Source organism: Anguilla rostrata, chromosome 7, assembly GCF_018555375.3.
Source record: "Anguilla rostrata isolate EN2019 chromosome 7, ASM1855537v3, whole genome shotgun sequence".
Taxonomy (NCBI): domain Eukaryota; kingdom Metazoa; phylum Chordata; class Actinopteri; order Anguilliformes; family Anguillidae; genus Anguilla; species Anguilla rostrata.
This window is the reverse complement of record NC_057939.1, coordinates 10929681-11212276: the sequence shown is the minus strand read 5'-3', so window position 1 is coordinate 11212276 and position 282596 is coordinate 10929681. Positions and strand designations below refer to the sequence as shown.

At 44.0% G+C, this 282596-nt stretch overlaps 12 protein-coding genes and 1 long non-coding RNA gene across 41 annotated transcripts; 6 read left to right on the top strand and 7 right to left on the bottom strand.

The window, feature by feature from the left end:
* Window positions 1-12537: 12537 nt before the first annotated feature.
* tmem229a (transmembrane protein 229A) lies at window positions 12538-16232 on the top strand. The gene has a single exon (XM_064342789.1). It carries the CDS (start codon window positions 12696-12698, stop codon window positions 13749-13751), a length of 1056 nt encoding a protein of 351 aa, XP_064198859.1. The 5' UTR covers window positions 12538-12695; the 3' UTR covers window positions 13752-16232.
* A 1958-nt stretch (window positions 16233-18190) lies between these two features.
* Window positions 18191-20428, bottom strand: LOC135258995 (hyaluronidase-5-like). Its single transcript, XM_064342788.1, has 3 exons — window positions 19499-20428; window positions 18800-18889; window positions 18191-18532 (listed from the first exon to the last, which is right to left on the bottom strand). Exons 1-3 carry the CDS (start codon window positions 20426-20428, stop codon window positions 18206-18208), a joined length of 1347 nt encoding a protein of 448 aa, XP_064198858.1. The 3' UTR covers window positions 18191-18205.
* LOC135258997 (uncharacterized) lies at window positions 18365-20852 on the top strand. 2 transcript variants are annotated; one of them, XR_010331167.1, is made up of 3 exons: window positions 18365-18481; window positions 18831-18991; window positions 20286-20852. It is a non-coding gene; the product is annotated as an uncharacterized LOC135258997 (long non-coding RNA). The 2 variants fall into 2 exon arrangements; XR_010331168.1 differs by having other exon boundaries at window positions 18450-18559.
* A 1217-nt stretch (window positions 20853-22069) lies between these two features.
* Window positions 22070-27477, bottom strand: LOC135258994 (hyaluronidase-5-like). 2 transcript variants are annotated; one of them, XM_064342787.1, is made up of 4 exons: window positions 27170-27477; window positions 24874-25860; window positions 24134-24223; window positions 22070-23835 (listed from the first exon to the last, which is right to left on the bottom strand). In XM_064342787.1, the coding sequence occupies exons 2-4, from the start codon at window positions 25801-25803 to the stop codon at window positions 23425-23427; spliced, it is 1431 nt and encodes a 476-aa protein (XP_064198857.1). In that variant the 5' UTR covers window positions 25804-25860; window positions 27170-27477; the 3' UTR covers window positions 22070-23424. The 2 variants fall into 2 exon arrangements, with proteins under 2 accessions (XP_064198857.1, XP_064198856.1); XM_064342786.1 differs by having other exon boundaries at window positions 24874-25856; window positions 27170-27474.
* Window positions 27478-27892: 415 nt separating this feature from the next.
* spam1 (sperm adhesion molecule 1) lies at window positions 27893-31079 on the bottom strand. Its single transcript, XM_064342783.1, has 3 exons — window positions 29935-31079; window positions 29137-29226; window positions 27893-28539 (listed from the first exon to the last, which is right to left on the bottom strand). The coding sequence occupies exons 1-3, from the start codon at window positions 30874-30876 to the stop codon at window positions 28204-28206; spliced, it is 1368 nt and encodes a 455-aa protein (XP_064198853.1). The 5' UTR covers window positions 30877-31079; the 3' UTR covers window positions 27893-28203.
* A 3204-nt stretch (window positions 31080-34283) lies between these two features.
* hyal4 (hyaluronidase 4) lies at window positions 34284-43009 on the bottom strand. The gene is given in 6 exon segments (XM_064342785.1): window positions 34284-36234; window positions 36464-36589; window positions 37993-38044; window positions 38046-38101; window positions 38103-38941; window positions 42660-43009. Coding segments are annotated over 5 exon segments (1431 nt in total). The 5' UTR covers window positions 38904-38941; window positions 42660-43009; the 3' UTR covers window positions 34284-35838.
* Window positions 43010-52911: 9902 nt separating this feature from the next.
* hyal6 (hyaluronoglucosaminidase 6) lies at window positions 52912-61981 on the bottom strand. 3 transcript variants are annotated; one of them, XM_064342780.1, is made up of 5 exons: window positions 61830-61981; window positions 59591-60732; window positions 56542-57510; window positions 55548-55637; window positions 52912-54296 (listed from the first exon to the last, which is right to left on the bottom strand). In XM_064342780.1, the coding sequence occupies exons 3-5, from the start codon at window positions 57475-57477 to the stop codon at window positions 53847-53849; spliced, it is 1476 nt and encodes a 491-aa protein (XP_064198850.1). In that variant the 5' UTR covers window positions 57478-57510; window positions 59591-60732; window positions 61830-61981; the 3' UTR covers window positions 52912-53846. The 3 variants fall into 3 exon arrangements, with proteins under 3 accessions (XP_064198850.1, XP_064198852.1, XP_064198851.1); XM_064342782.1 differs by having other exon boundaries at window positions 59595-60732; XM_064342781.1 differs by lacking the exon at window positions 61830-61981 and having other exon boundaries at window positions 59591-60766.
* A 5876-nt stretch (window positions 61982-67857) lies between these two features.
* wasla (WASP like actin nucleation promoting factor a) lies at window positions 67858-91284 on the top strand. 2 transcript variants are annotated; one of them, XM_064342778.1, is made up of 11 exons: window positions 67859-68516; window positions 74043-74177; window positions 76278-76364; window positions 77044-77140; window positions 78274-78297; window positions 81841-82018; window positions 84002-84044; window positions 85908-86061; window positions 87626-88161; window positions 88503-88614; window positions 90083-91284. In XM_064342778.1, exons 1-11 carry the CDS (start codon window positions 68409-68411, stop codon window positions 90142-90144), a joined length of 1536 nt encoding a protein of 511 aa, XP_064198848.1. In that variant the 5' UTR covers window positions 67859-68408; the 3' UTR covers window positions 90145-91284. The 2 variants fall into 2 exon arrangements, with proteins under 2 accessions (XP_064198849.1, XP_064198848.1); XM_064342779.1 differs by lacking the exon at window positions 78274-78297 and having other exon boundaries at window positions 67858-68516.
* A 2642-nt stretch (window positions 91285-93926) lies between these two features.
* On the bottom strand, window positions 93927-99956 carry LOC135258988 (leiomodin-2-like). Its single transcript, XM_064342774.1, has 3 exons — window positions 99111-99956; window positions 97236-98615; window positions 93927-94339 (listed from the first exon to the last, which is right to left on the bottom strand). Exons 1-3 carry the CDS (start codon window positions 99642-99644, stop codon window positions 94313-94315), a joined length of 1941 nt encoding a protein of 646 aa, XP_064198844.1. The 5' UTR covers window positions 99645-99956; the 3' UTR covers window positions 93927-94312.
* Window positions 99957-100048: 92 nt separating this feature from the next.
* LOC135258989 (ankyrin repeat and SOCS box protein 15-like) lies at window positions 100049-107089 on the bottom strand. Of its 2 annotated transcripts, none has more exons than XM_064342776.1 (10): window positions 106517-107089; window positions 106156-106261; window positions 105907-105959; window positions 105505-105636; window positions 105139-105297; window positions 104592-104837; window positions 104040-104211; window positions 102769-103327; window positions 101092-101245; window positions 100049-100996 (listed from the first exon to the last, which is right to left on the bottom strand). In XM_064342776.1, exons 2-10 carry the CDS (start codon window positions 106257-106259, stop codon window positions 100821-100823), a joined length of 1755 nt encoding a protein of 584 aa, XP_064198846.1. In that variant the 5' UTR covers window positions 106260-106261; window positions 106517-107089; the 3' UTR covers window positions 100049-100820. The 2 variants fall into 2 exon arrangements, with proteins under 2 accessions (XP_064198846.1, XP_064198847.1); XM_064342777.1 differs by having other exon boundaries at window positions 106716-107089.
* Window positions 100882-125485, top strand: iqub (IQ motif and ubiquitin domain containing). 17 transcript variants are annotated; one of them, XM_064342764.1, is made up of 18 exons: window positions 105247-105281; window positions 105524-105623; window positions 107097-107158; window positions 107653-107901; window positions 108594-108777; window positions 109263-109493; window positions 118171-118326; window positions 118647-118778; window positions 119305-119472; window positions 120074-120249; window positions 121431-121586; window positions 122113-122323; window positions 122414-122589; window positions 122775-122945; window positions 123041-123217; window positions 123633-123881; window positions 124323-124508; window positions 125127-125485. In XM_064342764.1, the coding sequence occupies exons 6-18, from the start codon at window positions 109463-109465 to the stop codon at window positions 125292-125294; spliced, it is 2157 nt and encodes a 718-aa protein (XP_064198834.1). In that variant the 5' UTR covers window positions 105247-105281; window positions 105524-105623; window positions 107097-107158; window positions 107653-107901; window positions 108594-108777; window positions 109263-109462; the 3' UTR covers window positions 125295-125485. The 17 variants fall into 17 exon arrangements, with proteins under 17 accessions (XP_064198840.1, XP_064198837.1, XP_064198833.1 ...); XM_064342760.1 differs by lacking the exon at window positions 108594-108777 and having other exon boundaries at window positions 107683-107802; XM_064342757.1 differs by lacking the exon at window positions 108594-108777 and having other exon boundaries at window positions 107653-107802.
* Window positions 125486-133006: 7521 nt separating this feature from the next.
* On the top strand, window positions 133007-145848 carry slc13a1 (solute carrier family 13 member 1). The gene is made up of 15 exons (XM_064342756.1): window positions 133007-133162; window positions 134673-134801; window positions 135276-135412; window positions 136126-136313; window positions 136570-136615; window positions 136709-136859; window positions 138592-138749; window positions 139107-139223; window positions 139586-139684; window positions 140264-140365; window positions 141844-141938; window positions 142541-142635; window positions 143532-143693; window positions 144893-145030; window positions 145200-145848. Exons 1-15 carry the CDS (start codon window positions 133064-133066, stop codon window positions 145341-145343), a joined length of 1860 nt encoding a protein of 619 aa, XP_064198826.1. The 5' UTR covers window positions 133007-133063; the 3' UTR covers window positions 145344-145848.
* Window positions 145849-151294: 5446 nt separating this feature from the next.
* On the top strand, window positions 151295-280926 carry cadps2 (Ca++-dependent secretion activator 2). Of its 7 annotated transcripts, none has more exons than XM_064342749.1 (30): window positions 151296-151910; window positions 176264-176377; window positions 198374-198706; window positions 211527-211607; window positions 211899-212135; window positions 212702-212823; window positions 217768-217879; window positions 218867-219006; window positions 223994-224060; window positions 224988-225096; window positions 225480-225689; window positions 230325-230461; window positions 234700-234887; window positions 238701-238802; window positions 240834-240897; window positions 242589-242712; window positions 244295-244395; window positions 250988-251144; window positions 254101-254242; window positions 254570-254689; window positions 256728-256757; window positions 259041-259196; window positions 259711-259858; window positions 262057-262071; window positions 263950-264024; window positions 264365-264448; window positions 264563-264595; window positions 269903-270007; window positions 279006-279110; window positions 279956-280926. In XM_064342749.1, the coding sequence occupies exons 1-30, from the start codon at window positions 151590-151592 to the stop codon at window positions 280124-280126; spliced, it is 3903 nt and encodes a 1300-aa protein (XP_064198819.1). In that variant the 5' UTR covers window positions 151296-151589; the 3' UTR covers window positions 280127-280926. The 7 variants fall into 7 exon arrangements, with proteins under 7 accessions (XP_064198820.1, XP_064198823.1, XP_064198819.1 ...); XM_064342748.1 differs by having other exon boundaries at window positions 269900-270007; XM_064342750.1 differs by lacking the exon at window positions 262057-262071 and having other exon boundaries at window positions 151295-151910; window positions 269900-270007.
* The last annotated feature ends 1670 nt before the right edge of the window (window positions 280927-282596 follow it).

Below are 282596 nucleotides of genomic sequence, written 5' to 3'. Positions count from 1 at the left end.
TTGGCTTGTTTATACAGTATGATCCCTTCTCTATTTGTTGCCCTCTCTGTTTACCCCCTGTCTGAATAAAAAAAAAAAAGAAAGCCACGGGACCTTCGGAAAATGAGATTACGCATTTCTGTGCGATGCAGTGATTCATATGAAATTACCTCAGCAGGCAGCATATGGTCTGGTTACAGCAGCTAAATACATTCACGTGTTTCATTATTCGATTAGTCTTGTTTCGGCACAGTCTCTGGGTGGGAGGAGGGGGTGGGGGTAGAGTGCAGAAGGGGGCGATGGATTAGCATTGGGAGGGAGGGTGTAGTATTGCCACTGGACTGAGGACTGCTAGCTCGCAAACTCTTCTCTCCTCAGTCACTTTAAAGTCAAATGACATCATTTTAGCTGACTTGTTCATGCTAATGGGAATCTGTGTGTTCCATTCCACTTCAGGGTTAAATAAATGCTTCATGAATCGTAAATTTAAACACATTTGAAGCCACTGACCTTACAGAGTGGCGGGGATAACCCAAAGGCTTCTCTATCATTTCCTGTTTGGAAACAAATTCTCTTAAAGCGATTTCAGTGGCAAGCTTTGGGACCTTGCAAAGTCCTTTTAGCAGTTTCCTCCGACTCTAAATCATGGCTCTATCTGCGCAGACAGCACAGTGGCATATTTACAAGCGCCCATCAATTATTTAGACTAAGTGCTCGTGTTGTGGTGCTCCTCGCGCTGTTGTGAAAGGGTTATTCCAGCCAGCCAGGCATCCGCTGCGTTCGGAGCTCAGTTAAATTACATGGCTCACGCCGGGTCTAAAGACAGGGGCACACAACTTCCCAGAAGTCTCTTTGGCAATTTGACACATGACAGAGGAGCTAGAGGAGAGCAAACAGAAATGTGAAAAATGATGTCATTATCATAAGAAAAATGGGAAGTGTAGAAGTGGGTCAGTGGCTAATTAGGCCACGCCATTCGACTCTGTTCAGCTCACGTACCGCCAACAGAAGCAAGATTTCGCGTGTGGCAGAGCAAAACGCCGGAGCCATTGATGTAAGCACACCAGACTAGCATAGACTAATTCATTATCAGTAATTAATGAGCATTAAACAAGCATATCCCTGGGGTTCGCAAATGCTAGAGATTGTCTTGGGCATGTAATTGAATGGATTATAAAAGGGGGAGTAAATGTAGATTTGAGGAGGAGATTTGGCAGAATTTTTGCTGAGCATTGGACAGGACCAGCACAATGGGATAGGACTCAGTGGAGTACAAATGTTGTCTGTTAGGGGTGTTCATCATTTACCATTTAACCATAATCACTTAATATTTAATCAGCAAGGATTTTAAATATTTAGTATAATTTGATTGTATTGTCAGTGAAGGGGTAAATGTACATTTGGAACACACTTTTTTAAAATTACAAATGATTTTAAACATAGATACAATGACAGGCCATTTTCAAAGTGTCGCTCACTCTATAACAGGCTGCTCCACTCCTTTGTGTATGTCCCCTGGACTCCATCTCCCATGAGTCCCTGTACCTTCTATGTGTTCTAGGTGCTCTGTGTTTCAGATACAGTAAGGCAGTATGGCGAACAGCATGTATCAGTTATTTCTGCACTGAATCACCATGATGCCTTTTAGTTTAAGGGCACTCTTCTTTTATTGCATCGTTCATGGAGTGAAGCAGGGACCTTCTTGTCATGCTTATTTTAAATAGCGGTTGTTACAGGAACTGACTCGATGGTTGCAAAAAAAGGCAATTACTTCTGCGTGCATGCCCAGCGGAGTGTTACAGCTAAGATCCCGGAGCTGGCCGTCTCACAGCCAGAAATGGAAAAGTGATACTTTCTTAAAGCAGGAATATATGAGATTTGCCAGTGACATCATGTAAACAGAGTTAGGAGCTCTCAACAGGCAATGAGTAATAAAAGGAGAGAATGTTCAGATATCTGGGGGAAATGATTTGCTTTATTTGCACAAGTCCTGAGTGATCTTGAAAAGCCATAAAATGGCTGGAAATGTGCTAAATACACAGAGGTAGCAAAGACATAAAAATGATGGCAGTACTCTTGCTACCTGTTGGTTTTTAAACCACTGCGTCGGTGCTAATGGACCCAGTAATGCAGGAACCTCAGGACCATATATTACACACAGTAAATATTCTACACTAATACACATGCTCTCCACTACTCCCAGTTGAAACGCTTCTACGATGCATCTGAAGTGTTCCGTAAAATCAATAGTTCTGTTATAGTGGCACTTTTTTGCATGCGTAAGTAGATTGAGGAGGAGAGGAGAGTAAATCAGATGGGGGAATATCTTATTTTTCTATTGGCTGCTCTTGGCTAGTGTGAAGTAGCAACTGAGACTGTGCTATCTGCCTGTCGATGGAAGGTATTCAGGGGTGTTCAAGTTTGTGAGCCTCTGAATCCGTGATCTTCATTTCTGGTCCTGGAGAGCCGCAGGGTCTTCTGCTGGTTGTTGTCGTTACTCAGCACTTAATTGATCGAATAAAGCAGTCGACTACACGGTCAACCCACCTCGCCAGGTTTCTTGGGTCCGAATCGGTTGCCGATATTAAGGCGGAAACAAAAACCAGCAGACCCTGCGGCTCTCCAGGACCAGGATGAAGATCACTGCTCTAAATGGCACAGAGGCGAACTGCAATGAAAGAGCAGACAATCGATTCAGTCCTGAGTTTACTTACGCTCTCACACATGCACACGTGCCTCATAACACACCGCTCTGCCCTCGTTCTAACGGTTTGCACACCCCTAATCCACATCTCCCACTCCGAGTCTCTGACAGATGGAGAGGGAAAGAGGTGGGGGGTAGAAGTGTGTCACTGGGTCACTTCTTCCCTGCCTGCTTCAGGGGAGATAGTGGACACTGATCCCGGATCAGTAAGGAGATGTGTTTACTGTACGGGCCCCCTTTTTCCGAAACGCCGCCACGCCCGGGCCCGATTTCGGCTGCGCTCAGCTGCAGTGCCGGGAGGTGTTGAGAGGAACCGCAAGCTGGAATTCCGCAGTAAAACCTCACAGCTGTGCCTCACACGGGACCAGACTGCTGTTAATTCCACTTCACAAGGTACAGGCCACACACATACATGCGTTTTCTGCACGCGTTGCGCAATATCTTGTGCGACTTTTTGCACAGGAAGAAGATCGCCATCGACTGCGCAGAGCAGAAGAACGTCAAGAATTTTCACAGAATGGTTCATTCTTCATCGTTATGTGCCGGGGGCGGTTCCAAAGGCATCAGTAGGTGATGGAAGACTCCGGAACACTTGGCACCGGGCCTTGGGTATACGCTCTGCAGGTGCTGGTTTCCCCCTTTCTGAAAGAGCCAGAAGATTTATGAAAGCAAGAGATGGGGTCACTGGCCTGGAACAGTGCAGAGAGACAGAAACACAGAATTTATGATTTATGCCAGCATTGACAGGAAGGGAGGAATGGTAGAGGTCCTTGCTCCTGGATTTTAGCTCTTAATCTCTATTAAATGAACAGGAAAATGCTAAGTACTTCTACAAGGGCCTTTTCAAACCACACGCGTTCAACAAGGAAATATCCAACAGTAGTGAGAAGAAATTAAGACGAAGGCTATACAACAAGAAAAAATGAAGAGAGGGGAATTTTATCTTATCTACTGTATGTGAACATTTATTGCTGCTTTATGTTCTTTAATCATGGGGTCAGTATGTGCAGGTGACATCATTTCTCTGCTTTCAGTGTTTTTTTTTTCACAGAAAAAGAAATGGGCTGAAAAATGGAGCATTTAACTTTTTTACATTGGTATGAGTTTTATTTAACCTGACTGTTATTATATGTTCCCCATTTCCTTGTAGGGAAAGTCCTGTTTAATTTCCGTCTAAAGGACTGACCCATCACCTTGCTGGGTTGCCTGAGCATGTGGCCGTTAAGTCTGGATTATGCAAATCCAATGAGGTTTGTCCATCAGTCCCCTTGCCTGGTGACCTGCATCACAGAAGTAAACACACATTACCCATCACCCCCCTCTCCTCGTAGCAACTAACACTCTTTTTACATTGGCTATGCGTGAGCTGCATAGCAATATTGTCATTAATACCAGGATGCTCTAGGTGTTAGTAGGCATAAGATTGTTTAACTTCTAGCTCTGTCAGAGTTATGTAGATGCATTGTTTGCACATACATTTGTGAATATCAGATAATGTAGAAATATTTTAGACAAATGTTTAGTGGAGAGGCAGTGAGCATCATCTGTAGTATTAAAAAAATGCAAAGAACTAATTTCCCTAGCACTTATATAACATCCCAGCTTTTGCAGCCTTCTAATATTTACAGCTATCTCCACTGCTGATCACCGAAACTTCTCACTTTATTGAAATGCTATTCTCACTTTTAACATGTTATTTGCACAGGGGTTTTTAGTTAATTGCTCTAGTGAAATTTATTAAATATTGCAATACCATTATATACCTCAGAGGTATGTTTTTATTGTTTTTTTGTTCGTTGTTATTGTAATTATAATCTATGCTTTATCACTTTTCATCTCTCTCTCTCTCTCTCACACTCACACACACACTCATGCACACACACACACACACACACACACGCGCACAGTGCTTCATGACAGCAGACTCCCTCAAGCCAAAAAGAATGATTTCTTCTCATTAGAGCTGTCCTCCTGGGCAGAGGAACTCACACAGTGATCTCTCTAATGAGGGATTTCTTCAAGGTTTTTACTCCAAAAAAAGATTTAATTTATACAACTATAATATGAAGAGTGGAATCAAGTGCCACTTTGAACACTGGGAGACCTGACTGAATTCTACTGAATGTGCCCTCACAAGTACAAAAATGATCAATTGATTAATCATTGGAATTATTTAGCTTTTAATACTTAATGACACATTTTGTTATTCAAAAAGTGTGCTTTGTAACAATGCCTTTATTCATATCTTGCTCTGCATAGTGGCAAAAGTCATGACTCATGTATTGACATTTTTATATTCTGCTCATTGCCCTCATCTAAATTAGTTTTATTGCTTTTATTAGGCATATGGCACTTGAATGCTTTGATGCACTTGTGCTGTACTGTGTGTCTATTCTAATCCCTGACATTCCACTGACATTTAACAAGAGGCCTCAGCAATAGATTTTTTTAAAATATGCAAGTTATAACAAATGCTGTTGCATTCATTTTGAAGAAAGAAAACAAATAGACATAAGTGAAGGTTATTTAAAAAAAAGTTCCACAGAATGTTATGACTGCAGGTTGTTATGTTTAACAAACATAAAGGTTCCTTCAGCCAATGGTTGTCTGCTTCCACCGGGTCTAAAGTACCGAAGATTAGTAAATTAGCCCACTGACGTTGTCGTCGGTCCATCTGTCATATGATTTCTTCTGTATCCCCATACTACACCGAAGTAGCCTACATTATTTTCTAATAACCGGGACAGCCCGGAGGGTTTATTCCACTTATATACAACGGGTTATCAACAATGACTATATATGGTTACTTTTGTGTTTATTGATTTTCATATATCCTCTCAAAACATTCATTAACAGCAGAAAACATGCACACGTTGTAAACAATTTGCTGTTTTATTACTTTCTCGTCGTCAATTCCATATAGGCTAATCGCAAATGACAAGAATAGAACGAAACTCGGACTTGCGTGAAATGTAAATTAGTAGTGGTACAGCCACCGTTTGCTTTCCTTCGAAGTTACTGCTAGCCGAGCAGCGAGTGTGCCCTCCAGATGCGAACCATGCACCATAAATGAGTCCATAGTCTTCCTGGTCTTTTCGTGGAATTGAAAATGGCAGTAAAATTACGCAGTCTGAAAAAGCTAAAGCGAAGATTACTAGAATTAACCTGTTATTTTACCCGGATAAAAAGTGCGGAAGGTGATTTCCAGTTTGCGTGTACTGTATCACCAATGTTAATTATGCAGAACTACCGCATACCTCACATAACTGTATCAAACGTTTTGAGTCAATTACAACGGGCTAACAAAGAAAATCCGAAGAAAATATTCAGCAACCGAATTAATCCGTTTGAATGTTTTGGTAGTCTACGTAATATGCTGTCCCAGCCAATGCTTAGCATTTTATAAAACGAATACTAAAGCAAGAAAAGAACAGAAGAACACACGTTATAATTCCAAGACGTTGACAGGTTATAACCAAAAGTAGGCTACTGCGCCGCATAACATACAAGTTTGATTTGAAGTTATTATGAAAATAAATTGGTTTGCCGCTGCATATTTTCAAACATGGCGGGTAATGGCGGAAAATAAATACAACACAAATGCTACGAGTACTCGACCAATCAGAAATGTTCAGCGCTGCAAGCTCCACCCAAAGGTTCCTGTACTTTCGGAAAGTACTACCCCTCGAGCAGGAACGTTTTGGGGGGTAAAACAAAGCCCCCAGAACTAAATTTAGACCCTAGTTCCTGCGGTGGAAACGCACTGAGTTCCTCAAAAGGTTCCTAGTTCCGGGGTATAGTTCCTGCGGTGGAAACGCGGCTATAGATGAAGGTTATTTTTGAAGAAAATAAAAGTTCCGATCAGAATGTTATGAATAGCAGGTTTGGTTGAGTGTTTAACAAATCATGACCTCTCAATGTCATGTACAACTTATATTTATCTTCTTTGCTGATTTTGATATCCCAGCCCCCAACCCCACTCCATTCTACCCAACACACATACAGTAAACGCACACACACACACACACACACACTTGCACTCCATAGGCTGAACAGCTGACGAAACACCTTGCTCATTACTCGCACTTCTCCCCATTTCTATCTCTCTCTCACTCTCTCTCTCGCCCCTTGAATACTGAACTGTCTGTGCATAGTTCTGCTGCTGGTTTCTTTACACTTGGCTGAAAATGTCAGAATATTGATGTTTCGTGTGCTGTTGTGCTGTTCAGCTTTAAAAACCAGGTCACACATGTCATGCCTTTCTGGAATCCCACCAATGCATTAATTCAAATAGTCAGCAGAAGCAAGTCTATCAGACCAAAGAATTGATTAACATTTTATTTTTTCTGTGGCTGTGCCGCATCACAAAATATGTTCTTGCATATTTCTGGCTCATTACTGCATTGCACTGTAGCCATGCAAACCAAAAGGTCTTTTTAGAATTCTTTTTAGTGGAGAATTTCACCCATATTTATTTTTATATATTGTACTACATCATTATTGAAATAAGAAAGCAATGGTGTATAAAATGTTTTTTATCAACATGCTTTTTTCCAAATATATAGTGGGTTTATGAAAAATATAAATATTGTGTAACCCCACTGCTGCTGAGATGTGTGTGTGCTGGCCTGCGTCTGTGTGTGAGCACATGTGCACATGTATCTGTGTGTGTGTTCATGACATGAGTGTGCGTACCTGTTCATGTGCGTGGGTGTGTACATGCGTATTTGTGCGCATCTGCATGCACAAGAGTGTATGTGTGTAATCCTAGGCTAAGGTTTATGCCAATTTCGTACTAGATAAACATTGATTGAGTCTCCTGCTGGATATAAACAGAGTAGACAGAGTGCAAACTCTGCTGCACTTTCAAAATCTCAAACTAACAGACCAGTGTTTTTAATCAGCCTTTCATAAAGAGGACCCAGGTTATAAACCCTTGTTTTGAGGGGTGACCATCAAGGTAAAATGAAGCACACTCCAATTTTGTGCATGGAGCATGGATGTTGACCTTCAAAGCTGGTCTTGGAATAATCCTCTAACTACACAAGATTTCAACCTGTTTGGTTTAGCATTACCATAAAGTTGTCCTGGGAGCTCATTAAAAAACAATTATTTTTAAAATCCGTATCAAGAAATAAGTATCCCAAATATATCACTTTTTAAATATTCATGCACAAATTATGATTTTTCTGATGGTTTGTAAAAGGGCAGCAGTTAATGTTTGAGGTTTGAGGAAGTACTAAGGTCAGTGTTGTCTCTCTGAAAAAGAGGGTATAAGATAAGACTGCTTTCTGTTCCTCCTCCAAAAATAATTTCAACATTTCATTATAATGTTATCCCCAAAGTGTATTTCCTCATGCAAAACAGAATGTCTAATATATTGGTCAGCTTTGCAGCAAGCTACAGTATGAAAATCTATGTCGAAGGTATCAAGCTAGCCATAATATTTCTCCTTGAAATTACATGTCCCAATTTATATTTGATGTGCTATGGTTTTATATCTATACGACTGGATATGGACATGTCTGCTTGCCTTTGCCAAGAGCTCATTTATTCACTGCTCATATTTAATAGCACAAGGGCATTAAATATGCCATTGTGCTAATAAAAGGATGGTCTGGTGTCCTGTCAAATTTCTACAACACTAGCTGTCCATTTCTGGCCACTTATATCACCTCCTGCATCTAATTAGCAAAATCCATCCCTTACATTCTCTATCCTGTGCTTCCCAGATTGTCACAGAATCAAGTTCTCAGGTGAACTACCTGATATAAAATGAGAGATGTGGGCCCTATCTGCCAAACCTGTTTTTATTTATTTATTTATTTTTGTTAGCTATCAGCCCATGAGATTGTTGAAGAAGAAAAACAAGACGAACAGGCTACAAGAGCAAACAAATGAGCGCCTAACATCAGTGATTACCCCCATAACAATGCTAATAGTAGTAATAAAACACTAGAACAGAACTCAAATGGCAACACTGCCTTAGAACATCATTGAGATGAATGTGTGGAGAGGGAGGCGGGCAAGGCCTGGCTGTAAGCTTTTGCTAAAGGGTCATTTCTACACTGATTACCTATGCAGGGAAACAGAGGGTGAGGAGAATTCAATGAATGTTCCCGTGCCTGGCCTCGAAGCTGAATGGAATTCTTAATGAGAACACAACTGTAAACAACACCTGAATCCCCACACGGGAATCCTAGCCTCCTCACCAAGGACTGAACCCCACCCTAATCAGCACAGCAAAATGGAGGACAAAAGGTCTGGGGCTGTATTTGAAAGCATCGGTTGTAATACACATGGCTGCTAGGGGTAATTCAAACGCATTTATTTTTTTATTTACTTATTGGCTGGTTTCAATATGAAGCATGACATCATAAATAAAACTTAAGCATGTCCCATACATCCCGAGGCTGATCAGTTTATTACATTACCTGGAAAGAGTGGCCAGGGAAATGTTTCAGTTGCACAATGATAAATTAAATTGCCTTAAAGATATACTGTATGTAGCCTAAAACACATGAACTCTCCCAGCCACTGAACAATACCTTTGGTTCAATTTGAAAAACTGTTATGCATTCTTAAAAAGCCATGTAACAAGATGAGACATGGGTCAGAATGGTGGTAATAATAAATATATGGGTGATTTGTTTCATTGGGAAACTTAAAATTGGAGTCAATATGAGGAAAGAAATGAACATTGAAAAAATTAAACACATGGAGCTGCAATGCCCCCTACTGTTTAAACTGAGCACACACACACACACGCTTGCACACATACACACACGCATGCACTCACACACACACATGCACACACACACAAACACATGTGCACAAACACACACACACACACACATACGTGTGCGCACACATGCGCGCACGCATTCATGCATGCATGCACACAGACATCTAAATCACAACACACACATTTTATGTAGGGCATAATAATCTATCAATCTGTATCCAATGACATCAACAACAAAAAAAGCAAACAAAATGCATAAGTATTATAACCGTAGCCTATGAACAACTGAATTAATTATCTCAAACTACTTATTGAAATGAATCATAAATGTCTAAAATATGTCTCAAAGTAAGTAAGTAAAGTAAGTACTTCTTTTTAAAGAACACCCTGAGAGTTTCACAGAATGCCATTATTATATATGTATATATGGCCACTTGTCCTGAAGTAATTTTTGTAACAAAACTAAAGAGCATGTTACATTTGGATTAATTTTGGTACAAACTGAAATGCTCAGGTAATTTAATAAAATGCATATACTGGCAAATGTATATACTCTTCAACGTAAGAATAATATGCTGAAGTCATCATATTTTGGTGGATTATAAAAGCCTTTGAAACAATCATCACCATTTGAGCCCACACACTTGCAGGGTGTTCATTCAAGATAGACATTTTACTGCATGGATGAAATTAAAGAAGGATAATTGTGCAAAAAACAGTAGGGGGCAGCAAAGCTGTTTTTCACGAGCGATACCGATCTAAAAACCTATTCTACTGCTGAATACTGAGAAGGACATTCCCATATACAGATTCAACAATCATGTCTTATATACACTATATGCCTAAAATCGTCACATTTATATACTTAATGTAGTTTAGTGCTTTCTTTGCAGGCATCTCTTTCATTCTCTGCAGATCCAGATAATGTATAAGCCTAAAACCTGCCAAATTAAAAACTGAAAAATTACAGACCATTTTCCCAATAATTTAAATTGAATTAAGCAGAGGCCAAGACAGTATCATCACTATCACTTTATCATTACCATTAATCAGACTATTTTGTTTTTGAGTACTGTACATCAAAGTACCATAAGGCTTCCATTATCACAATCTTCTTTGAAGAGATAGGGTTACCAGTGACTTTTGTGCTTTGCTAACTAAACCTGTTCTGTTCCTCTCACAAAGCAGCCAACCTCAAATATATAGGTAGATCGTGAGGCATGGTTAGCAGTGGACCAGCGATATATCGTTAACGATTTTTCCCCCAGCATACATCTTAGCGGCAATGAATTTGACTTCATTGACAAAGACCGCATAATTTACAGAATGACCGCATAATGCTCTTTTACTGTTAGAGAGGCTCGCAATATTATTCTTTCAGACAAAGCAGAACTGAGTCAACAGCACAACCCAGTGGTGAACAAAGCACACTCCTCATTAAAAAATAAATAAATAAAATAAAACTGTACCGCTTTATCTACTTTTAAAAAAATATTTGTTAAAAGCTGGTGACTTTCGCAGAACGCGCAAGAGGATGTCTCAAAATAACATTTTAAAGGAATTTAAAACCACCTACACATAGTATTATTCTTTTCTGAGCTGTAGGCAACCATTATCAAACTCTTCGCAGATTTGAAAAGGCTTGACATGTGAGTTTTACAGTGAAATGGGTCTATATGTTGATGCATTTTGTTCTGATTGGAAAGTGTGCATTTATCATTGTACTGTAGCATTAAACCATGAAATCTATCAAAATCATCAGAAAGGTTGAAAAGTACATGCTCAAAATAATTATCAACCAATTTGGTTTTTTTAAATAAATATTTTACATTTTGTACACTGTGCAACCATGCTTCATAACAAGCATTTTCATTCTTATTCTTGCAGCTGCCAGCTTCTATTTCACTGAAGCCAAGCTCACCCATTGTCTCATTTCAACAATGTCAAAAACAATGTGTATGCATACACACACGTGCACACACACACCATCAAAGGTCCCAGCTATTTTCTGAGCTTCAATCAGACATTAACTTAAATTATGCTTAAGTCATGTTCTTTTCTTTATATTTTTCATTTACTTGTGTGAAAGGGAAAGAATGCAATCAATATAACAAAAGTAGGCAAGTGATGGTAATTAAGACGCTAGTCAATAAACAAATACAAATAAAAAAACAAACACCAATTTCCCACAGAAATTAAAAATGGGAAATTAAGTAGCACTATTAGTGTAAGAGGACTGTATTCATCCGCGTTCAATTAGCGTTGTGGGAACGCTATAGACGGTTGCCTCGGTAACAGCGCAGACTAGTCGTGTTCACTTAAGATCTGTTTCACAGTGCTTAGTGTTTTAATGTCACTGACTGGCACACAATACACTGTGTGGTCATTACACGTCGTAAATATTGGCACTGTAAATCGTTGTTCGACTTTCACTTTTGGTTCAAATGAAAGCATAACGTTGGTTTGTTTGACTAGGGTTGAAGCAATTTGCCTGGTTACTGTGGTGAGGTTTGGCGTTCAGTGAGCGGTGTGGAAACGCTACAGGGTTACCTCGGTAACTGTAGCTACATACTAACTGTACACACTTAAGATCTGCTTCACAGGTAAAGTGCTTAGTGTTTGAAGTCCAATGTCCGGCACATAAGACTTAAAATAAAAATTATTGAATTTATATATATATATAAAATTCAATGACCACGTAAAAGCCATTGAAACTCAAACCCAAAGTCCCTTTTTTTGCTAAAAAACAAAAAACAAAAAAATAATTGTAATAATTATTGTCGTTGCCTTCAAGTATCATTGTTTTTTTTTAGATATGGGATTCCCGTTGTGAATGATCATGTAACCTATAGGCCTACATTTTATTTCTTCATATAATTCACCATCACTTAGAATGAGATGCTGATATGACACTTGTGCGTTGGAAGTGCTACAGATAGGCTAATGTAAGACGTAAAATGTAAGCAATATAGCAAACTTAAATTGCAGTTGCAAGCCAATATCGACTTTAGAGTTAAAGAACGCCAGTGTGGAGGACTTCCTTTTAACCACACGTCCCCCCAACCCCCCCCCCCCCCCCCCCCCCCCCAAAAAAAAAAAAAAAACATCACAACCACCACCAACTTCAATTCGGCGGTCACGGAACAGGCGCGATATCAAGTAGGCTACCTGGGTGTAAACATTCGAACCTGATAATCGGCGCGGTCATTATTTCGTAGCAAATTGCAACATGCAGCAGAATTAACCTGATTCTGGATCAATTTGACCATGTCATGTAGGCGGAAAGACACCGAGTCTATGCGCTCAATAGACGACGCAAGTCCGACATCGCCGAAGAAGCGTCGGCAACGGGATCTGTCCAGCAGCACAGGAAACGCGAGCGAATCAATGCCTAGCCTGCCACCATGGATGCGCCTCTATTTCTACGGGATGCACGGAGTCACGTTGGATATCATTCTGTCATCGGCGCACACTTTCCTGCAAAGCAATGATCTGAAATTGCTGGGGTTCTCCTCCCCCTATAGCTGCATCCTCCATTCGATGACTCATTTCGCGCTGGAGAAAATATATTCACAAAAAACTATCTTCCAAGGACGCCCTGTCCTTTTCCATTGCATAATCTACCCTTCTGTGTACATCGGTCTGCAGATATTGATCGGGAATACAGTTGCCTTATCCAGCCACATCAAAAGCGCGTTAGTAGCGCAGATTGCTATTCACTACATCATATCCCTCTACTATTCGCAAGTGTTTCTCAAGAGATTTTTGCACCTTCAGTACCACTGTCCAGGGCAACGTACCCTGGCGGAACTGATTCAAGAGCTGAGGTCTGCGCACGGACTGCCTGGCTTGGTGCGTTTCGTCTTCTTTGGAATGCATGGCCTTTTGGATGAGGTCGTATTCACCTCGATATTCAATCTGATTGAAAAATCTGACAGAACACTGAGCGGTCATACGTCTCTCTGGTCCTTCCTTATGTACGGAAGCTGCAGCTTTGTGGTGGAAAAGCTGTACGTGCATTTGCATTTCAAGCGAGGATGGAGTACCTGGAAAAGGCTGCCGATCTACGTCTGTTTCATCTATACCTGGGAGTTCTTGTGGGGGCTGGCGCTGCGGCACTACGGCGCCTGTTCGTGGGACTACTCCCACTATCCTTTGAATTTCATGGGTCTCATCACCCTTCTCTATCTACCTGGTTGGGTCTGTCTCAGTTTGTATCAAGATATATTGTCCAATGTCTTGCTACGTGTCGTGTGTGCACAAGACAGTAAGTCGCAAGGATGCGGAATCGATGGGCGCATCAAAGAGAAACGTATACCCTAATTTTGGCACGCTGTTAGAGTAGCCTTATGATATGCCAGTGCATCAGAGATTACAACGGTTTACTTAAAATCCAACCATCATCGCTGCACACGAGCTTTACAACTAGTATTTCTTAAGAGAAATTTTAGTAGCTGTTAAAACAGCTTTACTGTGACGACAGGGCCAATCCCTTTCAAGCGTGACAGAACCAATTATGTTCAAACATTTTATGGTTCTCAGGGCGCGAAGACAACTGCCGTTTTTAAATACAATAGGCCTAGTGTAAATATAACTATATTGTTACTATCTAGACTTTTGGAATTTAGATATAAAAGACTAAGTAAATGCTAATACAATTCAATTTGTGTAGCATTAGGCGGTCAATGAAGGCATGGTGGCATTTGACGGGAAATTGAATCCCGTGATTCCCCCTGCTTTAGGGAGCCTGTTTTAAGATGTTGTATCTTGCATGTCTGTGTATATTTTAGTCACTGTTATGAGTTCGCAAAACTAAGTCAAATCAGTCCATGTGTAGGAAGATGAACACAATAGCATAAATATGATGGGACATCAACCGGTGAAGGAAAATGTGATCTCTAATGACGATGCACAGTGATGTCTGTACGGACTTAATACACTGAACTGTGGGTTTGTAAAAAAAAAAAAAAAAGAGTATCCATTTTGTTACAATGTTCATTTTATGGAGTGCCTTCGACAACTACCTGACTGTGAAATAAAGAGACACAGTGGCATGCCAAATCCTAGCTTTGTAGAGGATGGCATGTTTGGTAAGTAGAGATCTGAAAATTAACTTCATTAGTAGCTGTGAAAAGCCTGGGTGGATTTGGCTGTCATATCAATGTCACAGATTACACGCTAGCTAAACATTAGCTGCCAGGGTGTGCTCTCTGGTAAATCTCGGTTACCAGGTGAATAAGTATCTACATATGCAACCCCCCATGAAGTGCAGTGTATGAGGAAGTTTCAGAAGATTTGACCATGTTGAGGCATATCAGCTTAATGATGAAGGCCGGATTTAGAAAGGGTTGTTTTGTGACACATTTAGTGTATAAAATAACATATCATGGGAAAACGTTCAGTAATTACTGCCCGAGAAATTTAATCGGCTGTTGCATTGAATAGATACACGTTTTGCAGTTGTGATACAGGACCAAAAGAGAAATGGTTTCAAATAAACCTTGCACTGTGACTTGAGTAGCGGTTTGAGACTGGTGGCTGTACTCACCAAGAGTTAAGAGTAGCAGAAGAACAAGCGTTTTTAACATTTCTACTATTTTCTCTTTTGTTGCAGATATTTCTCACTGTGTTTATAACTGTTGGGCATGTTTTACATTTTTCTATTGCCTATACTGGTAGCTGTGTGTCTCCATAACAGCAAAATAGACTTGGAGGCGCAATAATGTTTTCTGATTGCATCTATGCTTTCCATTGTATTTCATATTTTGTACTAATTTGTGTGAAGAAAGCATGACAGATGCAGTGAATTGTATAAATAATTGCACTTAAAAGCCTCAATCTCCACCGAAAGAACCTATGCTTAGATTTGTAAGTTTAAAAAAAAGCAGACTTTTTTGTACCTTTAGATGGAACGGAATGGATGATCTAATTGCAGCTGCATGTACAAATTGCATATGCTGTTGAGCGTGAATTTCCAGTTTCCAATCTTGAGAGAGAGAGAGAGAGAGAGAGAGAGATGGGGAGATGTACGAGTAATGTGCATGGTGTTTTGTCGGCTTTTTAGCCCAAGGTGTGTAATTCCTGAGCATGTGTGAGCAAGGATGTACAGCTGTGTTCCCTGGGACGGGGTGTCTGGGAAGAAGATGAAGGACACAGGGCCAAGTGAGCAAGGGACATTTCATCAAGATAAATTCAGGACATTGTCTACAGGTCTTGAAAAGCATGCGATGGAGTATGTCTATATCTAATGTACTTTGAGATTTTTCAGGCGAGGCAGCTAAGGATACAATTCCTGGTCATTTTTAACATCAGTGGTGGAGCACACAACTTTAAAGTGGATTTTCTCAGAACACTAAAACTAATGTTCATAAAAAATTTTTGCCGCTTATTTAAGTTTATTATTAGTTTGCACATTGGGTACTTTGTGATTAGTTTGATTGTGTGTATGTGTGTGTGTGTGTGTGTGTGTGTGCATGCGTGTGTATTATATGCATTTGTAGGCATACCAAAGCAAGAAAAAATCTGTTTAAAATCTGAAACTGAATACCTTAAATTGGTTTTTGTAATTTTCCTACCAAAGCCACTCTAATATTTGTTCTGTTTTCAGAGCATTGTCTCAAAACCAATGAAGCACTTTGCTTTTTTGCACTTATTTTTTCTTGTCTGCAATTATTGCAATGTCAGTCTAGTTATATTTCTTAATAAAATCCATCATTTTACAAAAAGCGATTTGGAAAAAGGTTTGCAAAGAAGTTCCCCTTCAAAGTCTGTATTGCTATGGGTGAATAAACTCTAAAGACGGTATATCTAATAGATGTGTGAGTTCTCTGTTCTAAGGCTTTCACTAACAGTATGAAACAGGGTATGTCGTTATCTCTCGTAACCTCTTAACTGCTTCCTGTACAATATGTACTGATAGAATGTTGCCATGGAGACCGTGCAATGTGATGATCCTGAGCAGAGACAGACTCCACTCCAATTGCATAAGTTGTCCTGTGTCCTTATCAGTTGTAAATATATTACCAGTCATTAAGTCTAGCTCTTCCTGAGTCATTCAGATATTACATATAAAATCTTGACTATAATATCTTGACTTTGATGGGTGTGTCCCTAAAAGGCAAATAAAACAAGAACTTTAACCTTGCTATCACGCACTACAAACACACGCCTGGCTAAGAGCACTTTATGTCTGGCACAAACTGAGTTGGTGTCGCCACCAGTTAAGGCAACTTTGGAGTATGTTGCCAGCTAGTGGTCAGAGTGGCTGCCCAGAAATTTGCATTATTTACACTTGGATACTCCTGGATTTAGGTCTTCGGTGTCCAACAGGCTTGTGTGCTTTCTCTAAGCAAGATTTAGCTATTCTCAGAGGATGCAGTGGGTTATCATGGGTGACAACTTTGTTCAATGAATGTTCGCTTTTAAATTAAATATAAAGATAGCAGCACACACCCCGTCTTAGTAATAGATGATGCATCAAAAATTATCGGACCTGCATTTTGTTAGTTGTTCCAATGATCTTCGGTACGCAGTTATTGTACGTCACTTTGGATAAAAGTGTCTGCCTGATAAATGTAATGTAATGTTGTTGGACAAAATCTTGCCTCCGTGTTCAGATTGTTATCACAAACACCACACTGGTGACCCCGATGAGGATTCCAGAGCTTTTTCCCCAACATATGGACAAATGGCGTCTCTTTGAAGTTGCCGGAGCTTTGGGAACAGCAAGCGGCTGCATGATTTGCACAGGCCGAAGCCCCAATTCGCCCTCGGGGGACATCGACGCTGTCGAAACCAAATACTAGCATGTCATCGCTTCACTCAGCAGCTCCACCGCAGCCCGAGCACTGAGTGTATTGGAAGACCCCCCCTGAAGCAGGACAAACACACCACTCCGAATACTTACCTTTCAGAGACTGTTGGTCTGACAGAGTCTGAATGCGCCTGCCCGTTGCTTTCCTTTCCCTGCCTCGGTGTTGCAAAACCATCTGAGCTGCTGGACCTCATGCTAGCACTTTTGGGCTACCATAAGGCCTTGCTTCATTTTTAAAGAACTATTTTTTTAACAACAATTACCAGAGCATGTTTGTGCAGTGCTAGCCAACACGCTCATCAAAGATTTCAGAGTGTTAGCTAAAAATGATGGACTCGCTTCTCCCGTTCAACAGTGGCAGGATCTTTTACCGTCTTTATTAGCCCAGTCAACAAAAAGCCACTATTCAAACCCACACATTGCAGCAACAAACACCTCTGCCCGTCCTGGGCTGCCTGCACCTCATTAACACCTTGTCTTCACGACGTAATACAGGCACCCAGGTACTGCCCCCATGGACATGCAAGAAGGGTTGCAGTGGCCCTTCACCTGAAGCCACCAATGGGAGTAGAGTACAGACAGTCGGTAAGTGATGATTGACACTGCACTCTATGACCAAAAGTATGTGGACACCCTTTAGCCTGAGGCTGCTTTTCATGGTTTGGGCTAGGCCCTTAGTTCCAGCAAAGGCAAGTCTTCTAGATGATTCTGTGCTTCTAACTTTGTGGCAACGGTCTAGGGAAAATCCCCCCTCTGTCATTCCATTTTATATTTACAAAAAATTCTTGTTAGTTTGACTTTCAAAGTGTTTAATCTTATGCACCTATCAGTGAATTCAAATGTATTAGATCCCTGTTCATTTACTGTGTTACCAGTAAAATTAGAGAAAATTAGAGAGACATTGTGGTCTATGCTTGCTGACAGGAAAAAGAGACACGCTAAGGTCAGGTAGAGGTGAACAGATTTATCTAAAGTTGGACTCTTTGTTCAAATTTGTAGGTGAGTAACAAGGATCATCAGTGTAGCACAGGCAGTCGAACCGCTTATCAAACCAGTCAACGTCTTCCTGAGACAGACGTCCCTTCACTGACAGTTCACCGGTTATTGACCACTTGATCCGGTACCTGGACGGGTCCAGGTGCAGGTAATCACTCTGGTCCCATTTCTTCCTTACACATCGCCCGTTGTTATTACACAGGGCGGTACTACACAGCTTTGCCGCCGTAGTGACGTTCAAGAGGTAAGGGTTCAGCGTTTTCTCCAAATAGCGTTGAGCAGCGGAGCAGGTGGCCTTCAAAGTGAAGTAAATATAAGAGCGGTAATTCAAGGATATGCAAAGCCCAAATAACAATTATTATTATTATTATTATTATTATTTTTATCAAAACAAAAGCCTACTTGAAAAAGATGTAATAGGGTTGTGCTTGTGCCGAGCTAGCTAATGTTACGTAACTTTAGCAAATTTAGATAAGCTCGCTAGCTTTGAGAAACACATCGCATTTTGTCGAAACAAATTGGAACACTGGAGTAAATGCAATAGCAAACAGTTTTAACATACCTTGGTCTCCGTGACCTTCATATCTCCCCAGCACACAACGCCAGCGGCTCCTAAAGCAGCAGCCTCCCCGATAGTACGCACCAGGTCCGGCTGGAACATCAGCGAACATGCACAGTGAGGGACAGCAGGGAGGAAGCAAGTAATACCGCCAGCCAAATGTTTTTGTCCGTTGCCCCAGCTGGTTTTGGAAAGGTATGTGTTGGCCAACACTTGATTGGTGTATTCTATCGTTGTTTTTATATTGTTTCATGATAACAGTTACTTTAAAAAAGACACAACACTGTAAATAAAATGTAATGCCAGATATAACGTAAAATGACAGACTGAGCAGCAAACGTCGTTTTTCACGTCGTTTGCGGTAAAGCCCTTGTGCAAGACTATCTGAAAGGGAAGCACAAGTGATGCGTGTCCCCTACTGGAGGGAAGAGATGCACATTAGACTAGAACTAATGAAGGTGATCACATGAATGGAGTGCTTTATCACTCTAAAATGTAGCTTTATTGTTAAATGTCGTATTGATTAACTTGGCTGTGTCACCACTCAACTAATTTCAATGGCTCCAAAATAACCATGTACAGTGTTAATTCACCCCGCCCCCCAGCTGAAGACTCAGGGAATATGTTTTCAATATATGATATTAAATGTTTTTTTTTAATGTAAACCAATTTTCACAAACAATAATGTAGATATCCACTCACCTTAGACAAGTAGTCTTCATCACCGTCTTTGTACACAATACGAATGTAGGCATAGATGGGTATTGCGTAGTCCTTATTTGGCAGCATGGAGACTCTCATTGACTCCTGCATACGATGACGAACAAAGAGAGCTGCCTGATTGGTGTCTTTCAGCGCAAGCTCCAGGTATATGGAGGGGTACAAAGCTGTGGACTCCTTCCAAAGCCAGAGCAACTCATCATTTCTCTTCTTCTCAATCGCAGGGCACTGACCAGTATAGCCATTCATGTCCTTATTGTAATCATAGTTATAGCAGTCTGGGTATAGGTAGTAACCCCACAAACGCTTTGGACGAAGTGTTTTTCCCAGATTCAAGGATTTCAAAAAATACTTTTTGGCCGCCGCTTCGAACACTCTTTTGGCAATATCTTCTGCTTCGTTGTGAGAGAGAAAGAGATGCCTCTGTGTAATCATTTCGATTGACGTCTGCCTGTAGATGTCCTTGGTGCCCCAGTTTCGTACCCACTGTGGTCTCCACTCTTCAAAATCCAGGACAGCAAGGCCAGGTTGGTCAGAAGGGATATAGAAGGTTATGTCATCTTCAGCTAGTTCACCATGTTCTTTGAAATTTATGAGCTGAGGGAGTCCCTCGCTGTGTGCCTCTCCGGTGTCTTCATCTATGTAGGGGAATATGCCAAATCTATCTGTGTAGAAAATGGTGATGCTTTGGTTGGTTGCTGTCTTCAAGGTGCTGCTCACAAGCTGAATGTATGTCAGGTCCAGGCTGATCCCAAATTTTCTCTCACAGAGCTCAGTTGGAACATTCCACATGAAAGCAAAAGGAAAATCTGGCTTCAGAGGTGGAGCAGTCTTCGGCAGTGATCCACAAAGGTTGATCAGAACCAGGAAAACGAGGCATTGCCTTAAATTTAGCCCATTAATACACAACATTCTCACATGTAGTTTGTAGTAGCCCTTCCCCTTGAGCAGAGTAAAATGAAGAACTGTCATAAAATGAAACAGAATTGAATAAATAATTATGATATCATGCAGAAAAAAGCCTGACAATCTGCTGTATAGTTATTGTTGATCATAAAGTCAGTCAGAACTATCCAATTAAATTATCAGAAATTGATTAAACTTCTTCATTCAGCTAAATATGAGCAATGATACCTCTTTGTAAGGTTAAATTGAATTACAGTTACAATTGCTGCAGTCTGTTTTTGTTTGTCTTAGAGGTGTTTTTATACAAATGTGCATAGATCTTTTCAAAAATACGCTGTGACATCATATTCTTGAACAGCTCTGTTATATTGTTCTATATGTCTGTGAAATTCCAACAAATACAAATCTTAAACTAAAATCTTAAAATCAATCAATACGTTGAATTTTTGATTTTCTACAATAGAAACTCTTACTTTTTTTTTTTTTGCATTTCTCTTAGAGTGCCATTTCTCCAACAGTGCGTACAATTATATGTGGTTTGCTATGCATAATGCGATCAGTTTGTATATACATACTGCCAAAGCCAGTACTTCCATTTCGTTGGTAGACACCTGTCATTGACATCTACAATTTAGTTGATTTTCTTTTAATTAATATGATTCAGTCCACTTAAGTGTTAGAATAAATAGATTTTCAAAAATACAGCCAGCACCTTAGAGCTGGTTATATTTACCTTATCTGCTTGATGGTCGAGGTGTGTGGTTGTGAAGGAGGGACACCTCTAAAATAGCACCTCAAACTGGGATCTCTGTTCATGTTTGATTGTACATTTACATCATTGCAAATATTTCAGGCTTACGGCAATTTTATTAAGAACTGGTTATTCAAAACAGTCATGATTCTCTGTGAAACAGAACAGCATTGACTCTGCAAAGCCCCAGAAGCAAAAACAGTGATAACTTTATGAAGGTGTAACATGGGCGCCCACAAGCACGTTGTCTCCTTTAATTCTTTAAGTTATCTTCAAAGAAAATATTTTTTCAACATAATTGTTATATTATACGCCATGTATAGTGTACAACATTATAGAATCATGTTACCTACAGCTCCCACACCTGCTCCTTGTAGACCAGGGTCCAGTGTGGGTGCAGGTTTTTGTTTTAGCCCAGTACCTGATTCTGCTTATCTACGTCTTGACTGAACACCGTGATTAGTTAATTAGTTGAATCGGGTGTCATAGTGCTGGGCACCCACATCAGCCCTTTTTGGATGAGATTGTACACCCCTGGATTAGGCCCAGCTCCCTTTTTCCATATTCACAGTTTTTACCTGAAGCTCAAAAGTTTTGTGTAGTTACAATAAATGGATTTAATTGCAGGTTGGTCTAAGGACATATTTAAGAACTCACTAATGCTGCTTGCTGGAGGTAATCTTCTGTAATACTTTAAAAGGCTTTAAGTCTACAAAACACATTCCTGCATCCACAACCACGCCTCCCTCCTCACCCCATGCCCGCCCATCTCCCATTCAGGTATTGGAACTTGGAACCACTAAGTTAAAAAAAATTGCTCTCATCCCCCCTCTGTAAACTGTACTTTCTCAACGTCATGAAAAATATAAAAATAATAAATGAAAATATACACTGGATCAAATTTCAAAAGTATTTTTTTATTAAATGAGAACATAGCAAATATTTACAGACACGGTGATAGCAGCACAGACAGGCATCGACTGCATGTTCAAGGTTTTAGCAGCTGCTTACATGGCTCTCGTTCTTGCATCTAATGTCTCATAGACAGGGTTCAAAGCCAGATGTTATTATTTGCTAACCAGATGGTCCACTTCATGTTCTTAGCATTTAAATCGTTGTCTCTTTTCTACGGACATTAAAACATTCCAATTCGATGCACCGGCTGAAAAATTCATTGAAAGGCTTGACCCAATACAATGCAGCCTTTTATATTTTTCAATGGATGTTTGGAAGTACCAAAACTGTTACTTTTTTAAGACCTCCTGAGTATATTAAAAAAAATATATATAAAAAACTATAATTTAATGAACAGCTTTGAAATTGTACATTTTACGATATAAATATATAGTAAGATATGAAATGTATGATATGAGACAGAACATTGACATAAACAACCTATAGGAACAAATATAAGCAAAAGCTCTGCGCATGGACAATAGGTTAAAAACCTTACTTCAACCAGAAACAGAATAGCATCAGAATCTCCACCACTAATTACTTGTTATTATTGTTAATGCTGATTACCAATTACCACATATATGAGGACTCATTACTCCATGGCTGCATCCTCCTCTTTGTCATTAAGACTGATAAATTAGTATTACGCTGTCATTTTGTCTTTTCATGGTGCACTTAGTGCATGATAGTGAAAGCAGCAGTTTATTTAAAATGAAAGGTAAGAACATGGCGTGCAAGTGTTTGCATTATGCATTTTGCAAATAAAGGGAATCTAGATAGTTCCCTTTTCCATATAAATGACATTCATATCTAGTTTCTTCTCTTTTTTCATGTATTGTGACTGTGGCTCGAAACAGATTTCATGTTACATTGCAAGGTCAGGTAAGGTAACTGATGTACTGATCCTCAGTGACTTTTCACTGGAAAGGTCTAAGAGTTGTGGTGCATATCAGCAGGAGAATAGTTTCTCTCGTATGTTTCTAATATGTTTACATATTTCAATGTATTGAAACAGGAACACACGCAAAACAATATCATTATATTCAAATCAGAACATGCACAGAATGGTTGCACGAAATAGACTGTTCTCTCTCTCTCTCTCGCTTATTGTTTTTAGAAAGAATACTTGTTAGTTTGACTTAAAATATGTGTAATCACAAACCTCTGACAGGGAAAAAAATTATATGGCATCACTTTTGTATTGGGGAAATCTTCAGTAATAACCGAGTTCATGTGGTTCCAATGGGGTTCAAATGCTCATTTACTGTATTGCCTTTTAAAGAGACATTGTGATCTACACTTGCCATGATAAGACAAACAGACATGCTAAGGTCAACAGAAAGGGCAGTGTCTCCTGGTAGAGGGGAACACCTCTACCATTGATATTGTTTGACACTTCGTTCAAAGTGACAGGTGAGTAACAAGGATCACCGGTGTAGCACAGGCAGTTGAACCTCTCCTCAAACCAGTCAATGTCTTCCTGAGACAGATGTCCCTTCACCGAGAGTTCACCGGTTATTGACCACTTGATCCGGTACCTGGATGGGTCCAGGTGCAGGTAATCTCTGCGGCCCCATTTCTTCCTTACACATCGCCCGTTGTTATTACACAGGGCGGTACTACACAGCCTCGCCGCCGTAGTGACGTTCAAGATGTAAGGGTTCAGCGTTTTCTCCAAATACCGTTGAACAGCGGAGCAGGAGTCCTTTAAAGTGGAGAAAGTGGAGAAAGAAAACACAAAATGTGGTGTTTTCTATTTTTATTATTTGTATTATTTATTTATTTATTATTTATTATTATTATTGCCAATAATAACAACAATAATAATAGTAATGATAATAATGAAACTATACACAATAGGCTACTTCAAATAGGCCTATTTGAATCAAAAAGCCTGTGTTGAGTAACTTAGTTTATGGGGCAAGCTAGCTAGCTTAGATGAAGTTGTCAAAACAAATTGGAACACTAGACTAAATGGAGTAGCATGTATCATTTTAAAATACCTCAGTCTCCGTGACATTCATGTCTCCCCAGCACACGACGCCAGCAGCTCCTAAAGCAGCAGCCTCCCCGATAGTACTGACCAGGTCCGCCTAGAACATCAGCGAACATGCACAGTGAGGGAGAGCAAGGAGGAAGCAAGTAATACCGCAGGCCAAATGTTTTTGTCTGTTTCCACGAAAACATCTGGTTTCTGAAAGGTATGTGCCGATCAAGCCGCAAGCACTCTTTTGCGTGGTGTTTGTGCAAAACCCCTTCACAAGACCATCTGAAAGGAAAGCGCACGTGACGTGTTTTCCTTAACAGAGGGGAGAGACACACATATTATATACAGTAGTAAATACCTGAAATAATATATATAGATGATGGCATCAATGGAGATCTTCATCATTCCTTGTAAAATGTAGCTTTATTGCTAAATGTCCTATCGTAAAAGTACAGACTGGTAGACAGCATATAGTAAGTTATGTTGAAGAAAATTTCTGCTACTTAACCAACTTCTCAAATAATTTAGGATACAAAACACCCCCATGCATGCAGCATGGGTGGTTGTGCATAATTATCTCAACCCCCTACAGTGTTCAGTCAGAAAGGTCCAATATGGCCAACAACTACCCCCAAATCCTCCCCCATCTGAAGACCCAGGGGCATATCTGTCCGCCTACCTCTTTGGATGAGTAACATTCAGTTTTTTCCCCATGTAAATCAATTCATTCAAACAATAATGTAGATGTCCACTCACCTTAGACAAGTAGTCTTCATCACTGTCTTTGTACACAATACGAATGTAGGCATAGATGGGTATAGAGTAGTTCTTATTTGGCAGCATAGAGACTCTCATTGACTCCTGCATACGATGACGGACGTACTGAGCTGCCTGACGGGTGTCTTTCAGTATAAGCTCCAGATATATGGAGGGGTACAGAGCTGTGGACTCCTTCCAAAGCCAGAGCAACTCATCATTTCTCTCCTGTTCAATCTCAGGGCACTGACCAGTATAGCCATTCATGTCCTGGTTGTAATCATAGTTATAGCAGTCTGGATATAGGTAGTAACCCCACAACCGCTTTGGACGAAGTGTTTTTCCCAGATTCACGGATTTCAAAAAATACTTTTTGGCCGCCGCTTCGAACACTCTTTTGGCAATATCTTCTGCCTCATCGTAAGAGAGGAAGAGATACTTCTGCATGACAGTTTCAACTGATATCTCCCGGTAGATGTCCTTGGTGCCCCAGTTTCGTGCCCACTGTGGTCTCCACTCCTCAAAATCCAGGATAGCAAGACCAGGTTGGTCAGGAGGGATATAAAAGGTTATGTTATCTTCAGCTATTTCACGATGCTCTTTGAAATTTATGAGCTGAGGGAGTCCCTCGCTGTATGCCTCTCCGGTGTCTTCATCCACGTAGGGGAATATGCCAAATCTATCTGTGTAGAAAATGGTGATGCTTTGGTTGGTTGCTGTCTTCAAGGTGCTGCTCACAAGCTGAATGTATGTCAGGTCCAGACTGATCCCAAATCTGCTCTCACAGAGCTCAGTTGGAGCATTCCACATGAAAGCAAAAGGAAAATTGGGCTTCAGAGGTGGAGCAGTCTTCGGCAGCGATCCACAGAGGTTGATCAGAACCAGGAAAACAAGGCATTCCCTTAAACTCAGTCCATTAATGCATAACATTTTCACATGCAGTTTTTAGTAAACCTTGACCTTGAAGATAGCCAAATAAAAACCTGTCTTTGAATGAAACAAAATGAAAGTACATCATTGAATACACTGTCAAACGAAAGCTAAACATAAAACTTGTTGTATAGTTGTGGTTAATTGTAAATATTCAGTCAGAACTCCCCTTATAAATTTGAAAAATGCACACGAGTAAATGATGAAACTGATGAAAATCCTTCACTCAGCTTAAGAGGGACAACAATACCTCTTTGTAAGATGAAATTGGAATACATTTTCAACTAATGCATTCTGTCTGTTTATCTTCCTTGTAAGTATTTGCATACGAATGTGCAGGGACCATTTAAAAAATGCACTGTGACACCATTTCTTGATCAGTTCTTCCATGACACTGTAAAATTCCACCAAAATACAAGTCTTAAAACTCAAAACTCATAACTTTATAAATAAATATTAAAAGCTGTAACAAAATGAAAGCTCCAATGTTCAGCATTTCTACTGAAGGGTTTCTTTTTTTCCCAAACATGGCACACACAAATAAGTGGTCTTCTATGCTTTATGTGAAAGGTTTACGTCAAAGCCAGTATTTTCATTTCTTTGATAGAAATCTGTCAGTGGAATTCACACAATTGACTTAAAGTCCAATCTAGTGAAAATAAATTGCTTTTTAATATTTTAATATTAAAATACATACAGCCAACACATTGGAGCTGGCTATATTTATACTGCCAAACCCCCTACAGTTACCCCCTTTGTCACACCATTTCATAGTTTCTTTGCAATCCTGATGGTAGGTGCGAAGTTATTAGTATATAGGTCAGAGTGGTGCTGTCTGTGAGAATCCAACCACAGTATTTTGTTCAGACAAAATCCAGCTCAACCTGTGATGTCTGCTCTTGCTTCACTATACTGCGCATTTGCCCAATGGCAAATCTTCAGCCAAACTGTAGTTTGGTTAAGAGCTGGTTATTCAATAGCGCTGTGTTTCTGCATAGAATGAAAGAGCACTGACTTTGCAAAACTTCTCAAAAGCAAAAACAGTGATAACTTAGTCAAGAGCCATGACAGAAAGGTGCTAAAAACAAACATATAATGATAGTTTATTTCCTTTTGAATGTGTTCCATTAAAGCTGGTAGGTCAACTATTTTACTGGTTTCCTACCTGATTAAATCAAATTTTTAGCAATTTTTCCTAATTTTTCAGACTTAGTCAAATTCATAGGGTGGGTAAAGAAACAGAAAGAAAGTAAAAGATAAAATTCAGGAAAAGGAACACTAAACAGGAAAGTCTGAAGATAGAATCAACCAAAACAAAGCTGTTGAAAAAAGAACAGCGCTTGCTGTGGGTTTGAGAGAAACTGACCTGATCTGGAAAATCTCTCTGCAAGAAAATCTTTTTTTTCTCTGACGGTTTGATTGAACTTTCTGTGTGCGATTGTCAGGATGCCTGAGCAGACCTCATCTCTGATAACCTGCAAGCGTTTAAATAACTGGTCCCGAAATAACTTTTCGTGTGCATGTAGTTTAGGTTTCAACATCAGCACGTGTGGAAACTTGTCGGGGTTCAGAGTTTTAGGAGCAGAGTGAACCTGATGAATCCTGCCGGCTACGTTGGCCTCAGGCTATGCCTGTTGCTGAAACACACGCTGATGTACCGAAATGTAAAGTGCAAAGTTTTCCACTGCCAAATATATATGTCAGCGGTATAACTGTCGGAGCATGATCTGGAGGTGTAGTATTCCTCAGCAATTACTCTGACAGAAGGCGAGGAAATATTGCCTTTGTGGTTCTCATTTGCTCATCCGTTCATGTGATTTACACCAAAGTGGAAATTTACAAGACAAGTGGGAATTTGTGTTTGTCTGCGTGCAGTCTTGAGGCCCTATGTGCCTATTGCAGTTACTCTGTTTTGTAATTCCATATCCTACCATGTCCTACATTGCTAACGTCCGCTAGATATAAGAGTGCTGTAATACCCTGGCCGTGGGCGTACACTGACTATAGGGCAAACTCCAGGCCCCACAGGTCTTTTACGGTCTTTAGAAAATGACGAGGATGTTGAATCACTGTACACAGTTACCCACAATCATATTTTATTATTTTATTAATTCATTCACATTTGATTTATGAGGCTTTCCACGACTACATTCATAGCTCCGAACTACATTTTTTATTTACATTTATCCAGACACAGAATATGCACATGGATGAAGAAATGGTTATACAAAGCAAATATATTAAAAGCTTACAACACAAAAGCGTTGACTGATTTGCAGTTCGGTGAAATGAAACAACCAGTCCTGTGCTGATTTTTAACATTTGACAACTTGCCTGAGATTTGAGTGTGCCCACTCATAAATTAAATAGATTTTGTCATGTATTAAAAGCTATGCCATGCTACAAGTGAATGACTAGCGGGGTCCTGGAAAGCAGGGTGGATAGTTTGGGGGAGCAGTCCCGACCAGCGTAGCACTGACAGGTGAACTTTTTGCCGAAGACGCTCAGGTCAGAGACGGTGAGCCTGCCGATGGCCACATAACTCATCTTGTACCTGATGATGGTGAAGGTTCGAGGGTTCAGGTGCAGGTAGTCACTGGAGTCGTAGTTCTTCCGCACGCATCGGCCGTTGCCCTGGCAGAGCGAGCGACTGCACAGCTTGGCCGCCGCCGTCACGTTGGCAATGTATGGGTTGAGGGTGGATGTTAGGTAATTGGACAGGGCTTCACATGAAGTCTAGAGAAAGAGATAGAGAGAGAGAGAGCTCACCATGATATCACAACGAAGGTAGGAACCCAAGACCATGATACAGACATGCCTATATACCTACTTGGTGTTGTTCCTTAAAATGAAATAGGTATGCAGACATATCTGTATTACAGTGTCTGTGTTTCTTGCAATCAACATGTCAACATACCCTGTCCACATCTCAATACTGATGGGTCCCATAGGCCTACTTTCTTTAAAGAATAGCAGCATGTGATTTTTCTTGCTTGGAAGATTTTATTTTCAATAAACGTATCTAAATTCTGCAACATCTCTTTGTATCAGTCGATTGTCTAAACCAGAAGTTGCGCCACTTTGCCAATTTTCTGTAATTTCCTGTTACATTGCATTCAGTAACATGATGTACCATCAGGTTGACACAATGGTGCAGAAGTACTTTGGCTAACCCGAAGGGCGTTGTACCCTTTTGGGAGATTTTATGGAGTAGGAATTTGTTGGTAAGGTAGCAGACGCTGGCAGAGGACAGGAGGGTGTGCGCCACGAGGGCAGAGGGGCGTGCACCGTGTTATTGAGTTTCAGCTCACGTTGCGTGTGAGCCTTCTTTACCTTGTCGTTGTAGTCTGCGCTGGCCCCCCACAGCACTGAGCCGGAGGCCCCCACTGCCGCCGACTCCCCGACGGTGCTGACCAGGTCCCCCTGGAAACAGCGGAGCGAATGTAAGGAAAAACTACAGTGCAGCTTTGCGTACAGAAACCGGACACCATCCGCAGTGGCTTACTCCTCCCACACAATGGCACTGTAATTTCAGATCTCGAAAGATACCACCTAGTCGCCCTTCTGGCCAAGCATTCAAATGCTCCATTGCCCATTGTCCTTTCGTTTGAACAAAGTCTTTTGTTAAAAAAAAGAAAAAAACCTTTATTCTCCGGCTCGGCATAGAGCCTGTTGCTAAACCTGTCAGACAAAATGATTGAATACCATCTGTTAAGTACGAACATTACTATTCTGATTTATTGTATTTTTCTACCACTTATGAAAAACATTGTGAAAGATACAACCGACATTCAGTTCACTTTAAACCACTATGCATATTTGACCTGAGTTTCCCAACAGGACGTGTCAGTCTGGAGACCCCTGATTACACCACATTTGAATTTTATGGCACTAGACATGTTCATACAGAACTTATAGATGTGAGAATGCATGCCAATGCTCGTCTATGGTCCCATGTAATATTTTAGTTTTTTCCAGAATTTCAAAAGCTTGTAAAATGAAGTTAACCCGCTTGCCACATATGTTTTACTCACAATTTATTCACATTACAAGTTTGTGACTGTACTCAGCTTCTGGTCATTAGTGCTTCCATTTATAGTGATTTTAAGGAGGTGAGGATCCTGCACTCACCGTGCTGAGGAAGCTCTTGTTCTGGTCAGGGAAGACCGGACGGGTGTAGACGTAGACAGGGGCGGTGAAGGGCCTCTTGGGTAACAGGGCCACTCTCATGGCCTCCTGGACGCGGTTACGGACGTACAGGGCAGCGCTGCCGCTCCCTCCCAGGGAGGACAGCAGGTAGACGGACGGGTAGAGGGCGGTGCTCGACTCCCACAGCCACAGCAGCTCGTCGTTTTGGCTCTGCGCCTCCGCAGGGCACCTCCCTGTGTAGCCGGGCTCCGCCCACCCGTAGTTGTAGCAGTTGGGGAACAGGTAGAAGCCCCACAGGTACCGGGGCCTCTGCCTCACCCCCAGCCCCAGGGTCGCCGCCATGTAGTTCCGAGCGGCGTCCTGGAACTGCCTCTTCGCCGCGGCGACGGTCTGACTCGAGGACATGAAGGGGTGTTTCTGACGGGCGTGGATGATGGACAGGATGCGGTAGATCCTCTTGGAGCCCCAGTTCCTCTCCCACAGGGGGCGCCAGTCCTCCCAGTCGATGACGGCCATCCCGGGGTCGGACTCGGAGGTGATGTAATGGGCGATGTCGGTCTGGGCCTTGGCCAGGCTGGCCGTCAGGTTGCCTCTCTGCGGGATGCCCCCGTAGAGCTTCTGCTTGGTGGCCGCGTTCACGTGCGGGTACAGCCCCAGCCGGTTCGAGTAGAACAGCATGAGGGGCTGCCCGGGCACCTTGGCGGGCGTGGTCACCGCCCGGAACGGGGAGGTGTCCAGGGGAATGGCGTGCTTTCGGCAAGCGATTGTGGGTATGTTCCACACCACGATGAAGGGCAGGCCTTCGTAAAGAGGGGGAGCGGTCGGAGGGTGGGGCAGGGCGTGGCTTAGGGCCCCCAGCAGGTAGAAGGTGAGGGCGGGCGACAGCAGAGCACTGCCTCTCCTCGTCTGGATGACCTGGTCCATCGTTATGCCTGTGAGTGAGAATTATCAGTTTCACACACTTGCGTATACGTACTCACACGACACGTCACACACACAACGCTGTGTCACACACACGTTACTTAAGCATGTGCGCTCACATCACTTACCATTTACATGTCACACACCTCACTGTACACACACACACGTAATGTTAAGGTCCACTGGACAAGCAAGAAGATTAAGGTGTAACATTAATGAAATTGGACTAAGACATTGGCCCACTGCAGAGCAGTGGGTGAGGCGCCATGATTTTAAACCTGTGGCAGACTTACCCTTGTTATAGCAGCCCCCAATTTGGGGCTAATATGAACGATGCCTACCAGCTGGCTGTGATTACTGTGAGAGTTCAGAGGGGGGAGAATGCAGCAGCAGTGACATTAGTTGGCAGGTGAAAACCCACCACAGAATGTGAAGGCACCCCTAAAGAAACAATACTAGTGTGATTAGTTCCCCAGTACCATGCATTGTTGTCTTCAGCTCGGTGGGCTGATTGTACCTCTTGTTGTGTGAAGTAGCTGGCGAGGTCTGTGGATTGAAACCCACTGCAGACCTACACAGCACAATGTCACGTGTGGCCACGCACACACCTGTCCAGGTGAAAAAGACATTCATTCATCATTTATTAAACGCAGTCAAGGAACCAGACTTTGAAAGGTGAGAAGTTAAGTGAAAGTCAGTGCTTGAACTAAAATGATTTTAGCAGCACTAAAAATATTGGTTGATAGCCTTTCTACTGTAAATTAATACACAATGACTAACCTTAAATGGAAGAATTTCTAATCACTTTTTTCCAGCGTTCTTTTATACAAAAGCCATGTCTCTAAAGCAGTATTAGAATGTTAGAATATTACTCATGCTGTCTGCTGTTGTACAATTAGTGATGAATTACTGTATCGTTCATCTATACGGGGTGCAATAATTCTAGAATAAATCTCCATTAAGCTGGCATTATGAGCACAATTGAGTCTCAGTCCTCTCCAAGCACCAGCACAAGCCTCAGCTGATGCCCCCTTGTCATAGTTCAGGGGGTCAGTTTGGGAAGTGTCACCACGGAGGTGCCCCTTAGCCTCCCCTCTCCTTCAGCCGGGCTGCCGAAGCTGATCTGAAGCTGAAGCTCACGCTGAAGCTCACATTCGCAATGAAAAAAGAAAAAAACGGGTACCGTACCTGAGCATCCCTTCGCGTCGGCAGCGTGAGGTCAGTGCCCGGCGGGAGTTGCGCTGAGGTGAAGGTCTCTCTGGATGCGAGTGGAGTGCGGTCTGAGGGAAGCTCTCAGCTCTGGCAGCAGAGGAGGAATCCCGCGAAAACAAGCCTGCGTTTCCCTCCCACGGCAGGGCACTGGAAAGGCTTGTGCACAAGACTCTCACCCCCCGGAGGTGCACTGTATTCGTCTCTCTGTCTTTTTATAAGCGAGACGGGCCAAGTTTGTCTTGGACGAGGGCAGGAGTGCACACCTTGGTGCTATGTGGTGGAGCATGTGTACTGGATTAACCTCAGCAAATGGGGCGATCCTTAGGGCAGCTTTAGGGCAGGCCATTGGAGGGGCATTAGTTGTGGGCACGCAGTGGGATGTCATCCACAATTGTTATAAGTGTGCCATACATCACACTACCCCAAAAAAAGTAACAAAAAATAAAATCTGAAATAAATATATATTTCAGCGAGCTGGAGAAAAGTCCTTGTTTTGACTCTTTTTCGCGAACAGATAGTTCACAAATATTTACAACTTATTACTATTATTCCTTTTAGCGAGCTGACGCCCTGACCCAGACTGACTCACAGTTTGCACAAAAGTGCAACAAGCTCTTGTTGTGTAGTAAGAACAGCGTTTGGGAAAATCCAGTGTGAGAGAGCCAGATGTGTGCTTTTAAAGGTTTGACCTACTGAAAACAGGGCAACTGTGCCTCAGCACAAAATATTGGGGAAGATATAGACCCAAAAAGATGTAAAGCGCTTACAGTATATTCAGGAGATTTTTAAAAAATTTCAGTTTGGATTAAAATTCCGGTTAAGCTCTTAAAAATGTTGTATGGCAATAAGATGATAGATTTCATATCAGATCTTACCAGTAAGACCACTGTTAGACAGGAAAGCAAACATAAGCATAAAACCCCAATATAAATGCAGTGGCAAGAGTACCTTCATCCATTTGTTACAACAAATCTTTAAAGGTTCACGAGTGTGAACATCACCCATAATATTTAGAGCCATACGTTTTTGAACATCCATGAGTGTCACTGTGGTACTACTCTGCTGTCTGTTCTCCTGTGCTCTGCTCTGCTGGGTTAGATGCGGAGTTGTGCTACTCTCAGAACCAGGGGTAGAGTCCGACACCATTTTGCTATACATTTTGTCAGTTGTTTTCTTTGTATAGACTACTGGATTTGTATGCATTTAAATAAATAATCTGTCCGTCATATGTATCCATGTCCTTTGTTCTATCTTGTGTTCTATGTCTATTGTGTACAATTCTGTCAAGTTGGTAAATGGGTCTTTTTAAAAAAAAATCTACTTGAAAAACTCTTGATCTTATCTGTATGGAATATCATCAATATCCACATCAAGTTTTATTGAATTTGCACCAACATTGCAAAATACCATGGATAGGAAACATGGATAGGAAACAAGGCATGTGATTAGGTTTGTATTTCAGTGGAGTATCATAGCAGAATGGTTTCTACACATACCCATGTACAAAAATGAGTGATTTTCAAGGTGTCCTGGATAAGGATTTTTGCTGAACAAGTGATTTGTAAACAGATTCATTGACATTTGCCTTTGGGCTTTCTAAGGTAAACTTTCTGAAGACTAGGATTTCTTGGCTGAGTCGACCACGCGGGCATAATCGCTTACCGCTGTGGCAGAGCAACACCTGAGCTTCAACTGCAGCTGCCTTTTAAAGTTTTTCAGTCCAGTTTTAATAACAGCAACAATTTGCTACCTAAATGCAGGTGTTGCCAGGAGCCATACACAGACGCCATTGTTTTCAGAACACGTTCAGAAGGTGAATGGAGCGTTCATTTAAATTTCGCCCGGCGCCTTTCAAAGGGATAACCGCGGTCATTTGCATGAGCGGAATGCCTCTGCAGTTCAACCAAATCTACCGGGGGTCAAACAAAGTAGGAACAAAGGTTAGAGAAACCGGTGAAAGGCATGGAGACAGGTGAGACAAAAGGAGAGCTGCAGGTGTTACGTGTTCTATAAATAAAATACTGAATAATTATTTTCATATGAGGCCAAGAACAGAGTACAAAGAAGGATGGCCAGATGGTTGTAAAACGATAATGTTGCAAAAGTAAGAGGGAAGTGAAGCCTGTGCGCATCAAGTGCAGGTAGAACCACAGAATTGATTCCAAACTGGGAGAAACAAAGGCCAAAGAGACAATACACACAATTTATATGGTTTAATAATTTGTAGCCATGCTTGCTATAAGCAGTTCAAAGGATTTGGTTTAGATCCCTTTAAGTGCACTTTTATTTTCCAAAAGTTAGGTTTGGTCACACTTGTACTGTATTATCTTGTTTAAACATATGTCAGGATTGAACAGCCCTTCATAATGTTGACTTTTCTAAGGGGTGGATGATGTCAGATCTGGATAATTTCATAAGTGTGTGTGTGTGTGTGTGTGTGTGTGTGTGAGTGTATGTGTGCATACATATGTGTGTGTGTGTGAGTGTGAGTGACAGAGAGAGAGTGTGGAACAAAAGCAGGGATGGTTCTCACAGCTGTGCCTTGTATTCAAAACTCTTTTCTAAGAATTTAAGCTTTGCAAAGCATAGACGGGCATCTCATAGACACAATTTGCCTGATTTTTTTCAATGGTAGTTCCTTATTCCAGTTTTGGTTCCAGCAAGGTTACGTAATACAAAAAGAGGAGAAAAATTCTGGCACATTTAATTCTGTAATGTGGATTTTGATAAACATATTCTCTCTTTTTGTGAATTACCCCTTTCTCATTACTGTTATTTGGTTAGTCTTTCAAACAATTACTGCATGTCTGTGTTTTGTGTACTGACATTGAAAATATATTATCAGTGAATAACATGGATAGTACCTATATAGAAAGCATATACTTGCTCTGATCTCTAAATCTCCCATGATTCTATGTGCAATGGTTGGGTGAAGCTGCATACACCTCTATCTGAACCATCAGTCAACAAATTCACAGCATATTCAAGAATATCAGAAGAATAACCCTGCAGATTATGCTTGTGTGCTTATAATCCAATAATAATGTGATTAATAGAATGATTACTGATGCTTTATCTAGTGGTATTACATTCAAGCAATACAGTGTCATCATACAGTATGCAGATTACATTCCTGTTCAAGAGAACAAGGTCTGTCAAATAAAATCTCCAAACCCTACCCTCACACAGCGCTTAGTCACACAGATACTACATCTGAAAGGTGGTTAAAAGACTGGTTAAAAGGCGGTCACAGCTCTGCACTTTTCAGTGCACTAGACCCCTCTGTAAACTTTCACTGTTAATTAACCGCCCTGCTTACATTTTCTTCAGATAATCTTCAGATTTTAGTTTTCATTGATTTCACCTTATCATACCCCAAATGCACCTGCTCAAGCTTACTCTATTTCTCTCTTTGAAATGCATCTATTATTTGGAAGGGAAATGATATGCTATGTCTACACACTCCCAGAAGCATTTCTGTTCACGTACCCTAATATTTCATGTGTCTTTCACACAAAACGTTTACATGTATTGTAACCTGTAATAAAACCATACATATGCAGCATTATTCCATAACGGCTGGCTCATAATGTAGGCTACTATACAAAAATAAACTCTTTGCAATACAAAAACCAAAGAACCTGTTCAATGTTCAAAAGCTTATTGCTACATCAAGCTTATTGCGAGGAGCAGCTGGAACCGTTCTTTAGCAATACGACGGAACATAATGTGCCTTCAGAGTCAGATAGTTCGTCATATTATGAAGTTCAAGATTAGGAGCATAACAACAAACGCCGCAGAGTTTGCAGTCCTGAGGGCGGCGTTCTCTGTCTCCTCCGGGGGCTCGAGGCTGTCGCAGCGCTCGCCGCCGTAGCCTTGGTAACAGTGGCAGCGGAATCTGTTGGCCAGCAGCTGCAGCTCGCGCTGCGAGTGCCAGCCGGTGACGGCGAACTCGCCGTCTCCCGAGGGCTCGATGTGGTAGCTGTTGGCGCTGAGGTGCAGGTAGTGTGGTGCGCGCGGATCCCGGCGCACGCACCTTCCGTTGCTCTGGCACAGGAAGTCGCTGCACACCTCGGCGGCGCGCGTCACGTTGGTGATGTACTGACCCAGTCGGCTCGCCAGAAACAGCTTCACCCTGGAGCAGTTGTGCTGTGAAAGAGGGTTGTACAAAAAGCGAATGGCTTATTTATGGTTATGAAAATATATGGCAGAAAATATATGGGAGTAAGCAAAAAAAAATAATGTAATAATTTTATTAAACGTTTTTATATCATTTGTGTGTGTGCGTGAGCGTGTGTTTCTGTGTATGCTTGTATGTATGCAAGTGTGTGACTGTGAGTGTGCAGGTCATGTTGAAGGTGTGGACTCATGGACTCACTCTGGAGGATGTGAGGTTGAGGTCCCCCCATATCACAAAGCCAGCAGCACCCAAAGCAGCGCTCTCCCCAATAGTGTGGATCAGATCCTTCTGCAAAATAATGTTACAACAATGTTTTCCACAGAGCTTGTACCTATCCACATCAGCAAGAGCTCCATTAACTACCACCACAGCTATTTATTCATTTAAAAATCTGGGCTATTATCTCAGCCCATTAAGAATAATACATCTGTGCTGTTGGCAGCACAGTTTGATAAATAATGTTATAAATTGTGTAATATTATCCTTTAATATCAGTCCTTGCAACTGGAGGAAATACATTTGGCTGTGTAATATGGCATTACTGTATTTTACCAATAGATGGCGCTCTTAAGGTTCAGTTTTACACTGTATGGTCCGGAATTTTTAAATTGAAAAAATTTAAGGGTTGAAAATTAGCATTTCACAGTAATGTCAAACTGCATATTTTTCCCATGACCTTATTGTAGAGGAAAATAAGCTTATTTGAAATTCTTTGTAGTTTTAGAATTTGCTTCTGGGTATGCACATCTCATGCAAAACCCAGAATACCCTCCTGAAATCCAGCGGAGAAACAGTTTAAGTATTTCTTCATTTTTGACATAGTAAATGTCCTTCTGGGACAGGGTGGGGTTGAGTTTACATATCTTTCTTATGTAAATGCTACTGTGGCGTGTTTTTAGCTACATGTCAGACACCTACACATTGTCTGCTGTCTTCAGTGACAGATTTATTTCCCCATTGAATGGTGATTTATGAATGTACAGAATGACGTGGGGCTCTCAGCAAAAATAAATCACATGTAGTGGTAAAAAAGGGGGCTCGAAACAGCAAGAAAAACTCAAGAAAGGAAAAGAGAGCCAACCGTATGTTTTCAAAACAGAGTATGCAAACTGTTATAGAGCACGGGGGTGTTACAAATACCTTCTCAGCCGTACAATGTCTACAGATTAAACACATCGCTGTTAGCACCACTTTTCTTTTCTTTATATTTGTGTTTTCTATTTCACACCCCAGCACTTTATAAGAGTTTGTGTCCTTACTCTATTTTTTTTTAAACAGTCATCAAAGTTATGACTGTTTTACGACAACCTCTTCTTAAAGGACCAGAAGGGCTCTTTCTTTTAGAGTTATCACACATCAAAATGCTAATTCAACGACTGAATTGACACTGGACATTTTACTGTGCAGGTTTCCTCACAGTGTCTGCAGGTATGTATGGTTCCTTTCCGTCAATAGCCAATCATAGCCTTGAGAACAAGGTGTGCGGACTCTTTAGCCAATAGATGACTTAAATTGGTCACTAGTGCTGAACACAAAACACGCGCGGCTCCAGATTGGAGTTTGAACGCCGATTGACATGATGAATGATCACGCCAGACTGGGGACAACGCTTGAAGAATGTTCCTGAACTGGCACTGCTTCAGTAGACACTAGACTAACACTTGAAAAACCTGCGTTTGATGAGGTCAGACGAAGAAAGGACGTGCATGACGTGTGACGAGCTGTACGGGAGGCTGGCTGTCGTAGCCCAGGCGCGTGTAGACGAAGGTGGGCAGGTCGGGTCAGGGTGAGCGAGGATCTCAGACTCAGCACCCGGGAGAAGTGGGTGTGGCTGTGCGGACTTCCTGATGGCGACGGAGGGGAAGAGCGCCGTGCTGCTGTTCCACAGCCAGAGCAGCTCGTCGTTGCGCAGGCTCTCTAGCAGGGGGCAGGAGCCCGTGTAGTTGCGCTGGTGCAGGTTGTAGTTGTGGCAGTCGGGGTAGAGGTAGAAGCCCCAGAGGCCGTGGGGCCGGGTGCTGGTGCACAGCTGCAGCGTGCTCTGCATGAAGGCCATGGCGCTCCTCTCGAACCCGCGCCGGGCCAGCTCCTCCAGCTGCTCGTCCGTGATGTTGACGTAGGCCCGCGAGACGAGCTCGCGCGACTTCTGCCGGTAGATGTCCTTCTTGTGCCAGTTGCGGCCCCACTGCGGCCGCCAGTACTCCCAGTCGATGACGGCCAGGCCGCGGAAGTCCTCGGCGGGGATGTAGTGGCAGATGTCCTGGCGGGCCTTGCGCAGGTGGGCGGTCAGGCTGCAGTTCTGCGGGAGGCCCCCGTTGACGGCCTTGCCCTGGTCGGTGTAGTGCGGGTAGTGGCCCAGCCGGTTTGCGTAGAAGATGGTGACGTTCTGGCCCGTCCTCATGGCGCGCGGGCTGCCGTTGATGTGGAAGAGGTTGAGGTTGGCGCTGATGTTGTACTTGCTGGCGCACATGTCCAGCGGCGCGTTCCAGGCGGCAATGAAGGGCTTTCGGCCAATCAGGGGCAGCTTGGCGGGCTTCTGGGTCAGCACGGCATGGACGAGGAGGAGAAGCCAGGAGCAGGTCAGAGCGCAGCCGACGGGTGTGGCGTGGTGGAGTCGGGCACCCACTGCCGCCCTGGGCATCCTGCTGCTTGTCTCACTGGAGGCCGCTGTCACTCACCCTGTGGGGGGAGGGGCCAGGGCAGGGAACAACAGAGGTCAGTGGAGGATGAATGTCCATTTATTGTTGTTTTTAGTATTGTTACTGATTGTCTTAATGCTTGAGATGGGGGGGTTGGGGTTGGGGGGTTAAGGGGGAGGGGGGTCGGGATTTGGGGAGGGGGGAGAATTTCACCAAGCCTGGCATGAGAAACACCATAACTCATTATTTTGGATCATACATAATATGTGTATTATTTTAGAGGGCACACAATGAACCAAGATGGGCAGAGTAGTCTGTTATGTCCTTTGGCTTTATTTGTGCCAATGAGGATAGAACACAACCACAGAAAATCACCACAGGAATTCACAGGGTAAATAAATGGCCTGCTCTTAGCTTATCAAGGGCTGGGAATAATGATTCGTCTGCACCGCAGAATAAATTTAGGGATTATAGCGTGTAGTGTAAGAATTTCATTGCTTTCCCGCCATGTACTTAAGCTGCATAAGAATATCCTGTGAAGTCTTCCACGCCGAAGTCTATAAATATGCTGCCAGACTGTTTCGGGAGAAGCAGAGGTAAGAGGGCAGAATGTGGAGCTTCGTTCACACCCAGACACCGGACTGAAGCTTGGGCCAGTCTTACAAACTGCATCCTGTCCACATCACAGTAAACACAGACCAGCGCCCTGCCCACACAGCCCTAATGATAGCCGCGGTAGCCAAGGGAACAAAACGGCCTTTTTGCCAAAGCAGGAGAATTGGAAGAGACATTTGCTCAGCATGCACGCGGCGATATCTCAAACCTTGGCCGAAAAAGCTGAGTTCTCACCTTCAGGTTAAAGTAACGTTTTGCTCCCATGAAACCGGCGCCTCTATTAAAAGAATATTAATAAAGCGAGGTGGAGCATTAAGTCTAGGTCCTGTGGCAGACACGGAGTGAAGCAACTTACCAGAGTAAATTTGGAAACTTCAGGGGGATCAGTCCCCGTTTTCCCAAGGGGATCAAGTTACAGTGTTTCTTTGGATGTTTTTTTTTTTTTTTTTGGGGGGGGGGGGTGGTGTGAGTGAAATGATTTCCAGACACATGGGCTTAATGTACATGGAACTGTGCCTTCAGTAATGGAACTAATCAATTGTAACTATGGTGACGATAATAACAATTTATGGAGAAATCATTAATGCCAGCCATCCACAAATTAAGGAAGCAATTGCATGGAGCTCATATTATTTACTGGAAAAAAAATGTGTTTTCAGAAGTCTGGGGTTTAATGTGTGGGCAGGAAGAGCAGAAATAAGCCTCTTCCTGTGCAATTAGCCTCTAGTTCACCTACGGTGCTCACAAACAGCACTGACTGCAAATCAATCTCTCAAGGCCCAGAGTTGGGCAACTACTTGTGTAACTGACGCACTACTGTTGCATACTGTGTCATGTCATGAAACCTTGAGGGTGGGCTGGGGGGGTGGATGCCCCCTCCCCCCTCAGATCTCATATGACCATAATTCCCCACACAAAGCTGTGTGTTTCTACACAAGGGGCAACAGAAAGGGGTGGCGTGAACCGTCCTGTTGCCCCTGTCTATTTTCACACTGTCAAGCACAGTCAACAGGTCCTGTCTGATAACTGCAATCTAGTCAGGGTTAGGAAATAAATAGTTGAAATTTTTATGTGAATGGGAGCAGATGGCATATTGTTTATGTAATTCAATGTGTTTATTATAAAGGTCTTAAATGCTGGGGAAGCCTATATAAATTGAAGGCAAATTACATTAATTTGCTGTAATTTCCCTTTTCATTTTGGCTAATAAAATTGTGATACTTGACTAAAGGGGCAAAACAAACAAATAAACAAGAACAAATAGAAAATATAACAAAAATATGAATTTTTTTGTTTTTATTATATTTCAGCTAGAAGTTAAAAATCCTAAGCAAGCAAAGTTGTTATGAAATATAATGTAGTATAAAGTTTTACACCAATTTGATTGAATGTTTCTTTTGCTCTAAGGATTCAAGACAGTGGGAAAAGCTCAGACTTTCAGTTTGCATGCTTATCTCATGAAGCCACAAGATGTCGCTGTTTCAAACCCTTGAGAGATCGCAACTTTCTTTGTATCATGTGCTCCACTGTGAATGTATGTAAAGCTTGGAACTATCAATGACTGATTTTCAGTGTTCATCTGGTTTCCCTAACCCACAATTCCCCACAGAGGCAATTATGAGAGGAGCCATGGTTTTTGTGCATGAGAAACTGTGACCAGCACCAGCAACCCCCCCTCCCCACATCCCTCCCCCACTCCCAGGACAACACAAAACTGTGATTTCTGTCTAGTGGGCAGAAATTTTGTTTTTATCTCCCACATAATTCATATCCAACTTCTTTATAATTCAGCAATTTATGCCAAATCAGTGTACTACTCCTAGACTATTTGAGTATTCTACAGCCCTTTGTAGGAGTATTGCCCCTACCCCCTCATTTTAACAATTAAAATCACTCTCTAGCCCCAAGATGATGCCAAGACTGTAAGTGGAGGCATTCAGTCTGTAAACTTTGGTGCTTTGAATTTGGCTTCGAATTCTAACTTTTGAGATTTCTCCTTCTTACCCTTGCACATCATCACAAAGTCTACAGACTCTGAAATAAATGTGTGAGAAAATAAGAAGAATGAAAAATGAAGACGTTTTTTCAGATGGTTAGATTGAAAGCATTTGGACCTCACTTCTGACTAAAGAAAGCTCTGTATTTTTGGAGTGATTTGGATGTTATTTTGAAGCATGTTATTTTGGAGCAAGCACAAGCTTAAAGTAGAGAAATATATGTTTTGAATGGATATTATTATTATTATTATTATTATTATTATTATTATTATTATTATTATTATTATCATCATCATCATCATCTGCATGTCACTTACGATGATGATGCTCAATCTAGATCACCCCCCTCCCCCCAACACATACACACAACGTAGTAACAACCCCTGACTTTCCCTGAGATGAACTTCAGCCATCTGGCAGAAGCCTACTGTCTGTCAACAGCACAGTATGTGTGTGTTTGTGTGTGTCTGTGTGTGTGGGCGGGGCTACCTCCAGCCAAACCTTTATTACCCTTGGGTATGGAATCTGACTCTGTCTGCCTGTCTGTAGTCTCCATCCGAGGTTAGCACTAAAGGGTTTGAGTGTCTGCAAGCTCTGTGCTTTTTTCATCAGCTCTTTAATGTATTTTCTTTAAAGTGTTTTTGAAACAAAAGGGAGACTTTATTGGAAGTTTCCATTGAATTTGGATTTAATTGGATAAGTCTATTACACGCCACAAGCCCAGATGTCAACTTCACCCCCTCTTGACCCGTTGGTTTGGTGGTTCCAAGAACCGACTGCGATAATAACTGTTTGCAAGGACAATAACGGTTTTTGTTTTTGTAATAGTTAGGAGAAGAAGCAGCTTGTGAGTAACCCAGCCCAGTAACCCTGTACAGGACACACCCCTTTCCAGTACAGGACTGCAAAACTTTCACATAGCCACAGTGTCTGATTACTCCCAGCAAAGCAGTGTTTTAAAAATACCTACATTATATACCCATCTGCCTGACACACAGCCATCTAATACTTTATAGCATGTTTTCAATGTTTCAGTAATTTCTTTATAATGACTTATTTACAGTCAGATTTTTTGGAAGATCCTGCTGCTGATGCTTCGGTGCCCTGTCCTGCGGGTGCATCCGACCAGGGGTACGGAGGACTCACCCATGGGTCCCACGGTGCCTGGCCAATCCTCGTGACAAATTCCTGAGGACGGAGGGAGTTCAGTCAGCTCCCCAGCATGTTTGGTCCCGGCGGTGTCTCGTATGCACAACTCAAACCACCCCAAACGCTTTTATACTGGAGGGAGGGAGAGAGAGAGAGAGAAGATGGAGAGAGAGAGAGAGAGAGAGAGAGAGAGAGTGAGTGAAGGAACGTTTCCTGAGGGGGAGGAGAAGCCACCACGAGGACTTCCACCACAACACAACGATTAAAGTGGGGAGGAGGGAGATCCCGGGCCAAATCCCACCGACTGCACGTCACTGCTTCATCCTCAGATTCCTTCCAAGAGTCACGGCGCAGCGAAAAGCCGTAGGCCCCACCCGCATCGATCAGCGTTAGCGAGATGGGGCGGGGGGGGGGGGGACCCGGGCGGGCCCCCGTCTGTTCTGTTCCCATGCATGTGAGGGCTGGGGTGAGGGTGCCGCAGGGCTCAGAGCCACAGATTGTTGTGTGTGTGGTGCTGCTGTTGCATGGGCGGGGACGCTGTTCCTTCTGATGGGGAAAGCAAAGAATGCAAGCATCCTTCAGAGGCCATTTTCACTTCCCCTTCTCCCGGCTGACTCCGGGCTCCTCTGCATTCCTCTGCGGTCTTGTCTCTTGCAGTCCTCAGGTTGGTTAGGTTTCTATCTGTTATTTGTAGATCGAGCTGGTATCTCACACCATCTGGGTTTACTCCTATAGACATTCTCATGGTGAGCCACATCCCTTTCCTGCAACAGATCCGCTGTCCAAAATGTTCAGGATGCTACATGTGAAGCCGCTTCCGATGGGAGGTGCAAAATTAGTGTTTGATTTACTTTCTGAAATTCTTCAGTAAATTGTTCAGACAGTCAGTACATTTTGTAACGGTTGTTTTGAATATTTCTGCGAAGATGCAGACTTTATTTATTCTGTGAAGAGCCGCAGTGTAGCTCTAAAGAGCTTCAGATTATACGTGCTTGTGAATTACGACTTAAGCAGGCAAGCAGCTTACGTTATTAAAAAAAGAAAAGTCAGGCGTTTTTTCTGTAGAGAGATGAACTCTAATCCCTTCACTAACAATGATCCATGGGTGTAGATACCTATCGGTCTTGTTAATATCCTTTTGTGTTTCCAATTGAGATGCTTTAATGCATGACTATTAACAAAACATTGATATACTGTATAACTGCAAGGGTCAGGAGGGACAGGTAGCCATGTTGGGAGAAAACATGATCCAGCGTGTGCACAGACGGACAGAACTCGTCAGAAAGCTTGTGCTTTTTCATGTAAACTGAAACTCTGAATGATCACAATGATTAAGACTCTTCCTATAGAGATCCATCAGATCTCTCTCCCCTCATCCTGTCCCACCCCTGAAACCACTGCAGCCCTGCAAAGTCTGGAGTGATCAGATTTAGACGTGTGTCTGTGTCAGTGGCGGTCACGGTCTCGCTCACATTTCTGCAGGGAATGTTTAATATTCTAAACTTTCCGGCTGTTTTCTCGGAGGGTGTGGTGTTCACGCACTTTGATTTCACTGCTCTTGGCCTGCAGGACTGCTTTGCACGCCACTCTCTTACCTCACGCTACCCCACGACTCTTTGTTCTCTCCTAGCCTGCAGTATTGCTCCTTGTATACACCACTGTTTTTGACTTATACCACTATTCCTCAGTGGCATGACTCCTGCTTACCCAAACCACTAACCCTAAACTAGGACATTGGTCTTCACCTGTACCATTGTTTGTGTCTGCGCCAACTCTCCTGGCCTTCAGCACTGTTTCTCATGTATTCCTATTCTCTGCCCCTTGCCCTAAACAAGTAGCCCAGGTCCACTGTTTCTCCAGTCTTCCATCACTCAGCTCAACGTGCTTCACAGAAACTCACTGCTGTTGCTCCAAAAGAGCAATGCTCCACCTCTGGCTTCACCGCTACTGAATTGCACTGCAGCTCCTAATGCTGTGCTCCTCCTCGCTAACCCTTCTGCCCAGAGTAACCCTCTATTCTTCTACTATAACCCGGCTGTTCACATTCACTGAACTGCTCCTCCGTTGTGACCTTGCTGTTCAGTCTAAAGCGTCGGGCCTCCACTCAGAAGCCCCGTGCTGCATGTCCTCTGTCGTGGAGACGCTCGGGAATGCACAGCAGATGTTGCAGCAGTCGTGTTAACTGACTGGCAAAACAGTCTGGGAGCTGGAAGAGTGTCAGGCGCTGGCAAGCAACGGTGAATCTGAGTGAAAGGGGGAGAGGGGGAAAGAGAAGGAAAAACCACTCACACAACTAAAGCTGGCCAGCTCTCACTATAAACAGACTGTGCTAACGGTTACGGTAACAGGGTATAATGTTTATACTTGTCAGCACTAATTATTTAACTCATTGGTGGAGAAAAAAATCACAGAAACAAGAGGTGATGCACGCAATGAGAGGGAGCGGTGATTCCATCTATCCTTTGTCCTTCGCTCGTTTTCCCCTTCCTCTCCTCTGAGTCTCGGAAACATCTGGAAGGCTGGGGCGCCCCTCAAGAAAAGTCGAAATGGGGATTGCGTTACAGCAGGGTTAGGCCGTCTATACCGCCCAGAGACCTACCCCAACGACAGCCCAAACCTGAAACAGAGAAGCAGCGTGCTGGAGAAAAGGTCCTGTTAGGCTGGGCCTGGTGCCATTTCCCCCTTTACCACAAAACCCCTCATTTAGTCAGGAATGTGCTGACCAGGAGTCTCCTTGGTCTGTGCTCTGACACAAGAGACTGTGAAAGCCATGCTATGCTGTGCTACGCTACGCTACGCTACGCCATGCCGTGAATATTATATCAGACCTGTGGGTTCAGGGGAGCCTCGAGAGCACCAAACCCCTCGTGTCCTATTGGACACAGATGTTCAGACGCCATGGAGTTGGCGCCCTGTTTGACAGACAGCCCACTCCCCAGTGGGACCGAGCCACGTGCAGTCATTGCGGGAGACAGGCTTCCCCCCCGACGGTAAACGGAGGGGGCTCAAACGGGCGTTTTTGGGAAACCACACTCCCAGAGCCGGAGTGCATGGCTAGTCCCTCCACAAAGATGAAACCCTCCACTGATTATGCCGACCCCTGTGGTTCTGGAAGAATTCTTGCTTCCTGGTTGAGGAACACTCCCATCACTCTGCATAAGGAGGAACTGTTCTCTGAGTGGTTTGAACCCTCACGACCCAGGCAGTGTAGGTGGTAGGTCTTTCCACCCCCCCCCCCACCCCACCCCCAAAAAAGAAAAAAGACACCGTCCCCTCTGCTTTGTCTGGCCCGCTGTGGGACATTACATCATTGTTGTCCTTCAGACAGAGGCTCATCAGAACGTTTTTGTGCACAATGCATCCTGTAATTATTCCACAGACACAGGAAGTATGGGCGTTGGGTGCCGAGGGACATCGTGTCACTGCTTCTCTGAGGATACATGAAAGATTCCAGAGTGTAATGAGGTGACACTGCATGACATTATTTATTATGTTTAGCACATGACCTAAATAAATTTCAATCAACCTGCAACACTGTTATGTGGCTGGATATTTACTGATGCAATTCAGACTCTGTACCACACATACTGTACAAGTATAGCTGCCGTGCCTCGCAGTGAGTTTAACCTGCAACTCTCTGGTAGCTGGTTACAGCCAAAAAATACTCTCTCAAGGTATTTGCGACCTGTGTAAGTGTCATTCTGTCACCCAGCTGAGTGGAGTACAGCACCCAGAGTCAGATTGAATTTAAGGTGAGAGCTCAGACTGAGCCTAGCAGGTTCTCAGTTCCAAGAACAAGAGCACCCCTGCATCTTGTTCCAAGAGAGTGGGGTACCTGGAGTTGGTTATTGTGATAAAATCACTTAATTTAATAAGGTCCCAAATTCTGTTGTCATGTTTGCCTCAGTTGTTATGCAACTGCATGAATGAAATTGGCATAAACACATTGTAATTTATGCCTAACTGCCAGTCACAGTGGTCAGGCTGTAATGATACTTCTGCTTCAGAATCATGAGCGACTCACCTATGATAACTGTAAGACTCTCATGGTTTTAACCAATGACTGCACTGCAAACATGCATTGTTGTTATTGACAGGATCTACTCCTCACTTTGTCCAGAGTCAAAAGAGACACAAAATTCACCATAAAACCAGTGGGCTCAATTGCCTCAATACTGTCCAAACGTGCATGCTGATCCCATCGCACGCAACATTTGGGGGCATGCTGGAGTCAGCTAGAGGAAAATATCTCTCATCTTCAGCAAATCCAGGGCTGGGAAAAGGGGCTATTAGTGGGGGCAGAGGCAACACTGTTCCAGCAAGATCGCTGCATTTGTTTAACTTCGGCAGTAGAGCACCCCAGGGACCTCTGGTCGAGTCAACCACCATCCTAACCTCATGGTGGAGAGCACATCCAAGTTTGGTTTCAATGTGGCATGCTTAGTCATTTAGCAAGACTTTCTCTTTCTGTCTCTCCCTCTCTCTCCCACTCACTCTCTCTTTCATTCTCCTTCCCCTCTGTGCCAAGACCCTACGCAATTCTACCCAGATCCTCTGAAATGCATGTTTTATATTTTTCATAATCAGACTGTTTACACTGCAGACTGGAGAGCGGCAGTAAACCCAATCCTCTAAAATGGATTGCAGATGAACAGTGTAAGACAGGATCCATGCGTTTTCTCCTTCCATTAGTCATCCCTGTGTTAGTGCAAAGAGATAGAGGACCAAAACCTTGTTATATCTCTAATGTGGAGGGGGTGAGACAGAACGGCACCAGGACATCACTGTGTTATTGGGCCCTCTTCTCAGAGGGGAGTAATGCTAGCTGGCTCCATGGGCCTGTTTGCTGTTGTTTATGGTCTGTGATGCGGCGTGGGTTTCCCCACAGAGACAGCGGTAGCCACAGTGGAAGACGGCCAGAACTTATTCAGCCACCTCATATCCCCCTTCCTGCATGAGACACAGATCCAGGGGAGAGGGAGAGGGACGAAGAGGAACATAGGGGAGAGGGGGAGTCGCTGAAAATATCCGCCAAAAATGTCTTTAAAACAACCGCATCAATACTATCAGCTTTGGAAATTCAAGTGTTTTATATTAATCAGCTATGACGAGCTTGTTTTGAGATTGTGTTACAGCAGTTACAACTACGTATGAAAATTGGAAAACAAAAACATGCAGAACAGTTGTTATGCACTTGAGCCCAGTTAAGATGATTAATCCATTTTTGTTTATAATAATTTAATGTTACCGCATATTCACATAGAATACAATACTAAATAAAACGGTTGTATTTTCACGGTTCCCTCTCTGCATTTTAGCCAGCCATGCAATTCTGTTGCTAATTTTCCCGCATATCAAACGACCCATGTAATGGTAGCGATGAAGATGACGATGTGTTAAGTGTTCATCACTAAATGCTTTTTGCTGAAGCAGAAAGCAAATTACAGAGCTTCAGCCTGCTGAACTCAACTATAGACTGAGAAGGTGACAATTAGCACGGGGAGTGTGTGACGTGCTCCTAGAAGTTTTCTGCAAGTGAGTGTGTGTGTGTGTGTGTGTGTGTTTTCAGTTGCATACAATGAACCATGTAATTGGCCTACAGCTGTCGCTGAATTCAAACTAGCTGTTTTCGTCTTCAGAATAACAGTAATTTTGTCTTTCCCCATACCTCTGTAATGTTATTTAATAGGGAAAAGTCCATATGCTGGGGCCCAAATATTTTTACTAAAGCAGAAGAAAAGAGCTCTACTTACAGGGATCACTATAACAATGTTTCTGTAATACTTTAACATCCTCATAACGCTGTTGCAACATTATATGAACATTGTGAGAAGGCTAGAGGTCACCTGGAAGAATACATGTTTTTAAAACTTGCTTTAAATCTGAATGAGAGAATTGTTTCTCTATCAAATTATTTCAGGCCTTTGTAAAAAATCTTGGGAATAGTCTTGAGTCTTGTTTTATTCAATTAAAGCAATTTATTTTCCATACTGACATTAACTAAATTGGGTTTAATTAGTACTGTCGCTCCTTTTCTTGGCACTCAGTCTGTAAAAAATGTAGGTAATCAAAGGTAATGAAATATGCAGCAGCCTTCCGAATCACAAATACTCCAAAGATCAGCCTCATAGACCTTGACAATTGACTGTCTTGGTTAGAATTGAATAGCACAATAGTAATGTACTTTTATAGTATATGTCAGTGTTTCTTTTGCCACCTTAGTGAACATAAGAAATTATCCAGAGCTGAAAGTTGCTGTACAACAGGGTACGTCCACTGACCTGTACACTATGTGGGTCAACTGATATAATGACATTACATGTGGATAGGTTACGCCATCCAGGTGACTAAAAAACACCGCTGGACTAGGATATCCTTAAAAAAAAGCAAAATGTGTGTGTGTGTGTGTGTGTGTGTGTGGGGAGAGGGCCCACCTTTGGGGTATATGTCTATGTGCTCTCTGACTTGTGGTAACTATCCTATGGTATTTTGTAGCCTGAAATGTGTAAAATAGCATTGACAAAAGTAAGGTTCTGCACATTGCTAGGTGTTTATGGGCTCAAAATAATGTGTATATAAGTAGCTGGGAATGTTTACCCAAACACCCCCCCCCCCTCCCTCTTCCAGCCCCCCAGTTCAAATGAAGGCGCCACAGGATAATATTGTGCTCCAGAGAGAAACCACAGAAATGCAGGAAAAACAGCTCTAGTTCAAATAGAATGTATAAAAAACCAGCGTGACCCACAGCAGGAAAGCCTGCATAGAAACAAAGAAAGACAATTGGACTAGCTGTCCCTAAATCCCATTTGCCCCGTCGTTGCCCCTTTCAGAACTCTCATCACTTCAAACACATATCTACTGTACCCTGAAGTAAAAAAAATTAAAATAGAAAATGTCCATGGAATATCTATTTTTCAGATAAATGTCTTCTTAGGAAGTATATAATATAGAGAGGAGTGTGATTAACTGACTCCACAGTTATCTCTTTGGACTCACATTCATCTGGACTGTTTTCTCGGTTGTAACAGCACCCTGCTGTTAAAATCTGCACTTTGTGTCTGTAGGCAAACTTATCATTGCCCCTAATGAGTCTGCTACCACCGTGGTGTCATCTGTGAATTTTATGGTGCAGCTGATGCCATGTTTAGCAGCACAGTGATGTGCCATAAGTCATGGTCCTAAGTAAATAAAGAATAGACCAGAGAACTTAAAACATAGCCTTGTGGTGAGAGACGAGAGCACGGTTTCCCGTTTGCACCACCTGTATCCCCTTAAACAGATCATCCAAAATCCATTTACAGATGGGATGAGTCAGAACAATCTGTAAATGGATTTTTCTGGAACTAGAGCCTGAATTCAGTCAACCTTCACCATCAAGTCTGACTGTATGTGTTAATTTTGATTGTTTCCAGGCCTACATCTGAACCAACAAATGTGTCTGAATTAAAGTAGTTCTGCAAAGAAGAGTGGGCTAAAATTCTTCCACATTGATGTGAAAGACTGATATGAAATTGTAGGAAGCATTCGGTTGCATTTTTTGCTGCTATAGGTGCTGCAACCAGTTATAGGTGATGCAAGGGGGCAATTGCTTTTTCAAGGTTGATACAGGTGTTTGATAACTTTTTTCATTAAATAAATTATATAATACTCTGATTATTATTTAATTTATTTAAACACAAAGAATAATAATGTTTTGTGTTTACTTTTCCTTTGTTTATTATTACATTTTGTCTAAAGATCTGAAACCATTCAGGGGGAAAATATGCAATGATAGATGAAATCGGGAAATATTTTTTCACAGCACTGTAGGGCCACAGTGTTCTGTTGGTCATTTGATACCATGAGGATAGCCAGAAAAAAAACAGTAGTGAAAACTGAAAACTCCCCATGCCTCTGTCTGACACAACACGACCCTGCATCTCTTTTCAATGCAAACAAGCAATTAAGCTGCTTTCAACAATGGACTCTCTGTTGAGGTCTGTCCTCTTGTTCCGTGTTCAGTTAAAGGTTTAGATGATTTTTTCTTTTCTTGTTATTTAATAAAAGTTCCAAAGAAACTATGGTTGAGGTCAGGGAGGTGAAATTATATTCGACTACATGAGCTGTCAATTCTGCACAACATCAACATATGACTACGTTCCCACAATTTTCTCCATTAAAAATGAGTAGACATGGAAAACTCATACAACCTCACTCTAATGAAGAGCACACAAGGACAATCATGTGATATTTTTAACCATGGCCAATAACCAATGAAACTTTTGAAATTTTTTTTTGAAAAAGGCCCTTTTTCAGGAGTTGTCTTTGATGTAAAACAACATCCCCTGCTCTTTGAGAGAGCTAATGATGGAAGTCAAGTTTTCTGGACAGAGACCAGAATGTTCTCTCAATGCTTTGGAGCCCCCACAGTGCAGTACCTGTGAAGTAGTGGATGGAGAGAATTCCATTGCTGTCCCCAAACCTACCATTATGTGGCGACTATGTGAAGGAACCCAAATTTACAGCTTGCCGAAAGACACCTTTTTTTAGGGGGTTGGGGGGGGGCAGGGGTCGTTTAGGTGGGGGGCGCATTATGGTTGAGATTCTATTACATCAGTCTTGAGCAGAAGTAACCTGGTCCGTCCTCTTTTGGCTTCCCCCCAGCAAATGTGTGTTTGGAAAGTCAAGTCTGTTTATGCTCTAAGGCACTTAAAAATTATCCTACACTTTGGAATATTTTGGAGGCTTTTATGCTCGTAAACAGTTTTCTTTGTAAGCTTCTGGTTGCCTTCAATTAACCTATTTCAAGAGTCAACAGGCCTGATGATCAGAGTTAGTTTAGATTCATTTACATTCAGATCTTTTTAAAATGCTTGCGTCAAACTCTTAATTACCAGTTATTCTCTGGCAGAATGGTTTTTTATTCCGGCGATAATGACCATATTTGATCATTGTAAATATTTATTCATCAGAAAAAACTCAAATATACATAAATGTACACATACTCATGCACACATTTGCATACACAAGGAGACACACTACACTCAGTCAAACACACACATACACACACGCACACACACACGTACACACATACATAGACAGAACGAACGAGTCTTTAACTAAGCTTTCCGCAGTAATTGACCATTTCGTGTTTTGATGCGTCCCATATGGAGCGGGAATAGCGTGCCGGGCTCAAATGTTTTTTCACGCACAAGTCCGTGCGCGTGTCTGTTCCGTGTCCTTCCAGCAGGACTATCTGTGCTTGTGTTGGACGTGGCTCTTTCTCAACCCGCCAAACCTCAGACCCCCTTTAATATGTGTGTATACTGTACCAAGGGCTGATACAAGATCTGCCGACCCTGCAGGAACGCTCGGCTGGCTGTGAAGGGTGCATCCGGTGGCCCCCCGAATGTTCTCAGACGCAAACTCCCGGTTCTGCTTTCCCACTCACATTTTAATCGGAGTTCAGCATCAATAAATGCAACCAGGCTACGCAAATGCTTTAATCTTTAAATGCCGCGACTGGTCAGCTTACAAATGCTTATACGACATGAAATACCTTCATGGGGTTGTGTAGGTCTGATTTTTTTTGCTTCATGCTGGAAACTGCATATGTGAAACCAACGGCTGCAATTTATTTCCAAGTCCTTGGAGATTAAAAAAAAAAAAAACACACAAACTAAACTAAGCAGAGGTGTGTCAAACAAATCAAATAAACTTTACAGTCAGCTTTCTTTCAATAAAAAAAATTAAAATTAAAATGACAAATGTGCTGACTGTGAATGAAAAGCTGTTCTTAACCCTTAATGTTATTATTTTTTAATTATTTTTTAAATAATCCGTTGCAGTTAATTAACATGTTGCATCATGAGACTCATGTAAAGACGTAATAGCAGCACAGTAGGTGCGAGCGTATTACATTCGCTGAGCACTTAAGTAGTACGCTAGCCTACTTTTGCTGTGCTGGAACTGAGACTCCCTTCAAAATGGTCGACACCATAATTTGTCCTCAATTTAGGGGATGAGGAACAATTTGGGAGCCGAGAAGTGTCGGTGTGCCCAGCCCACTCATTACGTGTTCGCAGACCACAGCCCACCTCCCCCCACCTCTCTCATCCATTACTCTTCCACTCCTTCATTACAACTGTAAAAACACCCCCCCCACCCCACTCTTCTCTGGTAATTACCATTGAGCTGTTGCACACACTCTCATTACCGTGGCCTTAATATATATAGCTTCTCCCCAGATGGAGTCGCTCCGTACGTCAGATTCTGTTTTCTCCTTCGACGGGCACACAGTCCGCGCACGGTGTCATAACAGTCCCCCAACAAATCACATTGAGTAATTATTGTAATTAAATTGTGTGTGTGTGTGTGTGTGTGTGTGTGTGTGTGGCGACTGATGAGAAACAAAGAGCTTGTTAGGATCCGCGATGACAAAGCTAGTCAACACGACGTTCCACTCTTCTTTATACATATACAATTACATTTATTATTATTACTGGTGTAGGTCCTGTTGTAATATTTGCTTGACCTGCTCAACTTTATGACTCAAATCTGAGGGCACACAACTTGGAATATTATTTGGAAGAATGTGTTCACGCCAGCCCTGCTAACTGCACATGTGGCTTTCTCATTTGTTGACATACCCATTCTTAAGGGCGGTCAGTCAGAGTATGCAACTATTTTATATGATTTATACTGTATGTTAGGTCCAAGAAAACAGACAAAAAATTTAATAAAACTTAAACCATTAAGGCTGGTACCTAGTTGACTCACATGCTTAAATGTTGCACCATCAAAATGTGGTACTGTAACCATATGTACTTACCATGTACTGCAGTAGGTGGCAGTAGTTAAAAACGGCCATGCTTAGTCATGAAATATATTCTTGAAAGAAACAACACCAAAATTATATTGTTTTTTGCTATTTATTTCCGGCCATGGCTAGCTAGAAGGGAGGGAAAATTTGGATAATTTATATTAAAGTTATTACCAAACGTGTCTACAGTGTTTTCCAGGTGGATAAAGTGCTTTATAACTTCAAAAAGTTTAAGGACGTTATGAAAACTTGCTACTCCAATAGTAACTCTATAGTCAAAAAGAGCCCTTTAGCTGAGTGATGTTGGTGGCTATGACAATAATAATGCCTTATTGGATTCTACACTATAATGCAAGATGTTTACTCAAGCCATGTACCCTCCCCTACAGAATCAAGCATTTGATGATGAGGCAGAGGCCAAGGAAGGTGATGACGGACAGGCAGGAGAAGTGAATGGACAGGATGACCAGGATGTCAGTCAGGAGGCTGTCCTGGGGCCGCGGGGGCAAGGGCGGGGCCTCGGGCATCTCGCAGAAGATGCCCGTCCAGCCCTGGTAGCACTGGCAGGTGAACTTGTGCTTCATGTCCAGGATGTCGTCGTTGTTGAGGTGCCCGCTGACGTGGAAGCGGGGCCCCTGGGGGCCCAGGTTGCTGCGGATGCGGAAGAAGCGGGGGTTGAGGTGCAGGTAGGCCCCGGACTCCAGGCTCTTCCGCACGCACTTCCCGTTCTTCTTGCACAGCGCCTTGCTGCACAGCTTGGCCGCTGATGTCACGTTGATGACGTAATGGCCCAGGGGTCCATCGATGTACTTCTTCACTGCCAGACAGTTCCTCTGGAATTAGAGCGCAGAGACGGACGGAATCACACTCGCCAAATCACTCTCCAGCCACATGCAGAGGTACTCATGAAGATGACCTGATTCACATTGCTCTTACCTCTCCTCTTACATACTTATTTCAACAGACAATCCTATTTCACAGAGTGAAACGGTGCTTTCTCTATTCAGATCATACACGTAGCAAAACACAGATTATTGATTATTATTTGGTTCCAAATATCCTCCCACCTCTTGATCTCTGCCACAAACTTGTCAGTCATTTCAAAATGTGCCACTTCCGTTACATCGGTAGTGACCCTACCACCAGTGGCAGATTGTGAAAATATGTGTATTTTTTATCCTGACGGCAAGTTCGCCCTGCCGTCGATGGTTTTGCATCTACTGTTCTCTTGCTGGCATTGTCTCATTTCCTCAGTTTTATTGTGTTGTCTAACATTCATTCTGTGAACGGCCCATTAGGCCTTCAAGACAAGGTGTGGACTCTTTAGCCTATTAAGTATGGAAATTATTCATTTGTGCTGAAACACACCGAAACTCAGCAGACAATGCGGTGTGTTTGTGTGTCAAACTCCAGGACTGGAGTTTGACACACCTTGTATAGCACATTTGATGACTCCAATTACCTTACAGAGTGCTGTCTGTAACAGTTGTGTAATATGTTGTGATCTTTGCTCATCCTGGCTTTATTCAACAATATTAATATCAATTACAATTTTTATTACTATGTGAAGCAAAAGTACTGTTCGTCGATGCACTGAGATTTTGTCATCCTGTTATCCCATAGTTCATATGAGACTTTCAGTGACAACAAACTGCTCTTTAACATACATCAAGCTAATTACAACTCTGGAGAATTGAGTCTTCTGGGACCTCTAACCACTGCCATTCATCTGACACATCAATCACCAAGTTTGCTGTCACGCTAAATATATAACTGTTGTGTTTCTTGTAAACAGGAAATGAATGGACTGAGAAAATTAACTGTGTTGCTTTGAGTGGGGTACGGGGCTGTAGCCATAAAAAAATAGTTGAATTTCCCTGTTCAGCAAATAGCCAATCACAGTGATGGTATGGAAAATCTGACTGGTTTGAGGAGAAACAGCAGTGAGAACATTTTTAAGAATTCACAGGTTTGGTGCAGGACCAAGGTTTTATGATTAACAGCATTGAGAATGCCTCAGTATCAGTTTTATCTCTCAGTCGGTGCTCTCTGAAGTGTCACATGTGCAGCAGCGACGTCTCTACCTGAGAGCGGGCGTATTCCGAAGACCCCCACAGCACTACCCCCGCTGCCCCCAGGGCGGCGCTCTCACCAATGGTGTGAACTAGGTCCCTCTGAAAGGAGGAGGAGGAGAAATCGAATCATGAATGGACTGCATGAATTAATGAATGAAGGAAGGAAGGAAGGAACCAGATGAATTACTTTCATTTATGTGTTATCGAGCTGCACATCTATCTCTTCCAAGAAGCGCACAATGTTATAAAGTAAGCAGCGCTGACTTGTCTCGAAGACCACCGATGCGTATCTCCCGCCAATGATGTCATGGCGCCTTTTTGCTCCAGAATATTCGCAACACATCCATTTATGTGGAGACACAAGGTTTTTGAGCCCATTAAGCTAGTAAATCACTATGACCTAAAGTACAGGGGTATACAGTAGAGGGAAGCAATTCCGTTCTTAATAGTAGTGCTTGAAAGAAAGGTATTCCGAAAGCAAGGAAAGTTTCAACAGTTGCCGTGGCAGTAGTGGCAGTAATAAAAACAAAGAGATAATTAAGATATGCTGGTTTGCTAACAGAGATGTCCTGGGGCAACAAGTATATACCTCTGAGCATAAATTAGCCAAATGACAATATTTCCCCTTGAGAATAAGGAAACTAAGAAGCAGAATTGCACTGTATAATTACTATCTGCGGACAGAAAACTGTGAGAATTGAATCTCTAAACCCAGAGGCTGACAGGAAAAGTGGGACTGGTTCTATCTACTTGTCATTGTAGTCATATGGCAACTAAAATAGTCATGCTCTGTGAGAAACCTCATAATCACTGGTACAATTAAGGTTTGCAGCCCTATTGGCTCCCTAGCTTACTGTCTTAGTATCTAATTGCCTTACTGCCTTGCTGTTTCAATGTCTTATTGCCTTTTTGCTTTACTGCATTTCTGCCTTCTACTATTTATTTTTTTTTTTTAAATCTTCCTACCATCCTGTCATTGTACCTTACTGAATTTCTACCTCACCTCTGAGAGGACGTGGAAGGTATAGGCATAGAAAGGCCTGGAGTAGACAAAAACGGGCAGCGCGAAGTCACTGCGGGCGATGGACGCGATCCTCATGGCCTCCTTCACGCGGTAGTGGACGAACTTGACGGTGTTGGGCGTCGACTTCAGTTCGTAGTCCAGGTAGATGGAGGGGTAGAGAGCCGTGCTCTCCTTCCACAGCCACATCAGGTGGTCGTTGCGCACGTGCTCCACGTTGGGGCACTCGCCCGTGTACTTGTGCGGGTGCTGCTTGTAGCCGTAGTTGTAGCAGTCGGGGAACAGGTAGAAGCCCCAGAGGCCGTGGGGCCTCCGGCTCTCCGCCAGCAGCAGGGTGGAGTTCATGAAGGCCTGGCCCGCCCTCTCAAACAGCTCCTTGGCCTCCTTCTCCACCTTGCTGTCGGGCCAGGTGGGGTGGACCTTCCTCATCAGCTCTTTGGACTTGTTCCGATAGATGTCCTTGGGGCCCCAGTTGCGTACCCACTGCGGCCGCCAGTTCTCCCAGTCGATCACTCCCAGGCCCTTGAAGTCCTTAAAGGGGATGAGTTTGTCGAGGTCCGATCGGGCCTTGTTGAGGTGCTTGGTGAGGCTCTGGTTCTGCGGCAGGCCTCCATTAATGGGCGTCAGGGCTTGGGTGTAGTAGGGGTAGTAGCCCAGGTGGGAGTGGTAAAAGATGGTGACGTTGGGCCCGCTCAGTGTCTCGTTGAAGTTGGCCACAATGTCAAAGACGCTGAGGTCCAGGTCCACCTTGAAACGCAGACGGCAGGACTCGGTGGGGGCATTCCACACCACGATGAAGGGCTTGTGTGGCAGCAGGGGTGCCTGGGCCTGCTTCAGCTGCTGACATCGTACCTGCCCAACCCCCAACCACACAGCCACAGCCAGCCAGCCAATCAGCACGGGGCAAACGGCATTCATCGCCCCAAAGTCCACATGGGTCAATTAATCCTCCTTACAAAGCAAGACAAAAAACAACAACAACAACAGCAGAAATAGCATATTCATTGAAAAATAAACACATCATCAGGTCCAGTTGGCTAGGACAATCAAAAGAACACAAGAATGAACAGAAGAACAGAGTTCACTGAGTTCTATGGTTCTACATTCCACTGTACACTGCCACTCTATTCCCAAAGATGCATGCCATTTGACTAGCTCTTTCTGATCTATCAGAATTGTTGTTTGGATTGTGAGCTTTTAAGCTCGGGCATAGATTTCTGAACAGAGGACGTTCCCGTAATTATTCAAATTTTACAGTTTCAGTTTTGCAAGACATGCTCAGGGCTTCAATTTCAAACATGCCCGCTGGAGCCGCAAGATCATTTTTCCTGATTTTGGAACAAAATTCTTGAAGACCATATCACAGGAACCTCAGACTTGCAAGGAGCATTATGAACAACAGCCAGTGGAAATAGTGCGAGGAGTATAAACTACAATACAAAACTTTTTTGGCTTTCATTAATTAATAGCAGAGGGTAATATGATGACTGTGAGGAATTTATTTAATTAAATTTTTTAATCACAGGGACTTGGTTTTTCTGTGAAGGGATGGCAGGGAGACACTAAACCAAGCCCAACAGAAACAGTGCCTGAGCCGTGGTGGGGGCAGCCACACTGGGATCTGTGCCACCCAAAACCATAAGCATCTTTATGGCCTGTGAGTATGCTCGCTCGCCCCCACCACTAAAAAGACCCCCCAAGAACAATGGCGCGGTCCAAACCCTCTCTGTTTGATGCTGCCACCCCAGAAACAGACACAATTCAGGAGTCACATAGGAGCCAGCGTCTCGGTCCTGATTGAACACAGGCGGTGACGCTGTAAATGTATTATAATCCATTCGGCACTTCAACAAAAAACCAACCGTTTGATCCTGTTCCAGACATATCAAAGATTAAGAAAAATAAACTACAAGAACCTAGAAAAGTGCGGCTGACCTTCACTTATATTTTAGTTTTGCATTGCAATTAAATCTTACGTTTATCCAGCCTTAGAGATTTTTAGGCTTGGAGACACAAGAGACACTCAAATTGCAATATATGGAACATAATTATGCAAATTAGTTGACTTAAAACATTAATTTCTTCCCTTATAGAGATTTATAAAGGCTAAAATAAAAGGTTTTATTGATGCACTGGCTTGTGGAAATATGTTTGGCAAGTCTTAGACATGTACGTGCAATTAAAATTAATATTTTGGTCAGGGCATATTATACCATTTCTCTGTTTAAATTCTTGCAGAGCCTGAGCTCATATGTATTCAATTCATACTGCTTTCGGTTTCGGAAAAACTGAGGCAAAACATACAGAGGGAAATAGCAGAGCAAATAGACATAACAATATAGGCCTGCCAAATTAAGACCAACAATAATAATCATGTCTTCATACCCATACAAAAATGACATTTTATCATTAAAAGCACTGAGGACAATGTCTAAGGCTTTTGCTATAGGCACATTTACTATACTGTATGTTGTCGTTTGCATGTTCATGAAGGTATTTTTGAGTGTAAATGAGTTTGAGTGTATGTATGTATGTATTTGTATAGTTCTATCTTGGTGTGTGTGTGTGTGCGTGTATGTGTGTGCGTGTGCTTTTGTGCAGGCATGTGTGTGTGCGTGTAATGAGCTGTCAAACAGGTCATTATTTGATGGGAGAGAAGCCTCTGGAAGTACAGCATAGCATGCTGGGAGTTCCTGATGCAATGGTTGACTTGTCTCTGGTCCAGATCTAATTAACCATGGGACTCGCTGTGCTCCAGTAACTCTCCCCACCCATCCTGTGCGGTGGCCTTCTCTGGCGCCTTGATCATTTTCACATTTCTAGCCAGGGTCCTGCTTCTGGCCTCTGCTGTCTCTCTCATCCCCAGGTCCAGCGAACACCATTGCCATACAGAGAGGAAGATTCATTAACATCTACCGATCACCTGTTTACTTTACTACAACCGGTACCGTCTCTACAGCATGTCACCCCCATGTCACCCCCATGTCCCGCTGAAAAGGAATAAATTAAACATGTTGATATTAATACACACCTACCACTCTCTCCTGACAGCTTTGGGTGCAGGTCTTCTCGAAACCCCAAGGGGGAAATGAATGTCCTTCTCTGGGTCCCTTCAGTCCAGCCAGAGTGAGTCTGGAGTTCTCCGCTTGGTGGATCAGAACAAGATCAGTGTTCCTTTGTCTGTCGTTTTGTAAGCCTCTATTATCCCCCCCTTTTTTGATTACAGTCAGTCTCTTATTCCCCTGGTGACTGGTGCAAGTTTGAAGTTTGATACGTTCCTCTCTTTAGATGTTAGACTGAGGTCTAACAGCGACCTTTTCCATGGGTCCCCGTGGGAGTTCTGTTGGTCCGTTGGGGATCGGTGATGCCCCGCTACGTGGGTCTTCATTGGGGCAACAATGCCCTGCTCTGTTAGTCCACGTAGGAGCAGCAATGTCCTGCTATGTGGGCTATGCTGGGACAGCGATGTCCCCCTCTTTGTAGATTTGGCTCCTCCTCACTGACCTGGCTACTGCCAACAATGCTGATTGCATAAAGAGTGCCCATTAGGAATGGCCTAGGCAGTTTAACAGAAGGCTCACAAAGAGGACTTCTCATTATTATATGCAATTTTGTATTTCATAGTTATTAGCTCTAGTAAGAAATAGTTAGGTAATCATTTCACATTAGTTAAATTAATCAGTAGATCAATCAAAAACCTTGAATCCCCTTAATTAATTATCAATATTAATACTCCTAGAAATCCAGGAATCCAATCCAATGCTAGCAGTAGGTCTGCTTATAAACCCTTATCCTTGACCATGTTAATTGATTGGCCATCCAATTGAGTTTGTTAGCGCTCTTCTTCTTGACGTAAAGGGTTAAATGGTTGTAAATGGTTAGCATGGATAACACTTGCCTTTCTGAGTGCAAAATGACCATTTGTATTAGCACTGCAGCGGTGGGTACAATGGGGTGTGGAGGCATGTCTTCATCAGCAGAAACACAAAAACGAAATGTTCCCGCGGTTACGCAAAACCAACACCTCTCGCTTTGCATCAGGCGTATGGGCGTGTGTGAACATCAGAGAACACGTTCCGCGGCTCAGTATTTCCTTTCAGGGCAGGAGCTGTGGGTGTCGGGGCACTGGGTGTAATGCAGGGGTTCCTGACTCATATTTGATTGTGTTCCGATCTGCCGGACGATAGACAGAGAGAGGCAGTTCCTCTCGCTCAGCTGTGTAAATACAGTCGGACTGCCTACCTCAGCTTCGGTGCTTCCTTGCTGGTCGAGTGCAAAAGCAACACGGTGAAACGGAATGATGCTGAATCTGGTGTTTAACATATTTTCCTGGCTTATCTGCTTCACAGGAACCAGATGGCAGTTTTATACCACCTCCTCCTGCTTGATGATTGAAGCTAACTGGGGCTGTTACTTCGAAAACCAGGTTTTGATTAAAATGGAGTTACTGAGACAGCAGGGGGGCAGTTTACTGATAACAATAATATTACTACTACTATTACTACTACTATTACTATTACTAATAATAATAATAATAATCATAATAATATCAGTGCCCTCCAAAGTATGGTAACAGTAGAGTTAAATTTGTTATTTTTGCTAAATACTAATTTGGTCTTTCTGCGAGGCAACAGTGCTACCCACTTCACCACCATGCTGCCCTGGATTTGACAATCAGCCGATGATACAAACAGACAATCAGCATTTATTTCATGGTATTTACATGCATATATGTTTTCCATTTTACAGAAGCAGCTGCTTTGTGTTAAGTTCACCTATTTCAGCTGTGCAAAATTAAGTTAATGGAAGAATAGTAGTACAGAATAGATGTAGTAGTTATACAGTTGTATATCTGCTATATCTACTCTGAAAAGAAGGGAAAACCTCCCCAACTACCATAAACATGCAACCATGAAGCCCAACCTGATTCAAAATCCCCCTTAGTGCAAAAGCAATGCCAATTTTTATAGTGGCTTTTTGAATCTGTCAGTCTAATCATCCTCCAGTTTAATTGGTTATATAAATTGTCTCTGTCTACACCTCAGCTGATGGGTGTTAAACCATCTTCTCCAGTAGGAGAGAGAGAGAGGTACATTTATCACAGGACTGTTTACAAATCAACTGGACGGTCATGTCGGCCTTGAGTGAGCTGAATTTGGTAACGGAGTAGAGTTGCCTCACCTCTTACAGTTACATCACCTGACCAGCTCTACAGTAGAGTGCTCAGGCCTGTTTCTCCACTCTATCTCTTCCCGTAAATGGAAACTTACCTGTAGGGGCTGCATTAGTGTGTACACAGGTAGGCAACCCCAGGAGGCGTTTCCCAGAAGGAGCTGCACTCATAGTATTCTTCTTCTTCTTCTTACTTGTCATTATGAGTGATATTTTGAATGAATACACGGTATAAACTGCCACCTTGTGGAGCGCATTGAAAAATGGGAGGTTCTGATGATTGGTTCACTGCCAGGTTCACAAGGCACAATTTGAGCCTGCACCTTATCCTACACTGCCCCCTTTTGCTGTGGTAAGATTAGGGAATTGCTTCACTCTGTCCTGTCCTCTGAGATGTCAGGAGAAATCAGTTTTCTGTGAATTTATATATAAGGCCAGAAAATACTGAATAGGACATGTGTTGACTGGGCCCAGGCCCATAACTGTACTGCTAGAAAACTTGGAAGGACTTGTTGCTGTCTACTGAAGAAGTAGGCTAATGTACAATAACAACATCTTGGATTTTTATTTTTTATTTTTACATTTTAGGCACACAGCAACTTTCACAGTTGTTTTTGATTTGATGATTTACTTCTAAAGTTTGCCAAAAATGTTAATTTTTTATCCAAAATGTTGTTATTGTACAGTACATTAGCCTACTAAAGCAATTCTGAATGATTTTTTAATCACGCATCAGCATTGATTAAAAAAAATTCCTTTCAATGTGCAGAACAAAAGTTTTTTAAAAAACTGTTAAAATACTGGCATTGCTAATCTATCAAAAAATAGAGTCTTTTCAAAATATAATTGTAGAGAATGATAGAAAAGGGTTAATCTTTATTCTTTTTCCTCAAAATTAGTCACATTTAGGCTAGCAACTGCAGGGTGCGTGGTGGAACACCGATGGTGCCACCCAACACTGTTATAGTGCCCTTGAGCACGGCACTGAACCCAAAAACTGTTCTGAGGGGAGGTACACTGAGGCTGACCTTGTGCCTGACCACTCTGGCAACGTCACGCATTCACTGTATGCAGGCAGACTGGAACTGTATGGGGGACCATGTACATGCATGTATTTGGGAGGCAGAAAAATTCATTCCAGTTACTCTGTATTACTTGGCAAATAAAGTGAATCTTTATACAAAATGATTTCTCCAAACAAGCAACTGTTTAATTACTTTACAAAGCTGAATAATAATTAATGTTTCTTTCCCCTTTCACTGTTACATTTAAATCCATGAGAAAATGACACGTTTGACCATGCCAGGTCTTTTAGATTAAGACAGGGATCTCTATCACTCTATCAACATGCTGACATGATTTTCTGTAATTAATTCACACATTTTGCCCTGCAGCAGATGGCATCAACTTGGATGAGTCTTGGATTTAATTTAGTAATACACTGAAGTGACATTCATATTGAGACTGAAGGGATAAACACCACCTGTTCAAATGCCTGGTGCCAGTTTTCTTGATTTGGACCGATGCACCTTTTGGCCTCATATACTATCTTTTTCTGTTTGACCCAAGAAACAAGCACTCATTCCGTTGGTAATGTGATGCATTACAAAATACAAAATACGCTTCAGGTCGAAAGAGCTCTCTATCAGGAACTAACTGAAATGCAAAAACTGCCGATAAGGGGCAACAAGAAAAAAATGATTTTTCTTCATTTGGCAAAATCGGTGAAAAGCTCACCACAAAATCAGATTAAACCCTACCTACAAGGAATCACTTTGAAGTTTGAATCTTGGTTGCTATTAACTGGCTGTGCACACAGCTGTATACATTATGAGCCAGCAACGATTTTACCCTATTTGTTTAAACTCTCCATTGAGTGTGATTTCAGCAGGTTAGCAAGGTCCCCCCAGGTTATTACTGCATTAATTTATCTGTACAGTAAACCTGGCACCAGGGGTGTTCCACAAATGTCTGGGCCCTGTGCAAATGCAGGCTCTGTGGGCACTCTTTCCACCGCAGACTTTTTATTCCAGGCCCTTTTACTGGCCCCTTGCACTTAGGTGACCTGGGTAGTCAGTTCCACTATTCCCTCCACAATGACACCTCTGCCTTGGACCAACGAGCCAATGCTTTTTTCTCAGAGCTGTGCCACTCCTCCGAGAGGTGCTAGCTCTCCTGTAGTATTGTGTGGCCTGTGGTTTGGAAAATATTACGAGTAATGCCAGGGGGCATTGAAGTAGTACATGCAGTTTAGGTACAGTACAGCTTGTATGGGGCGTGGGTGACACAGCAGGAACTCCAGAGGCACAGCTCCGAATTACAGACTGGGGGAGGGGGGGTGGGTTGCATTACCCCAAGAGCCCAAATAATCATATAGGGATTTTCAAATCTCGTGCACCCCTATTTCATGGACGTCAGCTCTGCATTTCATGGGTATCGGCTCTGGTTGTGGAATGTAAAGAACATCGCTCACCCGCTTACTCTGCCCTAAATCAGATAAATCATATCAATGTACACTATGATGCAACACCACGGCATAGCTGCTACTATCTGAAATTTTCAGACGTCGATGTATGCGACGATTGCCTTGGAGGTGGCCCTCGTGTGCGTGACTCCCCCAAGGCCCTCATTGTTACCCCTCCCCTTTGAGAAACCCTGAAGGCTGTTTTTTTTTTCTCCCTGTGAGCTGTTGGGATACTGTGCCTGACTAATGCCTAAGGGACAGGGCTTATAGGAAGGCAACAGGTGCCTGCCAGCAGGGCTCTTTCCTCACACAGTGCATCCATCTGTCCACTCTTCCATCGCCTTTCCATTTATCAACCACAGGGAGGACGCATTGAGAGTTTAATTACTGGACGGCACATTAACAGCGCTCCGTAATGGACTGGGCGTTGGGCTCTAAACACGAGGACCGTAAGCCCAAAAGTCATATGGGACCCAGAAATATATTTAAGATAGCAGCCTTTCAAGTTAGTTAGTGTGTACAGAATACTCTGCACAATAAGAAAATATATCAGAAATATATAACGCATTATTTTGATCTGTCCTTCTGCTAAAACTACATTTCTTCAGTTAGATTATTTTTATTTCACTTTTTAATGACATAAAACATTCGTAGCAACCTGGAAGTTAGTTGTTAATCCAGTGGAACACAACTCTGCAGGTCGTGGCCTCACTCACAAATAATCCTTCCAATCCATGCATTTTCTAAACCACTTACTCCTGCTCAGGGTCACAGGGGTGCTGGAGCCTATCCCAGCAGACATTGGGTGAGAGGCAGGAACACACCCTGGACAGGTCACCAATCCATCGCAGGGCCCACACACCGTTCACTGGGAGCAAACCAGAGTACCCAGAAGAAACCCATGAGGACCCAGGGAGAACATGCAAACTTCATAGAAAGCCCTCGGCCGTCATTCAAACACGGTATCTTCATGCCATGAGGCTACCCCGCTACTCACTGAGCCACCGTGCCTCCCCTCACTCGAAAATTCACAAGGACATATCACATCACCGTGAGACATAAGCACCTTTTTTAAGTATTGTGAAAATCTATTTTGTGTGGATATACAATACTGAAATGTCAGCTATCTGCAAGTGAGCATTGGCATGTATAAGCATGCAGCTGCTAACCACAAACTGGTTGTGTACTTCCTTACCTCGACGCTGCTTTCTGGGTCACTGGATTTCTACATATGTGGCTTTCCCTCAGGAGTGAAAAAGAGTCCTGTCAGGTTCTTGTGTTTATGAGCTCTGCGTACGCAAGATTGCTCTGGGCCTGTAGGTAGATTAAAGCATGCTATTTGGAGCTGTCGCAGAATTAACTGTTTAAAATCATCTTGGGTAAGGGCTACTGTTGTACACTGTTGTGCAAATACTTCTAGCACAAATATTTGCCCAGTGTGAGCAACTAATGTTTTGTTTGCTTTTTGATTGCCTACAGTTTACATTCTTTGTGACAGAACTGCAGACTATATTTCATTTTAAGGTATTGAATTCAAAATCTTACCCTTGCTCCTCTCAGCCATATACTTTCTGTTTGTCATTTTAACCACTGTACCACAATAGTTTTTCCATCATGTACCCCCTGTTATAAAAAATGAGTAACAATTTGTATTGAAAAACACATGCTGAATGAATGACGTGCAATTGTTTCCCTTATGAATCTGAAGAAATTGGTTTGTCAGAGAATCTTTCATAATGACATGAATCATGCCAAAATTATGTATTGCTTGTGCTTTCTGATCGAAACTATGTGAAGGCATAAAACGTTTAAGAATATAAGACACAACTGTGTGTGTGTGTGTGTGTGTGTGTGTGTGTGTGTGCGTGTATGTGTTTGTGTAAATGAAGATGTTTAAATACACAACCCCAATATCTACATTTGTAAATAAATTTGTATATTTGTACTGAATCAGCTAGCTTACAACAGCAGTGCCTCGCTGGGGAAACCTGTAGCCTTCTACAACACAGTGTTCCCTTTCAGTACATTATTGAACGTTAGCCGAAGCAATCGGGTTGGCTCATATTAATTATATTCAGAGATTGTGAATAATCAAAGATTATTTAATCACACTTAAACCGTGGTCAAGCGACACAAGCATGGTCAAACCCTTAAGATCATGTGGTCACAGTAGCAGTTCTTTTTGCCCATACATTACAACCGTTCCAGGAAGGAACACGTCTGCCATGCTGAGAGCACCCCCATAAAAATCCTTTGATCTCTCCGTCTCTCTCTCTTTCATTTCCCAATGTGAAGCTGAATCAGCATTAACTAATGAAGTCTGTTCGCCTGTTACAGCCACAAACCCAGCTGGACAGTCTAGACAAGGCATATGTATACCACAATTTCAAGTGTGAATATGTGAAACACCGTCTTCCCCTTCTAGCTGTTTCGTTCAGAAGCACTGGAATATTATTTTTCTCACTCTTGTGTTACCCATATGGTTCTCAAAAGCTAAGTTTAGAGAAGATTTCTTAACGGGAATCCTGATTGTCACAATCTGCATCAGCATCAGAATTCTGGAGTAAAAGAAACTTTGGGTGGGGTCTGTGGACTGATCCATCAGCATTGAATGAATCCATTAACCCAAACAGTAAAAAGCATTGAGCTGTTCATCAAAAGAAAGAATAGAATGTATTCATAACTGACCAGGTTGTGTACCATTGACTAGATCGTTTATTTATATATATATTTATTTATTTATTTATTTATTATCTTTTAACCTGAGGAAATCAGCTCTTAGTGTGGGAGACATGTCGCTCTGTTCCTCCCCTGGCTGGCCCAGATTCAGTTTCATTCCTGTTTCTGGGACGCCCCACCAGGCCGGTTCGGCAGGTTTTTGAACTCTGGTTCCTTCACCACAGAGTCATGCTGAGGGAGTGGTCACCAGACAGGTGTGGGGTGCAGCAGGATATACTAATGGAGAAATAAGTTTCTCAAAAGGTTTCTGTGACACGTCTTTCAAAAGCCACAAAGCATTGCAGTAAAAAGCTTCAGTGACCTACATGCTTCTTTCCAGTTGTGAGCTTCAGTAATACTGTGTGTGTGTGTGTGTGAGTGGGTGTGTGTGTGTGTGAATACATTACTTAGTCCTGCAAGCTACTTAATAAAATAAGCATGTATAGGAGAGTGTGCACCTCATGTAACCATCGCTGGCTTTTTTGTCATACTGTATTGCACAACCTACCAAAGCCCTTGATTTTGATGTTTTTATGACATGTGCTTTATGTGTCCTGTCATTATGACCTTGCAATCTGTTGTGGATAAGAGCATCTTCTTACAGCCTATATTATTATTATTATTATTATTATTATTATTAATATTATTATTAATGTTGTTGTTCTGTGGTACTGATTCTTTATGTTTGATATCTGGGCTAAAGCATTTTTTTAATTGAGAAAAAAAACCTTTCAGCGTCACCAAACCTCAATAATACCCAGTCTAATAGTTTGAAATTGCACTGTCATGTACAAACAATATGCACTTTTTGTATCACTTTCAGCTTTTAACTATGCAGTCATAGACTAACTGCATGTCCTCCTCCATGATTTGCATTGCATGAACTTGGCAACGCGCTTTCTTGTTTTCCCCGCCCTGCTTCGTGCGCACCCCTCCGCATACTGCATTCCTGTTACAAAATACACGGGCAAACAGGACCAGACCATCTGCAGAATTGAGGAAGTATTTCCGGAGGCGCCCTCAAATCTTATATCCGCAATTCTTTGCTTGGATTTTGGGACAATCGCGCGTTCATTGTTTTACCGTTTATTTTTCAAAGGAGAAGACTGCACAAATATAGGAACATTTTTATACTAAGGCTATTTATTGTCGCAGTCGTCCCCTCAATCCCAGTGGTAGTTTGTTCCCGCTGCCATGTTGTATGGATCTGCCGACGTTTGTACTGGAGTTCCGTTGAAAGTTTAGATTTTAGAGACTCGGGAAGATCCGAGTTCTCCAAATACCTTCAAAGCCCGAGGGACAATTTACGTTACAGTTCCAAACAACAGAAATATAAAAATACTGAACCTTCAACAGCCTTAGTCAAAAACAACCTGCACCCTTGAGAGGGGCCGGCTGCAGGCCACGGTGATCAATGACTGCATCAGCTTTATTCAAAATACCTTAGCGAGACAGCTGTATCTTTTTTATTTTTGTTTGTTTGATTTAAAAAACGATGAGTAGTCACCCGTCGTTGCGGCCACGGGTCGGAAATGTCGGCTCTACTCTTCTCAGCTCGCAAGAGAACGAATGCCTCTACAATTACCTGGGAAGGAAATGCATCGTAAGTTCACCATTTACTTTCTTGATCACTAATAGCCTACACGTTCTCACTTTCTGAAGTTTCGGTAGCAAGATAGTGCCATCAAGTTACAGGGTAGACTATAGTGTTTATTTATTTTTCTTTTGGTAATTTGAAAGGTCTTTGGCGACTTGCAATTACAACGGATGAGTAACAGCACGCACCGTATCTTTCTAATCGAATATCTTGATTCTTGATTTCGAAGAGAGTGGACTGCCGGGAGTGCATTTGCCCCAGCCTAGGACATTCCGTCAAGTCGAGAGAAAGATGCATCGGAACCCGAGGCCTTGCTTAATTCTGACAGTCTCACTGGAAAAGGCAGATCAGACTGCTCCAGTTTGCACGGGCAGTAGGCTAGGCTATGCCTATGGTTTGTCCAAGATAAAAATTTTGTTCTGCCAGTTTTTGGGTTAACGTTGCACTTTGTTTTCTCTGAGCTGGCTGTTTGACGTTAATTGAGTGGTCATAGTTGTAGCTTTTTGCTAATCGGCCGGTTTTCAGAAGTGTAACTTGGATGACTACCATTCTGTGAAACGTTGTATATTTTCACATGGTTATTAGGATGACCGGTGGTTGTAGCCTACTACAACCATACATATTAGCTAAATTCAATTTGTGTCCTCGCTTGACTTGTAAAATATTGAAGGAATGTGTATTTTGTATTAGAACGGCAACAATGTTGCTAGATGTGCAAACTAAATGGAAAATTCGCCTACATAACAGAAGGGTTGACCTAACGTCAGTAGAAATAGGCTGGTAGCCTACGTGTATCGTGGCAGTGTGCGATAAGCATGTTTCCTTATTGGCCGTTGCTTTCCCGAAAGGTGTGGCAAAAGAAAGTAGCTTATTAATGTACTTTTTTGTTCACAGTTATTATTATGGGAAGAACATAGTCCTTAAAAGTCACCTGTGTGGGCTCTTGATCGCTCTGCTTGTGATTGCTGTAGAATCTTCTAAAGGTTGAAGCTAATAGGCCCGTCTATAATGGTGCCGGCCATTTATCCACAACTTACAAGCACCAAACTCATGTTCACCTAATGCGTGAAGGGGCTTCACGGATCACTTCGTTGTTTTATTTTTGGTAATGCATTAGCTTGGCAGGCCTGTCGAGTTTTAATCAACAGGAAGCGGCGGTAGATCGCAGATGTTTTTTTTTTTAAGCTGTTCTGATGGTGTCACCTGGCAAACGTCACCAGGAGTATGCCTCTATGAACATACTTCAGACTATAACGATAATTTTTAAAAGAGAGGAACAAACAAGATATTAGTATGACTTAGCTTATGTCCTTTTTTAGTGACATTTCCAGTTTTATTCACTCGTGGAACTGTCCCTAAAATATCCATGCATGTCCAGTATGGAGAAATGACCATAACCACAAGATGTGAGAGGTACAGAAAAGCACTCGGTTGGCATGGACCTGTCTATTCTGTAATTCATTTACATGTATTATGTTTCTACCCATTTGGTGCTTTTTTTGCAGAGTCACCCCCAGTTTATTACATTTTCCATTGGAAGATTGCCAGCTAACAAGTCATTCAGGAGATGGACATAGGATACTGATATAAAAATATGACTATTCTTACACTGCAAAATTTGAATACAATTTATATCTTTGCAAACTAGCATTATAAAGAACCTTCATGAAATTACATTTAAAAATACATTTTAAAAACATTATTAGCCTGTTTAATGTGATTGACAGTCAGTTGTGCAGGCTGATTTGTGTATTTATCAAGATTGTAATCAGGTTTGATAATAAAGATGGAGGCTGGTTTTGTGATGTGCGGGAGCTCACATAAGTAGAGCTGTAAATCCCTATGATGGTGTTATGGTTTCCAGTGTGGTCAAAAACAGGTATTTCAGTGTGGGTATGAGGGAAATGGCTTTGCACTGTGACCGTGAAGTAGACGTTTCTCCTTTAGCTCTCCTGACTTTACCTTCGCCATACAAAAACACAGGTAGAGCTGGCATCCTCTTACGTGAGCTTCCATCGACGCGCAAAGTCCGCGGAAGCGTTTCCGCGAACTCCGGGTCGCAGACCGGCGTCTTCCGCATCGCGCGAGGCCCCATCGGGGGCGTTTCACCGGGACAGATTCCACACGCGCCACGCCCTCACCTGCACACGAACGCTGGGGAGTTTCAGTCAGGCTTTGCTGTAGCTTACCCCGCGTGACACAGACTGCTGGAATGAGAGACACTTCCCATTTCCTCTGAACGAGTGGGCTCATCATATGTCTGCCTGATTGTTTGCACATTTCACAATGCCTGTATTATGGAGAATGATAAAGGATCATCAATCTAATTTTAAAAAAAGCCCCAAAAAATGGCTTTGTTCCACGAACGTCAGCCCGAATGACTCGTCTTTTTGCATTCGGTCTATTTCGGAACGGCACAAAGGCATCGGTGTGCTCCAGCGGCGGTGCCCGCGTCGCCCGTCCGCACATGACGGTTGACGCATCAGGCGGATTTGTTAAAGCGCTGGTGGCGCTGGTGGCGGTGTCGCAGCGGGGTTTTTTGCCAAGGTTCGTCAAAATGAAATGTGGGGTTTTTTTTTTATTTCTTTCTGCCTTTCAGGCAGTGATGGATTCCTCTCGTCGTCGGGCCTGGCAGGCTCCAGACGTAGCTGCCTGCGCTCATTCAGTTTTCCGCAGTGCTCAGAACCGTGGGCCCAACGTGGAGGGCGTCCAATTCGCACACTAGGAGGGGTGGGGGGGGGGGTGCAGTGCACAATCAGCAGTCCTCTCCTACAGGAAACGCTGTGGCCAGTCTCTCCAGGAGATTTCTGCTGGGACAGTGAAACGTGCTTTCCTCTCCCCCCCGGCAGTGTGAATGTGGAGGGCTGTCTGCTCTTTCAAGGCCAAACAGGACTGCAGGTCTTTTTTTAAAACTCATGCAGGCTGGCTTCTGTGGGCGTTGACTGATTGACTTGTGGCAAGGATTAGAACAAAGAGATATCTCTTTAATCTTTTCTCTCCCCTTTGTTTGAATATGCAAATGTCACAGGAAGCTAATCTGACGCCACTTGAATTTAACGCGCAGTTTTGTTCTGCCAGTTTCATTGTTACGCACGCTTTTCTGGGTCAGCGAGCAAGTGGTCAGAAACCGGTACAGTCCCTACCACCTCAGTCTCCTTGTGAATGAGCAGCAGCTCCCTGTGGGTCCTGAATCAGGAAACTGTGTTTGATTTGCCCTCAACGGCGGTTTCTTGTCATGACCTCCGATTTGCAGGTTACACGCCCATCGCCCGCTGAAATTTGTTTGCCGTCGCGGATGAGCTGCGTAAGTGAAAGGGATAAAATGTAGGCCTCATCACCTCTACAGTAGAGTACAGGCCTTAAGACGCACCAAAAAAGTACTTTGTACTTTGGGTGTGAATAATGGGTCATGGCAGTGAATATTCCTGGGAGCAGTTTCACCCAGTGGCTGGCTGCCATCTGACATCACCTGATGAACAAACACGAGCGATTCAGGTTCAGTCTAGTTTGTCTTCCATTAAGCAAAGGCGTACAGTATGATAAAGCTGTAGTTGGTCTGCAGTGATGGATTTAGCTTGTGTTCCATACAGCTTTTCTCACTTTTTTTTGTCTGTAAAGTTGTGGGTGATTAATCTCTTCTCTGAAGCTCCAGACGGTGCCAGTCAGCCCATTATAGACGGTTTTTTAAGAGCCGATTTTTGAAAACATCCTGATTGCAGCTCAAAGAGCACTCCACAGGTTGTCTGGTAAAGGATGCATTTTAAATTCCTCAAAGCTCCGCGAACATAATCTGTCCTGCTCGCGGTGCAAAGCGTGCTCCGAGGCAGGACTGCAGCACATGTCCTTGCCCACAGTGAAGTCGTCAGAGTCACGCTAGCCTCACCAGGCGATGGTCTCCCCCCCCGTGCGTTCTTTCTCTCTTTACAGCCTGCGAGAATCTGCGATCAGTGGCGTCAGAGGGAAGGGAGACGGAGGGTTTCGCACAGCACCTCGGTTTCCTTTAAGACCGTTTCCTTTTTAAGTGGAGACCGTGTGGTTAATGAATACCACACGCTCAAATTGAGTGGTTTGGATTTTTTTTTTTCTCTCTTCCTGAACTGTCTGGGGTTGATGGTTCCTGTTAGCAGGCATGTCTACTGCAATAAGAGATGATGGACGAGTGAATAACTGAACGCAGACGCACCTGTGGGGACGGCAGTGTGTAATTTCACGGTGATCTATGCTGAGGGAGGTTGCTGGTTCAGGTCCTGAATGTGGCATAGTGGTTTGTACAATTCCCGGGTTTGCTACAGGGAAGACTATAGGAAATCGAACCCACTTGTTAGCGTCTTCAACTCAATGCACCCTCCGGCCTCTAGTAAGCCCTGGAATAGCTTAAACCCTGGTTCTCAAAGGTTTCTCTCGCTCCTTGTGTGCCCCAGTGTTCAAACGAGGCTATTCCAGCTCAGCTGTCATTTCACAGGGTTTGATTAAGTTTCTAATTGACAGTCTAGTTTGTATCTGAGAGAGTCGTATCTCATCAATCTGCTCAGATTCTTTCAAAATGATAAGTCAGAATGATCTCAGTAGTGTGTGCACGCATGTGGGGTGCTTTTACATCCTTTTACATTGTTTATTTGTTTCTCACCATTATTATTTAGTTTCGCTATATTTCATGCAGCTACGGAAAATGTGCTATCTTGACAGGCATCTGTGAGGAGATTGCCCTGGCACCAGTGTTTCCTGGCAGGCCTGTTTCTCGGCTGTGTCACAGGAGGGGAATTCACGGCAGGCTTTTCGCTCGTGTTTATCTGAAGAGCGCGAGTGGTCAGTCCGCGCGTCTGACAATGTGACGTCGGTTCTGTGGTGGACTCAGACGGCTCTGTTGCCACCGCGTCCACCACAGATTAGGTTTTATTACCGAAAGAATTTCTGACGGGTACAATTAGCCATACAGCAGGACTGGCATTTATGATCCCGCGTATTGCTTAAGATGTAGCCGGGAACGCATGCAGACACTCATTGAGGAAGTAAAGCCTTTAAATAGGTAGGCTTACAATCTGAAAGTGTCAAGAATAAACAGGTGGAAGCTGCATAATGCCCACTTAATAAATATTTGTATGTTTGTGTGTGTGTTTGTGTACTCAAGTGCCTTGGCTGAAAGCACCAAAGGACTGCCTTATCTGTCTATAGTTAATCCTGTCTGTGCAATTACACACAAAATAAATGAATGTGCCTTCTGTACACATATGGACGTGATACCATTACTCTACTGTGCCTGATTGTATGTTTGGCACACCTTCTCTGTGCGATGATTGTGTTCATAGGTTTAACACACTTTCTCTGCACATGATTGTGTTTATGAGTTTAACACACTTTCTGTGTGCATGATTGTGCTTATTGATTGCTTATTGATAACACACTTTTTCTGCGTGTGATTGTGCTAATAGGTTTAACACTTTCTGTTCTGTGTGTGTGATGATGGGTGATGATGCAAATTTTTTGTGTGTAATGGAGTCCGTGGATAACCGGCGTTCCCCCCCCCCCCGGCAGGCGCTGTGTTCCGCCGTGGTCCAGGTGTTCACGGCCGACAGGAACTCCTCGTGGGTGAAGAGGTGCTGCGGAGTGGCCTGCCTGGTCAAGGATAATCCCCAGAGGTCCTACTTCATCCGCGTCTTCGACGTCAAGGTGAGCCGCGCGCCAACACCGGCTGGGCCGCCCCAGGAGAGACGCCAGTCACGTCCTGAGTGGGCGTGGCCTGTCGGCATGGGTAACCTGAGAAGGGGCGGGGACAGCTGTTTTCCATAGGCGATGGAGGAACTAACAGGATGCAGATGTGTCATGGAATCCAAGTCAGGCGCTATGTCCACAAGTTGTACTCTTACTGGACATGCACTGAGCTTGAGTAGTCTTAGTGTATGAATATTTGCAGGAAGGTTCAATCAGCACAAGGGAGGGTGAGCTTGCCCTTCGATATGTCTGTTGTGTTTAAAAAAATAAAATAAAATAAATGAGGCCATGAACAAACCCATCAAACTATTCTGTCTGGCAAGCTGAATTCTTGAACAAATATCAGACTTATTTCATAAATATGCTTAAGGATAAAGCAGGGGTAGTGTTGTTTATTGTACTTATTACTGCATTTGCATTTTCATCAGGATATTTATTTGATAGCCTGAGCATTACTAATAATGAATTTTCATTTAAATAGCTTGTTTTGCTGGTGAGAAAAATTGCTCACTAGTGACAAGGTTGTAAACCCCTTTGGTTCCTGTTCAGACCAGAATAACTCTTGCATAGTGTTGCAGTTTCTGCAGACAGAAGATCCAGGAAGTTGCACTTCTCATCCCCATCCGTTCCACTTTGTTTTGACTCGGGAATTCTACTCTAGTAGCATTAACTGGCCACATGATGGCGCTGCTGGGTTCCCTCATCCCGCTGCAGTTTAATGACGGGCCCCACGCTGTGTATTCAGATCCTGAGCACACCGGCGCTGATTGCTAGCGCTAGCCTTTTAGCGGGCCGTGGGATTAGCCGTGGCGTCGCCCAGAAGAGGGGCTTCGGTCCCCTGGATTATGGGTTCCTCGCCGTGCCGCAGCGACTCCTGTTCGTCAGAGAGTTCGCGGCCCGCCCGCGGCGTTTGCGTTTGAGGCGTGCCGCGATGCCGCGAGTGGGCCACCGAGCCACCGTGGGCACGCTGTGCCACAGAGGGGAGGGCATGCAGCTCTGCCACTGCGGGCACGCTGTGCCACAGAGGGGAGGGGCATGCAGCTCTGCCACCGCGGGCACGCTGTGCCACAGAGGGGAGGGGCATGCAGCCCTGCCAGCGCGGGCACACTGTTCCACAGAGGGGAGGGCATGCAGCTCTGCCACCGCGGGCACGCTGTGCCACAGAGGGGAGGGCATACAGCTCTGCCAGCGTGGGCATGCTGTACCACAGAGGGGAGGGCATGCAGCTCTGCCAGCGCGGGCATGCTGTGCCACAGAGGGGAGGGCACGCAGCTCTACCTGCGCAGGCACGCTGTGCCACAGAGGGGAGGGCATGCAGCTCTGCCAGCGCGGGCATGCTGTGCCACAGAGGGGAGGGCATGCAGCTCTGCCACCGCGGGCACGCTGTGCCACAGAGGGGAGGGCATGCAGCTCTGCCAGCGCAGGCATGCTGTGCCACAGAGGGGAGGGCATGCAGCTCTGCCACCGCGGGCACGCTGTGCCACAGAGGGGAGGGCATGCAGCTCTGCCAGCGCAGGCATGCTGTGCCACAGAGGGGAGGGCATGCAGCTCTACCACCACGGGCACGCTGTGCCACAGAGGGGAGGGCATGCAGCTCTGCCAGCGCGGGCACGCTGTGCCACAGAGGGGAGGGCATGCAGCTCTGCCATCTCCCAGACTGACGGGGGAGGTTGTAGCCATGAGATTGCCTGCGAATAATATTGGGTGTTCTAAACTGTGAGAAACGGTAATAATTGGGAATAGAGATTGATTAGTTCCAAGGGTTAAAGTAAGTTCTGGCTAATACTGTTGATATGAGGTAGGGGATTGCTGGTGGTCTTTGCTCATCTGTTCATATTGAACCCGAGCTGTCCAGAGACCCTGGAGGAGGAGGAGGTAGAGAACAGGAGTCATGGATTAGGTGAAAGCAGAGAGAAGGTTCTGATGAAGGCCTGTGTCTGTGTAGCAGAACGATGGAAAGGTAGAAGATCTCAGAGACCTGTTGAGTGTGGCTGTCCATGAGCGTAACAGACCACTTTATCATTTTTGAAGTTTGTTTCTGTCTCTTTGTCTTTGCAGGAGGGGAAGACCTTGTTCGAACAGGAGCTCTACAACAACTTTGCATTGAATTCCTCGAAACCGTACTTCATTTCGTTTGTAGGAGACGTAAGTTCTTTTCTGTTTGGTGATTGACATTTCTGAGCACAATGCATTGTGGGACCAAGCACTGACTCCCCTACCACAGTTAAAAAAAATAAAATAAAATAATAATAATAATAATAAATAAATACCATGTTTATGTATTTCCTACTAGTTTGGTTGGTTCATGTCAGTTATAAAGTCTAGTAATGCCTGTGCACCGTGTCTATTCCTGTTTGATGACTACCAGAATTCATTAGAATTGCACTGCTAAGAGCACCTGCAAGTGTCCACAAAATGTTGCATTTCCCCCTAGTGTTCATCTATGAAGTGGCTCTAACAGCAATAAATACTCCTTACTGCCCCCATGAGAAACCCTTTGTATAATTTGATTGGGAAACACACGCACAGCACTGTGGCCTCCAGTTGTGTTATGGTTTTATAGGTTTTTTAGTTGTAATGTAATGTAATTTTTCCATTACATAGACTGGAATCTGACACCAACTCCACAAAATATTGGTCACAGGAAGGATTGGCATGGCATGTATTTGTTTTGAATGTGAGCTCAGACCCTGAGTGGAGCAGTGCATGATTGAGTGATGCAAACTCAGTCTGAAATGTGCATCGCTCTCGCTCTGAACTGAAATGATCCAGCACTGCATGACTCCGCCCCCACGCCTCTCCTCTCCTCTCTCTTTCCCTCCAGACCTGTCAGGTGGGCCTCAACTTTGCCAGCGAGGAAGAGGCCCACCAGTTATGGTTGACGACCAAGGACCTGATGGGCCGAAGGCAGAGGAAAACAGGTGACTGACGCCGCTCCTGTGACCGTGCCAACCTGGCTCCTCCCGCTCTCTAAAACAACTTCCTCTGAGCTTCTGACTCGCCACAGCTTCTTTACTACTGAAGCCATCGGGACAAATAAGTGTGATGGTCCACGGGGCAGTCGGAAGACTGCAGCCCACTGAATAATGCTGTTACGCTGAATTGGGTACTGGATTCTGGAGGCACCCCGGCAGTACTGCTTTCGCCAGCGGTCGTAGCTGCTTAACAGTGCTGTACTATTTGTACGCAGGCAAAAAGTAAATAAAACTACTGCGCCAACCTTTGGCAAATGCAGAGCTATTTGCCACACTTATTTGATGTGATGTGGAGACCATTCCAGAATCTGTGTCAAAAGCTTTCCTTCCTATGGATGAGACACACTTTTGAGAGCACTTTTTAAATCCTTACAGCAAGTATGTCTCATAGCAGCTGTCATAATTTCAGAGTCACAATTCACTTAATTACGAGCTTGTTGTTTGTTTAATTAGGTATTGGTACCTCCAGGTGTAGATAGAGCTGGGTTCAGGTGTGGAGATTTAGGTTGAAATTGGGTTTGAGGTTAGGTTTTGGGGTCGTGTTCAACGTTAGGGATGTCGCATCCATGGATGAGGTCGCTTCAGGCAAGCCTTACTCTGCTTGGTTTCCAGCCCGTGTCTTCCGTTCCACTTCTGTCCCCTGACTTTTCTCTGCCCCGTGTGCCAGTCTGTGGAGATGTGTGGGGGGGGGGGGGCTACAGGGAGACAGGAACGGCCAAAGCCACCGGACTCGAACATGACTCACAGTCTCACAACCTCGCTTCGCTCAAGTGGCTTGGCGTAAAAGCAGGAGAGGATGAAAAATGCTCTCTGTCTCCTGACTGCTGTCTGGAATGGAGTAAATTGCCAGGAACGTGAATGATTCTTCTCGGTCTCTTCTGCCCTGACTTCTGCCCTTCTCTCTGCTTGCCTGTCCGCTGCCTGTGAAGTAGCTGAAAATACTGCCCATCTAATCACTGCCTTTCCGTTCTGGAAACCTCTCAATACGGGGCTATTCTTTCTCCTTCACTAACACGCAACTTTTTTTTTTTTCCTCTCAAAATTTTTACATTTTAATTATTTACATTTTTGTTTTGCAGAGAAAAGACGAGACCCTCCAAATGGTATGTCATGCATTAAAAGCTCCCTCTACAAATTACCTTCTTGTGCCATTTGTGTATTTCCATGGTTGAAAAACTTGTTAACCGAAGTGGTCATACCAATTAAAATTATGAAAATCAAGGAGCGCCCTCTCCCAGAATTTCGGTAACTGCAATAGTAACTGGTGTATTTTCCTCAGCAGAGAAATCCACAAAGTCTCTTGTCACTTTAAAAAATATTTCATCAATCCTCAGTCCTCAATTTTGTCTCAGACTAAGTCAGGATTATTTTCATCTCGAAATATGCAAGCATAAATCACACACACACACACACACACACTCCCCCCAGATCAACAGCATGCAGTTTTAACCCCTTGCACTGATGTCCGGTGGTAATCTTCTCAACGTGAGGCTGAACCCCCCCACCCCTGCCCAGCCATATGTGAAGCATGTGGATCTCTTTAATGTGCTGTAATCGATGGCTCTCAGCCCTGCACCAGCCATGCAGGCATAGCACCCAACAGCAGGTGCTCTAATGCAGGGTGGCTGACTTCTGCCCCCTCCTCACCGCTGCGGAACGCCCGATTCCTGAGGTCCAGGCTGGTGGGAGAGACTCGTGGTCCTAGCACGAGTGTCTGAAATGCCTAGCCCATGAGCCAGGCCAGGACGGGGTGTGATGGGGTATACCGACCAGGCAGGGGCGTGGCGGGCCACTGAAAGTGGCCCGCATCGAGTGCTGCCTCTGCTACCCCTGCACACCGTGCGCGGGGCTGCCCAAAAAATGTGCCCTTTTCCCTAAACTCCACACAGCCAGATGGCTGGAGTTCTGGAGTTTTGCTTTAAGGTGCAGTTCAGTGACTGCCAGGTTGTGATGTTTTAATTGGGTCTTCTGCATTTAGGAAGTGTGGTAGACCTGACCTTTAACCACAAAGACATCTACCCGGATTCTGTCCTGACAGTTTGCGTTGTGAACTACAGGGCTGACGTCGGCAGTCTCTCACTTCCTGAAGTGTGATGACAAGCTGCTGAAAGCACTGAATGGCACGGAGAGTTCTTTCCACTCACTGGCTAACTAGCTAGCTCACTCTCATTCATTCAGTCACTCTCTCCACCCATCCATGCTTCTGTCCATCCTCCCATCCTCAAGGGAAATGGACAGGGATGTTTTTTTTTTCGACTCAGATGAGTCTTGGCCGTCTTGGCTCTCATTGGACAGCGGACTGGCCCCTCTTTGAGGTTATCTGAGTTCTGTCGGTCTGTCTGAGGGCTTCCAGCTTTCAGATTTTCTGCAGAGAGTAGGTGATCAGCCCAGCGCTATACATATTAGACCCGAGGTTAATCGGTTTATAGGGGCTATGGGGGCTGTAAGCTTTTAATGTGGCGATGTGACACACCCATCTACGCTCCTGTGCGTGGAATGGTTGGCAGGGGCGGGTCTGTTCTGCGTCAGCGACATCAGCGAAATGAATGTGAAACTCGAGGAACCGCCGCAGGAATGTGGCTTCCGGCCTGCAGAACCTGCCGCTGGCTCCCGGGGCCTCGGGCCCTTAGTCTTGGCTGTTAGCTCGCGCCACTTTGACCTTTGACTGGGGAAAGGCTGAATGAGCTGGGATCGAGACTGATGTGGAGATTACAGCGGGGTGGGGGTGGGGGGAGGTGGTTGGGGGGGAAGCGGTTGGACGGGGGCGTAAAGGGAATCCCTGCGTCGTGGGGGGACACGACGCGCGCCGTGTTATCCTCCTGCGCTCACGGCGAGCTCTGGCCCGGGCTGGCGGAGATTTGTGGTGTTTAAAGGGAAGTTTAAGGATTTGCCCGGGATTACCGCCGGCTTTAGCGGTTACGTAAGGCCGGGCGGCGCTTGTAGTTTGTCTGGATTAGAGGCGCATTTTTACGATGGGCGGGACTGGCAGAGAGGAGGCGCCAGCTCGCCGTCTTAAAACCGCCCTTCCCGGGCGTAGCGGGAACGATTCGCCAGGAAGGATCGCGAGGTTCACGAGCAGGGCGAGTTTCCTAAAGTTGGACTGCTCCTCTGGGATGCGAGCCCATGCCCACCCGGAGAGAGGATGTTCTGCACCACCTTCCTCGCGGCTCCCTCTGAGGAGCTGTCGGACCGCGGGTCGAATCCCAGCGGCTGTCTGGCGCCGCTGTTCTGCCTGGTACTGCCCCAGGAAGAGCTCTACATGCCGCTGGCCGTCCCCACGGCGACGCTCTCCATTGGCGATGGGGACTGTACCCACATCACCGTGAGGAAGCTCCTGTTAGATGTCAACCTGGTGTCCACTCAGGTGGAGGATGATGACATCAATTTAAGTGATCCTTCAGATGTGTGTGAGACTGGTACAAGCCCACAAAGGAGTTGGGCGGAGTCCAAAGGTGGGTGTGGCATTAGCTTGGGCACTGTGAATTTTGCTGCTAACAGATAGGCGTCTGGAGACAGGGGATCTCACCCTAGTTTTTGATTTGTGGATTTTGGTACCTGCTGTCTTTCTTGGGGTGAACAATCTTTTTTTTGTTCTTCTGAGTTCGGTCATGCATGGGATTTGGAGTCTTGTGGAGTTCGGCCCCTGTTGCAGTGATACCAGTCATAACTGGGATGGCGAAACTACAGCAAAATGAACAGTGTGTTTCATGAACCTAACTCAGAGGGGTCTTCCCTGAACACCTAAGGCTCCGGTAGTCTTCAGTGGCAGGAAACGGTTGTCTTAGTCTTTTAGGGTAGTGTGGGCGTAAGGTGGGCAGGGTACCCAAATTTATGGCTGTATTAGGTCCTCTTGATGACGTGGCACCTGCCAGTTTTGATTGGTAAAAGATGCTGTATGCCTGTCCTCAAAATGGCGCCAATTCTTCAGGAGCAGCTGGACGTTTGGAAAAATCGCCATAGGCAAAGGTATAGGAAGGGCCACAATTATCATCTGTGGGTGGATTAGTTGTAACCAATTTGCGGAGGAAAATAAGCATTAAAATTGCTTCGTAAAAATTAAAGGTTGGCTGAACAGTGGAATGTGTGAAGTTAAGAGAAAACGAGGAGTTTTATTGGCTGTTTGCTTTGGGAGCTGAATATGGGTTTCTGATGTGTGAACGACCCTGATGTTGACATGGCAACACACAAATTAATTTCTTTTTTTTTTCCTGTTCAGCTTTTCTTATGTTGAAATGGGCATGCTGGGAATTCTTCTGCATCGGTAGAAGTAAATAAGGCCACCCACTTGTGTCTTTAAAATCACTGGTGATTCCTATGCATTAGAATTCATTCTCACAAATTAAAAATGGCTAGGTCCTATTCGTCCGTTTCAGTGTCCACGTGAAATTCCACACTTACGTCTTCGGTTTCGCTGCTGATTAAGGGTAAGAATCCCTGAAACACAAGTCCTTTTTAGGTTTTATTTTTTTATTGGTTCACAGAGTGTAGGGAATAGAGAGAGGAGGGGAAGGAGCTCTCATCTGTGTGGGCCATCTGATTGGCTATGAAATGTAGATCTGAGCTCTGAGACTCCTCTTTGGTGGATGGGGGTTCCCCATGGGTTCCGGATGTTCTGAGTGTTCCTGTCCCTTTCGGCCTGTTCCCAGGACCCACTCTGCACATTGCCACGGTGGACATCAAGCACCCTGAGATCAGCAACACGCGTAACAACTCTCAGGTCAACAACATGGTGCCCAGCGGCTTCAACAAGGACAAGAGGAAGCCCAAGGGGGGGAAGAAGAAGAGGCTGACCAAGGCTGACATCGGCACACCCAGCAACTTCCAGTGAGTTCCCTGCTCTCTCCTGTCTGTAACCCCCTCTCCAGTGTCAGGCTCAGAAAGAGAAGCTCCAAAGTCAAATGATCTGAATGCAAATACTGTAGCAATGCAAAATAATGCAGTGTAATGCAAGTGCACTATTGCTCTATCCGCACCTTGCAGTATCTGTGCAGTGATGCGTTGGCTTGATCCCGCGCGTGTCATTATTGTTGTGTGTGGCAGATAGTATCCTGCCTCATATTAATCTCTGACATATTTCGGGATGATCTTGCGTGTGTAATCTGCAGGCTGACGGGGGGCTGCTGCAGTGTAATCCCGGGCGCGTTTTTTTTTCCCGCGATGATCTGAGGGCGCGGCGTCTGTGCGGCAGCGCAGGGGCGTCACGTGACCCCCACCCCCAGCCCGACGTTCGATCGCAATCTTGCTTTCGGTCACCGGAGGCTGTGTGCGCCCCTTGATCTTATCTGAAGGGCCGTGTTCAGTTCCTGTGTGGCAGCTATGCGTGCTCGCTGCCTGCTTGCGTGTCAGTGTGTTCACTGGGTGTTAAGCTGTCCTTTGCGAAGAGAACTGCACGGTAGTACTGCTGCAACAACAACAATGCTCACCTTTAATCCAACACTAGCCAGTTAACCCTTCATTTGAAGAGCAGTTTTTCTTAGTCTTAAGTCAATGTTCTGGAACTCCATTGCTTTCAGTTGCCTTCAAATATTAAATCATAATGCTGAACATTCTAATGTTGATGTATTGATTACTACTAGTAATTGAAAGCAGTGGAGTTCTAAAAAACTGGTTTTTGAATTTAGAAAAAAACATTCCAAAAACGTACTCTTCAAAGGGTTAAAAACTGCCAGGGCATTGCAAATTTTGGGAGGCGTGGCACTGAATGATCTACTCAAACAGGACAGCCTGGTCTTGGGGAAATGCAGTCAGGCCTGAGCAGGAGAACAAGGACATTTGGTACCTTGAAGGTGGGGATTAAGGAGTTACTGCTGGATGAGTGATTTAACGGGGAAGTGTTTGACGTCGGTGTAAACGCCGACAGCTGCATTATGGATGTATTTTGAGTTATTGGAGTGTTTTGGCAGGTCTGCCACTGAGAAGGGCACTGCCACGGTCACTGCGGAAGAAAAAAATGCGCAGATCTTTAAAGGCATAGAGGTGGGCGGAGCCATGATATTTAAGGTTTAGAACATTTTTCACATGTTTTGTGAAATTTTTTGACAGGCTTCAAAAAACAATGTGGGAAAAGGGAAGTGTAAAAATGACCCCTGGGTTGTCTGACGTGAGCACAAACTCACAGGCTTCAGAGAGAGTCAGCGATTTTAGGACACACGGTCCGAAGCAGCCCATCGGCTGTTTTGTCGCAGTTCGGCTTCAGGCGTCTGTGTCCTGCAGTCCTCAGTGACCTGATTGCAGTCTACAGTGAGGGCGTGGCAAGGCTGAGACAGGTGATGTTTATGCAGGTTTCCATTTTGTCAGCATAGCACTGGAATACGAGGCCATGCCATTGCAGGAATTCACCAAGGGGAAGCATATGGGCCTATCCGATGAGCAAAAAGGCTTGTGCCTAGAGAACTCTCTGTGTGACCAGGGCACAATATGAGATTTTTCTTTACTTGAGATGGTGAATTGCCTGCCTGTTTACCGGCAGTAGATTTGAGATGTGTCAGAGCAATATTAACACCATGCCTGGTGCTGTCAAGAAGCACTGAGATCAAGGAGTAGGAAAACATCGAGGGCACCTAATCAGCAGAGAGGAGAGGCTCTGTGCTATTTTGGGAACGGAAGCCAGGTTGACGGGGATCACATGGCCCCGAAGCTGGGAGACTAGACCTTTACCTGTCAAATCTGCCTTTGGGTTCATTTTATTATCCGTGTTGTTATTAAAGAAAAATGTCTTCAGTGTGCAACCCGGTAGTATAGCCCAGTGCTCAATTTCTGTCTCCTTATGTTCAGTGTGTTTTCAATTTCTCTTTTCTTGTATTACAGGCACATTGGGCATGTAGGCTGGGATCCAAACACAGGCTTTGATGTGAGTACAGCGCGACGTGATCGCTCCCCTGTGCAGATGCGTATCTGCACGTCGCGAGACGAAGCGCGAGTCTGACTTTATGAGACGTGGCATCGAAGCCGAAACTGTCACGCGAGGTTCACACCCGCCTGAGACGAAGGTTGCGGGGCGTGAACTGCCCCCTGTAACTCGCACAATGTTCCTGCGGAACTGGAAGGACGGAGAGCTTAAAGGGATAGTTCCCGTTTTTTTTTGGTTTTTTAATAAATATTTTTTCAGTTGTATTACTATGTGTACACTCGGCCCAGGTATTTTTATGTTGTGATGGAGGATATCATATGCACGTACAGAAGAACCTGCAGTGTCTGCGGGTTTTTGTGGTCTCATTTCAATCGGCTGCTAATTAAGGCCTTGAGAACAAGGTGTGTGGATCCCTTAGCCAATCAATGACTTAAATGATGTGCTGAGAACACCCCAAAAAACCAGCAGACTCTGCAGCCCACGAGTGGCACCTTTGTTCTAAGGGCTTGTTTTTGGTCTGTGACATTAGACTGTAATTTCCTAGAACGTCCACAAGATGGCGAATGGACACTGAACGAACGCAAGGATGTTGGCAGTTGTCCTGCGTTGATGGTGTCGCAGTTCAGTTTCACATGTGTTCTGTGTGTTGTATATGAGGAAGTGCATGCATTACAGTGTTACCCACTGAGTATCATTTTTTTTAGGCTTTGAATTCACAGTTCTGACACAAGGGACAGTCCATTTTACATCAAGTTTATCTCGCTGACTGAATCTCGTTTGGAATAGTAGCATTTGTCACTTCTGTTTGAGTTATTTGATTCGGTTATAAGTCCTCCCTGCAGGTTTTGTGTCTGCGCTGATTTTCGTCTGAATTTTTGCTGTTAATAGCTAAGCTGATTGCAGATTTTGTGTCTGCATTCCCCAATCGGATGAGGTTTAGCCTGCACCTAGGTGGAGTTTCTATCCAGCGTCATCCTTTGTCCATTACAAATCATGGGCTGTGCTCCCCTGTGTGTGTCTGGTACATCTACAGGCACTTCCTTGTTTTATTTATATTTTTTTTGTAATGACCGAATCATGTTTTTATCTAAAATGAAGTCATTTTTCTACTTGTGTTGTATCTCCTTTGGACTTGTTGAAACTGTATGTATAAATCAATTTGTATTGTTAGAGCATACATTATGTTGCACTGTGTGCTCTAACAATACGATAATTACTGAATGAACCCACGGTTTTGAAAAATATAGATTATAAAGGTTATGGGTTAATATTTGTGGCTTACAGTATAATCAAGAAATTATTCTGCTATTATCAGAATGTATTTTGATAGTTTCACATGTGTAAATGCAGCTGATTAAATAATTTTAAGAAAGCGACTGTGGAAAAAAATGTAAACATTTCTTACATTTCGGTATGGTAGGAGTTAAAAGCAAGAACAGAAATCTCTCAGCCGAGAACCTCTGCCCTTCCGTGAGAAAGTCACGCTCAGCCTGCAGTGTCTGTGTCTAATGGACGCTCGATGTCCAAGCTCCTGCCGTGTGTCTGGGTTTCTTTTTCCTGTAACTCGTAACTTCGTAAACCTGAAAAGGCATGTGGCCTTCACTGAAAAGTTTAATCCAATTACCTTTAGCTGAAGTGTTGATCTTTCTGGACGTTTGTAAACTGACTGGGCATGATGCTTTTAACCCGATTCCCTTCTTCCTCCTGACCTCGGCGTGCACTGTGAGGCAGGTCACCGCACGCGTGCGTAGCGGCTTCGGGCTAGCGCTGCTCACGCCGCAGCTCGGCTGAGTCTCGATGCCCCGTGAGGGTCCAGCTCCGCTCCGTTTCTCATGCGCTCCTCCGTCGGTGGTTTCCCCCCAGGTGAACAACCTCGACCCGGACCTGAAGAACCTGTTTGACCTGTGCGGGATCTCCGAGGCCCAGCTCAAGGACAAGGAGACGTCCAAGGTCATCTACGACTTCATCGAGAAGAAGGGCGGCGTGGAGGCCGTCAAGAACGAGCTCCGGCGACAAGGTGAGGGGGCGGGGGAGGGCTGGGGAGGGGTTCGAGTGTGCCTCTTCCCTGCAACCTTGCGCAACATAGTGTTTCTCCACCAACCGGCAGCCTGTGGCCTTCTGGGATTGAATTCCCTCCACCCCCACACCCCACACCCACAGAAGCAGATCCAGCATTCAGATACATAATGCAGTACATTTAGTTTCTTGTTTATCTGGCAGATGCTCTTATCTATTGAAACACCCAAGGCTATCATGTCAAGATCTGCCTGCATGTGCATGTCAGAATATTCAGTATCAAACCAAAGAAAATCTGTTGAGTGCCTGTCTGCTTGTCACAGCGATTCAGGTCCAGTGGCACAATCAAGGGTAGATTTGAGATTTGAACCTGCTACCATCTGGTTATATGCACAGTTACTTACCAGCTGTGGGCATTATCGCTCTGTTACCACTGAACAGGTTCCTGTGTGGTACGGTAGCCCTGGTTACGTGAGGTGTTTATGGTAGCCCCTGTGGTCTTTTTTTTGGCAACTCCTCTGAGGTTTGTACAGTAGGTGGCGCTCTCTCCCCAGACAGAGCTGCAGTGAAGCATGCCTGTGTCTGCGCCCGCCGGTCAGTGTGACTGGCAGTTTTCCTCGCACGGTGGCAGGGAAAGAACTTTGGCACGGCAGGCACAGAGTGTTTTTTTTTTTTTACCCATAATCCCCGCTGCGGTACAAAACATTTTTAACACGCACGCGAAAACTTATCTGGGGAGTCTTTGTTTAGTGTCGCACGCTTTGTGCTTTTTGGGTTTTACGCCGTTTTTGTAAAGTGATTAAACCCTGACAGTCTTTAAAAATGCTGGGTTCTTTTGTTAAACGTCGTATTTTCTCTCCGGGGAACCGGGAGGGAGTGGGTATTTAGCTGCCCGTTTGGCTGCCGGTTGAGACTGCTTTAAGGTCTTCAGACTGCCCTGTGCCCTCTCGGCTCGTAAAGCAGCGTTCCGTCGCTCCATCGCCGGCTCTTAAAATGCTAATTCGCCACCAGAAAATTAAAAATTTAATTAGGTTTCTGACGAAGAGAGCCCTCGGTATTTTCTTTACTGGGCCCAGCAGCTGAACTACCAGACGCCCGCACTTCACTAAAAGCTCCCACCGCCTCGGTCCGAGTTACACCGCGGATCGATTCATCGAAGGTGGAATATTCGGCTTTCATTTGTGGAGGTGATGGGGTCATTAAATTCCGTCTATTTTATTCTTTAGTGCCCCCTGTTGACCAAGAGCAACAGAAGGTAGCTGAATTAAAAGCGCTTTTTTGGCCTTTTATTTTCTTTTGTACTTTTTAAGGCCTTGATGTGCAGTGAAGGTTGGAGGTCAGTAATCAAAACATGCATGTTTTTTTAGTTTTAAAAGTTTCTTTTTTTAGTACAGTTTCTCATGTGAAGGGAATACTTTTTAATTTATGAGATATATTTGAGGAGTTTCTGTGCGCAAATCTCTCTGCAGAATGAGCTGAATTGGCATCAGTCTCTTTAGATGCTTTGCGGTCCCATGGGTACTGTTTCATTGTTTATATCGCGCTCTCTCATTTCTCTCCACCAGCTCCACCACCTCCACCTTCCAGGGGCGGACCACCTCCGCCTCCCCCTCATTACACCTCAGGGCCTCCTCCTCCTCCTCCCCCCGCCCGAGGAAGAGGGGCCCCCCCGCCCCCTCCGCCCTCCCGTGCCCCCGCGTCAGCCCCCCCGCCCCCGCCTCCTTCTAGACCGATCGGCGGAGGCGCCCCTCCACCCCCGCCTCCGACCAGAGGCCACCTCCCGCCTCCGCCCCCACCTTCGCACGCCTCCCTGGCCCCACAGGCGCCCCCTCCTCCTCCTCCTCCTCCGCCCTCCTTCTCTTCGGGGGCTCCCCCACCCCCGCCCCCTCCCCCGCCTCCTCCCGGTCCCCCACCCCCCGGGCCTCCTCCACCCCCTGATATGGATGGGGGGGATTCTCCAGGGGCAGGGAAATCGGCGCTCCTCGACCAGATTCGGGGCGGTGCGAACCTGAAGAAGGTGGATCAGGGCAGCAAGCCGGCGTCCGGCGTGGGACGGAACGCGCTATTGGACCAAATCAGGCAGGGGATCCAGCTGAAGAACGTGAGTCACACCTTTACACCGCCGTGTAAAAAATAATATACTTATGATAGAAATGGACTGAAATGAAAAAATAATTTTGTCCTCAGAATGATTGAAGTGAGACTATTTGGATTCGAATGATCAAGATCAAGTCAATGCGGTTTCTTTAATGGTGATGTACCATCTGCATTGCTGCGTGTGTCTGCTTTTCACCTAAAAGTTGTTCACCTATGTGTTTCTGTGGAATTTGTTTAAGTATCATGGCGAAGTGTCCATGCAAAGGACGCTTGGGGATAATGCAGTGACGGTGCTGTGTCAGAGACTGACGGGTGTGTCTGTGTCTGCGTCTGTGTGTGTGTCAGGTGCCGGACACTCCGGACAGCTCGGCCCCGCCCACCGCCGCGCCCTCAGCGGGCATCGTCGGGGCGCTGATGGAGGTGATGCAGAAGAGGAGCAAAGCCATTCACTCTTCAGGTGGGTACCTTCACGGTTTCTTCTCCACAGGTGGGATTTCATTGGTCGCTTCACGGTTGCTGCCCTATGTACCGGCTGATCTGGACCAATCAAAAGAGTGTCCCCACGGAGATGAAAACATTTTTTTTTGTTTGTGTCTGTCACTGTTGACTGTGCCTTGTTTCACGCTTGCAGTGCTCAGCCACGTATGTCTTTCATTGCACTAGGGTACAATAAGGAATCCTGTAGCACTCTGGCTGGTGTGACTTCTTGTTTCTTGTTTCATTCTCTGTATTGACATCAGTTTTTTCCCCTCTTCATTTACTTTTATTGTTTACGAAAAACTGAAAAAAAATGTTTGCTAAAAACAATGGATATATTTTTTTTAAAAATGTAAATATATGCTATGAATGTAACTGGTGTTAGGATACCGTTTGAGGCTGCGCAAATGGTCATAAATTGTATTTATAATTTGTGTACACCACACCACGCTTTATAAGCTGTACATAGCTGATATTTCTGTGCACAACTGAGCAGTCTGTCCTGTTTCTGAAACGCACGGCCCGGCGGCTCTCTCTGAAAGGCAGTGAGTGAATGTCTGTCAGCAGGTCAGTTTTTATGGCCCCCATTCGCCGGCTCCCTCTCCGATCGCGGCCGACAGACCCTTTCAACGGGGGGGGGATGAAGTGCGCTGAAAGGGCCGGCCTCGCTTTTCTCATTAAATCGTCTTTCTGCGCAGAGCGCGTGTCGATAGCGCTCGCGGCCTCCCCCGCGGAAAGGTCCTCGTCGTCTCCGAAAAGCCGCGGCGAACGAGGTCCTCCCTGAAGGGGCCGGCGCGCGTGCAGGTTTTCCTCACCGCCGGTGATCAATTAGAGCAGTGGGGTGTCGACCTGCAAAGGTCCCGGAGGACCGCAGTGTCTGCTGGTATTTGTAGTTTCCTCTCGGTTGGCGGCCAGTTAAGGGGTCGAGGACAAGGTGTGCGGACTCCTTCGGCCGATTGGAGGCTTAAGCGAATCACTCGTGGTGAAATGCCCCGAAAAATGACACCCCTGGATTAGACCGTGAAAAAACATTCTACATACGAACACAAAAAAAGACCTTCCACTGTCAGCCGCAATTGAGAAACGTAGCTAAACTGTTAGGTCAGTGAGCTGGGTGTGCTATCCAGAAGCTCACACAGCCCTCTGTGCTCACCACCACTCTGATTGATCAGAGAGCTGTTGACAGAGGGAGCATTTAAAAAAAGATAATAAAATTGTTTCCCCAGCTCGTGTTTCTCTATTCGTTGTGCTTGAAAAGCTCCTGCTTTCTGAAGCTGGAGTTCATCCTTGCCTAGAGATTGAGGGTTGAGTGTTAGGAAGGCCGTTCTTAACGCACGCTTGTACGAGTGAGTGCTGGACACTTGTTACCAACCTCACCATGTGTGTGATGTCATCATTCCCCTGCTCAGTGTTTAAATGAATTATGAACATACTGTTCTTTTCTCCAGATGAAGATGAGGATGACGAGGATGATGAGGACTTTGAGGATGAGGACGAATGGGAGGACTAGTGATTCCACAACCCCCCTGCCCCCCCACCCTTCCTAAAAAAAAAAAAAAACAAAGAAATATTCTTCCGCAAATTATCATGTAAATGTTCTTTCAATTTGCTGTATATTTTTGTTGCCTTTTTTGCTTTTTATTATTAATCTGTGCAATACCTCATTTATTCTGTAAAGGTTTTTGTGTCCCTTTCTGTAAATTTCTCCAGGATTAATGTGCAATTTTACATCATGGACCGGTTCTTTTGACTTGATAATGTTGTTCTTTTGTCAGTAATAGACGGGAGATTAAAAAAACTGACAGAGTTCTTAATGTTGCTATTGTTAATGCAAGATAACACTATTTTCATACCTTAAAATTTTTCTTATTCAAAATCCTAGTTTAGCACTGTTATTTTTCTTAAGAATGTGCTAATGAAAATATTTAGCCCCATCATTTCCAATGTGTAATTAACACAGAAATTGAGGGTTATATTTTTGCACAAAAAAATCATAACAGTAAGAAAGTGCAAGGCTTGATTTAAAAAAAAAAAAAAAAAGAAAAAAAAACACTTTCAAAACCATGACCACAAAAGCAAACATTCTTAAAGACTCATGAAATTCATAGTGCATCACACATTCGTTAAAGGTTTCTAGGGATATGTCTTATTTTATTGATTTTTTTTTTTAATGTCACCTTGTGTATCAATTATTTTTCAGAAGCCTTTTATTTCTACTTTTTATTGTAACCAGAAGAAAGAGGTTTTTTTGGAAATCAGGTCAGTGTTCATGTAAAGCAAAAAAAACTAACTCATCTTGGACTTAACCTATTGTCAATAGTATTGAACCAATATAACTAAGGCTGTAATATAAGGCTGCAGTACAATAACGGTGAATTAACACTTATTGGCAAGGTGCTGAGGGGTTGAAGCTTGATTCTGATGGCTGCAGGCCAGGTAATAAGGCCTGTAAATCACTATTGAATCTTTCTGTAGGGCAGTATGCTGTTTTTAACAGTGTTGTATGTCAGAATGTCACTGTCTTCTGTTTCCTCCTGGGGTCTGTGGTGCATCGAGAAAACGACAAAATGGCCGCCAAACCTTCAAGTGAAATTTGATGAAAAATGGAACACTAAATTGTATACTTAAATAAATGTTAATATTTACAGACTTTTTTTTCCCCACAAGTACTTTAACATGTTGATGATGCTGCTTGTGCAGAGATGTCGTGACCTGCCTGGAGGTGGGATGGCTGAAGATTGGTGAACCTTTGGTCTGCACAACTCATAATTGTACAGGTTTGTGTTCACTGAAAAAAGCTGTGGCTAAATGGCTAAATAAGAGAGTCGTTTTTTAAAATGCTAGTGATCGGTTAACAAAGACCTGATTTATAAAACTTACAGGCATTACAATGGTGGTGAATCTCCATCTGTACGAATGTACCAGCCCCTGTGCTGGACGAAGCCCCTAACCACAAGGGGGCAGGTGTGTGAACTAACTTTTGGAAAGAAAGCTATATATATCTTTTCGCATTGCCAAAATCCTACATTGTAAAAGTTTGATGTCCATGATGCAATAGTTGACAGTGGTCTGTACTCTCATGCATGGTTTCCCAGTTAGAGTAGGCCATTTTTGTCGTTCTGACTCTATACTCAAGCTCATTAAATTTGAAATGAACAACAAAATGAATGTACGGTTAAAATGTACGGTCAGTTTTAATTTGCGAGTATTTGCATCCATATCAGGCGAACCGTAGGAATTTCATAGTCCCCTTCTTTTGGAGTACAGAGCCAAAACAGCAAAGAATGTGTCACTGTCCAAAATACTTACAGACTGCACTTTAGGGGACTGGGCTTGTAACTGAGGCTGTAGACTCAATTCCTAGGTGGGGCACTGTTGTTGTACCTTTGAGCAAGTTATTAAACCTGAATTGCTTCAGTAAAAGTCCAGTTGAATAAATGGACTGTATAGAGAACAAAATAAGCTGTGTGGTTTTGGGTAAGCCGGACGGTAATAAAAAGCAGGACACCCCAGGACACCCTGCTAAAATATAAATGCACGTGTAATTGCACAACTGTACTCGATATGGAAGGCATCTCGCTTTATGATCTGGTCTCTGGCACGCCCTGAGCGAGAATTTGTCCTGTGAGATTTTGGGTGGAGTCACCGTGCTGTCCTTTACGGTAACCGGCCTATCACAGCCCCCCTGTCTAACTGCCACTCTGCGCATGATTGGTTCCCTGCTGCAGGAAGCGAAGGCAGGCCACCAGCTATCCATAGTTTAGGAGGGGATTACTGCAGGTATGGGACTTTCCACTGCTTTTGTGGCAGCACAGGAAATCCACCTTAACAGCTGTACGGGCTGTGATCTTACTCTCCATAACCGTGGTCTTGCCACATGGCTCCAGGGCACACGCATCGAGTGAACAAGTTGATTAAAATTACCAGAAGCGAAGTGAACGCTGCGGTTTTCAGTCTCTGCGGTAACGTCTCAGAACTCGGTGTTAGGTTTGCCATTTGCTCCAGGGCGACCTTTATAGATTTTTGCATTGTGTTCTTGTATACAGATGGATATTTACTGAAGCAATTTCGGCCAAGCGCCTTGCTGAAGGGCACAAGCTCTGCTGCTTCCATCTTAGGCCACAGTATTGGACATTTGAGAATAGAAATACATTTTTTAATTCCTTTTAAAATATTGCCTACTTGATTCTTACGCAATTCGTAATAGCCTCAACTGACATTTTAATATTCAGTTGCACCAATATTACTACAAAATGTCTAAATTGTAAATAAATCAGGGCTTCTGGTGTGTAAGCAAAATGTTGGCTATTTAACTTTTTTCTCCATTTTTTTCTTCTGTGCCATTTTGTACAATCATGGATAGAAGGGTGGTTTCACTAGCTGCAAATATTTACCTATCTGTGTGCCTTATTAGGGGATTAAAATATTGTGAATCAATTTGATTAAGTAATGATTGATATTAAATGCCTGACATTAATGGGACAATGTGGGCGTTTCAGTTCCCACTGGAACAACATGGTATAATACTGTTGGAAATGATAGATCTTGGTGTTCCTGTGTAGCTACCGTATATTATGATGACCCAAAGAGCGAGAGTGTGGGGTGATGTCAGTGACAGATTTTTATAAAAGTATGTAACTACGCTATTGCTGAGGAAGTACAGTCAAATTACCTCCTGCATTATCAACAGGTTAAAATTGTGTATCAGATTGGCTGATTTCCCCCAACGTAAATATGTCTGTGACAGCTGGTGAGAGCCTTTTAAGACTGGCTTATAATGTCGGGCTACTGTTTGACAGTTAAAGGCCTCTGCTATTTGGAATTTAGGATGACGCATTGGGGGCTCTGCACTTCTAAAAACATTTCTGTGTGTGCTTTGAACAGCTGCAGACTGGACTTAGGGTCTGGGGACTCTTCCAAGGTATGCAAACGCAAAAGGATGGGGGTCAGGGGTTATCCAGACATAGTAGCAGGCCTAATACTTTCTCATTTTAATTATGTCATTTTGGGCCGGGTAGGACGAGGCTAACCGTTCATAGAAAGAAATTTGCTTTGGAACTCATCCAGGTTGTTCATTGGTTTGAATCATGCAAAGTAATGTTTTCCCCAATGAAGATGTTTGTTTGAAATCATTTTCATTCTGATTAAAGAGTTGCCATCACCTGAGCCTAGTGTTCAGTGGCTCTACCAAAATATATTGTATTTCATTGACATAGTTAACATAATTACATGTGATAAGAACAGGAACGAGGCTTAAAATCAGCCAACACAATATTTCTAAATACAAAACAATGTCAGTCGTCTGTAATATTCATTTAATCCATTAACAGTCAGTTATACAAATCATTACACAACAAAATATTTACATTTTATAGGTTTTACACTGAAATTACAAAACATGATTTTTCCTCAGAGAAAAAATATCTTTTACAATAACATATAATAAATAAACATTATAACCTTGCCATTATACAAAATTATATTTTACGTGTTTGGCCTTTTTTTTTTTAATTTTATTTGTTTTTTTTTTTTTAGCCATTGACATATAAACACAAAACCGCAGTGCAAATCGTTCGATATCTTCCTGGAAAAATCAAGTACAGTTCACGTTGAATGGTTGTGGTTGCAGCAGGCCAATGTCTTCTCCACGTCCGCCCAGCCTTTGATTCGCTGTCCAGTTACCGTAGATACTGTGGAACTTCCACCTGGAATAGGGACAGAATTCTTTCGTTATTTTACTGCCGCGCAGTGAAGCTTGTGACTGCTTCTGCATACCCAGTAACGCCATGTGCTGGATAGCTGGATAAGAAAACAGTTATATTAAGACTCGCAAACCACAAGAGAGCTTCAGAGAAAGAAAGACAGGCAGACAGACAGACATTTGGCACCGAGAGAGGAGCTGCTCTTTCTATCAGTTGTTTATAAGCAGACGCTGGACTGCATGAAGGTCACTTTGAGCAGGCAGGGGGATCAGCAACTCTGATAAGCACATTCACTTCTGTGCCATGTGATACTGGCCTGCTATGCTTAATGAATTTACAAAACAGATTTTTTGGTACATGAAAATGTTTTTCTGGCAGTTGAAACAATGTTTCTACGTGACACCACAATATACACAATATGTAGCTACGGGCACATATATATTTTACCATCTGTCGGGATTCCATCTTACTGCACATGCTTCCATCTGGACTCCCAACAGTCCATACCGAGTATTCTCTTAATGTGTTTTCAGCTAGTCCACGTTTTTTTTTTTTTTACCAATTACTGATTTGTACCTGCAAATTAATCCATCTGCCCGTGTCTTACAAGTCCCAGTGAGGCTGAAAAGTAGTTTCTTTAGTTCTCTAGCACGCGTGCATCAGTGCTTGGAGTCATTCTTATCAAGGCATGAGGTGAAAATGGGTGTCTATTTATAGCGGCATTAAGTGGGAAGAATTTGAAGGGTCAGGGTGGCGTCCCATGACAGTACTTTTTCACGGTTGCAATGTTCAGCCACAGCAGTAAATGAGGTGCTTATATTAACAGTAATGCATAAATTACCGGGTTGCATATTATCAGCAGAAAAGAACTTCATCTTGTGTTGAGAGGTGACATATGGTTCGCCTTCAGTTTGGCTAAACGCTTTCTGAAAATGCGTCTGTGTTTGCGGCGGGTAATATTTCAAATGCCGACCATCCTGCATCAGCTGCTAAAGGCAAACTCAGACGGAATCTCTTGAGACCAGGAATTTATAATCCTGAAGCGAAGGATTACTCCATTCTCAGTCCAGAGCTCGCACCAAGAGTGTCCCCTTACTGTGAAGGACTAACACAGTTGCCCCAGTCCTTCTCCAGGAGAATCTTTCTGTCTGCATCTCTTTTTTTAAGCAAACGGAATCGATTCCCTTCTTATATACAGGGCCTTGCAAAAATATTCAGACCCTTGTCCAATTCTCACATTTTACCACATTACAATACATGTGATACACTGAAATTTCATTCTGTGTGATATTTAATTTAGAAACATTGTAACTCAAAATTAATTTATTTTAAGGTGACACTGTTTTTTCGCTAGAAAACAAAAATATAAAGACTTGCAAGAAACATTTTGCGTATGTCTTCGACCCTTGAACGCTTCAAGTACAAGTTCTACCTGTGAACCATTGAAGTAACTGTCACATTTCTGGATAAAAAGTCTACTCTGTTTGAGGATCATCAGTCAGGCTGGGAAAAACTGGATCAATAATCAGGTGAGAAAGACCATCCCTCAAAACTCAGTGTCTGAGGAAGAAGGAGAGAACCCATGCAGAGGCCAGTACTTTGAAGGAATTAGAGTTCATTGGCTGAAAGTAAAGTAAAGGTGCATCAGTCAATAATATCAAAACCTGTACAATTTTATATAGAGGTTTTGATATTATTGACTGGTGTACCTTTAAATTTGGCCTGTACGGGTAAATGGCAAGAGATAGGCCATTGCTTTAAAAAACCATCTCAAAGCACATCTAGAGAGAGCATGAGCATGACTCAGCTAAGATGTGGGTTTTGTGGTCAGATGAGACCAAGATAAAGCTTTCTGGCCAACATTCAAAGCTCTACGTGAGGCACAATCCTAACATTGCCCATGCCTCAAGAAACACCATCCCAGCAGTGAAGCATGGTGGCAGGTGTATCATGCAGTGGGGATGCTTTTCATCAACACGGACTGGTCAGCATGTCAACATTGAAAGAAGAATGGATGGAGCAAAATACGGGTAAATAGTGCAAGAGGACCTGCTTCACTCTGCTAAAAAACTGAGGCTTTGGAGCAAGTTTGCCGTTGAGCAGAACAGTGATCCCAAGCATACGGTCAAATCAACATTGAGAGAGGTGAATGCGAAGAGGTGATTGCCCTACGGAGAGAGGTCAGGTTCTTATCTCAGTCCCACTGAGAATTTGTGGTACTAGTTAAACAAGCATCATCCACCCAACCTGAACAACCTGGAACAAATCTGCCCAGAAAAATGCCAGTAAGTCATTCGTAATCTAGGAAAATTTGATACATTTGAACGGGTCTGAATATTTTTGCAAGGCACGCACACGCGCACACATGTATACACACACACACACATACCTTTTCCCTACTATTTTTGGTCAGTTCTAAAAAAAGGATAATGCACATGCTACATGTTGGTCTATTGCATTCCAGGATTATGATCAGTCATCGCTGAGAGTGAAATGAATGCAGTGACTTTGTCAAACATACATACACCAATCCCTATAGGCGGAACACCTGTCCACTTTGTTTATTGGATGATTTATGTAACAAGTCTTAAATGAAAGGACTTTTTACAGAGAATGCTTTTCATTACTAACATTTTATGATCCAGTTTCTTAAAAAGTCACAAGTTTCATTGCCACATTTATGCAACTACTTGATGCTGTATGCTACATTGAACCTGTGAATGATCATGTAAGTTATCAAATCATTCATCTCATAAATCATCCAATCACCACGTGCACAAATATGTGAGTGCTGCCACACAGTCTCAGTACTAAAACACTATTACTGCTGGGTCCTCCTGTTTAATGAGCAGCATATTTTTGTTGTATGTTTGCATGTTTGTCGCACACACACGCTTACCCGTTTGAGCTGTCTGACGCTGCTCCCACGAATAGAAGCCATGAGGTCGTCATGGGCAGATCGCTGGGGCGTGGAGGGTCGGGACGTGTCCTCTATCCTTTTGTCGGAAATGGGCCTAAGGGCCTTTTTCAGTTCCTTCAGGATGCAGGTCTCCTTCTGCTTGGATGCTCCCTTTTTGCCTTTCCGAGTTTTGGATTTAGGGTGGGCCGCCTGGTTCTTCCGGCTCTCCTGCTGCCTGATGACCTCGGCGATGTTCCGGGTCGGCGCCTTCTTCTCCGGGACGGGCTGGGAAGGTAGAGGAGGAGGGGGTGGCGGGGGTGGCGGCGGTGGAGGAGGGGGAGGTGGTGGTGCCGGAGGTGCATTTTTCCGGGCCTGGTCGTTTCTGGGCAGCTTTGGGGAGGACCACGGGGAGCCCCGCGGCGACCCGTAGGGGGACGGGGAAGGCGTGCCCCTCTGCAGGGCGCTGGTCCGAGGGTTGACGGGCCCGTCGGGCCCCCCCGCCAGACGCTGCTCCTGGAGCCGCCGCTGCCTCTGCCGGTCCTGGTTGCGGGTGAGGATGCTGGTCATGCTCATCCTGGGGCCCGGCAGGTCGAACTGGTAGCCCAGCTTCAGCAGGGTGGTGTTCTCCCTCAGGAGCTTGACGATCTCCATCTCCACCTGGCCCCCGCAGATGTGCCTCTGGTTGTGGAAGCGGAGCTCCGTGAGGGTGCTGTTGCGCGCCAGGGCCTGCATTAGGGCCAGGATGCCCTTGCCGCTGATGAAGTTGGACTCGATGTTGAGGTTGGTCACGCTGGCGTTCTCCCGGAGCATCCTGGCGATGGCGTAGGCCACCTGGTCGTCGGCCCGCGTGTTAGCCAGGCTGAAGACCCGCACGTGCGTGTTGGACCGCAGGGCGTCGGCGAAGCTGATGAGCGTCTCCTGGGAGACGTTCTCGATGTTGTTCAGGTTGACTTCGGTCATTTCGGGGTCGTTGCTCAGGATCTTCTCCAGGGCCTCATCGATCACGGTGGGGTTCCCGCAGGGCCTGCTGGGGGTCACTTTGAGGTCAGCGTCTCCATTGCCGGTGGGTGGCCCTTTTTTAACACCCTCTTCATTGCCATTGTATTTTGGCAGGCCCGTGCAGAGGTTCTGACTGTTCACTGGACTGGAGCTGCTCAAATTTTCTCTTTTTGGTTCTTCTTCACGTTCTTGCTCATCTTCCTCCTCGGTAACAGCCTCTTCCTCCTCTTCTTCTTCCTCTTCTTCTTCCTCACTCTCTTCTTCTTCTTCCTCCTCCTCATCCTCCTCCTGTTCCTCGCTGTCCTCTTCTTCTGAGACCTCACTGTTGCTCTCAGTCACACTTTCTAGGTCCTTATCAGTGTCCTCCTGTGTGTCATTTTCCTGTAATACATTAGGGGACCAACTCTGTAAAGCCTGGGTAAATAGCCCAGACACTTATTCTGAACTACGGCAAAAAACCCAACTCCACACAGTACAAATATACTCTTCTTCATTGTTATTTCTTAGACGTAATTTTCAAACGGTTAAAATTTTATCATGTTATTTATTATCGGACAAGAGATTCATTCAAAAAATTATGTTTTTCTTTTTAATTGGCATTGCTTGAAATGTATTCATTTGTTGTCTCAGGTAAGTAAGTGGGGGCAAAAGCAGTTTGTGAGTTTAAAAAAACAACGAAAAAAAAACATCATGAAACAATTTTTGTTTTTAACTAAAAAAATAAAATAACTTGTTTGTCCTTGAAACAAAGATTTTTCAAGATTTTGCCTGCCACCAACTTTACTATTGCTATACTCAACAGTCGATTGCATTAACTGAAACTATGTTTCTACAGTAAATTAAAAAGTCCTGTAATTTGCTTGGCTTCTCCCTCACCTGTTTCGGGCTCGACCCCGACCTCTCCTCCTCCAGGAGTTTGCGGGTCTCGCTCTCCCAGTACTTCAGCAGGGCCTCTCTGCTGAAGGTGCCCGTTGGCGTCTTGGCGGTCTGGTCCCTCTGCCGCAGTCCGATGGGGACGTCGGCGTCGGGGTCGATGTCCGTCAGCTCCTTCTCCAGCTCCTCCAGCTCCTCTGCCGTCAGCGAGGCCAGCAGCTCGTCCTCGTCCACGTCCTCATACTTGTCCAGCTCCTTGCGGTAGCCAAACATGCTCATGACCGTCTCTCTGGTCCTCTCGACCGTGAGCTCGCACAGAAGGGGGTGAAACGGGAGGCGAGTCAGCGGCCAGGGTTTGTCTAATCGCCTCAGCTGGCGGGGCAGGCCTTTTAAAAAGGGGGAGGGGAGGAGTGTCGGGAGATCAACGGGCAGACGGGGAACAATGCCTCCGCCCATGATGCTGTTTCTTTTTTGGGAAGCGGGAGTCAACAGGGTAGATTTCGCAAAAAGAGAGCGTGAGCTCACCCGGGCTGCCATGGCGCGGGCTGTCAGTGGGGCCACGGCTCATTGTTCATGCCCAAAAAAAGGCCGGCCCATTCTCAGAGCACCAGCGAAGGTGGGACCTCCGTCAAGATGGATGCCCGTCATCGTGACACAAAATGCGACTTGCGACTTTTGACTGCCACCAGGCAGGCTTTGTGTTGTTTTTGTGTGCTTATCAGTGGGTCTTGTTAGTGGGGGGCTGGGATGGGGGGCAACGTGTGTTCTAATATTAGGAAATATGAACTAGATTGCAGCTGGTAGGGTTTCAAGAACTATGGATACCACTGGCAGATGAAGTTGTTTATTTTAAAGAGCTGAAAGAGCATCCTAGTTGTGTGTGGACTGTTGACATGTGTGCTGGAATATCTGCAGAGGGAATGGAAAATGGGAAGCCTGCCTTCAGTCTCATGTCATATTTTATTTCCGACTACTCACACAAGTCTACATACAAAAATCATAAGCACGTACATATTTATTCACACACATACCTATATGTCACTCTAAATGACCATACATTTGTCCATAAAAATAGTTCACAGGATCAGGAAATTCGAGGGAAAGAAGGGAAGAATGGAATGTGGTCATCAACATGTCAAGTTTGACTAGAGCAAGTGGGTGTTAGACAAAGCATGCAGTCATCATCAAAACTATTATGTAACAGGTAACAACAGTATTGTACTGGACATAGCTTTTTCATTCTCCACTCTGCTACGCTTCAAATTACAGCTAAAAAAAATACATTCTTTAAATCCAAAATGGAAACTGGCAGAAAGTTCTATATTGGGAATATGATGGATGGAAATGAAACTATTTTAAGTTGAAATGTAATGGAGGTTAAAGGCAGCCAAGGTGAGCTATAATTTCAAAATGTTTCCTGTCTATACTGCTGCACTCATAGATGTTTAGCACTTGCCATACAGTAGATGTTTAGCATTGCTTTATATCATTTATTCATTAATGTGCGGTGTGGATTTACAGGAATGCAAAAAACTGTTTGTTAACACAGGCAAATATTTTAAATAACTACACTTTTAAACACTAAGGTACCTTTTCATGTGACAGGTGTATGATGCGGTTCTTTCCAACAGTGAAATACGTAACGCATTCAGGATTTGAATAGAGTGCAGCATGGGTTTCTAACAAACCCTGGCCAATGTAACAGGCATGCTTTCACTTATTCTGCTCCATGCCTCTCCCATACAGATCATACTCGTTGTACAGCAGGTAGCGCTTCACTCCAGGAGCGAAAGGGGCAGACTCCATGACGACGGGGTCACACAGTCTCTTTGGTGTCATCTGCTTCCGGATCACCAGCCTGCACAGGTGCTTCAGTGGTCGTGGGTTACCTGGTTCAGGGGTTGATGAGACCATAGAAACATTTTTAATATGATTCACGGTACGTCTCTCTGTAGCACAGCTCGGCACAGTCTTAGCAACTCACCCAGTATCTCACAGATCTCAGGCCACTCTCTCTGCTTCTCCAGGATGAGTTTGAGTTTGGAGCAGATGGGCACGTGGCTGACATAGTCCAGAAGGATCCGCACCACACTTCCTGACAAGTGCCTCAGGCAGGACAAACTGACGAAGTCACAGAACTGGACAACGGGAATGTGCACGTACACGTATATACACACACACACACACACACACACACACACACACGGCAGAGACATGATTCATTTAACTCAAAAGATAATTTAAAAACAAATAACCAAGTTTCATTTCAGTTCAAGGTCACCAAAATAATAAAACAGAAATGTACAAATGTTTTTTTAATCATTGTTCTCGGTGCACAGTTTTCTTTATATTGATTGGTTTTCTTAGAAAATCATGCCAGTAAATAGAAAGCTCACTCAGCCTTGACAACGTTTATATAAACAGAAGAAAAGTTTTTTCAGCAGGCTCAATAGCATGGTAAAGCATACACACATTTACAAAGAAACTAAAAGAAAGCATTGCCAGACTCTCTGCTTGAATGACACCTATTGTATTTTTTGCACTGGTAACATGACAGTCATCTGCTGTGATCCATTTTTATTAAAATGGTACCAAAAATACTGAGAGCAAAAATAGCTTTGTGCATCACATGTCTGGTTGGATAGAGAGGGGCTTGTATTTCGGGCTTATATCTCAGCAGAGGAGCTTTTATCGAAGCTGGCAACCTGTGGAGAACCATTATCAGGTTCAGAACCATTACAAAACATACGATCCTGCGTAGTCTTTTTTATTAGACAAGTATACATGATTAATTACTCTGTCGGAAATAAGCTAGTAGGATATACTCACAAAATATCAAACTACATTGTATGGAGCTGGGGCTTCATGTAGCCAGGCATGTTTTGTTCATATATATATATTTGCTTTCCTCATGTGCAGCAAATACCCATTAAATATTTGCTCAGTATGCAAAAAAAAAAAAGATAGCTTATTAATGTTTTGATATTCCTCTCCTGGATGTTGAACACCCCCCATTTTACCACAGGGAGCGCAGGACAGGACTATCGCCACAGGAGGAAGCGGGAACACCGTGTCCAGCCCGCGCGTGATGACAGCAACGGAATGCTGTTGTTCTGATAACAGCGGAGACTAGCAACAGTAACCGCAGGAGCCCGTACGCACTCGACACTGGGGGCTCCGAGGAGGCGATGTGAGCAAAGCAAGTCACGGGTAATAACTTTTCAGCTTCCTCAAAGGATGAGGCCTCCGCTCTTCAGAGATGGAATGTTTTAATTCATTCTGATTCACGTGCACCTTAGTTCACCCCTGTATAGACGAGCAACAAATAAATGCTCCCACATGGGGCATCCAGGTACCTAAATGTGTTCAGCAGGGTCCACGACAGTTAATGAAGTGTAAAATAGTCATTATCAAGGCTTTGTTTGAAAGTAAAGGACTGCAGATTTTCATAATAGCATATTTAGAGACTTTATCGGTTTGGTGACCATACACATATCTTTCCATCCTGGTTCACCTCAAGAGTTCATATTACAGTTACAGAACTGAGGAGTTCCTGTGATGAAAGTTCCTGTTCAGTAATGTCAGGGACAGAAACTGCACTGAAAAGTATAACATATAGTTTTATAGCATCTGTCCACAGGCAGAGCATCGGTATACTCACGGGTATTTTTTCCTTTTGTTCGGATGTCTGATAAAGCTGAATATTATGCCCAGGGTAGTATTCACTGAAGAAGTTGTCATGGTGACAGCAGAAGCACCTCTCTGCATGGTAGCCGTTGTTGAGTAGCAGTCTCATCATCATCTCGTCCCTCAGACAGTACTGCAGTGCAGTGGGGAACACGGTGTCGCTGACCACCGTGAAGTAGCAGTTCACATCCGCCTGCCTGGCCAGCAGCAGCTTCACGATCTCATAGCGCCCGGCCCTGACGGCCACTAGGAGGCAGCGCAGCGGGTCCAGGTCAGGCTTTGCCCCTGCGTTCAGGAGTATCTCTGTGCAGGTGACATCACCGTTAGAAACGCAAAAGAACAGAGGGCTCTTCCTCATGTCTCCGTAATCCTCCGATATGTAATTGGACAGGATGACGTTGACGCTGAACCCATGTTCGATGAGAAGCCGAAGGCACTGTTCATGGCCGCCCTCAGCCGCGGAGTGAATTGGGCTCTGGCCACTGTCTGTAATGGCTAGCTTAGAGGTGACCTGGATCAGCTGCTCAAGGACCCTGTGAATTTAAAAGCAAATGGAGGAATTGCTTCTTAAGGAACTCAGTCCGGCGAGGTCCTGACTGTATTAGCTGTATAAGCAACATTTTGTTTTTCGCTTTTCCCTTTAATATGCAGTATTTTCAATTCAGGACGCACAGCAATGAGCAAAAAAGACAGTACCATTGGAGTTTTGCAGGTTTTAGAGCTATCTTTCCATTGGCAATTGATTTAGGGCTGAAAACCCATTTAGATCTTCTGTGATAACCAGAGTGGCCAAAACATTTTGACTGTAATAGTTAAATATAGATTATAGATTATTATTAAACAAAGTTATTAACAGATGCACAATTATAGTGTCATAATTCATTTTTAGAAGCATTACCTTGATCCTTTACCCAGAATCTTTACGCACTCCGCATTGACATTTTCATTCCATAATGAATACGTATACAACTTTTAAATTTAAAAAGTTTAAAGTTTAAAATGAAGCCTCCACAATTTCAAGCCCACAAACCCTTCCCTGAACTCTATCCATTGTATTCCTAATATATACAACAAACAGAAATGAAATTATATAAAATAATTCATTTTTATTAATTTTTTTATCCAACCTACTCCCCATCTAGAGTACCTACCAGAAACAGAAAAAAGCTCCATCTGAAGACACTATATGACAAGATCTACCATACAAATAAACAAGAAAAAGAGTAAATGACCATCAACACTCACAGGTAGTGTCCCAGATACGCTGCACGGTGGATAGGTAGGTTTCCACACTGACTTGGCACGTTGGGACTGGCTCCATATTGTAGGAGCAGATCGATACAATCAGGATTCCCAGAACCAGCAGCATCGTACAGCACACTTTCACCATTGTAGGCCTGTGCGTTCACATCGCCCCCTAGTGGAAGCACATTCAACTCAATTAATACGTTACTTTGGACGGGCATTTACATTTTCGGGCATTAAATATACATTTAAAATATCAGGAAATGCATTTTTTTATATTTTAATTCATACAGTATCCCAACCAATGTGTGCTTACAAATTAGCCATGGTTAAGTAGGCTAATTGTAAATGAAATAAAGGGAAAATGCAGCAAGGTGAACAATTCTAGGATTAATAAATTATGGAAGATATTTGATCAAAACCATATATGGACAAATTAATTTTTAACTCGAAGTAATGCAGATCTGACAAACATTTTTTTTTTTTTTTTTTGAGTTAGTAGTTTTACAATCAACTGTACGATCAACCAAATGGACCGGTTTGGCAGGTTACCTTCTTTTATAATAATCTCCATCACATCTGCGTGGCCGTTTTCTGCAGCAATCCCCAGAGGGGTCACTCCGTGGCCAGTCGTCTGTGTTATCTGGCCCCCATTCCTGAGCAACAGCATCAATATGTCACTGCAGCCCACCTTGGCCGCCTCGTGCATGGCTGTCCACTTCTTCAGACAGATCTGCTCCACCAGCGCTCCGTTCATGATAAGCATACCCACCATGTCATATGACCCCAATGTCACTGCTGCAGGAACAATGGTACATATATTTCTGCATTCGTTAGACGATATCAGTATTTAGTTTAGGTAAAGATTTCCAAATGATGCAAAAGGCCTAGAAGTAGTTCTGGTACACAGTTCCAGTAAGCTACATATTGCAATGCCACGTAGGCCTATTTTTCTGTATAACATTCTCGCCTCGCAAACTTGTAGCTAATTAATAGTAAACAACGTAAAAATCCACTTTTTGTCGAGCACTAGCTACAGTACGTTCTAGCTTTTGTTCGTATGTCTGGTGAGGTGAATCAAAGTGCATCACAACATTACCCAGGAGCAGCGGAGACTCGTTCTTGTCGTTAGTGTTGTTGGGAGACGCCCCCTTCTCCAGAAGCAGACTGACGTTCTCCACCAAACCCGCCTGAGCTGCCAAAGTCATTGCAGTATCTCCTTCAATCGTCTTCTCTTCCAGGGTAAGTTCGTACGACGCTTTTGGACAAAACTGCAGTGTTAATATTCACCTCGCCCATCCTTAGATTTCCAGCATCATTTTAGCCAGTAGCCTAATCAAAAATAGCACCTGCAAATTCATGTTTAATGTAGGCAGCAGGTCAAAGTCATAAAGTGCGGCGGTGTCGTAACTGCCGACTGTATCGTTTTCTGTTTACTAACGCCGTGCACAAACCCCTGACTCACCATCCAACACGATTCTTAGCACCTGCGCCATGGGCTGAGCTGCTGCCATGTGGAGAGGTAGCCATCCTCTATTGTCTACCTCACTGAAGGCTGAGGTGGACTCCGACAACTCCAGGAGGGTGAATATGTCACCTGTAGAACGGACAGTGGTCCACCTATAAATAATCTCTCTTCCTGTTGTTTACATTCGATGTGCGTCTTTCTGGTAGATAATGCAACTTTATAGCAATCTCATAATTAGCCTATTTTACAAATGTCCTGAGATTGGTTTTATGTATTCGTGCGTTTGTTGCAATCAGAATAATTTGTTTGTAAAAATATCCCATGTCAAGCAAAGAAAACTTTGAGCATGAATTGTAATGTTTATAAACCAGTTCACAGACAGGAAGAAATGCTTGGTACCTTGCTCAATAGCAGTTACAATCCTCCGATTTTCGCCACTGGTTATTTCCAAGCTGTTTAAACAATAAACAAACACATCTTTATCACTAATAAGTTGAACTGATTTTAAAATAAAAAATAGGATATGCTTAATCTAGAAAAGAAAACAAAGAAACAAACTGAATACAGCACAAAATATTGTCATATGCACTTTATTTTATGCACATTACATTATCTGCACTAATCATAGCTGTGTTTTTAATCACATACCTCTCTATTGAGGGGAACTGGAATTGTTTATAGGAATCCTGAAGGCTGTTTTGTATAGCATAGTCAATAAGCTGGTCCTCATCCATTTCATCAATTGCATCCATTGCTTTAAAAACAAACAACAATATACACAGTTCAAATACGAGTATTTTATTTTATTCAGCATTAAGTAAACAGGTAATGATAACTATCACTGGCTGTTTTCAGACACAATTGCCCAGATTACAAAAACAGTAATGTCAAACAAAAATACAGTTAATACAGAAAAGAAATCGTGGGTGATTATGCAAAATCTAAACATCTCAGGACACATCTATACCAGTTTGCTATAGCATGAGATCAAATCCGCACAGAAGCTTACTGTTTTTAAGATCTTCTTAAGATCCTCAACTTCTCTCCTGTAGTCTCCACTGACTAGAGTATCCTGAAACTAAACTTAGCCTGTTGAATAACAGCAGATATGACGGTATCTCATTGCTTAGCCTCTCAGGCTTTATTTTCATGTATTTTCATGCATATATATACCTTGTGTCCAGGGTATATATGCCTTTAATGCTCACCTGCAGAGTGTGTCTGCTCTCAGTGAAGTTGTAGCTCTTGTCGTGCTCAGCTTGAATGTTTGTGTTTTGATGCGTTGAAATGGAATGGGCCTTGTGGTTATATTTAGGTCTTGACCTGCTTTTGCTGCTGCCAAACTGAACACGAAAGTCATAGCACTGGAGTTTTGCTTTTTTCCTGTGTGCATCTAAAGTGGAACTACCGTTCCCAGCCTGTCATAAGCAGTAATATTTTAACGGTGCAACTTGAATGACTCGATGACTGTAGTGTGAAGAAAAGCAGTTGCAACCTGCATGTGTTTCAGAGAACCATCATGCAAGTTCGCACCCTCTTGAACTGACTGAGAGTGTTACAGAAATTAAACAGATGTTTTTTTTTTTTAGATGTTTTCAAAGCATAAAAGAAAAGAAAAAACATTAAGCGATGCATCATGTTCTGAAAACAGGTAAAACAAGTTATTATTCTAACAAAGAGTTGTCTTTGAACAATTATCTTCATTTAAGGCATTTGTAAAGCACTCATTTAAAATGAAATGACCATAATTTCACAGTACTACACATTATAAATACAACAGAAATAATTATGTTTACTGACAAAAAAGGGAAAACAATCTGAAACAGACAGATGCTGCTGCTTCCACAAAAAATAAATAGCACACCATATTTGTGTGCCATTTTGATTCATGGGCAAAAGTGCAAATTATGTCTTAAAAAGAAAGAAAACCAAAATAAGTCAATTTTAAACAATAACATTTGATTGAATCCCTTCAACAATTTTTTAAACTGCTTTTACAAATAACTGGATTGAATTCATATTGTCAGCAATATTGTTTAGTTCTAACTAGATATACAGTCATTTCATTTGGTGTCAGTTTTCTAAAAGAACCCAATAGCTGAATTTGAGGATTTGATGGATCTTCCGCTCTTCTTTGCCACAAAGTCAACAACAGCAAATAGAATCCCTCCACAGGAGAAGCAGCCGCATGAACTAGAAATCTCAGTTTGACAAAACACCAATGTCATCCTGACTGCTGTTCAATGGACTCTTTTCCATGCTGCTCCCATAAAGGTCAAACTCCTTGTATTCCAGGTAGGCTTTCACTCTGGGGGCGAAAGGGGCAGACTCCATGACGACAGGGTCACACAGTCTCTTTAGTGTCATCTGTCTCCTGATCACCAGCCTGCACAGGTGCTTCAGTGGTCGTGGGTTACCTGGTTCAGGGGTTTATGAGACCATAGAAACATTTTTATTATGATTCACGGTACGTCTCTCTGTAGCACAGCTCGGCACAGTCTTAGCAACTCACCCAGTATCTCACAGATCTCAGGCCACTCTCTCTGCTTCTCCAGAATGAGTTTGAGTTTGGAGCAGATGGGCACGTGGCTGACATAGTCCAGAAGGATCCGCACCACACTTCCTGACAAGTGCTTCATGTAGGACAAGCTGATGAAGTCACAGAACTGGTCAACACGCACAACACAGAGAGATGATTAATTTTTTCATTGCAATTTACAATCCTCTATGCTGAGCAATTCAGACTCAAAAGTAGTTGCTGCTAAACAGAAAACTAAATTAGCCTTGAAAACATGCACAAATCAATAGAACTCACCGTTTATGTAGACTCAATACCAATGCAGCACATTTATAATATATGAAAACAACACGTACTGTATTTTTACACCACCAGAAATAATGATTGAATGAAAAACAAGAACATAACGCACAGGTATTTTTTCTTGGGTGGATCCCTCACACAGTTGGTTATTGAGATCATTCCAGGAGCACATCATACGGAACCTGTTGTCATGGTGACAGCAGAAGCACCTCTCTGCATCGTAGCCGTTGTTGAGTAGCAGTCTCATCATCATCTCGTCCCTCAGACAGTACTGCAGTGCAGTGGGGAACACGGTGTCGCTGACCACCGTGAAGTAGCAGTTCACATCTGCCTGCCTGGCCAGCAGCAGCTTCACGATCTCATAGCGCCCAGCCCTGATGGCCACTAGGAGGCAGTGAAGTGGGTCCACGTCGGGCTTTGCCCCTGCGTTCAGGAGTATCTCTGTGCAGGTTGTGTCTCCATTACAGACAGCAAAATACAAAGGGCTTTTCCTCAGGTCTCCATAGTTCTCTGAGATGTGCTTATTGAGGACAGCATTGACTTCAAAGCCATTCTCTAAGAGCAGCTCCAGGCATTGAGGGTGGCCTCCTTCTGCTGCAGAGTGAACTGGGCTTTGGCCACAGAGTCGGATGGCCCTTCTGGTGGTAATCGGAATCAACATTCTCAGTGCCCTGGTGGTGGGAAAGGAATACCGACCGATATTTTACTGTCCAACTTAATAGTAGAGATGTGAGCAAGGCTTCGTGAACCACAAAATGGGTGGGCCTGTCATGCATTCTCAGCAATTCACTCATTTGAGCCAATTAAAGAATTTCATTTCTATTTTGAGAAAATCTTTTGATGAGTTCAGTCAAACCAGAGATTAACACCACATGCTATCTCTACCCTTTAACGGGGTTCAGGAATCTTGACTTTTCTGATGTTTATTGACAAGATCTAAGGTGGAAGCTGGGACTCACAAGAGGTGGCCCTCTTGTGCTGCCCGGTGGATCGGGAGGAGGGAGCTCAGACTGGCCACGTTGGGATTGGCTCCGTGTTCCAGAAGAAGATCGATGCAGTCTGGGTTCCCGGAGCCCGCCGCGTCGTAAAGCACGCTATCTCCGTTCGGTGCCTGCGCGTTCACGTCACCACCTGATGGCGAGACAGAGGACCTCACGAATCCCAGGTTGGTTTCCCTGCAGTTCAGGTCAGCTATTTTTGGGCAGAGCATGCGGGTTTACCGTAGTTAATGAGGAGCTCCAGAACATCTGCATGGGCGTACTCGGCCGCGATGCCCAGTGGAGTCACGCCGTGTTGGTCCCTCTCCGTGACGCTGCCGCCATTCCTTAGCAACAGCATCATGACGTCGCTGCAGCCCACCTTGGCCGCCTCGTGCACGGCGGTCCACTTTTTCAGACAGTTCTGATCCACCACGGCTCCGTGCATGATAAGGCTGGCCACAGCGTCATACGATCCCATTTTCACTGCTGCAGGAAGATTTATAAAGTTAAGCTGAAGTGTATCCAAGGGGCGTGATTTCTTTTTAAAAAGGTAAAATAAAATAATTATTTTGTTCTTGTAAAAAGGTTATGTGGGTGAATCTAAGACATTCTCTCGAAAGACTAAGCTCTGGTACATGTCTCTAGCCCTTGACATAGGAACACATTTAGTGTGTATCATGCAACTGTCATTGGCCATTGAGATTGGTATTCCCATAGTATGCCAACTTTACCTAGAAGGAGTGGGGACTCGTTTTTGCTGTTGGTGGTGTGTGGAGATGCCCAGTTGCTCAGTAGCAGCCTGGCGTTCTCCACCAGACCCGCCTTAATGGCGAGGGTCAGTGCTGTCTCTCCTTCCGGAGTCTTCTCCTCCAGGCTCAGCTTGTATGATGCTATCAATCAAAAAGTTCAGTTTTAAAATTTCAGGATCCCATACCTTAAGATCTAGAGTGTTTTAAACTCCCATTGCATTCACTACCATTCAGTTTGTGTTTCAAAATGCAGGATTAGCCAACATTCGCTACCATGCAGTCAGTGTTTAAAAACTCCAGGTATATGTTTGCTACCATTAATTTCATTGCTATTTTTATCACGTTTATTGTAGATTAAAATCAATATAATATGAAAGCGTACTGAGACAAATTGTTCTTGGAAATAATAAGAAGCTACCTTGTGCACCAATAAACCAAATATCAGTTTGGCTGGCTAGTCATCTGTCAAAACCTTTATTGATAACCCATATCTGTTCAATATATATTACCTCGGTGCTGTATAGGTATGGGGCATGCCGCCCCGCCAAGGCGTAACTTGGCGGGATGGCATAAGTGCCATCCCAATGAGGCTGAATACATTAAAAATTTTAGCTAGCTTGCTAGCCACATAGCCATCTCGCAAGCAAACAATCTTTAGTTATGACTAGTACACTCTGTTTACCTAGCATTAGTATCAGCAGCTAGCAACCTAGTTTCCCCAAAACAAATATATTTAATAAGTACTAAATAATAATAATTATAATAGTGTAGTAACTATTATTATAATCCAGGATTTGTTGTGACTATTCCATAAGATTTAAATGTTCCCGGTACATTCATGCACATTGTTAAATTACATACAGCTGCCATTGCAGTTGTGATACCTTGTGAGATTGTGATCAGTAGTATACGGTGGATGGAGTGCGACAGACTCACCATGTACCACAGTCTCCAGCACCTGAACCACGGGATGGACGGCAGCCCTGTGAAGAGGTAGCCATCCTCTACTGTCCACCTCACCGAAGGCTGAGGTGAACTCTGATAACCTCTGGAGGACAGCTGTGTCGCCTGGAGGTGGTTGATGTGCCAGAATGGGTTATAATTCACATATACAAACTGCACATTTTTAAATTTTCTGTTCTATTCCTTCCATGATCACGAGGCTGGAGATTCCTCATTTGTAAACGCTTGGGAAACAGGGTAGTCACTGTAAATAATTCCTCAATCATACATTTTCCCCTAAAAAGACAAATTAACATGAAATTTTCTTCTGAGTGCTTGATAATGGTGATGAAAAAATGCACAGTACCTCGCTCAATAGCAGCTAGGACCTTTATATTTTCATCACTGGCTGTCTCCAGGCTGTTACACATGGAAGAGACACAAAATGTGTTCATACAGCATATAATTAAATGTAACAACAAAAACAATAATAATAATAATAATACTGATAATAAATCTCACACCAGAAATATCACTAAACTAATTGGAAACTACGGCAAATATGTATTCTGACAAAAACTAAATTTGAATTTTCCCTACCTTCCCATTGCTGTTAAAACATTTTGTTTGCAAGACTCTTGAATACTCATTTGAATTACATAATCAATAAGCTGATCTTCATCCAATCCGGCAAAGGAATCCATTGTTTTATGGAAAATGGCAAAGAAAAAAATGAACAAACTTTCACATCCAACTGAAGTTCATGTGGACTGGTTTAATGGTTTGACTTGCAGGTCTCATGCTCAGTATATCTCACAGACAGGAAACTCTAGCCTCCCATAGGTGAAATTATTGGAAACTCTACACCATGGTTATAATGTCAGAGGCAACAACGGTTTGTTTACGAGTCAACCTATTTTCTCTGTATCCGACTAAATCAGTACAATGTACAACAGCTTAAATCCTCACCTGAGATATCTGTCTGTCTGATCACAGCGCAATCTCAGGTTCACAGGTTTCCCTGCATGGTCACGGTTATGTGTGCTTTGCTGTGTATAAACTGAAGAGGCCCGGCAGGTTATATTTAGGCTGGACCTGTTTTCAGAGCAGTCGGCCTGTAGGAATGTAGGTCCCGCCTTTCCCTGGAAGAGCTGTGCTGTCCCATGTGTCCAAAAACTTATATCCAGTAATAACACCCTTTAGCAACTGCTTCAAGAATGAAAAACACGGCAGCGTTTATATGCAATCCGATTTAATGTTCGGTCACGTGGTGTAATGTTATGCGTCCGATACCTGGCTTCTGCAGACATCTGTTATCTCTGAAAGTGCAGAAAACGAACAATCAGATAGTAGGTTATGAGAAATTACATAAAAATAACACTAAAATACTTTTTTAAAAGGACTGCATGGAATAGGATGAGATAAAATAAACCTTTAATATCCTACAAGGGGATATTTGTGCAACAGGCAGCCTTAGACATGAAGACATCAACAAAAACATTTGTAAAAATAGGAACACAATTTAGAAAGACATCCACATAAAATTTGACATCTTTTAATATGTGGTGGCATAATTTGATATAAAAAATAAAAAAAACCTCTCCAATATATATTAATATATTAAGAATTGCAGTGAAAATTAGATTGTATACATCAGGGACCTAAAAGATATTCCAACCCTGTTGTGATTCACAATGTTTATGGCTTTGTGGGTGAATGGGACTTCTGGGGACTGATGTTGTGTAGTTGATAATTCTGAACAGACTTGGAACTCTGTATGCACAACCTATTCTTGTTTTGTATATTTCCTTATTGTAAAAATAATGAGAAAAAAAATAATAAATCCAAACAGTATTTCAGCAAAACAATGCACAAAATCTATAGATGTTATTGAGCTCAGAGAAAATATATGCATCAGGCAATTTGTATTCTGTTCATAATTATAGTTAATACCCTGTATTTTACTCTCAAAGTCCCATGGAGTCCCATGAATAACATTTTATTTAAACTATAATACATTTTAATCTGAGCTACCAAGCTACCACAATTAAAATACAGTATTGGCGACTTAAATCATTTAATGGAATTTCAATGAAATATCAAACCTTAAAGTTCAGGCCTATAAGCTAAATCCTTAAACAGAGCTTAGCAATTGAGCGACTCAAATGCACAGGTACTTGCTTGTCATGGCTGGACCTCCCAAACAGCTGGTTGTTGGCATCTTTCTAGGGACACGGCATATGCATCCTGTTGTCATGGTGACAGCAGAAGCACCTCTCTGCATGGTAGCCGTTGTTGAGTAGCAGTCTCATCATCATCTCGTCCCTCAGACAGTACTGCAGTGCAGTGGGGAACACGGTGTCGCTGACCACCGTGAAGCAGCAGTTCACATCCGCCTGCCTGGCCAGCAGCAGCTTCACGATCTCATAGCGCCCGGCCCTGACGGCCACTAGGAGGCAGCGCAGCGGGTCCAGGTCAGGCTTTTCCCCTGCGTTCAGTAGAATCTCTGTGCAGGTGACATCACCGTTAGAAACAACAAAGGACAGAAGGCTCTTCCTCATGTCTCCATAGTTCCCAGGGCTGTGTAGGACAGCTCTCACATCAAAGCCATGGCTTCCATCTGCTGGAAAGTGAACTGGACTTTGGCCAGTGACACAGATGGCTTTTTTGGAAGTAGCTGCTGTATGGATATTTAATGCATTATACATGAAACAAAGAAATCTGGCAGTTAATTAATAAATTCTGTATAGGGACTCTCTGTGACATGATGACTTACACCCAAGAGAAAATGTAAGATTTTTCACTGATGAGTAAAGGCAAAGAAAAACACAGGAGACAGTAACTGTGATATGAATCATCCTCAATAGAATGCAGAATTGCCATTGCAAGTTCTAATATGTTTACAGACACTAAAGTATCATGGAGATATCAGTCTCACTATGACTAAAACACTGTATGGCCTATACAGGACACAAAGAGGACTTGAATGAGGACATGAATGTCCCCCATATGCAGCTGCCTTATGGACTGGAAGGTTTCCAGTCACATTAGCCAGATTGGGACTGGCTCCACATTGCAGAAGTAGACTTCCTGAACCAGCTGCATTCAACAGAACACTCTCCCCTACAGTCGGACTGTGTGTTCACATCACCCCCTAGTGGGGACAAAGAATCATAGCTGCCGTCAATCTAGATCTGCAGTCATTTGTTTCTGGACAATACAATAATATTTATTTAAAGTTTTTGTCAAGACAATTCATTTACCATGAATAAGAATCTCCAATATTCTGCAGTACTGGCCATTGGAGTTTTGATCCTCCTCCCCGTGGCATGCCACGTTCCTTAGCAACAGCATTGTGATGTCACTGCAGCCCATCGTGCCTTGTGCATACCTGTCCACTTCTATAAACAAGCTTTGCTCCACAAAAGCCCCACTCAGTATGAGAGCCAACGCCATTTAATACAAACCATTTCTCACCACTGTGCAGGGCCAAAAACATTTACTGAACGAATACAGCTTGTTTTCATTTGATACAACTCTAATAATAACTGTATCTCTGAACCCTACAGTATGTTCCTGCAGTTGATAACTTGCAGGACTACTTGAAGGCAGTAGGCGATGACACCAGGAAGCAGAGGTATGTGCAGTATGCACACGGACTGCTGCTCCACACCTTCCTCAGCCAAATATTTGCGTAAAGATATCCCTGTTGTTTGCAGAAGAAGCATTGCCGTGCAGCAGAGGAGACTCATTCTTGTCATTGCTGCTGTGTGGAGACACGCCCCTCTTCACCAGCAGCTTCACATTCTCCACGAGACCCTCTTGAGCTGCGGGACTTAGCTCTGTCTCGCCTTAAAGTGCCTTCTCCCCCAGGGCCAGCTCATGTGATGATGCAGGTTTATTACACTGGTCACAGAATCGTTCCTTTTGTAAGGCAAACCAAAAAAGCCCACTATTCCCTAAACGCCCATTGTACCGGTAAGTGCTATGCTGCATTGCACTGTGGGTAACTCTTGGAATACTGCAAGCACTTTCTTAGAACAATACTTCTCGCCATCCCTAGACTGTATATAACACTTGCCCCTGTATGTAGTGTATTGATTGCAAACTCACTGCATTAAGCAGTGTCCAGCACTTGGACTATGGGATGGACATGCAGATTATTACAGCCATCACCCTTTATGTTACTCTTATATTTTTCTCTAAAACAAAATAAGGATTATGATGGATGGGTCATTAATGCTACTTAGTGAAATATCTATAGCCATAAAACTCAACAGGTGGTCTTTGGAACGGGCTGGATATCAATACAAGAGATTTTTTTGGAAAAGTTCTCCTTCTTGTATAACCTTGCGACAGGTTGCAATTCCAAAAAAAAATGAGTCCGAGGCACTCTGTTGTATTCCAGTGTGCCCAAAAGGTTTAAAAACAGGTGTTCCATTAAACCTTTTAACCATAATGTAATAAAGGCTTTTTAACTGACATCAACTCAGCGGTTCCTCTGACCCCTTTTTTGGAAATGTAACCTGTCACAAGGTTATACAAGAAGAGGAACCTTTCTAAAAAATCTCTTATAGTGATGTCCAAAATAAGGATTGTAAATGAATCCTTATAAAACACCTGAATGCTTGGTGGTAATACATAGCCAATGAACTCATCTTCATTAGTGTCTTTGGTGATACTGAAGGGATCAGCTTCAGTGATATTCGTAGATTAGTGGAAAATAATGGTAAATAAAGTATTCAAACCATTCTCCAGTAAGTGCCACATTATGTTGCTAATGCTGTTTGTTACTATTGTCAGTCTTGTAATACCAGGCATGAAGTCATGAGGGGGTGTTTTTAAAGCCTAACTTGCTTTCATAGCAGCAAATTGAGAATTTAATTCATCCATTATTCCAGCGTGTATGAAGCTAATTACGGCACTAAAGTTAATTAGCGCTTCTGACATGTCCACAACACGATTATCTGTCAAGTCTACTAATTGTGATTAAGGTTATTTACCAATGATGAAAATGTATCACCTACAGCTTTGGAAGCTTTGGAGTTAGAGCTATATAGCCAATTTGAATGGCCCAAAATCAATTTGCTAAAAAACCTAATTTTTGACTTATAAAAGTCTATTAAATCTGTTCTGTGTGCTTCCTCTGATTGATTTAGCTATGCTAGCTCCCTATGGAGTTTTAAAGCTGAAAACAGATTATTAACTTTTTATAAGTGACAGTATTAAGAACGGAAAATGTTCATTTTGTTTTTCAAGTTAAGACTAATTATTGACTGAATTCTGCCTCTTTTTCCCACACCCACCTGAAATGAGAATGCTTTGACTGTTACGATGTGGCATAAGGAGAACACGTGCTGGCTGCCATACAATGAATTGCAATTCAAATTTAAATTAAAATAAGTGCCTTAAGTGTCTGGAAAACGTTCAGTTTGAATTGAAAGAGATTGTGGCTTTAAATATAAAGCCAAGTTTTTTGTATGAGATCTAGAACATAACAATCAAATACAGTATCAATCTTGTTAAGCTAGTTGGTACTAAGCTTGAAATTTAAAGCAATGATGCAGTCATTGGTATTTTATGGTAAATTATATGTCAGATGTAATTACAATAATTTGCCTATGAGTGAGTGGAATTTATTTAAATTATTCCATTCCGCTCCCTGTCGTACCAATTCAGCATCTGGTGGGGTATGGCCAGTTCAATTCAAATTCCAACTCATGACTTGATTGGGAGGAAATTCTTAAATTCTGAACTTTCCACAACCTTGGTTTATACAGCTGTAGTATAGCTATTCCCTAGGAGTAGCTCCCTGAAACTAATTTGAGTGTTTGAAAGCAGCTCCAGCGATTATAGGTTTGTGATCATGTTTGGGTCTTGTTCTACAGTTCCAAGCTACTGGTCCATCTATATTAATGTTGCACGATCAACTTTGACAAAGTGCTTAGTTCTTTTTTTTTCCCTCCATATATTTCAGTGTACATTCTCAATAAGAACAAAGATTACCCTACAGTATAATAAATAATAGATGAGGATAACGTTGAAGTCTGCTGAGTATCTCACTTTAAACTTGATCTTTAGAGGTTTTTATCAGAGAGATTTCTTGATCACATAAATCTGCTTTCAGACATATTTTCCCATTTAACGTCACTTCGGCCTACTAATGTCTCGAGGCACCATTTTCTGTGGGCTAAATTATAAAAATGAATAAATTTAAATGATCTGTGGCGTGGCACATCGTTCTGTACAGATCGCCGAAGGCGGTCTTCTTGGAACGCAGGAACACATGAAAATGAAGACGTACAAACACACGAAGGTTACCTACAAAGACTGCTTAGAAGAGCGGCAGGCCTATGCGAGTAATACAATCTGCATGCAAGAACAAATTAAATCAAAGTGAATGGTTCTGGGACGCAATTTAATATTCCCGAGATGTGGACTGACGGACCATGACACAGATCACCTGTGCTGGATTTCAAGCGTAAATCCCAGGTATTCTGTCATTTAATTGCCACTGACTGGACACATGGTGATATATTTACAGCGTCCAGATCAATCAGAGGACGGTGCGAATATTTTACACAAAGTTACGCATTCCATTTTGATTGTATCTACTGCGGGACTACCGCTCACGTGACCGTTACCATGACAGCAGGCAAACACCGAAGAGGACTGGCTTGCAAACTTGTGTCAATCTCTACAAACAAGAGCTAACCTAATAGATAATTGGCACTATATCAGCATGATTATTTATGTTTTATGAATGACATACACATTAATAGCCTATATATTGTGCATATTTGATTTTAATATTAATAAAAATCTAGCGACAATCCGCTATTTTAGCTAGATAGCTTGGTAATTGTGTTAACTTAAGCAAGCGTAAATTTATCTAAATATTTAGCTGCCCTCACTTTCACATTAACAGCGATAATGTCCGAAAAGGGCAGTGAACTGTCGGACATTGTAAATGAAAAACGAGCCGTAGATGCACAGCAGGCTTCAACTTTAGAGGCAGGAGACCATGTAGAGAACCTGGAAGAAACTTCCGAAACACAACCTGGAGCAACCGAACCGGAAACTCATTTAGAAGCTCTACAGATCAACAACTCGGAAGAAACCGATCCTGATCAAGTTGCAGACGTCTGCTCTGAAACTTTTTATCCTATAGGCGACAAAGAAAACGGAACAGTAAATCATTCAGAAGAAAAGTCAGTGGCTCCGGTGGAAGTATATGATTCTGACCAGGGAGATGTCAATTCGCAAGGCAAGACAGTGCATAAGAAAACGACATTCGCTCCTGATGTTGGGAACTCAACGGCCACAGGTAAGAATTTTGTGAAGTTACAGAACGTATTTTGTTGGTCGCATCACAACCCACCTGATGGAAGTACGGAGAGGATGCTGCCTTGATCTGTATTTTCTGATGAGTAGCCAGATGGTGAGCATAAGCCTACGTGTTTGTATCGGTGTTCGTTGCCTTAGTGTCTAGAACGTCTTTGACATAATTTTAGTTTCAGAGACGTGGATATTTGCGAATGTTAAAATGATTTGGATTATCATAGTCGCGTAGGCCAATGCATACATTTTACTCCATATAGGCTATAAAATGTGGAATGTTTGTGGATTTTCTTTAATTTTTTTAAGTGAAGATGCTCCTACCCGAAGGACACGTGATGACTCTGGCCTTTGCCATCGGTTTTACCATCCAGGATTTAAAGGATCACTTCGCAAATGAGCTGAAAATATCATCGGACATTATACAGGTCTCACTTGATGGTAAGGAATCACATGTATAATGCAGGCAAGATGCTATTTTGTTTAATATAATAGTTGTATTCATACAGTTAGGGTGCACAGTTTCAGTCCAGGAGGGCCACTTTTCACATAATTTGATTATTTAATATTTTTACGTAGTTTACAGGTTGTAGAATGATTCAAAGAGCTGACTGCTGAATACCGAGTAACACACTGGGCCTGCCATTGATCTATAAATGGCCATTCAAAAAGCTTGCATATTTTAAATGGGCCAGCTTTATAGTATATAACCTCCTAAGATAACTAAATCCGCTTGTTGTGTACATTTTACTGTGTTATTCACCAGCTATCTTCGGTTATGTGTTTATTTATTTTACCAGATAATGCGCTTTGTAGTTTTATTTCTTCCGCATGCAAGGGTTTTTCTAATACGATGCCAAGATTTACTACATGTAGGTTATCAGGACGTGAATGTGTTTCAGCTTTGTTCAGATGCTTCACGGTCAGGGATGCCATGCTTCGTTTTTGTTCGCTTCTTATTCGGCAGGCAGCGCTGTTACGGACAGGGATACACTCGTTGATTTGGGTGTCCAGCCACACGGCACCATCCAACTAGAGATGTCGTCCATAGACCCCGAAAATCATCCCATCCGACCAGTTAAACTTCAAACGGAGTACAATATGCCGGACGTTATCACCGTCAGAGTACAAGCAGGTATGTTTGACGCAATGGTTTTCACGCTTAGTTGAGGAAATGGAAATACCTTATGAGGTCACGCGCAAAAAGTTCTGTACACGACGTCACAGAGCCAGGAGCCTCGGAGGAAATGTGAAATTAGTCGGAGTTTCGTCTGAAGGAGTCACTGTTGTTCCATTGAATCAACTAATAAGCAGAGTGAAAATATCTGGCACATTATCTTGGGAAGAAAAAGAGATATCTGTTTGCTCTGAAGGTAAACACCAACATCCTTTTATATTTTGCTTTATATTCACATTCTATATTTACTGGTTAATTAAAATTAATATTAATTAATTTTTGTACACACTAATTAGGTAATTATTGTTTTTATGTGGGCATGTAGTCTTTATTCTTTGAAATTCTTAGGAGGATGCTGCCTTGATGTCTGTAATATACTATTCTGTGGTAGTGTTCCATTCACACTTGACTGGTCAAACAATGAGCTGTCCCTCTTACCGAGAGCGATCCGCTCCTCTAGTAGCGACATTGGAAAAAAGGCAGCGGGGCCATCGTGGACGACGCGCACAAAGTCAGTCCAGTTCTTGTCGTTAGCTGCGTTCCCTTTCCCCCTGCTCAGGAACGGACGCGTACCAGGACGTGGTGGTGGAGATCGAGCGGGCCACGCAGAGGAAAACCTTTTTGGGAGGGTACCGGCACAAGGTCACGGGGACAGAATTCCACCACTGCGCCGTGCAGACTGTGGCCAAGAGGCCTCCCGGCAAGGGTTTGGAGACGTTCTGCCGTGACACTCAGGTTATTTACGACTTTTATTTATGGTTTCGATTTCACATTTCCTCACCCAGAGTAACAAAACAGCCATCTCGTGAAGTAACACTAAATGCATTATTGCAGAAGAAATATGGACAAGAGTCTTAAGGGCCATTAACAGTGAAGCAGAAAAACAGTGCTAAAATGAGCTCACAGCAGTGTCTCCACATGACACATTGCATACTATTAAAAGTAAGAAAACCTTTGTATTACTGTTTCACACACAAAGCCTAATGAAAACCTACTGTGTGAGATCATTAGTGTCTCATATCGCCATATTAATGTGGTAAATAACTGATACATAAGAGCAACATTGCGCTTCATCAATTTTACGGCTGTACGGCTATATGCATTGCAGACTGTGAGCAGCTGCCTCTGTGATGTGGTTAGCACTGCTGTCTCACACCTTCAGGGTGTTGGGCATCGATATCAGTGATGATAATGGAGCTTCTTCACCTTTTATCGATCGTAAATTTAGAGGGAGTCGGTTGTGTCTCACCTCTGCTAATGTGCAATCCCCAGCTGTTCCTTTGCCCTGCTCATTAGAGGAATGATGTAATAATGACCTTTAAGTACTTCCATTTCCTTGTGTGGGTTTAAATGATTACTTTCTTGAGTTTCGATTTTTTAAAAGTAAGTTTTAAGTCATAGTATAAAGTATGGCAAAATGCAACTTTTACTAGCACTGCAAAGTGTCACCTGTGGATGGTTTTGGAATTGTATTTGAGGTCCTGCTGATTGGATTTTTTTTTTGTATGGTGATGACGGGGAATTTCTGGGGGGGTCATTGTTGGCATGATAAACTGTTGCCAAAGCATAATAAGCAATTATACAAATGGTACAAATGACAGTTATGTATGTTGATATGCATAAGAATTTAAATATTTTAACATACTTCAGTAGACTTCCGGATTACTTGACATTTATATATTTCAGTCAATTTCTAACCGGTATGGGATTATTTGATTATGGGATGAAATGGCATCAGCTGCCAGGCTGATTTAAATTTTTGCCGGTTTATCCAACCTTCCACTTGTCCGCGTCTTGCCTGGTTGCCGAGGGCGTTATGCGGCAGAATACTGTACTTATGTGCAGTATGTACGCATTACACGCATCTCTCACCTTCTGTACACTGAGCAGCACAGCTGTTTCTGCCGTCCTCACAGACGGTGGAGGTGAAGAGCCAGGCCCAGCAGTGCTCCAGCACCACGGCCACACAGATGAGCAAGATCGGCTGCTACGTGTCCAACATGGAGGACAAGCTTGTGCGCCCTGGCCCCTACGTCACAGCCGACGAGTGTGCCTTCCAGAAGTGGAAGGCAGTACGTTCACGTCTGTCCTTCACGAGAAATCAGAAACTACTCTATAACTGTCGCTCTCTCTGTGCTGTGTACTTTGAAAATGACTTGATTTAATACCTGTATGTGAAACCAGCAGTGTGATTGAATAATTCTAGATGTACATGTTCTGTGTAGGAGTGTGAGTATGTTTTTTTTGTGTTTTTTTTTGGGGTGGGGGGGGGGGGGGGGGGGGGAGTTGTTTCCATGAGTATCTAGGGTGATAACTGTTTAATTCTCATAAATATGTTTGTGAGCAGTGAACGTGTGAATACTGTATTTCACATTTCCCTCTGGTGATAACTGTATGTGTGTATGTGCACACGTGCATGTGTCTGAGGTCATAGCTATCCTCCTGTGAGCTGTTTTTAACATGTGTGTGAGCGTGACAGGGAGCGGCTAGGTTCCTGGGTGTGGTTTCAGTAATCACGTACGTACGTGTGTGTGTGTGTGTATGAGCGTGGGTGTGCTTGGGTGTCACATGATGACTATTTGTCCCCGCGTTTGTCAGATCATAGTGCTGCAGAAGTACGCAAGACGCTGGTTGGCCAAGAGTCAGATTCACCAGCTGAGGCATGAGAAGCAGGAGCGACTGGAGTGGCTGGAGAGGGAGCACGCCAGGAAGCTGAGGGACAAAGAGAAGCAGATGGAGGCCGAGTACCGCAGGAGGATGAACCCTCAGACCAAGGAGGACTTCGCCCTGCTCTACAGCGCCCTGGAGAGTACGTTTCACGCGCGTGTGTAGCCTCGCGCCGGGCGACGCACGCGCGTACGCGACGGCTGACCTCTCTCCCGCGTGTGTCCGCCCGCAGGGTGGAGGAAAGAAGAGGTGGAGCGCATCAACGCCACGCACGCGGGGGCGAAGCGCAAGGGCGCCCTGTGCACGCTGCTGAACGAGGAGAGCCAGCACATCGCCTCCATCGGACAGCACCGCCTAGTGGCGGCCAAGAAGAACGAGGAGAAGGCCGTCCAAACCCTCCTGGAAAAGGTCGGGCATGTACCACAGTACTACACCCCATCCCCCCCCCACCTCCCCTTATGATTACAGGCCTCCCTGGTATCCGCTCAGCGCTGCCCCCTGTGGACGGTCCCCCCTAGCGGTGCTCTGGCTGTTTAAGCAGCCGTAGGGCCGGCGTGTCTGACCGCGTGTCCCCCCGGTGGAAATGTTCGCAGTGCGCGGCGCCCAAGGCGTGGAAGTCGTTCGATGGGAAGGTGACGGCGATGGACACGCAGAACACCATCAGGGCCAGGGAGCTGCAGGAGCTCTACGTCAGCCTCAGCGCCCAGTACAGGAGCCCGGACGACCGGCTGGCCGTGCTGCAGTCGCTCAGAGACACCGTCAAGGTCAGGTGACCTCCCAGCAGACCCACAATGCAGCAGTCATAACGGTGCACAGCCAGACATGTTGATGTGTGTTTTTTTTGGGGGGGGTGGGATAGGAGCAGGACTGCAAGCTGACGCGGGAGATCATGGACTTGATTTGCAGGGAGGCGGACCTCATGACTCGTGAAGTCAAGAGTGCCAATCTGGAGGGACTGAGGAAGAGGATCTCCACCCTCTTCCTCCAGTACATCAAAACCCCTGCCTTCAACCCAGAAGTGACCAGGCTTCTGAAGGTATGAGCGTTGAGTCTCCAGCTTTCTGATACAGGCATTTAAGGCATTTAGATGGGCATTTAAATGGGTCTGTCAGAAGAGAACAGCGTGTACACTAAGTGAAGACTTAGCTCTCAGAGCGGAATGTGTTACAGCACTTGTGGTATAGCTGAGAGCAAACCTTTCGTATCTCTGTTGTTCACTTCTTTTCAGCTCAGCGGGGTATTTTTCAAAGCAGGATTACTGAGTAAGCTGGATAACTGCACCAAGTAAAACTTTAAAAGCTAAATCAGTGATCCTACTTTGTAAAATACCCGCCTAGTTTCTGTCCTCATGCTATTGTCAGTGAAATATGAAGGACCAATGACAGACCCTTGATGGGTGAGCGACCTGTAAATGCAACGGTGCCGATGCTCCTCTCTTCGCCCCCGTGCAGGTGCCCCCGAACGCCGGGCAGAAGAGGAGGAAGATCTACCGCTGCAAGGCCTGCAACAGCTACCTGCCGTGCACGGGCTTCTCCCTGTCCATCGGCTCCAGCCAGATGGCCCGCTGCCACCGCTGCATGGAGCTGGACAACGAGGCGCGGCACCGGGAGGACGCGTCCCTCTACCGGGACATCCTCCTGCACCTGCGCCGGGCCGAGTCAGAGCGCCACCCGCAGGCCAAGATCATCTACCTGCTGCAGGTGCCGACCGCGCGGCGCGACCGCGGTCTGTGTGTGTGCACGAACACGATAGCTTACTGCAGGCCTGCCTAACCCTGTCCCTGGAGGTCTGCCGTCCTGTATGTTTGTACTCCAACCCAAAGAGGGACACCTCATTCAACGTCTGGTGATTCCATGGAGCTGCTAACTAGTAGAATCAGGTGTGCCAAATTAAGGCTGAAATGAAAACCTACAGGATGGTGGATCTCTCAGAACAGGATTGGACAGCCCTGGTTTAACCCTTTAAAGAGTAGGTTTGTTTGGAATGTTTTTTCAGAATTCTAAGTTGGTCTTCTAGAACTCTGTCGTTTTCAGTTACCAGTAGCGATTGTGACATCAGCATTAGAATGTTGTGTTAAGAACATTCTAATCACGTATTGGCGATCTTACGCCTCAAAGGGTTGATGTGTGCTGTGGCTGCAGGAGCAGGACCTGCGGTACCTGGTGGACGTGATCTGGGGGGCGCAGTCGGCCCTGAGCGCGTGCGACGACCTGCGGGACCTGGTGATGGTGCGCTGGGACCGGGCGGAGGAGTGGAGCCCCTGGAACTGCATCCTGCTCAACAAGGACGAGGCCCCCGCCCACCTCAAGATGGAGAGCGTCCGCGAGGTACCCCGCCGCGTCACATGACTCAAAAAACGGGGTGCTCCTCGCACCTGAAACTGGCGCAGATGCTGTTTCTCTTCTCAGCCATAGTGACTGTGTTCATTCCTTAAATGCTGTGTGTATTATAATACCAATGCGTTCTCAATTACTTTCCTAGATTATTACGCGTATTTGACGTCTTGAAGTTTGAAATGTAGAAAGTGTGCGTACTTGCACCAGAAGGTGGCAGTCTTAGTCTGAAAAAAACATGCTCATACACATTTTTATCAGTTTTACAAGAAAAGAAAAAACTTAACTTTTGAAAAACTAATTTCAAGAAACACACGAGACTGGCCGAATCTGCTTTCAAGCGCAGTCCACTCAGTGCAGCCTATCAGCTTACAAGTTTACAAAGGCCAGTTAAGGGCTTGAGTCTGTCGATGGATTTTCCTTTCCTGAAACTGTCGAGCAGTATGTGGAAAAACCATGAAATTAGTGTGTGAAGAATAGCATTTGAAATTGATATGAAAGGTGCTGAGGGATGATATTGACCCCGAAACGCTGGAAAACGTTTAATCGCGGCTCACGCGTTCCGGGACCAGGCAGAAATAATGCCCGCTCGGGCCGACTTCCCCTCCGCAGGCATACGGAACGTCGTTCATCCGGAGCGTACAGCACAAACACATGCTGGCCCGGAATTACTTTTCCGAGATCCCGGCCATGGCGGATCGCTTCGACAGCACGGTCCGCCTGCCTGCCGCCCAATCCAGCGCCCCGGCGTCCAAGCCGGTTTCCACAGCGACCGAGTGATCCCGCCTCCGGGACCCCTGACTCCTCCCTCTCCACCCCACAGGAGACAGGAGTCCAGTCACATGACACTCCTTGACTTACTGGCTGACTTTGGTAACAATTGGGTTGATATTGTACTGAGTTGTTCCGGCAAACGCAAACTCAACAAAAGAAAGATGTTGTATATCAAACCCTCTGTCTATGGTTGATTTTTTAAAAAACTTTTTTCCTTCGCCTACCCATAACTCCCTCTCTCCCCCTGCTGGAAATACAGATCATGTGTTAGGTGAATGGGATTCTGCGATTGGGTGAGTTATGTTTAAAGCCCACGCCAACCTTCCACCTGATCACAGAAACAAGAAACAGACCTTGCTTGGTATATCGCCCATGTTTGTACCCCACCTCAGTCTTCCCAGTCAGAGTAAGTCAGGGGGTGTCCAATCTTATCCGAAAAGGGCCAGTGTGGATGCAGGTTTTTGTTTTCACCCAGCACTACGACACCTGATTCTACTTATCAAGGTCTTGATTGAAGAACTTCCATAATTGGTTAATCAGTTGAATCAGGTGTAGTACTGAGCCAAAACAAAAACTTGCACCCACACCGGCCATTTTTCGATAAGGTTGGACACCCCTGGCACAAGTTCTCTGTTCTCTTCGGTGGTCCGCTAGCATTTTGCGATCGGCACACCTGTCGGCCCACCAGCATTTCGCCAGTCGGCCCTACAGCAGTCCTCTGGCAGACAGACTCTAGTCTGACCGTTTAGAAAAGGCAATAAAGAGGGGGTGGTGGCCCTGCCACAAGCGGCCCGCCGCAGCGCCGATATGCAAAAAGCTGAGATGCTGGCAGTCGTTGCCGATGACGGACCAGCGGGGGCCTGCATGCTGGAGTCTGTTGAGCGGCTGTCACAGGGCTTGGCGGCCGCACACGCTGATGCCTTACTGGCTGCTTATGTGTCTGAGCAGTGAGGTGGAAAAGCTCCTGTGTGTTTGATTCAGACGGCACTTCTGCTCCATGTCCTGGATTTGGTGTTTTATCACATAAGTTTGAGAGTCTTTTATAAAGCAGCGAAAAGCACTGTTTGACCACAGCATTCTTCTGGTGTTTCACATTATCCAGAGACCAAAAGACAGTCCTTTATTAAATATTAATATATGTATGTGAAGTTGGAAATGGTTTATCTGTGATACCATTTTATAAAGATACTGTTAAGTATTAAGGTGCCTCTTCCCTATTCCTACATTAAAAAAGATATTATATATTTAATGTGCATGTATTGTTTTATTCTACGAAAGGGAGTTTTTCATAATTCATAAAGAGCTCAAGCATCATTATTTGAACTGTCTCAGTATCACTAAGCTTGAAGCAGATCACTCTCTGTAATTCTAATATAGCTAATGTACCTCTAATATAGCTAATGACTCCAGACTAATTACATATACAGTTTGTAACTAATTCCAGAACATTTATGTCAGAGGCTTTTTTTAACCAAACTGCAAGATTACATTTTGCTGAATGTCTGCAGGTTGTCTGTGAATAAGCGGTCCCCATAGCAACCACTGTGGAAATAATGTGCCACACTAATGTATAATTGATGTGCAATTTCTCAGTTAAGCACAGATTTTAAAATTAGAAATAAATGTAATGGATTTCATGGTTTCATTATTAGAAGTATGTTATGTGTGTGTGAGTGTGTGTGTGTGTGTATATATATATATATATATATATATACTGTATACACACCTGTCATTGTTCATTGTTGCAGCCTTTGCTGTCAATTCAGTGTAATGAAAAAATACGGTACAATGGTTGCATGTTCGTCATAATTTTATACTTTACACAGATGATCGGTACTCTAGCATCCATTTTGTGTTTTTGGTGAGGTGATAAGTGCAGTCTGTGGACAATTTTTCACTGAATATCTTTGGCTCAGTTATGAGCGGATATTTTTCTTTACCATCAATCGCCACATTCAGATCCCTCTCCCAGGGTTTTTTAGTATCGTGTGTGTTCACTCAGGAGGATAAAGAACGAGTATTATAAAATTCACCAATCAATCTTTTAGCCAGCCCAGGGGAAGAAATCCTCTCAGCAGGAGATAAGTTCCTATCAAACACTATTTTGTTGTCTCTGTGAATAAAATTAATGATTTGTTACCATCTTAAAATGTCTGAGTGGGTAAACGGTATCATTGCTATGTAAATTTTGTTGGTGGTGTTATAACCTGGGCCTGTCCAGCCAGGAAGAAAATCAGAATTACCCTGAATTGACATTAGAGGAGGGGTTTGATCCTAGATCATCTCTTTAATGTACAGACAATCCTCCATGCTTTTAGTGTAACCATGGTGATTTTATTTGTACAATTTCTTAAGACAACCTTGAATCTTTCTAAAACGGAATCTTTTTCAGGACTTAGATTGGTATGATTCTATGTCTAGCCAAATTGAATGATGGTCAGCTTTAAACCATTCTACTATGTATCAAAGATGGGCAGCCAACTGATACCACTTGACACTAAGAACATCAAAGCCATCATTCACACACAGCTGCAAATTCATAAGCTTTCAATTAGGTCGTCTTTTGCTCAAAATGAACAAGCTAAGCCAGCCATCAAGGACCTTAATTATCCTGTTTGAAAGTAAGATGGGGACCTATTGGAGGGGCTAGAGCAAGGTATTCATTTTGAATATCAAACTGTTGAGGAAGGTTAGCCTTATACAGTTGACTTTGTGAAAGTGCTACAGATAAGCAGTGAATAAACAAAACCGCATGGGGGCGAATTGAAAGGTAAAGATTTGGGGACCCAGTGGCATGGCCTCTAATTTGGAGCAAAATATTAGATATCAGATATTAACCCATTAGTGAGTACTGCAGGCAATGGTTCATTGTTGTGGACTTTAACCAAGTTGATGTTTTCCACCAGCCCAAATTGACCCATGAAAAACAGGTGCAAACATTCCATGTGGTCTTCATCTGCATCTGGGAGAGCACCAGGCCATCCAAGCCTCCACTGTGAGAAAACTAAATGATAAGCAATCTCCTAATGTTGTCACAAAAACATTGCCCATTTAATAAAGCCAGATGGATCTTATCTTATGATAAAGGGTCTTTGCAAGGTGGAGGTCCAAAACCTGGGAGTGTAGCTTGAGCATTCAAAAAAATTAGCAATTAGCCTGTAGTAGGTGTGACTCTCAGGACATTTCATGTTCATCAGTATTAACCTCTTAGCCTTTGTCAATGACAATGACAGGATTCCTGTATGGAATGAGTGGCAAAATGTGGTTATGAGGGACCGTCCAACAGCAAGGCTTGGAACACCTGCCTTAGTATCCCCTTGTAACATCTGCCACGACAAGATGAAATTCACACATAAAACTATCAGATCAGGGATCTTAAGCAGACTGTAGAGCCTTCGATTATAAGATGGCCTCTTCTCCAGTAACAACACTTCCTGAAATCTCTGGCAGAGAAAAATTGCATTAATCTAGAAGCACCAGCACTTTGATCGGCTTTGTATAAGCTTGAGTAATAGGTGGAGAACACCTCATTGTTTTTTGATCTATTGCCTCACCTGCAAAAGAAAATATATTTTGGGAATCCACCTGATGAGATTAGCAAGGCATTTGTCTTGAAGTCTTAACACCAGATTCATCGATTTTGTTTATCACATTTGGGATTTGCTTCAGTCTGCTGAATCCGAAATTAATCAAGTGCGGCAAAAGTAGGCTTTTCAGGGGAGTGTGGTTTGAATGTCTGCAAGCATCTATTCCAGGAGCCTTCCTATTTTGATACTGTTTTTCTGGCTATAAAAAGGCATAATTAATAATTCCCCCTTTATGCTATGGTTTATTGCTTCTTTGAATATGTGACCTAGTAAACATATATAGTTTATATTGCTTGGAATTGAGATAAAGAAATGTATAGAAAGACATAAAGAAAATATGTATTGACTATTTTTGCTTAATTAAAAAAAAAAAAAAAAAAAAATATATATATATATATACATATATATATTTATTTATTTATATTTTCCTGGGTATATCTGACACATGCTAAGAGTTTCACAGATGATAATAAGTAAACACAGAACACAAGGTTTAACCATAAGAAGAAAGAAGTAATTCAATTTAAGACCTGAGGCCAGTTCAGAAAATTTTGCAAAAGCACTACTCAGGAAATCTGTGGAATAGTTTGGGGGCAGTAGATATTCATAAACATAATTGATCGACTGCATAGCCTACCCCTGAGAATTAAATATCGTCCGCCTATATAACTATGATTTTTGCCCAGTAAAACAGTAAAATAAACTCATCTGCTGCCAGATGAGCGCGAGACCATAAAAATGAATTAGGCTATGTTAAGATTGCAGCTAAAAGTGACCACAGTAGCTTGTATGCTAGCAAGCAAAGAATGGGCTGTAAGACACTGGGTTCTTTGAAGGTTAATTAAACAGAGCTTTGAATGCAAACGTTTGTGGTTACAACACCATAGTCAGCAAATACTGCCTGCCTAACATTAGATGCTTTGGAGGTCGCATTCCAACACATACAGAAAATACCTCACATCTTGTGCTAGCACCTTACATGTGCTAGTACACTTTTTTTAATTTCAAGAGGTATCAGAGCATTGAATCTCGCTGGCTGAATATGATAGGCAAACAGCAATATTTTCTTAATATTTTTTTTAAGACCTCACAGCAAAACAAGTTGCAGAAGATGTCTTAAAGGGGTCCTTCTGTTGGTTGTCATTTGCATGGAAATAATAGTGGGGTTTTTTAAATTGTGGTGTTGACTCCCAATGAATGCAAGAACATAGCTTTCAACCCTCTGCGGCTATCAATTATAAATGCAATCAATAGGCTGAAGTGTTTTTGTAGCAATAATGGAACTGCTTGTAGATTGCCTGGTTGGATTTGTAGATGGGGGACTGGCTTGAAGAACATAAGTAAATGTCTAGCCAAATTAATGGGATTATTTTTTGCTTTGCTCTGTTATGAAGGTCACCCTGGATAATATCTACTAATAACCAAAAATAAAGATGTGCTTTTTAAAGGCAATAATACTGACAAAAAGAGAATTGAAAGGAGGTGTTTTGGCAGTGTTTTGACGTGTGATTGCCCATTCCTCACAATGGCTTTGTATGAGTGATCGTTTTTCAATGCGTCCTGAATGCGTCTTGGGTGCATTCGCACCTGTAGTTAGAGCTGTCCACTTGTGATCGGATCACCCAAGACACATTTTAATGCCAGGTCTGAACAGGGCCAATGTTTTGCTCCCTCAAAGAATTTGTCAAACATTGCTGAAAAGTCCCACTTCTAGAGGTTGCCGAGTTTTTTTTTCTCCAACGGGTCAGTTTGAATTCTGGTTGGTTTCCCATTGGCTGTGTTCCACTTTTGTTTTAGGATAGAAAGGGCTGAAGTCTCACAGTGTATACTCAGCATCATAGGTCATAGGTCAGGTGTCATAGAGGTCATTCACCAAAAGCAAACTGAAGTTTGTGTCAAATTACAAGAAAGATAAGCTGTATTTGTCACGGAGTGGGAATTCAGCTGTTTGCTTCTCTGTCTGAACACAATAACCAGGTAAGAAAAGGTCACTGGGTGAAGGGAAAAAAAAAACGAAGCTATTTTCAGAAAATGAAGCAGACAAAATTTAAAACCAAATTCTGATTACTTAACTCTCAGTCGCCTAGTGTTGCCATTTGTTGTGTTGCCATCCAAAGTAAAATTGGATATACAATCTTTGGTAAATTAAGTCTTTGTTTTTCATAAATAAATCAAGTTTTCATTAAACTATTCAATAGAAAATTGACCATATATATATATATATATATATATATATATATATATATGTTACCACATGACAACACTGAACAGTAACGGAACTGCAGTACCTAACTTTGCCATTGATTTCCATCAAGCCATATCGGCACTATGATTTTTTTGTTAGTAGAATTTATAATAACACAATATTACGGGTGCATGGGTAATATAATCATGTTGTATATTCCTTGTGGGTAACACTTTATAATAAGGTACCGTGAACTAACGTAGTTCTTAACTACTGACGAGAGAAAAGTTAATCTGTGCTGCTTTGTTAATGTATTTGTACTTTAATAGTACTTAATTTGTGCTTTAGTTAATACCAGTTCATAGTGAGATTTTTTTTAAAAAACAGTTAATGTATTTGTTAATGGTTAACTAATTATAAGTCTATCACATGTTTTACTAGTGAATAAATAATCATGCATACATTATACTTCTTTAATGTATTTTTTAACTACGAACTAAATTTCAGGCTTAATGTATTTGTACATCATTACTTTATGTTTACAACTACATTAGTTACTGCCAATTCATTGTAAAGGGTTACCTTTCTTGTGTGTAGAACATGAACATGACTTTGTTCTATATACAGAAAAAAACAGAAAAGGGCAAAACTGGCTCATACTGAAAACTTGCCCGTGAACTTATGTTGATTTTATTTATTTAAATTTTCCTTGTACACTTGTGAACAGGGGCATAGCCAGGAATTCAGGGCCCCCTAAAAGAATATTGCTATGGGCCCATAAAAAAATATATTTAAAAAATGTATTTATTTATTTAATTTTGTAATAACTGTGGACCACCCAAAGCTGTGAGCTCCTGGAATCCTCCCCACCTTTCACCCCACCAGTGATGACTCTTCTTGGGAACTTATCTCAGAACATAAAATTAGTTACTCTGTTACTCTGTTGTATTTACTGGCATACTGACAACTTGGTCACTGATTTAAAAGTGTCCAAAAGTTAACACGATTTTCCCTGAAGTTTCCAAAACTTTTATGGAATGATTGGAATAAAAAAAGACAAAATGCTATGTACTTAGAATTCAGCGAAATACTCATACAGAGTACAAGTTGTACTGTGTAATGTCAATTGTATGATAAATATTGGAATACAAGTGATCAATAGGCACTTATTTATGTTGGTAAGTGTTCAAAGTTTATAATAATATCAAATAAATAAATAGGTTTTGTCCCTGCAATGGATTGGCGACCTGTCCTGGGTTTATTCTTGACTCTCCCCCATTTTCTGCTGGGATAGCCTCCAGCTCCCCCGAAAGTATAAAAGTGGGTGGATGGATGGATGGATAAATAGATTTTATTATAAAAGAAATATTAGAAAAAGAAATTAATTTCTAAGAATGTTGCTTTTCTGTGAAATATTGACACACAAATGATCAAAAGCCACTTTTTCAAGTTTATTAGGATTCAAAGTTTATTGTGATATTAATTAAATCCTGATAAATTGGGGTGATTAGAAAACAAAACATAATTTGTTGGCAATGTACCCCAAAGTATCCCCCCCCCAAAAAAAAAAAAACAATCTATTTTTTTTCTCCAAGTTGTGAATTTGATGTCATTTTAAGTAATAAAAAATAATCTAAAGATTTTGTTTCTCATGGTTCTATCATAATGCGAGCAGAAGTGCCCAAATCCTCAGACCACAGTAAAATACCACTTACATAAATAAATGAATGAATGAAGCTCAAACAAAGGGGTCCTGTGTGTTCAAACATTCAAAATGAAGTAATAGAGCACCTATTAGCACTATTACTGTGCTAATAGGTGCTCACTCCTTCTGAGCATGCTCCTTGAGAGGCACTAAAACAATAAAGATTTATATTTACCCAGGGATTTACCAGAATTGTTTGTGAGTAAAGGTGATGGTCTGGAGAAAGATTAATCCAGGAGGGTATTTAATGTGTCCCACTGCCCGGAGAGAGACATCAGTTGGTCCTGGGTAAGAAGCAATGGGATTCCTCAGCAATGCTCGGAGTTTCCGCAGCCTCATCATCATCATCCTCACTCCACTGCTACTGCTGCCTCTTCCACTACTTATTGGCACCAAGGTGAGAGGGAGAATCGTGCACTCCTCTGATGGTTAACTACTATTCATAAAACTAGTGATTTTCACTGTTTCCATTAAAACTATTACTGATGTTTAATCGACAAAAAGTTTTTTTTAATAAATATTGAATTTGATATTATTGTATTGATTGAACAGTTATATGCTGAATATGTATATACTTATTAATAGATATATGGAATAGCTTTTCAGTAATGAGGCAGTTATGATACAGAAATATTTTTAAAATGTGATTGGAATCAACATGGCAGGGTAGTAATTAAGGCCCGCTCTAGGATACATGCAAGTGTATTCTGCATCATTTCACCATGATTGAAAATGTCACGGAGTTTGCAGCAAATGAGATTTTAAAAAACCGAGATGGTTAACTGCTTTCCACATTTTGGGTCTATTTCAAATTGAAGAAATTTGATTTCGAGAACTGGCATCAGATGCACATGTTTGTTTGGAATGAATTCATTTTTAAAGTCAATTAGTGGATCAGCATTAATTTTTAGAAATCCCTGAGAGAACCAGCAAAAGAGGAATTCCTCTATAGTAATATTTGTGTGAGGAACTTCAACAAAAGTCAATTTTCCTATCAGGTCGGGAAATGCCTTTGCTACTCACTTTGGTATTTTCTGCTCTTGTGTTCACCTTCATGACCTTTATTCCTCAGATATATTTGTGTGGGTCAGAAAATCTATTTCTGTTCAAGGTTGTTGATAAGATACTACATTTCTGCACCAGAAGCCTAACCTTGACATTAAAGTAATTATATTTGACAGATATGAAGTGAACTATTACAACCAAAACTACACTGGCTGTGTTTGGTTCAATTAAATATATTTATATTTACATAACTTCATCAATGGCAATGTTATATCATTACATCAAGTGTGAGGAACCAAGAGAGAGGCTGTGTTTTCTGGTTTGTGCTTGAACTTCCTTTTGTAATTACACACACAGTCCAGTTTTTTCTCAGTTTCTTTTTTTCTTATTTATGTTTTAATAAAAAGATGTACCCAATATGAAATGTACCTTATGTTCAAGATGTATTAGACTACTACATGGGTATTTTGAGGAAAACACTAAAAAAACTAAGTCCAATTAAGTCCTGGATCAAATAATTCTTTGAACTACTTAATCCCTTCAGGCACCTGTAAATCTCCTGCAGATTACTGTGAACTTCAAAAGAAACATGTATTTACACCAATATTCAGAACAAAATTCTGTTTTTTCCCCATTGGAAAATAAGTTTTGGTTAGTAATGTTTAATTGATTGATTTGGTAAAAATTAATCAAGTTTAAAAAATATGCATTTGACTCAGATCTGGTACACAGCTTCATAAACTAACCAAGAAAGGGGAATCAAGTAGTGGAAACCAGGATCCACATAGCCCCTTCAAATACATTGACTGTAGCGGCCCTGTATTTTTTTGCACAGAGCAGCATGCGTTTGGGTCAGTTAACCAGATTCCATGTTGTGTATATTTCCCGTGTTCGACCCCTAGGTGGCAGAATGTGCATTCATACTGCTGGTCATGTCTACGTTCTGGATGACTGAAGCATTGCCACTGGCAGTGACCGCGCTGCTCCCGGCCCTGTTCTTCCCCCTGTTCGGCATATTAAAATCAACACAGGTACGTAACAGTTTACATGCCGTAGTGAAGCTACAATGCTACGTAACTACTGCCTGGTTGTTGTCTGTGTTGCATCACAGTGTATGCCTCCATTATACCAAACCACCACTTTAGACTTTAATGTGACGTAATGTGACAATAATGTATTGCAGCCCCACTCTCTGAAACTATACTCCTTTTAAGAATACAAACAATATAAGCATTTTATTATTTTCTAAACAGAAGAAAATAGTTTTTTTTTCTAAAAGATTGACTAATTCCCAATCAACAGCCAGGATCAAAGCACTTTAACAACTCAACAAAGTTCAAAGGAAAACAAATAGTCAAGTTCAAAAAAGAGAAACATCAATAATATATTTCTATCTGGGTACAAGTAAAAGTTTTGAAAAAAAAAAAAATCCCTCTTTCGCCTGAATAAATAAATGAAAGGGAATTTCAGTTCCTTTCACTCAGATTTAATGCTGTCATCTGCAGGTGGCTTCTGCCTACTTTAAAGAGTTCCACCTGCTGCTCGCTGGGGTCATTTGTTCTGCCACCTCCATTAAGAAATGGAACCTCCACAAGAGAATCGCCATGAAGCTGGTCGTCTCCGTCGGGGTCAACCCTGGGTGGTGAGGAGATTTTTTTTTTCTTGTCTGTCTGCTGTTAGCATCTGTAATATTCTGCCATAATGATTGATAAGGGAGAATGCTCACATTTTCTTTGCTGGAGTTCCACTTCCCTGATTCTGGGAATCCATAACCGTGTACTGAAGGTAAGGGGACACCTCCATTACCAGGGTCCTTTGAAGGCAGAGGACTCTGTCCTCCCATAGATTAAAAGTTTGGTTCCAGGGTGGCAAGAGTTGGTTGAGTGGTAGCAAGGTGGAGCTGAGTTAAAAACCAGAAGGTTGCAGGTTCTAATCCTGTGTGAGACTCTACCATTGTGCCCAAGAGCAAAGCATACTGAAGCAGTACATATGTGAAATGTAAGCAGCATAACTCACTCCAACTGTCTGCATAGCAAATACATATTGTAATGCAACACCATTACTTATGGCACGGATTCATTATCATGATTGATAATGACAACTCAGGTATTTCCTGTGGTCCAAATTTTTCAGTAATATAAATCGACTGGCTCTGACAAATGCCCAGTTTTTCCCTGTTGTTCTGCATAGCAGTATTGATGAATGACACACAAGTGAGATGGCTGATCTGGTCTGATCTCAAAACCGAAACCGTCTGTCCACCCGTCTCTGCTCCATCGGGTCCGTGTGCCCATGTGTTCACCCATGTGCCCCCCCCCCCCCCACCCCCCACTCCCCTTCTCCTCCTCCTCCTAGGTTGATGTTGGGTTTCATGACCAGCTCCGCCTTCCTTTCCATGTGGCTGAACAACACATCCACCACCGCCATGCTGATGCCCATTGTGGAGGTGGTCCTCCAGCAGATAATGAACGTTGAGAACGAGGTCACCGTGCAGCGGAAAAGGGCGTCGACCGGCTGCTCCAACGGCGCTCTTCAGTTGGACGGTGAGGGCCGCGGTCCGGACGCCTCCCGTGTCAGCAGAGAGTCACCTCCATTCCCCCCCTAGCTGGGAGGAAATGCTAATTATTGGCGTGGCTGTGCTGCTAAATGTCGATGCGAGCCCCAAGCACAGGCGTCAGCAGTTTACCCTCTTTACATTTTCGCATTTGCATTTGTTGATGCCATTTATTTTTTTTGTTGCCTGATTTGAATAAGAATGCCTGATTTTTGAGCACGGACATCCCCTGCATTGTTTTACAGAGCTTGAAGAGAAAAATGAGAAGATTAACATTGAAGAAGTCATGAGGTAAGGTTTGTACCATCTGTGAAACGCCATACATGTGTGATCATACATCGGCCCAGGTGAGATCTGATGCCGGTGCTTGTATTTGTTGGGCAGGTGTAATGGAGTGGGACCAAAAGCCGTCGTATTTGCTATTCCTGAAGGACGTCCCCCGCATTCTGAAGCACATATGGAACGCGGCGAATGTTACGTACAACCAATCAGTGTCCTGTATAACATCCCTGAGGAGACTCCAGGAAACACCCAGGTAGGTTGCAAGGCACGCCTGTTATCATATTCATTCCATTTCAAAGTGCTTTCTTGTCGTGGCATTGCCAGGTATTGCCAACATGAAGGTCACAAATGCCAACAAAAGACCAAACAAGGACATGGCTCAACACTATGTGGGGATGGGGGAAATGTATACAGACATGTAAGTCTGCCTCTAGACCTTGGGTTTTGAACAGGGGGGTCCGTGAAGATACTGTAGGTGGTCCTTTAACATATACAGTATATTTTGAAATTTGGAGTTTGTTGTCTCTGGAATTTCTCTCCATCTCTATCACTATCTCTCTTTCTCTTTCTCCCTCTAACATTCATATTTCCTTTATTCTGATGACTGCTCAATAAATAGTATTGCCATTACAAATCAATGCTACAAGTATATAACAATAGTTCTTTCAACACTACAACAATAATGGTCTTTATATAATTATAATTTGTAGTAGCACCAAATAATATTAATTAGTAGTACTATGAAAAAAAAAATAAAATACATTAATGGTAAAAATCATAGATAAAATCATAGATTCTTAATCATGGATAGAAATACATTGGAGAATTGGTGTGAGATGTTTACTGGACACCACTGTATAAACTGTGCCTGATAATTTGCAAATTTATACCCAAAAGCTATAAAGGTGGTAGAGCTGCTCATCATGTTATATAATAGCATCTGACTGCTCTCTTGAGGTTATCGCCTTTCCGTTGTTAGGAGGCTTTTGGCAGCTATTTTGCTTACAGCCTGCCATTGTCAATATCATTACAATTTAATAAATTGCAGAGTGATGGAGACTCACAGACACGTACACGCATGGTGATATCTGAGAGGGAGACGGCATTTCATATAGACTATAATAGAATGATTCTGGCTCTTTGTCATGCTATTATGTTTTTTTTTCTGAATTTGCTAAGCAGCAGCCCTTATCCAGGGAAACTTACACAGCTTTTATTTCTTACACAATGTATACTTTTCAGCAGGGTATTTCACAGATATAATCTAGGGTAAGCACCAAGAGTAAGGGTTGAATAGCGATGTCCCCGGGTGGAATTTAAACTGCAGGCCTCCCTGAGTGAAGTTCCCTGACCAAATGCACTGTGCTGCCCTCTGGTTTGAAGACTGGGGCCCTGATCGCAATGGCCCCTGAACCCCATATCGATCTTTCCTGTCTTGGGCTTTGTCAGAGCTATTCCCTGGCCTGTTATCCGATTCATTTTCCCATACTCCCCCTGTATGGCAGGCCCCACATACCCCCCAGGGCCATATTACAACTCCAGGGTCAATATTCAAGACTGGAGAGGGGGGAGGGGGGAGGGTTGGTGAGGCAATAGGGGGAATAATCTGTGTTTTCCTTTCCCTCAGAGATGCGCTTCCTCTTACAGTTCACATTTAATGTGATGCCACAGATCTAACTTCCAGCTAATTCCTGAACAGACAGGGGGATGAATAATTTATCTGTGTATGACACATTTAAGGTTGAAGTCCTCAAAAAATGTTTTGAATAAATGAAATAAACACAGTCATGTGCATAAAAAATTGAGTAACTACTAGGGCAAAACTAGGCTTTAAAAGATCTTCTCTCATTACAGCACATCGCACTACAGAAACCCTATTATGCAATCACTTGTAATTGTGATTACAAGAAAATTAGCTGGAGTAACGAATTTCAGTGTTATTGCTTCTCGCAACAATTACTACATGGAATCTTGGTGTCCCCCAGGTGCCTATTCCAGAACCAGTGGGCCGGTACCGCAGTGTCAAAGATCACATGATGTGCAAGGGACTGTCTCTCTGCATTGCTTACTCCACCACCATAGGGGGACTGACCACTCTCACTGGAACCTCCACCAACCTCATATTCAATGAGCAAATGAACGAGTGAGTTAGTCCTCATCTATTACCTTATGTGTGTATGTGTGTATGTGCATGTTGGTATTTGGGTGAAATTTGAACCCTGCGTATACATACTATTTTCTTGATATTCCCCTGTAAACTCTAGCCAATGCAGAGTTTGCTATTCACTGGGGAAAATACACATTTTATGCTACTTTCTTATTTTCTTTATTTGGAGTTCTCACAGATATTTGAGTTGCCAAGACCAGGAAATCTGATGTCACAGACTTCCTGGGGCAGAATGCCCATTTTAACAGTGGTGCGGAAAGCATTTTCAGCATGAAAGATGTAGAGACTAGTGCCTTGTTACTGAAAATCTGTATTTTGATCTCAATGTCCCAGGTTTTACCCAGAATGCAACTGCATAAATTTTGGGAACTGGTTCCTGCTGTGCCTGCCAATAACTGTCATTATCCTTCTGTTGTCCTGGGTGTGGCTGCACTGGATGTTCCTGGGCAAGTAAGTGCCCCTCTCTTCTCTCCACCCTTGTCCCCCTACCCATTCATCCTCTTCTTGTGACTCTCTACTTCCTTTCTCATTCTTTTTTTTACTTGGCTCATGTCTTTAAGCATTCACTCTCTTGTGATGATCATTTCCCTCTTTATAATGAGGTTATCTGGCCCCAGCTCCACTCACTTCTGTTATGGCCCTGTCCTTTTTCTTCTATCACTCTTTCTCTCTCTCTCTCTATCTCTCTCTCTCTGCATCTCTGTGCAATATCCCGTTTTACATGTATGCCAAAGATCACTCCAATTAAAAGGTAAAAAGTGACATAGGGGAGGCCAGGTCCAGTTGTCATTATTAAAATCTTCTCTTTTCAGCCTGAAGTCCCTGCTGAGTTACAGGAAAGAGAAGTCAGAGAGAGAGAAGGCCACGCAGAGAGTCATAGAGCAGGAATACAACGCTCTTGGGCCCATGAGGTGAGTGAAGTAGACGTTAAAGACGCGAGAGAGAGATCTGCGACTTTTTCAATAATGCAGACACAAGAGGCGCAATTCGGATAATGGGATAATGGGAAAATGAATTCAATTTTATCATGAAAAGCAATCACAAACAAGTTCAGGATAATTATATGTATTCCCCAGCCCATTACAAGAAAATATGGTCAAGAGACACTTTAGAATTTATGTGTGCCTCGCGTAACCCCAGATTACCTGGCTGGCCTCATCAACAAGGCCCGGGACCCCCACTGATACTGTACTGTTATCCTGACCCCCACGGACACCAAACAGACAGCACCTGTACTTATAACACTTTATCCCCTTGCACTATTGTTTATTGTTTACTGTTTACCGTTTGCACTATGTTTATGTTATTTTATGTCTGTTATGTTTTTTATTGCACTATGTTTATTTCATTTTATTTATCTTATTTTATGTTCACTGTTATGCACCACCTGACCAAAACAAATTCCTCGTATGTGTAAACCTACTTGGCAATAAAACCTGATTCTGATTCTGATTCTGATTCTGATTCTGATTACCCTGAATTTTCTGCAGCACCCAGGAAAAGGTCACTCTGACCATCCTTGCGCTGATGGTGCTGCTGTGGTTGGTCAGAAATCCTGGGTTCATGCCTGGATGGGCAGCCCTCTTCCCACAGTGAGTACCCAGCTCCTCCTGCCCTATTTAGCTCACCCATATCTCCTTCTGCCCCATTCATCCCCCCTTCACACCTTCCACTCATCCACCCAGCTCCTCCAACACCACCTGCTGCCCTATCAAGCTCCTCCTACACCTTTTTTTTCCACCTCTTGTTTTTAAGCTAGTTTAGAATGGTTCCTGTGTCATGAAAAAGTAATTGCCCCCTTCCTGATTTCCTCTATTATTGCATATTTGTCACACTGAATAGTTTCTTTAGACAAAATGTAATATGGGACAAAGGGAAACTTTGAAAAGAGGTAAATAGTTTTTCACAGCACTGTATCTTAAAGGATAACTTTGTTTTTGTTTTTTTTGTTTTTTTTTAACTTGGACCCATTTGTCCAAACTATTTCCACCATGCTGATCGGTAATGATAATAATTTTGTCACATCTTTCTTTGTGGAGCTTTGGTCACCTCTAGAACCGATCCACTCTGCTTTGCTATGCAGTCTAATGGGGGCATGCAAACGAGCCTTGAAATACCCATAAAATAACCTCCCTCAGATAATAACTGCATAGCCTGAAGGGGACATTCATTTACATAATTTTCCATCAGTCCATTATCAAGTCTTTGGTCTTTCAGTTGACAGACTACTTTTTTTAATGGAAGCATATATTGTTCTTTTCAGTGAGAACTATGGCAAATAGAGAAGCATGCAGCCTACTGCCAAGGAGGTTATTGTAGTGAACAACTCTACCAACACACCCCCCTGTGTGCATGAATTTAGTCTGCCATAGTGCAAGTAAGGAAGTGTTTGATTTGGTGTAAAAAAAAAAATGTATCAAAAATGAACATTATTATTAAGGTTTGAAGCAATAAGTGCACAGACAGTTATCTATTAAATGCATTTGTATATGCTAATAAAGCTTTTATTTGGTGAAAACACATATTTAGAAGGCTTTTCAAGGCGTATTCACATTGCCTCAATAGACTGCAAAGCAAAGCAAAGATTGCAAAGCAGAGTGGAGCGGTTCTCCACAAAGAAAGATGTGAAGGAATTATCAATAGCGATCAGCATGGTGGAATTACCCTTACAAAAAAATCACATATTCAAAAAGCACATGCGTTCAAAAACCCCATGTGAACACCCAAGACATGAAGAGTACGTGTGAACTATAAAAATTATTCCACTCATAAGATGAGAGCAGGAAAACCCATGCTATTTTCATGTTTTGTTTTCACGTGTGAAATGTGGAATTTCACATGATTTCACATCACATTTTTGCATGTGGACATTTTTAACTCTTCCTTTCTATTAATTTAGGCATATATATAGGCATATATGTGAAATGATAGAAGCAGTGTCGAGCATTTACATTCTTACAAACAAACAATGATCCGTGGGTGTCTATGACATCATCATGATGTCACGACATGCTGCTACAGTTCCCACATGGTTGGTTGGCTGAGACTGTTGTCCTTCTGCTCTGTGCAGGTACAGTGGCTATGCTACTGATGCTACTGTTGCTCTGCTGTTGGGACTGATGTTCTTCATAATCCCTGCAAACAATTCCCCCAGCCCTCAAACTGGTACGTCTCCCTAGCTCTGCTACCACGTACATATACGTGAGCATAAACGTACATGCACACAGATCTACCTATGCACCCACATACACATACCTATGTGCAGTCACACACATACTCCTACCACTTACTTACGCACACACACTAATAAGCTCTTCCTCTCAAGTATACAAAAATTTTGTCAATGCAGATCTACTCATCTTCGTCACTTCCACCTCATTCTTGCAAACGTCTCCCACCCATCCAGTTGCATCACCTTCATTCCTTCTTAACTGTTCACCACAGCAATGGACTGGTGACAGATCTGGTCACTGTGGGTCATTTTCAGTGTGCTTAGCTAGAATATAGAATATAAACCTCAGGTTTAAACCTCTTGACCACAGAACTGCATTTCAACTGGAACAGCTAATCCATATTCCACAGCTTTGGACAGCTGCTCCAGTCGTAATCTATTTCTGTGATCCGGAGGTTTACACTGCAATTGGCCCTGTGGGCCATCTTTGCTGTTCCTTTGCAGAGGTTGTGATCTCCCTGGTAATGGTAATAGAGCCCAGGCTCCTTGCGGTTTTTGTCTGATGTACACCATGTTTGCCAAATTTCCCCATCAGAGACCCTGGTCACCTGGAAGGAATTCCAGTCCTGCATGCCGTGGGAGATCTGCCTTCTTGTCGGTGGGGGTTTCGCCCTGGCTGAGGGCATCAAGGTACCAAGAACTTTTCCTCACATTAAAAGTTCCCATGCCGCTCTCTCTCTCTTCCCTCCGTCATCCTCATCTATTTCTAAAAGGGTAAACACTCTCTCTCTCCCCTCTCTTCCTCCTCTGTCATGGAAGGCATAGTTTAAACACTCTCTCCCCCTTTCATTTTCTCCTCTTTCGCAGAAGGGTTAGGGTAAATAGTAATTCTTCCTCTGTTCTCTTCTGTCACACACAGAATTGTAATTAACAATTCGCTTTTATATTTTTATGCCACAGAGAGGAGGGCTGCAATTAACAATTATTCCTCTTTATGTCCCTGTCACAGGGAGAGAGAGTACGGCAAGCAAACTTTCCCTTCACACTTTTTTGTAGAAATATTTCTGTCATAAAAATTTTCCCTTCATTCCCATGAACCTCTAGTCCCCTGGGGCAGAGAGATGCAGTGTGTCCACTGCACGTTCTATGGCGAAATTGTCCACTGCAAGTTCTGTGGTGAAGTCGGTGCAGATGGCCCCAAGCCTAGTCTTGCTTTTAGAGTTTAGACCAGACTTTCTGCAATATATTACTTGCTCTTACTAATACAGTTAGTACCTATGCAAATTTAAATAATGTAGTTATACAACTTGCCAACTCTGCCCTCAGCCAGTAATGCAAGCTGGCGTAGCTGACACAGGTCAGCACGACAAATTGAGAACAAACACTATAGAACCCCCATAACCTGATCTATGCACAGGTTCCAGCTCCACAGGAGAAAAATGGATACCAGGTGCAGGGGCCGAAGGTGGTTGTTCTAATTCAGCGTGTGTCCGCTGTAGATGTGTGGGTGTGTGTGGGTTCCTGAAGCGTGTGTGTGTGTGTGTGTGGGCTACTTTTGGCACTAACGCGGCGTGATGTGGGGGCAGGTGTCGGGGCTCTCCATCTGGCTGGCGGACCTGCTGATCCCCCTGGGAAGGCTCCCCATCTGGCTCATCACTGCCATCACCTGTGGAATCGTCAGCACCTTCACAGAGGTGGCCAGCAATCCTGCCACCATCACCATCTTTGCACCCATCCTGGCCCCTATGGTACGTTCTCCTTGGCCATTGCTCCTTTACTATTATGACTGATATTATTATTATTATTATTAATGAAAGGGTGCAGGTAAGATCAGTCTGTTTCTGGATGTTGTCAGACTCGCAATTTTCCATCAAATATTTGAGAAATTTACGAATGAAGACATTGAAGATAGTGCTTTTATCCTTATCTGGAGCTAGGGGAGGATTGTGCTTTATGTAAAATGTAATAAATGTAATCATTCATACCACATTTGAAAACATTGTCATTTCGGCCAGCATGTGGCTTTCAGTAGAAGACCAGCGTGAAGACTGCACAACGGCATAAACTTCAATGTTTTTAAATATGGTATAAACAAACACATTTTTGAATTGTATGAATGCTACGCTTCCTTCACTCTCAATTTGTTGTATTCCCAAATGAAAAATATGACAATGTTGTATTATACATGTGAACCACTGTTGGTGTACAGAGATAATCAGATAATTATTCAGCCATGGTAATTGATTGACATTTTAATATTTTTTTGTTTCTTGCCTATTATAGAAAAGAATTTGTTTTTTTTTAATAACACCCCTCCCCCCTTCTCTTCATGCAAGTTGTTCATATCTATTGTAGGATATTACAAGGACCATTGTCCACATAACAGCAGTAAAGGCATACAAATGGGGAAATTGTTTCTTATGCAATTACAATGAGTCAAGTATTCAATGAGAAGTTGAGATTTTTTTTTCTCAAGAGGGTGTGCAGACTAGAAAGATGAATGCTAACCAATCAAACCAATTGAATTTAGTCTAGTTTTATTCATTCAGGCTGTGTGTAGTAGGCATAATCTTAAGACATTCTGTCATGTCCCTCCCTACTGTACATACAGTACCCCACTGCTGCCACCTGAGACATATGAAACAACATTTTGGCAAGAAAATAATGATCTTAGATAATGGGGACCTCCTTTCAAACCCTGGCAGTGCTGTGCGCTTTTTGATATGTTAATGATCAAACAGTCATAACAGCTCATTTGGCATGATGAGTGTTTCTTTTTCCACTGCAGTGACAGTAAAATGTTTATTTTGTCTTTCATAAAACATTGTGTTCACAATGAATCAGTTTTTAAATTTTTTTTTTTTTTTTTTATCTTTGAGTAAATACAATGATGAAATGAATTTTGATGCTGTTGTGTGTCATGTGACCTTTGTCTGGACTCTGATAGGCCGAGGTCATCCGGGTGAACCCTCTCTTAATCCTGATACCCACGACTCTCTGCACTTCCTTCGCTTTCCTCCTTCCCGTCTCTAACCCTCCAAACGCCATCGTCTTCACCTACGGGCACGTAAATATAATTGACATGGTGAGCGTTTCAAAATCATGTATTGACTTGCAAAAACATCCAACAGCTGACTGACAAATTCAGTTCAAAGCTCAATCAGATCGTGGTCCAATGATTCCCTAATGCTAAACTGTACTTTTAGTTGCTCGAATCAACAGATGATGTCTGATGCCTGCTGATGTCATTCTAGGTGAAGGCGGGACTTGGTTTGAAAATAATTGGACTCACTGTGGTCCTACTGGGCGTAGCCTCATGGGGCGTTCCGCTGTTTGGTCTGAACACTTACCCTGACTGGGCCCCCATCCACGCGACTACAAACACCACTGGCTTGTGACCTCAGATTCCACGACTGGAATTGTTCAGTTTTCCGTCCCATCTTGATGACATCACAAAGACTCTAATGTTATCTGGACAGGGAAAGCAGAGTCATAAATAGAGGGAGAACGACAACTTGCTCCTCCCTTCTGATGTTGCACAGAGAAAGTATCATCCTGCACTATTACTGTGAGTCATCAGAGGGCCCAGACAATGAGTCTGCCCTTTTCTGCTGGGAGATTGGAGGTCGGTGGAGTTTGGAGCTTTGAAAGAGGCTGTAACACCACGGACCCAATGAAGAACAGAGAATAGTAGCAATTACCAACACCCATAACCTGTAATAATTAGCATATTGGGCACTCAGTGGTTTTAATTTCCACAGACTAAATGGTGCCAAGTAGCCTATGTGAAATTAAAAATGTCTTGTGCAAGATTGTTTTGTTTTTTTGTTGTTTGTTGGAACTATATGTGGGGCGGAAGCTCAAAGTGTGCAGCTATGGATAATAAAATGAATTTAAACATGATTTTGTGGTGGACAATGAATCTCTTTGGTAAGAAGCTGTGACCATTGTTCACTGTGCAACGGGGGCTTATTTGCTTTCTCAGTGTAGCTACATTGTCTTTTATAATACAATGCCCTCCATAATGTGGCACAATTTGGCAAATATATTTTTCTTGACTTGACTCTGTACTCCTCAATTCTAGATTTGTAATCAAACAAATCAAACAATGTGTTTAAAGTGCACATTCTGAGCTTTTATTAAAGTTAACATTTTGGTTCACCATGCAGAAATAGTAATAATTTACTAATATGTATTTCACACTAACATCATGGCCATTCTGCACTCTGCGAAATAAATGTCAATTATTGTAATTAATGTGACAAAGTTTTATTATAATGTATTAAAGCCAAAATAAATTTAAAAAATTGTATATTGACAATAATTACATAAAAAAACACTTGCAAGCGATTCCATGCTTCTAGTTCACTGTCCCGATATGGCTATGAACAAACAGCAGCTTTAATTTCCCATCCTTGACATCACCAGACCCCTTTCCCAGAGACGCGTGCAAAAATTATCGGTGATTTAGCTGTGTGTTTTCAAAAGGAGCTGCAGGGTAAATGCTATTCTTTCTGCGCAAAAGCCTAGAGCCCCCAGCTTCTCATTACAAAGACCCGCAAGCTTCTAGTCAACTGAGACTGAATTTTAAGGACGTTTTCTGTGTTTGTAAAAAAAGGCTTTGGGGTACACTTATAGCATTTATCGACTTATAACTTCGTTAGAAGTGTATGGAGCAATCAATGTCAGCTTCTAATGAGCACTATGTACAGCCCTCTATCAATCTTTCTTTTTATAACTTATCCTTCTCTCACAGACATTCTCTCGACCACCCTCTCTCCTTGCCCAGTTTTTTCTCCCTATTTATCTCTCTCTTTCCCTCGCTCTCTGTTGACGGTCCTTGTTTGCTACTTATTAATATTCACAGAGCGAACAGTGCCCCCCAGGACCATCTGAGAATTACAGCACAAATATTAATTTAACAGATGCCTTGTTTAACAGTGCCATAGCTCTGCACGTGTATTAATGCATGTATGAAGACTTCTGCTCGGGACGCTGATCAAGGCTGACAGCACACCCTGTCATGTCCTGCATCCATTACAGAGCAATGAGCCATGCACATGTCAGATTGGGAGGAATGGAAATTTAATTTATGATATCAAACTCTCAATGGGCGATATTTCCATATTAGTATTACATACACACTGAAGTGTTCCTGTGCATTTGACCGGTGGCTGATTGCACCATTATTACACAAAGTCTAGTGAAGATGGACATATCGTAACCATCGCTGACCCATGTCCAGTCCAACTAAATGTGTGCAGAAAGCCATGTGCTGGTTGCAATGTGGATAGATGGAACATACCCCCCCAACAGTTTCTTCAAAGTTCCACTTAGCTTTCACCTGTGACTAAACGGCAACAGGAACAGTAATCCTTAATTTGTTAATGAATTGGTGGTGTGGTGCAGGGATTGAGGAAATGGGCTTATCAGTCAGACGTCGCAGTTTCAGAACCCAGGTGAGAACCCATTGCGGTTGCTCCCTTGAACAGGCAACCATGCAAATGAACAGTATGTGAATACATTTAAATAGTAAGCAGTGCAAATCACTCTGTAGAAGGGCGTCTGCTAAGAAATGTGCAATGCAATGAACTGAAAAACTGACAAACTGGCTGACCGTCCAGCTTCCACAAAATATTGAAATTACCTTACCTCGAGAGGTAAAAGGCCACTAATGAGGAGATCCTCCAAATTGGTCATAGCAAATGATCTTGCTCTCGTTAGCAAAACCAGTCCAATAAATTTATCTTTCATTTGTATTCTACACAGATTCATTCTGCAGGTCACTAAGCTTCATAAGCAGATGTGTGTCCACAAATATAGGTGCTGTACAGTACATAACATTAAACAAGCACGTGTTTTTCTTCAAAGGTACACAAATAATACCTAACCCCTGGATGACTTCTGAATAAAACTTAAATTAATTTGCATGTGTGGTTTTTTGCAATTGTTTCATCAAGTGTAAAATTCAGTTTAACTCCACCATCTTACCATGGCTACATACTAAGAGATTACTCATGTGTTTCTGCTGCTGAATGTCACTCATACAATTTACCCATCTACATTTGTGATTTTTCGCAAAGAATTTTACGGGATGACTTATCCACATTTGTATGCAAAACAAAGACACTGTCTTTCGTTAACAGCAGACACCTTCAGATGTAATTTGTTTTCTGAATTCATGCCAGCCAGCCATCTTGTAACCTGTGACACTTTCTCTCACCTGTTTCTTCCTGTTTTGTCAAATATTGAGGTTAGTTCTGTCATTATTTTGACATGCTGCACATTATTTATTGCCAGCTCTGTATGATAAAATTCTTCACTGAATTTATATTTGTTTATTTATTTTTTCAGCAGCAAAGAGATGTACCATGTTTTCTTGTTGCAAGAAAAAGCTTATGAACCCTTTGGAATTACCAGGAATTCTGCATTAACTACTCAGTAAATGTGGTCTGATATTAATATAAGTCACAATAATTGTCAGCCACAATCTGCTTAAACTAATAACGAACAAATAATTGCACTTCTTGTCAATACTGAATGCATGATTTAAGCATTCACAGTCTAGGTTGGAAAAGGTATGTGAACCTCTAGGCTTATTACTTCTCCAAAAGCTAATTGAAGTCAGGTGTTCCAATCAATGTGATTAGATTGGAGGGGTACGCTGGAGGTGCCCTGCCCTATAAAAAGGCATACAAAGCTAGATCACTGACAGAGGCCTTCTCAAACATGCCCTGATCACAACAATTTTCAGAGGACCTTCAGAGAAGAAGATCAGTAGAGATGCATAAAGCTGGAAAAGGCTACAAATGTATTTATAAAGGCCTGGTTGTTTCTCAATCCACAATAAGAGAAGTTGTCTACAAATGGAGGAAATTCTATACTGTTGCTCCTCTCCCTAGGAGGAAGCATCCTGCAAATATCACAGCAAGAGCGCAGCGTGAGAAGCTGAAGGAGGCCAAAAAGACTCCTAGGGTAACGGCAACGGGCCTGCATAAATCTGTAGAACTTACTAATGTTTCTGTTCCGGTGTCCACTAAGTTGTTTTTTTTTACAGAAATGAATAACTCCGTTTGGAGGGGGAAAAGCACTGTTCACAAACACCAAAACCTCATGCCAACTGTGAAGCATGGTGGAGAGGGAGCATTATGGTTTGGGGCTGCTTTTGCTGCCTCAGGGCCTGAACAGCTTGCAATCATTGAAGGAACAAAGAATTCAAAATGTAATTTGTTTCCACTCCACGTAAGTGCAATAGAATACACAGAACATTACGAATGTGTGTAAAAATCTTGCTGCATACAGAAGTGTTGGCTGTGAAAGTAAGGCGGTCTTCCTTGGTTCTGCCCATTTGACCAGGTTTTGGTGACTGTCATGAACCTATTTCCTCTGTGAAACTTTTCCTTCACTACTGTATGCTTCACTATACACCTGTTTCTGCCTGATCTGGGCTTCTCAATAATAATAATAATAATACTAACACACTGAAGACATCTGAGGAGAATGGTTTTCCCCCATATTGACTCCCAGGTTTTCTTCCTACATACCCATCTGGGAGCTTTTCCTTAGCCTCTGTCACTTCTGGGTATACTATGAAGCAAAATATGACTAAATTCTTTATAAAATGGTCAGAATAAATAAAATTAGATTGGCTGGTTGATTGATTGGTTTGTCCCATAGGGTGTAAGTTTGCAGGTTTCATTCCATATTGATTGTCAACCTTTGAGTAAGGGACTTACAATGTATTCAGGCAACTGCACATATTGATGATGTATAAATAAATGGCAGCTATGTACTGAATAATGACCAGGTGCAATAAGCACTGCACATTCAGAGCCTCTCTGGGCCACTATGGTTGCTCACTTAATCTCTCCTCCAAGACCCATGTATTGGAGGACTCAGTTTGCTGATGCCTGCTGAGATTGTGACATGGATGGAACCATTGTAACAGCAAGACTTTAAATCCTAGAGATCACCACAAAGTGACCACCAACTTGGCTGGAGAGAATGGTAAAAAATTAGGAAATATTCAGACAATATCAAAGCATGTCTGATGTTCTGGGTATATTTTGGCTTGTAATTGGGTTGTTGGAAACATAAGGCCATATAGACCTACTGAGATTGTGCCCAAACAGCTACAGCTTTTGACAATGTGAAAAGAGACATGGCTTTTATAATTCTGTTCTTTGACTTCAGGCTCCAGAGCTGAGCACAGTCAAGTGGCGTTTGAGATTAAACCAATGCTTTATGGATCTGCAGGCAGGATTTCAGCAACACTACTGTGATATATGATATGCTGTGATAGTAGCTATTTGTTTAGTTTCTTTGTTTTCTCAGTTCTTTTTAAATTGCAAGCAACATCACAGCCAGAGTAAAACATTAGGTACTTGGGCCTACACAGCTATTTGTCATTATGTCCATGTGCTGTTTTTCTAATGGTGTAGCTTGTCTGAAGACACGTTGCTTTGTTTTTTGTTTGTTTTCTAATTAAAACCACTATTAAACAGCAATAATGGTGAACAGTGTTCACAATAATCAATTTATATTGCAAACACCTAGAAAGTTTGACTTATTTAACTTTTTCTTTCGTAAACAATGCGCACTCTACTCCTATTGGTCGGGGGAATCATGTGGGGCGTCGGGGCCAATTAGAGTAGAATGCTGCGTGCGATGAATCAAGCAACAGCCGTTGTTGGTTGTCCACGTAAACGTACAGTAACCATTTCATTCTATTCCTTCACTCGCGCTTTGAATTAGATCTTTCTTTGCAACAACAGAAATGCGATTAGATACACATACATAACAAAACGTTTCGGTTTTCTTAGGGAATGCAGCAGATTTGGTAAGCTTATACTTATTGTCCCACCTTAAATTAATCTAGGAAAACTGGAATCAAGAGAATTTAAAGAGCAGACTAAGTAACAGGTAACTAAGGTTACACAGTGGTCCGCATTCCATTGCCACTCCAAAATAAATCGAAAACTAATTTTCTGTAAAAAGAGAAAAAAAGGAGACGTTAAACTTCAAAAACCACAGTTATAATCAATTTGAAAAATAAAATTATGTGCCGTTTAATAGCCCAGTAAAGACAATGGAAACCAAACAAAAAATTGCATTGACACAGATCTGCAAGCCCTGCGTGCATTGGATTAATATCGAAACATTTATGCGGGTATAAAACATTTATGAGGAATTCAAGAATGAAAAGCGCACATAAGATCAATGTGAAACCAATGCACGAAATGCAGCATGGGTCCACATCACAAAATCAAAATTACACACATTTATTATGGACCAGGGTTCCTTAAGGATAGAAAATAGGCACCTCCCACGTGTTGCTTGATATCGGCGCTACAGGTTGTCTACCTGTATTCCATGGCTGTGTTGCAACGCCATCAGTCTACTCTTAACGTGATCTGTTAATTTGCCCTAAAGGAAACATTTATGTAGAGAACCAGACAGGGGATATCGAATCGCCTTTCCCTAAACTCCGCCCTCTTATTTGTCAAGAAACACTCTCCTCAAACTCGACGTGTACAAAAAAGAAGAGGGAGTAATTCCACAGCAGAGCCTTGCTCTGGAATCTGGAAGTGTGAATTTATTTTTAATTTGCGCGGTGCAGGAGTAAGTTTTCACCAGCACAAATTATGCTGGACCCGTCATCCAGCGACGAATCGGGCGAAGAAGACGATCTGCGTGAGATTCCACCGGCCGCTAGTGCTCAGAGGTCTCTCCCCGCACAAGGGCGAGATTCACGGGATGAGAAGCGAGCAAGTGCCGCCCGCCCGCAACCCTCAAGCCCTAGTCCCATTGTACCCAGCGAGAAGGATAAAAATGAACAAGAAAGACTACAGAAAGAGGAAGCGGAGAGGAAAATCAAACTGCAGATATATGTGTTCGTTCTGAGATGCATAGCTTACCCCTTTAACGCTAAACAGCCCACAGACATGGCACGTAGACAGCAAAAGGTGAGTGATGGTAGAGGCACTTGTTAAACAGCCCCTTCTCAACTTCTAGCACACCTGTTAGCAAAACAAACCCCGAATCAGTTTATTCTTGGCCATGGCTGTATATGGTGATATTATCAATCAGTGTTGTTAAGAAAAACTTAGGAATGTAAACAAAAAGCATTTCGATTATAGCCTACCTATTTATTTCTGCAATGTTGCCAGAAGTAGTCAGCGTCAAGCCTTAAAGTGACATGTTTATGAAGTTAAAAACATTCAAGGCGTTAAGATTCTGCAACTGTTCAATTCTAAAGTAATTTTAAGATTTGGGATAGCTTTCTCGTTTAGAATTGTTAAATTGATGTTCTGTAGATGGATTCTTCGTATAGAACAGCCTATAGCCTGTCGTCCCAGCGGACAATAAAGGTATTCTGAGCTAATGAAATGTACGGTGTTTGGAGTTTACACGTGAGTAATGTGTTTATTTGGGATACGTTTCGGTTAATAATACCCACTATTTATTTAATGAGGCTGCAGTCACAAATTATGCACTGCACAATTTACAGCTTCAGTGTACAGATGCAAGAAAAGCGTTTAAGCTGACAATGAGCCTTTGGATATGAGTTTAGTGCTTTCATATTTCTCTGTTTGTGTAAATCATCAGCCTGCAGAAATGGGGAAGCGTCTGTTGGATTAAATCCATGCGTGTTTTTGATACGACTAGTTTTGCCTGTCGTTTATTTCCTGCCGTCAGTCTACTGTAAGTATGAGCTATTGATTAGATTTTTCCCACGATGCGCATGGACAGTTTGCCATTCTCGGTAGAGCTCTAGGGAATAATCGCAGATGCTATTTTTGTTTTATGAACACCCACAGACTTCAAGATATGTTCTCCCATGTAAACCGTTACAAGTGTTTTTAAGGGGTAATCCCACACGCTTTCTGTCGCTCTAATTTAATTGACAATATTCGCTAATGATCCACATTTCACATTCATGTGTGCTTCGCTTTCATGCGTCTGCAAGGGATAGATTTGTTCATTTAATAAGCCAGATTTGACAAGGCTGTCACAAACCTTACATATTTTGACAAAAATAGCACATGTAAGGTGGTTTCAAAATGGGTCGTATTTAATCATGCACAATTTAAAGACTTCTGAAATCAACATGATCAAATTTCTTATGCGACTAGATAGTTGCAAAAGATAGCTGTGGATGCTTTTGTTTTCTTACCAAATGTAAGTGATGCCTTATGGAGGTGGAGCCTGAAAAGCCAATAATTTTAATAAACTGACTGTTCAGCATGGACACAGGTTTTTTTTTTTTTTTTTTGTAGGTGGACACACTATATTACTATGGTAATGATTTATATTTAAGAGGTTTTCCATGTCATTTCATGTGTACTCATATGGGACAATTTGCTGACCATTCAAACTTTCAATCAACACCTGTTTGGGGCTGATATGCAACTGACTAACTGGACACCCCCACCCCTCCCCCCCTCCAAAGTAGCATTGATCTTTAGCGTGGCAAGGCTAACACGTTTACGAGCTTCGCGCATGGACGGAGAACAGGATTGCTCCTCTTAACAGGTATGAGTGTTTTTTTTGCACCTGATGAATGCCATTGCATCGCATTTGCATCCCCCGTGGCCCGGGGCGTTAAACCAAATTCTCCGTGCGCTTTTCCGTGGTAGGAAAGCTCCGGAGGACCCTGTTCTCAGAAGCGGCCCTCTCCGCATTAGTCAGCTTTGGAATAGCAGTCGGCATGAGAAAAGGGCGCATTGTCTCCCCTGTGTAAGGCTGCTGCCTTGCTTCATTTATTGTATATTCTTTGAGAGAAATAATGTCAAGGATTCAAGCGAGCGGTTTATTTTATCCCCCTCAATGTCTTACCCAAGGACGCTCGATCTTAACAAAGTGGGAGGAGTGCACGTTCGGAACTTGTTCAAGGACAAACATACAGCACCTTCTCCAGGTCGTTTTTGTCTTGTATTTCAGAGACATATACCCATGTGTGTGTGTGCGTGCTTGTGCATGCATGTGCGAGTGCTTGGGGAGGCAGGGAGTCCCGTTACATGTCTGACCGGTGGTCGAGTCTGAAAAGTTTCCGCACTTCGAGCTTCGAAAGTCATGCGATTGCATTTCTGTCACAGTATTTTTCAGTCACCGCTGAAACAATATTGCTGAGCCTGAGGTTAAAGTTCAGGATTGCTGTCTGTGCTAAATCCCCCCTTCCCATCAGCTTTGCCATACAGAGCTCTCAGGGGATGGACTGAGATTAGGCGACAAAACATAATTCAAACCCAGTCTGAGTCAATATCTCCCTTGCCTATTGGACAGGGGTTACATATTTGTCACATTTGTTTTCTTGTAATTACTAGGCCAAATATATAAACTCAAAGTTGGTTGGAATTTGTATGATGAGACTTCTGTTAGCTCCTAGCCTGAGCCTTTCAGTGTGAAGTTTGCATGTTCTCCCCGTGTCTGTGTCGGTTTCCTCTGGGGTACTCAGATTTGCACCCACAGTCAAAATACATGCAGGGTAAGCTAATTGGAGAGTCTAAATTGCCTGTAGGTGTGAGTGTATGAGTGTATGGTGTGTTTGCCCTGCGATGGATTGGAGATTTGTCCAGGGTCTATTCCTGCCTCTTGCCCAATGCATGCTGGGATAGTCTCCAGCCCCCATATGACCCTGACCGGGAATAAGCATGTTAGCTAATGAATGGATGGGTAGATGGGCTTCTGCCACATTAAACTGCCTTTAATTAAATTCTTCCTACTTGCTTTAAAAGGTGAGTTCAGTCCAATCTAAAATGATTGGAGATGGTGTTCATTTTCTCTCATTGCCAGTTACTCTCGTCTCTTTTATTTGGACAGATAATTGCGTGTCTCGGTGTATAATCTTCCTTCGTGGTAGGCTGTGCGGGCCACACGGTGCCAGATGTAGCTCGCCGATGGGCGTTGTGTACGGCCTTGTCTGCAAGGAGTTCCCCCAAAAAGTTCGCCTGGCCTTGCTACGCTTACACCCACGGTCCTCTCCAGCTGTGTGCGCAGCAGAGCGGGGTGCCTGTGTACCTTACGGGCCCTCTCCAAAGAGGAGGCGGATGGAGGAGAGAGGCGTGTCATCCGCGTACCGTTCGGCGGATTGAAGGGCTGCCCACGTCTGCCGGCACAGATGCTGGTCTGGCTCCCTGTCACGCCGTTTTTTTTTTGTTTTTTTTTTGCGGTGCGGTTCCACCCTGACATGCCGCCAGAGTATTTCCATGCAGCCGGGATCACCTGCTCTTCCACATTGTTTCACTTGCATATGCAAATCGCCTCCTCTTCTCCTCTGGTTTTTTTTTCCTCCTCCGCAGAATAGCAGTTGGGGATTGCCTGTTTGTTCAGGCGGCTCTGCTTTTGGTTTGACTGCACTGTGGCCAGCTTGGTCTAGATGGCCCAGACATAAGACCAGACCTGGTTCTAACGGTTCAGTCTCGCTCCTTTCACTGGCTACATCTCTCTGGTCTGTCCTCTGTCACTTTGCCGATTTGGTCTTGTGTGTCTGTTTCGCACAATATTATTGGCTCTGGGATCTGGACTCGAAGCGAGGCCTCTTCTTTTTTTTTTTACTACAGTTGACGCAGTTCTCTCTACCTCTACTGATGTTTTATTTGCATTTCTGTGGTGGTGAAAGGAGGAAATCCTGGTCTTAGAATAGCGTTTGTAATGTGTACTGCATTGTATGCTGCTTCAACAGAAGTGCATCAGGCAGAGCGGCAGGCTTGCTGTGGTATAAACTGACAGAAGTGCATCAGGCAGAGCGGCAGGCTTGCTGTGGTATAAACTGACAGAAGTGCCGACCTGCTTGCCTCCTGCTCTTCCTCAGTTTTCGCTCCTTACTACTGCAGACAGTAATGTGGCATAATGGCTCGCAGACAGGGCTTGTAACGCCAAGCTTGCAGGTGTGATTCCCAGGTGAGGCGGCGCCATTGTACCCTTGAGCAATGGTGCTAGCTTCAGTAAACACCCAGCTGTATAAATGTATTATATGTTATGTATTATATTATAAGGGTTCAAGCTGTGTAAGCCGCTCCGGATGAGAGTGTCTGTTAAATGCCTGTAATACAAATATGATGTCCTGTGGTGTGCCTTTAGTTTGTTTTGTCAAATGTCTGCCACTGCAGTCAGCCACCTGTCAGGTACTACATGTCCCTGGAGGCTGTGGGGCGGGGCACATTTACTGTTTGCACAAGCACACTGAAACACACGTGCACTCTCATACCTGTACACACAAGCACAGATAGACACACACACATGCGCATACTGTGTACATATGAGCACACCACACAGAATATGTGCAAATGCGTGCACATACACACACATACTCCTGGCCATATGCACAGCACACACTGTATGTACACATACACACGCACCCACCTTCTCACAAGCACACACATCGCTATCTGTTTGGTCTTGTGGAGGCTCACTCCTACCACCCTTTCATCTTTGTTTCTCAAGGGAAAGCTAAAAGTATTGCCCAAGCCAGATTTTTCATCCTCATTTAATCTCTGTTCTTTTTTTATTTCACCAGCTGCAGATTTGGACAGCGGGAATTTCACTGGATGTTGACGCATGTCCCACGCATCTCATTCTACACATTCAATAACGTGGCACCCTTGTAATATTACTTTGTTAAAACATTTATGTAAGGGTGTATTTTTATCCACAGGAAACGCTTCCTCTGCACTTTGTTCAGACTGGTGGGAGATATTGGTGGTGATCTCGCTGGAGGGGAGTTCCATTCCTTTAGTCATATCATCCTTAGCCGTCAGTTCCACTCTCGCTGAGCCGCGTAACTGCGAACACAGAAGTGTTACGCAACCCACTCCTCTGTGCGAATAGCCTACGCTAAGCGCCGGGCCAGGGATAGGAGGCTGGGGATGGCTGGGTTATATGGGCGTTATAGAGTGACAGAGGCATAGCCGGGCCACAGTGGTGTCTGTGATGATCTGGATAGTTTTCTGGGATAGTTTTAAGGAGGAGTGACAGTCCTGTGATGTTTCCCAAGTGAAGATTTCCATGCTGATGTCACTTCAGACTTCTGAAGTGACATCAGTATGGAAATCTCCATTTTGGATTCATCTCGATATATATATAATCTGTCCCCTGAGCGCATGTACGTGTGTAACTTACCTGTGCCATGGGCTCAGTGCAGTATGTAGCCTCTGCTACGGGCACATGGAAGTGTGCAACCAGCAGTATGGGCACAGTATAGTTTGTGACTCTGAGTAACTGACCATTACTACCCTAGAATTTCCTGCCCTGCCCTACCTCATGTTGACCAATAGTACAGCACTCTTTAACTATTAACACCGGTAGGAACGTCGTTCTTATCGGTTTCCTGTTTGTGCATTTAGTGAGCGACGGCGTTCAAAATCAAAGTCAAGCGATGACGGAACGTTGGTGGCAATGTAGCGATATCCATCGGCAGGTCATACGTCGCTTAACTGTAAATTGCCCTCGAGGGTCGCAACATGATCCTCTTCAGCGGGAATACAGTGTAGTGTTCCAGTGTGTGACCTGCGGTTTTCCTCTTTAGAGCTTTTCGGCTTAAGAGGCCGCGGGGATAAAGAAGTCATATAGGCAGAGAGGCGGAAATACTGATATGAAACTCCTGGCTGTGCCAGATACCCCCAAGACTCTAAAGATAGACTGCGTTTGGTATGCTCTGATGGCAGTTTGCCGGAGTGTTTGTTTTCTTCATTTGTCTGTCTGCTCGTGCTCCTCCTGGGTGGGTGACACTCCAGATTGTTGACGGATATCGGCCGTCTCCGTATGCCGCGTCCAACTGTCAGTTCCAGTGAATGGTTCCTGTTTCTAATGAAGCCCCTTGGTGTGGGTGTGTGTGGGGGGGACTCTGGGGTCCATCAATGCTCCATGTCCCTATTTCTTTCTTATTTCTACATCATTATAGCACTGTGTGGAGAGTAGTGGGTTAAACTGTGGAAATCGCAGTTGAGCTGGTGGAAGCTGTTTTTTGGGTGACTTCATTTTCCCTGTCATTTCACTCCTTCATTGTACATGGACACTGGAAGAGGGGAATAAACTGAGGAGAGGGCTTGTGTTAAAGCACTTGCAGGTGTGGTTGGCTCGTGTCTTAGCCTTTCAGTTCAGACCTACTTAAAGAAAGCCTACACAGAAGGCAAGAGATTATCTTGCAAAATCCACTGTATATGTTTACATTTCAAGACAGAAAATGGCAGAATTGTGATAGTTTCAAGAGTGGGCAGGAGTAGCCCATATTACGTGTGCAAATCCAGGCTTCCCAACCTCAGATTTATCAGGGAAAAAAAAATATTAATCTGCACCTTTAAATGGATATTAAAGGGATAATCCTGAGCCTCCACAAGGATGAAGGAAGATCCCAGAACCTCTTCCTGGAGAGCGGTAGTCTTGTTGTTTTCACAGATGCATGATAACCTGAAGCTGAGAGGCAGGAACAACCACACATTCTAGTTTCCTTCTGGTTATTGGCCACTATCAGTTCAGTGACTCAGGTCCTTCTGGTGCAAGTTTTGTCAGTTTGCCACCCATTCAGCAGCTTCTAAAAAGAATTACAACTACAAATAGGTCAATTCATACCAACATTTTCCTTCCCCACACTCTGTGACGATAATGAAATGAATTGTATTTGAATTTGAATGATCCTAAGAAAAATTATTTCAGGATAATATCATTGTCAGAAGATGAGGACAGTGTTCAATGTTGCTCTGATGACTAATAACAGTCTCTTGTGCGAAACCATCAAGTCTCTTCCTACTTACGAGCAGATTAATTTGTGTTTGTTTGTTTGTGCGTGCGTGCGTGCGCGCGTGTGTGCGCACATGTGCGCGCCTGTCTGTCTGTGTCTACGCGTTTGTGGCTTCATTCTGTTTCATAGGCATGGGTGGAGCGAATGTGGAGTGAGGCTGCTGTGATCTCTCTCTGTGAAATTGAAAATGACACTTTGTATAAACAATCGGTTTGCCTTTCATGCTGTGTCCTTCAGCCCTAAGTTTCCTAAATTAAATTTTCTGTCTGCGAGTGCTGTGTAGAGGGGGGGAAACGTTCTTCTTAATCGACTGGTGAAGTCATCATCACTGATACTGCGTCAATAAAGTAGTGATCACTATGTCCTTTAATCTCGAGAGTAATTAAAGAATTGGTTGATGAACGCTGAATGCTAAACGAATCATTAAAAGTGCTAATTCTTCAGTTTTTCAGACATGAAAGATAGCATGGCTCATCGTCGTTTCCCAAAATAAAACAATTGGTTATGGAAAAATGGAAAAATTTGATTTTGTTGCCAATGCGTTTGCTTGAAATAACTTCTCAGGTCGAGGGTCAAGCAATACAGCTCCCTCCCAAGAGTCCAGTGTTGGACCGGTCTGAGCATGTGCAGCACTGGGGGTGGCAGGTGGACTGTCCTGTTAAGCACTGGCTCAGTGTATTGACGCGCCCCATGGTCTGGTATCAGACTGTGAGTGACTGTGGTTGGTAGCCAAGGAGCAGTGCAGAACGGACCAAATTGTGACTCACGGGAGGAAGATGGGTCGGATGGATCATCGTCAGCAGTGCTGCCTCTGGTTGATCAGGCAGCTACAGTCTGCCTGCTCCAGCTGTGTGTGACGTTCAGTGAAGTTCACGGGCTCTGCAGCTCAGCTGGTGAGGTGTGAGGGAACAGAAGTGGTAGCTGCCAGACTGCCGTTCACAGGAGATCACATGCTTGCCTGCACTCTCCCCATTTCACACAGCAGGATGTTCCAGCAATGATGCTGGTGAACTACTAATAAAGTTGGGCATTTGAAATGAGGCTGAAAATAGGTTAGTAAGACAATAAAACATAGGCCTACCGCCTACCATGGGGTGAACAGAAGTCTTTATAATGATAAAGATTCTAAAGTTTGTTGTATTTCAAATTCAGTGTTAGGTCCTGAAAGGTTGCAAAATTCTCTCCTTGTTAAAATGAGTTCACGTTGGTCGCTGCTAAATAAGGGTAGGATTGATTAAAGAAAATGTCCTCCTCCTTCCGCGAACAGCCACAAATGTGCTCAGAACGAGCCAACGGTGCTGTTGAGGCGTCGTGATTCAAATCGGAGTCCGTCGTTTGTTTCCTTGCCGTTGTAATCCGGGATGTAGTGCCTTCATTACGCGGGCTGCCGGCACAGCGCCGTGGCTGGCGGGGGTTTGAGCGCGGCGGCCCGCCCGTTTGTCACGATTCCTCCCGAGCCCACGGCTCTGCCGCCACGGCGACGGGCCTGCGCGTCGCTGATAAAGGACCCAGCGCCCGGGCCTACCGCCGCTCAGCTGCGTTCCCCCGCGCCGCGACCGCGGCGGGCCCTGTGGTTGTCGCGGGAGCTGCGTTCTTTTGGACCGGGGGGTTGTTTCGCTCTGCGGGGGTGAATGGATGCCATTGTTTCCTTGACCCTGGACAAGGCTGTGCGCTCCACCCTGGGGATTGTGCTGGGGAGCTGGAGGACGAGCACGTGGGAAGGGGCCTATTGTGAAGAGAACAAGGGAGGCTTTGGTGGTGGTAAGGAAGGAAGTGACTGGCGGAGAATGGGCGGATTACGAGTGTTTGACTGTAAAGGTACAGAGGCGGCTTTTGGAGCTGTGTGAAGAAGCAGCTGGTGGGTGGTTTTGGAAACAACTCCACATTTTTGCGCTTGGGGTTCCCAAGTCATACCCTTACGCCTCAGAGTTCCTGCTCCGGCCTCCTCCTAAATCCTCAGGTAGGATTGCCCTGGCAGTGATGAATTGTGGGAATGATGTCCCCCTGTCCGCACGTGTCCCTCGAAGCCCTGCTTTATTGATACTAATAAAAAGAGAATCCCAGACACCCTCTGGATGTTAAGGGAGGCTCACGCTCTATTAATAAACCCAGCCCCGGAGGACCATGGGAGAATGTCAGTCACAGCATCTGAAATGTTAGTGCTTAGGGAGACATGGTCAACTCATACGGATAGCAGAGCGGCAGTAAAAAATGAACAAAATAAAAACCCCATTGAATTCTGGGTTAAGCACTGGCATCATTTTGAATCAGAAGGCTTATCGCGCAGCTGTGGGTGGAAAGAGAGCCGTTTATTTAGCCGGAATGATTTTTGCCCGGGCGCTCGACAGCTGCGTAATTTTTGAAGATCAATCAACGGCGAGTCGGGAGCCAGCCGGAACGATGTCTGAAAAGACGGGGTCTCCTACGGCACGGAGTCACCATCGCTGGACGTCTTCTTGTGTCAAGAGACGCACATCAGGAGCTGCAGATTAAACGGAACTCGTGTACTGAAACGCCAGTGTACTGTGGAAGACGCACGCCACCCTGCTCCATGAAATTGCCTCTCACTCCCACAGAGTTCGTGATTCATCTGTTCAATCACAAACTGTGGGATATTACTTTCCACAATCACCGTATTGGAAAATAACTTTCTTTTGCACCAATTCATATCCTCTGTTTTCTGACTTATTTTCCTCGACTTGGAATGCTCAATTGTGTTTTTAGCCCCTCCTTCGGGGCACTACATGAATTCTGGAGAGGGCCGACTAGCGTGGGTGTCCTTCGACAAGCCAGTAGCCAGATGCCACTTCCTCTCATTCTGTAGGTGGGCTACTCAGTCGATACATTGGGTGACATCACTGAATTTGCTGCCACAGGCAAGTGGCAGGAGACCAGTTGGCCTGAGGAGTTTCGCATGATGAGTTGTGGGGAAACCCCGCTGACCAAACCCTTGCTTTGCTGGGCTACGCTGGGAAACTGGCTACTTGAAGTGGAGATCATGCTGAAGTTGCAGCGACTGTGGTAGCATTGTGTCTCATAGCACGTACGTATGCAGACAAGAAGAGCTGGGAACCCGGGGCATTTAAAAAGCTTCCGTTGTGCTTTTGACCCTGAAGGGCTGACAGTTCTTCATGTGTCTCTCTCTCTCTCTCTCTCTCTCTCTTATTTGCAAATCTCTTTGTTCTCCCATGCAGTTGCATGGCGGTGTCAGAACTCTAAGCACCAACCCCCCCCCCCTCCCCCCAACCCCCCTACAATCCACACTGCAGTTTTACATTTGATCCTGAGACTTCTGTCACGGCAACGGATCCTTCACTGTGTTAGTGCCCTAACATATTTATGCCTCAAGGTTAAGTGCCGTGTCGCTGATCTTTGGGACCATTCAGTGGAGGAGAAAATGTTACCTCGGTCCTTTAACCAGTCATTGGTCAAAATACTTATTATAATAAAATAAAATATAATAAAAATTCTCTTGCGTGATGGGCAGTTTATCCAAGCTGTATTTGAATGTTCTGGCAAGCCACGGAATGGTGAATCAGAGGATGGATGTCAAGACTGTTTCTGTGTTTGTCTGGCTGAATAATTAATGTTGATTAATCACAAACCGTTGCGATTCTCTAAATACTTGAAAATAGGAAAGCAGTTGCAGTTGATGGAATCGAATTGTTGGAAGTGGGCATTCCTCCCTGTCCGTGTAATGCTGTTGTGCTGTGAGTGCTTCAGTGTCATAACACCTGGGGCAGGCAATGCAGAGAAGGTGGCATCGTGTAAATAAATTAGGCCCTGCGGACAGTCATGGTGTATATAATTATATTCTGTGGATCAAGATCAAGGTTTACTTTCAGTATAATTCGATTGAAGTTTTGCCACTGAAATGATAAGTTGTCTTCGGATGATGGCATTTCCACATTTTTATACATAACATCTGTACTTGGCTTGAATGTAATTACTGAATTGATCATATCGTTCATGCTTTCTTGTACCTAAGATATTGTAAATATTTGCAGAAATACTGTAATGTGGAATTATTCAAGTATGTACAGTTTATATGTATCAGTTTTGTAAACATCCACCCCCACACCCTTAATTTTACGTCCTGAATAAGAGTAAAGCGGTGTTCTGCTGCAGTTGTGTTGGTCAGCTTCAGTCCAACGCTGAAGCTCTGGAAAACAGGAAGTAGAGTGTGTTTGCCCTGCCGCTCAGATATGAAGTAAAACAATGACAGGAAATTACTGCAGAGGTTACCATGACCTCCTGGATATAATTCCCAGGAAGCATTGAGGCAGAAGGTGTTACATTACCATGACTTTTGCTCAAGGCCAGAATGAGCATCATGCAAACATACTCTGTACAGCATGGCCAATAATACATTTGAATTAGTGTTGGTTACATATCCACTGAAGGATTGCCATGCTCCAAGCTACGTCTGAATGGTTGAAATACCATTTGTTTACGGATGTGCACAGCTTTGTAGTAAAAGACATCCATACTTTTTAAAAATGATTTTTGTATAACTTGCTAACGTGCCACAGTTGAAGAAGCTTCTTGCTGCTTGCATCATCACTTTCCAAATGCAACGCAACATCAGCCAGACAGGTCGCATTCATAAATCATTTTTTTGTCAAATATTAATGAGGGCTTAACATCAGTCAGTGGTATTTTGAAAACATATGTGGTGAATGGATTAAAGCAGAGATTTATGGAACTCAACATCTGCTGGAAGGGGAAAAAAATCCTTCAGGCGATGACTTATGACACTGAAATTATAAAACAAAACGGGTAATCTGTCTGCACTGGAAACATAAGAAGATTTTTTTTTTTCCGGGAAAAATATTGATTACCTATTTTTAAGGGGCTCTGTAAACTTGCAGCAATTTTTTTTCTCGCTTGATAAAAAAAATATAATGATGTCATGAGTCCTCGTGCTTCTGAAAAAAAGCTTTTCGTAGGAAAGTAGCGCACATTCTGATGAATGACTGCGGCGTTTTTCCTCTATTACCATGCGGGAGCGGGGCTCCATCCTTCAGGAGGGGAGAGCCAATTGAGTTAAGTCCCTTTCCCGGCTCTCGCTGTACGAACAGTAGGTGAGTCGCTATTTGCCTTGATGACTGAGTGGCTCGGCTCTGTACCCTGGGTGATAAATGGCACTTTGCCCTGGGTCGGGCGAGCGGTCAGACCGTTGGAGACCCGCGCTCCTTTTTCGCAGTAGGGGCCCCATTCACCAACCCCCCCACCCCCATCGCGGGCCATGAGCATTTATCCAATGCATTACCCACAACACCCGCAGTCGACCTGTCATAGTGCCTTCTGCCGTATGGCCGCATAGAGATGACCTCCCCTAAATAAATAAGCCCCATTACACACATTTACCATCCTTTACTCTGTCATTCTCTGGTCATTTACTGTGCCCAACAATGGGGGCATGCTGTGTTCTCTTTTCTGTGCTGATGCCATGTGAGGAGGCTGGCGGCTACTGTTTCCCAGCAGCTTTAATGCTAGCGGAATGAGCTGACATTGTGCCATTGTCAGGAGGGTCCTGTTGGACACTGAAATGCAGTAACACTAGACTGGGTTCTGAAATCAAAGCTGGGATACTACCTTGAACTGTGAGAAGTATGCAAGTTCATAGCTGACACAACAAGTGCTGTTCAAAAATTTAGTTCAGTTATGTGTGAGAGAATTACATTGCTGTTCCGCAGATGTGTTTGCGAGCACTTCTGAAGATAGCATGCATTGTCTTGTACTAAAATGTTTCCCTTCCCCTACCTTTGTGGCAATGCTTAAACAAATAACATAGAAGACAAAAGCGGGGATTAAGACATTTTTCCATATATTCAAGTTTCTTTGTATGGGCCGTATAGTTGACATTATATTATACCAGGCCTCTTGAAATATATCTGGAATTTTAATGAATGTCATCAAAAAATCGTTAATGCTGTCGTTAATGCCAAGATGTTGGTTTAAAAGTGTGTTTCAAATGTTAACGCATTTGTTTGTACTTTGCCCTCATGTATTTACACCCCCCCAAGTACACATGGCATACCGTGTACATACTACATAGTGTGCATAGTGCAGTATTCATGCTCACTTTTGGAACACAGCCCTGGATTCCCTCTGTAGTGTAGGATACGGTTTATCTTGAAAATGCTGTGCAAGTCAGTCTGGATAAGAGCGTCTGCTAAAAATGCCTGTAATATAATGTAATCTTCTTTTCCCCTTTTTTTCCCTGTCACATATTTATTGCTTTTCCTTTTCACACTCACTTTCTCTCGCTCTCTTTCCCTCTGTTCAGTTCACCTTCAATTTGGTTTATATATATTATTGTTTAGAACATGTCACAGGCGAGAAGAGCAAGAACTTGCTGCCTCTAATTGTTTACAAGATAAATGAAATCATTACAGAGGTGCAGCGGAGCACAAAAAAACATTAGGTAATAAAAAATCAAAATAGAAAATGCTTTTGCCTCCAGCTTTATCTTTCTCTTCTCCACCTCTCTCTGCCTCTGTCGCTCTTCTTCCTGCCTCTCTCTCCTCCACGCGTTTGAGTGTCTCGGACTCTGTTTCAGGCACTGCCTCTCTCCCCTCCTCATGTTTGAGTGTCTCGGACTCTGTTTCAGGCAGGTCCTGTCTTTGCTTCACTCCCGGTGTGAAGAATGGCTCCTCATACCTGCAGGCAGTGCTGTGCAGGTTTGACTGCAGTCATCCGGGGTTCCTCCTGTGTGTCTGCGCTGAACAGCCACCTTTGGTCACAGGCACCTCCACAGGAATGCACTTTGAAAGAGAATAGACCAGATTGACAGAAAGAAGAGTGTGATTGGATGTGAGGGCAGCTCTGTGCAAAATGCCAGTTTAATTGACCTTTTTTTTCTTTCTTTCTTTTTTTTTTCTTTACCCTGTGCCCTTCAAATCCTTTGCACACCGTACGGTGTAAGCACTGAAACATCGAGTGCCGAAGCAGTTTGCGCGTTTTGTCTTCATTTCCTTTTTTGCTTTTTAAAGAAAAGTGCGCGCCGCTGGCTGCCCGTCGGCTGCCCGTCGGCTGATTAGCCCGCGCCGTTCCGCGCGCCGTTGCCTGGGGGGCCGAAGCCCTTGAGCGCGTCGAGGACGCCGAGGCTCGACGCTGACTCACAATCAGCCTCTGCTGCGCTGACGGGCGGCGGGCGTGTTTGATTACCGGGTGGGTTGTGTGCTCTTTCAGGTCATTAGAGGAAACGCAGGTGCTGTTTCTTTCTTTCTTTCTTTCTTTCTTTCGGTTCTCAGCCGGGGTAGGGGCAGCGCTGCCTTTTCACCGTTCTCCCAGGGAAGAAATTTCATTTAGCGGGAGAGCTACCTGCCCCATTGTGCTGGGGACTGCATTCGCTGATTGGGCAGCTGGTGTCTACTCTGCCCAATTCAAGATATTTTAGTCATATCTTGAAGGTGCGAATTTAAGAAATGTGACTTATAATTCCAATTTAGGAGGAAAAAAATGGTCTATGAAAGTCTAATGAAAGTACTGAGTGTGACATACAGAACATGATGGATGTTGTTAATATAATACTTTACCGTGTCCAAGTGTGTGATAATCACTAGAACAGAAAAATGCATATTAAGATCGTTTTTTTTTTTTGCTGTAGGAAATGTTGAACTTGGATTGGTCAAGGTCTTTGCAGGGTTTTTCTGCAGATCTTTTATGTGAAAAGCACCTCACTTGCTGGCGATGCATGATTATGGATAACTCTTGTAAACAGTGCTCGTACTAGTAATAAAAGAGACGCTGTCAAACTTAAATATTGACTTTGAAACAGAACTAATACGTATCAGAGATGACTAGCTTTGTGCGGACTTGCTGATACTATCTAAAAATACATGTGCTTGTCTGTTTCTTTAGGAAAAGTACTGTGTGCATCGTTATTGCTGTCCTGAAGGACTTTGGGCATCTCCTCTGGTAGACATACAGAGCACAGGGTCAAAGCGTTAGTCCTGAGAGCGCTGGGTGGCTGAGCAGCATATTTGTTAGTGGAATGTAACTGAGGTTTGATCCCCACCTGAGGCACCTTCATCGTATGCTTGAGCAATGTATATAATCTGAATTATTTCCGTTGATATCCAGTCGTAAAAATGGGTCGTATGTAATGAATGTATCCTGTGTAATTTGCACTGGATAAGAACATCTGCTACTGTAAATTCCTAAAATATAAATGTAAAAAACAAAACTACAGGGGCTTATAATCAAAGGAGCCCCCTTAATTATGACATAATGAGTTTGAGTGTCGGGGCCAAAAGGATATGTGACCTCTGTCTGTAACTGCACCAGGCTTTGAACTGTTTGTTTTTTTCTCTCATGTTTCCTCATGGCATTAGACCAGACTACGTAAAGGAGACATATCAGATGACATGCTGGTTTTGTATGTTTCCTGCCAGTTAGTACGACAGCTGTTAGTAGATGGTGGGTGCATGCCCTGCTACTTGTGCCTCTCGCTCGGCGCGTCAAGAAAACGCATCCCCTCAGCAACGGCGGCTACGGCGGAAAGCAGGCCCGAGATACTGACACTTGCCACGCGGTAACTGATGTTGCCATGACGATCTTCGGAGATGCGCCGCTTCAGGAGCTGCAGTCGATGAGTCGCTGGAAGAAGAAAAGACGCCGCTATCCGCTACCTCACCCCCCCCCCCCCCCCCCACCCCCCACCCCCACCCACATTCCGTCGTGTCTTTCAAATGCAGACAACGGGCCATTATGCAATTAATTTCTGCAATCAGTGCATCCGCCCACCAGCATCACGGAGCCGACGGCGTTACGCTGGATGAAGCTCGTATGGAAGTCGCGTAAACTTCCTGAATGGGGGGTCTTAAAGGGCACGAGTCTGGACGGAGTGGAGGACGAGGGTTATTGAGGGAAGCTCCCTGTTAGATTAGGGACCTGCTAATATCTTAGTGCATTGACTTCCTCCATGGTTACATTACGATGTGTGTGTGTGTGTGTGTGTGTGTGTGCTTCTGTGTGTCTTGCTGTTGAGTATATATTGCCTTTTACACACAAAGGAATGTTGGAGGTTAAAGTCCAGCAGCAACCCAGAAATGCTCTTTTTAAAATACAGATTTGCTCAGCGGAATTCTGAGAGGGGGAGTCCTCTGGGAGTGGAGGACATTCTCTTGCTTCTTTGCATTAATGCTGATGTTCATCTGAATTCCATGCAGTTTCTATACTAATAATGTTATTTTAAATAATGAGCTGGGTTTCCTCACTGGAACAGAAAAGAACTCCCTGTCATTCTACCCTTCAGCTTTCTCTCACTCGTATCCAATGCCCCCACAGTCAGCTAGAACTTAATGTTTTGAAAAAGGGGAAATGTGTGTGAATTTTGGATTAATGTGGTGATACAGTGCTTTTGTTCATCGTGGTCATTTAGAATGAGATTATTCCAATTTATAAGGCCTTTTTTCTTGTTTACTTTACAGTGAACTCCATAGGCCCAATGGTTTCATGTTGAATTATTAGACACTAAGTAGCCCATAAGCCTGAAATGCAAGATGGCCAATGTCTGACATCGAATTTCGTTTCACGTCACGGTGTGCACCGAGGCTGAAGATTGCTGGCGTGACTCCCATTGGCTTTATCATAATTCAGATGAGGGAGCCGAGCCTTTGAAACAGCAGCCTGTGTAACTTCCGTTTGATCTTCTTGCACATCTCTGGTTTGCTGACACCAGTTAAATTAGGATAGCGATGTTCGCCTTGTCTTCCCTCTCCAGAGATGAGGTGCACGCAATTTTATGGGTGGGTTCACTGTAGCTGTCAGTGCGTAGGTTCTACCCGATACATCATGGACTCCTGAGAAAGAAATACTATCACTACTATTGCTTTGCCACTGTAAAAAAAAAAAAAAAAAGTTTTACTCCTATTTTGACATTTGCCCACTGAACCCCTGGCTTCCTCTGCATGGGACAAACTAACTGCCAGACTATTGGACCAATGCCCCAACTAGAGTTTTAAATTAGGTAGTGCCAAACCTCCTGGTAATTCAGGAGATTATGGAGAATATGGAGGACACTCCGTTGCTGATATCCTGGCTGAGATGCAGAGGAGAGTAAAAATGATATTTAAAGATGGAGCTAAGATCAGGGTGAATTTTTTTATGCAAATATGTGAAGCCTTCGGGTTTTATTGGAATTAGTAGGGTAACCAGGAAGAGAGAGAGCGGTGAGCAGATGTAATTAGGGACATTAAATGGACTTTATGGAACCCTTGATGAGCTGAAGGTTTAATCATAACGGCTCAGTTTCGCAGCTCAACTTTGGCTAGCTGCATGTGTAAGGGGTTCCAACAAGATGGTGGGATAGAAGACAGTGCACGATCTTGCCGAGTACAGAATTCTAAATAGAACAGCGGGGAGTCATGTGAATCCTGTCAGTGAAATAGGGGGTAAAACCAAAATGATCCATAATCGTACATGGATTGCTTCGCTCCAGGCAATCAAAGGCTTTTTCAGAGTCTAATGAAAGTACTGAGTGGTGGCTTCTCTGTGACATGCAGAACATGATGGATGTTGTTAACATAAGCCGCGTTTCCACCAAAATTACCCGGAACTTTCAGTCCCAGGAACTACTTTACCAGGAACTAAAAGGTTCCTTCAGCCAATGGTTGTCTGCGTTTCCACCGGGGTCTAAAGTACCGCGAAGATTAGGCAAATTAGCCCACTGACGTTGTCGTCGGTCCATCTGTCATATGATTTCTTCTGTAACCCCATACTACCACCGAAGTAGCCTACATTATTTTCTAATAACCGGGACAGCCCGGAGGGGTTTATTCCACTTATATACAACGGGTTACCAACAATGACTATATATGGTTACTTTTGTATTTATTGATTTTCATATATCCTCTCAAACACATTCATTAACAGCAGAAAACATGCACACGTTGTAAACAATTTGCTGTTTTATTACTTTCTCGTCGTCAATTCCATATAGGCTAATCGCAAAATGACAAGAATAGAACGAAAACTCAGACTTGCGTGAAAATGTAAATTAGTAGTGGTACAGCCACCGTTTGCTTTCCTTCGAAGTTACTGCTAGCCGAGCAGCGAAGTGTGCCCTCCAGATGCGAACCATGCACCATAAATGAGTCCATAGTCTTCCTGGTCTTTTCGTGGAATTGAAAAATGGCAGTAAAATTGAGTAAAATTACGGCAGTCTGAAAAAGCTAAAGGGAAGATTACTAGAATTAACCTGTTATTTTACCCGGATAAAAAGTGCGGAAGGTGATTTCCAGTTTGCTTGTACTGTATCACCAATGTTAATTATGCAGAACTACCGCATACCTCACATAACTGTATCAAACGTTTTGAGTCAATTACAACGGGCTAACAAAGAAAATCCGGAAGAAAATATTCAGCAACCGAATTAATCCGTTTGAATGTTTTGGTAGCCTACGTAATATGCTGTCCCAGCACGAATGCTTAGCATTTTATAAAATGAATACTAAAGCAAGAAAAGAACAGAAGAGCACACGTTATAATTCCAAGACGTTGACAGGCTATAACCAAAAGTAGGCTACTGCGCCGCATAACATACAAGTTTGATTTGTTATTATGAAAATAAATTGGTTTGCCGCTGCATATTTTCAAACATGGCGGGTAATTGCGGAAAATAAATCCAACACAAATGCTACGAGTACTCGACCAATCAGAAATGTTCAGCGCTGCAAGCGCCACCCAAAAGGTTCCTGTACTTTCGGAAAGTACTACCCCCCGAGCAGGAACGTTTTGGGGGGTAAAACAAAGCCCCCAGAACTAAATTTAGACCCTAGTTCCTGCGGTGGAAACGCACTGAGTTCCTCAAAAGGTTCCTAGTTCCGGGGTATAGTTCCTGCGGTGGAAACGCGGCTATAATGCTTTACCGTGTCCATGTGTATGAGAAATGGCATTTATATTCACTCTGGAAACCCTATGTAGATACCTCCATATGTATTATGATGCAGGGCTGGGGTTGGCCACTGTATAACGTGGTGAACAGACAGATTCAGCACTGGAGCTAATTGGTTTATTGCCTTTTATTAAGTCCAAACCAACCAGAAACATTTGCCAAATAATAAAAGAGGAAACAGAAATCAAGACTTAACAGCCTGGGGCAGGGCCAGAAGTCCACAAGAGAAAACCAGGCACACCCCCATAGATGTCTTCAAGAAGAAGATCCCTCTTGATGTCTGAGAGTAGAGCTTTTTGTAAAGCCCAATGATTGGGTAATGAGCGTCAGCCGTGGTGATTACAATTGGACACTGCGGCTGTCTACCTGTGAGTATAGCCGGTGCTGTCCCCTGGTGGACAGCACCCCATCTTCCTCATTACTTCAACCTCTGCTATCGATACAGGAGAGTGTGGACGAGCGTTCTGCTTGCCTCTGTAGCGGATGATGCCACTTCTGGTTCTTATCACACAGCAGTTTGCAAGTCATGTTTGCAGAATCAGAGGAAGACACTTCCTGTGCAGCCCAACAGCCATTTGCATTTCTGATCAACCAGCGCAGGTCGCTAGTGAACAACAAGATGGTGTAATCCCAGCGAGGGTCTGTGGGACTGCTGGCCACAGTTGGCATGTAATGCCAGACCATGGGCCTGTCCACATACTAGAACAGTGCCTTAACAGGATTATGGGCCATCCATGGTCCTCCAAATATATTTCATGTAGTCATTCCGAAGAAGACAGACATTGAAAGAGACATGGGCCCTTTGAATATCGTCTAGATCAGAGAAGCTGAACATAAACAGCACAGGGGCTGTGCAAGCATAGGCAGAATCTGTTGCATGGAAATGAATCAATGCAAGGAAAGGTCTTTTGATGAGGTGACAGAAATTGTATAATGAAAATGATTCAGAAGAGCTTTAGAGAGAGATTTAAATTGTACATCTGCAATTTTGTGTGGGCTTCTGGACTAAAAAAACAGTATCTGTACTTTGGAGGTTCAGAAATCTCCCAAACACCACCTCGCATCCCCCACCCTCAGCTTTATAAACCCCCCTTTTTAAAACAATATAACCTTTTTAACTTATGATTGCAGTCCCTGAATGAAAACCGATTGAAAACACCCGCTATAGATGTTCCAGCTCCCAAAAATGAAACTTTTATCAAATGTGAACACATTTTCAAGTTATAATTGCTTTCAGTCCCTGAACAACAACAAGGAGTTAAAATTTTAGAGCCAGTATTGCAAATAACATATGGAAATCCACACATTTAAAAAAATTAACATGGTATAAACCATTGGATAGGTGGTGGTTTATATGCTTTATAACTGCCATATGCAACTGGTGGCCAGTATCTTCTGCCAAGTTTATTCACAAGTGTGTGTCTGAGCAGACATGAAATATTTCGAATATAATACATCTTAAAAACACATTTCTCCTGGTATTGAGTTTTCAAGGCAGTATTTTTCATGCTACTGCAGTAAAAATTATCATTTAAAATCTTACATGGCTTATATCGCCTATCTTACATTCTTGGATGTATTGCTTCCCTTTACGCATAATTGAAAAGTGATAGAGATCTGATTTGAGTCGGAGGCCTGATCTCTAGCCGAAGAGGCTTCTCGTTAGCATCATTTGCATTTTGTTATTGATCAGTCGTTGGAATAGCTTCGTTCACAGGAGAAAGGGGTGCGTTGAGCATGCCTGTGATGAGATGAGAACATGGAGGCGTGAAGAGGCTTCCATCATGGTGTCACTGTTGGAATCTGTCACGTGCCAACGCACTTAAAGCTCCTCTTAATTGAGTCTCGGAAGAAACGCACTGAATCAGTCCTGCTTGAATAAAAACCTTGGCCTGCTTTGTCTTAAGACATCAGAAATGGGAACAACAGCGCTGAAATCCAAATGTATTTACCCCTAGCTGTTTTATTAAAACTTGTCATCCTTGCGTTTGAGTTGCATTGAATCGATTCTTCCATGAATCTGTCTTGCGCAGACCGACTTTTGTCACGACTCGACTTGTTTTTTTTTTGTTGTCCTTGTTTATGTATTTCTAGTGAATTAAAGAAATCTGTCTAAAGAATACAGCCTGCCGAGCCAAAACATAAGAAAAAATAAATAAAAAATGGAATGAATGGAATAATGAGAGTGGAACTTGCAGAGCCGAGTGTGGTTGGAACAAGGTGTCACAGATCATGTGGGATTGGTGTCCTGTAAAGGGATTTTGATTTTGGTTTGGTAGCTCAAGGGTAGCTTGCTTGCCTCAGGGGTTTCAGCACTGGAAAACCACTGAAAAAGAGAGAGGCAATATGCCTCCCACTACAGCTCAATAAGCTGTCTTCAAAAAAAACATCCTCTTGAAAGTCCAGCAGGATTGGAGTAATTTGCCATTCAGAATCTCAAGGCTTGTTTCTGATACACTGTTTGCCAACCATCGCTGTGTAGGTATTTCCAAGGTAGGTAGGTATGGAGAAGAAAATTGATAACAAAATAACAGGATAACAAGATTAAAAAAACGAGTCTGTAATACGCAAGCTGCAGCCTTTTAGTGTCAGGCCGCAGGGGCTGAGACGCATCGTATTTTAAACACCTTCCTCAGGCTCGCTGGGCCGTATCGATTTGTTTTCTCCAAGGCGTTGCAGTTGTCCAAGCGTGTCGTCCACTCTGCGATACATAATAGGCTGAAAAGCAGAGGGTTATTCGCTGGTCCCGCTATTTTCACGGTGTGTCTGTGCTTGGCAGACGCTATCCGTAAAAAAAGGTTTACGTCTTACTTATCGTCCGTTTATAGGGCGGGATGTTTACTGAAGTCGCTCGCTGTGCTCGTGGATACTATGTCTGGGAATCAAGCCCGCAACCCTCTGCATGAGCATTAGCCGCTCTGCCACGTCCTACTGTGTGCTCAGCCTTCCGTTCTCTCATCTTGTTAGCTTAGGGCTGTGTGTGGCGTAATGCTTCTTCTGTGCATTTGACTGGGAAGGCATATAAAACTCCTCATGTGGGCTGGCTGATACTAAGTTTTGCTGCCTGGGAGGCAAGTTGTGCAGTTTCTCACTTTCTTGCGTTCAGCGGCGTGCTGTTCTTCTGGGACCGTGAGAAATGGGGCATTGCGCCGAACGTGTCCGTAATATTTATTTCCTCTGAACCCCAAGAAAGGGGCTCCTCTGGGGGAAGCGGTTGTGACGCGCGGCGGAGACGGATGCTTTTCGTTAAAGCGAGCTGTCGCCTATCCGTCTGTGCCCCAGGCCCCTGTCAGTGCCTGGCATTGTGATGTAACCCAGGCCTCGTAGTGCGCCCTCTTCCCCACCCCCGCTGTTCTTAAATGAAGTGCCATTGCTTTGGTTAATTATGTCATTAAAGTTGTCAGATTTGTTTTTTCATAATTTTGACTGAATTACAGAGTAGTGAGCCTTTTCAAAGAGGCACTTACAATCCACTCTTTTCATTTCATCACAATTGCTCAAAAACATTGCTTCTGAATGCCTCTCGAAATAAATGTGTTCACTCGTGCCAGTGCTTTGTGAAATCGGAAAGTCGCGCTTGGTAAGTGCGGGAAGTACAGGATGGGGCAATATGTTCAGCGAAAAATGTAGTGGCTATGCACGGCCTTTACTGGTTACTAAAATTAGAATGAGAAGTTTTGTAAAATTGAGGAGTGAGGCTGATATCTCTTATAAACCTGGTGGAAATTCCAGCTCGGTTTCAGCTTGGTTTTAAACTGGTCCATCCTGTTTTAGCTGGTCCAGCTGGTTTTTAGTTGGTTCTGCTGGTTTTAAGCTGTTCACGCTGGCAAACATGCTGGCCAGGCCATGTTCATCTGGTGGGTCCCATTGGTACAGACAACAGACCATCACCAAATTCCAGATGGTATCCAGCTAGAGCAGAAGCTGGCTCCAGCTGGATTCCATCTTAATCTGGTAGCTGGAATTTCCATCAGAGGGACCGAGAGAAGCAAGCCTAAGTATAATTTGTGTCGTTTACATGCACCAAAAACATTTTACAATATTTAATATGGAAAGGAACTGCCAGCCTAAGATAACGCTTTGCCTGCATTATGGTTTAGAAATGGTCATGAATCAATTACGTAAATAGCTTCCACTCCTTCCACTTATATAAAAAGGTTCAATTTTCAGAGTGTGACTTTGTTTTTTTTACTTTGCTCATACATATCCAATTATAAAGAAAGCTTATGGGATTTTCCTCATGAAAACATGAAAACATTAAAACGGTAGTAACAGTGTCGACTGCAGACCCAAAGCTTGTTTGCCAAATGCACGAAGGAAGTAGCACCTACACGGCTTTGCTCTTTAAAAAAAAAAAAAAAAAAGAGGCATTTTCAGATTTTACAAAATTTCTTTTACATAGTTTTACCAGTCAAATGTGCCATGTCTGCACCAGGCATATGGCAGACAAGTAAAATTGCAGACAAATTGCTGTGTTTCTCTTCGTTCCAATTGCTCTTTCTCTCTCCTTGTTTTCTTCCCCTCTCCTCTGCCCCATTTCTATCCCTCCTCGCTGTTTTCCCCTTTCATCTACTCCTTCACTTCATTTTCTTGCCTTCTGGCTCCCTTCTCACCTCCTATATTCCCCTGTTCCTCTTTAATTCCCTTTATGTGCTTTCTGTGCCTGCTGGTGTAACCATGTGGTATGTTGACTGCGTGACTATGAACATCTGTCTTACTGATTGACTGTGTGACTGTGGACACCTGTCTTACTGATTGACTGTGTGACTGTGAACATCTGTCTTACTGATTGACTGTGTGACTATGGGCATGTTTCACTGGTTGACTGTGTGAGTCTGGATATCTGTCTCACTGGTTGACTGTGTGACTATGGACACCTGTCTTACTGATTGACTATGTGACTATGGATACCTGTCTCACTGGTTGACTGTGTGAGTATGGACATCTGTCTCACTGGTTGACTGTGTGACTATGGACACCTGTCTGACTGAATGACTGTGTGACTATGGGCATTTTTCACTGGTTGACTGTGTGAGTATGGACACCTGTCTCAGTGGTTGACTGTGTGACTATGGGAATTTTTCACTGGTTGATTGTGTGAGAATAGACACCTGTCTCACTGGTTGACTGTGTGAGAATAGACACCTGTCTCACTGGTTTACTGTGTGAGAATAGATACCTGTCTCACTAGTTGACTGTGTGACTGTGGCCATTTTTCACTGGTTGACTGTGTGAGAATAGACACCTGTCTCACTGGTTGACTGTGTGAGAATAGACACCTGTCTCACTGGTTGACTGTGTGAGAATAGACACCTGTCTCACTGGTTGACTGTGTGAGAATAGACACCTGTCTCACTGGTTGACTGTGTGAGAATAGACACCTGTCTCACTGGTTGACTGTGTGAGAATAGACACCTGTCTCACTGGTTGACTGTGTGACTGTGGGCATTTTTCACTGGTTGACTGTGTGACTATGGATACCTGTCTGACTGAATGACTGTGTGACTGTGGGCATTTTTCACTGGTTGATTGTGTGAGAATAGACACCTGTCTCACTGGTTGACTGTGTGAGAATAGACACCTGTCTCACTGGTTGATTGTGTGACTGTGGGCATTTTTCACTGGTTGACTGTGAGAATAGACACCTGTCTCACTGCTCTCTCTCCTTTCCTCAGCTCAATCGGCAGCAGCTGCAGGGGGTGAAGGACCGCTTCCTGGCCTTCCTGAATGGAGAGACGCAGATCGTCGCCGATGAGGCTTTCTGCAACGCCGTCCGCAGCTACTATGAGGCAAGTCTCCCTCATAGTTTTTTGGCCGTGCTACTACGTCTTTAGTTTTATGTCTTCCTCCCTTTTTCCCCACTTTCCATTCTGGTCTTCACCCTTTCCCGTGTCCTCGTTTTCTTCTTAGTCGTTTGTTCTCATCCTTCCTTTCCCCTCTGCTCTCTCGCCGTCTGTCTGTTTGGAAAGGAAACGTGTTTTGCCGTTTGTTGGCGTTTGTGTAATTTATGTTACTACAAGTGCCTGCCAAAGATGATGAATCGATGTATTAAGTGTGTGTGTGGGATGTTGAACGCTAGTCAAGGAGTCCCTTTAAAGTGCGTCCGATTCCCTCCTCTTTCCACATCTCTCTCCCACTCTTCTTCTCAAAATATACCTCCGCAATTAAGAGCGCTTCTCTTTGTGGGAACTGGAATGGTTAGCGATGGGAACCCGCTAAAAAACCCCCCTCCGGACGCCTGCAATCTTTCATTCTGCCAGCCTACGGAATACATTTTTTTCTCTGTCGTGGTAAAATCCTCTCGCCTGCTTCCTCCTTCACGTTGGTTGCATGTTACCGACGCAGTGTAATCAAAGACGACGGCATTGCCATTCAGTGGGCGCCACGCTCTTCGGAGAACCTCATCAAGTTTTAAGCACGGCGTTCCCAGCTATCTTTTCAAAGCATCCGCTACAGAAAGTGTCTGGGGCCACATGACCAGCTGTAGCTGGTATAATTACGATACAGTGATATGCATCGGAACAAGGCTGCACAGCAGTGTTCGGAATGCTAACGCGTGTGTACGTGTCTGTGTGTGTGTGTGTGTGTATGCATGTGCAGGTGCAGTGTGTGATTGTGCATGTGTATGTGCACGACTAAATGTGCCTGTGTGTGTGTGTGTGCATGCATGTGCGGGTGCGGTGTGTGCATGTGCACTTGTATGTGCATGTGCATGACTAAATGCGCCTGTGTGTGTGTGTGCACGCATGTGCAGGTGCAGTGTGTGCATGTGCATGACTAAACGTGCCTGTGTGTGTGTTTGTGTGTGTGCCTGTGCGTGTGTGTTTGTGTGCGTGCGCGTGCATACTATGTGGAGGGCTACATCTGAGCACATTCTGATGAGCTGGGCTCACGCAGCTCCTGAAGGCACTGCCATTAACACTGTTGGTCTTATTTAGCACCCCGCATGTAATAAGAACAGAAGATTAAAGGCCAACATATGCAAATAGTTTGCTGTTATGTCACAGCAATTGGCTTGTATCAATCATTGAACTGACCAATGGCGTCACAGAGACCCTTTATAACGACGTCTGCCACATCTAACCGCCCCTGTACTGTAGCTATTTTACCAACAGTCTTTCAGTGCCAGTTTAGGAATACCTCCAGAACCGCAGTAGTTGTTAAGGTGAGTGTAGTGTTACTAGTCGCGGTTTGAGTTTGTGTAAGGTCAGTAGCAGAAGATGTTTAGGTAATGTACATTGTGAGCAGCAGAAAATGTGAGAGTATAGCGTGATTAGCTGTAGGTGTTTGTGAGAATGTAGTGTGATTATGCCGTAGGTGTTTGTGAGAATGTGGTGTAATTAGCAGTAGATGTTTGTGTGAATGTAGTGTGATTATGCTGTAGGTGTTTGTGAGAATGTGGTGTAATTAGCAGTAGATGTTTGTGTGAGTGTAGTGCGATTAGCAGTAGATGTTTGTGTGAATGTAGTGTGATTATGCCGTAGGTGTTTGTGAGAATGTGGTGTAATTAGCAGTAGATGTTTGTGTGAGTGTAGTGCGATTAGCAGTAGATGTTTGTGTGAATGTAGTGTGATTATGCCGTAGGTGTTTGTGAGAATGTGGTGTAATTAGCAGTAGATGTTTGTGTGAGTGTGGTGCAATTAGCAGTAGATGTTTGTATGAGAGTATTGTGTAAATGCAATGGATGTTTGATTCAGTGTTACCTAGCAGTGAGTGTAACTGTGTGTAGTATCAGTGTATGAGCATAGTGTGAGTAATGTTCGAGGTTGAGCACTTCAAGATCCTCCCATAAATCCAGGGCTTACTGGTCTCTAAAAGTAAGCGGTAGTTTGACACTAGAAAAAACTTCTTAATGTTAAACAAAACTTATAGTCCCACGGCTGAGAATTCGAATAAACTACCTTCTATTTAGAGACAATCTTAATATCCAAAGGCGACTTTCACTGCTTACATATTTCAGTATCCATTTACTGTGGATTGTGGAAGGGCATCAGCTGTATTAATATCCAGCGTCGTAACCTGCGTTTTTCAGGCCTGTCTCGCTAAGCACTGCGCTATATTTATTTCCCCCAAAATAACGATGATTCATGCGAACGTCTTCTTCTGTGGCGCTAATGTACCGCTTTGTAATTTGTACCCACACGTAGCCCGGTGCATAAAGCTGTCAACACATATGGTTATTGGCCCTGGCTTTAGTTGTGAATGCAACCTGGATAAATTAGGCTCTCGAAACGGAGCTGGGGAGCAGCACGGCTATTGGTTGCAATTAGAGTGTGAAAAACAAAAATTCAGAACGCTCCTTTTTCAATAGGGCCTAATTAGATTTGATTAGATATTATTTGTGACTCTTGTGGAGAGAGCATTTTCAGTTCCCGATGCAAACCAAATCCTTTTATCTAATTTTTCTTTCACAGCTTTGTCAAGCTGTTTACCTTCCCCATAAACGGCCAGCACAACAGAATTTTGCTGCGCCACTTTGTAATTGCAGCCCTAAGCTTGTTAATAACTAAGTGCTGATTAATTGTTTTAATCAACTTTACCATTGAAATTCAACTTATCTTTACTTAATCTCGCAGTGATGACAGGCTGTTGGCGAAAGATGAAAGGAATGGCAATTGATCCAGGGCCTGGGTTTTCTCATTATGTTAGAGTTTGACAGCTGAACATATTGCAAGTATCAATCCTGTGTCCAATTTGAATCCAAGAGCTGGACTGCTATTCGCAAATTTCTCTCTGAGGAAATTAATTCATTATTCATCAGTCTTTTTTTTTTTTTGAGGCGGAGTCTATTTAATTTACTTAACCTCTCATTTAGAATCTGACTGGAGCCATGCACTGTGTGACTGAGTACAAAATAAAATAAAATAAATAAAAAATGCATTGTGTTCTTCCTGAATTAATTCCGGACCTGTCTTCTCATTACCATACTCTGTTTAATGAATGCATGCATTTGATCCTAATTTGTATTATTATAAGACCCTTGATATTTCTATTCCATGCCTCATTGGTTTGTCCCTAGTAATAAACATATTCCCCTTGGCATGTCTGTGGGCTGATGACTGACTCCCCCATAACGGCCTCCATCTTGCGTTGTAGCGACTTTCGCTCATGCAGATGCTGAATTGTACTCAGACAGCAATTTGTGCCCTGTTTATAGGCACCGTGATTAAGGCGGTGCTTTCCAACCGTTAGGTGCTACCGCACGCTCACGGTTCTTCAGGAGACCCCCCATGCCTTGTGGAAGGAACCCAGTTACTTAGCAACAGTGTAGCCTCATGTATGGATCCTGGAACCTTGTAGGGGTGGCTTGGGCCTCACCAGCCCACTCCCTCCCTCCCACTCTTGTTGTGACGGCAGCTCTAGTGAGGGGAGGGGGAGTGTCCTCTAGTCAACTGGCCACTCCCTCTAAAATGTTAATTACATTACATCAATTAAGTGAGGGCAATCAAGCAGTGGTACATGTTTTGTGATGAATGATACAACCAAGATTGTTATGTTGTGTAATACAGGCACATAGTTCTTGAATACTTTAATCACATTTTCTTTAAAGGATAGTAAACCCAAAAATGAAATTAAAGTATGTTTCCGCTTACCCAGAGTACTATCTATACTCACTAGTTGTACCTCTGGAATCACCGCTGTACCACCCACAAATGTAAAGAACATTACAGCTGGTGTGTGAACGCTCATCGCAAGGTACGCACTGTAGTTTAAACAATATATCATAGGAGAGATTGCATAAGAGGAGAGACATATCTATTGCTGATACCTAGCACAATGTTTGGTGAAATTAATGCAGCAATAACTGGAGGAACCCTGGCTGATTTAAGCCCATCCTAACCCCAGTTAGACAGAACCATTGGAGAGTCCCTATTATAAATGGCATAGCTGAGGCAAATAGAGGACTCAGCCTTTATCGACTAAGGTCCACAGAAGCCCTTAAAGCAAACAAATCATATAATTTATTTGCTCAGCAGGCACACGTAATAGAGGGTGACTTGCATGTGATTCTTATATATATGTGTGTGTCTGTGTCTGTGTCTGTGTGTGTGTATATAAAACTGGACACTCAGGATAGTATGTGCTGTAGCAGCACTGGTTTGTCACATTGTTTGAGCCATGATACAGTAGTGCTGCTCTGACATGAAAGCAGTGGTTCCCAAACTGTGGATCTGGACACGGGCAATTGTGGGAGGTGTTGAGCTGGGTTAGGATATTGTGCACGCAGACACACCCACGCGCACACACACGCACACACATATGCTGTCTGAGTAGGAGCAGCCAGTACGGAGCAGTGTGAAGCATCATGGATCATTTTGACAACACATTGGCTACATTTACACGTTCATCATATTCAGAATAGTGTTCTTTATGTTGGTTATAGCCATGTTCCGATTGTTCCATACACGTGCAATATGAAAGGAATAACCCAATCGTATCCCTGTATACATATTTTGTTTACGTCCCTCAGTCAGTGCTGAATGGTAGTGTCCTAGTAATTCTTCCATGTGATTGAAGCGTTTAAAATTCACTGGGTGTGAACCACTGGTATCGTTTTGGTTCCTTGCCTTAAAATTACAGCTGTCAAGGTTAATGCGTTAACTCAAGCGGTTAATTTTAATGATTAACACGTAAACTTTTTTGACGCAATGCAGAGCAATTTCTTATTTTGGCTGTGACCCCTCAGTAGCGGATCTGTGACCACATTTCCCATCTACCATCCTGTTTATGGCCGAATTTAAATCTCCCATCATATCCCTTCAATAATTCTAATTAATAACTGTAATTAAAATTAATTGCATGAGTTACCATGTTAACATAGACAGCCCTCCAAAATGGATTGCTTTCAGGGTCTTCCACCTGTGTCCAATTTGTTTTGTCATTCGACTGAACTCATCTGTCATTTTATTTGCTACAGCCTTAAACAAATAACTATTTTGATGTTTTCTGACATCCATGTATTGCACATGTTTAATGTTTAAATGTTTAATTAGTTTGATATAGTAATTAAAACTTCCCTTCTTGGTCCAAAGTGAGGGCCATTTTACACTAAACTAGGGATGAGCCGAATAGTCAGATGAGACTAGGCAAGCCAAGTTCTGCCGGACCCTGGATACAGCCCGTGGGGAACATTGTTGTCAGAAACTGGAACCTTTGACCCATTACTTTTTGTCTATGAAAGGTACTGGACTATCTTTCCATCATAATTGTGTTACTGGTTACATTTGCAGATGTTGTTTAAGTCAGCTGCAGCTCAGATGTGTAGGCTTCTCACAGTTTTGAAAGTTCAGATGGTACAAACAAAAATAAATGTATACACAGAGTAGCTTACAATGTGTAGCACACCATCATACACACAACAAAATACAAAAGGCGTGAGCAGAATTGAATATGGTACTTGGTGTAATGGCTCGAAGGAGCAGCAAGTCATTTTGTTTGCTTTGTGTTTAACTCCCTCCCTCCAGTGCTGCTGTCAAAGCACTTACAGAATGCTGAACTCATTCTTTCCCTCTTGCACCTTTATAACAATGTTCATCTGACATTTTACTGCAAAACAACACCAAAAACAAGTGTCAGCCACTTTTTTTTTTGACTCCGTCTCCAACCACGACTACTGAGGCTTGGCTTCCTGATACGGATCTGACTCCAGCGGTCACGTGGTCGGATCAGGCCTACAGCAAACTACACACAGCTGGCTGACTCGCAGATCTGTACATAAACACACCTTGTAAATATGTACATGAGCAAACTGTGTTTAAGAGTTGTAAATGGAATACGCCATTTACATGTTTCTCCTTTTGGATTATTGCAGGCATGTGCAACCTTATTTTTATTTTGATTTCACTAATTCAAAACGTGGGCTTAATTGGTTTTTGCTTTTGGGAATAAGGTGTTTACATGGGCTGCATTGTAACCAGAACCTAAGCTTTCTGAATAAGTTCAAAATAATGATGTGGATGCAGAGGTGGCCATTGTCGCCGTCTGGCTTCTTTGTAAAATTGTCCACTTCTCCAGGGCCAGCATGTGGCCAGAATCAAATTAAGAAAATGAGTCTGTCTCTAGACACTGTTATGTTTTTGTACGGAATTATTTTTAGACTTTTGTCTGGATGCATTTGAAGTGCAAGGCTATTTGCCTCTTACCTGCGTGCACAATTAAATGAATTGGCTGTGAGAGTCCTGAGAGCGCTCAGGTATGATTTATGTTATGAGACAATGCACTGGAGAACCTGCTCTTGGAAAGGGCAATGAATTCGTGGCACCAAGCCAGGTTCTGGAAGGGAAGTGAAGTGATCCGTGGAATCTGCGTCGATCAATTCATCCGCGTTCCTCGTCGCGTTTAGCCGGAGATAACCTGCGTCGCACGAGAACGAGATCCGCGAGCGCCATGACGCACGTCATTAAAATCATGTTTTCGGGTCAAAAGTCTATCGCTGCTAATTTAAATTGCTGTAGCAGAAGTGTTGTGCCTTTCATCCGAATGCCTATTGCACTAATTAGAAACAAGGGGTGCACTTTTCTCAGTTGAAATTCTTGAGTCTTAATGCATTTCCCTGTGTACTGTGGAGGCATAGGAGCTCCTTTAGGCACCTCTGGTTTCCATAGATATGCGTCTGACTGAAAGGACACGTTATGGCATGAAAGTGGATTTGCTCTTGGTGTGGACAAAAGAGAGCCGGCCATCTAGAAGGACAGAAGATTCGAGATTTGCCTTTCAAGCTCTAACGTGTGTGTGTGTGTGTGTGTGTGTTTATGTGTGTATGTTTGTTTGTATGGGTGTATTGTATGTATTTATGTACTGTAACTGTGAGCTGAGACGTATATTGCAGGATTGCTGACGTCCATTACGGTGTTCTTTTTTTCAGTCTTATGGCTGCTTATAGATTCTAAGCTTGGGGAGTCATGACTGAAACAACTCTCCTCTTAATTAAAAGGAAGCTGTCTGTTCATCCATTCTTTCCAGATAATAATGCCATTTTCTGTGGATGAGCAAGCTGACATTTCCCCCTCTCCCTCTGCTTCCATATGCTGTAACATGTGAGTGTGCAGTCACAGTGTCTCTAATGGGTCTGTCCGATGCTGCTGCAGCAGACCTCCAGACACACTGCGAACGTCTCATCTAGTTATTTTAATTCGCAAAACGTTTAATTGAAGGGGAATTTGTGTCCCGCTGAAAACTTCCAACTTCCCTTTCTTCCATACAAAGGGCAATAGCTGTCCATTTCTGTTGTATCCCATTCACAGTTATGAAATCAGGATGCTCACGGTACGTGTAATAGGATTAATTATATTGCATTATTTCCAGGTCTTTCTTGCAACATCTCAGTGAGGAGTACTTTTTAATTAAGCTTTAAATACAGTAAGACACAATGGCAGTTGCGCCCTGCGATGGATTGGCGACCTGTCTAGGGTGTATTCCTGCTACACGGCCAATCCCTGCTATGTGTGCTATTTACGTACAGTGATGAAGGAAGCAAACGTCCCCTGTGCTTTAATTTTAGTATTTGAACAAGTGTTGTAGTTCTTGATCAGATTGTTTAATTGTATATTTGATGAATAAATAACAAGGACATTTCTTTGCCAGGTAACAAATGACAGGTTGATGAAAGACTGATAACGGTTTAGCATCATATCTCCATAAGGCAGTTACACATTGAGACCAATTAATATTTAGTCATGTTATTTGTGCCTTGTGTGCTTTCCAAATGGTGCCTTTTTGCCTGAGACAACTGCATTTCAGTGTATTTAACAGTGGCCTGCATTTGAAATTGTGTTTTTATTAAGTTATGACTCATACAACACACTGGCAAAACTGAGACTGTTCATTTCACCACAGACATGTACATTATTAAACAACCTGCAATATAAAATAATTAATAATTAAATAAAGTTTACATATGTTTTGCTAATTAATTTCTTGTAAGTGCATCAACAGCTGGCTGGCTAGCTAGAAAAAAATATGAACATTGCCTGACAGTGCATTATTGTAGTTCACTTGATACTTGCATAAAAAAGTCCACTTGGCTTCATTGTTTGTGAGATTTACTGTACTTTATATAGGGCAAGTAATGTGGTGGGCTTTCATTTTTCGGGTCAGTTTTGTTTATAAAGATAATGGAACAAATAAAGAAGCTTTTTTATCTTTATGATTTCTTACTGGGAAGTGCTCTTCTGTAAAAAACAGGATGCAAAAAATAATCTTCTGCTCCAGTCTTTTTAGTAATTCCAATAAACCAAAGGTGGGGTTGAGTAAGTCTTTTGATGATTAGATAGCGGCCTTGCATGAATTTGATGTCTTTTTCTGAGCAATTGTACATTTATTACTGCTAGCAATTTTCTAAATTGAAAAACGATGGCTCTGATTATGTCCTGGTGTTCATATAATGTCCCTTATTCATTATATAACCCCACTTGTGCTGCATCCTGGACGGCTTCCTGGTTAGACTGAAGCTGCAGCAAATCCAGCTGCTTAAAATTCAGGATAAAATCCAGGATAGGGGTCAGCAGTCTTTGACTAGCTGTATCCTGATACGGTCAGCAGTCTTAGACTAGCTGTATCCTGATAGGGTCAGCAGTCTTTGACTAGCTGGTGAGGAGTACATTTGTAGTTCCTCCGCCAACATCTATAGTTAGCGGTTGACCTGTTGAATACATGGAACTCCCATATGTTCAAGTGGCCTCTGATTTATCTCCTACTGGCACAGTCGGGATTTGATCCCAGGCGATTGTATATGTGGGTACCTGCAAGACACCAAAAAGAAATCTTTCCAAGTTAGGGCCATTAACTTATACGCATAACATTCTTTCCCTGATACCATTTCCTTTTCTAATTTTCACTTATTATCGTTTAACTCATGCATTTGGATTATTAAATGGAAACACTGCCGTTTATATAAGTTTGATATATACAGAGATGTTGTCTATAAAGTTGAACTTGGACCTGAAGCTGAAAAGAATTTAGCTTGTAGATGTTGAAATCGAACTATACTATCCGCAGTGGAGCTTTAGCAATTGTACAGCTGTGCAAATGACTCCGCTGACTTATGCAGCTAGTTAAGCGTAGCAACTTACTTTCTCTTGCTTGACATAATGCTTGAATTAGCTTGATAATAATTGGTGTTTAATAAGCAAAGTGAAATGTGTGAAAGGCTTTTTTTCAGTTGTTTTCAGCTTACTCCATAAGCCTCTGGGTGGAGTCAAGCTGTTCTATCGCTGCAAGAGAGAAGAAAATCCTTTCTGTCCCATTATCGGCGGCCAATGTGGAAATTACTATTTTCTGATCAGATGGCATATTCATCTACAGTTATAATGGTCATTTGGTTAAACGGTTGAAGAAATTATTCATATACCTTATAGTCCATCAACATCACCCAAAATTGTCCCTGGCCATGAATGGGGGCATATTTTATGTGCTTAAATATCAACTCAGGCGAGAAAGAAGTTGGCACATCCCTAGTTTGATAAGTTGAAGAAGTGCAAAAGTGGGTAGTTTTTTTTTTCAATTAAAGCAACATCAAAGACTTTTCTTGAAAAAAAAATGCATAATTTGAACTGCTGGCAAGGGAGACGGACCAGTAATCTACGCTATTAATATTGTACCATTGACGCGCGATATCATTTGAAGGATGCCACGCTACGGAGGATTGTGGTCGTTGCATGGAGATCGTAGCCGATGTCGGGTGCGCGAGTCGTTGCGGTTGTGAATGCAAATGAGTTCCCTGAGTAAATGGACCCTGTGCTGTTCCAGGAGGGCTGCCTCCTGCATCGCCTGATTTTTCACCGCGCGGCAAAGCTGTCAAAGACTCAGCTGTCTGAAATGCAACTCTGATAACCTGTGATGGTACCGTCAGATGTTACCGCGGTGATCCTGAACACCTCTGCAGTTTTACAGCGTTTTTACTTTCACCCCATATCGTTTCACTCCACGTGTCTCGGGCGCATGGCTCTTGTGTTGTTTCTTGACAAATACACATTACATTACATTACATTATAGGTATTTAGCTGACGCTCTTATCCAGAGCGACTTACAACAGAGTAACCAAACTCAGGATCAAGTCCGCTTAAGTCCATTGAACAACATGTAGATAAAAAGCCTTTACTATGATGCATACAATAAGGAGAAACAAGATAGTCTGAACAAAATTTTTTTTTTTTTTTTTTTTTTTTTTTTATAGTTATGGGAGGGGGTTTAGGGAAGAGGAGAGAGGTACACAGAGAAGAGGTGCGTCTTGAGTTTCCGTTTGAAGGTGCTCAGACACTCTGCTGTTCTGACCTCCACTGGAAGATCGTTCCACCATCGTGGGGCCAGAACTGCAAAGAGTCGAGACCTTGTTGCTGCTCGTGTAGGGGGAGGAATCAGCCGCCCTGTAGTAGCCGATCGGAGCGATCTGGCCGGCTTGTAGGGTCTGATCATCTTCTGCAGATAACCAGGAGCTGACCCCTTGACTGCTTGGAAAGCAAGCACCAGTGTCTTAAACCGGATGCGAGCTTGCACTGGTAGCCAGTGGAGGGAGATGAGGAGGGGAGTGACGTGGGAGTCACGAGGGAGGTTGTAAACCAGACGTGCTGCTGCATTCTGGATGAGCTGAAGGGGTCTGGTGGCTGATGCTGGGAGACCAGCCAGGAGGGAGTTGCAGTAGTCCAGACGTGACAGTATCATGGCCTGGACCAGGAGCTGTGTGGAATAATTGGTGAGGAGTGGTCTTATTCTGCGGATATTGTATAGGATGAACCTGCACGACCGGGTGGTTGCCGCGATATTCTCAGAGAGTGACAGCCTGTTGTCGAGCACAACTCCAAGATTTCGGGCACTCTGTGAAGGGTGTAGGGAGTGTCTCCTAAAGAAATGGGGAGATGAGAAGTGGGAGAGGTAAGAGAAGGAATATGGAGAAGTTCCGTTTTGTTTGTGTTGAGCTTGAGCTGGTGTTTGGTCATCCAGCTCTGGATGTCACTCAGGCAGGCGGATATGCGATCGGAGACCTGAGTGTCTGTGGGAGAGAAAGAGTAGAAAAGTTGAATATCATCTGCATAGAGATGATATGACATGCCATGGGCGGCAATAACAGGGCCAAGGGACCTAGTATACAGAGAAAAGAGGAGGGGACCAAGGACAGAGCCCTGAGGGACCCCAGTTGTGAGGGGACGAGGAGCTGATACTGCACCGGCCCAGGCAACCTGGAAGGAGCGGCCGGAGAGATAGGACGCAATCCAGTTGAGGGCTGGTCCGCAAATTCCCAATTTTGTCAGGGAAGACAGAAGTGTAGGATGGTCAACGGTGTCGAAGGCAGCTGAGAGGTCAAGAAGAATTAGGACAGATGAACGGGATGCTGCGTGTGCTGCGTGGAGAGACTCAGTGACGGAGAGCAGGGCAGTCTCCGTCGAGTGACCGGGTCTGAAACCAGACTGCTGAGGGTCTTGGAGGTTATGTTTAGAAAGAAATGCATAAACTGTGAAATTTGGTTATCCTTTATGTCCTGTCCCATTTCTTTACGACTGTACTTTTTCACAGAGGGTTCAGACCGACCAGAAAGTGACTGAAATGTAATATCTTGTAAATTTGCTTGTCATCCGTGCTGCCGCGAAGTGAAGGAGAGGGGAAACATTATTGGTTTTGAAGTCGTGTTGAGCCTGCCGGCTCTCCGATGCTGTTCCTGAACGAGCCGGGCTCGAGGGCACTTGCGCCGCTCCTCCGCTACACGATGTGAGTCTCCGCTTGTCGCCTAACCGCCAGGCCCGCCTGTGTTTTATGGCGTTTACTTCCCAGAGGCTCACAAACATGATTACCAGCCCGCCTCTGTCCTCGTGCCACGAGCGGCGGGCTGGAGCCTCTAGCCTGGAACGCCGAGAGAGCGGTGGCTAAACTTCTTTTCTCTGAGCCCCCTTTCATGTGCCCCTCATCGATCTCCGCTCTTGAGCCGGAGAGTGGCTCACCGAATAGGGTGTTGGGGGGCGACACCCTGAGAAAGCCGAAACGCATTAGAGACTTGTGTTCCCAGGAGTGATGCGGTGGTGATGGTTGAGGGGGCCCGGCTTCCCATTTGCTAGTTAATGGACTGAGCGAACCCATGCGTGAAATTCGCCACACGCTCAGCAGGCACGTCTCTTTTCTCTGAATCTCAAGTGGCAAAATTTTTGTCGTCACATTTCGGTGCACCTGTGAAGAAACATCTGTAGCTCGCGCCCGCAGACGCACACGAAATGAGGTTTCTGAAAGTTTTTCCCCTCTGCGTCCTTCAAAGATATTTTTGTTTTCGTGCCCAGAGATAACATAAACATAAGGGTGGATCCAGAGTACCAGAACCACCCTTATGTTTACTTTTCTGGGTGCCAAGTTAGAATCAAAATGGCTCAATGAAACTGTACTCTACTGAGGTTTTAATTTGATATACTCCCTTCTGGGATTCTCCAGGACCACGAGCAAGACCGTGATTAACTAACAACACTGATAGGAAAGTAAGGCTTCCCCAACCCTATAATGTGTGTAGGACTGCTAAGTGCTACCGGTTGCTGACTCATTTAACCATTCTGAAGACTGTGCAAGAAAAACACTGTCAGTTTCTTCTAATCAGGAAGCCATCGATAATGCAGATCAGCATCACTCACTGTAGGTGCCCACGGAATCTCGCTCTGCTATCCCTGGCCAACGCATGTCCTCACCAAGATGCATGCTAATGTTCTGTCTGGGCAAGCAACACGATGAATAATCATCAGGAATTTAGTCAATCATGCATCTTGTAGGAGGCAAATGAATCCTTTTATTATGATTGAAGCTAATTAGCCGACCAAAGAACTGCAACTGCAGTGAACTCCTGCCTCCTGAAAAAATGAAGATTGCTATTAGCTATAAACCCTAGATTAGGCCTTTTATAATAGGGCCTCACTAACTGATGGGTTCGCGTCCAAGGTTGCATAGCACCATGTTGTTAAAAATGTTTCTCTGATAAGGGTTCAGTAATAATTAAAACTCTTATTAGAATGTCTTATAATTAAAGTCATTTCTAAAATGCAGCCCTGTGCAAACACTATTTTTTTTACTGAGCCTGGGTTTTTATTGAAGAATGGTTGTTAATTTTACTGTAGCATCCTGTTGTTTGAGAACATGGACTGATAATGGCTGTATCAGTCCATGTTTATTCTCTCAGTTTACTTAGAGTGGAGCTGTATAGAGACCGCGTAATAGTAAAAGACATATGTAATAATCTAGTGCAGTTTTTATCACGGTGCACTTTGCGAGAAGAGATACGACTGTCAGCAACTGCATGTATGTGTTTATATTTCCTAAAGTATTACAGTGAATTTAAGTGAATGCATTACTAAGGCGAACTGTGTGTGTGTGTGTGTGTGTGTGTAGTTCACTGAATTATGGGGTGGTCCCCAGACAGACATGGGTCTCATCCTATGGAAACAGCCATCATGTGTGCTAATGGAGGTATATGTGCTATGGGCTTTGAATGATGGTTCTTGCTGTTCACATGAAAAACAAAATAGATATGATTGATTCACTGAGCCATCTGTAATGGACACCTGTGGGAGAAGTGTTGGCAACTAAATATTATTTATACATTAATCTTTATAGTAAATGTAAGTTTTCTATTTTATGCTGTTTTATGGCATCTGGTATGAAACTGTCAGTGGCCATAAACTATCAGGAAGAGTGAATGTCCATTGTTACTGATGCAGTGCCTCTGAATTTAGTGTATATTAAATGCGATAAAAATTGAGATTCTGAATTTTCAGGTTGACCTGGCTTAATGAATATTATTAATATTAACATGGAGAGCATATGAACTACTTTGTTCAATTTATTCATGCAGGTCACAAATATGGGAAAGATGATTATGTCTTTTTTTTTGAGGGGTGGGGGGGGAGGGGTCGGTGGGTTTGCCGCCTTGGGATAACATTGGCTTCACTGCCTTAATTGCTGCTGGATGGGGATATTTTCTCCATCAGTTAATACAAATTCAGGTGCTGAGAATTTTGGCGTGTTCTAGTTCTACTTGAGTATCTATGTGGGAGGAAGAAATATCTTGCAAAACCTATGGGCTTCCAGGTTAGGCAGGGCTGCAGATGGGGGGGGGGGGGGTGGCGATAAAAGATGACCTGGACTAATGATGTGCGATATATGGCTGATATCAATAACCAGGATTTGACCGGCCATTTTGGCTAATGCCGTCAATGACAGCTCCCTGTTTTACATGCGCATGAACTGTTGATCAGTTTAAAATAAATAATAAATAAGAGGACTTTGGAGGACTATGATTAGGCCACTTATCAAGCTATACATTTTTTACTTAATTGACAGCACCTGTGGGGCATCGAATGCCTCGCCTCTCAGGCGTATGTGTGTTATGATATCACCTCAGCCGTTAACATAATCATAAAGTTTATGGGCCTGTGTTGTTAAATTAGTTTTAAGCTGTTGCCTGCCTGTGTGACCATGATATTATTTAGCCACGCTGCCTGCAGCATAACGTGTGCCATTCTTACAGAATGGGCGAAGCGAGGCTAGTTTATTTATATACAGTAGCACATTTCATATGCGGTGACAGTTCAATGTGCTTTACAAAGAACATTGAACAGATAGCATTTTATTACAAGAAGGAAAAAATAAGAAGATAGAATGACAAGAAAAATAACATAAATAGTAGGCTATATATACTGTACCATTTATTTATGTACCATTATATAATATATAGCATATAATAAATAAAAGTTTTTTTGCAGTTTAAAATAGGCTGTGTAGCTTGGTAAAAAAAGGTTTAAGCCTGCTCTGCGTTAGAGTTAGAGTTAGGACATGTCTCAGATCTTCTGGCAGTTTGTTCCAATGCAGGCATGTTCCCGTGCTGCAGGTCTCTGATTCAGCAGTGAGGTGAAGCCTCCTGGGTCAGATTTTCCTGCGTGTCGTCCCTCCTTCAGACGGTAACGCGCCGTTCTTTCTGGATGAGGTCGGAGGTGTTTTTGCTTCTTGTGCGAGACGAGCTTTTAATAGTGGAAGCAATATTTAAATGTGTATTTTGCGGCTGTGTTCATTTGCATAATTACTTTTAATAAATACCCCCCGAATCAACAACTTGGTGGGTGTAGCTTCACACAGGACTTGCAGTAATTTGTCTTAGCAAATTTCCCCGTGGTCTTCTGAGCTCCATTACATGCATTGATACTGACGCCATTATTGTATCCGCCTATAGTGTGTACATTGAAATGCATATAATATTTATAATGCTTTCATATGCTCAATAAATAAGTTGTTTGCAGTGTGCTAAACAATATGTTCTTCTGAGGTTCTGTGTTATCCCGTTGATTTGTGCACAGTGTTGATTTTAAGACTAGAGAACATGGATGGATATCTTATTCGAGACTGTGCCGTCTCTCTGTGATTGGTCAGTGAGTCATATAGCTCTTTTCCTGTTTCCAAGGGGAACACTGTCTCTGTCTGTGCTGAAGTATTATTTTCCGCAGTGGTTGTCAAATTGCTGACATCCAGCTCTGTAGAATAATTTCTGTAGATATTCACTTTAATTATACAACCAAAGGCTGTGAAGGGCTTATTTCAGATTAATCTTTTAACTAAGAAGTGAGAGTGGCTCTGTGCACTGTTGGTTGTAAATAATTGACTGAGATTTTAAACCCCCAATTAAACCGATCAGCAGGGAGAGAGGAAATCCCTTGGTGGCCGATTCATTAGTAATAATCTCTGACATTTGTGCCAGTGCAGACTGATAGTGTAGTTCAATCCGTTAGAAACCATGTCAGGGATTATAGCTGTTATGAAGCAAAGACCTTTAATTCAATTTAGACAGAGAAAGACATGAAGCAGAAATGCGCGGGTATAGTTATTATTTATAGAACGAGAAGGATGAGTAATTGTTATAAATATAAAGTGAGCATTCTCTATGAAGTTCAGCTTTTATTTAAGGGTTTTTTTATACACTTTGGATTCACCATGTAGAAATTACAGTACTTTTTATACATTCTCAGTCACCCATTTCAAGGCACCATAATGTTTGGGACATATTAATGTTATGTAAATGAAAGTAGTCTTGTTTAGTACTTTGTCGCATATCCTTTTCTTGCAGTGACTGATTGAAGTCTGTGACCCAGACATCACCAGGTATCTTCGCTGGTGATGCTCTGCCAGGTCTGAACAGATGTCTTCAGCTCTTGCTTGTTTCGGGGGCTAGTTGCCTTAGGTTTTCACTTCTGCGTATTAAATGCATGCTCAATTAGATTCATATTGAGTGAATGACTTGGCCAGTCGAGAATTTTCCTGTTTTTGGCTTTGAAAAATTTTGCAGCCAATGATTTTTGAGTTATTTGCTTGAACTGGAGGAGATATGATGCTTCTGTACACTTCAGAATTCATTCTGCTGCCACATCATCAATGAAGACAAGTGAACCAGTACCTGTGGCAGCCATACATGCCCAATGTATCATGGATTGGAGTGGGGGGTGGGTGTTCTTTAGATCTTGGGCAGTTCTTTTTGGCCTCCACACTTCGCTCTTGTCATCACTCTGATACAAGTGAATCTTGATCTCATGTTTTCATAACTATTCAGTCTCTTTTAGGTACTTCTTAGGAAACCTAGCAATCCTGTATTTGCAGCTAACTAGTGGTTTTCATCTTGCAGTGCAGCCTCTGTAGTTCTGTTCGTGAAGTCTTCTGTGGAAAGAAATCACATCAACATGTCCATGACTGCCTTCTGAAGTCTGTTTATGATCTGTCAGACAGGTGTCTGGGAGTTTTTCTTCATTATGGCGGGAATTCTTCAGTCATCAACTGTAAAGGTCTTCTTTGGCCTACCAAAGTTTACCAGCAATCACTAAGCTTACCGGTACTCTCTTTTTTCATAATGATATTCCTAATGAAGGTTTGGCCTATGTCTCTGTTTTTTTCTGCCTCATAATGGCTTTCTTGACTTTCATTGACACAACTGTGGTCCTTATGTTGACAAGCAGCAATAACAGACTGTAATCAAAAGCCTAGAATCAAGACTTTATACTAAAAGCTCTTATACCCATTACATTACATTACATTACAGGCATTTGGCAGACGCTCTTATCCAGAGCGACGTACAACAGTGTATAACCATAACCAGGAACAAGTATGACGAAACCCCTAGAGAGAAGTACCGGTCCAAGTACAGGGAACAACCGCATAGTTCAACCTGGACCCTGGTGGTTAAACTGATTAACACTAACAACGAGAACGGCAACAACGCAATCTATGGAAAAATAAAAATAAATAAAAATACAAGTAGTCGTTAAGACTGGCGCATCAACTAAGTCACCTATTAAACAGCTGCCTAGTTACAACCCTAAGTTTAGTCATTTACAGGGGGGGAAGGGATGGGGAGAGGTGCAGCCTGAAGAGTGCGGGTGGGTCTTCAGTCGTCGTTTGAAATGGGTCACAGTCTCAGCTGTTCTGACCTCCACAGGGAGGTCATTCCACCATCGTGGGGCCAGAACAGAGAGGAGACGTGTTCTGGAAGTGCAGGTGCGAAGAGGGGGAGGTGCTAGGCGTCCTGTGGTAGCAGAACGGAGGGATCTGGCTGGCATGTAGGGTTTGAATATCTTGTGAAGGTATGCTGGGGCTGATCCCTTGACTGCCTGGTATGCTAGAACCAATGTTTTGAATTTGATGCGAGCTATAACAGGCAGCCAGTGGAGGGTAGTGAGCAGGGGAGTTACGTGGGAGTGTCTGGGGAGGTTGAAGACCAGACGAGCCGCAGCATTCTGAATGAGCTGCAGGGGTCTGGTGGCAGATGCCGGTAGTCCAGCCAGAAGAGAGTTGCAGTAGTCCAGGCGGGATAGAACCATTGCTTGGACCAGGAGCTGGGTTGAGTAGGTGGTGAGAAAGGGGCGGATTCTGCGGATATTGTATAGGAAAAATCTGCATGCCCGGGTTACTGCTGCAATGTTGTTGGAGAGGGACAGCCTGTTGTCCATCATCACTCCGAGATTCTTGGCGCAGGGTGATGATGTCACTACGGTGTCCCCTAAGGAAATGGAAAAGTCGAGGAGGGGAGAGGATAGAGCAGGAATAAAGATTAGCTCCGTCTTTCCCGGGTTGAGCTTCAGGTGGTGATTGTCCATCCAGCTCTGTATGTCCCTCAGGCAAGCGGAGATGCGGGTGGGGACCTGTGTGTCCGATGGGGAGAAGAGAGAAAAGAGTTGCGTGTCGTCGGCATAGGAATGATAGGACAAGCCATGGGCAGATATTACAGGGCCAAGGGATCTGGTGTACATGGAGAAGAGAAGGGGACCAAGGACTGAGCCCTGGGGAACTCCGGTGGTGAGGGGACGGGGTGGTGATACCTTACCCGCCCAGGCAACCTGGAAGGAGCGGTCAGAGAGGTAGGACTCAATCCAGTCAAGGACTGTGCCGCGGATCCCTGTTGCTGCCAGGGAGGACAGGAGGGTAGAGTGGTCCACAGTGTCAAATGCAGCGGAGAGGTCTAGGAGAATCAGGACAGAGGAGAGGGAGGCTGCTCGTGCGGCATGGAGTGACTCACTGACCGAGAGGAGTGCAGTCTCAGTCGAGTGGCCAGGCCTGAAGCCAGACTGGTGAGGATCAAGCAGGTTGTTCTCAGAGAAATAAGCAGAGAGCTGGTTAGATGCAGCACGTTCGAGTGTTTTGGATAGGAAAGGGAGGAGAGATACCGGGCGGTAGTTCTGAATGACTGAAGGATCTAGTGTGGGTTTCTTCAGCAGCGGGGTGATGTGGGCCTTCTTGAAGGATGAGGGGAAACATCCAGAAGATAGGGATGAGTTCACGAGGGAGGCGACAAAAGGGAGGATGTCTGGTGTGATTGCTTGAAGGAGAGATGAGGGGATAGGGTCGAGGGCGCAGGTGGTAGGGCGGTGGGTGAGCAGAAGCTGGGAGACTTCAGTGTCTGAGAGGAGAGAAAATGTGGAGAAACAGGGGGCGGAGGACGCAGAGGGGGCGGAGGACGCAGAGGGGGTGGAGGACGCAGAGGGGGTGGAGGACGCAGAGGGGGCAAAGGAGGTGCGGATGTCTGCAATCTTTTCGTCAAAGAATGCTGCAAAGTCATCTGCAGTGACTCTCTTCAGTACCCGCACTTAGGAACAATTTAACACAACTGACTAATCAGAAACGCATTTGTCCGAACCGTTATGGTGCCCTGAAATGGAGGGGCTATGCATAAAAAGTGCTGCCTTTTCTGAATAGTGGACCCAAAATGTATACATATGCCCTTAACTAAAAGCTGAGAATCTCCTACGACCGGTCATCTGAAATCTGGTGCTCAAATGGGCGGGGTTCGAGGAACGTGGGCGCCTGCGGCACAACAATCTGCTGCAGGAACACTTTGCCGTCTTCGGTGACCTTTGTGCCCCCACCCCCGGTTACGCCCCCCTCCCCTCCCCCCACACACACTCCGCCCCCTCCCACCACAGTGGGGCCAAACCTCTGACTGTGATGAAGGTGTGCGGCGGTGCCTGTGCAGACCTCATTAAACGTGAATGAGGGGTCTGTGGCATTGATGTGCCCCTCCACCGCTTGTTCATGTGAGTCCAGCTAGTCCGGTTAGACTCGCTCATTCTGCCTGGCCTGCATGACTGTTTTGGGCAAAGACTCTTGTCTGGAGTGGCTTGCATAACAACGCGATTTCGTGCTTTTTTTGTGCTGCTAGATATTTTAATGATTGAGTCGAGGGTAAACACCCTTGTGCATGGAGCCCAGGGACCGAGCTGGAAGTTGGCTCAATAGCTCCCTCGTGCATGTGGGCATCTGCTCCCGATATCACTGTCCTTGCCGCCCGTGTGTTAACTCATGCCCAGTTAAGAAGATTGCTTTGTCTGGCACTGGCGTTAATTGAGTGAACAGGATTGAAGAGTCCTCTTCAAATCTGCCACAATCCAGGGCATTGTCCCTCCTCAATACTACTTCCAGAAGAATTAATCATGGGAAAATAAGGCTTCGTTATTGGGGCTGCCGTGTATTGCTAATAGCTAACTTCTGTGAATCAGTACTTTTATGTATCCTTTCTTTAACCAGGAAAGCCCTATTGAGTTCAAAATCTATTTTACAAGGCAGACCTAAACTGCAGTTGGTTCAAAGCAGTGAGTCATTGATAGCAAGTAATCATTCCACCTGTTTTGCAGCAGACATGTCCACTGCTGAGACATTGGGCAGAACATATCAATGTTTTATGTTAATTGACTGAACTAAACTGAATAATTAGGGGCTTTTGTGGATGAAAATCCAGAGATCCACTAGCACTTGAGACCTTCATCGATGGACTCATTTCATTGGCATAAAAGGCTGGAGCATGGTGTTAATGTCTGCAATTTTGTTACATAAATAAATAAATGAATAAATACATATAGAATAAATTGAAATGTATGATACATGGATTTTTAGTATACATCTTCAAATAATGCTGTCTTAGAGTGAAGCAAATTATTTTGTGTTGCTTAGCTATGGCATCTGCTGACCTGTGCTGGTCTTTGAACACCATTGATTGTTATGATATATATGGTAGAAATAGGAACCCTGGAGTTACAGACTAATATTTAATTGGGCGGGGGAACCTCTAACTTGTGTTCCGGCTTCTCGAAGGAACATTTTTTGGTCCCGCCTGCTTTTGTTTGGTGTCACTGTTCCCGTGAACCGAATCCTTCCCACGGACCAATTTTCTCTGTTAGCTTTGCGAATCCTCCTTGATTGCAGCCACCTTTTCCTTTTAAAAGAGTTCCGGAAAAAAACTTCAAAGCCAGCACGGCTCCGCGCGGCGGGGCTGCTTCTTTGTGCGGTAGTTCCTCAGAGTCAAGTGGCGTTTACTTTTTCTTCTTCTTTCCTCGGTGACTGAAGTGCGTTTTGTTCTGCGCCATTACTCCCAGCGAGGGGACAGGAGTCTTCCCCATCTGTGGCTCCGCTCAGACTCCAGCAGCTCCCCCCGTACCCCCAGATAATGTCGCCGTTCTCCTGCGAAAAGCACGACGCACGTTGTCGCTCTCTGATTGTCTGTTTGTCTGTCCGTCTGTCAGTCTGTCTGTTCTCTCCAGCATTAATCGCCTATGTATGTTCATTATGAAAGAATAAAAGCGATATTGATTTCATAATTACATGAGCACCTGCTTTATTTTCAAGAGATAAATGCATATGTATAGGGTGTAGTGTGGATTCTGCAATGCTTGACACAAAATGTATTTTTCATTGAAAAAAAAAAAACATTTCTCGAGCGTCGCAAAATACCGGCTATTCTGCATCGCTTGACAAAATGCATTTTTAATTGCAAAATAGAAAAACAAAACAACACTGTGAAGATCTTAACCTTAACCTTTTTTGCTTTCCTTGTGAGACTTTCATCAGTACAGACACAGCTGACAGGTGCAGGGAACTCATTACCCTCAGACCCCAGAAGGAAAGGCTATGATGGTGGATAGCCCACATATGGGAGAATACAATCAGCCTCTAATGGGAGCTGTCTGTATCCAGATGAGACCATGTACGCGGCCCGAGTCCCAGGCTCGCCTTCCCCTCTCTCTTTCCGAATTTGACTTTTGCATTTGTACCTGGCAGAATCCAAATGACCTGCTGTAGCTGCGCAGATGGCCGAGCACTCTTTAGAGCGAATGATGTATTATCTCACCCAGGCCAAGAGATGGGGCGATGCCACACAAACAAAAACATTCCCGGCACTCTGGGTCTGTGTCCACCCAGCTGTGTCTACCTGTTGTAGAACTGACAGTTAATGCTCCTCCCTGGGAAATGTGCCGAGTCATTTACCTGGCTCTGTACCCTGCCCCCCTGTTTGTTCTCAGGGCTTTCTCAAGAGCGAACGGGTGGCCAGGATGGTGCAGAGCGGGGGCTGCTCTGCCTACGACTTCCGGGAAGTCTTCAAGAAGAACATCGAGCGGAGGGTCCGCAGCCTCCCCGAGATCGATGGCCTGAGCAAGGAGACGGTCCTGAGCTCCTGGATCGCCAAGTACGACGCCATCTACAGGGGGGACGAGGAAGTGCGGCGCCAGCCACCCAGAATGCACTTCAGCGCCGTGTCGGAGCTGATCCTCAGCAAGGACCAGCTCTATGAGATGTTCCAGCAGATCCTGAACATCAAGAAGTTTGAGCACCAGCTACTCTACAATGCCTGTCAGGTGAGTCTGAGCAGGCTCTGTAAAGTGAGTCATATAACACCTCTCAGGTGAATATCAACAGGTTCTGTAAAGTGAGGCATGTAACACCTGTCAGGTGAGTCTTTGCAGTACCTGTGAGGTAAGTACCTCTGACACCTGTCTGGTAAAGGCCTCTCACCTTCCTTGTCATCGCAAGTAGCTGCATAGAATCGCACTTTAATTGCAAGTTGCTTCTGAGAAAGTGTTTTGTGTGTAAAAATCAAATCCAGCAGAAGAATTTGATGCCCCAAAAAATATTTAGGGTATTTCAAAAACACCCAGGATGGCAGCACTTGAAATGATAACCAGTCTTTCGGGCTGCCGAAAACAAGCTAAGTGTAAGGATCTGATTTGCACCAGCCCGAAGGTTGCTCCTAGCAGTAGTTAAACAGACATCAGTTTGTGTGCTGCTTCATCATCATTAAGCATCCCAACACTATCAACTGTGTGGGACAATTTAATTACAACTGTATCTTAGCTGAGCTGTAATACAGAACCATTGTATTCTGGCCAAAGCTGAGCTGTGATACAGTACTATTGCATTCTGACTACCTCACAGTAATATTTTTGAATCCTTGCTACGGTGAACTACAGTAATAACAGTATAGCTGTATCGATGGTAAAATTTCCTTTTTCATTCCAGTTTTCCTTTTTTAATTTTAATGTAATTGAAATCATCCACATCCGTCACATTCCATTTTTGATGTTAGCTTTGCACTTAATCTCTCGGAAGATTTTCTTTTCAAAACAGACAAATCTGCTGTTGTAGATAAGTGATTCAGGAAAACTTTCACGATACCAGTTATTTAGTATAATTGCCTAAATCATGTGGTCGGTCTAAGGAAGATATGTAACTGAATAAAACTGACTACAATCTCAATTTCACTTTTACTGCTTACAAATGGAAAATAATATATGTTACAATTATTATAAAGTGAATACACCTGATTTTGCTGAACATGGTTATGAAGCCAGACTAAAGTACAATAATATAATGTTCCATTCAGGATACAATTAAATCAGACATGAATTAAATAAAAATAAGTTACCATATTGAAATATTCAAATGGAAATGGCAAAAGGTGTGGACTTTGAGCTGCGTGCCCTTCACTAATTACCATTTCGGCAGGTATTGGTGCTCACGTCACGTCCCTGTTTGAAGTTTCGCGTTAAAGGTCAGAGATAGGTGTGAATCCCTCTAATTAGTGCACCCACTTGCTTCTCTAACAGCCTGGCTTCCACAGGGAGAGAAGGATGGGGGGGGGGGGGGCAGGGAAGATGGATAGAGAGGCCTGTGTGTTGCAATTAACATTAAAGGATTAGTGCAATTAGTCATTTGTGGGCCTTTGATCAATTGGATACATGCACAGAGGTTCAGTGTACCTACTCTGAAGAGCTTGGAATCCTACCTCCAGCCATACTGTGACATTGACAAACTGAAAGCGTTTATGCGCTCATATAATTTATGAAAGAAAAGCAGATCAGAAAGAGGAATAAAATTGTAGTAATTGGCTTGACACATACTCGTGCTTTCTGCCATTTTCTTTCAAGCACCGCAGCCATTGCTGTTTAGAAATAACAGTCTGAGTATTTTAATGGCAGTAATAAATTCCTTGTTAAGCGTAAATTATGTGGATAGGACACATGACTGCACAAGAAGATAAGTCATAATTGAATAACTGGGGCGACAGGGGTTTATTTGACAGTCTGCATAGCTGTATCTCCCTGGTGTGTGAATATGTAAAATTCATGAACAAACTGTCGTGAACATACTGTGATTTAAAGATTTGTTGAAATTCAAGTGGTTTTTATGAAACATTTGTAATGAACAAATAAATTGTAGTATATGAACAGAACCAAGACTGGAGACACTGGCTAGGGAAAGAAAACATTTTTTTCTGTTGTTGCCAATTAGATGAACTTTGACTACATTTTTGTTTTCTATGATATACTGTATTATAATAAGTCTGTTGCCCCTGGCTGATTTAGTGATCGTTGTTGTAGTTCAGAATCTTATATGGATGATACTTCATCCAGTGGCATTTTGGTAAACAACATTATAAGTTGCTTTTGGATGCACCACAAGTACTCATTATCTGATTAAAGATTCAAGAATATTACATGACATTGTACAAAGTGGGTGATTTGATGGTAGTAATGATGGAAAGCTAATTTTTCTGATTGATTTTAGTTATTGTTCAAAACATAAATCATTGGCATGAAATTTTTCAGTGAAGATTACAGTTACCTGCTTTCTTTTGTAGGACGCAAAGGTGTGCAAAAAAAGCTATTATTAATTGCAGAATGACCACATTCTGTTTTGACATGTGGGAATCCCAATACCAATGCAGCACAACAAACCAGGTGAACAGGTCACTGTCAGATTCGTGTATAGATATCCGTTAGTACTTTCTGGTACCAGTAATCAGCATTTTTGTGCAGGCTGTGCTATGGGAGTGATGTCAGTGTTTACCTTTGATCTCTGACCTCTGACCTCCGTCGCTCGCTGAGGGCCCAACACCAATCGCTCCACACCCTCCCCCATTTTTTTTTTTTTTGCTCCAAACACCACCCGGGATTTCCATCTCAGCTGTTTGAGCGAGGGCAGCTTTCCAGCTGAAAGCGGCCTGGCTCGGGTCACCGTGGCGATGTAATTGCAGTTCCGTCGACCTGTAGGGTAACAGCTGCAGATGTGCGGGGGCTGTGTGACCTGGGGGAGGGGCCGGTCTCACTCGCAGGTGTGGAGCTATTCCTGGAGCTCTGGCGGAATCCACTCCTCGCGTATGAAACGATCGGCCCCGCTCCTCCGGGCATCGATTTGCTTGCCCTCTCATTCATGCACTCAGTCTAATTTGTTATTAAACATTCAGAGGTTTGACCTCTTCGCGCAGCTGCCTGCTATAGGTATAGCGAGCAAAATGTCATTTATTTGCGCGGTAGCTATCGTCCACACTTCAGCTAAACGCATTTCGGAAGAATCTAGAGAATTCTAGATCAGCTGCAATTCTGTTCTCAATCCTGATCCATGCTACTGCATATCAGTATGGAAATCCCAGGTTGCAACAGAAAATGTTCAATGTTTGGCTTAGCAAATGGAAAAACTGACATTTGAAATGGGCCATCCGTATATACCCTGTCATAAAAATCCCAGATGAATATTTATTTTTTTGAATTACTTGGAGGCTGTGATGGATTGCTGAAATGGGCATCGAGTCAGAGGAAGAATAATGTTTTTTTTTTTTTTTAATTGGCTATGGATTATGTGCTCCTTCTGAGGCCTATAAGTACTTCACTCTGATTATAGCAATACTATCATTCTGCATAGTCATTGTGTTCCAGAGGGAAGGAATGCTCTTAAACTTAATACCTCACTCTGAATGCTTCCGTCAGTTTCAGCAGTGGTTTGGCTGCCGTGGGACTCAACCTGTTAAGGCAACCTGCAAGTGTGTGGATGGGCCCCACATTCCAGTTACAAATTACACCAGTGCCAGCTGAGGCTGGTAGCCCCGCAGGACGACACACAGCTGGAGCCTGCATTGTGCAGGGAAGGGAGGCTTTCGGTCAAACGGGGCAACAGCGTCTCATCCTGTACCAGCAACCTCGCGAGCCGAGCGGGTGGTTTCACCTGTTGAGCTGCACAGGGAAGTGTCCTCCTCTTCCTCTGACTCGTGTGTGCGCAGCCACGGCTTGGCGACCGCGGCGTGATGAGAAGCGGTCGCTGACATCACACGCTTTGGAGGAGAGCTTTGTGTGGCAATGAGCCGATGAATATGTCTGAGCATTCCAAACTGGGAGGAAGAAGGGGCTTAGAGATAATGCTCCAAGCTAAAATCTGCTGGTGGAACACCTCAGTTAGAGTGTAGCAGCAGTGTCTTGGAGAGAAGGAACACTTCTATACTTGAATGCTTAGCCCATAGTGTTTCAGAGAGATGGAATACTGCAGAATGCTTCATGCAGAGAATATAGAATAGAATAATAGCTGGCATACAATAAATTAAATTAAAAAATTCACATTGAGGAAGGAATTATAGGTAGAAATTTAGAATTCTATTAAGAAAAAACCTAGTAAGAATGTCTGTGCGCAAATTGCGTAGAACTTATATAAAATACTTAAAAATAGGTGAAGCGGCCCAACACTGACATTAACAACCAAAGGAAGTGCCAGACAGATCTGTCTCTTGGCTAGTCTCTTTCGTCTCTGTCTGACACTTCCCCTCTCTCTTCACCTCCGCCTCAGCAGTTTTCAAGGCACTCGAACCCTGGCAAGCGAAATTGACGGTATTTTCGGATATCTAGTTTTTATTATTATCTAGTTTGATCATCGCCTTTGAGAAACATACAATATAATTTGATCTGGCAAACTTGCTCACAGTCCAGGGAGTCTCACTTGTGATTGGGTAGCTTGCTCTGTTTGGACCATAGGAAAGCTCTCTCTCTCTCTGTACCTGCTCTCGTCTTCACAAACATCAAAGGAAACATCTTTGGGCCAATTAGAGTTACGGTGAGGGTCTTGAGAATGTATACAAACCTGTGATGACCTGGGGTTTTCTCTCCTTTGAAGGTTTTTTAAAAATATTTTATTACCTTTTGGAGGAAATGCGAAACACTCAAAATATTGGGGGCCAGAGACCCTGTATGACCACAGAATGCCACAGGTAGCATAGTGCCTCTTGATTTTAAGTTTGAGTGCAATCTGCAGCTTTTAATTTAAATCATTGATTGGAAATCTTAATATCTGTATAGATAATGGTTGTTCAGGCCTGATATTTGAAATCTACATTTTTAGAAGCAGTTACAGTTTCCAGCGGTAACCAATGCGGTGCGTTTTGGTTTTGTTACATGGAAAATATTTTACTGGAAGTTGGAGACTGCTACTGGCTGGATTTAACAATTATCTGTCTACTCATTTCACCCCTGTTGTTAGAAACAGAAGTACATTTTTTTAGAGGTGTTCAATAACTGAGCTGGATTACCTACTAAAATATTTATGCTTGGTCTCGTTATAAAAAGGCTAAAACCATGAATCTTTTGATAATAATACCACCTGTATTTTAGACCTAAGGGAATACTTCCATTCTTGTTTTACTGAAATGCAGCACAATTCTGTAATATGGTTGTGTTTTTGATTTGTAGTTGCTTCACAATTTGCAGTTTGTTTTTGTTTTTTTTTCTTGTCGCTGTGCTTCAGAGATTTGTATTCTTGTTTTATGCTTTTGTATTTGAGTTTGTTTTCATATTTGTGTTTGTGTTTTGTTATTTGTTAATGTGTTTTTCCGATTTGCACTTGTGTTGTGATAATGTTGCGTTTCTTTGGGTGTCTCAGCCACCATAAGTAATGCTACAACACAATTACCACAAAGTAAAACAATATCTGCACAACCTTCTACTCTAGGAATACATAGAATTTCAGTTCATCAAATGCATTTGTTGAGGAGATATTGACAAAAACAAAAACAAAATAATGCTCTAGGTCAAAAATGACCTCCCCCATGCATCTAAGGTTTAATGAAGAGAGGAGTTAGGTGATTGATAGCCAGGTGTGGTGAGCTGTATTTGAAGCGGTAGTCTGTGCGAATGTGTGCGAGCGGGTTTGTGTATGAGATAAAAGCTGAAGTACACATTGATCGTGTTTGTGTCTGTGTCTGTGTACGCGTATGTGAAGTGAGAACTCAGTCAATGGCGGAGCCTGACACATCCTGCCGATCGGTCAGGAACGGAGCGGTCTGCTTCTGGGGTGGAGCGGCGCTGTCATCGGGAGAACAGTAGCGTCCTTCGCTGCTTCGCGATGACATTTCTATCCCCCCCCCAATGAACATGTCCAATATTGAAAATTAATCTCCGTTCTGTCCATCCTGTTTCATTACTGGACCGCGGAGGTGGGCAGGTGGCGGGTGAGGACGGCTAGCGGTTGAGCGTCACGAAAATGTGAGGAGCGAAAGACGCCGAGAGCATCAGACAGCGGATAGTCATCTCTGCCTCACACGGGGAACCAGCAGCGACAGGCTGGGCCACATAATCACAGACTGCGGTTAATCCTCGGATTGAGGCGTTCAAAGGTCTGCTGCTCGCCCTGTGCCAGGCTGTAGACTTCAGAGGTACCCATTAGGGCAGGAAGTCATTCCTCCAACATGAAAAACGTCCCCTGTGTTTCCGTTAGCACATTTTGGTCAGAGGTGTCCAATTTTATCCAAGAAGGGTGTAGGTTTTGTGTTAGCTCAGCACTAAGGCACCTGATTCTACTTGTCAGGTTCCTTTTCGGAGACCATGATTAGTTAATTGGTTGAATCAGGTGTCTTAGTGCTGGGCTAAGACAAAAACCTGGCCCTTTTTGGATACGGTTGGACACCCCTGATTTAGGTCTATTCTACTCACAACATCAATGAGTTACCTAAAATAGTCCTCACTGTTAACAGTACCTAGTTGTCTTAAACATTGTTGTCATAGAAATGCCATCAAAACGAAAATAGCATAGCAGGAACAGTTACACAGGAGCGCAGCAACAGGCACAGTAGTGCTGAACTCAAGTGTACTTCTTGTCCAAGGACGCTCTGCAGGCTGGAAGACATCGAAAGATAGGACTCCAGAATGAGTTTCATTTTGACGTTACATAGGAGCAAAGTATTTGCAAAGCAGCATTCAACTTTGTAGTCATGGGTGATAGTCGTAGTAGGCTACTAATTAGGGTAGTGTGGTGTGGCCAAAAGAAATCATATAGGTGTTCTCAGAAGTTTTGGTGATACACAATACATATCACAATATTTGTGTTGAATTATTAATATACAAAATAATGAAGATAATAATCCTTCCCAACTTAAATGGGATGTTGTGGGGGATTAGGCAACTTCTGTTTGGATCTATAGTTAGATCCTTTTTCCTTGATCCTTTGAGTACAGATATCTGATTATTATATTTCTTCATAGCCACAAAGCATTGGGCCATGTGATTTCAAAGGTGAAGGTATATAATAGTAATAATTCTAGTAATACGTCAGTAAATATAGTATTGTATTCATCAATGGCAGTGTGTTTATGCTGCTTACTGATACCATGAAACCATGTTTTTGCTGAATATTTCAGGACAGATATCATGCTGTGACAAACATATGCTGTGACATGCCAAATAGCAAGACCAAAAAACATCATGGGAGAAAATACTATGCAGTTTTACTCCAGTTATTCAATATAACAACAAAATCCATCACTCTTCATTGGAGCATCATATTGCTGATTGGAGCTCTTTTCAAAGCAGCCTTACCCAGGCTAGCTTTTCAGAAAGCTTTGAAGGGTGGTCTCCACCATTTGCATGAAGTGAAATTGTACCAATGCCGATATAAACTTGTCAGGTTGCCCATGCCCTGTACTGATTATGATTTTACATGAATACATGTCATTCGAGGATTCTATCATTCTTCTTCTTCTAAATTGGTTGCCTGTGAACAGAACGCATTATTCAGCCAGTCGGCCTGAGGCACAGTTCTGTCAACCTTAAATAAGGAATTTCGTCAGGGTGTATCCATATTTCTCCCGCCAGCGTGTTTCAAGCAGCAACAGGGAGCCGGGGCCTTGATGTCTGGTTCTGCTTGGCACCTGTTGAGTCAGAGCGTTCGGAAGCAGAGAGTTTTCTGACCCACAAAGAGCCGTGGTAATGGAGTTTTCCGAAATAAATGTCATTTGCGTTTGAAGTCATTAGTCATTGTCAGTGATTTGGTGCAGGGGGCCCGCGGATGGCTCTCAGCAGGAAGCCCGCGCAGTCGCCCTCTTGTGAGATGCGCGGTACCCCAGACCCGCGCTGACGTGACGGCCGGGGCACCTGTCGGCTGTCAGGCCTGTCACGCCCGGAGAAGCAGCCCCTTGATGAGCCTTCACAGGAGGCAGTCCGGCAGAAAGCCCCCCCCACGCCCGCGCCCCCCCCGCCTTCGCCCCCCCCGCGATTACTGTTTGTGTTTCCACGCCTCAGCGGCCGCCCTAACTCATCCATAACCGAGTTACACGGGCGCTCTCCGAATGCCCGCCTAATTTATATGAATCGATACGCGGCTGCCAGTGCAGTCCGAGCGCTGGCATGGGATAGTTATTGATAGCGCGGCGACGCTCCTTTTTACGAGGCTCCCTACATTATTAATGAAGTACAAATCATTATGCTTCTTGTACTAAATGAAGCCGCCTCTGGCATACACAATAAATGCTGGTAAAGCATTAAACATCTCTGTATTCCAAATATTGAATCGTAGTAATTGTACTGTGCAGAGGTGGGGGAATGGTAATGTATTGAACGCCTATATCAGACTCCTTTTGTGTAAAGTGAATATGAACGTGTGCGTATGAATTAAAACGTGCGTGGCACCGATCTCAGATTTATGGAATTCTCATGTTGGCAACACACGAACAGGACTCACATACCCTAATCGCAAACATGAAATGCGTCTTTGAAGGTGGAGAAATGCGCTGCTCTGCGGGCGCTGCGCAAACGAGCAATCAGGACGGGGCTGCTCGTCTGAAAGCAGAGATAGCTGATGATGTCAGACGGGCGTCGTGTTTGGTCATATCAAAGAGGAAGCCAGCGGTGCGCCACTGTGGCGGCTAGCGGCTTTAAAAGGCACATTTCCATCCAGTCAGGAATGCGTGGCTGCATCATTAAGATGTATCAGATGCTCGGACTAAAGGGTAGTAGGGGAGCGTGTGTGTGTGTGTGTGTGTTGTGGCTTGTGTCTTAATTACCTGTCACAATGGAGGGGTAATTGGTGAAAGCCAGGCCTTTTGAATCCCTCTGTCCCTCCCACGCGTAACGGAGGAGCTGACGGAATTCGGGTGGCCAGCCTACGTCGACGCTTTCGCCTGCTCTGATTCGCCTGACTGCGCCCCCCTGTGCGGCCTCATTAGGGCGAGGAAACGCGCTGCTTAAGCAGTAGAACGGTTAAGGTGACTGTGGCGCTTTGCGGTGATCGAATTAATGATGACCCATTAACTGTATTATGCATATTGCTAAGGGTCTGGGCTTTAGTCTGTTATCTTGCTCAAACCATGAGGAGGTAAAAATGCAGATGGAGATAGATGGAGGAAGACAGACATGCAGGAGTCATGACAGCATTTGTTAATGAAAAAGACCTGACTAATGACTCATTGCAAAGGGTATATATGATGTGATAGCATTATTGTACAGCAGCTGTGTGTGTGTGTGTGGGAGATGTTTAGCTCAGTTAGGGTCAGTTCCATTTATGCGCAGTTTTTTCTGGAAATTAATTGAAATTCAATAATTAACTCAAAAATCCTCATTGAGCATGATACATTTTTAAATTTTCTGAATTGCCTGGAGTGACTTTATAGTACTTTAAATAACTTAATTAGAAAAGAAACCTTTCACAGTGAGGCCATGCCTGCCGAGGGTGTACATGTTTCGTTACTTTATTATTCCTCCAGAAATATTGTTACCTCTTGTAACCTGAGATGGCTGAACTCAAGGACATTGCGGCACATCTTCCTATATGAACATTAGTACAGGCATCATTTTGATGGCGACTGGAAACTGAAGAAAGAAGTGCTGGCACTATATAAAACGAGGTATTCATGTTTTAATAGTGAATAAATTCTATGACATTAATCTGTGCATATATACAACATCTGCAATTACATCACTGCGCAAGCTGCTTTTTGGAAATGTATATTCTTTGCTTTAAATGACAATGCCCAAATACCCTGTACTTGTTGTCAGAAGCTTCTGCAAGTATCCAAAATAGCATTGACTACATATAAAACTGTCTGGGCCTATCAAAATTGTACAGTGAAACTGAAGTGGTATTTTGAAAAAGCAGACTACGATTTTAAGTCTGCTGTCGCTGCCTTATGTTTGAAGAAGGTCCCTCTGTGCAGATACACAGGAGAAACAGTTCTCTCGTTGCAGCAATGTCTCCTGTCAGTCTGGGAGAATGCAGGTGGGTTTGCACTCTCCACTTCTGCCAGACGCTGCACCTTTTCCCCCTGCAGTTCTCTGCGCAAACTGCGCAGTCACTGCAAGACGCTTCCTGCGCAGCTGGCACAGGCAGACACAGCAGTTAATTATGCTGCACCACGCTGGAGTTGGCACTGGCACAGTCAACATTCTATTGGGTTATTGGGTAGATCCATCCACACATTGGAAACCGATGTCAGCCGGCCCACCCCAGTAGTGATTGATCAATTTTAGGCTGAAATGTTCTCTAAAATGTAAAGAGTGTCTTGCCGGTTGTGGAATTCCCTTCAGAGTTTTCTTCTATATTTTTAAAATTCGCCTTGCTTAGGTCATAATGTGACGCTACAGCTGCTGATAGTCTTTTCAGGCAGTACTGTTGTACTTTAGATTAAATAAATATCAGTTTTGCGTAAAGATGCAGTCCATTATACAGTAATTTACAAATGGATCCAACTGAGAAGGTTCTGAACTGTACACTGTTCGCAAACATAGCTGTACAGTACTGCATGCTTTCTACACAAACACATAATATTTAAATATGCATTCTTGAGGCCTGTGAGTCACACTTTAAGGAACCGCAAGGTAATTGTTTTGGGATGAGATAAGATCAAAGAATAATGTTTAAATTATTTTCTGGTATTTCAATCATTTCCTTCAAGCGGTAATGTTTCTCTGTAGCTCTTGTAACACACTTTCTGACTCTTAGTCATAAATGCTGGCAGACGTAATCCTGCCACTGTGGATGAAATACGACTTAATGGTTGTCAAGCATTCCTGGAAGGCCACCGTGTCCCTCACAAAGCGCCCTATTGAAGTTATTGGTTGACTAAATAGTTCTCACTCAAAATTAAGAGAAATCCACGAAAGACCTTCAGACGACGCGACCCTCCGGGACTGGAATTTTGATATCGATGACTTAGTCAGCAGTGCTTAAAACCTTCGGTGAGCGATTAAAGTTTCCCTCCCTCGCACAGGCAGCGGCGTTTCTCCACCGTGTGAAATCCCTGAATGGCTCACAGCCGCTCCCATGGAACGAGGCTCTTATCGAGTAGCAACAGCGTCGGGGTGTAGGAGGCTGCGTGAGAACGCGGGGGCCATGTTTGGTGGGGGGAGGAGCCCGGTTTCGTTCGGTGCCAGCTGAGGAGAGCTCGCATTGTGACTCGCGGGGAAACCGAACTTCCCTTCGGTCGTCGTGTTGCCCAGAACCAGGCGTGCTGCCTTTGTGCAGTCGTCGCCTATTGAAGGACCCTCTTCAAACGCAGAACTGTAGTGTTGCCAGTCTGCCACTTTCAGTCCAGAATCGCCTTGGTTGCCAGAAGGTTTTGCCCCTGCAAAACTACAGCAGAGCATGGGGTTATTAGATGCAGTGTTATGAGTGCTCACTGCTATCAGAACCTCGGTCATCATGCACATATGCAGTGCCATGTAAAAAGTATTGGCTGATTTCCTCTATTATTGCGTATTTCTCACACTGAATGGTTTCAGATCTTTAGACAAAATCTAATATTAGACGAAGGGAAAGTGACTAAACACGAAACACATTTTTAAAATTATTATTTCATTTATAATAAATGAAAAATGTTGCGTTGTTCTGGCAAAGAAGGCATGGTATATGTAAGTGGTTCATTCAAAACCGGAATAAGATGATAAATAGCTTCTTCAAACCTTGCAGAAACTGCTTATAGGTATAAATGGACATTTAAGACATTTGAAAATTGACATTAAACTTTTTCAGATACAGTAGAAAGAAGAAACAACAAGAAGAGAGTGAGAAAATGATCTTTAATTCCTGAATCCCTTTCTTTGAACTCACTGAACTGCATTTTAGATTAAGGTTTAAAATTCAAACCCACGCAGTCATTTATTTACACGCTGAGATGAGGAACATGTGGCTGTGTTAGCTAGGGGTTTTTTTAGAATAGATTTTGCTGCTTTGTTTATTTTTTTATTCGTCCTCAGAGACAAGTTCTTTCTAATTAGAGTAGCTACTGTCTAGATCTACGGTATGTTGTATATGTTCACTTGAATGCAGCTGGAGCTGGTATTTGCTTCTTCTCCGACACCAGGAAATGACTAGATCAATTGAAAACACGTAATTGATGGTTTCCAAAGAATACGCATAAATATTCAGGAAAGACATCCAGTAGTGGGCAACTTCTCATGCCTCTCTTAGGAAATTAAGGCTTGTGTCTACTGCATCACATTTCACTTTGATCTTATGCTGGGCTCAATGACTGCCCAGTCTGGATTGTCTTCGTTTAATATTTGTCTATTGAGAATTCTGTTTGTATTAAAACGCCAACTAATTCTCTGACCATAAAGCAGATTGAGCTTGGCCCTTCACACCAGCTCAAGTGAGCTCCTAACAAATTGAATTTCACTGTTCTTTATACAGATTTGGTGATGAATATCCCATTGAACCTAGGGCATTCAAAGGTTTTTAACCTTACTCTTTTTCTCATAAAAACTGCATTGTGGGTAAGCAAGTCCTCTTGGCTAGAGTAATTTTGCTGAAGTGCTCTTCCACATGGGTGTTGGCTTTGTGTTAGGTCACTTGTATTGCTACAATTCATCAAGCCAATTTGATTGATTGAAGATTACCATGAGTAGACACTGGGGGCCTGTGGCTTTCATCAAGGAAACATTTGAAAGGAGAAATACGGATGATTTATTGAGCGAGTGAGTGTGTTGCTGGGTGACTGATTGATTCATTGATTGTTCTAGTTAGCGAGAAGCGAGGTGGAGGGTCTTACTGGCCGAGTGAGTGAGTGAATGAGTGATTGATTGGTTGATCTGGGGAACAAATGTGTGGGCTGTGCGGCTGATTGGTTAATCGGTCCCTGCTCCTTGTCTTCAGCTGGACAACGTGGACGAGCAGGCCGCGCAGATCCGGAGGGAGCTCGACGGCAGGCTCCAGCTGGCGGAGCGAATAGCCCGGGTACGCCTTCAGCCTCATCGACCGTTCTCCTCTTCCACATCAGCTTTTACCCACAATGCCGTTGTGCTGTTGGCACTGTAACAGTCATGGGTCACATATCAAGAGAACAGTACAGTTCACGTTACATTAGAAAAACATTCTAACAATTTTCTCTCAGTGGTGTGAGAAGAGTATATGCAGTGTTGATATTTTGATTTCCTACAGGAGAGAAAATATCCCAAGTTTGTGTCCAAGGGTTATGGAGGTCATGTACATTGAGGAATTCGGTGTTGATATTTTGATTTCTTTCAGGAGAGAAAATATCCCAAGTTTGTGTCCAAGGATATGGAGGTCATGTACATTGAGGAATTGCGGTCATCTGTGAACCTGCTCATGGCCAATTTGGAGAGTCTCCCTGTGTCCAAGGGAGGGCCGGACTTCAAGCAGAAGCTGAAGCGCTCTCAGATGAACTCTTCTTTCCTGGACATGAGCGACGAGAACGACACGCTGCTCTCCAAGTCCGACGTGGTGCTGTCCTTCACTCTGGAGGTCAGTGCCGACCTGCTCCGTAATCGAAAACCTTGTGTTTTTTACTGGCTTTACAGATTATCTGATTTCAGTTCTGATGATACCAATGACATGTTCCTAAGCTTTCTCAAATGAGAAAACATGAATCAATGAACATAATGAACATAAACATATCCTTTTTCTTGAATGATCAAGGAAGATGTTTAAATTGGCGCGTGCTAGTTTTTAATCTGCCTTTTGCACACTTCACTCCTCACATTCCTCACATCTTTTGGAGGTTTACTCATGGAGTTGACCATTTCCTCCCCGCTCTGTATTCACAGAAAAAATGACTTCCTCACTATACCCTCTAACCCATTTGCTACTTAAAGCACTACATTTCTCTCAGTTTCCCTCAGGCATCTAGTATGGTGCTTAACTTTATGTTGTGGGTTTATGTATTAACTATACTGTTGATTGTGATGGATGTTTCAGCTTCAGCTCTGTCCATTGCCTAAACCTTTATATATGCGCTTGTGTTAGTCACTCTGGGTATGAGAGCGCCCGCTAATGCTAAACGTAATGCGGTGTCCATTCTTGTCCCGCAGGTTGTGATTATGGAGGTGCAGGGCCTGAAGTCCGTGGCTCCGAACAGGATCGTCTACTGCACCATGGAGGTTGAGGGGGGAGAGAAGCTTCAGACCGACCAGGCTGAGGCCTGCAGGCCACAGTAAGAGCTCTGCCGAGCGCGATCCGAGCCGGAAGGGGGAGCGTCACACCCTAAAATCTGCAGATAACTTTCACAAAATAACAAACCGATGCATCTCCCAGAATATAGAACTGGATTGAGCCTGTCAACTTTCTGAAGGCTTGGTCGAGTCGCGCAAAGCCCACGTTGCTTAGTATTCTTTCCAGGTATTCTTTGCTGGAAAATATCACGGACGTCTATCAGGAAATGATGTCACACATACTGTATGGCTCTCTGCTTGAAACCTGACTGCATTTCATTATGAGTGGATTTATCATCACATGAGCTTTAAAAAACCCGATTATTTTGTCATTTATTGTTTTTTTTAATCATTTATTTATCCTGAGTCCCACTGAGATTTAAAAAAAAAAAAAAAAACTCTTTATATTAACTGCTGTTAAGCCTTTTTGAAAACATTGCAAATTACATGCATACACATTTTTTTTAAAGTAATGACACCGTTTTATAACGCGGAGAAGCTGTCGCCCGTTTGTGGTGTCTCGCACGTGCAAAGGGCACTGCGTTCGCAGTATAATCCGTTCCCAGAACCGCGGGCACGGGCTCATTATCGCAGGCTCCGGCTCACTTCCATTAATGGGAAGGCGTGCTGTACAGTAGAAACCTGCGACTCATTAACCCGGTAAACCTGAAAACGCGGGGTGCTGGCAGCCTTTCATCTGGCCGCTAACTCGACGCTAGCGTCTGCGTCGGGGACGAAGGAATGCCGACGCGCGCCGATCGTGGATTTGTCATTGCGCGTACGTTTCCTAGAAGCGCTCGAAATCGAAACGTCTCCGTCAATAATTTATTAAGAGAAGTTATTGAGTTATTCTCGGCGCGGCGCGCCCTCGTTCGCGATATTCGTGCGCAGATTTTTTTTTTTTTTTACCTCGTCGCAGTGGGAGAGCTGGCAGAACGTCAGAGAGCCCTTTCTCAGTGTTTCTTGTTGAGCTGTCAGATGGATCCAGACATGGCCATTTTAGCACCCGAAACCTTCTGTAACGTGTACTTACAGTATTATTTATTGCTCAGGACTGTGGCTGCATGTACCGCTCACTCTGTACTCCAGTACACCGCGTCTTTTATAATTGCTGATTTCATCCATTACGGCATACGCTGTGTTGCCCTCTGTTCCTTATTAGCCATATGCTGTGTTGTCCTATACCCTTTAGCGTCCGGACTCTAGCAGATACTAATGTACCATACAGTGTTTCCTTTGGTACTCAATAGTGCAGTATGCCATGCCTTTCTTATTTAACCTATACTCTTTAGTACTCATGTCTGTGTTACCCTGCAGTATGCAATGACAAAGAACCTATAGTATGCCTACTGAAGTGTAGCATACCTTTTTAATTATCCTATGTCCTTTAGCAGATAGAGTGGAATACCATGCATTTTACTCTGTATCCTTTAGTTCTGAGACTACATTATTTTACTGAGTATGTTGTCTCCTGTTTCCCAATTTCATAGTATCCAGCTTCTCTTATCTTTCTATTGTGCACCTTTAATGTGTAAAGATAGAAGCTAGTGAAGCAGTTACCTTTTGAAACAAAACACTGACAGTCTGTAGAAAATGTACACCACAACACTCCATTTTAACTCAACAGGTTTATATTGCCTAGAATATATAAAAATATATATCATAAACTATATTTTGAATGAAATACCATTTGGCAACTCTAAATTATGATGTGATGCAGACATCAGACAGGGTAAGGAGAGAAAGCAACAAAACAGCAGATTGGGGTTAAGCGGTGAGGTGTTGTACAGATGGGTCAGTGTCCACCCTTGCCATTTCAAACAGGCCGATGGCGGGAAAATTTATGTGAGATAGTGAATGTGCATTAGGCTTGGTGAGTATCTGTGAGGACGAGCATCTGAGCATTGCACCGCCGTACAAAAGGTGCTGAACGCTGCTGAACACCACTGTTCCCCGCCCACGTTCGGCCTGGGCGCTCTCGTTTCCCAGTGGAGCGGGGGGGAGCATCGGTACCGTGACCACCCCTTCTCCCCCCCCCCCCCCGCCAAATCGGCAGCGGCACCACACCCCCCCCCCTTGCGTGCGCGATCGCTCGCTCAGCTGAAATTAGCGCGGCCGTGACCGGCTCGCGGCTGCAGATGTGACAGATCGGGCGTGGAAATCACTTATCTCCAGCCCTCTGCGGCGAAGAGGCCACGGCCCTTTGAAGTGATGAAGTCATCGGAGCCCCGATAAGCCCTGCTACTCCTGATAATGTGGCGGATGAGATTCTCTTTTTTATGTCACCCACACACCCCTTACCCCCCCCAACCCCAACCCCTTACCCCCCTCTCCCGAGCACCCGAAATGGCACCCGCCCACTAGACAGCCACGGTCTGTGTGTGAAATTCGCCGTTAATTGAAAAAGGGGAAAGCTCGTGAGCGGGGAGGTGTCAGCCGCGAGCCGAAGCATCGTGAGCCAGGAGCGTAACCTGTGGAAGGAGCCTGTCTCTCAGGGGCAATCAGACCTAATGGAAACTGAAGAGGCCCGTTTGTTTCACGGTTGTTCTGGTCCCCGAGGCTGCATTTATACTTGCGTCGTGCTGAGGCTGCGACTGGCTAATGGTGCCGTTTGATGTATGTGTGACATCACCAGTGTCTGTGACTCGAACAGCTGTTGGAGGGGTCCGTCGCACTAGCCCCTCCCGTCGCCTGGTGCATTTGGCTTTTTTCCCCACAAGCACACTGGAGAACCCTGGAGGTCTGTTCAGCATAGCAGGATTACTGAGTTAGCCAGATAACTGCATTGAATAAAACCTGGATGCTCCAAAATCTGGAACAAGGACTGAAGTAAGAAGAGCTGCTCTAGGTTTTACTTATCCGGCTAACTCGGTAATCCTGCTTTGTGGAACAGGCCCCAAGTTGACTTCCTGATTCCCGCTCTTGTTTCTCTTGTACCTAAATATGGACATATCATAGTCTTGCATAAAGTAAGCAAGTTCAGATTTGTTGCTATACACATACATTTTTGGATGTCTTTTACCTTCATAAGTTGCTTGACATCTCTGCTCATCTGCTTCTTCCATGAAAGTGGAAACCTGGCTGCAGTTTGCATTTGTGCTGTAACAGGCTGTTTTCAGCATTGCTATTGCGATTTTATCAGCCAAATATTGGTTATTACATCAGCCCCAGAATATTTCTATTACACACCCCTAGATGTAAGATTTCTAAAGCCTGCAGATCCAGTGCTGTGGGGCTTGGATGCTGTTCCCCGAGCTGTGGCAGCTGCTGGCAGGGGCGTGGGCGGGGGAGTGTTTTGGTCGCGCGGCGCGGTTGTTGCCGTCCGCCGCGGGGCGCGCTTCGGCGGTGCTGTGGTTCCCGCCGCTTGCCGAGGGGGCGTGTTTTGACGGCGTCGCCGTCGCTCAAGCTGCGCTAGCTTCGCGGGATCCAAGCGCGTCGGGAGCGCGGAGCGCGGAGGTCGCGGTCCTGCTGTTCCTCCTGCGGGAAGCAGACGGGCCCGGCGCTCGCTCACCGAGCTTTTACCGCGGCGGTGCCAAAGCGAGCGGGCCCACGCGCGTGCCTCCTGGCTGGATGTCAGTACATCGTGAAGGAGAACCGCGGCGGTCCTCTCCACTCCTGGGCCATCGGGTGCAGAACTGGACGGGAACGCCGCGAGAACTCTGCGACGGCAGACGAGCAACGGACACTAAACGCCGCCGCCGCCGACACGACTAATCACAGCCATCGCCGCTCGTTTGTGCTGCTCCCTGGGAATTAGCAACCGCTGCGGCTCCATCCCTCTTGTTGCCGTAGCAACTGGGGGAAACGCCATCTCTCCTCCCTTTAATGTGGTGTCGAGCCCTGTCCTCGGGCGGGTAAAGGTTGTTTAAGATTCTGCGGGCGCGCCTGCCTGGCGGTGCCCGGTGAGGGTGGGGTGGGGGGGGGGGTGTTAGCTCTGGCGCTGTTGGGACGGAGTCCTCGGTGAAGGCGGGGGGGGGGTGAGTCACTCGGTGCGATGCTATGAGCGCCCAGGGCACCAGGCTGTCATTACCTGCGCCACGCTAATCACTGTCTGGATTAAGTGACCACCGGTTTCAGTGCATTGCTTTACCCTCGGGGGACGGGAAATGTCTGCAGGCTGAAATGGGGAGCGTGAAGCAGTGCTCCAGCTTAATTAAATATCCTTCATCACTCAAGCTGATGTAGTTGTGATGAGATTGTGACCTACAGGTACTAGTGTATTATACGTGCGTACCTACAATTGAATTAACACATTGTACCGACATGGGAACATGCACCATGCTTCGGTATTGAAGCCAGTGCTAACTTTGGCCAGCAGCGCCCCAGAGAGTATGTATACTGCACATCACACTCAAACACAACACAGCACATTACTCTTCCCCCAGGACCACTTTGTGAACCCTTGGACAATTCGATATTCACAATTTGGAGAAAAATTAAATTTGGAGAAAAATAAAATGTCAAGAAGGTCATCCACCATCAGGACTAGGGGGAGGGCACCCATAACCCCACACCCCCCCCCCCCCACCCACAATTGTGTGTAATTTGTGTGCAAAAAGTTTAAGATTTGCCTTGAATTTCTGTCTCTCATCCTGCCCTCCACACCCCAGATTCCTCTGCCAAAGAGGGGTGCATTTATTGCCGAAGACTTTTTAAACGTGTCAGTTTTTTTAAGGGTCCCTTCTCGCCGACTCTCGGTCTGTCTTTGAGAAGCAGGAGCGTGGCGGCGTGACAGAGCGGCTTGTGCGGAGCGGCCCCGGCGTGTTTTAACCGCCGCTCTTCCTCTCTGGCCCCGTGCGGCGGGGGTCCTGCTGGGGCCCGGGGCCCGTCCTGGCTGTGCCTGTTCCTGTCAGCGCCTGCTGACGTCCGCGCCTGACTTCCCTCTGTTTTCTCTGTCTCTCTGAGGAGACGGGTGAGAGCTTGCATTTCTTTATTTTTTTTTTCAGGTGGGGCACCCAGGGTGACTTCACCACCACTCACCCCCTGCCCGTGGTGAAGGTGAAGCTCTTCACCGAGAGCACGGGGGTCCTGGCTCTGGAGGACAAGGAGCTGGGCAGGGTAAGGCTGAGCAGGCAATCATTCAGTCTGCCAATCACATGCCAGCTCTGTACTCATTTATCGTTTGTCATAAATCTGTCAGTCAATCAAACGGTCCATTCATTCATTAATCCTTCAGCTAATCAGTCAGCTAACATTTTTGTCAGTCTGTTGATTCATCCATCATTCTACATGCTGTATAAATGTTGATAGCTGGAAATGTGTCAGCTGAAATACATTTATTTTAACATTTTTATGATCCCTCAACATTTACTTGTCATTAATGACACAATACTAATTGTGTAATTAATGATATAACATATAGCATTGCATGCTTTTATTTAGAATTGGAAATAAAAGTAAAGTAAAACAACATTTGCTTTGGAGATTGTCTTGCTGAAATGGCTGATATTTGGAAGGCAAAGTGCATTGGCGGATCTCATTCAGACAGAATCATACTTAGTGCGAGCAGTAACCGGAACGTCACCATCATTTCATGAAGGCAGAATCTTTCTCAATCATTATGACTTATTTGTCTTTGTCAGTTTCCCTGGGTAACAGATGGAGACTTCCATTAGTAAGCCTGATAAAACAATCTGGCCCCGTACATCACTCTCCCTGTAGTTTGAGAATATGTGTGGATTTATGCCACTTTCAGTCTCTCTCTCTCTCACTCTTTCTTCCCTTTGTGTCTTACATACAGGTGCTCTTTCTTCTTTCTTACTCAATCTTCAGTATGCACAGATCTTCTGACCATCCTCTATTATTAGTTACTAGAATCCCATACAGAATGAATGGGACTGCGTGTGTGTGTTTGTGTTTGTGTGTGTGTGCATGTGCGTGCAGGTGTGTGCGTGTGAACGTGTGCATATGTGTGTTTATTTATGAGACGAGGCAGATAGAAAGGAAGGGCAAGCACAAGTGTCATTGACCGCTATATAATATCACAAGCCCTGTCCTCCCACCCACAGTGTGATGTCATAACCTGTCCTTCTCTCCCAATTACAGGTGGTGCTGAATCCCACCACTAATGGCCCTAAAGGGGCGGAACTTCACAAGATGGTGGTGCCCAAAAACAGCCAGGACGTTGAGCTGAAGATCAAACTGGCAGTGCGCATGGACAAGCCTCCCAACATGAAGCACAGCGGGTTGGTGGAACAGGGCAAGGGATGGTTCTGAGGGGTTGGGAGAGGGTGGGGTGTTCCTTCCTTTATGGATCCTGACTGATTGGCTTGATTAGCATAATTTAATGAAGCTATGAAATCCCTCTCTGGATCCTACAAAGCCTTGACTTAAGGGGCATTTAACCATGGACCCTTTAAATGAGACATTACTGTACAGTTCAGCAGGAGGACCAGTGGATGAACTGCTTAACAATTAGGGGATAAAAATATGAAAAACTATTAAAATTTTCAAGGCTATAACAATGTGCACATTCATTACAGAGGGGTAATCAATACATAATTAAAGAATTTATTAATCAACATTTTTTAAAATCAAAGAAACAATGTCATCATGACCTTAATTTGTTTTGGTGGCAAGCATATCTATGGTGGCAAAATGAAACCACGAGACATTGTTTACTTCAGTATGGCTGAAGTGTTGCAAAAGTGAGTGTAGAAAGATCAACAGCGCCCCCTGCTGTCTAGTAATGCAAAAACTGGTAGTGGATGATCAGTCAAGAGAAAATTAATGACATTGGGCCTCAATCACGAAACGTGTGGAAACAATCACATTTGATGTAAACTGTGTGTAAGAACGTGTCCAAGAACATTTTGGCATTTATCTTTTTTTTTCTTATCTGTATTTGTGACTGGCTGTTTTTTTCTGCCAATCACATGAACAGGATTGAGCATAAAATTTACAAACAGTGAGCATTCATCATCTCATACACCTGCGATATGCACAAAAAAAGTCTGAACAAGTGTCATGAATCTCAAATTGGTTTTTCTCTGGAACATTTTATAAGAATAATTTAAGATAGCTTTTGTGAATGAGGCCCATTGTGTTTTTGTTGCTTTTTTCCCTCTTTATTTTACCAGCTTTCTAGGTGGGAAACAAACAGTGTTGTTTTCACAGAGAATTTGTGTTTTTTATGTGTATGCTTTATACTTTGATCTTTATTTGGTTTTCTCAGAGTAATGAATATATGACTAGGATTCGTTATCTTCCACTTTTCCCTCAGCATTTGTCTGTACTGTGTTCGTGAACCTTGGTTTTTTCTTATCGTCTCTTTAGTGACGATGTTCTATTTGAGAAGTTCTTTTAAGAGATCCGTATTAAAATAACATGCGTATGCTACCTTGCCAGCAGAGGGCACTGTTGTCACAAACTGCAGCATACGGGCTTGTTTCAGAAAAGGTCGAAACAGCTTTTTATAAATTCGCAATTATGGGTTGTTGTTGAAGTTTAATTAGCCTAGTTGCCGTTAATGAGTATTTGGCCTTGTTAATTTGATTGAATTATAAAGGTGGGGAAAAATCTGTATTTTTGCAATAATTTTCAGAATTAATTCCTAAGTGTATTACTCTTTGGGGGGGGCGGGAGGGAGTGTGGCTTTTATAAAACAATCTACCTTATTTAAAGCCTTTTGGAGAGGACAGTGCAAGTAATGTGTTGGGGCTATAGTTGATCCCTCTGATGAGGATTTTGTTGGGGACTTTAAGGCACACTTGTAGTGTGAAGTGCACAGCTCCTTGAACAGAATATGGGCTGTACCTGCTGCCGTTGTCCAGTCAGGCTCTGTCTGTATGGCCCAGGACCCCCCTGGGCTGCCAGGTCATCCTTTAATGATCATCTGACTAATTAGTGAAGAGGCCCAGAATGTTCAGTGAATGGTAATGAGCAGTGAATGGGGCTTTCTAATTGGCAAGAGCCTCTTCAGATTCTAATTACCATCTTGGCTGACCCCTCCAGTGGCTGAAGAGGGCAGTTGTTCAACACACGTGAAAACACACGCACACACACTCGCACATGCACGCATGCATGCGCGCGCGCACACACACACACACACACAAACTTTCGCTTTGAAGTACACACAAATATGCTGACACACACCCCTACACACACACACACACACACGCATAAAATTTTGCTTTTAAGTACACACAAATGCGCTGATACAACGCATACACCGCCCCCCCACACACACACGCGCACACACACACACACACCTGAGGACTCTGTGTGCTCTCTTTGGTATGGTTTTTTTCAGGTTGAATGCTCCCTGTTAAAGCAGCCATCTGTTGGCCAGAGGCAGGGAGGCTAAGACCCTCACAGTGTGCCATTCAGACTTGCGTTCAGCCTCTCCCCCTGTCTCAGAGTCACCCTCTCATTAGAGGGAACAGAGGAGGTTGGGACCGGAGACACACCGAGGACTCAATACGCTGGAGACTCGCTGCGCTTTAATTGTGCGCACGTAGCTCCTGTGTCCGTTAACCATGCTGTTCCGCGCGATCGGGCGCCGTTCACACAGACGCTCCTCGCCTTCTGCTCCCCGCTCCCTCGTTCGCCCTGATCTCACCCAGGCGCGCGGAGCAAAACGAGCCTTCGTTTGAGGGGAATATCCATCGCAGGGGGGCTTCGGTTTGTTCCCGCATTCTATTTTACGTGAAAAGTAGAGAAAAGACAGAAATGTCAGGCACCTTCGTGTCTTTTAGTAAAATGAAGGTGGAAAAAACCGTGTATGTGTTTTAAACTTAATAAATGGACTCTTGATTTTGGGGTCATGGTTGTAAATTGCCACAGGCAGGGCAAAGTTTACTTCTAACATAACCCTTTTTCAGTTCTGGAAGCAGTATTTACGAACGACAAAACAATACGGTCGTAATACAATTGGATATCCACAAGAGGGCACTGCTACTTTTTATATTACAATTAACATACTTCAACTCTCAAACGCACAAGCAACTTGGACTGCGAACGATTGCTGGTCATTAGTATTGTTATGCCGAGAAATATTAGATGTCATGTAAATTAAATGCCAATATATTTTCGGCCTGCATATTCCAACGGAATATCTTAGATATTGATCGTATTTTTTAAATTAATAGACTATTTAGAAATTTAAGATTGCTGGAAAGGCACTTAAAGTATAGGCTAATTAGTCAATTTCCTTGTCGTTTCTAATAAAGTAAATTTGTTAAAGACTGAATTGTAAATTGAGGAAGCGTGGCTTTAAAATGTTCTTTGTGACAGTTCATTGAATGCGAACGTAAATCAATTAATTTGACAGGGGGAAAGACTAACCTCTTCGCGTTTTGATGCTTTCATTAGTAACGTGTAATTGAACTGTCTGATGTTAATTTGTATTTTTTTTCTTCCAGAAATTGAATTAAGATATATCTTACTAAATGGCACTAGCAAAAGTGTGAAGGATTTTAACTTCCTTTATCTTCATGTAATGAGTACCAGTGAATGGATGTATTAGCCTATGCCATTCGAAGGTTAAATTGAGTAGTTTTCCCACTTTATTTACGATTTTACCGAGTTCAAAACCACTGGTGTAGTTTTTGATAAATATTATACAGTCCCGTGGTTTTAGAAAAATCTGGGTTTTTTTTTTTTTTTTTTTGTATTTTGCGCTACTTTTTAGCCTCTTCACATTTTGGCTAGAACATATTTTTCTGTTAGACCTGTGTGAACTTTCAAAAATATTTTAATCTTTGAGACCGCTTTAAAATGCATCAAGCATTTTTAAAAGGTATTTCGTGTTATATTAGTTGCTAATGGCCTCCAAGACATTGGCGTGACAATAAATGTCTTAAGCCTCAGTACAGGCAGGAATGCAGCGGGCCAAAGACTTCTATTATGCCGCTAGCTCCGAATATACGCCGCGCGGACTGGAACGTGCCTGAGGCAGTGCAGTCCGATTGGTTCTCAAGTCCGCGGCCGCCGTGCCCACAGATAGTCGGCATTGTTGTCGCCTAAATGGGATCATGAGTGTCTGAAAGGTGTTTGAGAATGAACTGAAAATCATTTTCACAAGTGGATGATTACTTCTGCCACATGTTAACCCAGCTCCAGCAGAATGGCCCAGATTTCACAGACTGCATTCATTGCTCTTTCAACCTTGACTGGGATTTTTTTTCTCCCTTAAAGGGCACCCTTTCCCAAACACAAAGTGTCTCAGCTCCGTATTGATTCCCCCACGCACACATTTCTTATTGTTTGATTTTCGAGAATGGGCGATTGATTATTCAGCGTCCAGATTGCTTCGTTCCTCCAATTTTGTCGACTTATTCAAGTTTAATAAAAAGCTGAGAAAACAGAAACGGACGTTCATTTACCCTTTGAGTTTGAGCATTCCGGGTTCGTGTACTTCAGGCACTTGAACAGGCTTTTGGCTTTTAATTTGTTTCCCTTTTTATATTTCAAGTCTAACTACAGATACTGGCCAGTTTTCCTGTATAATATTCTTATAATACGAAGGGGGAATGTTGAAGTTATAATTGACTGAACTTGAAGTTAATTGAACAAGTCTTGAACACCCAGTTTAATTGCATTATCTACAATCGACTGACTAATTGACACATGCGATTATGCCGTTTACCTTTTACATAGCCTATACTTTGCCGTTCATTGTATCGATTAAATTTTCTGTAGTTATGTCGATGGATAATGACCGTAAACTGCTTCTGATCATAAAGTATGCAGTCAAATTCGCATGCCAATTTAGCTGCTTCCCAGAGCCAGGCGGCGGAAGTTTGTGTCTCTTGTGGTATCCGAGTGAGAAATTAATGTCGGATTAGTGACCTGTTTCTGTTGTAGTGTTTAAAACCCCGGAATACCAGACTCTCCGGTGTGTTCTTTTCTGTCGTCACCTAATCTACTTTAATACCACTCATTTGCGGATTCAAAAGACTGAATGGTTTATGAACGAGAATATAATAATATCATTTTAATTAGCCACGCACCATTTCCAGTTATGTACATTTAAAAATATATACTATTGTGTAAGGAAGGCGATTTTCAAATCGTTATTTCTTTGAAAAAAATATAATGATCTGCCCTCTCCAAACAAATTATGTGTTCTCTTTCTGATGTCCTTTATGAAATTCAAATGTATATTAGCAGCCAATATGTAGCAATATAAGTAGCAGTTATTTAGTAGGCTATGTGTAATTGTATTTTCAGGTATCTTTATGCATTGGGACAGAGAGTGTGGAAGCGGTGGAAACGGCGATATTTCGTACTTGTTCAGGTAATTCCTTTCCATTTGTTTACTGCTGTATTTTTATTTTTTCTTTATTTTATGGACAAAAAAATCCTTCTTATGCTTTTGCCAAGAGCTTTATAAGGAAAAGCATACATAAAAGATTTACCATGTGAAATACACTTTTGTAAGTCACTTTGCCTGAAAGGATTTGCTAAACTACTAAATTCGGAATGGGAAATTATTTTCCTAAGGTTCTAGGAGGGATTCATCCATATAGTTAGGTGATTGAATGCACATGTGATTCTGGACGTTGATCATAATTGGTTTGCAATATGTTCTGTGTATTTTTCATGTATATTATTGTATCAGTTATAGGGATTTGCTTTAAAAATATCTTTGGTAAATGCATATTAACAAGCTTTCCATACAGCTGTAATTAAGAGTGAAGACTGTGACTTGATTACAACGATGCAGCTGTTATTGTAGTTTATATGGAGTATTTTGTGATCTATATTGCATGTCCTATGTAATGTATTGCATTCAGTATTGTATGCATATTTATTACAGGTTGTGAGCTATAATGCATTTGGTGATATATTGTATGTAATATGCTATTTTGTTTCATATGTGGTGCAGAGAATGTGGAGTTAGACTGAACAAGGGATAATGTAATTGATGTGTCGGGTTGCATATGATACACTGTATGTGATGTGCTAGATTATATGTTGTACACTGCATATCATGTGTTCTTTTATATGTGTTATACTGTGTGTAATGTGATGCGTGGTATGTGTTATTCAGTGTGTGATTAATTGAATTTTATGTGGCGTGCTATATGTGAGGTGTTGTATTCTGTGGACTGTGTTATATTTTATGTGATGGTTTGTTGCATCTCTTATAAGCTGTGCGGCTTTGGTGTATGTGGTATCCCGTGTAGTCCGTGTGTGATGTGTTGGGTTACGTGTGTTGCAGGTCAGCCAGTACACCTTTGCCATGTGCAGTTATCGGGAGAAGAAATCAGAGCCGCATGAGCTGATGCAACTGGAGGGCTACACTGTGGACTACTCCGAACCACAGCCAGGTACTACCTCACCTGTTAGTACACTATTACTCAGACTCTTAGTAAGCCGTTACTCTTTACTGTTGCGGTGCGACCATGCTTGTTGAACTGAGTGTATGTAAGTATGCTGGTCTTTCAGAGTGTGTATAAGTATGTCACTGCTGTTTCAGAGCGTGTGTAAGTATGTCACTGGTCTTTTAGAGTGTGTATAAGTATGTCACTGGTCTTTCAGTGTGTGTATAAGTATGTCACTGGTCTTTCAGTGTGTGTGTAAGTATGTCACTGGTCTTTTAGAGTGTGTATACTGTAAGTGTGGTACTGGTCTTTCAGAGTGTGTATACTGTAAGTGTGGTACTGGTACAGTATTTCAGGGTGTGTATAAGTATGTGCGTGTGCTCTGTCAGGTCTCCAGGGTGGACAGGTGTTCTTCAGCGCAGTGAGAGAGGGTGACCTGGTGGTGTTCGCCAGCGATGACGAGCAGGACCGCGTTCTGTGGGTCCAGGCCATGTACCGGGCCACGGGCCAGTCCTACAAGCCCGTCCCCCCCTCCCAGAACCAGAGGCAGAACTGCAGAGGAGGAAACCCACAGGCCGACGCTCCTGTCTCCTTGCTGAGTACGCATTGCCCCAGCACTTTTCACCTTTTTTGTTTTTTTTTCCCCCTCCTGTGGCTACTCCTCCCAGAGTGGTGCTGTATAAGGAGAACAGGAAGGGTGTCACATGCACACAACCTCTTTCCTGTAATCTCATTTTCCGGTCTAATCCACGACAGCAGTGTGTCGGGGGGTGGAGCTGGAATTTGCAAAGGGGAGCAGTAGAAAGTTGGCGGTTCCCTTCTGGCTGGTATCTCTGACAACCTGAGAGAGATTGTGTCCCTGGTTATCCACTTTGCAGTCACTTGTAACCTCACTCAAACATCAGCAGACACTACTACTATTAGTACTGCTACCAATTACACAGAATTGTAACTTTAGTGAGTCACACCCAATGAGAGTACATATGCATACTGCTTCTAAAACTCCACTTCAAACAATTTTTCAACTATTATTACCAACAGTAATGTAATAATGGGCATATGCAGTTCGCAACCCAAGACTTATGAAACATTGACAGAAAAGAAGACTTTTTGACCAGTACTCCCTGCATACGCTTATCAAACCAACAAATGCTGATGTGTTTTAGCAGCCTGGCCCTTCATCAGAACCTGAAAGCCTTACATTAGTCAGGTGGCTTTGTTTTATCGGGCTGATTTTTCTCTATGCTAGGGCGAAGTCAAGGCATGCCAAAACGTTTTGTCATTTGTCGGTTCAGTTGAACGTAAAATGCAAACTCATGGGAGCCGCCGTCCAAAATAGTTCTTTTCAATTCAATTTGACGTACTCAACGGACCGAGCACCGCTGAGTTTTTGAGTCTGCAAAACGGATTTATCATTACCGAAGAGCCGACACATATCATTTTAACAATTAAGTGCCACTTTAATTTTCTTTGAGCGTATGACAGGTGAAAACGTTGGTGTGGTTCGCATGGAGGACATCCTCGGTGTTGCAGTCCCATTATTTGAGAGTGCCCCACACAGTGGACGCATTCTGAGCCGAATGTGAATTTGTGAATGAAGGTGTTTCTTAAAAAACGTGTCTTTATTCTGCGTTAAATTACCACACACTTCTTCCCAGGCTGCTGGAATGACCCATTTGAGGTCATCTCACCTGACCTGTTTGCATCTCATTTCTGGCTGGACTGTTACAGTTCAGTGGTCAGGTGGCACAGTGCTACTTTTTTGAAAAAGTTTTGACTGCATCTTTTTTGCACGTGCATTTAACGGTTTAAAATCCTCTGATTTTTTGTGTTTTTGTTCTGCTCATGACATGGTTAATTATATATTTCAAATATAATAATATCTTTGAAGAAATGGCGTGTATTTCATCCAACCTCGGTCACGGGTGACAGCTGAAGTCTCGGGAAGTATTTACATGGATTCTGCTACTGCTGACACTTGTCTTCACCGACCACGTAGGTTAGCATGACCCTGTGCATGTTTTTCATGGATATTTTTAAATTAAACTTTGCTTAAGTGACCTATTTCATTCGCAGTGCAGCTGTCCTTTGTCAGAAATAGAGCACAAGTTTTAAAAAAAACCGGCACTTCTCGCTCGTACTCGCTGTACTTATTCTCCTTATTCGAGAATACTATTCACTTTGAATTCTCCCATTCCATTTAATACTTTTTAAAAAACTTACTATGAAGAAGCATTGAAGCTGCATGCTTTTTACAGCATGCTCCACTCAATCCTGAAGTCCCTATCAGATAGTGGGAGATTGATGTTTCCTTTCAACAGTTCTGTGTCTGTAGGCTGTGGGCAGTCTTTGCTCCCTGTGTTTTCTGAGGTGACCAGCACCATGTTTAGTGTGACGGGGGGTCTGTCAGGGGGTTCTGTCCGTCCTCATCTGTATCTCCCCCCAGATGATGCTTGTCGAAGCGGGCGCTTCTGATACCCCCTCATACCTGAAATATTATCTCCCCCACCAATTCCCTGACCCTCCTCTCCCCCCTTCCCCCCCCCCGCCCTCGTGTCGATAACCTGTCATTGTCGTCATCCACCTTGCTGGGAGATGTCAGATGGATGTGACGGTTGTTGTGACGACGGAGACGGAGCCGAGGCCGATCTCTCGCATGCAAGGGCTCCGTGGCCCTTCAGCTCAGATTAAATAACCCCGCCCCCCTCTCCCCGAACCCCCACGCCCCAACCCCCCCCCCCCCCCAACGCACCCCATCTGTGGATAATAGCTGGGAGTTAAAGATGACATGAATCAATATGATTTCTCAATCTGACTGAATATGTTAACATCATCCCTCCCTCCGGATCAATATTGCGTTTCCTCGTCTCTGTTATCGGATTTAATCTATATCTCTTTGTCTCCTTTCTTTAGAATTTTCTTGGCTGGGCCACACAATGTTTTTTTTTTTTCTCCCCTCTTTCCCCTTTCTCCAAATTACATTAAGGACGATGCGTCTGCGGTAACGAATGTAAAATGACCTACATCGGAATTAGAAAGGGACAAAGAGGGGGCGAGCCACTTTAGTGGGACGAGTGGATTCGCAGTTGATTGCGGGTCGCACTTCTGTCGGTCTGATGAAGCCGTGCCGCTCCCGGGCAGGATGAGGCCTTTCTCCGTCTGCACAGCGGCCGCAAAGTCGTCCGCATGCCAAAAATGGCAGCGTTGATAAAAGCGATCGCTAATGCCCGCCTTCGGATGGACCCGGAGGCGTCCGAGGCGTCGCGGGACACGGTTTCGGACGGCTTGGTCTTTTGTGGCCTGCGTCACGCGAGGAAGTCGCTCTGGAAATGCAGTCTCACAATAAGCAAAAGAGCTGTCAGCCTTTCCCATGCCTTTCCCCCCTCATGGCCATTAGTTGTTTTTTTTGAGGATGTGCGTGGCCGTCAGGATGAAAAGACTGGAAATGAACCAGGGCACACAGCTATCTCTCTCTCTCTTTTTCTTTCTCGCCGTCTCTCTCTGTCCTTCCTTCACCATTTCTGTCTCTCTCCCCCCCTGTATCTCCTTTCACAATAGTCCTGACATCTTTGATGACCTCTTCACATCTTCCTCATTTATGTGTGCCCTCATGTTATGGATTATTAGTTTTTTCTCTTGTTTGTTCCCTGTGTTGACACATATGCAGTCTTGCACTCCCCCCCACCCCACACCACACCACACCACCCCCCCCCCCCCCTCTCTCTGAGCTCTCTTACTCCCAGTGAAGTTTCCCTCCTTCACCATTAAATAGACACAGTTCTCCACAGCTTTTTTCAGACTGCGGAGTCCGGTGCATATGGCCTTGACAGAACTGCAGTGAGAAGGTATTGTTCTGTGTCTGGGTCACAGCTCGCAGAACGCAACCGCTGATGCTAAAGGTCTTACATCGCCACAGATGGCCCCTTGTGTGCGTCTGCGCCCCTGTGTCCGGGCGCGTTCAGTGCAGAAGTGACCTCGCTGTCCGTTTTTCTTTTTTCCCTTCAGAATCCTGTCTGTTTTGGACCGGGCTGTCGGTTTTTTTTTCTTGTTTACAGTCAAGCGTTTAAAACCGCACGTTTCTCCGAGAATGCGCCGGGCCGGTTCGGGTGAGGGGGCCGGCGACGGCACCGGCGTCGATTTGAAATTACGAGCGCGGCGCCTCTGCTTTTTTTCGTCTTTGTGCGGTCCCGCGTCTGATCCGTCGCGCAGCTCTGCGTGAAGGTAACGCATTCCTTTTCGTCGGCGGCGGATCGATCGGGCGTGCGGCGGAAGAGCTCGGCGCGGCGTGAGGATTGCGAGCGCGCGCTTGCGGCCAGGTATAAACGGAGAGAGAGAGAAAAGAAAAAAAAAAAACATTAACGTTTGTAACGTGGCCGTCAGCTGAACAGCAGAAGACGGCCGAACCTTGGGCTGAGGCGGCTGTTATATGGCACAGGCGGATTGATTTAGCGTTCTCCTCGCCCAGCCGTCATGGGGCCTGCTGTTTGTAAGTCTTTTTATGCCCGTGGTAAAGAGTCACGAGCTGATATGCGGGGAGACAGGGAAGGGAATGTGCGGTATAAATACAACAGGTTTGACACTGAATTTGCTACTGCTTTCCTAGTGTTTCCCCCTTTCTCTGCCTGTGTACTTATCATGATCTCTCTCTCTTTCTCTTCCCCCCTCTCTCTGTCTCTCTCCATCTCTCTTTCTCTCCCCCTCTCTCTTTCTCTCTCTCGCTCTCTCCCCTTCTCTCTCTGTCTGTCTCTCCTCTTTCTCTGTCTCTCTCTCTCTTTCTCCCTTTCTCCCCCTCTCTCTCTCCTCTCTCTCTCTGTCTCTCTTCTTCCCTCTCTCCCCCCCTTCCCCCCCTCCCTCTCCCTCTCTCTCTCCCCCTCTCCCCCCCTTCCCTTCTCTCTCTCCCTCTCTCCCCTCCTCCCTCTCTCTCTCCCCCCTCTCTCTTTCTGTCTCCCTCTCTCATTCTTTCTTTCTCTCTCCCCCCTCTCTCTCCTCTCTCCCTCTCTCATTCTTTCTTTCTCTCTCCCCCCCTCTCTCCCCCCTCTCTTCCCCTCTCTCTCTCTCCCTCTCTCCCTCTCTCCCTCCCCTCTTTCTCTCTCCCCTCTGTCTCTCTCTCTCTCCCTCTCTCCTCTCTCCCCCCCCCCCTCCTCTCTCTCTCCTCTCTCCCCCTCCCCCCCCCTCCTCCTCTCTCCTCTCTCTCCTCTCTCCCCCCTCCCCTCCTCTCTCTCTCCCGTGCGCAGGTCTGGAGCGGACTCAGAGGCAGGGAGTGGAGGAGCTGATATCGGCGGTGCCGTGCCGGTTCGATCACGCCGCCATGTTCCGCCTGCTCCAGAAGTGCACGCTGCAGCACAGAATGAACGACTCCTTCTCCTGTTTGGTACGTTCAGAGAGAGGGGAGGGCAGAATTCTGCTACCTGTTACATCAGAGAGAAAGAACAGTCTGCAACCACCTCCTGCGTATTGGTTCAGAGGGAGAACAGTGTACAAATTCCTTTGCCTGTGAGTTCAAAATGAAACTGAGGGATACACCTTCTTATCAGTGAGTGTGGAGAGCTGAAGGGGAAATAAATGCAGTCGTTTGTGTGTATGGCACTTTTGTCCCAAGCCTCATACCCCAGACACTGATCAGTTAACTAGATGTGTCCTGCAGAAACACACAGCAGCAGATCTAATTCACACACTGTAATAATAAACAGCACAGGAATGACTTGTATCATTTCACATATATTACCGTCAGGCAATATACATTCCTTGAAGCTGTACACACACAAACCCATATGTGTATACTGTCCGCAACCATGACAACTCGTCTAGCAACCACCTGTCGACGCACCGTCTACACAACTCCCTTTCAAATCACCGTGTGTGGATCTACACAGATTTCCTGCTCCCTATAGCTAGCTAAAGGTCACGTTTTGTTGTGGTTGTCAGAGATTACGTTGGGGTCGAGCCAGTCGTTGGGTATGTTGTATCAAGTCAACTGAACAACCACAAGTGGGGAGGCAAAGTCTTCAGCTCAGTTTAGTGCTTTATTCAAGTGCACAGGGAGCCACTTGTAGTGATACAAGATCACGGCTGTGTCCAAGGAGGTAACCTTTCAGAAGGTTTTAAGTAAATTTGTATTAATTTGTGATTACTAGCAGACAAGGAACCCCCCCCTGCCCCCTTGTCGAATGAAGAGGACATGCCCTCCTGTGCTTAGATAAACACTGGTGGGGAAACAACCTCTCCACCACACTAACATAATATTCCAGACCTAGCATGTACATTTATGAGCTCATACAATGTCGCATAGCCACTTGGTATTTTAAATTTTGGCTTGCTCACAATTTCAGCTGCAGGATGATGCCTAGCAACCCAGCTATAGCCTCAGATTTAGCGCATTCCTGCGAGTATCCAATTTATTAGGATATGGAAGTATCTGGCATGCTCCCTGGTGTCTGGTACATGGCACTCAAACAAACACACATACACATCCGGCTGAAGGGATATTTAGGATGAGCACGAATGATCATTGCTACGATTACATCAGTAATTATCCAGGCGCAAATTTAGCGCTGTGTTCCTGCGCTAGGGACGAGAATTTCATCCCTCCGTTCCGTTTGTGAGCTCAGAGAGAGAATTTACGATTAACTCGTCCTTTCCCTGCGTTCGGAAGCTGAGGGGAAACTCCTCCCTCTGTGAGTTCAGATGGAGAACCAAGGACAAACGTGTCTTGTCTGATTATTGCCGAGAGCATGTTTAGAGGGGGGAAAAAACTGATGGGGGGGAGGGGGGGGGCAAAGAAAGGAGGTACAAAATGGCTGCCGTCAAGTGGATGTGACACGCGGGCTATTGTAATGATCGCAGTCAGGGAGGGGATAAACAATTCCAATCAATACATCACAAATAGGAAAATTATCCTCTCGGGCAACTGCTGGGGCTCTCAATAGAGTGAGAAATACACAAGCTGGGAACAGACCTTGAGTTCTGGGCTTTTCTCAAAGGGGAAGGGGGGGAGGGGAGGTGGGGGCGCCATATGGATGTAAAAGCTTTGATACAGAGGAAGATAAACACAACCTCCAACACCTGTACTTCCTTTTCAGTGTTTCTGTACTTATACTTGACCACATGGCACGCCTGATGTTATCCGATTGTCAGCGCTGTAAGTCTTTGCTAATACTTTTGTGGCTGTCACAATAGTCCTATGAATGACAAAGGCCTAGCTAATTTTCCCAAACGGCCTCAGGTGAAGATGTTTGTTTGGAAGCGAGGCATCTTCTGTACCTGAAAGGAGGGATTTATCCCGACGAGAAAACAGTGTTGATTTAGCAGACCACAGTTTACTACAGTCTACTACTATCTTATATAAACTGCTTTCATGTTCATAATCTCTTTATTACAAGAAGTTTCTGTGCTACAGGGATATTTGAAAATATCGGTTTTAAAAGCAATTGCTGCATTCAAAGTGTTTTTTTTTTGTTCTCTTTTTGGTTGTTTAAAATGAATATTTCTGACACAACCTGCACCTATGACACATTGTGAAAAGCTTATCAGTCCTGTAGGTGAATAGTACACCCAACCAAACACTTTTCCTGGGTTTATTCTTCTAACAAGTGCCGAAAATCAGGCATTTCGTCAAGCGAATTTGTCCTCCTGTGGGATGTGGGTGTGTGCTCGCGGACGACGCCTATTGAACTGTAAGTTCTGTGAATACCAATATTTGGCTTTGAGGATAGAGAATCTAACCGCAGAAACCCCCCCGAGGCATTCTGAGAAGCTTATCTGTTTGTGTTTGAGTAAATGTGAGGGAGGGGGGGGGTGGTGCTGACAAAGTAAAGTGTCACTTTTGAAGGAGTGGGGCCTGGGGGGGGGGGGGGGGGTGTGGCTCCGTGCAGCACCCACCCCTGTGCTCCCCACGTAACTGGCAGTTGTTGTCATTAAATTAGGAGTTGCCGTGGCGAGTCGCGCGCGGCCCCGATGAAATTACTATCACACCCCCGTCCCGCCAGCCCCGCGATGGCACAGGCGCTCTGTGACACACACCTCCGCTTTTGTTTCCTGCGCCGAACGTAATTAAGAGCTTATTAATTAGAAACATTGTGCCAGTGGACTAGGAGCGAACGGCTCTTAATTACGCAAAGTGGCGCTCGCACGGAATGGAGTGCGCTCGCAGGAAGCTGTGAAAATAATAACGGCGAAAGCAATATGGTCCGTTGTGAAGTGATGAAAAGGCAAAATGGGAAAAGAGGGGTTTATTATTAAGCCAAGTAAAAGCACATTGTGGCTGCCATCTGAATACGTTTTTTAGGCATTTTGAGAGGGGGGTGGGAGGAGGGGGTGGGGGGAAAAAGTTGTTTCAATTCCAATGAAAGGGGTTTGCTCTTCTGAGTGGGGCCTATTTGAAGAACAAACATCCACGCCAAGGACTTTTACTCCGCATCGTTCCGCACGCCCGGGCGTTCTGAAAAGGCAGATTATTCTCCCTCCTTTAGCTTCTCCGCGCTCGCGCCGCCGTTCCGCGGCGGTTTCTCCTTTGTGCCCGAGGCGGCGGCTCCGGCGAGCGGCTTCCCCCCGCACAAAGAGCCGACGGTGACCGGCGCCACGCCCCAGCCGCGCGCGGGGACGGGGTCGTCTGAGATAACGAGGCGGCGGGCTCGTTAAGCGGAGCGGTCAGTGCCAATGCAGGAGCCGGCCATCTGTTCCTCGCCGCGGAGCATCTTGTCACAGCCTGCTAGGCGACGGGCAGTTTCACTCAATACTATATGGTGTAATATTAATAGATCTTAAGGAGGGAGGGGGGGGGGGAGGGGGAGGAGAGAGAGAGAGAGACAGAGAGAGGGAGAGAGAGAAAGAGAGAGAGAGAGAGAGAGGGTCAAAATAATCACCACAGGAAAGCTGTTATACTCTTTAGCACTGCTTGCTTTCAGTCTCTAATGATTTCTCTGAACCCCACTCCCCCCCCCCACTCCAACCTCTAAGGTTTCGTTTAGGATGTGAGGGTCATTTTGAGGTGACCGCTTCCACCTGACCAGTTACGGTCGCGGCGTGGAGGTGTTGGTTAAAATGTGGCCCCGACGCCGTGGGCGGCCAGCCCAGGGAAACCGTTAATTGCGCGCGTTCTTTTTCAAAGCCGGCGTAATTACGTTTGAAAGATTCATACCTCATTTAGCTATTATGGGATGGAAGAACATGCTAATGACTGCAATATGATTCAAAATTACTCTACACCCTCGGCAATTTGTGACTTTTCCAGATATGAATATGAATTAATTGCTAGTGCTTGTCCTCGCGCTGTTTGTATTGAAATTTGTTTAAAAGACTTATATTCTCTAAATAACAAGTTGTTTTCGTGCAGGCTGGTATTATTACTGTCAAGTCTGAGAGGTTCGGTCACGATAGATATGACTCATTTATTATCTTTATTCGTTGCAGGTTTTATGTTTTTTTTTCTTCTCTGACCTTTGCTACCTCTGCCTGCATACTTCTGTGTCCTTCTTTCTTATATATTGTCTCTCTGTATTGTGTCTGTATACTGCAGTGTTCCCAGCTCTAAGCCCTTGTGCTGGAACCGTGTGTTCCCGTGTGGGCTGTCTTTGTGCTGGTCAGCGAGCGCATGCTCCTGTGTGTCCGCAGGGCTGGTTCAGCCCGGGCCAGGTGTTCGTGCTGGACGAGTACTGCGCACGCTACGGCGTCCGGGGCTGCTTTCGGCACCTGAGCTACCTGAAGGACCTGATGGAGTACTCGGAGAAGAACGCGCTGATCGACCCCACCCTGCTGCACTACAGCTACGCCTTCTGCGCCTCCCACGTCCATGGCAACAGGTGACGGCCACGCCCAACATTCCGTCCCAGTGACGGCGGCCGACCCGTTGCGTCCGTGGGTTACCATGGCAGCCACAAGGGGATGACTCGGTTGCGCTGGGTTCACAAAACAAAGGTGCCGATGGGAAGGATGTAGCTTAAAGGGCACGGCATGGTTCCAACGTGACGGAGAGTAATGGGGATGGGCTAAATCAGTATAGAGCTCGCGGCCCTGCGGAGAGGATGGTCAGAGTACACCAGAAGGTGAAAAGGATTGTGGGCCTCTTGCTTGGCCAGGCCGACTGTGCTGGGTTTTGCTGTTTTGTGCCATGCTATCCTGTGCGTTTTGTTCTATGTTGTGCTGTGTTGTGCAGTGCTTACTGCCCTGGGCTACACAGCCTGTCTCATCAATCCCCCCCCCCCCCCACCAGCTAACAGCCCCTTTCTTTTCCTGAGCTGAAACTCGGTTACTGCTGCCTTCTCTGGGCCGAGGCACATTAGAATTCCGATAGCTGTGAGCTGCGAGCATTCATAAAGCTCCTGTGTGTTACCCAGGGTGCTGATCAATGGGGCACTGGAGGGCCACACCATTTATACAGCCGACGCATGCGGACTTTGATTACCCAATCAGACCCGAGAGTACTCTGCCTATTGAAACTCTCCCTCCCTGATCGAGATTATGGCTAGTCATAGCCAGGTGGCACCGGTGGGATTCAGTTCGACACCACGCTGGGATGGGGCACTTTTAGGGTGGGCGCACTGCCTGACGGGCCCCTTGCCCCGTGTGTTTGGTTTTTTTTCCCCACGTTCTCTTTATGTGAGCTGTCTCTCTTCATTGAACAGAGACCAGGAAGTAACAGCGGGGAGCGATCTGTGATCTTCCTTCGTTGTGTGCGTTTATTTATATTAGATAACCTGTATTTAACATGATTGGACCTGTATTGTAATCCCAGGCTGTAATAGCCCCATTACACTTGGTAACTGTATTCCATTGTGTTCTGGAAATAGACATCCCTCTTAAGCTATTAAGTCTCCACTTATCCAAAATATCCTCCGTTTGACTTGTTTTACGGGCTTAATACACATGTCTGTGCCTTCTGCATTTGGTTGGCAATTTAGCCAATTAGGCGCAGTAATGATTAGCCTCTTGGTCTAATCACCGTCCATAAACGAGTGAAGCTGCTCTCACTGGCTTTTTGTCAGTCAGCGCTCTCATTTGAATAATTCATTTCTCTTCGCCGCTGACAGAAGTGGCTGTGAGCCTGCGAGACCGATAGCAGCGACTGCTTTGTGTTCGGCGCCAAGACTCCAGCTGCTGAACACTCCAGCTGTCGAAGACATCGCGATTTCCTGACCTTAGCAAAGGGTTTGGAGATCGAGATCACAGCGCCCAGCTCGGCTATGAGTAGCCCCCCCCGTTACTAATTCAAAAGTTTGGATGAGTCTGCTGTCCGTTATTGAAGAAAAATACATATTTTCTCTCATCAAAGGCACGCTGTTTCTTTTTTCTGTCGAAGACACCCGCGCTTGTCGTGCAGGTGTTGACGGCAGATTATTGCGGGGACTGGTTTGAGGACACGGACGGCTGCTCACGCTGTTTATTTTGATGGCTGCTTTTCAGCGACAGCTCCAGTGCTAACCGCTGGGTATGTGAGCTCGGTTGGCGGCCGGGCGGGCGGGCGGGCGGGCTGACGCGTGTCCTCGGAGACGGGCGATCCCGCGCGGGTTTGACAGGGCGAGCAGAGGAGGGCCGCAGAGGCGGCTCAGTGTCCCGCGGGGGGGGGGTGGGGAGTGGAGGGTCCGCGCCGGCGGAGGTGACCGCCAGGACGGACGGCGCAGAGAGTGACAGCCCCGGACATCGCCGCCGACTCGCCGCCCTCTCGACTGTCACTTCCCATCCCCGCCTCGCCGCGCCGCCCGTCACCCGCTCCGCCGCCGCGGAATGTGACACGGCGAATCCTCGCGCTTTTTTATAACAAAAATTATTCTTGTTCTGGAACGGCGGAGCCCTTTTCCGGCACCTTCCGCTGCGCCCCCGCCCCCACCCCACCCCCCCTTCCGTCCTCGTGCGTCTGTCTCCGGCCCCGTTAAAGGGAGGTGACAGTGAGACGGCGGCGCTGGGCAGACGGGCGCCCACGCTCGGACGTGACTGATCCTCAGACGCCAGGCCAGGCCGCCGTCAGACTGGCAGGTCGCAGATGGGTCTCCGGTGCGACCCCCCCTGCCCCCCCCCCCCCCCCCCGCCGCTCCTTACTGACCGTCTCACCGGTGACTGCGTGCGTGGCTAACAGGGACAGCGCTTGGGAGACTCGCCCCTTGCTTGGGCCGGTTTGAGCCGTATCAGTACCGGGTCATCGGTGGCCCGACTCGAAACACGCTCGCTCCATTTCACACGCACAATGGCCCGCGCCCCTGACACGCTGTGGCACCGCGCTGAACCCTGACATGTGCGGCCAGGCACGATGGGAAATTTGATTGGATTTGATGCTGAAGGGGAAAGCTACCGTAAGAAAGCTGCTTAGGACCGCAGTTGTTTTCTGTTAGCTTTAATTGCCTGCCAGGGTATTTGTGTCAGACCAGTTGCTGTTTGTTAACCAGACAGATATGACCTTTTCAGAGACCAGCCCACCCGTCCCGTGTGGCTATCAATGTCCGAAAATGTGTCTGGTCTGGCTTTTGATCGCGACGACTGCGTGTCTCCTTTTAGAGTACGAATTGCTGATTTAAGAGGTTCTCAAAGTCTCGCTCTAACTGAAATCACTACTGGGTTCGTCTAAATCGCAGGACACGGATCGGACGATTCGGAGCCCTGAAAGACTTATTTACCACCGTTCGTTAAAGCTACAGTAGCAATTAGTTTATTAGTGCTTCCTTAGCATAGCGCGCTCCTTGCAGTTTCCCCCGGCCACAGTGAAAAGGCAAAAAGTGTTTCGGCGAATAGCGTCGGAGCGGCAGCGCGGTAGCCCCTGGTTTTGCGGGGGACCCCGAGCCGGCGCCGGGCGGTGAGAGCAGCTGGCTCTGTGCCCGAGACCTCCCCCGCGCTGGAGAGGCGGCGGCCCGCAGGACCCCACCGTTTAGCGCCGGCGTGAACGGGGGGGGGGGAGGAGGAGGAGGAGGGGGGCATCCACTCCCTTTTTTTTTCTTCTTTCTAACGAAAGTGTTAAAGAGAGATTTGCTCTTCATTTCCAGCCCCGCAGCGAGCGCCTTAACCTCGGGGAACAAAGACTCCCCTCCCGGAGGGGGGACTCGAGGATCACAGCCCTCCTGTCCCGCCTTTGTGATCCTGCGGGATTAGCGAGGATGTTTCAGGCTGGATGCTGGAACCCGGGGGAACAATGCCTTTAACAAGTTGTGCTAAAGTGCCCATGCAAAGCGAGGTCTACTTCTTAGCACAATAACTGGGAGGGGGCACTGCAGAGGGCACGCAGCATTATTATTCATTTGCTTTCTTTTTTTTAGTCATATTTTCTTCCGTGCTGCTTCTGGCGGTTCAAGGATTTTTCTTCTGCATATTCAACCCGGCCTTTTTCTTCTTCTTCTTCTTCTTCTCTCTTTGTCTTGTCATTGTTGGAATGTCACACAGCGGTCAATGTGTGAAACAGTTTAATTCCTCTAAAACAGGGGGAAATGTGTATTTATGTTATGATTCTTTGTTATGTTAATTGCCCATCCACATGCCATATTACTGTTTAAGCTTATTTGTGTTCTGCTATTATTGTACAAGGGAAGGATGTCTTTTCAGGCCTGAAATGTGAAAGGGGTTTGGTGATGGGCCAGTTGTTTTTTATAGAGCTAACAAGTGAATGAACATTAAGCAACTGTGCTGTGTTTCAGACCGGATGGAATGGGCACTGTGACTGAGGAGGAGAAAGAGCAGTTTGAGGATATTAAAATGAGGCTCTTGACGCTGCTGGAGAACCAGATTGTCCATTTCAGGTAAAGACTCGATGGAACTGAATAAGAGGTGTCCCTCAAACCTTAGTCGAAAAAAGCACAATTGTCTTTCTTTTCGTAAACAAAAGTTACCACGCCTTCCAGTTTACTGCATTAGCCTCCAGAATTTATAGCATGACCTCTCCACATTAAGAGATGTATTACTGGTTTTTAAAGTCAGGTGCTGGGTCACTGTTAACAAGAACTATTTGTTCATGGGTTGATAGCAGGACTTATAACCCACAAGCACAGCAGACATTGTGGCTCAAAGGCTAGAAGGTGGATCGCAGTTTCCAGTCTGCTGCTTGTAGTCCTAATTTCGCCGACCTGAAGGACCCTTCACTTGGTCCATGGGGCCGGGGGGTGAGGGGGGGTTGAATCACCAGGAGTCATTTACCAGAGCACATCTCAACATCGTGGCAGCGGACAATGGGGGTGACGATGTATGGATTATGCAAATGTTTTATGCAGAGGGGCAGGCCGAATTTGCTCATTTGCACTTTGAGGATTAGGAGTAACACGACAAAGCTGATTAAGGCTGTTTGCGTTTCACTTCATGCAGTTTGTTAATACTCCCCTTTTCCAATGGGACAATGGGTTCAAGTGGACCTCTTCAGGAGCATTGGTGCCACTCCACTCACACCTGTGTGATTATACACCCCCCACTCTGGTACATGCTGTATGAACCAGGTGCAATGAGTACTAACTATCCTGGGGTCTTTTTGTTGAATTAGATTAAATATTTAACAGTTAACTATCTGTGCCTTAGCTTATTTTGATGACATCACATTGTGTAAATAAATTACCATGTAGACCTGGACTGCCCAACCCTGTTCCTCGCGATCTGCCATCCTGTGGGTTTTCAGTCCAACCCTAATAAAGCACACCAATTCAACAGCTAGAGATCTTGTTGAACTGCTAATTAAGCAGAATCAGGAGTGCCAAATTTGAGCTGGAGTGAAAAACTACAGGACCGTTGATCTCTGGGAACTGGGTTCTCCGGCCCTGGTGTAGTCTCGCACGACAGTTTACTGCAATAAAACACTCTGTCAATGGATTGCATGTAAAATGAATACACTTTTCATAAATGCCGGGATGATACAGGTTTTTTTTTTCTTCTGGAAATTGACCATATTGATGATATTCAGCAGATTTTCTCTCCCTTTGCATGTTGGTATGTTACGGAATTTCATGTTACTACAGAAAATAACTTGTGATTCACACAGAGAAGTGAGTGTTGCAGGAGTCACACTTTCCAGTGATATAAACCATAAATACATTGCTCGCTCTTAACTGTGTGTTGGGTAGAAGAAAATGTTGTTATGAAATCCGTCTTACAGCTTGTTTGATTATTATACAATTATCTATAATAGAAAATAAGAGCCTGGTTAAAAATTCAGACAAAAATAATGCAAGTAACCTTTCTAATAGGTAATACGAATTGATATAAAGTGTCGTTTTGACTTTCAAAATTATGAACATTTCCAAACAAGTTCCGTAAGTCACCCATTTATGATGGGTTCATGTCTCTTGAGTGTCCACTGCTGTACGTGGCTAAGGGGTAGATCTGCAATGGAGGCACACACAGCCAGAGGGAGAGAGATGCCGCACGAATCTGCCAGTTTAGTTGCGCTGAATATTTGAATGGTACTGAAAATAAAATGGGCAGATGTTAGCTGCTCGAAAAGTCAGTAGTGTTTACATCATTCGTGGGAGGGAACGTGTGTGTCAGACTTAGTTGTAGGCCTTGTAATGTCATGTGTTAATTTGGGTCGTTATATTTTTTGAACAACTTTGCCTGCCCATTTTATAAATTTCTCTTGCTTTGGAATGTTTAATTGTAAGCATTCTCTATAACTGTGTGTGTGTGTGTGTGTGTGTGTGTGTGTGTGTGTGTGTCCACAGGTATTGTATTGAGGGTATTCTATTGACATATTGGGCGATTTGCGTAAAAATTTCAGCCATTTTCATACAGCCCTGCCATTTTAGGGGGGAAGCATAAACTGACACGCACCTCTTCACCTGTGTTCTCAGGTACTGCTTTCCTTTCGGGAGGCCAGAGGGGGCTCTCAAAGCCACGCTCTCCCTGCTGGAAAGGGTACGTCTGACCACCCAGGGTGTGACATCCTCTTTTCGTGCGTCAGTGTCTGCAAGGGATCAGCGCTATAATGTCACTAGCGATTACCGGAAAGTGGCCCTGCTGCTCCACTGTGGTTATCCGATTTAAGGGTCACAGCGCCCCACCAGCAGTCCTGCAATTTAGTGACGCCCCCTAATTGCTGATTGGACCCCGCCTCAGTTGTACGGAACTGTTGCTGAACCGTTTTTTCCTTAATTGAAAACCGGCCACTACTGCAGGAAGCCAGTAAATTATCACAGACTGCCTGTAGTGGAAAAAAAATTAATATTTCATATTTATGTGTATATGTTTCTATATTTGAAATTAACATTATATTCAATGCATAGTATAGGTGTTAATTTCATTGGTTACTTATGTTAATCACAAGTGTTGATTATTGTTACTATTATTAATATTACCATTGTTAGTATTATGGATACCAAAGGGCATCAGGATAAAAAGCAGTGCAATACAGTGTTTTAGTTATATTAAAATTATATTTAAACGACCTCCAGAAATGAAATATTTGTTCCATGTTTTTTTTCTTTGAGCCATGTTTTTACTTGGGTTTGAAGCAACTGAAGAAACTATGAATGTAAATATTATTTGCCTGAAATGTATTAGCCAATCGATTCACCATTATTCAGTGGATACAGGTGGGCTGTGGTGGGCTTGGTCATGCAGATAGATAGGATAAAGTTTTCTAAAGTTAGTGTGTGTCACAATACAGATGTAGCGCGTTGGTTTTTATCATTTCTCAGGAGTACAGGCATGCTATGTGAGGTCTAGCTTTTTTTATTGCAGGTGTACGGTGAGTTGTTTTGTGTTTGGCGGTGTAGGTGTTTGGTGTGCCGTTACAAGCCACAGGTCAGACAGGCCAGTTTTGAGTCTCTTGTCTTCAATCACAGTGAGCTGAGCTGTGAAGCTCAGGGAGAGAGGGGGGGGGGGGTGCACCTGAGAGCGAGTCACACAGTGCGGGACAGCGGAAGATAGCGATGCTATATTCGTCCCCGCGCGTCCGTTCGTCTCCCACCGCGCCGCACCACACCGCACCTCACCGCAGACAGCCACAGCTCCCGGAGCAGCGGGCGCGTGCCATCGCAGGGGTGGAGAAGTTAACGAGAACAGAAGCGAGGAAGAGAGACGAGCGCGTCGGTGGAAGCGTGCCCCCAAAGACTGGGGGGCATAGCGGGGCCTGCGCTCAGGCCTGGGAACCGTTTTTTTAACGCCAGCCCCAGAGTAACCGACCCTGTCCGTCGCTCTAATTAAGAAACGAGAAATCCGGAATTAACCTCTCTGGTGTTAAATTGATGCTGTTAATTCCCCCACCAGCCCCTCCCCTCTCCACACCCGAAATTAGCCTTTTGTCTCGTTATTTCAGTTCTAAATTGCCACCACACCTTGTTGACAAACTGCTATCTTACATTTTGACCTACGGAATTTTACACGGAATTCTTCACCAAATGTATAGGAATGAAACTTCACTTCTCGCATGCGACTGCTCTCAATTTGCGAAGGCTCCATGGCTCCCTGCTACTGTGCTGGTGTCTGATGTCGTAGGTCAAAGGATTGGCGGTGCTTTGCAGTGCTCTGGCCTGCCAGCAGGGCGGCGCTGCGCTGCTGTAGCGTGGCTGCTCACGCCGAGGTGCTGCGCCTCCATTCTTCCTCAGGTTCTGATGAAGGACATCTCCACACCGGTGCCCCCGGGGGAGATGAAGAAGCTGGTGCAGAAGTGCCTGGAGAAAGCGTCTCTGATGAATTACTCCCAGCTCACCGACTACGCGCAGATTGAAGGTTGGTCCGCGCTGCCCCTCCATTAGAGACGCCCGGTAAACACTGCTAACCTGGGCTCGGGAGAGCCAGGATCCATCTCCCGCTGTGTGGGAGACGTGTACGTGTGTGTCTGTCTTTCCCTGTGTGTGTGTGTGTGTGTGTGTTAGTGCTCATATGTGTGTGTGTGTGAGTGCTTGTGTGTGCATATGTGTGTAAGTGTGTGTGTGTGTGTGCTCGTGTGTGTGTGTGTGTGTGTGTGAGCGATCGTGTGTGTGTGTATGTGAGCGATCGTGTGTGTGTGTGTGTGTGAGCGGTCGCGTGTGTGCGTGTGTGTGTGTGAGCGAGCGTGTGTGTGTGTGTGTGAGTGATCGTGTGTGTGTGTGTATGTGTATGTGTGTGTCTGCGCGTGCTTGCATGTGTGTCTTGTTTCTCCCTCTCCGAGCAGACCTGAGCAGCGCTGGTGTTTGTCTGCCTGCCGTGGTCTGGTTAGACTCACAGTGGGAGAGCTGTCCCATTTTCTCCACCGATCCGTCTCCTGGTCACCTACCATGCCAGCAACACTCTTTATTGGCCACTTAGAGCTTGTTTTCTCGAAAATGAAACCCAGGGACTGTTTTGTTGGCCGTATCAAGCGCTTGTAACAGTTATCGACCAGACTTTTAAGGGCCATCTACCCAATGAGTGGTTGGTTCATCCAGCACTTCATCTTCTCTTTATTAGCTTTTATTTTATCCAGGATGGTTTATGATAATTTCAGTCCCTCAAAACTCAGATAAACGGTGTATGCCAGATCCCATCCATGAAGTGTTGTCCCTACATCTTTGAACCAGAAGAGTTCAGTTGAAGGTTTTCACGTACTTACCAGTAGTCTGACTGTAGCCTGTTTGGTTCTGGTTCTGCTTAATACGAATATGTGTAAAAGCACTCTGCAAGCCAGTCATGCAGAACTAAAATGTTTCTGGCCAACCTGCCGATGAATATCTCTGGACCATCTGTCATTGCGGAAGATCTATTGCTGGAAGAGGAATCAGTCGAGCACGGGGACTTTTGCACTTGCATGTGATTAGACGCCCCAAGTCTCTGAGTGTTCGAAGTTTGTTTTCTGAAGTCTGAATACTTCGTTTGTGAATTTATACGACCGCAGAGTGTTTTTGGTGATGTGGCAGACGCGCACGGCAATGTTACAGCTGATGTCACAGACGCGCACGGCGATGTTACCGCTGATGTCGCAGACGCGCACGGCGGTTTTACCGCTGATGTCACAGACGCGCGACGTGGTGATGTCACAGCGAGGGTTGTTTAGCTGATGTCACAGACGCGACCACGGGTGGTGTTACAGCAGGAGTCAGCAGGTGTGGTCTTGTGCGTGAGTAGGACGAGGTGCACCAGTGGGTAGGAACTGCGCTTGTAACCGAAAGGTCCAGGTCCGAGTCACGGTACAGGACACTGCGTTGTACCTTGAGCAAGGTACTTAACCTGCATTGCTTCAGTATATATCCAGCTGTATAAATGGATACAATGTAAAATGCTATGTAAAAAGTTGTGTAAGTCGCTCTGGATAAGAGCGTCTGCTAAATGCCTGTAATGTAATGTAATGTCACAGCGGACCCCCAGGCGACCCCAGAGAAGAGGCTGGAGGACATGATGAGACTGGGCGAGCTGTGCATCGAGGTCCTGCAGCAGAACGACGAGCATCACTCAGAGGTGCGTTGAACACGCCGTTCCCCGCAGTCTGAGAGGACTCTTCTCTGTCCGAGTGACAGCGTGCCAGACCAATGAGGCTTATAGTACCATAAGGGTAAATAAGGTTATTCTCTAATGCCTCCTTTCATTCGCCAGGGTTATGACACTGTTCTGGACATTGTTCTCACTCATATATGACATGTTAATTAAGGTTAAAAGTCTCAACTATCATTGGTATGAACATGGTAAAGGCCAGAAAATGAGACGGGATCCTTAAAGAAAAATATGATAGAATCTTAATGACATCACATGTTCTGTTTCACTGGGAAAAACAAGTTCATGTGTAAGATTGAGTTCAGTGCGGCTATTACTGAAATAATTGTTTGGTGAAACAAATAACGATATTGCATTGAGCCCTGACATCATTGACCTCTTGTGTTACAAATGTGAGTGAGTGAGTGAGTAATATATTTAAGTGCAAAAACCTGTCTGAACTAATGTGCAGATAGAATGTAGAAAATTTTTATTAAGACTGAAAGAAATGAAAAACAAAAATTAACACAGCTCAAAGTTCAGGGGGAAGCATTCAATGTAATTATAATCCACTGGCACTGACACAACCCCACAAAGATACTTTAACTTGATTTATGGATATTGAACATGTGAGAATTTTTATCAGGGGGTGTTTTGATTTGAATTAAATTTGAGAGTTCTCAGGTGAAATCGAAAGTATATTAAAGTTGGAGTGTACAGTGCACCGTGTCTGAAAAGGGCCTTGCAATATTTCTTTCTCTCCTTTTTTCTTTTTTCCCGGGCTCACAAAGGGAAGAGAGGTAGGTGAGCTCTCTGAATTCTGCCACTGTCAGTTTGTCAGCTTCCTTGAATGATGTCATTGTTCATCGCCTGTGCCCCCCTGCCACCCCCCCCCCCCCCCCTCCCCAAAGCTCTCAGTCACATAGTGGACAGCGTATTGCTCCCTGTCATGGCTCACCCTGCTGCAGTTTTAACACTCAGTAAATAACACTGCGTGGTAAACACTGAGTGCTCATGTTATCTGCTCTGCCTGGGCATTTTGGGGATTTTGAAGAGAATATGTTAAGATGTCCCAAGGATGAGCGATTTATACACACATCCTAATTAGCTGAGGTGGGGTCAGCAGAACAGAGGGATAAGCAGTAGATAGAACTAAAGTTCACTACAGTGATAAGTTCTGACACACATCTTTATTGTGTGAAACAGATAATGTGATTCTTTTGGATTCAATTTTGAAATGTTACAATGAAAGTGTATGTTTGAGTTTATCAAAGTTTGTGATACTTTTATTTAACATGTTCAGGTGTCACTAGAAATGAGAACATGAAAAGTTCTGTGATTAATTAGATGGTGATTCCAATTTTATTTCTACAGCATCATAATTAGACCTTAAATACACTGATGAAGATTATGCATTTTGCCGTTAATTCAACTGGTAAAAATGTAGTTTTTGTGCATACACACGTAACTGAGATCCACAGTATGGAAAACTGAGGCGTGGACATATTTGTCATTGAAGCATGTCCTTTTGGCATATTTTGTGCACTTTGGTTTTTATATCGAACTTTGAAAGCAGAACATTCTTGGTCATTGTGTTCCAGCAGTAAATCTGAACATCTCTGCCATTGAATCACGAACACAGAACCTTTACCCTCCCCAATAAATAGAGCCTTGCACGTGTGGTGGATGCAGGCGCAAGCATGTGCACGGAAAATGGCTCTTTTAACCACTTTTTAAATTCTCTATCTCCTTTCCCGTGTACAGTCCACAGCAAGTGCGGCGTATGCCAGTGCGTGAGCATTCTAAAATACTGAAAGTCTAATTACTGATGCGTGGGCATTGTCTGTTGAAATCAGTATGTCTTTTATATCTGCAAGATGGGACGCATGAGGAAATTAGTGGTCCTGTATCATTTTGTTGGACTCATTGTCAGGGGCAGCTGTAGAATGATACGTACCTGGGGCTGATGAAGCTATAAAATGCTGGTAAATTGATTTGAGATCCACATTGTGATGCAGGCCGCGATACTTCGCCCCCGTGCGTACCCTCTGCGGCTCGCAGATATTTTCTCAAAGAGGCCCGCTTTCTGTGGACTCGGTCCCATTGCTTATATGAAGATTCCCTTAATGGCTGCCTTTCACACGTGGCGGGGGGGAGAATAATGAAGGGTCGCGCGCCTGAGAAACGGCCTTTGTGGTGTTTACGCACGCAGCCGGGTGAAAAAGAGGCTTCTGAAAGAGCCCATAATAGGCCGCCTCAAGGCCAGGTACGGCAGGAGCTGGCGCCCGTTCGGCACGCGGGCGGGAAAGGTGAAAACCATATCCCTCCGTTAGTCCTGCGCTGCCTGTGTGTCCCCATAAAGAGTGGACACACACACGCACAGACTCACATAGATGCCTACGCACACACACACACACACACACACGCACACCTAAACACTCAAAAGAGGATGCGCGCATATGCACACACACACGCACACAGGCCGACACCGTTCGATCATCTGCTTCCTTTCATGCCACAATGGGTCCTGGTGCTTTCTAGCACTGATTGCACATTTCTTTCCTTACATAAGGCAATCACTGTTTTGGAGCTGGAAGGGGGGCGGGATCTGCGTTGGGTGCAAAAGAAAAGAAGCCAAGGTTAAACCCAGCTTGTCATTGTGCTCTCCAAAAGAAAGAAATGCAAAAGAAAGAATGTGTCGGAGTATGGGCACCAAATAAATAAATAGTTTCTTAAAATGTCTGGGGGAATTGGGTCTTTTGAGAACTATCTTTTAGTCAGATTTATTCTTGTTTAATGGCTTCTTTGAAATGGAAAATGTTTGAAAAACATGCATAGGCACAATATATTTTTATTTTCTCATAATATAAAATGTGAGGTTAGTTTTTTTTGAAGTAAAGCCATAGGGAGTTTTTATTTTAATTTTATTTCTTTTACATGAAATAGCGCATTATCACTACACACAGTGGGAGTATCAACGTAGCAGCAAAGGCTCGACAGGTAAAAACCTCTTTTTGGGTTGATTTTGATCTGTTGTAAATATTTGTCTTTTCCATGTAAGCCTTTGAGAGCGGCATTGATTCCTAGTCATTAAAGCGTGATCAGTCCCACAGCAATTGTCACGTTTAGATGTTCAATCTATGTCCTCACTCTGTGCCCTAAAGAGGGTTTGATCAGAGACTCTGAGGGCCGTGTCTAATTGGCCGTGGCTTCACCCAGGGAAGGCTTCAGGGTGCACACCGGCCTCTCTGGTTCGGTTGGTGGCCACAGTCTGCGCAAAGCTGCGTAATCTGTGCATGCCAGTCCTGTGAGAATTTTTTTTAAAAACATCAAAAAATTGAGTTGGGCGAGTTGGGCAGCTTGTGTGCACGTGAACTACTGAACTACAGAGTGAAAGGAAACAGCAGTTGCCGGTGCAGATTTTCACAGGACTTTGACGAGCATGTGCTCTGCCCAATTGATGGACAATGTTGGAGCAATGGGAGGGTCTAACAAATATAATTGGTCATTCCAAGTTCGGGGGAAAAAGGAATGGAACTGGGAAAATCTAAGAATGCAAGATGACTGACACTTAGATTAAAATTAATGACAGCATTATTTGTTATATTCATTTTTTGTGCCCTCCAAAAATATGGTAACAGTAGAACAGTAGGTAAAGCTCATTAGTTGCTTCAGCAGTGTGTTTGGGATCATTGTCTTGCTGAGACATTTGGTTGAGCTTGAGGAGATAAGATTCAGGTGAAGGTGGGGTATTTTGGATCTTGGGCAGTTCCTTTTGGCCTCCACACTTTGCCCTTGGCATCACTTTGATACAAGTGAATCTTGGTCCGTCCACAAGACCTTTTCCCTCCTGCTTTCCAGGGTCTTTGTGGTACTTATTTGCGAACTGTAACCTGGCCATCCTGTTTTTTGGTGTTTCTGATCTGAAAGCTCACTTCTACCTGCAATAAGAAAGCAATTGAACGTACCTTATCTTATATCTGCACTTTAATCACATGTGAATCGTTTGATTACAAATATAAATTTGTGGAGCCAATCAAGAAGAAATGTCTTTTCCCAAACGTTACGGAGCTTATTGTATATATTTTACTATTTAACAAAACATAGCACAGTTTCTGTGTTGAGTCCCCCCATATTCAGCTGTGTAAAATTAAGTTAATGGGTGATTGACAGGTGTTAACTGTTGCTCAGGTGTTTCCTTTTGCGTGGATTGTTCACAAATAAAAGAGCAGTTAGTGTCTCATTTTGATGAAAAAAAAAATGGCCAAAAAGCAATTAATCTGTAAACTGAGAGAACAGAAGAATTCATTAAGGAGCACAGCACTGAAACTGGGTATATCAAGCTCAGCAGTTTGTAAACAAGATGCAAGATGCAAATCTCTCATCAGCAGCAAGAATCCAAAGGTCAAAAACATACAGGGATGAGCCAGAAGAGTTGTAAAATAATGTTTTATGGACAGATGAGACCAAAATAAACCTTTATCAAAGCGATGGAAAGCCTTAAGTAGGGAGAAAAGAAGGAACAGCCCATAATCCAGAGCATACCATTTTATCTGAGAAAAATGGATGAGGTAGTGTCATGGCTTGTGCATTTACGGCTGCTTCTGGAACACTTGTCTTTATTGATGATGTAACTGAGAATGGCAGCGGTAGGATGAATTTGGAGGTGTACAGACACATTTTGTCTGGCTGTGTGTGCGAGCATTCCTCCACCTTCATCGGCCAGCGCTTCATCCTGCAGCAAGAAACCCCCCCAAACACCTGTCTGACAGATCAGAAGCACTCTTCAGGAGGCAGGCATGGATGCGTCAGTGAAATTCGCAAACAGACTACGGAGGCAACGCTGCAAGATGCGAGCCACTAGTTAGCCTGGTTACAGTTCACTAAGTACTGGAAAGAGCCTGCGGAGCTCTGGAAAAAAGTCTTGTGGAATGATGAGACCAAGATACACGTGTTTCAGAGTGATGGTGAAAGCAAAGTTTGGAAGCCAAAAGGAACTGCTGCCCAAGATCCAAAGCATACCAATCATCTGTGAAACATAGTGGCGGGGGTGTTATGGTTTGGGCATGTATGTCTGCCACAGGCACTGGCTCACTTCGTCTTCATTGATGATGTAACTGCTGATAGCAGCAGAATGAAATCTGACGTGTTTGGAAGCATCTGCTCAAGTTCATCCAAATGCCTCCAAACTCATTGGACAGCATTTCATCCTACAGCAAGACAATGCTCCCAAACATACTGCTAAAGCAACACATTTTTTGACAGCCAAAAGCAAGGAAATTCTTAACAGGCCTAGTCATTCAGCTGATCTGAATCCAATTGAAAATGTGTTTCATATTCTGAAGAGAAAACTTAAGTAAACTAACAAGAGCTGAAGATGGCTGCAGTACCGGCTTGGCAGAGCATCACCAGAGAAGATACTCAGCACCTGGCGATCTATGTGGCTCACAGACTTCAGGCAGTCATTGCAAGCAAAGGATATGCAACAAAGTGCCAAACATGACTACTTTTGTTTGCATAACATTAATATGTCCTAAACATTGTGATGCCCTGAAATGGGGGGCTGTGTATAAAAAGTTTTAATTTCTACATGGTGAAACTGAAATGTGTAAAAAATGCCCTTTAATAAAAGCAGAGAATCTGCACATGAATAATTTGATTACAGATCTAATGTATATATATATATATGCATGGAAACATAGAAAAACATATTTGCTAGTGTCTGAGGGCATCGAGGTGTGGTTTGTGCCCGGTAGTGATTGCGGAAATTAATCCAGAGCTGTCAAGGTTTTTTTATTTTTTTGGTAATCAGTTGTTCTCACACCACACGGCATTCTCCGCCTGCTTTCGACCAGATGTTTGATTTTTAGCGAGAAACCGCGTTGATCCTCCTGCGCGTTACCTTAACGACGTGAAAGCTTTGGCGCGCACAGGTGTTGTTTTTGTTGCCGCCGCCGTCTCTGATGGCAAACGCCACGGCAACTCGTGAGAGAGCGCGCCGCGCGCTTTCGCGCATTCCTAAAAACGGAATCGCGATAAATTTTCCCTTTACCTGCGCGCGCGCGCTGCTATTAAACGCAGCCGCGAGGCTCGTCCATTGTGGCGATGCCAGGTGTTGCCCGTCCATTTGCTTCTCTCAGGTGTTTGAGCTCTCGCATTCTCTGCCTCCTCAAGGTCGTGCGTTTCCTTTGTGCTCTCCGTCGTTGCGCCGCCTGCTATTTTGTAGACGGTGCGTCTCTGTCCTGTTGCCGCGGTGCATTTGTCTTCTTTTATTCATCATCTGCCATCCTGTGTTAGGTTTCTCTGGTTTATTTGGGTTATTTTGCTTTATTTTTTATTATTATCTTTTGCTTACTGCATTGCATCTGACTCTTAGTGTTTTGCCAGCTCTGGCTACAGTGTTTTTACGGGGTTTTTGGGTCCCTGTCTCTCCGCCCTCTCCCTCTTTCTGTGTCTCTCCTGCGTTCTTGTCAGTCTCTGTCCCCCCCTCTTTCTTTTGTTCCTGTGTCTCTTTCTCTCTCTCTGACACACACACACTCACACACACACACACACACACACGTTCGTCTGTATCTTCCAGGCATTCTCCTGGTGGCCTGAGATAATGGCGGAGCACGCGGAGACCTTCCTGTCCCTCTACAGCGTGGACATGGACGGCGCGCTGCAGGTGCAGCCCCAGGACTCATGGGATAGCTTCCCGCTTTTTCAGCTGCTCAACAACTATCTGAGGACCGACCGTAAGTAACCCCCCCCTCCCCTAACATCCCTATTTAAAGCTCGCTATAGTCACCTATATGCGCTGAGCTGTCTGTAACACGTCCAAAGTTCCTGGTGCATTTTCTCACCGCTAACTGTGCTAATTAGCACCGGTAATGCTACAGAAAACAGGTCTCGTTAAGAGAAGAGGTTAATTTGTGCTGTTTGTCTTTTGTCATCATAGTTAATTAACATTGCACTTGATGAGGTAATAATGCTTGGGGAAATTTGCAGAAATTGTTATCGAAAGAGAGTGGTTAGCTATTAGTTAAAAAGTCTGTTCATAGCTGGCAGACTGCCTCTCTAGTTATGATTTTACATTTACATCTCCTCATTTAGCAAATGCTATTGTTCCAAGCAACTCGAAGATGAGCGCTTATAATAAGACCAGATGAATGGCAATAAACAAGGTGTTTTTGTAAAAGGTAACACTGAGGTAAACACGTAGTCATGCACAGGTGCCTTCACCAAGGAGCCGAACACAAAGAAGCACATGCTCTGTAATGTCAGTCACAGAGCTCATCAGTGATGCAAACTAGCTGCAGGTCAATAAATAAATCAACTTGGAGAGGGAAAAGTCTGGCTTCAGGTTTTCAAGGTGCAGTTTTAAAATCCAAAAGATGGCCATGGCCTTTCTGCACATGCATGAGCTGGCACATGCGCACACACGCAGAGAGACACACGCGCGCATACACACAGGCGCGCACACACGCACGCACACGTGTGTGTGTGTGTGTGCATTGTCCTTCAGGTCCTATATATTGTGTCCAGGTCATATGCATGTTAAAAAGCCTTTCAGTTACCAGATGATGCAAAACACCATGGCCTCACAGGCATCACCATGTCCACCATGCCCACCTATAGTACCATCGGGGAGGGGCGGGGGGTTGGTAGGGGGTGTTGGGAACCTTATTTAACTGCGCCCAAGCCAATCCGAAGCAGTCGTCCGGGGACACACCCTCACCTTTTCACCCCGGGCATTGTCAGGTGTGTCGGGGAAGCAGAGGGTCGCGGGTGAGCAGTTAACATCATTCATGTGTCAGCGGCATGCAGTGCACCTGATGTAAACTGCCTCAAGGCCAGCCGCATAACTGTTTTTATTATGTGGGGGTGTGCATTGTGTGGAGCTCGGTCTTGTATGAAATAATGAGCCTTTATCCCCGGGTTGAGAATTTCTTTCTTTTTTTTTTTTTTCTTCCTCTTTCAGTTTTCTTAATTGCTTTATTTCCGTAATCATTTGCGATGTCACAACACACTCTTTCACTATGCGCGGAGTATAACATAAAATAAAAAACCCTTTTTCAAAAACTGTACGTAGGTGCAAAGAGGAATGATTTGACATATAATGGGGTCTAATGTGCCATTTAATTGTGTTAATGAGAGGGAATGTGAACGCGTTTTGAACCTCAACGCAACAAACACGTTCCATAAATAGGCGGCGTAATAATATGGTTGTCACGTATAATGTGTGATAAAAAAGTGATAGAGGTTTACACAGTAGGTATAGCAAAAAAAAGAAAATAAATTATTCTATTCACTGCGCTCGTGGAGATTATAAAAATGATTGTTTATTAGGTTGTTTATTATCGGTGTATTTATTTTCAGGATATTCTTAAGTTGCGCCATTTTATGAGACAATAGCGCATTAGAATAATGCAGTGCGTTAGGAGGGTTTTGAATGAGTGAGGTGCGCGATGCGCCTTGACCATAAATGGCCGCGTAGCGTCTCAGAAGGAGGCTGAAAAGACGAGTGGTAATAATGGAGGGACAGGGGGAGGAGAGCGGAATCAGGACTGATAAAGCACGGGACAACTGCCGGGTTCCTTCCCTTTTCTTTCTGGCCCTCTGTCTTCTTACTTCTCCCCTCTCTCTCTTCCATTCATCCCCATCTCCCCCCCCCCCAACGCTGTGCCCATCCCTTTTTCATTATCTCTCTCTTCTCTATACTCCTCTTTTAACCCTTGCCTTGCTATCTTGCATTCTTTTTCTGTTAACTTCCCTTTGTTACTTTTTGTCTCCCCTCTCTCTCCTTCTTGTCTGCCTCTCTTTCTCTTCTCTCTTCTCTCTTCCTCTCATCCCTCTCTCTTTTTTCGAGCGTGCTGTTTAGGGGCAGGGTAAGGTCCTGCTGGGCCACCTCATCGTATGTTACACAGACCAGATCTGAGATGATGCACTTGCTCATTCACAGCGAGCCTCTCCCAGTTCAAAACAGGCCTTCCACATCCACATCCTGTCCTCACCCACTCACAGCCAAGATCACGAAACTGCATTCGCATGAATCCATTTGACAATTTAAGACGAAACTCCCTCCTGTGACGTACTGTACCTCCTCCGAGCTCTCTCTCTACTTTCTGCACTGAAGAGTGCTGCCTGATGTTCATAGTACAGCCTAAAAAAGCCCCGAAGCACTGCTGTCTTTCTTTTGGCCGCATGTGTGAGGTTTGACTGCATAGGCAGGAAATCGTTCAGTCCCGTATCATCCCTGTGTTACTGTTACCAAGCACAAAATGCGGGGGGGAAAAAAGGCAACTGTGAAGTCGTAAATTATTAATGACTTATTGGTGCTTATTAATAGCTTGCAGGAAGAGGCATGTGCGGTGCGCCTCTGTAATGTAGCTCATGAGCTAAAGCGTGACTCCGCTGGGTTGAGCAGTAATGCAGAACAGTGGTGGGAACGAAAACTCCCTCCATCTCCCCTGAGATCGGGACGACGCTAATGTGGAGCTCACTGACTGAGAATCTCAACAGCTCGCCTGCAACCCCCACATCTCTGACGCAGGACGGCTCAGATTGCTACATCCCACATTGATTTTGTGTGTTTGTGTGTGTGTGTGCGTGCGTGTGCGCGTTTGTGTGTAAATGTGTGCGTGCGCGTGTGTGTGTGTGCACATGCGTGTGTGTGTGTGTGTGTGTGTGTGTGTGTGTCTGCTTTTCCAGCCTACCTGTGCCATGGAACCTTCCACAAGCACCTGCAGGACCTCTTCATCCCCCTGGTGGTCCGCTACATTGACCTGATGGAGTCCTCCATCGCCCAGTCCATCCACCGCGGCTTCGAGCAGGAGACGTGGCAGCCGGTCAAGTAAGGCCATTTATTTCCACTTAACCGGACCGTGCCGACCTGCTCTGACTCCCTCGCGGAGGCCTCCCGCCAGGAGAACCGGATTCCAAAAGGCAGAGAGAGAGGGGAGGGGGGCCGAGCGAGCAGGAAACGCAGCGACCTTCATCGTTTTTAAAATTGATTAGCCGGTTGTTGTTGTTGTTGTTGTTGTTGGTGAGCCGCGCTGAGCAAAGTCAGGCTGGTGATGAGGGTGCGCTGTTTCTCCCTTGGCCTCAGCTGGGGGGGGTGGTGGTGGTGGTGGAGGGGAGGGGCCTCAGTCCCTGTGCTGCTGTGTTGTTTCCCTTGCAGGACGATAACCAACAACCTTCCGAACGTGCCGCTGCCCAAGGTTCCCAGCCTGCCCCTCACCCTCCCTCAGATCCCCAGCTTCTCCGCGCCCTCGTGGATGGGCCCGTTGTGTGACAACACGTGTGTATGGCCGTGTGATACGGGGCCCTGCGTCGCTGTCCGCACACCTTCTCCTCTACAGGCCCAGCCAGAGCCGAGACAAGCTTAGAAAGGCCTTAAAGAACAACAAATCCTGTCCCAGGTTTTAAACTGGTGACCTGAAGAGATGCTTAAAGAACTGAAGGGAAAAGAGAGAAACTTGGGAGACCTTGGTTGAAGTACATCTTCTTATACTTCTTCTTCTCAATAAAAATACTAATGAGAAGGAGAAGACCTTGTCATCTGATTCACTCAATTATGAAGTGTTCACAACTGTACTCTTTATAACACATATGAACACATCAGAAAGCTCCACCAAAGAGAAAAGAATGAAACATTTTTTTTTTCTTTTAAACAACATGATTTTTACTCTTTGAGTTTAGTCTGAACATTCTTTGGCGTATGCTTAATGGAAGCTGTCAGACTTAGCTCAGAGTAACAAACACTTTCTTGTCAGGACTGACAGCCTCCGCAGCCAAAGGTTTTTTTTCTTTCTGTAGGTTCACTGCATCGTGCTCTGAGAATACCTACCGAAAAATAACAGCCTGCTGCTTAGTCCTTACCCTACAAAACGAGCTGTCTGTCCGAGGGCACGCCCCGCTCTAATTGGAACAAGTGTCCATTTTACCTCTGCTTTTCTCAAGATGCACGGCTGTCTCGGGCTCGCCGAACGATTCAGACATTTCATAATTTGTACAACGGGCCTCCTCGGATAAACAAAGGAAGGGCAGCTGCCGTAGAGGAGAAGAGTGAGCCGCTGTGATTGGCTTGCTGTCGCGTCGCGTTGCGTGCGGTGTTTTTCTGTGCGGCGTGCGTATCGTGTGTTTTTGTGCTGCGTGTTTCCGCTAAATGCTTTTAATTGTGTCGGTGTTCAAGACAGCAAGTGGCTTTAATGTTGCATGTGTAAAGAACGTATTTTTACAAAAACCTGGAGCACAAACTGAAGTTTTGTCTGGTACTAGGTATATTTATAGCTTTCACCTGCTGTCACACTGCCTTTTCATCTCCATGGAGTTTCTCAGGGAATCATGGGAGAAGGGGGGGGGGGGGGTTAGGACTGGGGCCTTCCAGAACCACTCACCCTACATGTTCCCACCTTTATCACTTTGCTGAAACATCACAGCAAAATCATGACAGTGTCAGTTGGGAAGAATGATGCGGTGATGGTCAGGCAGCACTTTAAGTGATAGAAACCGGCCTTACAAGTACAGTAAAATGTACCATAGCCGCGGAGAAAAAGGACAGTCAACTCATTCTCGCAGGATGGCTGCAAATGTCCGATTTACTTAGAGCCGGCCTCCCAGGAGGTGCATCCATGTAAAGTGCACCCACTGTCTAATCGAATCCTGTCTGCCAGTGCTGCTTGCGGCTTGGGGTCCCGCAGAGCGACATGTAATTGGCCGTTGTGCTGCCCAGGGATACAGGGCTTTAGGCAGCCGGGTGTTACCAGACGCACTGGGCATTAGTCACTCCTCTGGTCAGGCTGGTGCCTGTGTTCTGCCTGTGGTGAAACTGCACTACCTGTGGCAGAACTGCATTCTGCCTTGTATGCCAGAACTGTTTTTGCGTGTGGAACGTGATTCACCTGTGGATCGTCTGCCTGTGGCGGAGCTGTGTTCAGCACAGGAACTGTACAATGACAGCACAGCTCAGCTGCTGCACAGCACACAGAAGAGAGAACAGAGGCAGTGCTCAGCAGCATGTGTTTTCCTAGGGCTGGCATGCTAGCCGGAGCGCTGCCAAATTGATGGTGGCTGATTAAAAAATGTTTTTAGAAGGTACTTCATTAAAACAAGACGACTGCAAAAGTGTTGGCTTTCACCATATTGCCTTGTGTTGTTTTTTTGGCAACGCTTTTGATACCCCTGTTAAAAGTTAAAGATTAATGTTTTGTGTGACTTTTGTAATATTTTGGTGGTGTGGCATGTTTACAATTTTCCCATGCATGTTTTAGGTAAACATGGGGAATTAAATTTCAAATGTATTGTGAGAATTAAATATTTTTATTTTTAATTTTTAGCCTGCAAGGAATTAATTTACCAGATATTTTGTGAGTATGCCTTCTCTTCTTTTCCCCTTTGTTTTATTGGTTGTATAGAAAGTGCATTTGTTGGAAAACCTGCAGCCTGTGTCTTTTATTCCATTTCTTTATCTTCAGTTTTTGTCTCTTCCTGTGATATTGAAACTGATTTTTACATTTTAGTAAAGCGATTAAAAAATATTTTTCCTGGACACCGTTGAGATCCTTATGGTCTCAAGGTGGCAGGCCAGTTCTGTCAGTGTGAGTGTGATCACTTTCTTTCCTTTGATGCAGGTGGTACAGAACACACACACACGGATACACACTCATACTGGCAAACACACACACCCACACACACACACACACGGACACACACACACGGATACACACTCATACTGGAAAACACACACACACACACACACACACTCACACAGAGGCAAACACACACACACACACACACACACACACTCAGGTACAGAGAGTCTTTGTGTGGGTACCCTGGGCCTCAGTCTCAGTTGTATAAACTGTGTACTGTAGCCTCTTTGGAGAGCTCTTCTGGGAGCCGAGGTGTAATGCTTGAAGGGGGCGTCGGGGGGGCGGGCGGTGGGGATGCTGGGGGGAATGTCTTCGGGGGCCCCATGCTACCCTGCTAGGATTTCTGCACCTTGCGAACCAAGCCATTCGTTACTGGAGTCTTCCCACACAGGGGTGCCGGGGGGAATTGGCGGGCCGGGGGAAGCTGGGAGATTGCTGAGCGGCTAATTAGGCGAGAGGGGAGTCGGTGTGGCACATGTGTAATTGCGCTGCAGATTTGCCAAACCGTTTATGCAAAGCGCCACTTGAGAAGTTAACAGTCTTTTAAAGGCGTGCGTGCCCCCCCCCCCCCCCCCTCGCTGATGGCTGATGTACATTTGGATGCTGCTGGCATCAGCTGCCAGGTGTTGCTCAGTCACCTCTGGGAAAGTGCGCTGGAGCCTGCCTGTGCCAGTGCGTCTGTCCCTGTGGTGCAGGCCTTGCTCAGATTCACTCTGAACCCACTGCGCTCAGGCGTGGTTTTATGAGCCGTTTAATATGTGAAAGCGGTGCCTTGTCAAGGCATTTAACCGCCGGTGAATTTATCTGCCCGTCAACTCAGAATATATAATAACGATGGCGATGTAAGCGAGGCAAAAGATCAATTCACCGATTAGCGGTTCTTAAAGCAGGCATGTGATGTTCACAGATAATGTAAAAAGGTGCCTCACGACTGAGGTTAGACCTTTTTGGTGGATGAAAGCATTGGGTCTTGGGAAAGCACTGCAATTTGGATTGTCTCAAGTTTCTTGGTGTTCATGGAACCATGACAAATGCCACTGTAGAGTATGAATCAATTTCCTATGATTGTATTGTATTTTTTTTTTTTTTTCCAATGAAGAGTTCAGAATTACTTGCCTAAGAGCAAGTACTAAAAGAGGAAATGGTAGTGGGGGTATGATATGGAAATTTGTGGCTGATATCAATAACCAGTATTTGGCCAGCCATATTAGCCAATGCCGATACTTCAATCAATCAATCGAATTATATTTGTATAGCGTATTACATAGCAGTTGTCACTTCTTCCTTTTTTACATTATACTGTAGCACAAATTCTAACATCAACCAGGTCCAACTTGTAAAGGAAAAATGTAGCACATTTTATTAGCATAATAACATATTTCATATTGCTTACTTTATTATTAAAGCTGTGAGTACTGGAGAGCATCTGTCTTTGCCTGTGAGTTTGGCTGGTAAATGCAAAAGTAAATAAATGGGCTTTATTTGACTATGATTAGTCTGCTTATATTTTTAGTTAATTTACAGCATCAGTGGTGCATCAAGTGCATGTACTTCACTTCTTTATATCAGCTTGTCAGCCAATGCGATTCATTTTTAGTTACAAGTGTGACCCCGATGTTATTGTACATGCCTAGTAGGTAGCCATTGAATCATGTACTATATGTGCTATTCTTAAGGCATACAACACCGCTAGATAAATATTTACTGGAAATTATATTTGTCTTTGTCAGAAAGGTATGCGTGTTCTTTTCCTGCTATGGTTACACTTGGAGAGATGGCGTGCTCTGTCTTTGCACATTCTAAGGAAAAAAAAAGAAGAGGAAAAATTATACTCTTCTTGTATATAATGAAAGAATTTCAAAGAAGGTCACATCTTATTTATGTACCATTGTACCTCACTTTACGTACCACTTATGCTCGGCACCACTGTATTAGCAGATGAAATTGTGATGGTGTTTGCTCATCTTAATGTAGTTTTCCGATGGGTTTGACTGACAGTAACGGCTCGGCCACGTCTGAAGACCTGTTCTGGAAGCTGGACGCCCTGCAGGTGTTCATAATGGACCTGCGCTGGCCCGAGCCGGAGTTTGCCAAACATCTGGAGCAGAGGCTGAAGCTCATGGCCAGCGACATGGTGGAGGCCTGCATTAAGAGGTCAGAGGTCATCCACATGTCCTTTACTGGGAAAAAAAAAAAAAAAAACATCAGTGTCTGTTGCCCATCCCTCCACCGTACCCCATACCCCATGCCCCCCCCCCCCCCCCCGTGACAAAGTGCCCCTTTTCACACGTTTGATTATTCTTCCGATTTCCTTTTATCACACAGCTGGCAAGCTGTCAAGAGGCAGCTTATCTGCGTGTTCTTCGAAATGAGGATCTGAAATGTACCCCTTCATCTTTTAAATCTTTGTTTGAGAAGATTCCATTGTTCTGTAGTGGCCTTTGTTTGTGTAGTGTGAAAAAAATAACATCCTATAATGAATACTCTTCAAAACGTTCATTTGCAACCACGGTGATGCCTGCTCAGTGTCCTTCTGTTAATGACTTGCACAAGGAAGGAAAAAAAAAAAGAAAAAAAAACGGTGGAGCTAGGGAGAAAGAGACAGTTTGTTTTTTAATTGGTCCCCGGAGACGACCCATTTCAAATGGCCTTTTCTTGCTTTCACCAGAACAAAAGCTGCCTTCGATTCCAAGATGCAGAAGGCCAGCAAGTCGACGGACTTCCGGGTGTCTCTGTCCGTCTGCACCATGTTCAACGTGCTAATGGATGCCAAGAAGCAGGCTTCCAAGCTCTGCGTCCTGGACTCCAGCCAGGAGGTAGGCCCCTCCACTGCAGGAATCGGCGACCGATTTAGGGAAATATAATCATATGACTAATGCTGCCTCCAGAATCTTTTTCTCAAGCCAGAATCGCACGGAACATAGTGTAACGACTGCTTTTGGAAGATTAAAGCTGATTTTCCTTTGAATAAAACGAACTACGTTTTTTTTGTAGCCTGTCCCATTTTTAGCCATGCAAATTGGAGACAGCCACAAAATGATTCAAAGGAAATTTTAATTAAATTAAAGTCACAAGGAAAATTTGAATTTAGAAGTAAGTCGAAACAGTGGTCGACTTGTACTCATATGCACATATGCAGTTTGAAGCTATAACCCTGTTAGGCTGTGCTTCGCTAGGCTGGTGATATCGAGTATTCCCAGGACCTGTGCAGGAGCACCAGCAGGGGTTACCGTACGCGGCCTACCCTGTGGGGAGAGTTAAGAGGTAACAGACAGGCATGTGGGCACACAAGTCCTGACTCATCAAACCGATGGCTTGGAGTCAAGTGTAAACAGGGGGCCGTTTCTCCCCATCGGTGCCAGCATCTCATGCCGTTGTCTATTTTCGTCGAAGCGGGATCGGCGCTTCCCTTCGCTTGGCCGCGAGCGACTTGTCGTTGCCCACCTTGTCACCTCGTCGAGTGGGTCGGGTAAACAGCCGACTCGTGAGTGCGCTTGCCCGTAGCGCCTCCCGCCGTTCCGCGCGATAGCATTAGCCGCGGAACGCTCGGCTCGGGGAGAACGTCTCGACCGGCGGTTTCCGCTCCCGTCCGCCGCCGGGTCTGCCTGAGCGATGAGTGTTATTTACCGCGTCTGCCCCCCCCCCCCCCGGCCCCGCGGTGAAGAGCGCGCTCCCTTGCTCCGCCGCGCCAATGACCCTGTGCCGCCGACACTTCACCTTCCTCGGGCTAGCGAGCCGCCGGTCCCACCTGCCACCTCTTCAGGGTCCGCGTCCCTGGAGCTCGCCTCTTCACCTTCCCCTCCGCGTCGGGGGGGTGGTTGGGAAGGGGGGGGGGAGGGGGTGGGGGCGTCTCCTCCTCGCCGCGGGGAGCGCGCGCGAGCAAACGCGTCGGCCTCAGAGCGCGGCGCTCGCGGAGTCTGGCCTGAAACCAGAGCGCAGCAGGGTGCCCCGCCCACAAAGCAGTCTCATCCTGGGAAACGGGCCCTTAGCAGGGAAATATGCAGGCTTATGTACATACACCACGTGTGATCTACAAAATATAAGTTGCCCCAAATAAGGGCATCTGTTGTGCAGACTAGTGAAATTGTGTTTTGGCCCCTCCTTCCCTGGGTTCTGCTGTGATCTGATTAATTGTCAGCCTGCGGGGCCGTTGGCCACGGTCAGTACTGCGTGGTCAGTAGTTGATTCCAGACCACTGTGGGAGTACCTGTGTGCCGAGATTTGAGCACTTCAGCTGAGCACACTGAAACTCTGGGTCCACTTTGACCTGTACTTCCACCTCTGACTGGGTGTGGCCTGTTCTCCATCAGGTAGTAATCATTGTCAGATGATAGAAGCTTTGCGCAAATGACCAAATCACAAAACTATGGTAATCAGAATGATAATCCAGATTGCCACTGAGAAACATTCTTTTTTTAGTAAAAGGAGGTGAACCAGTGGTTGCCTCGGGAAATTCAGTGTGTGCATATGTGCAGTGTGTGTGTGTGCGCGCTGCATGTGTGTATGTGCGGCGTGTGTGTGTGTGTGTGTACGGGCACTCCGTGTGTACTCGACTCCGCGTTTCTCATTTTTCTCAGTAATCTGGCCCCTATGAAAAGAGAAATGTAGATCAGCTATCGGATCTCTAAGGCTTTGCTCCAAGCCAGAGGAAACCACTAGTTCCGCACGTCAAGCCTGTCTGTGCATCCGCTATGATCCGGTGTGGTGTAATCGTCTGTCATATCTCTGGATAAGGGATTATCGTGGTATTACATTAGAATTGATGTGTCTTATACTATAATGGCATAATCAAACCACCTGTGGTGTATCATCTGCAGGCATGTGCTTTTCCAGTACAGATCTGCATTCTTTCACACGTTCACTGTACATTATCCATCTGTTACATTTATTCTTTTGGAATGTCATCTTACCATTCCAGTGCATTTTATTTAAGACTTTTATTTCTCTTTCGCCCCTGGCCACCAACCCCCTCCCCCCCCCCATGACCTCCTGCACGCTGTTATTTGACCCCAAGGATGATAACCAATGGGTAAGTACTGTACATCAGCCTGTACACATCAGAGTGTCACACTTTGATTTTTGCATATTTCAAAACCATATCAACCACAAGCAGCTATCACACAGGTGCTGATTGTCATTTTGAACATTTAATAGCCCGTTAATGCTGTATGTTGTTGACTGAAATGTATTTATTTATTTATGTGTTTATTTCAGTCGAGTGAATAAATAATGAGGATGGTTTTCTGCGTCTGGAGAGAATGTTAGTTTATTTTGAATAACGTATTTAGCATAATGTATTTCTGTGGGATGTCCTCTGGTGTCGTTAAGCGATCAAACCGAATGGGAATCCGTCTCTTCGTTTCGCCTCGTTTTTTTTTTTTTTTTCACTTCCTGGGGGCCAAAGAACAAACTTTCCCGAGTGTGGAAATGACATACCTCCACACAGCGAAGTGGGGCCGATGACTCCCTGAGTGCTCCTGGTTCAGGGGCTCAGCTGGCCCAACACAATGGAGAAATGCAGCCCTTTTGTGTCTTATCCGTTTTGCCCTTCTATAGCTTGATCTTCCTGAGAGATGTCTAAGTAGTGATTTTTTTTTTTTTTTTTTAAGTATTTTTGAATATGGGAGGGCATCTGTGTATATTAGTACATTCTTGGGATAATTACATGGATATATAAGATACAAAAATTTTTTTCCAGACCGTACACTTTTTTGTATCATATACAGAATTGCAAGGTTAAGCTTTAGAAAATTCTTTTCGCTAAAGTGGCTCTTAGTGGATTACTACCAGATAAATGTTGTTAAAAGGAATAATTGTCCTTTTGGATTTCAATCATACAGTCGAAGCCATACAATTTAATCTCCTCAGTTGTATAAAAAAAAGGCAGCCCGATTTGGTGTCCTCTGTCATATTAAAAGCAAACATGGCAGTATTAGTTGAGGCAAAAAAAAAAAAAAAAGTCCTTAAGATTTCCTTTAAATTCCATTTATTAAAGAGCAGCCATTTCATGGGGCGGAAGAAAAAAAAGGAGAAAAGAAAATTAGGGCTGGCAGCAGTGACCTCTCTGCACCTTCAATTTGTCACTGATCTTCCATCTTTGTTGATTGAAATTTTTAATTTCGGCGCTCTTTAGAGTTGTTGTAAAAGGCCATTGTCAGCGGAGATGAACTCCTGTCGTCGGCGCTAGCACTGAAGGCTTCCTTTCACCGCTACAAATAGAGGCTTTTTCTCACTCCTTTGGCAGCACAATTTAAATAAATGGTGAATAAGAGTTATCAGACATGAAATGGTGGATTAATTGAATCTAGCATGAGGCTTTGGTCCCCCCCCCCCTCTTCCCCCTCCCGCCCCCCTCAGCAGGACCTGTCCTTTAGAAAAACACAAGGCTGTCCTAATTGTGGGAAACACAAAAAGTATCCTTCAAATTCCTTCGCCCTAAACGAGCGCGGTAGCTCCATTCACACCCATAATGGCCCTATTAGCTGCTTAACTCAGTCTTGTACATGGGAAGATTTTCTCTGCTGAATGTGGTGGGGAAGGGGGGGGGGGGCATATGGAGGACAAAAATATGGGGTGGGTGGGCAGATTGAGTTTGTGGTTTTCAGCCATGAGGTGCTGAGGCTAACCAGTGTGTGTGTGTGTGTGTGTGCAGGGCGTTTGTGTGTGTATGCGTGTGTGTGTGTGTGTGCGTGCGTGCATGTGTTTGTGCGTACGTGTGTGTGTGTGTGTGTGTGTGTGTGTGTGTGTGTGTGTGTGCGCGCGCCTGTGTGTGTGCACGTGCGTGCTTGTGTGTGCATTTTTCGTGTGTGTGCGTGCGTGTGTTTTCGTGTTCCTGCGTGGTGCTTCAGGGGCGCACCTCCGTAAAATAACTGATTTGTTTCTCCGCCTTTGGTCTCTTCCTCGTCAGCAACACTACCATTCCAAAATCGACGTGCTGATCGAAGAGGCTTTCAAAGAGATGATTTCCTCCCTGGTGTCCAAGGTACGTTGCGGTGGGGCCGGTTTAACCGGCACTGCGGCGTTCCCCGCCGTTCCCCTGTCACCTCTCCCTCCTCACAGGTGTTGTTTGGAGTCCCCACACCAGGGCCGCCCCATCAAGCGTCCCGTACGCGCAACGATGCCGCTCCGGGCGAGTCCCGACACAAAAGCACACGTGTGCCACGTCCCGTTCTGTCCTCACGTTTAATAAAACAAAAAACAGCATGCGCCTGTCACTAATCACCTGGTGCTGTGTGTCCATCTTGTTCATCATCATTCTACCTGGCTGTTTGTTAGCGGAGGAGTTTGCAAAACTGAGTCGTGATAAAGATTTTCCCCCGCAGTTTTCCGCGGTTTTGGACGGGGTTCTGTCCAAGCTCTCTCGATACGACGAAGGGACTCTCTTCTCCTCCCTGCTGTCCTTCACGGTAAGTGCCAGCTTCGTGCCGCGGGCCGGAAAATACTCTGCGCCTCCGTGTGACTTTTCTCAGAATGTCATCTCCTGATGTGATTAACAGGGACTCAATCTTTTTGTCTTTTAGGTGAAAACAGCTGCTAAATATGTGGATGTTCCTGTAAGTATTACCTCATGTTCTGCGATATTTGTTTGTAAAATAATCGAATATTGGGTGTGTAGCTACAAGAATATTTAAACGAGCCATTAATGTAAATGATCTGTTTGTAAAAATGTGTTAGAAATATTTCCACACACATGCAGAAAATAAGACTAAAAATATACAAATAATACTCATGCTTGATGGTATTTGTAAATGACTAGTTTTTTTTTCTCCATCTTTATAAAAACTAAATTAATGTGGAGTGGATGGTGGGGTTGTGCTGCGTAGCAGGGTGACTTGTGTGTGTTAAAAAAGACATCACCGCAAGGCGAATCACAAACACAACTGGCTGGAAAACAATTTTGTATTTGTGTGAGGTGATGGTGGGCGGTCATTCACTGCAAACGAATCTAATGACTCACAAACATGAGACTGAATGCTTGTTCTGAACAGTCTGAGACAAATGAATGGGCAGGAACTCTTTCGCTCGGGCAAAAAAAAGGTCTCCCACACATGCTGCGTTGCAATAAAAGTGAGTTTCAGCTGTTTGCATTGTTCAGGCTGTGAGCTTTTTCCTCATCGGCACTGAGTGCGCGATTCGGCCCGGCCGCATGAGACCGCCAATCAGAATCGGGGCAGGAAGAAGGCCACGCCCACCTGCGCGAGAAAGGCCACGCCCACCAGCACGAGAACCGCGACATATCGCCTTTTTTGCGGCCACACCCGTAGTGCGGAGTCCCCTTTCTCTCCAAACCGCATGGACCTGCTTTTCCGTGAGAAACGCCATGTCATAGTAAACCCGCTGCAGGTGTCGCCTGCGTTTCCCAGAGAAACGCCCGGGCAACACTGAGGGGATCAGAGCAGTTCCTCACTGCCATGGACTTCCCGCCATGTTTTCCCCCCAACATGGAGAAGTATTTTCAGACAATGCGCCGTGGAGGAACCAGGAAGGTCCACCTGATGTGCTGGGCCTGACACGACCTCCTCCTCCTCCTCCTCCTCTTCATCAGAGAGGATTAAGCATGTGTGTGCTGTTGGCGCAGGTTGCCCGGGCTGGGAGCCAGGGGGCCGGTGTTCCACCTTCACGTGAAATTATAATGTAACCTCCTCCTTGCTCTTTTGTGCAGAGAGAAAAGAGGGACCTCAGAGCTATTCTCCGGGCCGGTGAAAGAGGGGGGCGGGGCGGGGGGAGGCGGGGCCCGACGGTGTCAGGTTCGGCTGCAGACACATTTGCGCCCTTGTCACGAGAGGTTAAGCTCCTCCGCTCCTTTGTGAGCGCTGCCGTTAGGTGACGCTCCCTCCCCCTGGGTCACACACCTGGGGAGAGCGGATCTACGGCAGGAAGCCAAACTCCACGCACCGTGCAATTACAGAACATTTCTGTCCTTTCCTCCTTTCTCCTCCGAGCGCTTATCCCTTCCAGTTAACCAGTCATTAGCCTGGGCTTAATCTGTCCTGTTGTGCACCTTTCTTTCGGTCTTAATGAACACTTCACACACAGACGGGCACACACACACACACACACACACACACACACACGCACACACACACGCTGAGCCTTCCCCAAAAACTCAGTCTCCAGACGGAGGCAAAAAATATTTTTGGCAGGATTTTTTGCGCAGTCGGTCTGCTGTTTTCGCGCGCTGTTGTTTCCTCTGCGGTGGAACTCTGTGGAATGTTTGCAAACAGCCAGGCATTGTTCCCCGTTTCGTGCGAGAGCTACCTGCTTGCTCCGCGGATCCTCGCCCACAGCGATACGTCTGTCATTTCTGTTTGTCACCTTGTCATAGTGATAGCGCACAGAGGGCTGTTCCGTTATGGTTCATTCACGCTAGACACGAACACGGAGTCTTCGCCAACGCCTCAGCCTGCTAGTGGGTCGCGTTAACAAAATGCAGTAGATTAATGTTACGATATTTGCCTACAAGGTTAACAATGTCGTGTTACATGTTACGTATTACACAGACTCCCAAAATACAGAAAGCAATAGTCTTTTACCTTGTTATTACATCCATGTCGGTCAGTGTAATCTACCCCCAACTGTGATATTTGGTGTATGCTATAATTTATCTGAATGATATTATATTATATTATATTATATTATATTATATTATATTATATTATACTGTGCGTTTTCAGTCATCAAAAATGAAGGATAAAGAAATGCCATTTTTGCATGACAAACATTGCATGTCAGGTTTCTTGATAACAAATAAAGAAATGCTGTCCAATGATGTGCATCAGTGTTTTCCCGTGGTTTAATTTTCATGCATTCAACGTATTTTCGGAATCTCAAGTCAAAAGTTTCTGCTTAGGACAGTTGAGGCCGACAAAACTTTGAATAACTCGGCACATGAGTGAAGCGCACCTCAGAGACACGGCAAAGTGATCGGCCGGTATCGCACGTTCGCTCGTTCGCTCGTTAGTCTTTGTGAGTCTCGCAGACCTCCCGTGTTCATTGACATAAGGACCAGTTGTGTGTATCTTGGAGGGTGGGGCGGTGGGGGGGGAGGGGGGGCTGGGGGGAGTGAGAATAAAGTACACACGCATCAAACCATGTGACGATGATGTGGGAACCGAGCTAAGCGTGAGTAAAATCACATTAGCGCTTGATCGCGGGTATGTAGGACCCTGCCCGCGTCTGGGCCTCCGAAACGTCAACACTAATTGGGAACCATTGGCAGCTGTCACAATTAGTCAGTGAAGTTGTGCACATTTTGTCTAATGGCTCGCTGCGAGCCTCACTCTGGAGCTAAGAAAAGAGGAGGAAATCAAGGTGTGAAGTACCCATCTGGTAGCTCCAATTTAACAGGGGGGGTGGGGGCCCCCCGTCTTATTTTTAGCAGAGCTCTCTGTATGGTTTCTCTTGTGTATTAACGCTACATAGGTAGCGCGTGTTGCGACTGAAAGATAAAAATATATGTTTCGTATGTTTGCCGTAATCTCCTGTCGTGTTCTGTCTCACCAGCACTAACAGAAGGGGGGTGGGGGGGAGGGGGGTGGGGAGTAATGAGTAACTTCTCTCGGTAGTAGCCGTGTGAATTAACATCTCAGCACCCTCTGTCGTTGCCCATGTTTCTCGCTGGTGGGTGTTGTGTAGATAGCCAGTTTTTCATGTTGTGTATAAACACCTTCACACTGACTTCTGAGGCAAGGAGCTATTTCTGAGCCAGGCAGCTGAAAGCTGGCTTCCGGCTCATCAATATTTATTGCCTGTATTGACTCCCCAAAAAGAGGACGCTAGCCTACTGTAAGAGCAGCTGACTCAAACACAGCCCTCATAGCCTTTTCAATGGAACATCCCATAGCGCTGACCCGAGCACGGCAGATCCAATCAAACCTTTATCCACTCAGGCTAAAAGCATCTGTTCCTTAGGGTGCCATGTTAAATCAACCTATGGTCTTATAGCAGTGAGGAAGTGCAGTCAGGCAACCAGCCGTAAAGGCAGAAGCCGAGCTGGATGAAATAATCTTTTTTTTTTTTTTTTTTTTTTTTTTAAATGTCTTCCAGAAAAAGTATTTTGTCATTGATGGCCCATCTCAGCCAAGACATCTCAGAAATGAGACTCCATGGATTCAGTTGTATTACCAATTCAGGGTGGTTGTCATTAATTGTGTGAAAATTGCACTGAATTACAATACTGATTATGTATATGTTTATGTGCGGTTCTGAGCTATTAGCAAAATTTGTGCAAAAAACACACTTTTAATTGTTTTTAAAAATTTCAATTACATTTTAGGTAATAGCAAGGTGAACTACTGGTGCTAATAATCTTTCTCAGAGCACTTAGAGGGTCCTTTGTGCGAGGACTGTAATCAAAATTTTGAAACTATGAATGTGCTGTAGTCACATACATGTGACTGCTGTTGCTCCTTGTTCAATCGAACTGGCTTTTCCTTGAGCCTAAAGGAAAGAAGTAGTCTATTGTGCGGATCTGTCCACAATTTAATTACTTTAGAAAGTTCATTCTTTCGCGTCATTATATTTTCTTTTTTTTCTCTTTTTTTTTGAGCGCACACTAAAAAGAAATTGGCAACAAAAATGGCTTTTTAGTTGAGGTTGTTGAGTAAGGGGAGGGGGCGGGGGGGGGGGGACATAGATCAAGATGATCTATTTAAATGTGGAAATGAAAGCACGTAAACCGGGATGGCTCCTGCTGATTGGTAATGAAGCCGGAGCTTTGATTGGGAGATGCCGCGGGCCAAAGGGACAAAGGCTTCTGTCTAGACTGGGCGCTCTGCGATCCATCGCGCGTCGTCCTTGGTGCCTGCGCGGGGAATGTGTTATTGTGCGTGTCACAAGCAAAGTGCGCCCTGAGACACTCGCGTGTTCTCAGAATTTCGTTCCCCTGCCTACGGTTCGGGTGGAGATGAGGTAGAGCCGCGTGGTGGTGGCAGTGAGTGGGTGCGGGGGAGTCATTGTTGTCTCAGCTCCATTCAGGTATTTATGGGTTTGTTTTTGTGCTCGGGTCTAGATGGCAGAATGCTATTCAGAAGTTTGGAATTAAATTTCTAAATTCTTTGTGGACTGCTTTTAGACTTTAATTGCTCTGATGGGTTTCTTCAGTGTGACTGAGTTGAACATTCACGACCAATCAAAGCATGACCCAGCCCTCAGAAATGACAAGCGTGCCGCGGCAGGCTGCCCGTCAAACTCGAGTGAAGGACACGCAATCCAAACCACCGTCTCTAAGGGCTTTTTATTCTCCGCTTGATTTGTGTTTTATTTTATATTGTTTATTTAATTTGCCCACTTAAAGGATAAGTCACAGTAACAGGACACCATAATGCACTAGATGGCTTTGGTTTTCGAGGCCTCGGTATGGCTTTATAACTGTAACTCTCTCTCTCTCTCTCTGTCTGTCTCTGTGTCTCTCTATGTCTCTGTTTCCCTCTCCCCCTCTCTCTCTGGCCCTCTCTATCTCTCCTTCTCTCTCTCTCTCTCTGTCTGTCTCTGTGTCTCTCTATGTCTCTGTTTCCCTCTCCCCCTCTCTCTCTGGCCCTCTCTATCTCTCCTTCTCTCTCTCTCTCTCTCTCTGTCTGTCTCTGTGTCTCTCGATGTCTCTGTTTCCCTCTCCTCTCTCTCTGGCCTCTTATACTCCTTCTCTCTCTCTCTCTCTGTCTGTCTCTGTGTCTCTCTATGTCTCTGTTCCTTCCCTCCTCTCCCCTCTCTCTCTCTCCTCTCTCTCTCTCTCTTCTCTCTCTCTCTCTCTCTCTCTTCCTCTCTTTCTCTTTCTCTCCTCTCCCCTTCTCTCTCTGCCTCTCTCTCTCTCTCTCTCCTCTCTCCCTCTCTCTCTCTCTCCCCCCCCCCTTTGCACACAGAAGCCTGGCATGGACTTGGCGGACACGTACATTACCTTTGTGCGGCAGAACCAGGACATCCTGAGAGACCGGGTCAATGACGAGATGTACACCGAGAAGGTGTTTGAAGTGAGTGCCGGCACGGCCGCGGTTCTCAGGGGCAGTCCCAGGCCTCAGCGACGTACTTTCGGTTTTATTAGTGTTGTTGTCCTCATCCCAGGCATTTATGCAACATTATCCATTTCTACAGAGGCAAAGGTTTGGTACCTTGCTCAGGGGTACGACTGGGATTTGAAACTGCATCCAACTGGTCCCAGGGTTGGTTTCATAACACTCACAGTGCACTGTTATTCCCTTGTATCATGAGAGGCCTTTGTTTTCCTTCATTTTCTTGTTCTCTCATTTTCATGTCCTTTTGTATGCTTTTTCAATTACGCAATGGCTGGTTGCATTTAATAAGCAGAAACGATTGATTCACTGTTTATCTTAAAGTATATTTGGTAAGACCTTATATTTGAACCCTGTGTCACCAGTTTGAGTCACTCCACTTGGTAAGTATAGTGCATATTTGTCAGTAAACAGATTTGCAAGCTTTGTTTCCTAGTTACAATGTACTTAATCACAACATGTGCAGTAATGGTGGTTTAATCATGAAACTGATTATACAGTTCATAGCAGTGACCTTTGATGCTGTGAAAATTTTAAGTATTGAAAATTCTAATCATTGTCACAAACAGCATAGCAACCTTCAAACACAACAGCAGTGTGTTAACTTCTGGGTGACATCAGGGTCACACTGTGCTGTGACATAGTGTGAAAAGATATTTGTTTCTGGTTCTGTGTGCCGAATCTTCCCTGTGAGTTGCAATTAAAAATGGATACGCAAACAGTTCTACCATCTATACAGTGCAGCTTGTAAAATGTGTGTGTGTGTGTGTGTGTTTGTGTGTGGATGTCTGTGTCTGTCTGTGTGTCTGTGTGGCATGTGTGCGCGTATGTGCGCGTGTGTGTGTGTGAGCTTGCACGTGTGCATGCTCATATGCATCCATGTGTATTTAATAACCCACAACATGCCCTGTATCTTTAACTATGTATGTAATCCTCAGAGTGTACATGAGGTCAGTAGGCGCCATATATTCCTGTCTATGCCCGGGAAAATGTCAGTTTATCTCTTTAATGCCATGGCTAAAACTAAAATAATTGGTAACACTGTACAATAAGGTCACATGAATTTGCATTAACTAATGTAGTTGTTAACATGAACTAATGATGTATGAATGTATTAAGCATGAATTAGTAGTTTTTAGTTTGTAGTTAACAAATACGTTTGCTAGTGTATTAGTTACATGATTATTTATACATTAGCAAAACAGGATAAACTTATAATTTGTTACCCAATAACACAACATTAACTGTTTTTTTTAATTCCAACATGAATCAATGATGTACAAATACATGTATACATTTAACTTTTCAGTTGTTAGTAGTTAACAACATTATTTAAACATTTTAAATAATGTTGAATTTAGTACGAATGGTTTGTGGGTATGGCAGCGCCTTTAACCGAACGCACAGATTGATATTTGAACTATTCGTGAAAAGCAGATGTTTGTATGCATCTGTAAGGATGATCTGTACATTTTTGATTAGTTGCTGCCTATAGGGTTGAAAATGTTATTTAGTCTATATAAATCAACTGAAACTTAATTAAAGTATTTAATAAAGTATTGCTCCAGTATAGCTCTCTTGTGTTTTGAAGTAATCATATACAAAAAGTGACATAAAGAAAATCACAAAAGGAATGAATGCAGGCTGTGTATATTGCTTGCTGTCTGATTGCCGTGGTTACTTGGCCATGAACTAAATATGTGTAGCTTCAAAAGGTTTATTTGTTTACCTTGTCTTAAACAGCATTCTGATATTGTAATGGCATAAATATGTCTTTTACCTTAAATTGGGACTGGATGTCATGTAGAAAGTTATGAAACTGTACTGTACAAAGCAGAAAATTGTGGTAACAATTTGTGTCCCTCTGTGATACCTATCAGGGACTACCAACATACCGTACAGCTGGGACATTTCTCTGTGTGTTGTGGGCTACTTTTGAGCTGATATAAGATGGGGGAAAAAACAACTGTAGGCTCAGGATTTCATTATGTTTCCATATGAAATTCTACTCATAGAATTTCTACATGGCCACAATTCATGTGTGCTGACTTGACTGAAAGGTTTTTTTCCCCCTTTAGAATCTTTATTTATAGTTTATCTTGTTGAAAATCAGGTCAGTCTTTCTTCTGTTTTCATCGAGTTAACTTTATCATTGACTTAAAATCCTTTGGTCGACTATTTTTCTTTTTAATCAGTGTTTGCCATTGGAATTATTCCACCAATGAGGTTATCACCCTATTTTACTTCTTAAATTAACATGCCTGGCAGGCATAATTCTACCTGTTGTTTATCGCATGTATACAGTAGCTAGTGTTTATTATTCTGTTTGCACTAAAATATGTATAAAGTGAAATATATATACATATGTAAAACACAATGTAATAAAGAGGCTTTACCGTTGCTACGCAGAGAATACACCAGAATAATGCTGGTGCAGCAGAATCACTAGAGAAATGGGCTTGTAAGTCAAATGTTGCAGGTTTAGTTGTGGACAGAGCCATTGTATGTAAATCCAGAAAAGTGAAACCTGTTTATATCACCCTAGATAAGAGAATCTTCAGAGTGCCAAAATGTAAATGTGTGGTGAAGGTGGATTTGTAAATGATTTGAACACGATTTTGTGTATGACTGATAGACAAAGAACTGAACATTGATAACCCACGCACATAAAGCCAGCCCACGCTGTCATAACTAGTCACTGCACCGGTGTCTGTTCAATTAGTCACCGACAAGCTTAATTACCAATCGTATACAGATGGGCTGTGTCGAGCGAATATCTCGGCGAAACACTTAAGAGTTGAGCTGTCAATTGCAACGGTACTTTTTCTGTGGAATCCAAACATGTGTTAATTGCTTCTAATTAGGCAGTCACGATAGTTTGTCTCGTGAAACTTTGTGAAAAGATTCGCGGCGCGGTCTCGGAATTGTACGAGGGCATTAAAAGTTTAGCGTGAAAAATGTTACCTGCATATGTCACCCATGGTAGATTATGCTTGTTACAATTAAATTGTTTAGCTCAGCCGCTGCCCTCCTGTACAGTACGTCAGTCGGAGCGGCAGCCTAATTGTGTTGTTCCGCTGGGGAAGCCGAAAACAGCACAGCTTAACTTAATCCACCTCTCGCCTCGGATGTCAGTCAGATGTCACCTGGGCATCGTTGAGGATTAGAGATAATGCACCTGGGCCACGCCTTTCCTCTGCATCGTAGCACAGGAGACCAGGCGGCCATGATGTTTTCTCAAGGAATTGTGGCCAACCCTTAGAACAAATAAAGATATATTCTTTACTTTATTTTATTTTTTTGCAGTTTCAATAATATATTCATTACATTACATTTGTGCAGTTTTTCTATTAATAAAAGACATTGGCTGTAGAAGTGAACATAACCCGTGCTGTCTCGAGGAAGGACACAGCCTGAACTTCCCAGTGCCAGCAAAATAAGTGCTATTTCTCGGTGTTAAATGGGTCCAGCGCGTCAGATGGCGTTGAGGGTGAGTTCAGAGTGAGCGAGTTCAGGGTGGGTATCTTGAGCACTGTTGGGAACATGCCGTAGAGTGGCGACACTTTGATGGACACGTCTGTGCCAGACGACTCTTTGGACCGTTGGCACGTAGGCACGGTGCTCAGACCCAACATTTGCTCACATTCCTACGCTGGCCCTTTAACCTGTCAGCTGACCCACAGGAAAAGTGCTGCTCCCCTATTAAATTAAATTTTATTTCTGTGAACAGGGGTTCTCGCCTTGACTCGTACACCCCTGCTTCAGCGGTCAGGGGGAGTCTGAGGTTACTGTCTGGAGACGGGACGGGGGGAGAGCGGTGGTGCTGCTCAGTATCACGCTGTTCTGATAGCGTTCTGTCCCAGAAGATAACAGGCACCGGGGAAACTGGGAAGCTGGGACTTTGACCCATTTTTTTTAAGCAACAAACATATGAGTGAAGGTCCAGCCTCAGTCTTCACCTCTCAACATGCATCAGTCTGTTTGGACAGGCACGATGTACTAGACACTGTACTCTCCTGTCCCTAAACCATTCTCATTTGCCCTTATTCCTGTTCTGCTACCAACATCTATCTGCTCCTTGTTCTGCAGTATGGTCCTCTTTACGTACAGTTGGTCCTGTCGCAATACCCTCTTCTTTGTTCAGAGTTTGTCTTGTCCCATGCTGCTAACTTCAGCTGCACTTTGTCCCGTTTCAGTAACACCCTCTTCTGGAGTCACAGTGTATACCATGTACCATCTGCCCTGTCTGATAAATATAGTACTAGTGTGATCATTGTCAGGTAATAAAAAAATGGCACATTGGCCTTAACTGAGTAACAAATTTAAGCAATGGCCATGGAGGCAAATTCACGTTCAAGCAAACTATATCCAATGTGGGACAAAATATACAACATATTGTAAAGTTGTTAATTGGTTCAACAAATTAAAAAAAATTAAAAAACGACTTCTTAAAAAGTTTATTTATTTCAGGCAGTGATTGTGCTGGAGGACTACAATTAATGTGCAGCTAGTGCAAGCAGACGACAAGCACCAGTGTGACTAGAGAGTCAGTCAAGCATGACGAGGCCTCTGTTTTAGGACCACTCTTGTTTTTGTTGTATATCAACAATCTTCTCATGGTGTATAAATCTTTAGATTGTCTCCTGATAATGATGACAGTAATGTTTCTAACCCTTTATGCCTCAGAACCAGTACTGCACTCTCACCCCTCATATAATCTCGCCACTGATTCATCCTTGCATGTTTTTTTAGTGAGCTTATCATCTATCACTGCCTCTCTTTCTCAATTCTCCCTTTTCAATTAATTTTGCCTTTCATATATCTGTTTTGTCTTACTGTGTGGCTCTGTGTAGCTCTGTGCTGCCCTGTTCAGCCCTGTGTGTTTCTGTGCAGCTCTGTGCTGCCCTGTTCAGCCCTGTGTGTTTCTGTGCAGCTCTGTGCTGCCCTGTTCAGCCCTGTGTGTTTCTGTGCAGCTCTGTGCTGCCCTGTTCAGCCCTGTGTGTTTCTGTGCAGCTCTGTGCTGCCCTGTTCAGCCCTTTGTGTTTCTGTCCAGCTCTGTGCTGCGCTGTTCAGCCCTGTGTGTTTCTGTGCAGCCCTGTGCTGCCCTGTGTGGCCCTGTACAGCCCTGTGTGTTTCTGTGTGGCTCTGTGCAGCTCTGTGCTGCCCTGTACAGCCTGTGTGTTTCTGTGCAGCTCTGTGCTGCCCTGTGTGGCTCTGTGCATCTCTATGCAGCTCTGCGCAGGTTTTTGTAGTTCTGTGCTGTTCATTTTCTTGGTATTTTTATGGTAGTTTATAAAAAAGAAGGCTGATGAAAGAAACATACTGGGGAGACTTGCTGGGGTACATAGCTTTCGCAATGAAATAAAACTACTCTGTTCAATATCTGTCTTTGTAGCATTTGTAGCATCATACTCTACTCCAAAAAGCTCACCTGCAGTCGTAGAAATACTATTTATGTTTCCAGCAGCAGGTATAGTTAACATCTCAGGTAGTGTTATGTGCACAGCTACTTTATGCTGTAACAGATGAACTGCTGAATGTTCTTAAAGTGCTGGTGGTGAAGGTTATTATTTCAAACAATGGAATAACCTTACATATGCTACATACAATAAGTTGTGTATGGACCATAAATGCCTATCAATGCACACTTTCAAAAGGAGAATCAAGTCAGAGGCTAGATTGTGGAAAAGCGTGATGTTTTCTTCAGTACAGCAAATGTATATCTTGCTCATATTCATGATAACAGGCTATTTAATCGCGTCAGTTTACTAATGTTTGGAGGTTGTATGGCCACTGTGACATGTAAAAAGTGTGCATACAAACATGGTATGTATACCAGTATGATACGAGTATGTTTAAAACAGTCGGTGTGTGTGTGCGTCCGTGCGTGCGTGCGTGCGTGCGTGCGTGTGTGTGCCTGTGTGGGTGTGTACGTGCGTGTGTGCGTTTATGTGTAATTTATTCATTTATTTATTTAATGGCTTCCCTGGAGAATGTATGTGGAAGCTGTTGGTTGACTGTTGAAAGCGCGGAGCTGTTTAATGAAAGAAAGGCGCTCTGCAGAAGCTGTAATCCTTCGCAGAGAGGGGCCGGTGGGCTGGGGGGTGAGGCCCCGTCCCTTTGTTGGGTCTTTTTGCGTCCGTGGTGTGCGAGGGGGGACCCCTCTTCTCAAAGCCCAGACCCTGTCCCGAGCCTGACCTGCTCTTTATCCTAGAGTGGTTCCATCGGGCCGTGTGGACAAAGAGAGGGAAGACCCTGCCCTCCTCTCTTTCTCTCTCTCTCTCTCTCTCTCCTTTCCTGCTCTCCTCCTCTGTCTTTTCTCTCATGTGTCTCTCACACTTTCTCTCACTCTTTCCTCATTGTCATTGCTCTACTTCCACTCCACTCTCTCCTTCCCCCTTTAGCCCATTTCACTTTCCTTCACATCTCACTCTGCTTTTGCTTGCTCACTTTCTCCTTTTTTCACTCTTCATTTCTTCCTATTCTGTTTATCTCTCTTGGTCTCTCTCTCTCTCTCTCTCCATCTCTCCCTCTGTCTCTCCCTCTCCCTCTCTCCATCTCTCTCTCCCCCTCTCTCCTACCCCTTAGCCTTAGCAGTGTCAAACTGTTCTTCAGAGTCTGAGGGGGATCTTGATAGGTGGAGAGTGGCATTTAAAAAAAAGCCAGACCACTGTGAGAGCACTTGTAACCCCGTTGTGCCAATTTCCACAGGCAGCAGCCTCTGCTGGAGCGCTGCCGGGGCTTATGTTGACCTGTTTACTATTTAAAAATGCCGAGGGGAGCGTTGCCCCGAGCACTCCTCTCCGGCTCCTTCCCCCTTTCTTTTTGCATCCTGCCGCTTCCTCTTCATCTGCCGGCCCCCCTTCACCGCTACCCCCCCAATCCCGCCCTCCCCCCACCTTAGCCCACCCCTGACCAGCCCGCCCCCCTCTCCTCTTAGATTAGGTTTGAAAACTTCACCGCAAACACTAGATTAGACTGATGTTGTGTTTTCCGTGCTCCTGTTGATTTGTTGAACCCTGCTCTGGCCCGCGAGCGGGCGCGGGCGAAATGGGAAGGCGGCACGCTAATGTGACTCACCCGCCCACAGTCATGCACAAGGAGCGCGGATGAGCGGCGGGGTCTCGCTGTGCCGCCGCCGCCGATGCTTCCTCCCCCTCCCCGAGCGCTGGAAGGGGGGGGGGGGTGGAGGGTGGGCTGGAGCCAGAGCCAGGTCCAGGGAGGCGATGGGAGGGGTGGGGGCGGGAGTGGGGGAGGGGGGGGGAGAGGTGTCAGGAAATGAAGAGGGTAATACATGCCCTTGCAAACGCGGGGCCGCGGATGAATAGGAAAATAATACTGATTAAACCGCTGATGAGCCGCGCAGACAGGGGCGGCACATATCTACGGCCGGTCCACAGGTGCGAAATCTGCTCTCCGCTATTACTTTAATAACAGTGATTGGGACACTTAAGTGTGTTATTACCGAGGTGCCGGGCCGCGGCACAAAGAGGGTTCCAGAGCGCCGGCACGCAAATGCGCTGCCAAGCACCGGCAGCATGCAGGAAGGGAGGACGGGGTGGAAAAAAAATGTGGAGTGCTCCTTCACCTGCGTGATTACCGCGCACCCGTCACGTCCATCTGTTTCCCCTCTCCAGGACTAACCGGCTTAATGAGCTCATGTCATCACCCGCGATTCCGATTCGGTTTAGAGAGCCGCGCGCGCTTTTTTTATTATTTTTTATTATAGCGGAGAAATATTTTGAGTGCGCGCTAATTTTCCTTCGGGAAGGGAACGTTTAAGCATTCGTTGTTTTCTCATCTTCTTGCGGAACGGATTCTTAAGTGGAGCGTAATTCCATGAAAATGAGCTGAAGGATTTGAGACTCTTAAACTCAAAGTTCTAAACATGCACATTCTTTTAAATGTAAAAAAAAATCATTTAGATTTAACATTTTATAAGACTAGCTTCAAAATGATACAACTTTTAAGTAATTCTGTAATAATACACCATCCAATTAAACAAAGGTATAAAAAAAATCATTTTATCTGAAAATGTGCTATTTTTCAGCATTTCTCAGTACAAGAGAATAATGGATATGATTGTTCTGACTAAACAATAACAGAATGGTGAATCTCTCTGAACCACAAAAACCTTTCTGTTGCCTTTTTAGGGCCTCTTCTCTCTTCTCTTACTCTGTAGACTTGCAATCCTATTTATAAGCAGTGTGTGTTAATACAATGACAAATACATAATTCTGCTTTCTTTGTATAGTAGGCACCATTAATTCTTAACATTACCCATACATACCTCTAGATATTTTATTATAGTACAAAGTTTTCAGATGGTGTGCCCCATTCAGAAATTTACCCTGCAAATAACTCTTAACTCTCCTTTCAGACGTGCACATTGTACTCCGTGATCAGTGTTTCAGAACATATATTTATTTAAAGTAGGCGCTGTTTTTGCTCCTTGTACATTGTGTGACCCGCACGCACAGCTGTTTTTGAGCTGAGCAGTTTCACACTCTGTGAAGCGCGAGAATACTTTTCTCCTGGGAAAGCTGCCCGCTTCATTAATTAGCCTGCTGCCAAGTGCTTCAGGGTTACCTTTACATTGAGGTAAATGGCTCACTGAAGTTACTGGCCGAGCGCAGATGTACGTTACTTTTACGGCAGTGGGCCAGTTAAAAGCTTTGAATGCCAAAGTGAATAGCTAATTACATTACGTAATCAAATGTACCAAATGGAGTTAAAATTCAAGTAACGTGGTCATTGTATGTCTTCCTCGAGCAAAAAGGGGTACAAATAAAGTGGGTTTACCTGTGGGATGTAGAATGTGGCCTATTCGGCATCATCAAGCAAGCCCTCAGACCTGCTGCAGTTACCGCTCGCCACTGCAGGGTTCACAGTGCTTTGAGAGCGGGTAGGTGTGTGAAAAAGCTGTGTCAGTGGATCGCGTGTTCTGTGTGTTTCACAGCAATGGTATACCAGCACCATGAAGGCGGTGTGCGTCTGGCTGACGGACAGGCTCGACCTGCAGCTCCACGTGTACCAACTGAAGACCCTCATCAAGATTGTCAAGGTAACGGAGCGCCACGGTAATCCCAGAGGAAGGTGTAGACCCGGGACGCGTGAGGTCGTAAGCTGACAGGGGAGCATAAACACATTGGAAAGTATTCCGATTTATTGATGACCAGCTCCACCTGACTTGATTTTTACGATGGGAGACAAACCAGGGGTCCATAAAGACACACGAGCCAATATTGAGCTTCTCCTGATTTCTGTGCACAACTGGCCCCTTTGGATTATTAGGGATAAAGTTCACGAAAGAGATAAGAGGCTGCTGGTGTCTAGATGCTCAATCAAGTGACAGACGTCTCGGTCTTGTCTCTGAGTCTTTAAATCACGTGCGCTATCAGTTATCTTTGGAATAAAAATCGATAGCAAAGCAATTGCATCATCCGCAGCCTGGGATTACCCAGAAATCACTGGGATAAGTGTGACTGAGACTGTATGCCAAGTGACGAAGCCAAGCAGAAATGATGTGTCTGCCGTGCGATTGGTTTCCCATTCATGCAGCGTATCCTGACAATAACAGACTCCTTTCAGCTATAGCTTTTCAGTCACGAGAAGACATTTCACATTTCTTGCTAATGATTTCACGTAAGTCTAATGATGGGCACGGAAATCATCAAGTTCTATTTTTGTATTCCTTACACAAGTCCTTGCATAATTTAAATGAGTTCATGATATGTATATGTGCTGTGTATAAGAAAGCAAGACTTGCTTTTATTTTATACTCATAAGCACAAGGTGATGGAGCATTTTCATTTGAGTGCTGCTTTCAGAATTGTAAATAGGATTGCTGTTTGCCACGGAACAGGCAAGGTAAGCCAGCCCTTTGCATTTCCTGTTTTTTTCCTGTAGAAGACATACCGCGACTTCAGGCTGCAGGGGGTGTTGGACGGAACTCTGAACAACAAGAGCTACGAGACTGTTTACAACCGGCTGACAGTAGAGGAGGCAACGGTCTCAGTAACCGCGGGCGACGGGCTCCAGGGTATCACGATGAGGGACAGTGATGAAGAGGAGGGGTAGCTGTCCAAGCAGCATCACTCTCGTACGCAATGAGGAAACTCATGCAGAATAAAAAAAATATTAAAACTGTCATCTGTACATGCGCCGCACTCTACTACTAATACACTGGGATTCTCATGTACTTGAGTGACCCACCTCCCTTGTCCCAGAGTTCATTGATGAGCTTGTACAGTACACCTCGGTGAACACCAGGGGGCACAGCGCCTGTCTGTTTGTTGTACTTTTATGTCTCATTAGTGTGGCCAAAATGTCAGGTGTGTCATATTTTTTGAATTACGGTTCCTGATATGAATTACAGGCGGTGGGTGGGGCAGACTACAGACATTTCAAAATGAAGGTTCATGAGAGTGGAAAGGTCCTCTTCTGGGCTGTCAGTCAGAGTTGAGGTTATTTCACTTTAGCCATTGTTAGGGTGAGTAGGGTCCTTGCCAAGAGTGGATCTGCGAGCATCTTCGCGTTTACTGTACGAACTATGAAGTTGTCTCTATTGAACTTAAAGACCAAAGCACTATGTCTGTTGTAGACCAGTTTAGCTTGTTTACTGTATGTTTGAGCTTATGATTGGTGAAAAAAGATTTTACATGATAGCTGTGATTTATCTGTGTCCAGTACTCAAGATTGTGTGTACCATATTTAAAAGATAGATTAAATCCATGTTGTGCCAGAACACTTCAGTGAATTTGTGTCAGTGAAGTACAAAGGAAATCAACTTGGGGAAAATGTATATTTATATTGTCATCTGTGCACCTGTATTTGTTCAGGTGTGTTCTAAGTGTTAGAATAAAAGTGTTTTAATTCAACTGCTGTGTCTTTTTTTTCCATTAAAGCAATCTGCATGTTCCTGTAAACTACTGCATTTCTGCATTTGAATACATTGAAAGCGTTAACTCCAGAAATTACTCATCCCAGTTATAAATAATGAAATAATTTCTAAGTATGGCCAGGGATGATAGGGTGTGTTTTATTATTTGGCAAGACATGCACAAATAAATCTGAATTATAGTGTAGTTTTTTTTAAATATGCAAATACTGTACCATTAGCCATGCCATTGAAAGTCACAGATTCTTGTTCTTTTGGATTGTATATAAAAGAGTATTCAGACTTTCTACATCTACCAAATGTGTGTATAGAGATGTCATTATCCACATAGTTTGACCAGCCTAGTGGTCATGTTCTTGAATTGGTTCTGAATGTAAATCCAGGTTGGTCTAACGTGTGCACGTTTGTATAGCTATGGATAGAACACTGGTAAATATGATGATGGTTTTCTGTGCGAATGTATTTTCAGTAAGAAAAAATGAACATATTGTATTACACATTGTGAAGGTTTGTTTTTCTTTGAGCATTTATATTTAGGCGCGCATAAAATCGTGACGAAATGAGCATCACACGACCTCAGCCCTGGTCCCATTTTCCGTTGGCCTGCGCTTTACAAGAGTCCGCTCGTAAACATGCTTTCTCTTTGGTGTATTTAATATTTCTCGCATAGAGGAGTTGCTCCTTAATTCAGCCTACATTGTTCAAATATACTTTCTACTTAAACACATTCTCCCAGCCAGTTACAAAACACTTTGTGATTGATTGACATACTCGTTTTAATGGCAATTGATGGCGAATAATTCCACGTGAGTAATTAGAAAGTTGATTATGAGTGAGGACTCGTTTGTTTAAGTGTTTTTCTTCTTTAGAGGGTGGATGGTCTAGGTTTAGTTAAATAAATAAATGAGTGAATAAATAAATAAATTTTAATGAGTAGCTCGCGCTTACTACAAGCAGGACTTGCGCCTATGTCTTGAACCTGCTGGTCATTCCCAGAATGATCATCGATCGACAGTCTAAGTTCAAACTCAACGAGACTTCAAGCTTGATTTTAATTTCTGTTTTCAGCTTAATTTCCGAGTAATTAATTATAAATTGGCTAAAGGAAAACTCACATATATGCTACTTAAATTCTAAAATTCTGTTTAATTTTTCCAATCATATAGAATGCATATTATTATTATTATTATTATTTTATTATTATGAGTATCCACTTACTATTATTATTATTATTATTATTATTATTATTATTATTATTATCCACTTACTATTAGTATTAGTATTATTATTGTCCTTGTTCTGTTGGTCGTAACAGCATGTATTGCTGCTGCTATTAATGTTAATTATTTGTAGCCGACAAAATTTACGTTATATTCTGTCCATAAAATATGATTACAAAAATGCAATTTGTAATACATGTCCGTCTTCACGCTGAAAAGTATGTGCGTTTTTTTTATTTTTATATATTCTTTCGATTTCTGGATGCTGAATGTTCCTGGGCGAGTAGGGAATGTCAAAGTTCATGAATGCATTTGTATAATAGTATATTTAAATACCAATCCTTCAATAAAAAAAAATATATATTTTTAATGAGTATTTTTACTTACATCAGCCGGCCAATAATTAGCCTTTTTGTCTTGGCTGGTTTGT

Bases quoted from the DNA above. Each gene is read 5' to 3' on its own strand.
- LOC135258994 (XM_064342787.1), bottom strand. From the start codon at position 25,803: ATGTTATGCATTAATGGACTGAGTTTAAGGGAATGCCTTGTTTTCCTG. The intron at 24,224-24,873 runs GTGAGTGGACAT...CTGATGTTCTAG, and splicing joins ATGAAGACTACTTGTCTAAG to GCGGACCTGGTCAGTACTAT. The intron at 23,836-24,133 runs GTATTTTAAAAT...TCCACTTTAAAG, and splicing joins TGAATGTCACGGAGACTGAG to GACTCCTGCTCCGCTGTTCA.
- hyal6 (XM_064342780.1), bottom strand. From the start codon at position 57,477: ATGAATGCCGTTTGCCCCGTGCTGATTGGCTGGCTGGCTGTGGCTGTG. The intron at 55,638-56,541 runs GTGAGGTAGAAA...TCCTCCTTTCAG, and splicing joins CCTTCCACGTCCTCTCAGAG to AGGGACCTAGTTCACACCAT. The intron at 54,297-55,547 runs GTAGAGACGTCG...CTCTAATTCCAG, and splicing joins CGGAATACGCCCGCTCTCAG to AGGAACTGTCTGGCAGTGAA.
- LOC135258989 (XM_064342776.1), bottom strand. From the start codon at position 106,259: ATGGATGCAATTGATGAAATGGATGAGGACCAGCTTATTGACTATGCT. The intron at 105,298-105,504 runs GTGAGTCAGGGG...TTTGTCCAAAAG, and splicing joins GCTAAGAATCGTGTTGGATG to CGTCGTACGAACTTACCCTG. The intron at 103,328-104,039 runs GTGAGTGTTGAT...TTAAATTCACAG, and splicing joins GCGTATCTGGGACACTACCT to GGTCCTTGAGCAGCTGATCC.
- cadps2 (XM_064342748.1), top strand. From the start codon at position 151,590: ATGCTGGACCCGTCATCCAGCGACGAATCGGGCGAAGAAGACGATCTG. The intron at 151,911-176,263 runs GTGAGTGATGGT...TCCTTTCCTCAG, and splicing joins TGGCACGTAGACAGCAAAAG to CTCAATCGGCAGCAGCTGCA. The intron at 259,197-259,710 runs GTCAGAGGTCAT...TGCTTTCACCAG, and splicing joins GTGGAGGCCTGCATTAAGAG to AACAAAAGCTGCCTTCGATT.
- spam1 (XM_064342783.1), bottom strand. From the start codon at position 30,876: ATGGACCAGGTCATCCAGACGAGGAGAGGCAGTGCTCTGCTGTCGCCC. The intron at 29,227-29,934 runs GTGAGTGCAGGA...CGCTGTTTCCAG, and splicing joins ACAAGAGCTTCCTCAGCACG to GGGGACCTGGTCAGCACCGT. The intron at 28,540-29,136 runs GTAAAGAAGGCT...CTCTTTCTCTAG, and splicing joins GCGCAGACTACAACGACAAG to ACTTCATGTGAAGCCCTGTC.
- slc13a1 (XM_064342756.1), top strand. From the start codon at position 133,064: ATGGGATTCCTCAGCAATGCTCGGAGTTTCCGCAGCCTCATCATCATC. The intron at 134,802-135,275 runs GTACGTAACAGT...TGTCATCTGCAG, and splicing joins GCATATTAAAATCAACACAG to GTGGCTTCTGCCTACTTTAA. The intron at 136,314-136,569 runs GTGAGGGCCGCG...ATTGTTTTACAG, and splicing joins CGGCGCTCTTCAGTTGGACG to AGCTTGAAGAGAAAAATGAG.
- tmem229a (XM_064342789.1), top strand. From the start codon at position 12,696: ATGTCATGTAGGCGGAAAGACACCGAGTCTATGCGCTCAATAGACGAC.
- LOC135258988 (XM_064342774.1), bottom strand. From the start codon at position 99,644: ATGGCAGCCCGGGTGAGCTCACGCTCTCTTTTTGCGAAATCTACCCTG. The intron at 98,616-99,110 runs GTGAGGGAGAAG...AATGTATTACAG, and splicing joins CGGGGTCGAGCCCGAAACAG to GAAAATGACACACAGGAGGA. The intron at 94,340-97,235 runs GTAAGCGTGTGT...TCCCTATTCCAG, and splicing joins GCGTCAGACAGCTCAAACGG to GTGGAAGTTCCACAGTATCT.
- wasla (XM_064342778.1), top strand. From the start codon at position 68,409: ATGAGTAGTCACCCGTCGTTGCGGCCACGGGTCGGAAATGTCGGCTCT. The intron at 76,365-77,043 runs GTAAGTTCTTTT...CTTTCCCTCCAG, and splicing joins TCATTTCGTTTGTAGGAGAC to ACCTGTCAGGTGGGCCTCAA. The intron at 77,141-78,273 runs GTGACTGACGCC...TTTGTTTTGCAG, and splicing joins CCGAAGGCAGAGGAAAACAG to AGAAAAGACGAGACCCTCCA.
- iqub (XM_064342761.1), top strand. From the start codon at position 107,751: ATGGACTCTTTTCCATGCTGCTCCCATAAAGGTCAAACTCCTTGTATT. The intron at 109,494-118,170 runs GTTGGTTTCCCT...TTTATCCTATAG, and splicing joins GAGGACCTCACGAATCCCAG to GCGACAAAGAAAACGGAACA. The intron at 119,473-120,073 runs GTATGTTTGACG...CCCCCTGCTCAG, and splicing joins CACCGTCAGAGTACAAGCAG to GAACGGACGCGTACCAGGAC.
- LOC135258995 (XM_064342788.1), bottom strand. From the start codon at position 20,428: ATGTTGTGTATTAATGGGCTAAATTTAAGGCAATGCCTCGTTTTCCTG. The intron at 18,890-19,498 runs GTGAGTGGATAT...CTGATGTTCCAG, and splicing joins ATGAAGACTACTTGTCTAAG to CCGGACCTGGTGCGTACTAT. The intron at 18,533-18,799 runs GTATGTTAAAAC...TTCACTTTGAAG, and splicing joins TGAAGGTCACGGAGACCAAG to GCCACCTGCTCCGCTGCTCA.